The sequence below is a fragment of the Mobula hypostoma genome, chromosome 12 (assembly GCF_963921235.1).
Source record: "Mobula hypostoma chromosome 12, sMobHyp1.1, whole genome shotgun sequence".
Classification (NCBI taxonomy): Eukaryota; Metazoa; Chordata; class Chondrichthyes; order Myliobatiformes; family Myliobatidae; genus Mobula; species Mobula hypostoma.
In genome coordinates, this window is record NC_086108.1 from 41,928,461 (window position 1) to 42,172,253 (window position 243,793).

Sequence of the window (243,793 nt, forward strand, 5' to 3'; positions counted from 1 at the left end):
AATTCATAACATGCAGCTGGTGCTGGCAAGCACTTACTGTTCATCCCAACTGCCCTTGAACCAAGTGGCTTATTTGGTCATTTCAGCAAATGGTTTAGAATCAACTACATTGCTTTACGTTGCAGACATACTGTATATAGACCACACTGAGGAAGGATAGCAGATTCTTCCCTACAAGGGCCAAACTGAACCAGCTTGGTTCTTTCAATAGTCTCATCTAGATTTATCTAATTAAGTAAAGTTATATTCCCCAAAGTGGAGTGATTTAAATTCATGTTTTTGTAGAGCACAAATGTGCAAACTGTTTTAAATGTTAATTCTCAATTTTTTTTTAAGGAAAGAAGTATTTTTTATTTAAATTTAGAGATTTATACATTTAGAATAGATGCTGAACCAGATATTCTTATATTTGGCTTTTCTATATTAATTTACCATTCTTCCCACTTTGATAAACCTTCTTTCCTGCATAACTTCCTTAAACCCAATTTTAGTTTCTGAGCAGTATAACACTCTTTCAGGTCATTTAATGACATTTAAATTTGCTTCAGAAAGGGAAGGTTGCCATCATTTTGGTTATGCACATCCGCAGCTATAAATCACCACCCAAATTAGCATTATTTTCATGTGTCTGTCAATTCAGAACTTCATGATTATACATTGGAATCAACTTTTAGACAGTTCAAATTTCAGGTCTGCTGCAAATTGGAGAGAGAAGCTTCTACTGTGTGCTGTTATATAGACATTCTGATAAATTCACATCATTCATGCCAAAGAGTACATGCCATTAATTGGAGCAGATGCAAAAATGTTATTTTTGCAAAACTACCATCAGGATTCCCTTCTAAAGATGCCCACCTTCTCATTTTGTTGAATAGGCTTCAATTCAAATAATCAACACACAATAAAAAGTGCATTTAAATAATACAGTATTCTTTATTACTTGCAATTTACTTCAATAAAACTGCAGCACTAGGGCTTATTTTCATAGCCTAAAACATTACTTTAAGTCACATTGAGCTGAGCAAAATACAATGAATTAGATAAATTATGATTAAATATAATAACTGTGACCATACATGCTATAAACCTTCACAGAATCTATCCAACCATGTAGTAATTCCCAAAGCTTCGCTATAATGTAGAGCACAAATATTTCTGTTCAAATTTGATGTGATATATCAGTGAAGCATTTACTGCTAAAAAGAGATTGAGAGCAAATGTATCTTCCGCCACTATGAATAAAAGCCCTAGTTTCTCATTACTTTGTGACAAGACCCAGAAATTCACTTCAGTTTTCATTTAGGCTTTCTGCCCCAGTTTATGGATGTATGCCTTCACGCTTTTATTCCTCCTTCGCTTCACACATATGTAATAAATGATTATAAATTTCCACAGACGACCACCTCTCTTGCTCACTCACACGAAGTGCACAAACTTCGGAAGTTGCAAGTAAAACTCAACAAACAGATTTATTTATGATGTTGTCCTTGGTAACCGAAATTTCAATGTACTGATGAAAAGTATGATTAAAGACAGACTGTGCCTCGACAAGGAGATCCAGGGACAAGTTTCTATTTTTCACTGCAAATATATAATAGCACTTGACACCAGTTTCATACAAAATTCACCAGCTACAGCGATGGAAGCCAGCTAGAGGTATAATTGCCATTTATCCTTTTTTCTAAAAAAATAGCATTGTTAACCAATCAAGTTGCACTCAGATTGAGCAACAATATATTAATTTACCAAATCAGTGTTGTCCCATTCAGTACTATATTTATATAAGCATGAGTTACAGATTTTCAGTGGTGTAATTAAAGATTTAAAAGTAATTGTTCTCAACTCTATGTCATTTGTAAAAGTTTTTTCATTTGCTAATAATTTCTTAAAATTTTTGATATACATTTTAATGAAAATTATTTTGACACCTTGCTTAGATATATCCTTAAATTAGTACAAATTTTTCTTCAACTTGATTGTCATTTCTCTTCTCCATTTTCCCTATAATTTTAATTATCAGAAGAACAGTGGACTAACTACAGTGACTCCTACAGCAAGTTACAACAGTTCTTTGTTCAGCTGTAGGAAACAATGGCTGCTGTAGTACATAACGAGTTGGAATCGTGGGCGTCCTTGATTAAGAATCCAGAATGCTCGATCAAGGCATGAAAACACACTGATTTGGACTCTGGTGTAGAAAAAAAGATATTTTGATCTTCCGTCAATGTAGTAGCCTATGCATACACACCTCAAACATCGTAAGGTAATCAATGGACACTTAAAACAGTAATTTTACCAAAACAACAGGAAAAAGTAATGTGTGTTTTTATGAATAACGAATTTTTCAAACTGCTGGCACTCTGGTGAGAAAAGTCTGAACTGAGTCAGTGGGATAAAAGAAGAAGGAAAATCTGAATAGGAAGATTGATCAATGTGAATGACTCTGCCAGTCTTTCTCTTAATAACTGAACAGTATCCAATGGGTGGTGCTCTAATCCATATCTTCGGGGCCTCAAGGGAAAATGGCAAATTGAATTGGATCATGCAGGCAGTTAGCAGATTGTGCTTTTGTCTCTGGTGGCAGGGCTAATTAAGATCAAACTCTGAGGGTAGAAAATTGCCTTTATATCTGCTAAATGTAATCATGAATGCATGCTGAACTCCAGTGAAATTAATGGAACCAAATTTAAGAAGCAGCATACCACACACATACTACATTGCACAATCAGTGTTTGTAACTGTGAATGAATATTTATTGACAGTGAGGCATCTAATAAAATTAAACTATTTGAAATAGGTGTACACTTATGTCCTGAGGCAGACTGATACTACAAAGGCAGGCTCATTCGGAGAATATACAAGGGCAGTTGCTATGAAGTGGCGCAATGGGAAGTAGTTTTGTGAGCTTAAGCATAAAGTAGGTTGTTGGGCAGATACAACCAACCTTGTTGAACATGTGTCTCTTATTGTGCAGCAAAAACAAAAGCAACATGAACTCGTAACCTCTTTATACAGTAGATTAAAAAGTTACCTGAAAGCACTTAATAAAAAATGTTGGACACTGATTAAGCACGTAATTAAAAAGTGCTCGACACTGAACTTAGTAAGGGAAATGGAAAAAAAACTTAACAAAGATTCAGTCATTAGATCTTCAGGTGGTCATGCAGAAATAGATCTGGGACAGAGTTACGGGAGCCTAAAGGACAGCTGGAGCTGCTTGATACATTTGACAGTCACCATGGATTCCTGAGCATAAAAATACTCCATTCTTGACTTTCAACATCTCTGGCCAATGGGCAAGCAAAATATATATTTAAGGTAAAGAGTAGCCCTGCAGAGCCTTGAATACAGTCCCTGTCCAGCCGGTCAAGGATCCCAAACAATGAGTAGAAACTGTGGACTTGCGAAGTAGCACACGTTCAATGCCACAACTAACACTGAAAGCATCATTCCATCCTTGTTGAGTTTTGTGTGCTATACATTCCCCCAAAACTATAACCAAGATGGTTATACTTCCTGATTAATTTAACTTTAAACTGATGGTGGCTTTTCCATAATTACACAACAGAAACCTTAAATCTATGAAGTAGAATGGAACTGAGAAGCTGACATTCCACACACTGTAGATTCCCAGTAAAGGAAATGACACCAGGGAGTGCTTGCCAACCATGATTATTGGATCATTAGGTGCATTGTTAATACCCAGTAAATGTTAAATCAATCTATGAAGATCAACAGAATTGGATGTAACAGCTTTTAAAATTTTAAACTTTAACTAAAATAATTCTGTAATTCTGTTTCATTTCTGGCAACAATAGATAAGTTGGAATCATTAGCCATTATTTTACTTCCCAACCATTTAAAGGCAACCTTGTCCTTTCTGCATTCAGGGTCTGATCTTTCTTCAGAGCATTCTATCTAAATGTTTATGACACTGAACATATGGAGCCAATTGCCGAAAAGTGCTAGAGGTTAAATACTGCAAAAGAGTTCAAACTCTATGTAAAGGACACAGTAATGCCTTTGACCCATCTCACATAAACGCATTAATCACAGTATTTGATGGCTTTTAAGCTAACTTATCAAAGCCCAAGGAGAATGTTTTCAGTCAATTATAACTTTCAAGTTGAAATACTACAGAAACTCAACTAGCAACAGCAAATTTTCAGAGACATTTTGTTAATTGAGTCATCATTCATACAAGATATCTGGTAATCAGTAATAACAAATACACTACCTGACTTATTATCTACAATGCTAAAGGGTTGTTTAAAAATAAAAATATTGACCTTGAGATTCAGATCTACTTCTTATTGTTAGGTACTCGGGGGATACAGGTTACAATCCTTGCACCTGAAATATGAGCTCCAAGGAGCCTCTGTTATTTGCATTGGGAGGAATCTCTTTAACACTAAGCTGATAGGACATCTCTGGTACACAGTGAACCAGTGTTGCTACTGTCATGCCTTGCTTAAGGATATGTAGTTAGGGTGACACTGAAGAAAATACGAAGATCAGGACTCAGAAAGTCAAAGGAGTTGATGTGGGTGGGACAAGTGGAAATGTTTATTTTAAACAGCTGCATTCATCTCTGGGTCTAGTTGATTGGCCAGAAACTGATGTGCTCACTTAAAATGCTAGATCGTGGGAATATTGCTTTGCTTAATCTTTGCTAAAAACCTAGTTTCCCCAGGAATAATGGACTTCGCTGAGACAAAATGGACTTAATTTACCATGCAGAGAATGATGTCATTTGATTTATGTCTAAAACTGCAACCAACTAAGATGCATTAAGATGACTGGAAAGATTTGACTGAGGAATAACTACAATTATGACCCACTCTGTATTTCTGACCTGATTATTTAAAAAATTGAATATTTGGACCAATTATTCCTGAGTATTGCGGTTAAAATGTCCATAAACACAATCCATTGAGTAAACACCTTTATAAAAATGTAAACTGGGAGTAATGAAAGGAGTATTAGATTGGTTCTGAACAGCAATAGACAGCTAATACAGCACTATTCAGTGTATGAATTACAATAATTTCATACTGATTTCATCTTTTAATGAATTCCAAGTGCAATTATAAACTGCAATTATTTACCTATTATCTAACAGCTCTAAATAACCAATTTTGTCAGCTCCATGACCTCAAACTTGCTAATAGAACAATTAAAGGACAATTGCTCTCACAATAAGCATTGAAGAAATTTCACATCCTGACATCAATATCTCCATGTGGTTATTGGATTTTCAGAAAACTGCGAGATTCTTAGCTTTAATAAGAACTCAAATGTGGCCTATCAAGTGAGATTCTGTTTTTTTACAAAATCAAATTTGATTGCCATTTTGGATTTGATTCTCCTGCCTACCATTTGCTTGATTTACTTGCTGCCAGAGATTTTAACAAGGAATGTTTACCCCGCAGCAGAATTTATTTTTCAACATGAATAGTGGCCTCCTTTACACTGTTGTATGTGATCTGCACTATTCAATAACATACAGATCAAGTTTCAGTAAATGGAATTAATATGGATGGGTATCTGATGGACATGATGAGCCAAAGGACCCTATTCTGTGTGGTTGACTCTCCCTATATGTATTATTGGGGAATGGTTGGCCTGTTAATAAAATTTTCCCATCAAAACAACAGGGTCAGCATATAGCTGAATTGTCAGTTGAAATCACATAATTACTTCAAAGATTTAGTGTTATTACCCTATCTAATTCTGAATCTGGGAGTCATGATATTCTGGTATAGTAGGAACATGCAAGTAGTGTTGCTCCCCAGATAGAAACACGGCATCAAACCCATAAGATCTCTTTACTTCTACACTCTTTAGTAACTTGCCAAAAGCCAACAAAACCTTCTGAGAAGCTGAAAATGCAGAGATTTTATTTTTAATTAATTCGGATTCTATTTCCAAAAGTTGGGGCATGTGCAGAGGCATAGTTGATTACTTTCAAAGGAAAGAAGGAAGGAAAACAGAAGCAAAGTTTGATGCAGTGCATGCAGAGCCACAGTCTTGCCCCATGACACTATGGACTCTGACATCTGCCCCTTCACATATCTGTGCCCATCACGAGTTTAAAAGGATTTTGATGCTATCAGCAGACCCTATAGCAACAGTTCTAGCTATATTTGAACAATGAGAAATCGGATTTCTGAAAACAGAAGGCTACATTTATATTTCAACATTTTCCAATAGAGATGGGTGCTGCTGGAAGCAAATTACACACCCATTCCAATATTTCTACAGCCAGGCTTTGAACGAAAAAAAGGATGGATTACCAACTTTGGCACAACACTTGTGTATGGGAAATTTTTGACTACTTTCACAAAAGTGTTTAATACAAAATTACAATAATGCCCTCTTTGTATAGAGGAATAGAGCTGTTACAGTTTCAGCTTTGATAGTTGGTTTGTCATGGAAGTTTCACAAGGATCAGGTTTTAGAATTGCTTTTCGTTTACAGAACAGTCACTTACATCCCTTCAGACAGATTCAGATTCAAGTTCTGTTTACTTCCATGGTTAATAGTCCAACCTCATCAGCTTTACTGTTCACATCCTGATTGTGGTTTAAGCTTTCCAATGGAGTTTCCAAAGGAATTTAATGAGCATGACAACATGTCATATCCTACACTTTCATTAGTCCATCTGATCCATTAGAAATGCTATTCGATGACTCCACCAAAAGACAACATTGTTTGGAGCTGCCAGCAGTTTTGAATACAGCTGCTTTTTCTTTTGCATCTGGTATTAATGCTGCAGCCCATCTTGCATGAAAGCCTGTGGGGCTTTCTTTTTTATTACACAATATGGTTGCTAAATTTCCTACGTTTTCTTTTATTAAACTGTTAACCAGGTTCATTCTTAGAGATGATTGTTGTCACCTTGAAATTCTGAAAAGGAAGTGGTATGCATTGTACTCGAATACAATAGACACTAGAGAGCAAGCATCCTGTTAAAAAATCTAGCGTCTTCCCTTGATTAATCCTAGTTAAGACATCCAAATATTGCAGAATAAGCTGAATAAAACCACATTTAGGAGTTCCAACCCTTGATTGGATGCATTCCTGCAGAACTCATCAATAGGAACAGATGAAAAAGTGTGGACTACTCAGCCCTTTGAATTATTCCCGATTCAATGAGATTACGGCTGATCTGTACTTCAAATTCTACAATATCACTTGATATCTTCTTCTAACAGAAATCTTTTGATTCCAGCTTGCTAATTTTGTGTTTTAAATAAGTGTTTTTCATGTTAAGACACGTTGACTTCTAAAGCACATTGGAATTTCAAGAACCTCTGTATTATCAGATTGATTTTTGAAAATGTTGAACAGTCTTTATATTAATCTCCTTTATTTTATTAATAATTAGAAGTTCAGAAGTGTTAATGGAGTCTTATAGTATGGGGTTGAGAGGGATCCGGGATCAGCCATGGTGAGATGGCAGAGCAGGCCTAAGGGGCTAAATGACCTACTTCTGCTCCTATGTCTTATGGTCTACATGGAAAACTAAAATAAAATCTTTTTCTAAACTTCCTATATAATTACTTTCCCCAATTTTCCTGCAGCATTCTTCAATGATTTAATCTTTAATCCTTGGTAATACCATGGGAAAACTGGAAGATTAGCATTCTTGCAGCCATTACATTGCCAGACTGCCAAGGTTTGACAGGCACAACTCTCAGTATAAAGGTTTATGTACTTTAGGGCCAAAAGCAAAATCCGAGAGATATGCAAAACCTGAAATAAAAGACAGAGTACTGGAAGTACTCAGCCAGTCAGCCACCATCCACAGAAACAGGGTTAACTGATCACTGACCTGTCATCAAATCGTGGAAAGTTTGCAGGAGAAAGGAAAGGGAATTAACAGAAGGAAAAGAGCTAGGTAGGATGGAAATAAGGAGAGTTTGAATAATGATACTGGCTGAAAGGCTGAGTAAATGCCAGCAAACAGAAACCCTGTCCGGAGCAGCAAGATTAATGAAATGAGAGAGAGGAGAGAGAAAAGACTGCAGATAATGCGAGATCAGGCTGAATTGGATGATTATTTTAAATTGTTGAATTCGAAGTCTGTAATGTGCAGAGGGGGAAGAGGAGATGCTGTTCCTTGAACTCTGTAGGCATAGTAGAGGGGGCAGGATTCAGAATAGGAATAGGTTAGAGGTTCAAAGTTGACACCCAGCTGGTAGCTGAAGGTCAACCTTGCAGAATGGGTAGAGACATTGTCCAAAGTTGCTACACTCTACACTTGGTTCCCCCAAGGAGACAACATTGGAGTTCAAACTCAACATGATGAATATGTAGAGTGGGTGTGGGAAGCGATGAACAATGGGTACTGGAAATTATGTGCAGTTACTGTTGGAGAATGAGCATCTTCAAAATGGAATATGTGTGGAAATGTAATATCTATCATGGCTTCTTTCTTTAGGGTGTCTTTTACTGCATGTATTTATTTCACAGCAACACACACAAAATGCTGGAGGAACTCAGCATCTATGGAAATGAATAATCAGTTGACATTTCAGGTTGAGACCCTTCCTCAGGACTCTCCTTCTTCATTCCTGACGAAGGGTCTCGGCCCGAAGCAATGACTGTTTATTCATTTCCATAGATGCTACCTCACCTACTGAGTTCTTCCAGCATCTTTTGGATTTCCAGCAACCGCAGACCTTCTTGTCCTGATTTATTTTACAGCTTCTTTTTCTATGGCTGGATGATTTAAAAAAAAAGGTCAGCAACTGTGCAACTGCTTACTTCAAAAACTGTCCAAATGACAGGACAAGAATTAGGGACAATTACCTGATAAAATGCCCGCAAGAAGTACATGCACCCCTGAAAGTTGGTCTACGTTCTCCTATAGAGCATGTAGTGGGGCCTCACTTACGTGGTTCAGCTCTTTTTGGGGGGCAGGACAACCTCTAAGGTCAGCAGGAGCCGCACTTTCCTGTGCCATCAGAAAGGCAAAGAAAAATCACACACACCTTTATGACAGCAAGGACACACAACATATGTGGCGAGGCATACAAACTACAAGAAGTTATAAGTCCACCTTGCGCACCAATGACAGTGACGCCTCCTTTCCTGATAGGCCGAATCCCTTCTAGGAGTGATTTGACACAATGAACGATGTGACATCAAATGGTTCAGCTAACCGAGGTTTTTATGGACATCTTTAATACCTTTTTGCCACAGTCCAGTGTCCCTGCAGGCTTCAAGGCAGCCACCAGCAGTCTGGTGCCCAAAACACAGCACAATTATCACCCAGTGACACTGACCTCAATAATCATGAAGTGCTTTGAGCAATTGGTAATGGATCGTATAAAATCCCATCTTTCAACTACATTGGGCACTTTGCAGCTTGTCTACCGCTCAAACCAGTGCACTGATGATTCCATAGTCTCAGCCCTCCACTCCATCCTGTTCCACATAGAAAATGATGCCTTATATAGCAGGATGTTGTTCATTGACTTCAAAGAGTGTTTAACGCGATCATCCCTCGGAGACTGGCGGGTAAACTGTCCTCCTTGGGACTCAGTGGTCCTCTTTGTAGCTGGATCTTGGATTTCTTGCTGGAAAGACCCCAATCAGTCTGGGTTGGCAGCAACATCTCAAGCTCCATCACGCTGAGCACTGGTGCTCCCTACGGTTGTGTGCTCAGTTTGCTGCTGTTCACTCTGCTGACTCACAGCTGCACTGCCAGATTCAGTTCAAACCGCATCATCAAGTTCGCTGATGGTACCACAGTGCTGAGCAGCAACAATGATGAGTTGGCCCGCAGAAAGGAGGTATAGAGGCTTGTCAAATGGTGTGAAAACAACAACCTGACTCTCAACATGGACAAGACAAAAGAGATGATTGTGGACTTCAGGAAGACACAGGTCAACCACTCTCCGTTGCAGAACAATGGCTCTGCTATGGAGAGAGTAAAGAGCAAAGTTCCTTGGTGTGCAAATGGACAGTCTAATCTGGACCCACAACACCTCCTCATTGGTCAAGAAGGCACAGCAGTGTCTACACTTTCTAGGGAGATTGAAGCATGTGAGGTTCCCCGCCCCATTCTAACAACTTTCTACAAGAGCACTATCGAGAGTGTCCCGTCTGAATGCATCATTGCATGGTACAGATGCAGCAAGGCATCGGACAGACAGAGGATAGTAAAAACCACCAAGGGATTCACTGGGGTCTCCCTCACCCCACTTGTGACACTTACCAGGAGTATTGTATATGAAGGGCCCAAAGCATTGCTGAAGATCCTTACCACCCATCCCCCAATCTCTTTGATTCACTGTCATTAGGAAGGAGGTACAGGAGCATCAGGACTAGAACTACCAAACTGGGTAACAGCTCTTCCCTCAGGCTGTGAGACAAATGGATACCCTGCCACCACCGCAGTCTCCTATCGAGTACAGCGAGCTGTTTACTGTATACCTCTGCTGTGCTCTACATGCACTTTGAATTGTATTTTATTAACTTATTTGTGTAATTATTTTGTTTTATGTGCTGTTTGTGATACATGTTTTGTGGGTGCACTGTGGTCCAGAAGAACATTGTTTTGTTTGGTTGTACAGGTAGATGGAAATCAACTTGAACCTGAACTTGAACTTAGAATGGCTGTCTACCACTATCAGTAACTTGTCCATGCCTTTCTCACCCGTGTGGACACACTAAAGTTTCTCACAGGCCATATATAAGCTGCATTCGGTAGATGTGGTGGCATGTACACCATGCTGACCATTCGTTTTAGATCCTCGCAATGTCAAACCCATAGAAAAGGCTACAAGCTACTGCCTTCACATTAATGAAGCCTAAATCCTCCAAGTGAAGTCCCTGCACTATTCTGCCTCATAATTCTTTCTGCGTAACTATTACGTGGCCACATTTGTTTCAGTATTGATTTGCAGGCAGTTTGTAACACGATGGAAAAGGCTTCATTATCTCATCCAAACATGAGTTTGAATTACTCAAAGTAAACCTGTAAGCTTTCTTTTGCTGCTGAATCAGGTGCAATATTGAATTCCTCATAATGATCAGAAAATGATCCAACTTGTTTCCTGTCAACAGGTATTGCTAAACCTCAGATCAAGCAGTCAGCAGTTGTACAGAATCGTTCTGTGTCGATCTTTCTATCTGCACGGCTGCTACAAAAGGTCATCCTGTTGGATGTAGATTGTCTGTTTTTATACCTGCATCGGTGTTTTCTTAAGGCAGCCTTGAGTAACGTGTTCACCATCTGGCTGACTGATATTCAAGGCCATAGAGTCATAGAAAAGTACAGCACAGAAGCAGGCCCTTCAGCCCACCTAGTCCATGCTGAACCATCTAAATTGCCTTCTCCCACTGACCTTCACCTGGACCATGGCCCTCCATACCCATACCATCCATGTACCTATCCAAAACTTCTCTTAAATGTTAAAATTGAGCTTGCATGCACCTCCTGGCAGCTTGTTGCAGACTCTCATGACCATCTGGGGGAAGAAACTTCCCCTCACATTTCGCTTAAACTTTACGCTTTTCACCCTTAACCCATGACTTCTGGTTGTAGTCTCACCCAACCGGACTAGGAGGGAAGAATGGCCTACCTCTGCCTTCTTGAGCCTACTACTACAGGAAATACTGACTTGGAGCCAGGAACAACCAAGGGCAAAGGAAGTTTGTGATCAATGAGAACTGACTACCTAACAAGAACGACACAAGTCTTTGAATTGACCTGCATGTTGGTCTAGACAAGGGGTTCCCAACCTTTATTATACCATGGACCATTATCGTTAACCATGGGGCTCCCCAGGTTGGGCACCCCTGCTCTAGATGTTCATCCATATCTGCTTACAAAGCAGTCTTACACAATATTATTCCAGTGCACCATTACCTCCTTGAACTGATCTTTCTTTCACACAGCTGGTTTTTATGTCAGCTACAGCAAGTTCTGACCTCTCCTTCTGATCATTATGAGAAGCTACATATTGTATTTGACATGGTGCATTCACCATTTTGCTGCAGTATGCAGAGATGGTGAAAGCCCAGTCCAGTCGGGTGCAATATTTAATTCCTAATTATGAACACAAAGTGATCTAACTTGCTTTCTGAAGACAGGCACTTTATTAAGCTTACATCACTACCCATAATCAAGTAGTCAGCAGTTATATTGGTGTTCAATGATCATTAACCTTCATTTTACTTTAAAAATTATTGTGTTTCTAAAAGCTCAGCAGCTTTACTATTAGCCAAGTCTCTCCCCTGTGGCTTTCTATTATCAATGTTTCCCTGACAATGAGAACCTACATGCCTGATGTTATTCTGACCCTCTGTCCTAAGCCTAGCCACGCTAACTGAGGCTTTGTGCACTCTTGCAATTAAAGATTTTGGTGCTCTACACTGAGTTTAGAGCATTACACTGGCAGCAGCTTCTTCCACCAAGCTCATATTTTTGGACCAGACACACGTGAATTGAGCTGAACGTTTGCTGCTGACACAAGACCTCGCGCTGCATTAACATTGATGCTGTGCACCTGCAAAGTTTCTTCCAAGAAGCCATCTTAAACCTTAAATCTTCAACTTTCAACACCGTAGTCCAATAAATTGCGCACGAACTTGCCCGACAGTGCACGGCTCAAGCCAGTGCCAAATTACATTGTTGAAACAGATTCTTCAGCACACAGAAATGCAATTAAAATGCTCCCTTCTGAACTTGGATTTCAGTTGCAAAATTCTAACTTTCAGCCATCTCCAGGTGTACTTGGTTAAATTTGGATCGGTAATCTATCATCTCAAACGCAACATCTTTTGTTACATATGGGCCAGGTATTGTAATGAAACTGCATTCAAATTCAGCTCACCTCAATAAACAAAATCATTAGCTTGCCTCTCTTACTGCTTCCTGCTGAGCAGCACCCATTTTGTCCTTCACCTCAGTTACATCAATTTTGTGTTCCCTGAAAAATATCTCCAACTGCTCTACACAAGAACTCAAGGGCTGTTGAGTTTGATCATCAGCCACTAGGTGCAATGAGTTTAGACCATACCTGTCATCTTTAAAGGTTTCTGTTGTCACAGGTGAAAAGCTTAGCTCATTGATCCTGTCCACTAGCACGTAATTCTCAAGCTCAAGTCTAAAGTCCTTTGTTTCTAATCTTCACTTTGAGATTACTCATCCTGCCACCACAAGAACACTAGTGCCTGATGTTTACAATAACATCAATACATCAAGTAGCTTCAATTCTCTTACAACTCCATCACTGACTTTAGCGTAGTGCAACCACGCTTGTGGACTCTGTGAATAACATAGAAAGTTTCCTGCCATCTGCACATCCTTGGCCAATCTCAGAGTGCAGAGGCATGCAAGGACCTCAGGCGTGATTTCAGGTGGTAGACTGGACGGAATAAGACCAGGCTTCTTCATAGCTACAGCCTGGTGTATGGCATGGGGATTCACCAAGGGCCCCCTGAAAGTACAACACCAGTCAGAAGCATGGAACTAATTTCCAGCTACAGAATACAGAGTGCCGCTCTAACTTGTTTGACACTACTGACCAGGAATACACTTTAGGGTGAACATAAACATTCCCTAATCGTTCTACCCTCAACAGATCTCATAGATCATAAAACGGTACAAGCCCTTCAGCCATGATGTTGCACCGACCTTTTAACATACTCCAAAATCAATCTGTTTCCCTCCACCATAATCCTCCATGTTTCCTTCAACCATGCCCCTATCTAAGAGGCTGTCTCCTTCCACTTCATCAAGAAGCTTGAATATTTTTCAAAACATGTCATTCCTTTTATAAACTTTGACTCATTTCCATTTGTTAGCCTACCCGTTCCCAAATGGTAGTTATTTTTGTCCTGTTTATCCTAATGAATATAATGCCAACTGACTTTTAATTGCTGAAGCCACGTTGTTTACTACTCTGAATATTAAAGTCAGCTCTTCCACATTTCATCCAAGTTATCTGTCAGGCCAATGATTTGCAGAATAATGGTCTATTAAAAGTAGCCAAGGACAGTTAACTGAATAAAATCCATTCACAGAGGGCTGTCAAGTGCTTGCACACACACAAAAAAATCAGCTCAAAATGCTCTCCTCAGCCCTATCCATCAGGTCATAACAAGCCAAAGAGCAAAGTAGCCAGAAAAAGAAACGAGATGGCTATAAAATAATTGATTTCACAGAAAACTTTTTGTAATTTAAATTGAACAAATATTATTCTATCAGTCCCAGTATATGGATGGAGTGCAAATCAAGTTATTTATTTTCTATATCCCTTTCACTCCAAAAATTGTTATTTCTATCCCTCTTATTCAGGATATAGTTTTGACCAAATAAAGGCAAAAAGAATAGAGAGTTCTATTTCAGTGGAAAGCTGTACAACATACTTCAATTTCCAAAGAACTTTCTGAGAATCTTTTATTTCATAAACATCTCATGTCCTGGCTACCTTGCTCTTTGCCTTATTATGTCCCAATGCGTAGGGCTGAGAAGAATATTTTGAACAAGAGATTCTATGAAGCAGCATACCTTTGCATACAATGAAGGACTTCTTTTCCAAGAACATAAAAATTACTAATTAATTTTTAAGAAAGATTGTGGATAATTAAACTTTGCAATGGGCAGTTTTGCAAATAGGCAAAGATGACTTTAAGATTTCTGTCCAAGTATCTTTGAAAAGAAATGATTAATTCTTGCTGATGTTAATGACAGTGTGCCATCTGTCTTGGATAAATATTTAGGGAGGGAATTGTGAGGGTAAGCAAGGTGAGGAAATAAGATTACAACTAATAACATGACAGACTATAAAATTACAATACAAAATACACAATAATATCTTGACCGTATGACATAATACTGAAGTCAAGGAAGTTAATGCACATTTGGGTTTGGTTCATCAGACAGCTCCAATTAGAATCAGAATCAGAATCAGGTTTATTATCACCGGCATGTGACGTGAAATTTGTTACCTTATCAGCAGCAGCTCAATGCAATACATAATCTAGCAGAGAGAAAAAAAAATAAAACAAAAATAATAATAATAAATAAACAAGTAAATTAATTACGTATATTGAATAGATTTTTAAAAACATGAAAAAACAGAAATACTGTATATTTTTAAAAAGTGAGGTAGTGTTCACGGATTCAATGTCTATTTAGGAATTGGATGGCAGAGGGGAAGAAGCTGTTCCTGAATCACTGAGTATGTGCCTTCAGGCTTCTGTACCTCCTACCTGATGGTAACAGTGAGAAAAGGGCATATCCTGAGTGCTGGAGGTCTTTAGTAATGGATGCTGTGTTTTTGAGACACTGCTCCCTGAAGATGTCCTGGGTACTTTGTAGACAAGTACCCAAGATGGAGTTGACTAGATTTACAACCCTCCGCAGCTTCTTTCCATCCTGTACAGTAGCCCCTCCATACCAGACAGTGATGCAGCCTGTCAGAATGCTCTCCACGTTACAACTGTATAAGTTTTGGAGTGTATTTGTTGACATGCCAAATCTCTTCAAACTCCTAATGAAGTATAGCCACTGTCTTGTCTTCTTTATAACTACATCAAAATGTTGGGACCAGGTTAGATGCTCAGAGATCTTGACACAGGAACATAGAACATAGAATAGTACAGCACAGTACAGGCCCTTCGGCCCACGATGTTGTGCCGACCCTCAAACCCTGCCTCCCAATAAGCCCCCCCCCTTAAATTCCTCCATATACCTGCCAAGTAGTCTCTTAAACTTCACTAGTGTATCTGCCTCCACCACTGACTCAGGCAGTGCATACCACTCTCTGAGTAAAAAACCTTCCTCTAATATCCCCCTTGAACTTCCCACCCCTTACCTTAAAGCCATATCCTCTTGTATTGAGCAATGGTGCCCTGGGGAAGGGGAGCTGGCTATCCACTCTATCTATTCCTCTTATTATCTTGTACACCTCTATCATGTCTCCTCTCATCCTCCTTCCCTCCAAAGAGTAAAGCCCTAGCTCCCTTAATCTCTGATCATAATGCATACTTTCTAAACCAGGCAGCATCCTGGTAAATCTCCTCTGTACCCTTTCCAATGCTTCCACATCCTTCCTATAGTGAGGTGACCAGAACTGGACACAGTACTCCAAGTGTGGCCTAACCAGAGTTTTATAGAGCTGCATCATTACTTCGCGACTCTTAAACTCTATCCCTCGACTTATGAAAGCTAACACCCTATAAGCTTTCTTAACTACCCTATCCACCTGTGAGGCAACTTTCAGGGATCTGTGGACATGTACCCCGAGATCCCTCTGCTCCTCCACACTACCAAGTATCCTGCCATTTACTTTGTACTCTGCCTTGGAGTTTGTCCTTCCAAAGTGTACCACCTCACACTTCTCCGGGTTGAACTCCATCTGCCACTTCTCAGCCCACTTCTGCATCCTATCGATGTCTCTCTGCAATCTTTGACAATCCTCTACACTATCTACAAGACCACCAACCATTGTGTCGTCTGCAAACTTGCACCCTTCTACCCCCACATCCAGGTCGTTAATAAAAATATGGAACTTGAAGCTGCTCACTCTCTCCACTTCTGATCCCTCTATGAGGATTGGTATGTGTTCCTTCGCCTTACCCTTCCTGAAGTCACAATCAGCTCTTTCATCTTACTGACGTTGAGTGCCAGGTTGTTGCTGCGGCACCATTCCACTAGTTGGCATATCTCACTCCTGTACACCCTCTCGTCACCACCTGAGATTCTACCAACAATGGTTGTATCATCAGCAAATTTATAGATGGTATTTCAGCTATGCCTATGTATATAGAGAGTAGAGCAGTGGGCTAAGCACATGCCCCGGAGGTGCGCCAGTGTTGATCGTCAGTGAGGAGGATATGTTATCACCAATCCGCATGGATTGTGGTCTTCCGGTTAAGAAATTGAGGATCCAATTGCAGAGGGAGGTACAGAGGTCCAGGTTCTGCAACTTCTCAATCAGGATTGTGGGAATGACGGTATTAAATGCTGAGCTATAGTCAATGAACAGCATCCTGACATAGGTCTTTATGTTGTCCAGCTGTTCTAAAACCGTGTGAAGAGCCATTGAGATTGCATCTGCTGTTGACCTATTGTGACGATAGGCAAATTGTAATGGGTCCAGGTCCTTGCTGAGGCAGGAGTTCAGTCTAGTCATTACCAACCTCTCAAAGCATTTCATCACTGTCTTTCAAAGTGTTACTTGCCTCCTAAAAGTACCCCATTGATGTTGTAGGTCAAAATTGGCACCTGTCCAGTTGAACAGATTTCTCTACACACAACTATCTTCACAAGTTACTAAGATACCACCAGGAACAGCAAGTTTGCTCATTGGTCTCCAACCAATATTAATGTCAAAAGGAGACTCAAGACACTACAAATACAGGAATCTGAGAAAAATAAATTGGTGAAGGAACTCAGTGGGTCGTGCAGCATCTGTGGAGGGAAAAGAAATACTGACATTTCTGGTGGTGATCCTGTATCTGACCTGATACAGGGTTTTGACACGAAACACCGATGACATCTTTCCTGCCACAGGCACTGCTTAACCCACTAATTTCAAAGAAGATGTCAAAGGCTAATGCAAGAAGTTGGTTGTTCATCAGGTTAAGCACTTGTGTGAGATCTGAGTGCTGGACAACTGCTAGACAACCTCAACAAGACCTTTGTCAAGCCAAGAAACAAACAGAGAGGAAAAGTCCAACCAAATATATATCTTCATCTATAAATCTAGATTTCAACACACACACACACTTACTCTCCTTATTGAATCTGAAGCTTTACAGCAAATACAGCATTTCTAATTTAACTCCCTGTTCTTATTGTGGAAGAAACAGCTCCAAAATAAAACTTCATGTACCATAAATGCAGTGGTCAGCTGAACCACACATACTTATACTGCTAACATAATTGAATTTACCACTAATAAATATATTTTTAAGTATGCTCACAGTATCAGCATTGAATTTTATTGTGTGGAAAATTCCTTCAATACTCCATAGAACAGGATTTAACATGTTATGTAATCACTACTGCTGTCAAAAGGTCATTGCAAAAGAGACGTTGCTGCAAAGTAGTAAATTTTCATCTTGACTCTATTCCAATAAACAAAACCAAAGTTGTCACAGTAAACTTGTATAAGGGTAGTTTGCATTCAAAGCAACCCCATTTTGTGTTTCTTTTCATCTGACAGAGTCTGATCATCTACCATGATCTTCATTGGAGGAAATACTGCAGAAAACATACATTAACCAGTGAGCCTGTGCTATTTCAACCCTCAAGGAACAATCAGAATTGGCATCATGATTATGAGAGAAAACTGGCAGGGAACATAAAAACGGACCGTAAAAGCTTTTATAGATATGTAAAAAGGAAAAGACTGGTAAAGACAAATGTAGGTCCCCTGCAGACAGAAACATGTGAATTGATTATGGGGAGCAAGGACATGGCAGACCAATTGAATAATTACTTTGGTTCTATCTTCACTAAGGAGGACATAAATAATCTTCCAGAAATAGTAGGGGACAGAGGGTCCAGTGAGATGGAGGAACTGAGCGAAATACATGTTAGTAGGGAAGTGGTGTTAGGTAAATTGAAGGGATTGAAGGCAGATAAATCCACAGGGCCAGATGGTCTGCATCCTAGGGTGCTTAAGGAAGTAGCCCAAGAAATAGTGGATGCATTAGTGATAATTTTTCAAAACTCGTTAGATTCTGGACTAGTTCCTGAGGATTGGAGGGTGGCTAATGTAACACCACTTTTTAAAAGAGGAGGGAGAGAGAAACCGGGGAATTAAAGACCGGTTAGCCTAACGTCGGTGGTGGGGAAACTGCTGGAGTCAGTTATCAAAGATGTGATAACAGCATATTTGGAAAGCGGTGAAATCATCAGACAAAGTCAGCATGGATTTGTGAAAGGAAAATCATGTCTGACGAATCTCATAGAATTTTTTGAGGATGTAACTAGTAGAGTGGATAGGGAAGAACCAGTGGATATGGTATATTTGGATTTTCAAAAGGCTTTTGACAAGGTCCCACACAGGAGATTAGTGTGCAAACTTAAAGCACACGGTATTGGTATGGGTGGAGAATTGGTTAGCAGACAGGAAGCAAAGAGTGGGAATAAACGGGACCTTTTCAGAATGGCAGGCGGTGACTAGTGGGGTACCGCAAGGCTCAGTGCTGGGACCCCAGTTGTTTACAATATATATTAATGACTTGGATGAGGGAATTGAATGCAGCATCTCCAAGTTTGCGGATGACACGAAGCTGGGTGGCAGTGTTAGCTGTGAGGAGGATGCTAAGAGGATGCAGGGTGACTTGGATAGGTTGGGTGAGTGGGCAAGTTCATGGCAGATGCAATTTAATGTGGATAAATGTGAAGTTATCCATTTTGGTGGCAAAAATAGGAAAACAGATTATGATCTGAATGGTGGCCGATTAGGAAAAGGGGAGGTGCAATGAGACCTGGGTGTCATTATACACCAGTCATTGAAAGTGGGCATGCAGGTACAGCAGGCGGTGAAAAAGGCGAATGGTATGCTGGCATTTATAGCGAGAGGATTCGAGTACAGGAGCAGGGAGGTACTACTGCAGTTGTACAAGGCCTTGGTGAGACCACATCTGGAGTATTGTGTGCAGTTTTGGTCCCCTAATCTGAGGAAAGACATCCTTGCCATAGAGGGAGTACAAAGAAGGTTCACCAGATTGATCCCTGGGATGGCAGGACTTTCATATGAAGAAAGACTGGATGAACTGGGCTTGTACTCGTTGGAATTTAGAAGATTGAGGGGGGATCTGATTGAAACGTATAAAATCCTAAAGAGATTGGACAGGCTAGATGCAGGAAGATTGTTCCCGATGTTGGGGAAGTCCAGAACGAGGGGCCACAGTTTGAGGATAGAGGGGAAGCCTTTTAGGACCGAGATTAGGAAAAACTTCTTCACACAGAGAGTGGTGAATCTGTGGAATTCTCTGCCACAGGAAACAGTTGAGGCCAGTTCATTGGCTATATTTAAGAGGGAGTTAGATATGGCCCTTGTGGCTACGGGGGTCAGGGGGTATGGAGGGAAGGCTGGGGTGGGGTTCTGAGTTGGATGATCAGCCACGATCATAATAAATGGCGGTGCAGGCTCGAAAGGCCGAATGGCCTACTCCTGCACCTATTTTCTATGTTTCTATGTTTCTCATTGTTTATTTTTTATTTTCTCAGTATTTGAATCTACCCACTTTAAAAAAGCCAAAAGAACAACAATCTTATAACCCCTTTATATTAAAGTGCTGCCGGGTTCAACTTAACATTTCTCTCACCTTACTATCACCCAGCACGCCTACAGCTACCTTATGCACACAGGCATTATGCTTACTTGACTCCTTGCGTGCTTTCCACCCATGCTGGGCTGAGCGCCAGGCTAGCAACTCGGCCTCGCAAAAAACAGACAAAAATGCTAAAGAGACAACAAGGTTGTCTCCCGACGCACCGCAGAGTGTGGAAAGGAAGGACAAAAATTACCCTTACTTTACCCCTCCACGTGCTTATTCTGGAGGTAGTGAGAGGGTCACCTGTTGACCAAGACCAGTTTTTTTTTGGATCAGTCCAGCTCCCAAGCAACATCAGTTCGCTCTCAATTGTTCAAAGCATGAAAGGCCACAAACATTTTACTCCTGGTTTATTGAGTTATGTAAATAAAAAGCTCATGATAAACAAAAGAAGCAACTCAAAAGGGAACATTAAGATTTTGCTATCTTGAAATTTTGATTGTTAAATAATTTTGAAGACTTATTTTAGAAAATAATTTTTAATCAAGTTTAGGACAAATAGTCTATTTATTGGTTTCACTGGATGCAGATTCGTTCAAGAATACATTACAGCAGAATATGCGGGATGCCAATTTGAAACAAACACACACACACACACACACACACACACACACACACACACCACTCAGTGAAAGAGCTGGATTAATATCAATGGCCCTTAGTTTTAAAAGAAATTGATGCCAAACTTACCCTGAAGAAGGAAGAGATGGTTTCTTGGGTCCACCTCAAGCTGTTACAAATAAAGAATATACCAACTTATTGCACATTGCTTCTAAAATCCACTAATATTGCACCAATTTGAAATGCATAATAACAACGCAAGTATGGAATTGATGCTAGTTCCTAGTTGCTTACATTGGTAATACTAACTGCAATCTGAGTTATATTCAAAGTAATTTCTACTGGCTTAAGATCCAATTTCTCTGAATCAGGTCCTGTGTACAGAATGAAGCTACAAGATTCCAATAACTGTGTCGGTTTGAAGAAGAGGTGTATGAAAATAAAATCATTTTGAAATAATTTACTTTTCTAATGGGTATTAAAAATCTATGAAATAATTTTAAAGCATTTTAAAACTCATTTTCTGTGACTCTAGACCAAGTTACCCACAGATAAATGACTTATATAAAATGCTCCAATTTTCAGATGCATGGATGACCTGCTCCACGTTACCATATTTACATAAAAGAACATTAAATAATCACATTACATCATGTTACATTAGCTCAAGGAAGACTGAGTTTTTGATTACGGAAATGTATTTTAGTCAAAGTTTGAACAGCAACCTAACCTGCGTAACTTTAAGCACGTTTCCCGCATGCACATCAGCAAAGCTGAAATGTTGTTCTGATTGCAATTATAATCCTTAAGCTATGCACTATTAAAAAAAGCAGCTTAAATATTTATTAAACTGGATTTCAGTAATCAAAAATTCTCAAAGGTCGTAATTGTTTCTTCCCTTTTTCCAAGCACAGGCAGGGAGTGCGTGCTCTAGACTCGTAGGCTGAGGCTCACTTGGGTTTGGACTTTAAGCCCCATTGCAATCATTTTGGGTGATCTGCTGGGGCTGCTGAGATCATTCACCTAATAGCAATGTTTCAGTTCCAGCCCTCCTCTCTCACCCAGGAGATCTCTAGTTGTTAATGGTAAGGCGGGGTGGCAGGGTGGTTGTGCAACAGAAGAGAGGTGAGGCCCAAACAGGGTGAGAACATTGCTAGGGAGTAATTATAAATTAGAGCAATGACAAGGTGTGCAGTAGAGCTGGAAAAGTTCTAGGAAGTTCTAAATTTTGCTATGCCATGGCATTCATTTTCTGTACTACAACAGCTCTAGTAGAATCCTGAGGAAGCAGGCCCAAAGCAAGTTCAAGTGTACATCTTAGGGATGGTGCCACTTGTGCTCAAAAATCAAAGGACATGGTGCACACGTCTCGGCCGCTATCACCCCAGGAACACCTTGAAATACCTCTTGCTGAGCTCATTTCTGGCCTTCTAAAATAAGCAGAAAACAATCCTGTTTGTACCCAAAAAGGCCAAAAGCTAACTGGATAAGATTTATGGACAGTATCTTGAATTACATACGATACAATTATTCACGTAAACATACAAAAAGAGGTACAGCAGTGGACCATATAATCCCTCAAGGCCGCTGCATAATTTAATAAGCTCATGCCTAGAACAATTACAATTCAACTCCCTATTCCCATGTGGCATTGGTCAACCTTGACCTTCTCACATATCAAATATCTAACCATCTCTGTCTTGAAGATATCCCTAGACTCTGCTTCCACCACCCTTTGAAGAAGAGAATTCTGAAGACATGGTATTCTTAGCCACAGTAAAACAAAATCACTTTACCTAGTTTAAATGAATGAGCCCTTATTTATGAATATTAGCCCATAGTTCAAAATTCTCCTACAGGAAGAAGCACCTTCTCCACATCCATCCTGTTAAGACCCCTCAGGAGCTTGTATATTCATTCTTTTAAACTCCAAGGATAAAAGCCTGGCCTCTCCAATCATTCCACAAATGTCAGCTCTGTATATGGGTCTGCTAAACTCCTTTGAAATACTTCTAATATATTTACAACTTTCCTTACCCAAGGAGAGAAATACTGAACACTTTACTCCAGAATGAGGTCTCACCAATCCCCCATGTAACTCAAGCATTACCTCACTACATTTATATGTAATTCACCCTGCAATAAACCTTTGTTAAATCTTTCCTATTTATGTGAAGTATCTGCAAATAATGCATTTTGACATCCAGATCCCTCTACGTATCAAAGCTCTGCAAAGTCACCATTTAAACGGCATATCCTTTTTTCTTTTTTCCTGCCAAAATTGAACATGTCGCATTTTTCCACAATATAGTTCATGTGTCAGGTCATGCCCCAGCCAAACCATTCAGGCCCCTTTGCAGCAGCTTTTATGCCCTTTTCATAACATATTGTCTAACTATTTTATGTCATCAGCAAACTTATCAATCATAGGTCCAGTGTTGTTCATCCATTTCTATAAATGTAAATAGCTGAGGCTGTGAAACACCAGTTGTGTCACAACCACGGACGGCAGCACAGTTGATACAGCAATTGCGCTTGTGAATTTGCACGTCAGCTAATTATTATTTATCTATGATAGTACTTAACTCCATACTAGTCGTCATAGCGCTTGTCAAGACTTGGACAGAGCACAGCAACACTCTACTGCCTGTTTGCATCGGCCTTGCCTGAGAAATTGGACTGTCGAGTCAAGTGACTCTGAAGACTAGCGGTATTCGTTTAATGATTAGCTGATTAGCTGTTCTTTTCAGCCACAGTGTAGGCTTCGTTTCCCATTTGAGAGTTTTAGTTAATGGCCCTGTTTGGCCTAGCGTTTATTGTTTTATTTTCCCTTTAACACTGTTCGCATTAAAGTTTTGTGAACTATCGACCTGCTTCAGTGTCTCTCACTCCGCATTTGGGCAATATCCCGAACCCAAGTGACAAGTTCTTACATCTTACCAGCCAGAGAAAGACTGTCTATGACAATGGTGTTTCCTTTTAGCCTGTCACTCTTCTTTCCAAGCCAAAGTGCAACCTTACTCTATCAGCTTTTACTTTTCAAAACAATTTTTATATCTGCACCTTAAATGCCTCCATAAATCTAAGTATAGTACATCCACAGTACTTACTACTTCTTGGAAATTAGGGGAAAAAAGAGCAAATCTAGGATAATAAATGAGAAAATAAAGACCAAATAGTGCTGGAAAATCAAAATGTGAACAATAGAGTAGATCTGAATCCTATCAGAATTTTATTCTTACCTGTTATTTTTTTGGGACGAAACACTTGAGGCCCATTCTCAATTGCTCTAAGTAGTGATTCAATCTTGAATTGCTGCAGTCCTTCTTGTGACGGTGGCCCCACAACATTTTCAGGCAAGTTCCAAGAGTCTGACCCAAAAAAGGATCGGCAATATATTTACATGTCAGGTAAACACTCAACTTGAGGAGGGACATGCAGTTGATAATATTCTCAATGTGCCTTCTGCCCTTATCCACTATGCTTGTAGAAATAAAGGCTTGGCGTGGTGCTGGTGGAGTAGCCTAGTCAAGCAACTCCATTGCATTTTTCAAGAAAGGGCGTTGTGTAATCAGTGTGCTACAGTGATGGAGTAAATGAGTGTGTAAGGTAAGGGATGGATGTCAAACAAATGGAATGGTTTTGAGTGTATACCTATCACTGTTTCCGTAAGTAATATACTCTCAACACAAATAATGTTTCTTCAAATGCCAAGAAGTCAAGGAGTTTCTAACGTTTATTGTAGTTGTAAAGAATAATCCAAACTTGATGCAAATTCAAAATCTAAGCCAAAAAGTTAGATAAACTCTGACTAAGATCTGAAGAGCAGACTTTCTATCTATAAACACAGATGTTAAGTACAGTTCATTTTCTTAATTTGGTACTCCATCTGCTGAAAACTAGTGCAAGCTTGAATGGAGAAATGCGAAATTTTGATGAAAAATATCAATTCAGAAAGGTGACCTTAAGAAAAAGACACCCAAGATCAAACAACTCAAATGTACAAGCAGTAATGCAGCTTTAGCTTCTGCTTGCAACACCACTGTGATAACCAAAAACAATTCTACCTTTATAAAGAAGACACGAAAACAAATTCACATCTAACAAGAGTTCAGTGAGCTGAGTAGACACAGTAACAATGATCAGTCAGAAAGGCAGAAGAATTATTAGCTTCACCCTGAACCACCTACTTAATGTGGGGCCACTGATGATAGTTAACAGAGCCAGGCTGAGGTGACAAGCTTTGGAACTGCTTGAGGAAATCCAATTGAAAGGCAGCCAAGGGGAACAACAGGGTAGAAACAGATGTTCAAGCTACCGAGAGTTACAGGTCTGTAAGGATATTTATGACAAAGGCTTCGCACAAACCAGCCGCAGACCTGAACTTTTAAATATTTTACCTGTACACACCTAGTCTACTCAGCATGGTTGGAATTGTGTACAACAACAAGCTTCCTCCTAGCTCAAAATGCATGTATGCAAATAACAACCACTGACTCCTCCAAGCAAAATCTCCTCCAGTAAAAGGAAGCTTGAAAGATCTGACCAAAAAAAAAACTTTCATTGCAAACACATGCCAAGTCTAGTTCGTCCATAAATAAACCAATTTAAAATGCAATGTGCATAGAGCCAAAGAAAACAAACCAAAAGGAAAGGAGACACTCTTCACACAAGTAAAAATAACAGCTTCATGTGTTGTAGTTTATCAAGTTTAGACAAGTCAATGTTTACACAGAAATGATAGGAAATGTTTAATTTTTTTTTCCCTCTCTGTGGAAAATCCAGCTTTATCTGACAGATAAGATGACTGCAGTTCAGTGCTGTACAGTGCACGGAACTCTAATTGGAGGTTTGAATTCATGACTGCTATCCGTACAAGGGTAAAACAGACAGGAAAATATATATTCAATCTCGAACCCACAATAAAGGCAACTGTGTCAGAGTAAATTGCTACTAATCAATAGATACTGGTGCCCGTATTTCTGGTTGATGCACATTGAAGGGTGGCACTTTCTTCATTCCCTGCACACCCCACCTCCCCCACCACACCCCACTCGAGTCAACTAGGTCCCACGGTTTTCCAGCTGAACGAGCTGAAGGTTAATGATAGCTGTCTTTAAGTGCCAAATGATTTTAGAAAAAATAAATCATAGCTAAATGCAGGATTTAATTTGCATGATGCTGAATGTTGCATTGTTATTTTCAGTGTTTGAAGTACTGCACTGACTCAGGGAGTGGTCTGCTACTCAAAATTACTTGCCTCAAAGGATTATTCTCAAAAAGAAGCAGGAATGCACAAAATTAGTCATCAAGGCTATACAACTATTACGAGTGAACCACTAGGAATTTCAAAGCATTATAAACAGATCACTGAGATGCACAAAAGATAAGATCTCTCATAACTCTGCTCATGAAGAGTCTCGGCCCAAAACGTCGACTGTACCTCTTCCTATAGATGCTGCCTGGCCTGCTGCATTCACCAGCATTTTTTGTGTGTGTAACCACCATCATCATTGTTTTTTCTTTAATTAATTTCAAATATTTTGAAATGCTTAACTGATTTTCAACTTTCAAAATGTAAGTTTTTAATTGCTTACTTCATTTTAAATGTTTAATTTTTCTTAATATCAGAGTTTCTCAGAAACATAAACCTTTTGACAAAGTTGGTGGTAGATCTTTACAATCTATTTAGAGCTTCCAGAGGTGTTTGTGAGGTATGTGGCATGTGACAGGCATTATTTTGGTTGTTAACAATCATTTATAGCCATTCCTCTTTAAAGATGGTCATATAGCTTGCTGCATATTCAAAAGAAAAGGGGAAATGAAACTTTTTTCTGTTACATGTTACAACCTAATCTATAAAGTTTCCAAAACATTTTTCAGAGGTGATCAAAAGTACATCAGCAAGTTAGTGCATAGCTGAAATACCTCAGAAAAGACACCATATATAAATCCAAATCATAAACATTTTAGAAATTATTTGATAATTTCACATATTTCAGTCCAATTAGAACCAATACAAGGACCTTATTCTTTATTTTTGGAAAAGCTTCCAAAGTGATGTCATATAATTTCTCTGAAATGCCGAAGTACAAATGTGATGCTAAAATACAAGGGAGTATAATACCAAATTTTAACAACTGTGTTTAAATTACATACTTTCCCATTAAGTATTTATGTAACTCATATTTTTTCTAGGTTGTTTGTATTAATCTGGAAACACAATCGTGATCAATCTCACAAGCGAAGCAGACTTAGGCTGCATATTACTTGATGGGAAACTATCTAGGATACTTTCAAATTTTTAAAATATCTTTAATTTGAAAAGGAGATGGATGTGATCAAGGTCTTCTGGCCATGAAGCAAAGTGTCATGTTGTAGTCTTAGGACAGACCTGCTACTGCATCTAAACAGTATGCAACTCAACAAAGATAATTAAGTTCCTTGTGGAAATGAATAGTGAAGCAATCATATTTATCAAGTTTTTTCTGGATAAAACTGATATTTGTAAATAATTTCTCATTTTCAAAGACAACATACCTTCTTACAACTTCTGAAATAATATATTTCATCCAAAAGGATAAATCTCTATCTTGAAAGGAAATTAATTCTCAAAGATGTCTTACCTGCCAGCTCTGCCAGGTTTTCTCTCACCAGACTGACATTCGGCGCCTACAATTCACTAGCACAATTTTGAAGGCCTGAAATGAAAATGCCCCAGATTTTCCAAAGACAATGTGACACAGTCAATGTCGTCAATTCCCTTACCATCCATCACCACATCTAAAACATCTAAAACTATTCTACATTTCAAAATTTAGACAGCTATAATTAAATGCACAAGATGGCTGTATTATCTACAAAAGGCACCAAGTTCAGGCAACCAAATTCAAGGATTATTTCTGTTATTAGCAACACAAGGTGAGAGGAGATATTCTCTATGAATAATGAACAAAACCCCTTACCACAACAACCTCCACTCGCTCCCTCCTCATATTCTCTATTTCCTAACCTAACTAACAGTCCACCACATATGATATATCACAAGTGACCGATCATTTCGTTTACTTGCTTTTGTCTGTACACAGTATCATTCCCTGGGTATACCTCTGTCCAAAATTACAACTCCAAGTCCATTGCTCTGATTAGCACTACATATTCTCAAGCTGCCTGCATCCAGGGTATAGTTTACTACCAATTTCAACCTGCTCTGCTGACATATAATACCACTGCAGACAGAGCAGCATCGTTTAAAAAACCAGTCACTGTGTACAAAATATTTGAGCTAAATGTTCTTAGATTACTTTTTTAAGTGATTTAAAGTTTACAGTCATGAGTGATATGGAACAGAAATAAGCCCCTTGGGCCACTATGTCCTATAATCATCCAGTACCCATCTATATTAATCCCATTTGATTCACCACACATTCCCATCAACCTCTCTCCCATTCACCCTCCGGTTCATCTGCACACCTGGGACTATTCAGTGTACTAATTAACCTAGATGTCTTCAGGATGTGGAAGGAGACCCACACAAGCAAAGCCCTAGTCTGAAGAACCAGGTTTATTAGGTCTACCACTCAATAATTCACAGCATGGTCTGTAAACGTTTAACCTGGATCCAAAGCCAAGGGAAATCCTGACTGTAAGACAAATTTCTCCTTAATCACCTATCTTGTCGTGGACACACTGAAGAAGACCAAATTATATTACATTGGCTTCTAGATATACAAAGGTCACTTTGACACTTCAGGCATTAAAGAATCTGAATTATATTTTGATGCCGCACATAATAAATATTTTATTGTGTAATACATTTCACGATTACATTTAAACTGTTAATGAAGTGCTAGATTAATCTTTCATCTGTCACGTTTCAACTGCAAGAAGAGTTTACACATACACTCAGTGAGCACTTCATTAGGTAGACCTGTACACCTGCTTATTAATGCACATATCTAATCAGCCAATCGTGTGGCAGCAACTCAATGTAGAAAAAGCATGCAGACACGGTCAGGAGCTTCAATTGTTGTTCAGACCATACATCAGAATAGGGAAGGAATGTGATCTAAGTGACTTTGACCATGAAGAGATTGTTGGTGCCAGACAGGTGGTTTGAGTTTCTGGGAAACAGCTGATTTCCTGGGGGTTTTATGTACAGCAATCTCTAAAGTTTATAGGAAATGGTGCAAAAAACACAAAAGCATCCAGTGAGTGCCAGTTATGTGGGTAAAATGCCTTCTTAATGAGAGAGGTCAGAGGGGAATAGCCAGATTGGTTCAAGCTGATAAGAAGGCGGCAGTAACTCAAACAACTATTTGTTACAACAGTGGTGTGCAGAAAAGCATCTCTGAACATCTATGGACTTCAGGAAGGGTAAGACGAAGGAATACATACCAATTCTCATAGAGGGATCAGAAGTGGAGAGAGTTTGCGGCTTCAAGTTCCTGGGTGTCAAGATCTCTGAGGGTCTAACCTGGTCCCAACACATTGATGTAGTCATAAAGAAGGCAAGACAGTGGCTATACTTTATTAGGTGTTTGAAGAGATTTGGCATGTCAACAAATACAATCAAAAATTTCTATAGTTGTACTGTGGAGAGCATTCTGACAGGCTGCATTACTGTCTGGTATGGAGGGGCTACTGCACAGGACGGAAAGAAGCTGCAGAAGGTTGTAAATCTAGTCAGCTCCATCTTGGGCACTAGCCTACAAAGTACCCAGGACATCTTTAGGAAGCGGTGTCTCAGAAAGGCAGCGTCCATTATTAAAGACCTCCAGCACCCAGGACATGCCCTTTTCTCACTGTTACCATCAGGTAGGAGGTACAGAAGCCTGAAGGCACACACTCAGCGATTCAGGAACAGCTTCTTCCCCTCTGCCATCTGATTCCTAAATGGACATTGAAGCCTTGGACACTACCTCACTTTTTTAATATACAGCATTTCTGTTTTTGCACATTTTTTAATAATTTATTCAATATACGTAATTGATTTTCTTTTTTATTTATTATAATGTTTTATTTTATTTATTATTTTTTCCCTCTCTGCTAGATTATGTATTGCATTGAACTGCTGCTGCTAAGTTAACAAATTTCACATCATATGCGTCTGATATTAAACCTGATTCTGATTCTGACCTTGAAGTGGATAGGCTATAGCAGCAGAAGATCAAGAACATACATTCAGTGTCCATTTTATTAGACAAACAAGATACTTAATAAAGTGACCACAGAGTGCACATAATATCATGAACACAAAAAGGCATCAAAAATACTGAAGACCATAAGGGAGAGAAAGTAGGGTAGGGAGTTGACAACAACAAATAAAAAGGCTGTTTCACCTCAACACAGGTTGATCCACATTATATCTAAGTCAAACCAATACATTTTATATTCACAACCAAATGAAACCATTTTATACCATTCCCAAATACACAACGTGACCAGTCCATTTAATTATGCTTACAATTGCTTGTGATTGCATTTTGTGAAATAAAAGCCTAAAAGCCCGATTTAGTACCTCCAGTCCATTTTAGGAAACCAAAAAAAGTCTTCCCTGCTAAATGTTAAATATTTTCCTTTATTTTACATTTGAACCTATTGCTTCATAACAATGACTGCACTCTCATAAAATAAACTAAATGAATGTTGGTATATATTGAACCATTAAATCCTTCCAAGGTTACATCAAAATATGATGCTTCTTGTCTTTTTCATAAGCACTTTCGTATCAAGTTAAGTAACATCATATTAAAGTTCAAATCATATCAAGACAGAAATAAACACATTGCAGGAAAACTTAGTTTTGAACTATATTTTTTGTTTAATGGCACACATCAAGATTACTTCTTACAGATGTGTTATACCTTCAAGTGTAAAGTTGATTGGCACATACTTTTAGAAAATGACTGTAATTACAAAGAAAAACAACTACAATCTGCATCTGTTCTATGTAACAGGCATGTGTTCCTATTGAAATCACATACAGAATGTCAGAAATGCCAGTTTGACCATTTCACATGCCATGTCAGTTGTGGATGACAAGAAACAGCTTAATAAGCATCAGCAGGGCTCTGTAAACACTACTAACCAAAACTGGCCTGAAACCGTGAGGTTTCATTGATGAAAATAATACAAGCCTTGGCATTTCATAAAACCAATGGTACAGCATTGGTCAATATACCCACAGGAAACATACTTTTGAGCTTTACATCTGTGGAATATTACAAGCTGCCACACAAAATTATAACATTTACACAAGATTCCAGTCTTAGTACAATGTACTTTGCAAGTAACTTTTTTGAAGAATTATGGCACTATTTATGTAACAAAAAACGAACATTGGTTTCTATGTCTTGTCAATTCTACCAATATGTTTAAACAAAGTATGCTTAATTTTTCCATTAAAAGCCACAGTTTACCATTTTTTATTCTAACATGGCATGGTTCTAAAACAATGTTCCTGCTGCTTTTTTCTGCTTCATTTGCTCCTTCAACCAAGAATGATATAATGCATGAGGACATTGTGGGTGGCATGTGTAATGTTTCCTCATCAGCCAATTGGAGAGAATTTTCTGTGCAGTGACATTTAGTTTAGGCTTTGATTCTTCTTCATTCAGCCCAAGACCAAAACCTTATCAAAGAAGCCTAATACACTGGCAGATTGGTGTGCAAGTCCAAGAGCTGAAATGCCTTCTACTAAGATCTGAACTTAGGCATTCAGACTGCAGAATCACATTATCCATTACCAATGCGACCAGCTCATCCACCTTTCAAGATTAATGGCACTGCTTTCATACCGCATCTACACAGATACAATTTTATAACTCCCTTACATGGTTTTATTTAACAGTTGAATCATTATACCTAACAGAATGTTTTAAGCATCTTCTACTAAAACTCGATAAATCAAGAACAGCCTTGCTTTTTGTCCAGTTCTTCAAAGAACTTGATTATGATTTAACTTTCCCAGAGCTTGTCAATAGTTTGAAGGTTATTATTATTTAAAAAAATAAAGGGTCAAAAGGTCACAGCAGCCTCATCAACTGATCCGCAACATTCAGTTAATGTGACTCAACTTGGTTTGCCTTTCAATGACACAGAACATTATGGGCTCAGCCTATTTGATGCTAAACTGTTGCACAGACAAGATTACTCTTTTTCTAAGAGAAGAAGACAATACAAGTTTATTTGCTCAAGTTTCATGGTGAAAAAAACAGATGTTCAATTTCTTAATACAGTGTTTTTGTTGCAATATATAATAGGGCCCATTTTCAAATCAGCGATATTGCCTAAGAAATGTGGTTATTGAAGCAATAATGACTGGGCTATATCCAAGGATTCCTGTTTTATAGATGTTGTTTTCTGAACAAATACAACTGTCTTATTGAACTGGCGGGGCTTGGAGGGGAAATGTTACCTCATAGCACAAGCCCCGCCAGTTCAATGAGACAGTTGTAGCCTCCAAAATTCACCAGTTCAAGGAGCCGAAAATTCCTCTCCAACCTCCGTTAAAAATCACTCCCTCCTTCCTCTGGTCACAAGAAAGTCTTCCCTTGACTTCTCCCAATTCTGCTGCAGAAATATATCATTGTTTATCAGTACGCTAAAACCAAAGAAAACCCGAGTGGCAGAATGGGACAAAAAGAGTACTGTACTGGAAATGACCCTGGCCAACAGAGTTAATAAGAACTCCAAATCCTTTGATAACTATAGTAGAAGCAAGAGGGTAACTAGGAAAAGTGTAAGTTCTCTCAAAGACCAAAATAGAAGTCCTTGTGTGGAGCTAGGGAATATGTGTGGTGTCCTGAATGAATACTTAGCATCAGTATTCACCAGGGAGAAGGGTAGAGAGTTGGGGAGGCATATGCTTATTGTCTTTAATATGTCTGAATCATGAAATGGAAGCATTCGAGATATTGATGCACATTAAGGTAAACAAATTCCCAGGTCATGATTAGGTCTATTCAGGGCATTACAGGAAGCAAGGGAAGCGATTACTAGGGTTCTGATGGAGATTTTTGCATCACCTTTGGCCACGGTTGAGGTACCAGAAGACTGAAGGGTAGTTCATATTGATCCCAAGTTCAGTAGGGATAAGTCAAAAATTGCAGGCCAGTGAGCCTTACATCTGAAATAGGGATACAAACCAAAAAAAACTTTGGGTTAGGTTTGCTGATTTCTTGGAAAGGCAGGGACTGATTGGGGGGTATGGTCAGCATGGGTCTGTGCGTGGAAAATCGTGCCTCATAAATCTGATAGGGTTTTTTTTAAGTTTACTAAGAAAACTGATGATGGTAAAGTGGTAGATGGACACATGGACATCTGCAAAGGTTTAAACAAGTTCCCACACAGCGGGCTGTCCAAACTGTTAGGACACATAGAGTCCAGAGTAACACACATGGAGTCCAAGTGTTTTAGCATACTGTTTTCTAAATTAGCTTGGTGATAGGAAGCAGAAGGTAGTGGTGGAGGGTTGCCTTTCTGCTTGGAGGTCTGTTATGTGTTGTGAATCTTAGGGATCAGTGGTGCAGTGGTCTAATGAGGAAAGTTGCTGATGACCCGAAGATTGGAAAAGCTGCAGATGGTGGGAATGGTTGCTTAAGGATAAACGGCCATAGATCAGATGCAAGTTTGGGCAGAGCAGTGGCAGAAAGAATTTAATCCAAACAAGGTTGAGGTAATACATTCTGGGTTATCTAATGATTGAGTGTTGAATGACTGACTGTCTGTTGTATCTTATGAACACAACAGCATGAAGAAACCTGTGCAGGAGAATTTTTAAAGCGGAAATGCCATTGCACTGGGGCAGTTCCACTCTCTCAGCCTCAGAAGTCTGGGTCTAGTGGTACAAATATTCATCATAACTGGGTCTTTTTTGGTTGAAGTGGAGGACCATAACTTCTGTGTCTTGTCATGCGCTTTGCACATTCAAAGGTTCTAAGATTCATTTTATTGTCAAAGTATGCATGGGCAATACAACTCTGATATTTGTCTTCCCCAGATAGCCATGATATACAGAAAGACCATGGGGGTTGTTGAAAGAAAAGACATTAACAACCCCCTCCCCCGGCATGTAAAAGAAAAAGAAACAAAACTCACAAACCCTCTCCCTGCAGAAAACAAAGCAGCAACAATAGCATCAAATCCCCCACCCCAACCCATCATCGAATATTGGCTGGACACATATACAAAACATAGAAACATAGAAAATAGGTGCAGGAGTAGGCCATTCGGCCCTTCAAGCCTGCACCGTCATTCAGTATGATCATGGTTGATCATCCAACTCAGAACCCTGTACCCGCCTTCTCTCCATACCCCCTGACCCCCGTAGCCACAAGGGCCATATCTAACTCCCTATTAAATATAGCCAATGAACTGGCCTCAACTGTTTCCTGTGGCAGAGAATTCCACAGATTCACCACTCTCTGTGTGAAGAAGTTTTTCCTCATCTCGGTCCTAAAGGGCTTCCCCTTTATCCTCAAACTGTGACCCCTCGTTCTGGACTTCCCCAACATCGGGAACAATCTTCCTGCATCTAGCCTGTCCAATCCCTTTAGGATTTTATACGTTTCAATAAGATCCCCCCCCCCCAGTCTTCTAAATTCCAACGAGTATAAGCCTAGTCGATCCAGTCTTTCATCATATGAAAGTCCTGCCATCCCAGGAAACAGCAGGGACCTTTAAAGTGTTGGCGCACTGAGAGAGCCTAGGGTGCAAAATCATAATTCCACACTTGAAATATTAAGTGCAGTTCTGGTCACCACTGCATTGAAGGAATACAACAGCGCTAGAAAGAGTGCAGTACAGATTCACCAGGATGATGCCTGGATTCAAGAGTTTTAGTTACAAGGAAAGATTGGACAGGCTGGAATTGTTGTCAATGAAGTGCAGGAAACAGAGGAGTGATCTTATATAGTATAAAATTATGAGGGCATAGATTAGGTAAATAGTCGCAGCCTTCTTTCCAAGGGGAGTCTAAAATGAGAGGACATGGGTTTAAGGTGAGAGAGGACATATTTAAAGGAGATCTAAGGGCCAAGTTCTTTTCTCCCCATCACAGTTGATGGTGAGTATATCAAACAAAGTACCGGAGGTGGTGGCAATGCAGGGACAACTGCAGCATTTTTAAAACACACAGACTGGTAAAGTGTACAGGAAATAAATAGAAGCATACGTACCAAAGGCAAGAAAATGATATCAGTGTGGATAGGTATCCAGTTAGACCAAAGGGCCAATTTCCCTGCTGTATGATCGGGCCACACAGAGTCTGTTCTCAGCAATAGTTCAAAACAACAGCTAGCTAGCTCATAGCCTGTTCCACATTGCCTCTAATTCCAGCTGCTGAATCACAATCACCCATCTTGCATGATCACACATAATCCAAGTCACCCCTATGAGCTTTCTAAAATCTAATGAGGTGGTGGGTGAAACAAAAATTAATACTTTTCAATTTTATACCAATTCTTGACCTAGTAGATAGATAGATAGATATACTTTATTGATCTCGAGGGAAATTGGGTTTCGTTACAGCCGCACCAACCAAGAATAGAGCATAAATATAACAATACAAAAACCACAAACAATCAAACAACAATATGCAAACTATGCCAGATGAAAATAAGTCCAGGACCAGCCTATTGGCTCAGGGTGTCTGACCCTCCACGGCAGGAGCTGCAAAGTTCGATGGCCACAGGCAGGAACAAACCCCGTGACACCCAGTGTTGTATCTTGGTGGAATATGGCCAAGGTCCAACAGCAAAAAGTTCAATATCCGGTCTACAAACACGTTCCTCGATCATAATATGACCCGGATTGCACCATCCGTTGTTAACCAGAACAGTAAGCACCCAACTCCTTTACGCTTACCGCTGTCAGTGCACTTCCAGTCAGCCCGAACGGTCATGGAAAAGATTTGATCGGGTATGTCCTCGTGCAGCCCCGTTCCAGTAAAACACATAACACTGCACTTCTGAAATGTTCTCTGATGCCTGGCTAGCGCCGTGAACTCGTCCATTTTATTACCCACCGAACTCCTCTTCTCCATAAGTCTCTGTTGTCTCGACCCGGTTCTCTTTCCTCACCTTTGTGATCCCACTCTGCATCCTCTGTGTGTTTTCCTCCAGATTTCAGCAGGGGTGTCCGCCGCTCTGCTCACTAAACCGGCCGGCAATCTCAGTGGATTCAATATAGTATTAAAACTGTACTTTTAACTTTTAAATTAATTGAAGGTTTACATTTAATACTATCCACTTGTCTGGATGAATATCTCAAAGAACATCTTATATCAATGCTATCCAGGATGACTGGAACCCATCCCAAACATTCACTCCATGCAATTGGTCACACTTAAGAGCAGTATGGACAAACTTAAATGGGAACATCAGTTCAGTCAAAAATCTGTTTCCATGCCACATATGACTTCATAAACTATCTACAAAATGACCTGCGGTTACTTCAAAGGGCTACAAGGGCGACCCCAATGAAAAGGGATTAATGGAAACACCATCACCTGCAGCTTTTTATTCTTTCTTATCATCCACCGACTTCCTTAAACTCCACTAAGTCATCTGGCATCCTGATGTGAGCATATTGTCATATTATCATTAACCCTGGGTGTAAAGTCCTAGATAATATATCCTTTATGGACAGATAATCATCTGATAGGCTGCAATAGTTCAAGATAATAGCTCAGTCCTACTTTCAAGAACAAATAGGGTTGTGCAGTAAAATGTTGGCCCTGCCACCAACACACTCATCCTACAAATGCATAAAAAATATGCAAAGAGCCCATGCAAGATTAATTTACTTGCCCTTTTATGCAAAAGAGGGTTGCAATGTTGCAGAATAGATGAGCTGGATAAGTGAGTTAAACTGAAACCATGCTGACATCTAAAGAATTGTTTGAATATCCACTTGAAGCAAAAGCAAAAGAAAAGGATATGGGAACAGAGCTGACACTCAGATTAATGCTCGTGGGAAGTTCAAACACCAACATGGCTGTCTGGCTGGAATTTTTCTGCACTGGAATTTCTATGCAATGCCGTGAATGTGTTGTTAAGCACAAGCTAAATCGGCAGGAGCTAATACCACATCTAATACAGATTAAATAAATGAATAATTTTCTGAATCAAATTTGACATCTGTTTGGCCTTGAGAAATGATCTATGTTTCTTTGCATTTTTCTAATTCTACTCAGGGATCAAAATGTACCAGAAAAATAAAGAAGAAATAATTTGGAGAGGAAACTTTAAGAAGTGATATCTGGAAATTTTCCACTCAAGGATCAAACCTTCAGAACTGAAATTCCTTTGTAATTTACAGAGTCACAGTTCTTCAGAAAGCTCCTGGTGATAAATAATGCAGAATTCACAAAGGAGCTGGTTGCATTGTGTCTGTCAAAAGCAACATTGGTAACATACAACTGATAATGCACAAAATCTGAAATAAAACTGAAAATGGTGAAAATAGTCAGCAGATCAGGCAGCTTTTGTGGCAAAAAAAAAATAGAGTTCATGTTTTAAGATGAAGACTTTGTCAAAACGTGGAAAGAAAGGAAACATAGCAGCAAATAATCGGCTAAAGGAAATCAACGGGTCAAGCACCATCTGCTGGGAAGAGAAATTGTCAAAGTTTCAGGTCAAAACCCTGCATCAGAAAATCCTTCACATCCCCACTTCACCCCTCCCCCATAGATGCAGCTCATGTAATCTCAGAATGTGTCATATTTACCCACCTTCCTTCCAGCCATCTGGGAAACCAAAAAGTCTTTCCAAGAAGAGCAGGGATTGGCGTGCAGATTTTCCAACATTGCGTACTACACTGAGGTAGGAATATGAGTGACAGGGGAATTAAGATGTGGCTTCTTCAGTGTTATCACCAGCATTCTTTGTTGCCTGTCATTTTAATTCTCCATTTTAACCACTCTTATCTGCCTACAGTCTCGTGTACTATTATAACAAGACCATAAGATATAGGAGCAGAAATAGGCCATTTGGCCCATTGAGTCTGCTCCATCATTTTATCATGGCTGACCCATTTTCCCTCTCAGCCCCAATCTCCTGCCTTCGTAGACTGACTAATCAAGTACCCACCAACTTCTAACCTCCATGGCTGCACAAATTCACAACTCTCTGGCTAAAGAAATTCCTCCTCATCTCTGTTCTAAATGGACACCCCACTATACGGAAGGTTGAGGAACAGCACCTCAACTTCTAGACTTTAAAACTAATTTGTTTTCTCCTTTATCAGAATGACAAAAGGAAGGTTAACATTAAAGATTAACCGTTGCCCCTTCCATAATGCTGCTGACACGCTGAATGTTCCCAGCACCCATAAAATTTTTAACCTGGTTTTTGTCTTACCCTACAAAATGCAAAAACTTGAATCCTTTCAAAAACTAACACTGACCTTGCCTTTTATATGGTATGTGCTAAATTAAGTTTTCATAACATCTTTGTTTTACATATTTAAGTCTCCAGATTTCATTGCAAACACCTGTACTGTCAGCCCTCACCCGTCCCACTCTCATTCAAACTCTTCTACCAAGTTGTACTGGGTTCTGATCCCTCGCTTACTACCAGTAGTCTGGTCCAAACTGGGTCTCAAGTTTGGCCTTTACGCAGTTCATCTGGCTTAGTTCCACAAAAAGTGGCTTTGAGAGCTTCTTGGACATTCAACAACCAGTCTGTATAGCTGAAACTGTCCAAGTGAGATTTCCAGTTAGAGACCAGAATCACGGCTTCAGAATAGAGGACAAAGCTGCCACACACAGCAGAACAAGCAATACAGAAACTATTCTGTGCTACTTATGCAATCGTCACTGAGACAAATGTCTCAGCCAGTGTGACGGTCCCTGGTTTCACAGCATCTGGCCCGCTAACTTTGGTCACAAGCGCACTCTCTATTCATCAGATTACCAAGGAATAAAGTGGAAATGTATACTGAAGGAGGCATCTGTCTGGAGAACGCACGGCATGCCACTCATCTCTTTATTCTAAAAATACGCACTCCCACTTTCACCGCAGGAAACTCCAAAGGTAACATTTCTAATGCCGTGGTCGTCGAGTTTCCTCAAACCAGCTGCTCTTATTGTGGCATCCTGGCATCTAAGTAATCAACTTCCAAAAATTTGAGAGGGAAGAGGGTACATTAGCAGCAGTAGGGAGCGGGATAAGGAAGACTTTCGGGCTGAAGAGACACAACTGTGACAGCTGAGAAGGGGATAAACTTGGTCTTAAATTTCCATATTTAACACCATGTCACATTAATCATTCACAATCAAGCATAATCACCAACCAGATGACACACAGTAGCCTGGTTGCTCTAATTTCAAGTTCAAGTTCGAGTTTATTGTCATCTGCCTGTATATATATACAACTAAACGAAACAACATTCCTCTGGGCCACATTGCTCCCACACAACATATATCACACACACTACATAAACCAAAATACTATACTATCATTTCCTCATTATGTGCTGTGTTATATGATGTTGGCAATCATGGTGACTATGATGTTCTTGGCAAATCTTTCTACAGAAGTGGTTTGCCATTGCCTGCTTCTGGGCAGTGTCTTTACAAGATGGGTGACCCCAGCCATTATCAATGCTTTTCACAGAGATAACCAGGACTTGTGATACGTGACCACCCAACCCCTGCTCCCGTGGCTTCACGTGACCCTGATCGGGGGTGTGGGGCAAAAGCAGGTGCTACTCCTTGTCCGAGGGTGAGCTGCAGGCTAGCGGAGGGAAGGAGCACCTTACACCTCTTTCGGTAGAGATGCATCTCCACCCTGCCATCCAAGTTATACTACAAATAAGTTAGAATGTAGTCAAGCAGAGCACAGGTAAACAGTAGACAGCTTGCTGTCCTAATGACGAGACCTCGATGATGGCAGAATATTTGTTCATCTCACAACCTTGGGGAAGAAGCTGCTACCCTTTATGGTCATCCTAGTTCTGATGTTCCTGATGGTAGTGAATCAAAAAGATTGTGGGATGGGTAGTAGGGTTCCCCAACAATGCTTTGGACCCTTCGTATAAACTCGTCCCCATAAATGACACAAATGGGGGAGGGAGCAGCTTTTACTGTCCTCTGTACCCAAGTACTAAGCTCACCTTGTCTCAGTACCCAAGTAGCTACAGGTGTTCACTGATAAAGATTTTATTCAACAAGTTTTTTTCTCTCTAAAATCACACCAAGATGCATTACTGCTCCTCATTTACGTGGCGTTGTGATGCAGATAGAGGATGTTCCAAACACTCCTACTGAAAATAAAGATTCTCTTCGGTTAATCTTTCTGTGTTTACAAATCTGCTGCCTCATCAGCAGACTCTCGCCCCGATGAAGCGAGTCACACTAAAGCCTATTTTCCTCACTATTCAATTCCCCACCATCGGTTCCCTCAATAGCTTCCAGGAACATGACTGTACTGAGCTGTGAAAAACATTACAGACACTGTTACATTAGATAGGGCTCATAAGGTGTAAATGAGGTAAGAGCATAGAGGCAGAGCAGGGGAATGAATTATCAATTAGTACAGTGAAAAGCTTTGTTTTGCAAACCTTTCAGACAGATCATTCCATACACAAGTACATCGAGGTAGTACAAAAGAGAAAGCAATCACAGAATCCAGAATAGCAGGGGGTATTTCCCTGAGTGTAGACCCTCGATCATGTGATGCCATATTGTGCCTGCAAATATTCACGTTTCATGTTAATAGCTTAAAAAAACAGTACGACAAACCATGCAACACACATCAAAGTTGCTGGTGAACGCAGCAGGTCAGGCAGCATCTCTAGGAAGAGGTACAGTCGACGTTTCAAGCCAAGACCTGCCGAAGGGACTTGGCCTGAAACGTCGACTGTACCTCTTCCTAGAGATGCTGCCTGGCCTGCTGCGTTCACCAGCAACTTTGATGTGTGTTGCTTGAATTTCCAGCATCTGCAGAATTCCTGTTGTATGACAAACCATGTTTGCTGGTAATACCTAAAATATGAGGGAAAGAGGGTTTTAATTCATCTGGCCACTTGCAACATCAACATTTCTTCAGGCAGTACATGGTCTGCCTCATGGGCCTGGCATTTAATCCAGATAAGGGTGGCAGCTTTCCTGCCCTGAAGGCGTTTACAACAGTCCTATCACTTCTAGATTACTGACAATGGCTGTTTATTTTTATTTAATTACTCCAATTCCATTTCCCAGGTGTTGCTCCAGGACTTGACACATATCTCTGATCCAGGCTTCAAGAGACATGAGCTCGAGCCCCTCTCCCTCCATGCCACTCATGTAATCGACCAAGATGAGTGGCAAAGAGAATGCGGTGCTACGGATGGGCTGGGTGAGGGAGGAAGGCAGTAGCAGAGAGGTGCAATGTGGAAAACGTGAAAATATTCATGTTGGTGGAAAGAATGGAAAATCAGAATACTAACTGAAACACAGAGGAATCAAATTGTGTACAGAGGGGTATTGTTGCGTTGGTTTGAAGACGCAGGTTCAACAAATGATTACAAAGAGAAATGATGCACTAGCCTTTATTGTCATGATTAACATAAAACAATACAGAACAGTACAGGCAGTTCAGACCACCATGTTGTGCTGACCCCTTTAAACTACTCCGAGATTAATCTAACCCATCCCTCCCACATAATCCTTCATTTTCCTTTCATCCATCTGCCTATCTAAGAGTCTCTTAAATGTCCCTAATGTATCTGCCTCTACTTCCACTGCACTCAGCAGTGCATTCCATGCATTTAACACTCTTAGTGTAAAAACCTGCCTCTGACATCTCCTCTATACTTTCCTCCATTCATCTTAAAATTATGTCCCCTGGTTTTAGCTATTTCCACCCCGGGAAAAAGTCTCAGGCTATCCACTCGATCTATGCCTCTTACCAGCTTGTACACCTGTCAAGACACCTCTCATCCTCCTTTGCTCCAAAGAGAAAGCCCCAGTTACTCATCCTATCCTTGTAAGACACGCTCTCCACCATCTCCAAAGATTCCACATCCTTCCTATAATGAGGCGGCCAGAACTAGGCATAATACTCCAAGTCTAGACTAAGCAGAGCAGCAACACTACTTTGCGACCCTTAAACTCAGTTCCCCGACTAATGAAGGCCAACACGCCATACACCTTCTTAACTATCGTATCAACTTGAGCAGCAACTTTGAGGGATCTATAGACATGGACTCCAAGATCCCTTTATTCTTCCACACTGCTAAGAATCTTGCCACTAACCTTGTGCTCTGCCTTCGAGCTTGATCTTCCAAAGTGCATCACATCACACCTCTCCAGCTGAACTCCATCTGCCACTTCTCAGCCCAACTCTGCACCTCCACAATGTCCCATTATAACCTACACATTCCACAACACCTGCAAACTTACTAACCCACCTTTCCACTTCCTCATCTAAATAATCTATAAAAATCACCTCCTCTAGTCTGCTGGTACTGCTCCTGTGGCCACCGAGGATCCAGGGATCATTGCCAGATCATGGCTTCATGTATTGATCAATGTTGTAAGTTATTCATCCTCGTTCCTGATACTGCTCACATGAAAGTTAATGCATTTCAACCCATCCAACTGACTGTAATCATGCCCTATCCACTTTCTAACCTTCCTCACAGTTTCCCCACACACTGCATCTACCTTTACACCAACTGCTCCATCCTCTGACCTCGCACCCTGGTTTCTGTCCCCGTCAATCCAGCTTAAACCCTTTCCAACAGCTCTAGCAAATCTGCCTGCAAGGGCACTGCACCCTCTCAAGTTCAGGCGTAACCCATCCCTTTTTATACAAGTCATACTTTCCCAAAAGAGATCACAATGATCTACAAATCTGAAACTCTGCTGCCTGCACCAGTTTTTCATCCACATATTCAATTATCATATCATCTTATTGTTACCCTCACTGGTATATGGCACAGGCAGCAATCCAGAAATGACTACCATTGAAATCTGTGTTTCAACTTCCTACCTAGATCCCAATATTCTCTCTTCAGGACCTCATCCCTATCTATATTGTTGGTACCAATGTGAACACCCCCCCCCACCCACTTAAAAATGTTGCGGACCTGATCTGAGATGTCCCTGACCCTGGGACCTGGGAAGAAACATAGCATCTGGAAGTATCTTTCATATCCACAAGATCTCCTGTCTGTTCCCCTAACTATTGAATCCCCTATCACCACCCCACCCCACCCCCCACTCTCCTTCACTCTGAGCCACAAAGCTAGTCTCCATGCAGAGACCTGGACACTAGGGCTTTCAACTCCACCCCCCACTACTCCCAGTAACCAAAATGGTATACAGTCAGCCCTCCTTATCCGCGAGGGATTGCTCCCGGGACCCCACACGGATACCAAAAAACGCGGATGCTTAAGTCCCTTATTCAACCTGTCTCAATGCGGTGGACCTTAGGACCCAGCGGAACCCTAGACCTTATTTAACCTGGCTCAGGGCGGTGGACATCAGGACCCAGCGGCAGAGCTCTGAATCTGCAGTGTTTCTGTTCATGAAAATAATCACGATCACGATTGAAAATAAAGTGGAAATAATAAACCGATCGGAAAGAGACGAAATGCCATCGGTCATTGGAAAAATGTTAGGCTACAGTCGGTCAACAATCAGAACAATTTTAAAGGATAAAGTGAGAAAGGCCCTGCCCCAATGAAAGCTACAATTATTACTAAGCAATGCAGTGGTTTAATTATTGGGTTTTGGTTTTTTGATCATCCACATCAACCCGGCACGGATGGAGAGTGTGCTCGGGAGCGGTCTGTCACTGGATCGAACTCAGCACTGAAACATCCGTTTCTTAAGTGTTTTATATGCATAGAATGGTAAAATATATACTATATACTAAGACAAACATTCGACTAACTGATGCTAAATAGTACCAGATGTACCTGTTCCGACTTACTTAGTAAGAGAACTTGCAGGTTTTTTTCGATCCCGATCCACAATAACCTACGCACATCCTCCCATATACTTTAAATCATCTCTAGATTCCTTATAATACCTAATACAATGTAAATGCTATGTAAATAGTTGGTATACAGTACTGCATTGTTTAGGGGATGATGGCAAGAAAAAAAAGTCTGTACATGCTCGAACAACAAGTGCTGGAAGAGCACTTCCGGGTTTTCTCAATTCACAGTTGGTTGAATTTGCGCATGCGGAACTCGCGGATAAGGAGGGCTGACTGTACTTTTACTGAGGAGAACAGCCACAGGGGTCATATGCACCATCCACCAATTCACTTTCCCTCTCCTGACCATCACCCAGCTACCTGTCCTGCAACCTCGGCCCTATAGCTCCTACCTATCACCCTCTCATTCTCTCAACTGAGCCATTGGTCTTGCAGCTGCAGCTCCATCTCTCTAACACGATCTGTAATGAGTGTCACGTGACTGGCAACAATGAATATAGAATTGAGTCAGGTTTTATAAACAAATAACCATTTATTAAACTCTGCTCAATATTAGTAAAAAGATAAGCAAACGAAAACCTTAACCGGAAGTAAACTGCTATGCGGCCATTTAACAAACCACCAAACTCAGTACTAGTTCTTAAAGCGGTAAATGCGAACGCAGTCTTAAAGTGGTAAATTAGAACACAGTTCTTAGAATGGTAAATTTGAAAGTCCAAGATATTTATACAGTCAATTAGGAGAGACTTTCCTGAAGTAAAGAATCCCTCGAAGACACGACGTTACTGCCGATCCCAGCCGGAACCTGCCTTGTCCGCAGGATTCACGACGACAGAAATAAAACGGTTTAAAGGCACTGACCTTTTTCTCTGTAGGATAGACGAGGTACTGCACAACCTTTTCTGCTGCTTTTATCAGAAGTTATCTTATACAGATCACTCTTTCTTGAACGAATTCAATAATGGTCGATCCTCCCCAAAACCACAGAACGACTCCTTCAGGTTCCCATCTTCACTCTCCAATACTACTGAAAAGATTCATCAACAAACCTGGCAGCGATTGGTGAAACTACCAGCCCAACATTTCTGTACCTTACAATTGAAAGTAAAACTCCGTTTTAAAACTACACCGCATCATGAGACTAATACGCAGCGTAGCGGAGTATCTGATGGACGATCTAACTGAAAACTAACTGCATCACCAGAGGTCTACCCTCGTATACCTTGTGAGAACAGGTCATCACATGATCTCACATTGGCGGGAAAATTACATCATGTGACCTCCGCAAGACCATTACATCATCCTGATAAAACAGTCACAAAATATCCATGAAGTACGTAACAGGAGTTGTAGCTGGATGCACCACACAGATGGCGGTCTCCCAGATCTCCCACATCTTGCATGAAGAACACATCTCCACTCTTGCTACGCGATAAAGAAAGAGAAATTTAACAGAACCGTCACCCGAGCCTCCACCTCTTCTCACTGAAGCCTCAGTACCCCACTCTAACTCAGTCCTACTCACATAATGGCCACTCCACTTAAACATCATTTCTTTTAATCAACCCTTACCAATTCCCTTATCAATTTACAACCAAAGGAACAGAATTAGAATGTATAGGCCAAGATCTCCTACTGAGATTAAAATTAGATTTTATTTCTGAAGAAGAGTCTCAAGCCAAAAACTCAAGTGGTTATTCATTTCCATAGATGTTGCCTGGCCTGCAGAATTTTTCGTGTTTAGCTTTTATTTTTATGCATCAAGGTTTGACCTACATACATATAGAAGGCTTTATTTGCCATGGAGATACTGCACTATTATTCTACTGAACATATCCACTGATAAGGGGAGCTATCCTCAAAGACTGAGTGAATAATACTTGGCTTACAGAGCTCAGAAGCCGATAATTATGGTGGAGAAGGTGCAGAAGAGATTTGTTGGGAGAGACTACAGCTGCTTTCCTAGGAGTAGCAGATTCTCAAGGATACAAATTGTGAAAGGGGCAGATACAGTATACAGCAGGAAACCTTTCTCCCCACCATAGAGGTTTCTAAGAGCAGAGGGCATAGGTTAAAGGTGAGGAACAAGAGATTCAATGGATTTGAGGAAATAGTTGACAGCTAAAGCCCACAGCCTGAGAAGGATAAACACTCAAGAAGCACCTGGATAAGCTTCTGAATTGCCAAGATATAATTTGCTACAGATCAAGTCATAGTAAACAGGGTTTTGTTTAGACAGGTACTTGATAATTGGCATAAGGGCCTGTTACTATGCTTGAAACTCTATGATTCATGAGAGTAACGACTGAAGCAGTAAACACAGAAAAATCATTTGCTTTAGCTACAGAATCTAGAAAGGAAAAAACAGAAGATCAGGGATCAGCCATTTAGGTTGTAGATAGTTATAGGTCTTGACTTCATCCATCTGATCCGCTGATAACTGAGCACATGCCAACAGTCAAAGCTCAGAAGATGAAACGCTAAGGAAGGATATCAGATGAAATGGCAATCAGGGAGGCAAAATGGACCAGGATCTATACTGATATTAAATGACAGTAGAGAAGGCACTAGATTGCCTTTAACCTTTACAACACTGTGTTCTTAAATCAACCAGCTCTGAGAGCAATGAAATGTAGTGGTTATGGAAGAATGCACTATTCACTGCCAACCCTTTGGTAATCTTTTTCCAAAGATTGTGAAAGAAGACATGTGACCAACTTCTGTTACTCATTTCTTTGCCACAAAATCAGGATCTTCAGTAAACATGTTTGTTTTAAACATTTATTGAAAACCTAAGCAAAAAAAAATGGACATCACAGCAAGAGGATAAATTTACTGATCGGATTCACAATGTTGCAATGCCTGTTTTTTTGGCGAACGTTCCACTTGTCTGAATTTACTCCACACTGTATATGCGATGATTTTTTTGTCCGGATTCTGCTTTCCAGTGGTGTCCAAAGTATTTATTAATTAATGGTGATTTGCTTCTCAGTAAGAGAAAAGGCACCATCTTGGGGGCATTTCAAGTTAATGTTTTCACTTTACCTCAAAAACATATCAAAATTCTAAGCTGCAGAACTGAGGGATTGCTGTATTGTCTGAGCATCATCTTACAGATACAATGCCAAAAGCAATGCCCCATCTGCATTTTTGAGTGAAATATAAAGGATCCAATATCATTATTTCAGATAGGAGCAAATGATCTTTTCCCTTCTGTCCTAGAAAGTACTCATCCATCAGCAAGCTCACTACATTTGTTTTAAAGGTCATTATTTAATGAATGCTGTTCAAGAAATGCCCTTGCCTTCTTCGTTGGCTTTGGGATGTGTTGATGTTGTCAAAAGTCTGCTCTTTCATGACAAGTTCAATTAAATCACAGTAGCTTACTATCTTTTGTTTACACTGTGTTATTGATAGCACAAAATATTCTTGTCACAGTAGTGAATCAGCGTTTAATGTAATTCATTCCAATTAGCCAAGGTATTTGGCTAGCTCACTAGTGTTACAGTTATTTAAGAAGATAGTGGAGTTTCCACAATTACAAAAGAAGAAACGCCTGACATTAAGGAATAATAGAATAATAGCATTGCATTTTATAATCTCAGTGCAAGACTGAATAAATATCTGCAAAACCACAGAAAGTATATGCGGCGAATGAGAATGGCATTCATTGAACAGGAAATTAGAGCTGTGAGGGAAGTGGAAACAGTTCAGTTATTCAGTGGGATCTAACATTGAAAACAATCTCAGTATTCTGCATGTAGAAAGCTGCATTTCAAATTGTGCTTTGGGCATATACGAAGCTCTGGTTAGCATACCAAATCAGTAAACACAAATGGATTTATTCTTTTTATAAAACAACATTGAATCTTCATCTGCCATTTTAAAAGGCTGGAGTTTTAATCCTTTGACAAGAGTTCATAGTGGATTAAAAAGAACAACTGAGCTGGGACTGACCTAAACCATAAATCAGTGACGGACACTAATTTTAAAATCCTGTGTATAAGAATAAAATTTAACTGCCTCTCCAAAAAAAAATCAATTCCAACAATTAGAACGCCACATTCAAAATGCAAAGATGATGAAAGAGGAATCAGTAGTATAAGTTCTAAATATCCAAAGTTTCCAAAATAACGTAAACCTGAATGTCAGTTTCAACCAAATATCTGAGGTCATATCAACTAGTTGACACTTACTGATATATTCACAAATACACTGTTGATGAAGCTAAAGTTCTTAAGATTTGCTTTCAATCCAAATTTTTTAAAAACTGTTTTTGAGTGTATAATTGGTTTCATGGAAGTCACACTTTGAACGAAAGAACTGTCAGCAAATGTCAAAGTTACAGACAACATGTAACCATTTCTCAAGAAGTCAAGTGAGGTATGTTAGATGCTCAGCTTCATTCGATCCACAAGCACATATGCAATGAACAAAAACCTCAGTCTCTTAATGGTGTACTTAATTTGGAGAAAAAGTTTCAAAGCTATTTCAATACTAAATTCTTTTAGTTTAATATGAAGAATTATGAGGTCCTTTAACATTCTTAATCTTGTGGCAAGTTCTCTGTGTGTTCCTTTGAAAGCAAAGATATACCGTCCACTCCTTGTATTGTTCAATGAGGACACATGTCTGCTACATCAAGAATTGTTATTAGGAATTATCAAGCAGGTTTGAGAATAATCTGTAATCTATATTTACCATGTTCTACCTAATCAGCTGAAAATAAATGCAGGAGAATATACAATTCCAATAGGAAACAACAGTATTTTGTTCATCTCTGTTATTAACCTTAGTTAAATGGTAACAATATCTTAATCTCCCTATGTAAATACTAGCATTTCAGTTTGGAGTTTACGTATATTTTTAACGTGTTCAGCCAATAAACTCTTAAGAATGGCAATAAATATATTGTTTTATTTTAAATAGAAATAAATGAAAAACAAATGTAAAAACTTGAACAAAATAGAAAAATGAACAAGGAAATAACCTCAAAAGTACTGCATTAGATATTTATGTTCCCATTATAAATGAACAATGTTGCCAGTTGCGCCTCCTAACCTTACCCAGTACACAGAATGATGTTCCGTGGACACATACAGCAATAGTCTCAGATTCGGGCAATGAAGAAAGTAACAACTAAGTGGCAAGAAATTCTTCAGGTATACATTAACAGATTATCGAAATTCAGTAATCCAATCTGGGTGTTCCAGACAGCAATCATGATTTGCCCTCAACTGGATTACTGCTTTGTAGTAATTCATCTGCAGGTATCCATTATCCTCTTCAATACACACACTATCTACAAAGTACTGCTAATGGGCTCTGCAACAATTAGGAAGGTCACAGACACTTGCGAGGTGATCCTGTTAAAGCTAGCAAACAAAATTATTTTATTGTTCAAAATCTCTATGTCTATTAATGAACAGCTGAGGTCCACTATAAAGTAGTCGTAGGGTTGGTAAGAACTTTCAAATGATTAACATCCTGAATAAGCGCACATCAATTTTTTTTTTGCAGAACGTAGCACACAAAACAGAGCACGGAAATTATCTCTGCCACATTACCACACCAATGCTTAACTTGCCCTACTATTGTAAAAGCAGCATTACCCCACGTTACATTGCCAATGTCTCGGAGAAGGCAAGTAATCACCACCTCTCTAATTGTTTAGTCAATCACTTTACTCAACTTTGGCAACTTCCATAAGTCAGCAAAAAGCAACGCTGCAATTCAAAGCTAAAAGAAATGCAATCTAACCCCTCATTTCAGAGAAACCCTAGCAGTGCAGAGGCCAAGTAATGAGGCAATGTCGCCATCTGGTGGTAGGTTTTGAAAACTAGAACCACTGATTTTTCTGATTAGAAACATGCACATCTCATATACAGTACATTGCTGGAGACGACGTGAGAAGACAGCATTAATTAATCATCTCTTGAAATCAATTACAGCTTTATTGGTTTTTGCAATCTTTAGCATCTTATGACTGAGTATTTTGTGCTTATTAATTGCAGATGCTTCAATTTAATTATTTTATTTCTTACTGTACCTTGGAGTAATTTTTATGTCTTGCATTGCAGTACAGCCACAAAACAACAAATTTCATGACATTATGTCAATGATAATAAGCCATATTCTGATTCAAAACCAACACGCACAAAATGCTGGAGGAACTCAGCAGAGGAGGCAGAATCTATGGAAGAATCTTGTCTTCCACAGTGAAGCACCCTTCTGTGAGCAGATTGTTCATGGCACAGAATCCCACCAGCCTTCCACCATTGTTATTCATCGTTTCACATCCATGCATGCCCATGACCCTGGTGAAGTGTGAGTTGTTATTTCCCACTTATCTGCACTACATGTAGTTAATTATCTCTGTTTCAGAACATCCCCAAAGACAGTACAGATATAAATAGGGACAAAGGACAGTTATGTGATTGAGTTGTTTACCTTTCATTTATTTTTAACTTTTTAATGTATTTAAAAAATATATATTTTGTTAAGAATTAATCAATTATACTTGAGCTTTCTTTAAATATCACAGACTACAGTAGAGGAAGTTTAAAATGCTTTATAGTGATAATCTGGCAAGATGTCGGAGCACCATACAGCAAGGTCTCTAACGTTTCCTCTCCTCTCACCTTGCTGGGTCCGTTCACCCATATCTCCGCATTCAGAGAAGCCAATTATGGATAGGTATTGCCGATTTCTGAAAATTATCCAATCCTGTAGCCTAGCACTGATCTTCACAGAGTTATATAGCACAGAAACAGGCTTTTCAGCCCAACTCATGCATGCTACCCAGGTTGCCTACCTGAGCTAGACCCAGCCCTCTAAACCATCCCTATCCATGCCCTTGTCTAAATATATTTCAAATGCCGGAACTGTATCCACCTTTCCAGCATCCTCTGGCAGCTCGTTCCATATTCCAACCACCCTCTGTGTGAAAAAGTGCTCCTCTGGATGCTTTTAAATCTCTCCACTGACTCTAAACCAATGCCCCCAATGGCAACACACAGATTAGAGATTCAAAACCCCTCACTTTTCAACATATTTACCATGCCACTAAACAGAAGAATCTTCTTCATATTTCAACAAATTTTCACAACTGCACTGCTTCAAGGTTGACTCTGGAATATCATCAGGTCATAGATGATTCAACATGCCTTTTATTTGAGTGTGTTTTTTTTATTTTAGAGATACAACGCAGTAACGAGTATTTCCAACCCAATGAGGTCTCCCCACCCAATTACACCCATGTGATTAATTAACATACTAATCCGTATGTCTTTAAAGAATGGGATGAAACCAGAGCCCTGCACTGCCTAGTCAGTCATCCAGAGCCCTCAATTCCCAGTATTTACCTTCAGTTAAAGACTCCTAATAAGGCCCAAGAGGATTTTCTTACATTTGACATCATGGCAGAGGGGTCTAGAAACAGGGGCAAAGACTAAAACTGGAAGATGGATTGAGACACAGAAGAAATGTACTTTACCAGAGGATAGCAGGGCTCTTACTTGCTGAAAGGATTTTTGAGGCAGAAACCTTCAGCAGCGTTAACAAAATGCCTGGATAAGCAGCTAAAGTCTGGGGCATGCAGGGTCAGGAACTGAGTGATGGGGGGTGGGATTTACTTTGGTGGTTCTTTTGCACCCAACACAGACTCAGTGGAATGAATGGCCTCCCAGCATCGTGAGTTTTTTTTACATTTTAGGTGAAAGAATAAATTCTTTCTTTCTTTAAACTCCCCAGGAGGACCACAACCTTGTCGGAGGGTTTGGAGGCTTTCGTGCCTCAACGAGCCAGAGAGCTATGTTGTCCGGAGACAGGGCTCTATGCTTTGGCTCTTGGCAGGGTCACCCATGCCAAACAGGTCAAAGGGTAGAGGCCACACCAAGAGTGGTCCACCTGTCCTCCAGATTCAGAGGTCCAGCGCAGGCCTAACAATCCTGACTGGTCAAACAAAACTGTTACAGAAACAGCAATGAAGAACCCTACATCTGTGTGTGACAATATCCCTGAGTCTCCACCTGGGACTTGCATGGCTGACGGTAGTGAAAACTGCGAGGAAGCTACTAACATGATGAAGAAAGCCCTGAAGTCTGCCAAGACCAAGACCAAAATTGGTTTCTGGAATGTACAAACCATGTACAACACTGGCAAGCTAGCACAAGTAACTGCAGAAATCCATTGTTACAGCCTACATATACTGTGCGTCAGTGAAAGCAGGTGGACAGGGTCTGGCAGACTAAAAGCAACAACTGGTGAGACGGTTTTATGCTCAGGAGGGGAATATGGTCAGCATCATGATGGTGTAGCTGTCATTTTGAAGAAAGGTATTGAGAAATGCTTGCTGGAGTGGAAACCAGTCAACAGGAGGCTGGTAAGAGTCAGACTGAAAGAGAAGCAAGTGAACATGACTGTGATCCAGTGCTATGCTCCAACTAACAACAGTGACATTGAAGAAAAGGAACTCTTCTATGAACAACTGCAATAAGAGATCAAGTTAACACGACACCTTGACATAATCGTCGTCATGGAAGATCTAAATGCCAAAGTGGGAAATAACAACTCACACTTCACTAGGGTCATGGACACGCATGGATGTGGAACGATGAATAACAATGGTGGAAGACTGGTGGAATTCCGTGCCATGAACAATCTGGTCACAGAAGGGTCCCTCCTTCCACACCATGAAATCCACTAAGTGACATGGTGCTCACCCAATGGACGCAACAAGAACCAAATTGGCCATTTGAGGCACACACTCAATAATTCAGGAGCAGCTTCTTTCCCCCTGCCATCTGATCTCAGAATAGGCATTGAACCTTTGAACATTACCTCATGACTATTTTATTTCTATTTTTACACCACTTATTTAATTTAACTATTTATAAATTCTCATTCTGATTCTGATGATCAATGGTATGCGGAGACAATCCTTGCAGGATGTAAAGGTGAAGGAAAGAGCAGATACAGGAAGTCATCACCAGCTTGTTGTAACTCAAGCTGAGAAGCAGCCGCACCAGGACACATGTACAAAAACGTTCTGAAGGTGAGAAGCCCAAGGGTACCAGTGTGAGATCTGCCTTCACCATTCAGCTTAAGGACAGACTTCAAGCCTTGTAAGACATTGGAAAGGATGTGTCAGTAGACAAGATCACACAATGTGGAAATGATTGCCTCAGTCTTCGAGGAGAGCAATGGGGGTCATCTAGGATACAGAGCTGGAAAGCAGAACAAAGAATGGACACAGCAGGAAAGAGGGACAGCCTTAGAAGAAAGATGGAAAATTAAGAAAGAGCTGGATGGAAAGCCAACATGACTTAAGGTGAAACTTCAGCTAGTATACACTGAAGCTAACAAGAATGTGAAGAGACCTGAGAAAGGATATGGGTGTCTACATGGAACACCTTACAGTGCAAGCCAAAGGTGACCAGTGAAATATATAAAATAGTTCAAAATTAGTATACAGAAGTTTCCAGGCCATAAAACCATAAGACATAGGAGCTGAATTAGGCCATTCAGCCTAGTGAGTCTGCTCCACCATTCCACCATGGCTAATCCTGGATCCCACTGAACCTGCCTTCTTGCTATATCCTTTGATACCCTGACTAAACAGGAAGCTATCAGTTTCCGCCTTAAGTATACCAATGGACATGGCCTCCACCGCAGTCTTTGGCAGAGCATTCCACAGATTTACTACCCTCTGGCTAAAAAAAAATCCTCCTTACCTCGTTCTAAAAGGTCGCTCCTCAATTTGAGGCTATGCCCTCTCATTCTGGATACCCCCACCATAGGAAACATCCTCTCCACATCCACCTTATCTAGTCCTTTCAATATTTGGTAGGTTTCAATGAAATCCCCACATTCTTCTAAATTCCAGTTAGTACAGGCCCAAAGCTACCAAATGCTCCTCATATGTTAACCCCTTCATTCCTGAGATCATCCTCGTGAACCTCCTCTGGACCCTCTCCAATGACAACACATGCTTTCTGAGAGATGGGGTCCAAAACTGTTGACAATACTCCAAGAGCAGCCTGAGTAGTGTCTTATAAAGCCTCAGCATCATCTCCTTGCTTTTATATTCTATTCCCCTTGATATAAATGCCAACATTGCATTTGCCTTCTTTAGCACAGTCTCAACTTGTAAATTAACCTTCTGGGAGTCTTGATGAGGACCTAAGTCCCTCTGCACCTCTGATGTTTCAACTTCCCCCCCCCCCCCCATTTAGATCATAATCTGCACTACTGTTCCTTTTACCAAAATGCATTATCATACATTTCCCAACACTGTATTCCATCTGCCACTTTTTTGCCCGTTCTTCCAATATGTCTAAGTCTTTCTGCAATTGCATTGCTTCCTCAGCACTACCTACCCCTCCACCTGCCTTCATATTATTTGCAAACTTTGCCACAAAGCCATCAGTTCCATTATCCAAGCCACTAACAAACAATGTGAAAAGTAGCAGTCCCAATACTGACCCCTGAGGAACACCATTCGTTACTGGCAACCAACCTGAAAAGGCTCCCTTTATTCCCACTCACTACCTCATGCCTGTCAGCCATTCCTCTAGCCATACCAGTATCTTTCCTGGAACACCACAGGATTTTATCTTGTTAAGTAGCCTCACGTTTGGCACCTTTTCAAATGCCTTCTGAAAATCCAAGTAAATGACATCCACTGCCTCTCCTTTGTCCACCCTGCTTGTTACTTCCTTGAAAAATTCTAACAGATTTGTCAGGCGAGATTTCCTTTCACAGAAACCATGCTGATTTTGACTTATTTTATTTTAGGCCAGATCCAGTGGCCCCATGAGAGATAAAAACGGTTTGCTTTTAACAACTGAGAAAGAGCAAGGAGCACAATGGATAGAGTATGTTGGAAAATTACTGAAAATAAACCAGCACCAGATGAAGAACCTGATATGTGAGAGGCAGCAGAGGACCTCTACATCAACATAGGTCCACCCAAGAAAAAAAAGAGATTATTGCTACGATTAACTTACTAAAGAACAGCAAAGCTCCAGGACATGACAATTTGAACACCAAACTTTTCAAAGCTGAACCAAAAGTTGTAGTAGTCACCCTGCAACCACTGTTTACTATTGTCTAGGAACGAGGACAAGTTCCCAAGGACTGGACAAAGGACTGTTAGGATCCTGACTAAGTGATTGCAACAACTGGCATGACATCACACTTTTGTCAGTGCTCAGCAAGATTTTTGCCAAAGTCATTGCCCAACAGATTACAGATGCTGTCGATGTCTGCTTGAGAAAAGATCAAGCTGACTTCAGGAAGAACAGAGGCTGTATCGACCAGATCTTCACACTGCCCAACATCATAGAGCGGTGCACCCAGTACCGGAGACAATTGTGTGTAAATTTTCTGGATTTGAAAAGGCTTTTGGTAGCATCCACAGGGAAGGCCTCAGGTGAATTCTCAAATCATATGGGGTCCCTTCCAAATCTGTCCAGCTCATCCATATTTTCCATGCTAACTTCACCTGCACAGTTGGGGATGGCTTTGAGGTCAAGTCAGAAGTGAGGTAAGGCTGCGTTATGACAGTGACATTGTTTAACCTGGTGATCGACTGGGTTATGAGGCAAACAATGAAAGGTGAGCAGGGAGGTATTAGGTGGACTCTGTTCTCTACTTTGGAAGAGCTTGACTTTGTGGATGACCTCACATTACCATCACATGCAAGAGAAAACTCCGTGCCTATACCTTTGGTGGACAGGTTAGACTCAGGGCCAGCCAGAGAAAGACTCAGACCATGGCCCTCACCGTAGAGTCTTGTCCCTCACATCAAGGAATATTTACCCAGTGTCAACTTACCAAGTACCGGCAGATTCACCTGTCTGGGCAGCATCACTCAGCACGATGGTGAGACCAAGGACGACATCCACAGCAGACTCAGCAAAGCTAGAAACATCTTCAGAACAATGAGCAACACCTGATCAACCAAGTATAGCGTCCATAACAGGGTGAAGCTATACCAGAGCTGTGTTCTGTCCTTAATCTTGTGCGGGTCAGAATGTTGGTGCATGACTGAGAGTGACCCTTGCCAAGCTGTCATCACCCCACACCACAAGCCTCTGGAAGATCCTTGATATCTTCTGGCTAAGAAAGATCTCCTTCAGTGTCATCAAGCAGCTATGGCAGAAACGTTGGAGATGGATTGGGCACATGATGAAGCCAACTTCATCATCAGGTCAGCATTTCATTGCACCCCTGAAGGGCGGAGGAAAAACGGGAAACCAAAAATAAGTTGACTCCATAATGTAGAGGCAGAAATGATGACCCTGAACATGAGCACAATAGAGAAGTTGGCCAAGGACAGACAGAGACAAAGGACCTCCATTACTGCCCTAGATGCCAACAGAGTAATGGGCAGTAAGATGTTTAAACTCGAGCAAATAAAATATCATTTGTCGATTGAGTTATCTTTCAACACACACTATATCGACTTCAAAACAGCTGCTGCTAGAAGCAGGAAACAACCAACTGCGGAAATTTGAACAGCTGAAGGTTTTCTGGAAAAGCAAGATGATGGCAGCTGTATTCGTGTGAGCAATGTGTGATTAGTGAGATTGCACTGATGTTCTCCCAGCCAATGCAAATTAAATGCTCCAGACAACTTCTAATTACATTCAATATTGATCTTGGTCATTGCAAATTTATTGAAAGTTTTAAGTGCTATTTCCAATTATGACAAAATCACAATAAATGAAAATTGGTTCAATAACAAGGCTATGCAAATATTTATTGCCTGTAAATTTGTTTCACTATTATCTATTTACAAGAGCTTGGATAATACATACTGTATAATCAAATTTAGCACAATAAGCAAGTTATATAAATAGCAGTATCTGTTGTTTTAATACTCTGCACTGGCTTTGTAGCTACTCTTTGGACTGCAGCCCTGTCAGTCTTGGCTAAAGTAACCTTTGGAGTCAAGTTACCAGAAGACAAGAAACAGTAGTTCACACAAGCCGACAAGTGTTTTAAAGACATTACAAATCAATATTAATTTATTACAATAAAGCCAACAAAATCATCTGCAGCCATACCCCACCATCCCCTCACCCCTCCCAGCAGTCTGAGAGCATTGCAGAGATTTCTTGGACCAAACAATATTCAGTGAAATCTTCCATGGTGTGCAACACAGAATAAAGTTCAAAGTAAATTTTATTATCGAAGTAGATATATGCCACCATATTCAACCCTAATATTCATTTTCTTGTGAGCATAATCAACAAGTCTATAGAATAATAACTATAACAGAATCAATGAAAGACCACCCAACTAATGCATTCAACCAGAGTGCAGAAGACAATGAACTGTGCAAATACAAAATGAAGAAACAATAGTGATAAATAAGCAATAAATAACGAGATCATGAGAAGGAAGAGTCCTTGAAAGTGAGTCAATTGGTTGCAGAAACATTTCAATGATGGGGCAAGTGAAGTTGAGTGATGTTATCCTCTTTGGTTCAAGAGCCTGATGGCTGAAGGTTAGTAACTGTTCCTGAACCTAGTGGTGTGAGTCCTGAGGCTCTTGTACCTTCTTGATGGCAGTAGTGAGAAGAGAGCCCTGGGTAGATGGAAGCTCCTTTGCTGCGACAGCCTGTCATGTAAATGTGATCAATGGTGGCAGGGCTTTACCCGTGATGGACCGTGCCACATCCACTATCTTTTGTAGGATTTTCCATTCAAGGACATTGATGTTTCCATCCCAGCCTGTGATGCAGCCAGTCAATATACTCTCCACTACTCATCTATAGAAGTTTGTCAAAGTTTTAGATGTCATGCCAAATCTTCGGAAGCTCCTATGGAAGTAGAGGAGCTGCCATGCTTTCTGCGTAAATGCACCAATATGTTCTAAACCACTAAATGGTTTGAGTAATTCATTCTTAACTTAGGCTCTGCTGTTAAGATATCAATTAATGGCACTCGTCCACTCCAACCAACATAACCAACATCTCAGTATCTCTGATTTATTTTTCTTAATACTCTGCACCCTGCAGCCAGTTCATCTGGACTCTAGAGGCACCCTGCCTCCAGATCATTGTTTGAATGAAGCTTTTTGCTACACTTGTTAATCTGACATTCTCTGGCCACAGAACCATTGCTGAAGGGAATACAGATGGGCCTTGGAAATCTATCCTATCAGGTAATTAATTTCTTCCTGCACTTGAAAGCAGCAGCCAAAGATGTCCCAGATGAATGTGGAGCTCTCTGGCTAGCACGCTGATCCCCAAATATATGCATAGAAGAATTATTTGGTCCCCCTGATTTAAGAAAGGATATATTCACCTTGCAGTCAGTCCAAAAAAAATTTGCAGAACTCATTTGCTGGAATGAGAGGTTTGTCTTATCACAAGTGGCTAAAGAAATGACCGTAGTTGAAGAGCTGAGGGGCCTACACTTACTCTTTTGTTTAATGCTCATCTGGTTCCTCCAGATATTGCAGAGCACAGATTTTGCCAGATATACTCTTGACCTGTTACTAACTGAATTTAGAAGCAGGCACATAAAGCTGGTTTCAGAAAAAGGAAAGAAAACAAACAAAATCAAAATATTGTAATTAAATGCAAACCTTTTCAAAAAAGTTTGTCTGCACTTGATAGCACATGGTCAAAAGCACAATACTAAGAACAGGACGAAGAACACTCAAATAAACATTTGTCAGTAAGAAACTTCAGCACAACTGCGTGTAATTTAAAAATGTGCTTTCTGCCAAATTTCCTGGAAAAACAATCTACAGCACAAGTCAAAAATTTCACCCACCATGAAAATACTTCGAGATCATAAGACCAGGTTACAAGTTCACTGAAAAGCAGATGTCAAAATATTCCTATGTTCCACTGCCAACCTGTGAACTATAAATGTACTTGTAAAAAATGACAAATTAGTCTTTACCAGTCATGGAATGCTACTGAAAATAAAATGCTCATATTCCTATTAGTTTAATATGAAATGTTTCTGAGTATGGACTGGAATTCAGAGAATAGTCGTCTGAATGGACAGAGCAAGTTAAATATACAGACATTTAGAAAAATACAATAGAATAGTATCTAACATTATTTAAGCAATGCACCCTATTGAACAGTGAAAGAAGCAAACATTTGTTTTTATAAATTCATGACTGTATGTTCAGCGGAGACATCTTATGGGAGCACTCAAAGAACTCATACCCTAACAATGTGCATTGGAAGAAGCCATATCACTCACCTGCAGGGAATTCAGTATCACAAAGATATACGCCATCACAACAGAAAATGGAACAAGTACTCCACAGAGCCACGTGAGTCCCAAAATGGGCAACAGTACCAGCACCGCCTTCACAGCAGTCCTGCAACAGAATGAAGAAAATCACACACCACATGGTCTTGTGGTCACAGATCAAACCACAACTCCTGCTTCATGCAGGCAACTCAGCGTCAGTGACAAAAAAAAAATCATTATTTAAAGCAATTATAGTCATTCTGCATGCTATGTTGTTCCCAGAGAATCCCAGTCGTGTCATTACCCAACATGAATCCATGAAGGGGTAAACTCAAGAACAGAGAAATAATGACAAAATGTGGACACTGCATTTTTTCTAAAAAGTCAATTACTTAAGGATCCTAAGAAAAATGCAAGCCTGAATCACTAATCTGCTTTTGTTTTTCCAAACCCAGCATTTACAGTACTGTGGTCTGCTTTTTACGTAGGGCGAAAAGTTTACATCTTCTGAAGAGAAATACCAAGGCAATTCAATACCACCCCTTGAGCACCATCATTTACACAACGTTTCTTACCTTATCTGATCGTAGGCTTGCTCCATCGGACTGCTGTTAACAGCAAGCATGATGGCACGCCGTTTAGCTGTTGACATGGTGATCAGCACAACTCGTGTAAGCACAAACATGTTCACCTGCACAACAATAACACAATGTATTTGGCAGCAAAGCCAGGAAAAAGTCAAGCCTCATGCCAAATGTAATTTAGGGGTAACCGGTTAAAGCTAAATACATGAACTGCAAAATTATATTTAGAGTTTTACACAAATAAACTTTCAGAAGATGAGTAGTTGTGTCATAACCAGGCTCATTATGGATCTGAGGGTATTCTATTTTCTCAACTCCAGCCAGCAAAGCCTGACAAACAATCACTTTGTCCCAAGAGAGTTACAGATAACTAAGAGAGTTGGTGTTTATTGTAAGCGGTGATAGGAACACCACTACCAGAGACCGCATGAGTGATTAAAGCTAAGGATAAGGTGTCATGGTAGAGGGTAACAGAGAATTTTTTGAAATTATTTCTTTGATAAGTTTGCTGGATCAACATTACCCCAATCAAAGGGAATAAACCTGCTTCTGTGACACAGAAAAAGAGGTTCTGCAGTAGGATTGTCAATGGACAAAGATAAAAGAAACTGCAGGTGCAGAATCTGGAGTAAATCAGTGGATCAAGCAGCAACTGTGGAGGGCTTTAACCCAAAATGTTGACTTACATCTTTTGCCTCCACAGATGCTGTTTGATCCTCTGAGTTCTTCCAACTTTGTTTATTGCTCCTGTCAATTATCTTTGGATAGGATGTTCCCATCTTCAACAATAAGTGACTGAATATGATGAATCCAATCCCCTTTCTAGAATTTAAGTATGCATTTTCAGTATAATACTAATAGATTTGCTAATTTCACAGAGAGGATTTGAAAGAGCTGCCCTGCTAATTCAGAGCTCAATAAGGGTTCGATGCTCTTTTCAGAGGCTTACCATAATAATGAAGATCACTGGCCCAACAAAGGCCCAGATTACTCCATTGTGGACATTCAGCCAGCAGTACCGATCGGCAATGTACTTGTCGTGCGCTGCTGCCAGTGTGATAGTTACTATAAGAACCGGAATACCTAAAATCAAAATGCAAAATATTACAACTTAATGGTAGGTTTGAACAAATTTGAAAAACTGATGAAAACCAATGGATTGTCACAGGATGCTGATAGAGTCCCACAAATTGAAATTTCTGCACTTTCCCAACGTGTAAACATAACCTGTTAGTTTAAATTACAAAAGCAAAAAAAAACACTGGATTAAATCACATCCATGGATTTCATCAAGTCTGTATCCAAATTTACTTCTCATATATTCTCTAACAGAAGAAAATATATACTTCAATTCCATTAAGGACCCTTTAGGAACGGACTTGGCCATATTTTGTAGAATCAAACAATAAAGAAACAGGCCCTTCAGCCCACCTATTCAATGTTAGCAGTTTTCGCTATCTACGCCGTCCAATTTGCCTATATTAGGCCTCAGTACCTCCATATCTTTCCTACCCAAGTGCCTTTTTGTCATTGGTACTTTATACTTCATACTTTATTGTCGCAAAACAATTGGTACTAGAATGTACAATCATCACAGCGATATTTGATTCTGCGCTTCACACTCCCTGGATTACAAATATTAAATATTAAAAATAGTTAAAATTAGTAAATATTTAAAATTTAAGTTATAAATCATAAATAGAAAATAGAAAAAGGGAAAGTAAGGTAGTGTATATAGCTTCACTACATAATCTGGAAACTCATTCAGTTAACGAGCAAGTTCATTCAGATAACCAGCATCCTATGTGTGAGAAACCTAACCTTCCAATCTCCTTTTGACTTCTCCCCTCTTATCCTAAACCTGTGTCCTTTAGTTTTAGACACCTCTGCCTGGGGAAAAATAGAATTTGATTGTCTATATGCCAATGAAAGCAGGATTTCCCAGTAGGCACACATTTCAGTTTGGCTTCCCATTCCCATCCCGACCCTGACACGTTGGTCCGTGGCCTCCTCACTATTACGATGAGGTCACTGTCAGGTTGGAGGAGCAACACCTCATTTTCTGGCTGGGTAGCCTCCAACCTGATGGCATGAACACTGATTTCTCTAACCTCTGGGAATTTCTCTCCCCCTCCCCCTCCACCCCTCCCTTTTTCCATTCCCATTGTTGTTCCCCTTTTACCTCTTCTCTTCTCTTCACCTGCTCATCAGCTCCCTCTGGTACCCCTCTTTCCTCCATGCTCCATTATCTCCTCCTATCAGATTCCTTCTTCCTCAGCCTTTCACCTCTTCCTCCTATCATCTCCCAGTTTCTTACTTCATCCCTCCTCCTCCACCATATTATTCTGACTTCCTCCCCCATTTCCAGTTCTGATGAAGGGTCTTGGCTCAAAATATTGACGGATTATTCAACTCCATTGATAATGCCGGACATGCTAAGTTCCTCCAGCACTTGGTGTGTTTTGCTCAAGATTTCCAGCATCTGCAGAATCTTGTCTGTTAATGATTTCATACCCCTCATAATTTTATAACCTTCAATGAGATGTACATTTCTGTAATAGCTCTTGCAAATCTCACACAATCTGTTCCAACTGAATAAAGGCCCAGTTGCATAAGTTTTAGTGTCAGCCCTCATCCTGAAGTTCTCAGTCCAATTCTTAATAAGATGTGGTTCAGTTATTTTCCCCCAAAGGAGTTCATCAATAAGAGTTGGACTACTTTTACTCAGAATATATTTCACAAACTCTGCATGCACTGTCCCATACAACTCGAGGAGTGTCATCCATTTTCCCTTCTAGACATCCAAGCAGTCTCTCCAGATAAAGCAGCAATCTCGTGTACTTCTTCCAATCTCATCTAGTGCATTCACTGTTCACAATGTGGTTTCCTCTATTGTGGAGAAGCCAAATGCTGACTGGGGGATCAATTTGTGGAGAAGCTGTGTTCACTTTGGAAGAATGCCCCTCCATTTCCCTGTCATTTTAATTCACTGTGCCTCGCTTTATTCTGACCTATTTGTGGTTCCTACACTGTTAGGGAAAGTTCCAACACAAGTTTGAGGATCAACACTTCACATTCTATCTGGGCATATTGCAGTCTTCTGTATCAAAATCTCCAACTACAGTTCACTCACTCTTTCTTTCTGTCTGAAATGGCCACTTCTGCCTGTCATCATTATTTCTTCTTGTCTCCCAGCCTAACTATTGACAACATATAACACAAAGAAACATAGTAGGCTTCTAACTGTTACATTAACTCATTACGATTCACCCAATTAGAAGAATGCTTGTCCTAAAGCACATCTAGGAAACTCTCAGTTTTAACCTGCATGCAGCTGGCTACAGATCTAACAATGGTGAATTTATCACACGAACTAACTGGTTAATTAACTAAGCAACACACATCAAAGTTGCTGGTGAACGCAGCAGGCCAGGCAGCATCTATAGGAAGAGGCGCAGTCGACGTTTCAGGCCGAGACCCGAAGCCTCTTCCTATAGATGCTGCCTGGCCTGCTGCGTTCACCAGCAACTTTGATGTGTGTTGCTTGAATTTCCAGCGTCTGCAGAATTCCTGTTGTTTGCGGTTAATTAACTAAACTTTGTTTACTTTTCCGTTATAATGTCCCTTTAAGCTCCTGACTTAAAACCATTTTCTTTCTGTTATATACAGTAGCTAAATCATGTGCATGCTATCAAATATTTGGAAGAACGTATCAACAGATTGGCAGCACCAAAATATTTGTTTCCCTGCTATGTAATTATAGGAAGATTGAATAGTATTTTTGGCACCGAGCAAGGTTATGTCTGTCTTGCATGACCAACACACGATTCTAATAGCATTAGGAATGCTAGCAATCTATGGCACAATGTCTACTGTATGTGGGCACACTCACGTTACATCACACCCGATTATTATGCATTTTGTGAACTGTTAGAACAGCCTGTCTGAATAACTAGAAATATGCTTATAAATTCCTCCTTGTTTAGGCTAGGACATCATTACTCCACTTGCCGTGAACGTGTTCAGGTAAAAACAAAGTGTAGCCAAGTGCATATTCTCTCAATTCACTGGACTTTCATAGAACCACTAAGGGATATTTAAAATCCATTGTTCTTACAATACAAATTATAAGTAAGAAAACATAGTAGTGTACATGCTACGAATATATATATATAGTGATATATATTTACTTTAAACTTTAACATTTATGTCCCAATGGTTACATCCTCTTGTACTCTTTAAATTTGGACACTGAGACTTCAGTTGTCAGTGTTAAGCGGAAGTTAAAATCAAACTTGCCAAATAATTTTAAATAAGCTGAATACTACAAACCATAGTTCACATTTTACATAAATTGGGCATTTATAAAACAGCATCATTTATTTCAACAATATACAAGTGCAGTATTAACAACCCAAGTTGGGAATCTATACTCTCCTGATCAAAATACTATAGTTCTCAAGTAACCTACCCCATCCAATAAGGTAGTAATATTTCATTCTCCGTTCCTCACTCAAATTGACAGTTACTACTTTACTCCAGAGAAGCAGCCCCTCCACCATCATCCACGCAAAAGCGGCCATAAAGAATAAATGCAGGAGCGCAGTAACAGCGGTGCAGGCAGTCTAGAAAAAGATGCAACAGATTACTTTTCTCATTAGTATTTTGACACATTAATTGTCACATTATCAATCTAGGGCAATGTGTGTTGTGTAAATGTCAGCTGATCATGTCTAGGCAACAAATACAAAATGCTGGAGGAACTCAGCAGGTCAGGCAGCATCGACGGAAAGGAATAAACAGTCAGCGTTTCAAGCCAAAACCCTTCACCGTTTATTCCTTGCCATAGATGCTGCCTGTCCTGCTGGGTTTCTCCAGCTCTGGATACCCAGCATCTGCAGAAAGTCTTGCGTTTGTGAGCTGATCACGTCAGGCTTGACTATGTACTGCCCCACTGCTAAGCTGTCATGATGGTGCTCACTAACTGGACTCATTTACAATAAAATTACATAAGTTGGTCTGTAGGATCAGTGGAGCTCCCAGTCCACAGCTCTGCACAGGTCCACAGTGCATTACTCTACATTGCTTGGAGATCCAGGAAAAGGCAGCAAGGGGAGGAAATGCAATCACAATTTCACCCCCCCCCCAAACAAACTACACCAGCCCAACAAACCCTCCAACTTATTAACACCCATAAATAAGAAAAATTTTAATAAAATTCAGGAGGGAAGTTCAACCGAACTCCTACCTGCTCACGAAAGTGGATATAAAAGATCCCATGGCACTATTTCAAAGATCACCCAACATCATTAAAATCAGAGGTTATCATGAGCACATTGTTGTCTAAGACAGTATTGTGCACAAATTACCTGCTGCATTTCCTGCATTAAAATAATGACTACACTTCAAAGGAGTACTTTACTGGGCTACAGAGCACACACTATGCAAATGCAAGTTGTTCTTTGATTACTTACAGCACTAAAAATGTACTTGTTAGAATTTCCTTGTTAGAATACTTTGCCATTCAGTCATGATCATGGTTAAGAGTTGTTACCCTGCCGCTGCCTAAAAGGAGTTTGTACATTCCCTCCTCCGAGTACTCCGGTCTCCTACACAGTCCAGAGGCATACCAGTTGGTAGGTTCATTCAGGGGTGCAGTGCTAGCCGGAGCACACCAGAGCACGTCTTTAAGAAAAAAGCCGAAATAAACAAGCTAATTAATTAGGTGCCGCCCAGGGTGATTTGAGTATCTCAGAAACTGCTGATCTCCTGGGATTTTTACACACAACAGACTCTGGAGTTTACAAAGAATGGTGCCAAAGACAAAAAAACATCTGGCGAGTGGTTGTTCTGTGAGCGAAAACATCTTGTTAAATCCACTCACTGGATGATTTTTTTTTGTTTTTGGCACCATTCTCTGTTATCTCCAGAGTCTGATGTGCGTAAAAATCCCAGGAGATCATCAGTTTCTGAGATACTCAAATCACCCTGGGCAGTACCTAATTAACTAGCTTGTTTATTTCGGTTTTTTTCTTAAAGATGTGCTGGACGCGCTCTGCTGCGCTCCAGCTAGCACTGCACCCCAGGTTCATTGGTCATTGTAAATTGTCCTGTGACTAGGCTAGGATTAAATGGGGGATTGCTAGGCAGCACGGCTCAAAGGGCCGGAAGGGCCTCTTCCACACTGGATCTCAATAAATAAATAACAAGAGCTGCTCCGGTAAGATGGCCGCACGTTTGGATGCAGCAGCCTCTCTGGGGCTGACCAAGGGTGTTTTTGTCTTCTTTAAGTGCCTTTTTTTATGATCACAAGACAACGGGGACACTAAGAACTTCAAGTTCTGCAGGAATACCCCAACGGAGAGCTGCTTGTTTGCGGGGAAGCTAGAGGAGTTGGACTTGGTGCAGGCCTGCTACAGAAAAGTGTTGTAGTCAGTGCGTGAAGGCAGTGTGCCCTCTAATAGCGAGTGATTTTCTTAGATGTTTCACTTGTGATCACAAGACCCTGTTGGACATTGGTAATGTAAAATACTCCAAGTTCTTTTCCCTTGTTTATTGGGGGAACTATGTGAGCTTGATTGTAGAGAGGACCAGACCTCGTCATGAGCTTGCCTGTCATGGCAGTCCAGGAGAGGAAATGCCAGAGGTCATGTAGCCTGGCATCTATGCTGTATACATTTACCGTTAACTTATATGTGCTATACTTGTGTTGTGCTATGTGTTACACCTTGGCCCCGGAGGAACATTGTTTCATTTGACTGTATTTATGGGTATTCATGTGTAGTTGAATAATTAAACTTAAACTTGAATTTAACTTAGGTGTCAATGTTCAAGATAAATTGATTCACAGAGCAAAGCAAAAGTATGATAGACTTTGATCAGAATATTGCTGATCGCAATCTCCAAATGATATCCCTTGTCTTAATAGAGGTACATGAAAATATTCTTTATTTATTCATTTATTTTTAATTAGAGATACACCACTGTAAAAGGTTCTTCTGATCCATTGAGCCTGTGTCACCCAGTTACACTCACGTGACCAATTAGCATCAACACATGCGTCTATTGGGATGTGGGATGGAACCAGAGCGCCCGGAGAAAGCCCAGCAGTAACAAGGAGGACATACAAACACCTTACAGACACCGGTGGGAGTTCAGCCTGGGTCACAGGCACTGTATTACTGTTATACTGATGACTACATTACATTTAATGTTTATTCTCAAAAGTACTGTGCCAGAGAGCATAATATTCCAGATCTCTCTCTCTCTATTAATAACAGTACAATGCTGCTCAACCATCTAAATAGCTCAATTATTTTTATCATATGTACAATAGATACTGCTGACATGCTTAAACATTAAAGGCATTCTAGTAAGACAAGCTGCTGTATCACAGAGGCTCAGCATACCTCATTGTCTGTTGCCGAGTTGCTACTCAGTAACACTACCTGTGCTGCAATCAGAGCCACAAACAAGTTTTTGTGAATGGAGGTTCGATCAGATTTTGGAATACTAGAGATTTAAAACAGAAAGAGAAATTACTCTTATTTGACATTTATGCTACCTGAAGGAAGGTGTTCACCTGATGACTGTGATTGGGATCGTATAATGCAACGGGAACACTCCCACATCGTACCACAAAACAAAAAACTTCTGTGTAGCAGGAATTAATAGCATATGCACTGTAAAATACTTACTCCAGTACAGTGAAAAGAATCAAGGTCACCAATAGGGCACACAGGGAGGCTCCAGATCCGATGAACGTCAGTTTATTTAAAATCATCTCCGTTTCCACGCCCCACTGCACAGAACAATACAATGTTCTAGAAACTATTGAGTTAATACAATACAGCAGACACCAATTTAGAGTTGTTGCCTACTCCATATAATTCATACTAAAGATAAATCCATAGAGAACATCTATTTTATCTTTTAATACCCGTGCCCTTTCATCACAATTGTATCCCATGGTTGTTGGGAGAATGGAACCAAGTGAGGAAAAGCAGAGCTCTTTGTCTCACTGATCCCCTCATGGTTCACACTCTGTCCAAGTCTTGCCAAAGCATAATCACACTTTGCTGGTTTAACCTAAACCTAAAAGACAATCGATCTTCAGAGAATTCTACGGTGTGTGCCTGTCTCCCTGTCTCAGTGTGTCTGTGTTTGTGACTGTGTGTGATATGCAAATAGTAGCAAAAATACAATGTGACACAATTGAAAAAGAATTGAAGGTAACAAATAATTCGGGACACTTGCTCAAAACATTTGTGCTGATAAATTTTGTGGTGTAATTTTCAAACACTTTTATAATAATCAATGCAATCGGGTAGATAAATTTGTGTTGTGATCATAATTTATCTATATTCTTGGTTCAACCTTCATTTAACGTGGGAAATGCTGCTTTTCACAAAGTAACAGCCGCTATTAATCACATTTGCTATGTTCAGTCGCAACATGTCACACACAAAATATTCTTTATTGACCTGTGGGAGGTATGTCTAATTGAAGTTAGACTAGTTTTCCAGGAGTTATGCTGCATTTTCAGAAAGGCTTTGTTGGTCCAGCATAGCAAGTGTTCCACAGGCATTGATACATGAACACAAAGCTCTGTATTGTTCCCAAAGTGTATAATCTTTCCCAAACCATTCAATCATGCATAAATCTCAATTTCTTAGGTCACCCTGCATGATATGGACTGATTAATGCCATTTTCATTATGGGTGAGAAAAAAAGTGATCAAAGTTCCCACACATCAGTCAAATACGTATGCCAGAATGGAAAAATTCTCTATCTTTGAATGGAATGAAAATTCCTCACCTACTCACAACCCTACCTGTATCTCGGTGTACTGCATCAACACAGCAAAGTTAGTTGTATGGCTACAAAAGCAGACTGTGATTTCCGACTCAAACTGGACCACTTGGCAACCCTGGCTTGACCATCCGGCATAACGTCCATCTCTGAAATAAGCATAATACAATATCCACTCTCTATAAAAATAGAATTTTCAGAGACAGATATCTTATCAAATTAGTAGCTAACTACAAATCAGATTTATATTGAAAAGGCATCTCAGTCATACAACCAAGAACCAGGCCCTTTATGTCCATGCTACTGACTCATCTATACAAATCCCATTACAAGCACGCAGTCTATAGCCTTCTGCGCCATAACAACTTTAAGTGCTTATCCAGATACATTTTCTAATGCTGAACACCCTGAATTAACTAACACATAATAGTATACCTGCACCTTTTAATTAAGCTAATAAATTAACCAACATGTGAGAGAATCAAGAGGGTCACTGATTTTATCTTCTCAATACTAAGTTATTCAGCTTTGAAGTAATGGGTTCAACTAATTTGTTGCATTAACAATGCAGCCACAGAGTGGTGCAGCCAGTAAAGTCATTGCCTCACAGTTGTAGTGACCCGGTAATGCCTGCACAGAGTTTAAACATTCCCTGAGTTGGCTTGTATTTCCTCGGAATTATCCAGTTTCCTCCCTTATCCCAAAGACCTACAGATTGTAGGTAAGTTTGACATCGTACATTTCCCTAGTGTGTGGGAATATGGTATAAGCTGCTGGGAGCTGATGGGAACTTCGAGTGAATGACGTGTGACCAGTACAATTGGGTGGTTGGCACAGAGAAAGTGGAGTGGACAATTCACTGACTATTGGACAAGGTGAAAAGTCATGCTTGGTTCCTTCTCTTCAACGTCCAGTAGACCAGTTTGATCGGAGTGGTATTCATTCCATTACTTGCTGATTACAAGGGAAAAGTCAGTAGGAAAATCTAATTTATTCTCATGTCAATCTATTTGGAGACAGGAGTAAATACAGAAAGTGCAATCAGAATCAGAATCAGATTAATTATCACTTTTGTAGGACGTGAAATTTGTTGTTTTGTCGCAGCAACACAGGGCAAAGACAAAAATCTATAAATTTAAAAAATAAATATTGTAAAACAAAAGGAATTACGAAGTGGTGTTCGTGGACTATTCAGAAAGCCGATGATGGAGCGCAGGAAGCTGTCCCCAGATCATTGAGGGTGGGTCTTCAGGTCCTGTACTTCCTCTCTGAAAGTAATACTGAGAAGAGGGCACACCCAGGGTACTGAGAGTCCTTAATAATGGAGATGGATGCCACATTCTTGAAATACAGCCTCTTGAAGCTGTCTTCATTGGTGGAGAGGAGCTGGCCAAGTCTGTAAGACTCTGCAGCCCCTTGCAATCTTGTGTATTGGAGGCTCCATGCCAGTCAAAGTGCTCTCCATTGTGCAGCTATACAAATTTGCCAGAGTATTTACCAAACCTTCTCAAACGCTTAACAAATTAGAGCCACTGCCATCCCCTCTTCCTGATTGTATCAATGTGTTAAGCCCAGGATGGATCGTCTGAAATATTGATGCACAGGACCTTCAAGCTGCTCACCAATGGCCCCACAATGAGGACGGGTGTGTGATCTCCCAGCTTCCCCTTCCTGAAGTCCACAATCAATTTCCTGCTCTTGCTAGCACTGAATGACTTTTATTGTGATTCCCTTAATACAAGTAAGCTCTTGACAACTTGCTATCCTGCTTACTTGGGGAAGCACTTTTTGGAGCATTAATCATTGACTGAATTAGATTGAATACATTTCATCACCAACTGCAAAGCACAGGAATAATGCAGAACCTGATGGGCACCTATTCTTGTTAAGTGTTCACAGAATGCAGTAGTCTGCTCTGAATAAATATGTTGTACTTACTGAAGACTGAAATTCCAAAATACACATGCTGGAATGGCAAATTTAGAAAATCCAACCTTAAAATGAGGAAAACACAAACAGTTACTCAAATTGGCCAAAATGAGCACTAGATATCATTCATATTGTTTAAAACAAAATAACTCCAACATATCTGAACATTCAAGTATGTTTTCAATGAGATTCTATTTATTTACTTTATGATTCTAAAATATGTTACCCATTGGTTATAATTCTATAATTGATGTTTCAAAAGGCTATCTTTTACAATAATAAAAGTATATGCAGATTGAATACCCCTCAACTGAATTTCTAAAATCCAAAAACTGCACAAATCCAAAATATTTTGAATGATGACATGACTTCATAAATGGAAAATTCCACAAGATGCTAGGTAGATTCCCAGGCCTTGCACAGGTCTCCACATAGCACAGACAGTTCTAAGCAGTGAGCTCATATATGTAATAAACAGAAGTTAATGATAAATAGAAAAACACGGCATAAAGCAAGAAATGAAGATCTTGCTCATGCATCGATAAAATGAATCTATCAGCATCGAAGTAAACATATACTGCTTAATGGTATACTGATCACGGAACAAGCAAAGATCTATCACAATGAACTGAAAATTGAAAGTAGTTCTGAATATTTAGAAGGCTGGTTGCAAAAATTTAAGAAAAGGCACAGCACTAAATTCTTAAAAATTTTAAAGGTAGAGCATCTGATGATTATGAAGCAGCAGAAATTCATTGATAAGTTTGCAAAGATCGTCACTGATGAAAATCTAACACCAGAGCAAGTCTATAATGCTGATTATTTTTATACCTTACATAAAACCACAAAAAAAAGTAAAATACAAATACAGTGTAATGTAACCTTTAATCAAAACATGGCATTGTAGCTAAGACTGAAAGCCTGCCGTTATTTGTTGTCACTCAACAGCTGTTTCAGGTATTCTCCTGATGCTGCTGTGCTGCTTTTGCCCTGCACACATTATATTGGTGATCTGTAATCATTTTTACAGTCAATTGCACATGTGAAAAGAACATATGTAAGACTTTCCAGTAGCACGTAAATTCAGAGTCAGAAATGATGCTGATCCAAAACTGTCTCATTATATACACCAAATCCAAAAAGAATCTGAAATCCAAAACACTTCTGGCCCTGAGCACTTCGGATAAGGGGCACTGAACCTGTACTTGTTATAATATTTCAGGCTTCACTTTAATTTCATGTATGTGCTCCCACTCACTGCTTGACTCCCTATTAAAAACTACACTCTTCGCTCCTTCCTTCTGGGCACTAACTTAATTATGATTGTGCATATGCATCTATATATACAGTATGGGGTAGCAGGAGTAAAGGGTTGGAATGGAGCTGCCTGTGCCTCAGAATGCCTGCTAGTACCCTTGTCCCTCCACTTTCACCCACATTGCAGACATCATTGAATTCACCTGAGTAATAAAAGAATGCAATCAAAAATGCTGCTATGGTAATCTGTCAAAACAGTAAGATTATTAATCTAGTTCAAAATCAAGTAATATTAAGTTTAAGGAGTATTCTCAATCTGCTTACCACAGCTCTGTGCGAGAGAGAGTACTGCACAGCAGTGGGAATGTTTCTCCCTCGGACTGGATCACGAACAGTTGACGAGATAACAGCCGTTTGTAGCTGGCTTGCTTGCAAATTAGAATCGTAATATATCAAGTTGTATCGGTTGTTTTCACTGCAAAAATTACAGAGGTTGGCCCGTGAAATTCTTTGCATTCTGAATTTACAATGTAAGAAATAATATTTATCCAGTGTCTCAATTGGGCTGCATTTAGAGTCAGTCAGAATCAGGTTTAATATCACTCACATGTCATGAAATTTATTGTTTTGTGGCAGCAGTGGCAGTACAGTGCAATACATAAAAAAAACCTATAACTTACAGTAAGAAATATATATTTAAATTAAGTAATGCAATAAGAAAGCAAAACAAAAGTGAATTAGTGTTCTTGGGTTGGTTCATTGTCGGTTCAGAAATCTGAGGGCAAGGGAAAGAAGCTGTTCCTAAAATGTTGAGTGTGTGTCTTCAGGCTCCTGTACCTCCTCTCTGATGGTAGCAATGAGAAGAGGGCATGTTCTGGGTGAGGGGGGTTCTTAATGATGGATGCCACCTTTTTGAGGCATCAGCTTTTGAAGATGTTCCTGATTCTGGGGAGGCTGGTGCCCATGATGGAGCTGACTGAGTTTGCAGCCTTCTGCCAGTTTTTCCGATCCTGTGCAGTGGCCCCTGCATACCAGACAGTGATGTAACCAGTTAGTATCCGCTCCATGGTACATCTGTAGAAAGTTGCTAGAGTCTTTGGTAACATACTAAATCTCCTCAAACTCTGAATGAAATATGGCCACTGTCCTGCCTTCCTTGTAAATGCATCAGTATGTTGGGCACAGGATAGAGTTTCAGAGCCATGGACACCCAGGAACTCGAAACTGCTCACCTTTTCCACTGCTGACTCTTGATGAGAACTGGTGTTTGTTCCTTCGACTTTCCCTTCCTGAAGTTCACAATCAATCCCTTAGACTTACTGAGGTTGAGTGCAGGTTTATTGTTGCAACAATACTCATTGAGCTGATCTACCTCACTCCTGTACGTCTCCTCGTCACCGTCGGAAATGCTGCCAGCAATTGCGTCATCAGCAAATTTATACATGGCGTTTGAGCTGCGCCTAGCCACACAGTCGTGGGTGTAAAATGGGTAGAGCAGTGGGCTAAGCATGCAGTTTTGAAGTGCACTAGTGTTGACTGACAGCAAGGAGGTGATATTATTTCTGATCTACACTGATTGTAGTCTCCTGATGAGGAAGTCAAGGATCCAGTTGCAGAGAGAGGTAAAGGGGTCCAGGTTTTGACGTTTTTGATTAGTGCTGAGGGTATGATGGTGTTGAATGCTGAGCTGCCTAACATAGGTATTGCCGTTGTCCTGTTGGTCCAAGGCCAAGTGGAAAACCAGTGAGACTGCATCTGTTGTAGGACTATTGTGGCAATAGACAAATTGCAGTTGGTCCAGGTCCTTGCTTAGGCGGGAGTTGATTCTAGCCATAACCAACCTCTCAAAGCTCTTCATCACAGCTGTTATTGTAGTAATCAAAAGTTAAAGGTAGATTTTTTTCAGTTTATTTTTTGTTTCCTTCTTTATAATTGCACCCTTACAGCAGTAGGGATGCTGGGCAGAATCCCTGGCAACTTCACCTGCAAGAAGTGCACTCCACATTACAGAGCTGGAGCTGGAAATGGATGAACTCCGGATCATTTGGGAGGCTAAAGGGGTGGTAGACAAGACATAGATAGAGGTACTTACATCCAAGGTGCAGGACACAGGAAACTGGGTGAGAGTCAGGAAAGTGAAAGGGGTTAAACGGCCAGAGCAGAGTACCCCTGTGGGGCCATCCCCCACAACAACAGGTACACTATTTTGGATACTCTTGTGTGTTGGGGGAGTGGGAAATGACCCAGCAGAGGAAAGTCACAGCGGTCAGAACTCCAGCACCTAGTCTGTCTCCGTGGCTCAGCAGGTAAGGGAAGGAAGAAGAGAAGAGCTGTGGTGATAGGGGGACAGAAAGCAGGTTCTGTGAACGATAACAAGATTCCTGGATGGTACGTTGCCTCCCGAGTGCCAGGGTCTGGGACGTCTCAGATTGAGTCCTCAGTATTCTTAAGTGGGAGGGTGAGCAGCCGGAGATCAAGAGCCATACAGGTACCAATGACATCAGTAGGAAGAGAGACGAGGTTCTGCAAAGTGAGCTTAGAGAGTTGGGTGCTAGGTTAAAGGACAGGACCTCCAGGGTTGTGATCTCAGGATTGCTACCTGTGCTACATGCCACTGAGGCCAGAAATAGTAAAATCATACAGTTTAAAATGTGGCTAAGGAGTTGGTGTAGGATAGAGGGCTTCAGAATTCTGCATCATTGGGCTCTCTTCCAGAGAAGGTGAGACCTATACTGAAGAGAGAGCTTGCACCTAAACCGGAGGGCGACTAATCCTTGCGAGAAAGCTCACTAGTGCTACATTGGGGGTGGGGAGGGGAGGGTTTAAACTAGAGTCGCAAGGGGATGGGAACCAGAGTGCTCAAACAGACAGTGGAGAGGTTGTGGAGACAGATGTTGTTACTGCTTCAAAGTCAGGAATCAAAGGTTGTGCATGGTGGGACTAATGCTCTCAGTTGCGTATATTTCAATGCAAGTAGCATTGTAGGAAAGGCAGATGAACTCAAGGCATGCATCAAAACCCAGAATTACTATATAATATTGTAGCCATTAGTGAGACTTGATTGCAGGAGGGTTAGGACTGGCACCTCAGTATTCTGTGGTTCTGTTGTTTTAGATGTGAGAGAGTGGAGGGATTAAAGGGGGGAAGGGTGGTGTTACTAGTCAGGGAAAATGTTATGGCAGTGCTCAGTCAAGACAGACTGGAGAGCTTGTCTAGAGAGGCTTATTCGGCGTAAATGAGGAATAAGAAAGGTACTATCATGTTAATGAAGCTAGACCACCCAACAGTCCACAAGATTTAGCAGAACAAATTTGGAGAGAGATTGCAGACTGTTGCAAGAAACATAAGGTTATAATAGTCGGTGATTTTAACTTTCCTATACTGTAAAAGGACTAGATGGGATAGAGTTTGTCAAAAGTGTTCAAGAAAGTTTCCTGAATCAATACAAGAAGTTCCAACAAAAGAATGTGCAATACTTGATCTCCAATTAGGGAGTGAGACAGGGCAGATGATAGAAGTTTGTGTAGGGGACACTTTACATTAACTGATTAGTTTCAAGGTAATTATAGAAAAGGCTAGGTCTGGTCCTTGGGTTAAGACTCTAAATTAGAGAAAGGTCAACTTTGATGATATCAGAAAAGATCTGGCAAGTGTGGATTGGGACAGCTATTTTCTGGCAAAGGTGTACTTGGTAATTGGGAAGCCTTCAAAAGTGAAATTTTTAGTGTACAAAGCTTGTATGTGCCTATCAGAATAAAATGAAAGGTTAACAGTTTTAGGTAACTTTGCTTTTGAGAGACATTGAGCCCCTGGTTAAGAAAAAAAAAGGAGGTGCATAGCAGGTATAGGCAGATAGGAACAGATTGGGTGCTTATGGAGTATCAGAAGTGCAAGAGAACACTTAAGGAAGAAATCAGGAGGGCTGAAAGAAGGCCGACAAGGTGAAGGAGAATCCTAAGGGCTTCTACAGGTATGTATGTTAAGAATAAAAGGATTGCAAGAGACAAAACTGGTCCTCTGGAACATCAGAATAGTAACCTATGTATGGAGCCAAAAGAGATGGAGGAAAACCTTTTTACTTCTGTATTTACAGAATGGACACAGAGTCTATAGAAGGCAGGCAAAGCAGCAACAAAGTCCTGGAAACTATACAGATTACAGAGGAAGAAGTATTTGATAGGGTTATACTAAACTACGAGGGGTATAGATAGGGTAAGCGCAAGCAGGCTTTTCCACTGAGGTTGGGAGGCTACAACTAGAGGTCATGGGTTAAGGGTGAAAGGTGAAATGTTTAAGGGGAACATGAGGGGAAATTTCTATTTCTCCCGACACAAGAAAATAGGTGTATCGTTCTGATTCCCTTGGCACAACTGCATCATATCCTTGTTCAAACAGGGAGACAAAGCAACTACGGACCTACTTCAGGTCCATGTGAAATAAGGAACCGTTTATCAGAAGTTGTGGATTATCTGTCCAACAATTCAACCCCGAAGGTTGAAGACTGAAATTGGCTAGTCTGGAAGTTGAGGCCTGATGGTTGAAGCCCCTGGTTCGGCCTGTCCCAAAGTCAGAGGCTCAGTGTCTGCCAGTCTCCAAGTATAGGCCAGGGACTGGAGGTTGGAGGCCCGGAGGTGGCCAGCCCTGGGATTAGAGGCCTGTCTCCGTGTATGAGTGGGAGGATCGATGAGAGGGAGGAAAGGAGTTTGTTTTGCTGCTGTTGTTGCATTGTTACTGTTGTTACTCATGTTGTTCGGCTGAAGATGGTGGGCATGCTACATTGCTGCCAGAATGTGTGGTGACACTTACAGGTTACCCCTGCACTTCCTTAGGTTGTGCTGGTTGTTAAATCAAATGACACATTTCACTCTATGTTTTGAAGTACATGTGATAAATAAATGAATCTGAATCTGAACCAAGGATACCACAGCCAATTCTGACACTTGGTTTGAAGATATGTACCTTATCCAGGTATAATTTGAATCCAATATTTGAAAACCCCATCTTACCCAATCAGTCACTATTCACTTACAGAAAGCATTATGATTATCTGATTATGTAGCACTTTCCAAATCTTTGTGCTCTTGGTAAAACACAATGAATTGTCTTTTCATTCTATGTAGCGCCACTAAAATGCATCCAGAGATTTCCTTTCTCATCATGTCAATTCACTTCATCTAAAGTAATGGAAGCATGTTTACTTCTTGTAATTCAAGGCAATATATCTGTGAACTGTACTCCTTAACACGAGATGTGATTACAATCATTCAAGAGTAAAACTGTACCACACTTTTTTGAGTGGTGTTGAGTAATTATCGCATATTCTTCCAAGTAGCTGTATCCTTGGGCACTCCTAGGGGACCCATATTTTAATGCCACTGTGGCTGGAACTCCACAAGATAAAACCTGTAACTTATCTGCTCTGCCACCATTCTCCTTCTACCCATCATGTTAACAAACAACCCACCCACCAGGCCCAGTCTGATCACAACACACTCCTCAAATAGCCTAACCCCTCAGCCCTGAACTCCCAGCTTTCTTAATGGAAGCCTGATTCATAGAATGCCCTGACTGAGCCTTGATTACTCATTCAAGTTTTGGTGCCTCCAAATGGCCCAAGATCTCCAAACCAAAATGCAGTAATATCCAACCAGACCCCACATTCTCCACTCGCAATCCACCCCAGTCTGTGCCACCAGCCTCTAATTGGACCACGACCCATTCTAACCCTATTCAGAGACACCAAACAAGATGATGCAATGGTTGTTCAATGGCAAGGCCCTGAACATGGCTGAGGTTCATGGCAGTGGGTCACAACCAAGGGGCTGCAGATATGTTATGCACCAGCTGAACAGTATACCCCCTTTGGACACAGATTAAATTCCAAATCATAATTTGTAATGCTCAGACAGTCATTCTTTCCACATGTTTTTTGGCTTGTAGTAGGTATTACATTATTAAATATAAAATAAAAATACCAGAAATTACTCAGTGCGGAGTAGCATGGTCACCTGAAATTTGATTTTCTTTTTCAGATGGAATCAGTTTACTACATCTTTCTGCTTAATTCAATTTTGAAGTTTACATTTTATATCAGAGTATTGATTATATTATGATCAAACTTGTTATAGATTATTTATAAGCATAGCCTTACCTTCTGTCTGTCCGCCCAGCTACTAGTACATTGTGAGGTGCCAAATGATGTTCTACACTCCGGTAGTAAGCATGTATAAATATCAAGTCCTCGTAGCCTGGAAGTGAAAAAGGAACACTGTATTTCAGCTCACAATAACACAAGATGTTTCAGCTTTCACCTTGGATAGCAATCATTTATTGATCCTGATGACTCAGTACAACACCAGCACCAAACTACCAGAATAGAGTGGAAGTTAGTTATTGGTAACTGAAGTCATAGATTTACACTGCATATGTAAAGACCTCCTACTGATCACATAAATCCTCCTCAGCTTCCTGCATTTTTCATTCAAGAGGTGTGGACTTCACTGGCAATGTCAGCATTTATCACCCATCCCTATTTGACCCTAAGCAACACTGGTGAATCTACAGTCAGACATCGCCCAGACCGCATATGAGTATCAGATTTCTTTGTCTAATGTGCTTTAACAACAATTCTGCAGTTTTGTGCTATTACTGAGGTAATATTTTTGATTCAATGCCAGATTAATTGAACAACTAATTTAAATTCCCAGCTGCCATTTCTCAGATTAGAATTCATGAATCCAGGTCACTATTCTGGAATACTGGCTGATCATTCAGTAACACAATTACCAGGGTACATATTCATTTATCTCGAGAGTGAAAAGTTAGGTTCTCTTTTCCATACTACGTATGTGCAGACAATTAAGGGATCTAATAAAGAATGATTGCACCTGTATTAAGAAAATTAGCTACAAGAAATCCTTCTTTTAAATTGTATTAATAGTATCTTTTGCCCCAAAGCAGATTAGGACTCTATTCTTAACCAGGCTTGTCTTCTGGGATATTTCCATTTTAAGCACCTTCAGTTTACAGTTTCATTCAGGGAAATGCCTATTTAGCTGTCAACTGATAGACTTAGAGTCTGCTTGGACTCATTACAAACTGCATGAGAGAAATGTGATATCTTTGAGGAACTTAAATGATTTTTTGAAAATGCATGGTTATGCCATTTCACAAGCTGCAGGTCAAGTCTTTCCTGTGCCCAACTAATATCGTAAGTAGTCCATCAAAATGCTCCTGTTACAGATAGAGATTTGAACAATAAATGCAGTAGACTAGTCCTTATGAAAGTATTGCAGATTCACCTTATAGAACAAAAAAATGTAGTACTTTTCATCTCAGTTTCTGATCATAAAGGAGTGCTGGCTCAATTCTTCTTGCCAATTGGAATACTTTTGTTGTTATTCCAGCTAAAGACAGCTACCTCAATGGGGATTTCTTCTTTATTGTTTACGTAGGGCTACCAACTAGCCTTGTATTCTCTTTCAAACTAATCCAGGTCTGTTGTGTTGAATTAGTCAACCTCTTCTAGAATATTCTCAGAGAGCTGGCTGTTACCAGTCTCCTCCTTGGCAACATTAAAATAAAGATAGATCAGCAGTATAGATGGTTGCCACTCAATGGGAAGAATCTCTTACAAAGATGATTAAAATACTACATGAGATTTGGATTGAGATTTTCAGTATCACTTACCTGATGTGAAGAGCCTAGATATCTCTGAACCAGGAACCCGGACTTCATCCACTCGGTCCCGAGCAGAAAGACATGTTGGTTTGTAAATAAGACCATTTTCCAAACTAGACAACTGACTTGCTTTCATCTGCACATCTACAAGGTGAAATCAGGAAATGTTATGCAAAATGCTATCCACTTTTCCTCCCATCAGCCTACCTAAACTCCCTTTTCTGGAGTTTGATTCCCAGTGGTGCTGAGAAATCTTCAAAATGCCCCAAGGTGGCCACTACTGTAACATGAGCGAGAGCAGTGAGTGTGACCTAACAAATTCCAGTCCAGATTTTACTCAACATCTACTCACAATCATTTCTGACACAAAACAAAATCGCAATCAGGAATAATGGCAGATCACGGAAAGATATAGAAGCAACAGGGTTATAGCAGTGGAGGACAGTAACTTTCCCAATATCGACTGGGATTGCCTCAGTATATGAAGCTTAAAGTTGAATCTGCAAAATATTTTTTGAGACAATATATAAACAATCTTGCCAGAGAAGAGGTTGTATTTAACATCATCTTGGGAAATAAAACTGGGCAGTGGCAGAAATGCCAGCTGGGGAACTCGGAAAAGGTTACCACAATTCTGCTTCTTTCAAGGTAGTTACAGAAAACCATAATATTTGTCCTCAAGTTAAGGTCCTAAATGGTAGGAAGGATCATTTTGTAAGAGCAAAGAGCAGATGCTTGTGGTCAAAACAACATCTGACAAGTGAGTCTCTTTTTAAAAAAGTGTCAGCAAATGTTCAGGAACATTATGTTCCAATAAAGAAGGGAGTAAAAGATAATCGAAGGCTTGATCAACAAAATATGAGCATATGAATGGAATGGGCAACTACAATCAAGCGAGTCCCTTCAGGAACATAGAGGGTAAAGGGAAGTATTTAATAAGGAAACAAGGAAGGTAAAAAAGAGGAGATGAAAAAGAACATTTGATGGCTCAGAGTTTGCACTCACTGGAGTTTAGAAGAAAGAAGGGAATCTCATTGGAACCTACAGAATTGAATATTGAAAGGGCTAAATAGACTGGACATGGAGAGCATGTTTCCTATAGTGGTGGGGTCCTGGACCAGAGGACACAGCCTCAGAATAGAAGGATGTCCCTTTAAAACAGAGATGATGGGGAATTTCTTCAGCCAGAGGGTGGTGAATCTGTGAAACTCACTGCCACAGATGGCTGTGGAGGTCAAGTTACTGGGTATATTTAAAGTGGAGGTTGACAGATTCTTGATTAGTCAGGACAGCAAAGGTTACAGGGAGAAGGCAGGAGAACGAGCAGTATGGAGGACTGTGGTCTGGGTGCAGGTCGACGGGATTGGCAGATTAATAGTTTTAAAAGGACTAGATGGACTGTAGTTTCTGTGCTGTGGTGTTCTGTGACTCGATGCAAAAAAATTTAATAGAGCCCCAGAAATCTTGTTGTTTCCAATAGTACAGTGGGGTAGATCATATCCGATTCTGGCAATTTATCATTTTTACCCACTCCAGAACATGTAACACCTCCAGTTTAATACATAAATACTCCAGACTAACAATGTACCCTTCCCTGAATTCTGGGTGGGGATAGCCAGCCTGGCTTTGTGCAGGGGAAATCCTGTCTCACTAATTTTACTGAATTTTTGGAGAAGGTAGCAAAGGAGATTGATGAAGGCAGGGCAGTATAAGCTGTCTAAAAGGACTCTACAGTACATCAGTAAATGATTTGATATGGTTCCATATTATAGGCCAATCCAGAAGGTTAAGGCACTTGGCATCCAAGGAGAATTACCTAAATCAATGCAAATTTATTTTGATGATAGGAGACATCAAAAGGTAGTAATGGAAGGATTTTTTAATTGGAACTCTGTGACTATTAGTTAATCACAGGGATCAGTGCTGGGCCCTTTGCGGTCTGAGATATATACTAATGATTTTAATGTGAATATAACATGTTTGATTAGATAGTTGTGGATGACGTGAAAATTGCTGGGATTGTGGATAGCGCAGGCAGCTGTCTAAGGCTACAGCAGGATATAGATCAGTTGGAAAGTTGGGAAAAGCATTGGCAGTTGCAATTTAATCCTGACAAATGTACACTGATAAGTCAAACAGGGATCGAACATATAGAGTAAATGGTAAAGCATTAAGGAAAGTCGTTGCGACCTTGGGGATCAACTCCCTGAAAGTGTCATCACAGGTGGATAGGGTGGTGAGGAAGATATATGGCATTCTTGCCTTCATAGACTCGACATAGAATACAAGAGTTGAGATATTATGTTGCAAATTTTACAAAATGTTGGTTAGTCCACACTTGGAGTCTAATCACCACACAAGTGGAAAGGTGTGATGGCGCTGGAGAGAGTACAGAGAAGGTTCACCAGTATGCTTCCTGGATTGGAGGACTACAGATATGGGAAGATATTGGCCAGGCTGGGCTCAGCGAAGGAGGCCCAGGGGTAACATGATAGTATATAAGCTTATAACAAGCACAGATTATAGATGGATTGTCAAAATGTATTACCGTGGTAAAGATAACAAAAACAAGAAAGCATAAGTTTAAAAAGAGAGGAAGGAGTATCCTGATATGTGAAACTCACTGTCAGAGGAATCAGATACAATTAACCATGTTTAACAGGCGTTCAGACAGACACTTCAATTAACAAGGCACAGAAGGATACGAGTGTAAAGCAAGTAAATGGGATTAGTGCAGATGCATCATGGGGCTTTCTGTGCTAGACCTCTCTTTGGCCCGAGCTCCTCCATTGCATTATATACGTAAAATAGTCCCAACATCTAGTTCTTCCTTCACAAAACCAGAAGCAGGCTCAGCAAGCTCAGTGATAGTCGCTCCTAGCACACCGGAGAACATTTGATAATTCAGCGCAAACCAGAACCTAGTAGCTTTCTTGTACATGACCTTGCTAGTCATTCTATAAAATGGCTGTGCCTTTATGAGGGTATTTTAAACAGTGGGAAAGGCCCTTCAACGTCTACTGTGTACTACTCACAATCATTGAAGTGATCAGCTTAGGTATGTCAACTTAAAAAATTAAGTACAGGTCCTATAGGAATGAGAATAATACCAATCTTCAACCTAACCCTTACTTTCCAAAGGAAGAGATGGATGTTGTTACAGAGAGTATTTTGGAGTTAGGTAACATTGCAAACTACTAACTTCAGCAACCAACTTTAGACCTGAACGTGCACTGCAAATTAAACTTAAAATACAGCTCTGGACAATAGGTTTGTCGAGTTGTGAAAAGCAGCTAATTGAAAAACCAGACAATGTTGATTAACATTCATTTTGGGTGTCTGCAGTATGGGTGCGAAGAAGGAAGTGTGAAGGTCATATGTAATTGAAAAGAAGCATTGTAGACACATTGTAAATATAGAATTGTCCTTTAATCTTTTTGTCATGTAATATTGGGTGAAACAGGTCTCTTCCTCAAAAGGGTCACAATGTACTACCTGTTGCTCATTTTTGTTGGATGAACTACTTTATGTTCACTAGGTTCAGTATCTCACTGGTGACTTTATTCACATTACAACATTTGGGGGCTCATCCAGGATACCTTCTTGTGACCCACTAAGTGGACAGCGATCTCAGCAGTCTAAGCAGGTGAATATTTTTAAAAGTTGCACACACTCAGACTTGTTCAGGTCGGCGGCTACAGGATCCAAGTTACCACGAGCATGGCAGAGAGCTGAACTAATAGATATAAAAGTAGCAACACACATAAAAGTTGCTGGTGAACGCAGCAGGCCAGGAAGCATCTCTAGGAAGAGGTACAGTCGACGTTTCAGGCCGACGAAGGGTCTCGGCCCGAAATGTCGACTGTACCTCTTCCTAGATGCTGCCTGGCCTGCTGCGTCAACCAGCAACTTTTACGTGTGTTGCTTGAAATTCCAGCATCTGCAGATTTCCTCGTGTTTGAGATATAAAAGTCGTGTGATATGTGTGCGTGCATGTGTGTTTATGTAAAAAAAACTAAACACGTCTGTGTTCATTTGGTGAGACAGGGCCACCAATTGCAAAGGAAAGTGACTGATGGTTTTGGACACCAGATTGGGGGAGTGTTTACTCATTCCAGGAACCGTGTTTTGGCAGACGCATTTACGTGTGTTCTGTTTTAATAATAGGTCTGTAGCCTTGGTGTAACAGTTAGATGCAAAGGAATGCAACAGGCATTATGAGTTCAGAGGCACATAAGTAGCAGATTGCAGAGTACATACCCTGTGGTTTTAAGACTGTACTGTTTAACTTGTACCTGTCATGGTGCGATTAGTGTCCTGAGCTGCATATATTTCAACACAAGAAGTATCATAGGAAAGGCAGATGATAGTGTCGAAGATGAGGTAGCTGGCTTACAGAGGCAATGTGTAGTGAGGAGAGGCTGTTGAAAGGGTAAAATTGCAGTCAACAGGATGAGTTGCAACTTTAAAGGATGAATACAGGACTAAAGGAGTTATAATTGAATGCCCTCAGTATACAAAATAAGGTCAATGAATTTGTAGAACAGTTGCAGATTGTCTTGTATGATATTTTAAGCATCACTGAACCACGGCTGAAAGAAAATTATAGCAGGGAGCTTAATGTCCAAGGATACACATTGTATCAAAAGGACAGGCAGGAAGACAGAGGGGACAGCGTTGATCTGTAGGTAAAAAATGAAATCAAATCATCAGAAAGTGGTGTCATAGAATATAGAACAGAAATCTAAAGCACATCTCAGGCCCTTCAGCCCACAATGTTGTGCTGACCATGTAACCTACTCTAGAAGCTGCCTACCCTACTGCTTGGCCTATATTTTTCTGAGCTCCAGGTACCTATCTAAGAGTCTCTTAAAAGACCCTATTGTATCCGCCTCCACCGCCGTCACCAGCAGTGCATTCCACGCACCCATCACTCTCCGTGTAAAAAACTTACCCCTGACATCCCAACTGTACCTACCTCCAAGCACCTTAAAACTGTGCCCCCTCATGTTAGCCATTTCAGCCCTGGGAAAAGCCTCTGACTATCCACATGATCAATGCCTCTCATTATCTTGTATGCCTCTATCAGGTCACCTCTCACCCTCCGTTGCTCCAAGGAGTAAAGGCCAAGTTCACTCAACCTATTCTCATAAGGCATGCTCTCCAATCCAGACAACATCCTTGTAGATCTCCTCTGCACCCTTTCTATAATATCCACATCATAGGATCAGGTGTTGAAGCACTGTGGATAGAGCTAAGGAACTGCAAGGGTAAAACGACCCTGATGGGAGTTGTATAGAGACCCCCAAACAGTAGTAAGGATGTGGCTTACAAATTACAATGGTACATAAAAATTGCATGCCAAAAGGGCAATGTTACACTGGTCATGGGGGATTTCAACATGCAGGTAGATCGGGAAAATCGGGTTGGTGCTCAATTCCAGGACAGGGAATTTCCAAAATGCCTATGGGATGGCTTTTTATAGTAGCTCGTGATTGAGCTCACTAAGGGGATTAGCTATTCTGGATTGGGTGCTGTGCAATGAACCAGAGTTGATTAGAGAGCTTAAGGTAAAAGAACCCTTAGGGGCAAGTGATCATAATATGATCAAATTTGAGAAGGAGAAGCTAAAGTCAGATGAATCAGTATTACAGTGGAGTATAGGGAATTACAGAGGCACGCGAGAGGAGTTGGCCAGAATTGATTGGAAAAGAACACTGGCAGGGATGACGGCAGAGCAGCAATGGCTGGAATTTCTGGAAGCAATTCGGAAGGCACAGGATATCTACATCCAAAGAGGAAGAAGTGTTCTGAAGGAAAGATGATATAACCATGGCTAACAAGAGAAGTCAAAGCCAAAGAAGGACATACAATCCAGCAAAAATTAGTGGGAAGTTAGAAGATTGGAAAGCTTTCAAATACCAACAGAAGGCATCTAAAAAAGTCATTAAAGTAAAGATGGCAAGCTAGCCAATAATATTCAAGAGGATATCAAAAGTTTCTTCAGATATATAAAATGTAAAAGAGAAGTGAGGGTGGATATCGCACCACTGGAAACTATGCTGGAGAGGTAGTAGTGGGGGCAATGAAATGGTGGACAAACTGAATAAGTATTTTGCATTAGTCTTTACTGTGGAAGATACTGTCATGAAACTGAAGAATTCAAAGGAGGTTCACAAAAATGATTCCAGGATTGAATGTCTTGTCATATGAAGAATGTTTGATGGCTCTGGGTCTGTATTCACAGGAATTCCAAAGAATGAGGGGTGACATTATTGAAACCTATTGAATGCTGAAAGGCTTTGATAGAGCGGATGTAGAGAGGATGTTTCCTATGATGGAAGAGTCTAAGACAAGAGGACACAGCTTCAGAATAGAGGGGCGTCCTTTTAGAACGGAGATGAGGAGGAATTTCTTTAGTCAGAGAGTAGTGAACCTGTGAAATTCTTTACCACAGGCAGCTGTGGAGGCCAAGTCTTAAAGTGTATTTAAGGCAGAGGTTGATAGATTCTTGACTGGTCAGGGCATGAAGGGATATGGGAAGAAGGCAGGAGATTGGGGCTGTGAGGAAAATTGGATCAGCCATGATGAAATGGTGGAGCAGAGTTGATGGGGGCCAAATTGCCTAATTCTACTCCTATATCTTATTGTCTTACGGTCATTTATATTTTGCGTAGTGTGGACAATAGTGTGGAGATATTACATGGAGAGGTTTTACCCAGATATATCTGTCAGGATGGTACCTATTGAGGTCAAGCAACATCAGAACTCTGATGACCCCAAGCCAGCTCTTAACTTTGAATACGACCATTCATAAGCCCTTCACCCCCAGGGAGAAGAAGAGCATTTTGTCAATTAGGGTCACCTCTGAGAACGTAGAATTCTGCCACAAGCTCAAGGTAATGATTGAAATCCACCAGATGCACCCTGAAGATATCCATGTGTTGATAAAAGTGAAGTGCCCAAGGAATATGTGGGACAGTATGGCCCAGGGAGTGTGGGATGGTACACGGGCAACTACCGGGAACATCAGCGATGAAGAGAGATATCGCTTCTTTAAAGGGGGAAGTGAGGCAGCGACTGGGAGGAGCTGAGAGTAATTGGGAAAGGATAATGTCTGTCATTCAGAAAGCTGATGGGCCCGCCTTAGATTATGCAGAACACAGACATCGAGCATACGAGGAATATTCCGGGTTGGATAATCCAGGGAGGGACGACCCAGTCTTCCTGAAATCACAAAAGGAAGGCCTGAGCTCAGCTCACCAGAAGGTTTTCGATTTGAGGATAGTGGTGGGATCATTAGTGTCATGAGCTGGCGAGATAGACCGGAGGATAGAGAAGTTGTAAGGTGGCTGTAGTGAATGTAGCTGCTGAGACGTCACAGAGGGCTTGCTTTGCTTCGTGTGCTAGCAGCTGGGACATGGAGCAAGGAACTGCTGGAGTAGGCATGGGAGGGTAAAGGAGATGGTGTGCTACAGCTGTGGCTTCTCAGGCCACGGTTGGAGGCAGTGCCCTGAAAGATGAGGAAATTGGGAAAATCACTCACCAAAGAAGGCAGAATCTACAGCAGCACCCTCTCTCAGATTATGGAGCTGGTGAGGTCAAACAGACGTCCGGCAGCAGCCTCTATGGCTAGTGGTGGTCATCCACAGATGTACACAAGAAATTTATTAGGGGGTCAACAACGTGAAACATTAGTGGGCACAGGATCGTCAGTATTGATAACTGATCTACCCTTGCCCACAACTGGATTGGCGATTTACATTACCAGTGCAGGAGGTGAAACAATGAGGGCAGAGAGAAGTCAGCCCTAGGTGCTTGAGATGGAGGGAGTGCAGCTTCCTGTAGATTTCTGGGTGTGCCCAAACAATGAAGGTACTATCCTGGAATAGACACACTGAGTAAGGCAGGTGCAATCATAGACTCAGGAAAAGGAGAATAACACGGACAAGACAAGGACGACGAACATGGGTGGCTCGCAAAGCGGCTAACACCGCCCACAGAGAGAGACAGCAGCCCAAGCAGGGGGAGAGGCAGGGCGATGTCTGGGAATCACGTCAGGAGGTCCCAAGTGTGGATGCCAAGCACAGTCAGGAGCTGTTAGAAGTAGTGCAGCTGCCTGAAGAGGTAGCAGTGATTAAAGTGAAGGGAGGGAGGGAATGTCGACTCAGACCATGAGAGGCCTGCGTCGGGCATTTTCACACCTTACAATGCGCAGATCGGAAGTCTGTGTGAGACGCCACTCCTCGCACAGACACTAGAGCAATGTGTGGTTAAGTGCCTTGCTCAAGGACACGAAAGCACTACCACAGCTGTGGCCCGAACCAGCGACCTTCAGGTCACTAGACGAACACCTTAACCACTTGGCCACGTGCCCAACGTGAAAGCTCACCAACGTAAAGTGAAGGCCCACCAGAAAGGGGAGAGTAAGGAGCCGAAAGGGAACAAGTGGGCAGACATCAGTGTGAGGAGGGCAACAGAAGACCAAGAAGAAACTACAACTGCCAATGTAGTAAGATTACATAGAGATGTGGAAGCTACCGGAACCAGGGTAACACATTGAGCGATCGAGCAAAGCAGCAGTGACATAGTGCTGATCAGAGAGAGCCAGAGGGAGGGACGGTAGTCCTCCCAGAGCCAGGTGACCAAGACGTGGTAAGGGAGCTGGTTGAAAGGACAGGTTTCACTCCCAAGTGGATATAACCACAGGTAATGCTCCGGACAAACAGGGCCTGTGTTGGTGCACAGTCCCGGCAAGGCAGCCAGTGGAAACACTGGACTCAGCTTAAACCACCTTCTTGTCACCCCTCTCAGACAGAGAAAGAGATAGCGTGTACCCGGTAACAGTGCCATTGCAGAGAACCCAAGTAATGAGCACCAGCCGGCTGCATCAGACCTGACCACGCTCAGTGGAAGCAGACCTACAGCCAGCGCAAAGGCAGAGGGCACAGAGAGAGCGCGACAGCAAGCCGTGAATAACATGTTAAAATATAATGGTAACAGTACTCTGTGATGAAGGCTGGTTGCTGAAGGCAGATGATTAGTTGTACAGCATAGAATAGAAAAAATATTGGGGAAAATAGATGGGGAGGGATCCAAGTTCCAGCAGAGACATCAGGTTTCACAACTTCAATAGCATGGCAGACTGAGCAAGAGAAGAAATCGCACACACACAGCACCTGAGGGCAGTCCTCCCAGCCTGAATGGGGAGCAAATACAAATGAGCTGGGCCCTTTCAGTGGTTGGGCCAGCAAGCGACTGGACAGACCAGAAGGGGTGGCAACCGGGGAGAGGTTCTTGGAGACATTCCAACCCCTCCTGTACATCGGTGAGAGGGCTTGTGAGCCTGATACATTCACCTTGCTAGTGCCCCTGACCAGAGAGCCACTGAAGAGTTTGAGCTATCAGAGAATGAAGGGGTGAAGGTGAAGAATGTGATTAAACTGCAATCAGCCAGCAGGGAAGGGGGCAACAGGCATGCAAATGACAAAAGCTGCATTTTAAAGACTGTTGGTCAAATTTCAGAAACAACCTCTCTGCTTAGCATCTTGTAGGTAGCCATTAGGGATGATAGTGTAGATGTAGATGCACAGAGAGTAACAGGGAAGGGTTCCAAAGCAGAACATTTCTGTTGTCCTATTTGAGTAGATCCTCCTTAAGATTGACCGTTCCTGGTACAAATTTATTTTTATTCAGGATGCCAAAGAAGAGGACTGTTAGAGAGTATTCTGGAGTTAGATTATATAGCAAAATATTAACTTCAGCAACCAATCTTCAGGCCTGAACGTGGACTATAGATTAAATTTAAAACGCAGCTCAGGACAATAGGTTCCTTGAGCTTAACTGAAAAATTAGACAAGTCTGATTAACATTCATTGTGGGTGAATGGAGTGTGGGTGTGAAGAAGGGGTTGTGAAAAATACCTTTACAAGGAAGCATTGTAGATACATTGTAAATATTGCATTGCCCTTTGATCACTAGCAGATAAAATGTTGTGTCATATTGGAACATACATGCCTCTTCCTTACAAAGCACTGAAGTGAATCACCTTGAGATAATTTTATTTAATATTATATCAATTTGTTAATGAAAAATTAAAATAATCAGAAGCAGTCAGGATTTTTTCAAACATAGCTCAACCAAGGTCCTGAAACCGCCAACATTTCTCTTCAGAAATTACATAGGTAGCCAAAATGAACTCAATCTTCAACATCAGCAAAGCACAACACAATCCTTACCTATATTATCTGTTGACAGGACAATACTTGGTTTAATGGAAAGCAAAATACCAGAAAGTTTTTCAGTCAGCATATCAATACTTTGAATTATGACATATGGACCAGGGATCACCTGCAAGATCAAAAGTCACATCATAAGCATTTCCTTCACTTGTGAACAATGCTTCTAAAATTTATTGAAATTCATTGAAGTTCCAATACAGGGTGGATCGTCAAATTCCTTTCAGCCACTAAATGTAAAAAAAAGTGAACTAACCCTTCCATTTTAAAATTATAAATGTTAAAAGATAACAGTTTCATGCAAAATTTGCAAAGAAACCTGGATTTGCATGATTTACAGTTGTTTGGATAGCAGTACATTTGCCAAAAATAAACTACTATGAACTAAACCATCTTTGGCTACAGTATAGCCTGATTCAAGTCATTGTTTCTATTTGCCCATTATTCCTTCAGCAAAAAAAAATACTCAAGGAATGCATATTTTCCATTTCAGAGTTTTATCTAAGGGAGGGAGACAAAATACGGGAAATACTTGGCCAGTTAGCCTGACTTCGGTGGTTGGGAAGATGTTAAGTGTCCATTATTAAGTATGAGGTTTTGAGCTATTTCAAAGAAATGATCAAATTAGCCAGAGTCACCATGGTTTCCATAGGGGGAAGAACTTGCCTGAAAAATCTGCTGGAAATTTTTTTCTTATTATTTATTTATCATGTACATATTTCATTGCACTGCTGCTGTAAAGTTAACAAATTTTACAACATATGCAGTGATACTAATGCTGATTCTGAAACTACAAGCAAGATGGACAAAGGAGAGTCAGAGGATGTTGTTTACTTGGATTTTCAGAAGGATTTTGCCAAGGAACCGCACATGAGGCTAAACAAAATAAGAGCCCAATAGTATTACAAGAAAGATATGAGTATGGATAGAAGATTGGCTGACTAGCAAAAGGCAAAAAGTGTGACTAAAAGGGGCCTTTTCTGGTTATCTGCCAGTGACTAGTGGACAATGTTGGGTCCACTACTTTTCACATTTTACATTAATTATCTGAATAACAGCATTGATGCCTTGGTGGCCAAATTTGCAGATGATACAAATTAGGTGGAGGGTCCAATCCTGTTGAGGAAAACCGGGAGTCTGTAGAAAGACTTGGACAGGTTAGGAGAATGGGCAAAAAAGTGCAGCTGAAATATAGTGTAGGGATGTGTATATGTAGATAGATAGATAGATAGATAGATATACTTTATTAATCCTGAGGGAAATTTGGTTTCGTTACAGCCGCACCAACCAAGAATAGAGTGTAAATATAGCAATACAATAAAAACCCCAACAATCAAACACCAAAATGCAAACTATGCCAGATGGAAAATAAATCCAGGACCAGTCTATTGGCTCAGGGTGTCTGACCCTCCACGGGAGGAGCTGCACGTTCGATGGGAACGACCTCCTGTGCCGCCAAGTGTTGTATCACGGTGGAATGTGGCCAAAGTCCAACAGTGAAAAGCTCAATACCCAGTCTGCAAACACGTTCCTCGATCGTAATATGCCCCGGATTGCACCATCCATTGTTAGCCAGAACAGTAAGCACCCAATTCCTTTATGCATACCGCTCACTTCCGGTCAGCCGGAAGTGCACTGAGTATGAACACACACTTCGGTGGGAGGAATAAAGGCAAAGACTATTTTCAAAACAGAGAGAAAATTCAAAAATCAGGGGTGCAAAGGGACTTGGGTGCCCTTGTGCAGGATTCCCTAAAGGTTAACTTGCAGGCTGAGTCAGTAGTAAGGAAGTGAAATGCAATGTTAGCATTCAGTTTGAGAGGACGAGAATATAAAAACAAGAATGCAATGTTGTGACTTTATAAGGCATTAGTCATACCATATTTGGACTGTTGTGAGCAGTCTTGGGCCCTACATGTAAGGGAAGATGTGCTGGCATTTGAGAGAGCCCAGAAGAGTTGTAGGAGAATGAGCCAGGGAATTGGAACAATTAATGTATGAGAAGTGTTTGATGGCTCTGGGTCTATTCTCACTGCAGTTTAGAACGATGGTTAGATGGTGGAGGTGGGAACGTGGATGAAACGTCTTTGAAACTGAAAAGTGAAAGGCCCACAGAGAGTGAGGGTAGAGAACATGTTTCAAATAATGGGAGAGCCGAGGACCAAAGGGCACAGCCTCAGCCATCTTTTTAGAACAGAGATAATGAGGAGGAATTTCTTTAACCTGGGGGTGGTGAATCAGTGGAATTCATTGCTACAGACAGCTTGGAGGCCAAGTCATTGGGTATATTTAAAGCAGAAGTTTATAGGCTCTTGATTAGCGAGGGTGTCAAAAGTTAGAGAGAAGGCAGGAGAACAGATTATGAGAGATAGAATAAATAGGCCTTGATCAAATGGCGAAGCAAACTGGATAGGCCACATGGCCTAATTCTGCTCCTCCACTTGTCATTTCGTTTTATGGTCTTAAATATATTTTTGATTCATATCTATGTTTTATTGGTGGATTTCACTAGACACATCATTATTATGATAATTAAATATTTTATTAAGTTTTGCAGCATAATAAAATTAAACATTCTCACCTCAGATATTATGAGCCATTCCATGGAACATTTGGGATCAATGACTTTGCTTGCCAATTTAACGTAGTTAGCAGCCAAGCTCAAAACTGCTTTTGAATTATTTGCTTCTGTCTCAAAATCCAGTTCAGCAACATTTCCAAGAAACCTTATCAGTGCTAGCAAGTCAACAGACGTCAGTCTAGCATGGCTTTCATCAGCCGCTTGCAGTAGCTCATTGGTGACATAATCTGCACTCATCACATCTGGTGGATAATCACTTCTGTTCAGCAAAAGATAATCTGAAATCTGGAGCAACACAGAACTGACTGTAAAGAGATGCCACCACCATATGTACTCAATATTTTATATTTCAAATATTCCAAAATACCTATAAGCAGCTGAAATGGCACAGACTGTGCTGGAATTTATTTGACCATTCAAGGGAAAATGACTGTGTGAATGCTGATGGCCACCCCAGGGTTCCTGTTCCTGATGGACACTTCAGGGATCTCATGGGTCACATGTTCAAGCCATCAGTTCCACTACATCAGGGAAGCCTGCTTTCTAGAAAAATCTGCTGCTCCCTACTCAAAGAAATTAATTACTCTCTCCTCAGCAAGAGACTTGAAGCTTGTCATGTATGCTACACATTTATCTGCTTCCTTTCTTCGAGGTATGAAGGGCAGTTACATTATTAGGGACAGCGATGCGCACACTGTTGTGGGGGTGGAGAGCAAGTGGAGACCTCAGCCCACAGCAAGTATCTCGTTTGAGTGGCAACCCCTTTTGAAAATCTGCCTCTGCAGATTAAGTGGCCCTCTCCTCCAGCTCCTGGTCATGATGAGACTCAGCAGGAGCACTACAAATGCATGAATATTATTTAATAAGAGTTACAACTTTCAGCCCAGTTGAGCACGAAGAGCTTTTCTCCAATTCAAGTCCTCCACAGTGATTCCACGAAATGGAGCAGGCCAGGCTTCTTACCAGTAGTTAGCCCTTAAAATTGTCTGTTTGGTCCACACGATGTAAGATGCATTAGAGTACATTAGAAATTAAGAATGCCGGGGGGGGGCAGAGGTTAAAGGTCATCCTCACACATATGTACTGCAATACTATAAGCAGTCAAACACGCTTTAATAATTCAACCATAATTCATGGTCAAAATTACACACAAATAGGATCCTATTCAACTACTTACTGAAACTTCAGTAGACCTTTCCTTTATATGGAGGAAAAATGCAGATGGAAGTAAGGAAGTAAAGACTTGCATTTGTTCATAAGCTTCTGAAAAAGAAAAAAAACTGGAGTACCTTACAAGTCACTGGATTTGTATTGCTTTTAGAATTTAAATCAATCATTGACCTAATGTATGCTAAAGCTTCCCTGATCAATTCTGGACTCTTCATCAGAGGTGACATTGTCCCTCAACGCTGCTCCCCAACATTACTTCAGAACAATAGCAAGTGCACAAAGTTATCTCACAACAATGCCATTGGCAACAAGTAGGGAACTGAAACAATGACATCCTTCTCTGAACTTCTAGAGGTTTTGGTATAGTCATTTAATAGCAAACTTAAATAGAACACACAATATACTAAAAATAAATCTCAGACCCGCTTTAGTCTCCCAATTAATAAACTTAATTTCTGACTTTGGAACACGTCATTTTCTCTGGTTTTCCTCCTCCTTCCCTTTCTTCCATGGTCCACCATCCTCTACTATAAGAGTCCCTCTTTTCTTCAGCCCTTTACCTCACCTGTCTATCACTTCTCAGATTCTTCATTCATCCCCCTTCCTTCCCCCACCCACCCCTTTCCCCTCACCAGGTCTCACCAATCACCTGCCAGCTTGTATTTCTTCCCCATCTTCCAATGCTAACCTGTCCCTTTCCTTTCCAATCCTGATGAAGGCGCTCACCCAAAACATCGACTGTTCATTCAATTCCATAGATGCTGCCTGACTTGCTGGGTAGCCTCAGCATTTTATATATGTTTCTCAAGATTTCCAACATCTGCAGAATCTCTTGTGTTTATGTATTGTCCTTTATGTTCCTATATCCTTATTTATAATGGACACTTCCTGTAACAATTCACACTTCTCTTCTGTAGTTCAGTAGTAAATTGATTCTGATGAGTTTTTTTATATATCCCAAAAGGGTTTCCTTCCCCATTTCCCAAACTTGCATAATCTCCTGTCTTCTGCCCTCTAACAACCCTCATGTAATTTCTCAATCAATTGTTGAATATAAATAATATACATTCTTGGACGCATGCACTCATAGTCTAACACAGGGTGTAGATTGATATCTTATGAGACATAAGCAACTCAAAAAACATACATTTGATTTATACAGAAGTTCCTCACATACCAGTTATAAAACATTTGATACAAGCCACGTGAGACAATGTTTAATGCAATATGCATAACCTACTACAGATCCAAATCTAAATACTTTTCAAAGAGAGCAGTTGCAGCAAATACTTCAGAAGAATATTTCAAGCACTGTTGTATAAAACTTCAAATCAATCTGGCATTAGTGCAAAACAACAAAAGCAGCACATTTCACAATTCTCTCCGTCTCATAAAGTAGAAAATGTTCTAAACAACTTCAATATCACAGAAGCAGCCTCTGAAACTTCAGAAAGGTCAGACTATATATTACAATGCTGGATCTACTGATACAGCCATTGAGCTGAGAAATAAAGTACTCCAATAAAGAAATAATATGATTAATGATAATTCCGCTTTCTAAGTTACATTTTTCTCCATCCCTTCCTGATATCCCTTTCAATTCAGGTAAGTGTGAGGTACTGCATTTTGGGAAGTCAAACCAGGAATGGTAGATCCCTGGGGAGAGTTGTGGGCCTAGGAATACAATACATGGCTCACTGAAAATGGTGGCACAGGTAGACAGGATGGTGAAGGTGGCATTTGGTACACTGGCCTTTATCATTCAGACCCCTGAGTTTTATGAATTGCGACATGACACTGCAGATGTACAAGATGTTGGTGATGCTGCATTTTGAGTATCACGTCCAGGTTTGGCCACCATGCTACAGGAAAGATTTCATTAAGCTGGAAAGAGTGCAAAGAGGATTTATGAAACTTTTACCAAGACTCAGCAGCTGAGTTACAAGGAGGGGGTGGGCAAACAAGAACTTTACTCCTTGGCATTTAGGAGAGTAAGGGTGACCTTATAGATATGCATAAAATCATGAGGGGCACAGATAGGGTGAATGCACATAGTCTTTTTCCATGGAAAAGAAACCAAAAGCCAGAGGGTATGAGTTTCATGTGAGAGGGGAAAGATTTAAAAGAAACCTGAGGGGTAACTTCTTCACTTAGAAGGTGATGTATCTATGGAACAAGCTGGTCATTGAGGCAGGTACAATAACACCATTTAAAAGACTTTTTTTATAAGTGCATGGATAAGAAGGGTTTAGAGGGATAAGGGGAGAACATAGAAAAATTGAACTAGCCTAGGTGGGCACCTTTTTATCAGCATGGGCAGTTGAGACAAAGGGTCTGATTTTGTGCTCCATTAGTCCATGACTTTGGTACCAGAAGCTTTCTGGTAGCCTATCCAAATATTCATTCTGCACCAACCTGGATAATGAAGATCAGCACATTATTTGGCCTAGATTTGCAGCCTAGTACAACCCTGTTTTTATAGAGTTCATTTTCACATCTGTGCAGTAGGACATAATGAACAGCAGTCAGCAGAAGGAACCTCAATAAATTTCGTTTCCTGGTGCAGGCCAATTTCAACGAAGGTCAATTGGTTACAAGCTTTTACCGAGACATTTCTCTCAAGCACACTGCAAGCCCTCACTACAACGCAAGCTATTCTTCCCAACAGTTGCCTTCCCTTCCAGGGTCATCAGTCATTCTACCCGTCCCTGTACTCGAGTCCCCAGTGTCTCTATCGAGTCACGTAGCAGCAGGGACATTATCTGGATGCAAGTCAGGCTCAGGTTAGATATGAAAAGAAAGAAGGGAAAATTCAAGATAGCATTAAGATGAATTCACTGCATCAGGAATCAAAAAAGAACAGTACCACACAGAGCAAGAGAGGAAAAGAACAGTGGCTGATGCCAGTAACTACTGTGAGCTCTATTGCCTTTTTACAGGATTAAAAATGAAACTGTTGTATTTTTCCCACATCTGGGGAAAAGTGTTTGAAAATCTGCTGATTTATCTACTGTCTGGAATATTAGCATTTATTTCTACCAACATACAATATTGAAACCACAAAAACTGAAACAAATTATCTTAATATATTTTTCAGATAAAACTATTTCAATAATAATAAATGGATTGTTACTTGAAAGTGGCATAATTTAAAACAAGTAATTTATTAAATGTACCTTTACTATATCTACAAAGTGCTTGTTTCTGTTTAGAGCATTCTTCAGAAGTCCACGCTCCACTCAATGAGTTCAAGGCTATGCATTCACCTTTGTTAACTGGATGGACACCATCCGCTGAGACATTGTGAAAAGAGGACGCCATTCCATCCACCCACACAACATCAAATGGTTCCGTTGTTTGGAATCCATCACCTTCCATGGAATAAAAAATAAAGTAATTGTCATGAGCCACAACCTAAAGCGATGTATTCAACATTGTCACGAATTCCAAAGTCACAGAATTATGCAGCCAAGAATGCTGTTCAGACCATTGTGACTGGCTCTGATGTTCCTTGTCCTGGTGAAACATTCCTGCTTTATCCTACCATCGGTTCCAGTGTTCCATGCGATGGAGCCTCTACTTCACACTAGGAACTGTCAGCAGAGAAGGTATTCTCCATTTCCCATTCACCTCACTAATCCTGGTTCTCCCATCAGCAAGTCCTTCACCCACTTCTTTCCCCTGCTATTGGTTACAAACTGGACCACAGTAACTGGCATTTCCTTCTTCCTTTTCATCCACTTTGAGATGACCTTTTGAATGGAGTAAGCAACATACCTTCCTTGACTCACAATCAAAACTTAACGAACACTCTCCTACAAGACCCTCCTTGTTATCAAGTACTTATAACTCCAACAAATCCATGGCTTATTTTTCCTTCTTTTAGCTGCCTTCTACTTCACAATGCTTTGGCTAGCCTTCTGGCCAGCTCATAGCAGTCCGTTTCCCTGTCTTCACAAGTTCTGAAGACACTGCACCTGCTGAACAAAGTGATTCCTCTTCTAGGGTTATCAAGAACTAGGACTGATTGAACACAGAGAGAAGGCAGAATTTACTCTGTCAGAGGGTTATGAATTTTTAGATCTCTTGATCCTGGAGCCATAGAGTTAACTCATTGAAGATATTTTTTGAAATACAGAGGTTGTTGATGTTGAGAGAAGTTAAAAATTATGGGGAACTGACAGAAAAGTGATATTGAAGTCAATATCATATCAGATACTGAAAACCCAACACCTCATGGTTCAATAACAGTTGCTTCCCCACTGCTATCAGGTTCTGGAATGGACCTGAACACACCTAATTCTACCTCAGACTACAATTCCCTCTATTTGTACTAATCTCATATGTTTATTTTCAATTATTTTATCACATAAATTGAATTGCCACCTGCAAGAACGAAGGCAATTGGTCAACGGCACTGTCTTCTGATTTTTTTAAAGTAATATTTGTGTGTAGCAACAACCAGAGCCTACAACCTGTACCAGATGGCCTCATTGATACTTCCTAGGATACACGGTACATCACTCTCTGCTTTATTTTCAACATTAAACTTGCTGCAAAAGAAGAACACAATTGCTGCTACAGTGGCTGGCAAAGAAGCCATTAGTCATTCCACTATTATTCTTTGCAGAAGCCTGCACAAAATAGAAGACAGATGTCAAACTTGATTACTCCTGTATGGTCTAGCACCCCACTCCCAGCAGAAAAATGGAAATTTTGTAATTATGTTATAAAAGGCGATAATATGTCCAGGGCTTTCGAGGAAAAAGTATAGTGCAAAATCATAAATTAGTTACCACATTAAGGCATATTAAACATTATGATGATGAGCTAAATCAGAGAACACTTCTTCATTTACATTTAACATTGTGCAGAAAGTCTAGTTGACGATGAGGGAATTGGGGAGTGTGCATACAAATAAAAAAATCCATGGAAATGAGATTGCACAGAACACAAATTAAAGTACTGCATCAAAATGAGTATTACTCGACAGTTGTAGTGATAAGTCTTGCATTCTATGTAAGTTGCACTACAGTATTTTAGTAATTATTTGGCTTTAAAAGAGACACTCCTGCAAAGATGAAAAGCTACATGTATTACTTCTATGTAGATCAGACCATAATTAGCAAGCAAATTGTCTATTTTTAAAGATTGCAGAGTAACAGTGGATACATCGTAACATAAGATTGGCTAATGTAAAATAATTTTGCTTAGTCATCTATCATGAAAATTGCCATGTACATTTCACAAAGAAATAATCATTTTTTGAATATGTTTCAGTTTGAAATCTCCAAGATGTGCAATCTGTAAGCATTTTTATAAAGATTTTTTTTAAATAAATGAAATTAATTTTGTTCTTTTTTCAATGAACTGCATTCCTTTCCATCAAAATCAATGATTATTACAAATATCAATTTTCATTTTATCTGTATGGCATTGCAATTGTTTTCTTTCTGACTTTCTTCCTGTCTACCACCAGAGAGCAGCATTCCCTAGAGTTATACCTCAAGACGCCTCAGTCAATTATCAGAGAAATTTAATGATGGATTGCACAACAATTTTGCCAAGATGGCGTTAAATTCTGGAAACCTCATTCTGACCTGAATACAGAAAATTAAGTTCTTCAATTTGCCTTTGTCCCCTCCCCTGAACTCATGGCTAACATTCAGTGAATGCATATGTATCCTAACTTAATTTCATAGGTTCCTGACAACTTCTACAATAGAAAACTTTGGATAGCACTGTAGCTATTTTACATTCTCATTAAATTAGTATACACTGATGAAATAATAAAGAGAAGGATACATCTACTAATTGCCCAAGCAAGTTTACCCATAAAGCAACAAATGTTTATTGGAATAAAAGCAACGCACACAAAATGCTGGTGAACGCAGCAGGCCAGGCAGCATCTATAGGAAGAAGTACAGTCGACGTTTCAGGTCGAGACCCTTCGTCAGGACTAACGGAAAAAAGAGATAGTAAGAGATTTGAAAACGGGGAGGCCCGAAATGATAGGAGAAGACAGGAGGGGGAGGGATGGAGCTAAGAGCAGGGAAGTTGATTGGCAAAAGGGATACAAGGCTGGAGAAGGGGGAGTATTGTAGGACGGAAGGCCTTGGAAGAAAGAAAGGGGGAGGGGAGCACCAGAGGAAGATGGAGAACAGGCAAGGAGTTATTGTGAGAGGGAAAGAGAGAAAAAAAATTAGGGATGGGGTAAGAAGGGGAGGAGGGACATTAATGGAAGTTAGAGAAATCAACGTTTATGCCATCAGGTTGGAGGCTACCCAGACAGAATATAAGGTGTTGTTCCTCCAACCTGAGTGTGGCTTCATCTCGACAGTAGAGGAGGCCGTGGATAGACATGTCAGAATGGGAATGGGATGTGGAATTAAAATGTGTGGCCACTGGGAGATCCTGCTTCTTCTGGCAGACAGAGCGTAGGTGTTCAGCGAAATGGTCTCCCAGTCTGCGTCGGGTCTCACCAATATATAGAAGGCCACACTGGGAGCACTGGACACAGTATATCACACCAGCAGACTCACAGGTAAAATGTCACCACACCTGGAAGGACTGTCTGGGGCCCTGAATGGAGGTGAGGGAGGAAGTGTAAGGGCAGGTGTAGCACTTGTTCCGCTTACAAGGGTAAGTGCCAGGAGGGAGATCGGTGGGAAAGGATGGGGGGGACAAATGGACAAAGGAGTCACATAGGGAGCAATCCCTGCAGAAAGCGGGGGGGGGGGGGAAGAAAGACGTGCTTGGTGGTGGGATCCCGTTGGAGATGGCAGAAGTTATGGAGTATTATATGTTGGACACGGAGGCTGGTGAGGTGGTAGGTGAGGACAAGAGGAACCCTATTCCTAGTGGGGTGGCGGGAGGATGGGGTGAGAGCAGATGTGCGTGAAATGGGAGAGGTGTGCTTAAGGGCAGAGTTGATGGTGGATGAAGGCAAGCCCCTTTCTTTTAAAAAGGAAGACATCTCCTTTATCCTGGAAAACAGAGCCTCATTCTGAGAGCAGATGCGGCAGAGATGGAGGAATTGAGAGAAGGGGATGGCATTTTTACAAGTAACAGGGTGGGAAGAGGAATAGTCCAGGTAGCTGTGAGAGTCTGTGGGCTTATAGTAGACATCAGTAGATAAGCTGTCTCCAGAGATAGATTCAGAGAGATCAAGGAAGAGGAGGGAGGTGTCGGAAATGGACCAGGTAAACTTGAGGACAGGGTGGAAGTTGGAGGCAAATTTGATGAAGTCAATGAGCTCAACATGTGTGCAGGAAGCAGCACCAATGCAGTCGTCGATGTAGTGAAGGAAAAGTAGGGGATGTATAGCAGTATAGGCTTGGAACATGGACTCTTCCACAAAGCCAACAAAAAGGCAGGCATAGCTGAGACCCATACAGGTGCCCATGGTTACACTAGTTTGGAGGAAGTGGAATGAGCCAAAGGAGAAATTATTAAGAGTAAGGACTAATTCGCTAGATGGAGCAGAGTGGTGGTAGAGGGGAACTGGTTGGGTCTGGAATCCAAAAAGAGGCGGAAAGCTTTGAGACCTTCCTGGTGGGGGATGGAGGTATATAGGGACTGGACATCCATGGTGAAAATAAAGCGGTGGGGTCCAGGGAACTTAAAATCATCGAAAAGTTTTAGAGCATGAGAAGTGTCACGAACATAGGTGGGAAGGGATTGAACAAGGGGGGATAAAACCGTGTCGAGGTATGCAGAAACGAGTTCGGTGGGGCAGGAGCAAGGTGAAATAATGGGTCTACCTGGACAGGCAGGTTTGTGGATCTTGGGTAGGAGGTAGAAACGGGAAGTGCGGGGTGTGGGAACTATAAGGTTGGTAGCAGTGGATGGGAGATCCCCTGAGCGGATAAAGTCGGTGATGGTGTGGGTGACAATGGCCTGGTGCTTCTTAGTGGGGTCACGATCGAGGGGTAAATAAGAGGAGGTATCCGCGAGTTGTCGCTGTGCCTCGGCAAGGTAGAGGTCAGTACACCAGACTACAACAGCACCCCCCTTATCGGCGGGTTTTATAGTAAGGTTAGGATTAGTGCGGAGGGAGTGGAGAGCAGAGCATTCGGAAGGAGTGAGGTTGGAATGGGGACAAGGTGCGGTGAAGTCGAGACAGTTGATGTCCCATCAGCAGTTAGCAATAAAAAGATCCAGAGCAGGCAGAAGACCAGAGTGGGATGTCCATGAAGAGGAGGAGGGTTGAAGACGGGAGAAGGGGTCATCGGTGGGGGTGGGAGAGTCCTTGCCGAAGAAGTAAGCTCGGAGACGGAGCCGGTATAAGAAGAGTTCAGTGTCATGGCACACGCGGAACTCGCTGAGGTGTGGGCGCAAGGGACAAAGGTGAGAGTCTGCTGGGGTGATATACTGTGTCCGGTGCTCCCGGTGTGGCCTTCTATATGTTGGTGAGACCCGACACAGATTGGATGACCGTTTCGCTGAACACCTACGCTCTGTCCGCCAGAGAAAGCAGGATCTCCCAGTGGCCACACATTTTAATTCCACATCCCATTCCCATTCCGCTATGTCAATCAATGGCCTCCTCTATTGTCGAGATGAAGCCACACTCAGGTTGGAGGAACAACACCTTATGTTCCGTCTGGGTAGCCTCCAACCTGATGGTATGAACATTGATTTCTCTAACTTCCATTAATGCCCCTCCTCCCCTTCTTACCCCATCCCTAATTTTTTTTCTCTCTTTCCCTCTCACAATAACTCCTTGCCTGTTCTCCATCTTCCTCTGGTGCTCCCCTCCCCCTTTCTTTCTTCCAAGGCCTTCCGTCCTACGATACTCCCCCTTCTCCAGCCTTGTATCCCTTTTGCCAATCAACTTCCCAGCTCTTAGCTTCATCCCTCCCCCTCCTGTCTTCTCCTATCATATCAGGCCTCCCCCTCCCCCTCCCCCTTTCAAATCTCTTACTATCTCTTTTTTCTGTTAGTCCTGATGAAGGGTCTCGACCTGAAACATCGACTGTACTTCTTCCTATAGATGCTGCCTGGCCTGCTGCGTTCCACCAGCATTTTGGTTGTGTTGCTTGAATTTCCAGCATCTGCAGATTTCCTTGTGTTTGCTTTATTGAAATAACCTGCTTTACAACTAAGTCAAGAACTACAGAACCCCAAACTTATGTCTGATTACTTTGGAGTGTATTATGACAACCCTTCATCAACCACCATCGCAAAGGTTAAGTTTTAAAAAGAGCATTCCCATTCCCCCAAAAAAAAATGGAAGAGTTATTCTTCACTCATTACCTTTACACTGGGAAAATCCCTTGTGCACATGCACTGTTGACTCAATCTCAAAGGCAGAGAGGTTCCATTGAAAATATAATCCCAGTGGAACAACCACACAATCTCCTGCTAAAGCCTGAATCTCACTGGCATTCAAAAGACGATCCCAGATGTGGAGTTGTGTAATATTCCCAATAAAAGATTCATCCTTCTTAAACGATCCGCCAAATGTGTCTTGCTCTTGTCCGATGATGAAAACTCCACCGGCTCCAATATCTTCAGAAATATAAAGATGATCTCCAGATGCAGTGACGGATCCATCTGCTGCAATAGCCCAGCTACCACCATGGCTGGTCCAGCTCAAACACACATGATGCCATCTACCATCATTCTTCACAGCTTGAGAGTAAGGAGTGTGGACACCGTGGACCAGCAAAGCAAGTTGGATTTGTTGATCATGGACAATGTTAGCACGCAGCTGAAACTCATTGATAAATGATGGTATTGAATAGGAAAATACAGTGGAAACTCCCACATAACTTGAATCAAATTGCACTTGAGCACAAATAGTCACTGAATGCATTTGAGGAAACTGCCTGAGAAGTTTGGCATATTTGGTGTCAGTTTTGGTAGAAAATGTCAGAATGTGTGATCCAAAGGTACCTGAACAAAAGAAGATGAAGCAATGAGTGCACTGTGGTACCTTTCTCATTACAGCAGTCTTCCTTAATCAAACAATTTTCTATTTTTGTAAGTTTACATTTGAAATGTTTTTTCAGCTTTTTTTTAGATGCTCACAGTCTACATTAATAAACTTATGATTAAAAAAATCCAATACATTTTATCACAAATTAAATTTACTCAAAATTATCACTATTCCTATTTGAACAAAGACAGGCACTAGTCCGATAAGGAAGTTCTTTATGAAATACTTAAACTTCAGCTATTACATCACAAAGCAAACATTTCTCTGATTAAGGAAAAATACTTTGAATGATTAATGATGAATAATTACAACATTAGGACAGTCTCCAATTCTAAAAGCAATGACCTAGGATTAATATTTCTCACTTTAACAAATTAAATGTTTTGGTTTAATGTCAGCTATAACCTAATTTTGTCACAGGAATATGCATAATTTAAATAAATTACTCACTGAGAAGAAATCAGAATAAATATTATCAAGTTCATATAAACGAAATTCTGACAAATTACATATATATGTTTTGATAGAAATTCTATCATTTTTGCTTAGAATCTTTGATTATCAGAAGTCATCAAGAAATTTATTAAATTTGATAAATTTATTATCAAAAGACATATACACTGTCTGTCACCATATACAGTGCCAGGATTCATTTGACTCTCTGGGTTGTATCTGAGATATCTTGCATCAGAGGTGCTTTGTTGTAGTGCCTTTAACATTCATAGGTGGTAAAGTTAACTGAATAGAAAGAATACATTTTTAAATTTACTACAAAGGATAGATGGGAGGTGTCTCAAAACTTCAGCTTATATATGAAAGAAGTTGTAATTATTTCAAAAAAATTCTTTATCCAGCATGAGGGAGAAGTAGAAAGCAGCTTCCAGACTTCACCTGAACCATTTTACAGCCAACTAGTTTTATTTAAAATATAGTTTGATACTTTGCTGCATGGTTAGCCTTCTGACTTTTCCTCCATTCCGATAGTAAGTTGGCTGCCTCTGCGCCAAGCATTGACGTAACAAAAAGAAGACTAGTAACCCTGTGCATTCCACAGTTCTGTAGCACAATGCATCAGAGCTCCATGGCACCAAACCACTCAAGATGTGGCTTCTTTATTTATGGTTTATGTTACAAAGATCAACAGTGTACAACCATCTTGGTTGAGGGGGAGGGGTGTGGAGTTGGAAGTAGGAAAAGGCATTCAACGCAGATGTATCCACCATCGATCACAATGCATGATACCCCAGTAAATGTATACATGTCTCTTTAATGGCTTCATTTCTCCTCACAGTCATACTCCAGAAGGTCCCTTCAATTTGTAGTCATTCTTTTTAAGAAGTTCTGTGTCCGGTTACCAAGGTTGAACTTGACTTCTCCCAGCTTTCACTATTTTAACATTGTCCTGCAATCAAGGCTTCAGTGAGAGGAACTCTAGGTTCCATGCATGCACCACGCAGAGACATTCACCATCCTACAAATTGCTGGAGGAACTCAGTGGGTCAGGCTTGGAGTCCCAGATTTTAAGTCTATTCATTCTTCCAGATTTCTATTAAGTAAGTTCCCAGTATTGACTTGGTAGCTAGCCAGCTTAATAAAGTTGCAAACATCTGCAGAAACCCGAAGAGGTATGTTCAATAATCTGAAGTCAGCTATTGTTGCATCAACAACCCATACTTTTAGAGAGCCATTAGCAAGTCAAAAGATCTCAAAATGCTTCAGTGTACCAATATCAAAGGAAGTAATCAGGAAGAAGCAAGGTTTATGGAGAATCTTGAAGGAAGAATGAGATGGAGAAAGTAATAAGATGGAGAACTTCAGGGTGAATTTTGACTTCAGGCCCTAAAAACATAAAGAAACTGAAAAAAGGATTTGAAAACTCAGTGGACTTCATGAAGTTAGATGCTTTCTGGTTATTTTCAACTGTTGTGATAGTGGACAGAAATCCGAAACTTTTTCAGAACAGCATCCCTGCTGCAGCCCACTGGAAAGGGCATGGGCCTAGATTCAGTAGCAAAGTGATGGTACTCGTCTTCGACTGGTATTCGTTCCAGCAATTTCATCTGAAGCCACCAATGTTAATGGGTCACATAAATGAGAATAGAAAGAAACAGCAAGGAGATTATAGAAGCTTCCAAGGAAAGGGTAAATAGAAATCTATTAGAAATGTTCAAGATCACAGTTAAAACTGCCTATAAGGACCCAACAATCCCTGTGGTGTTGTCTTCCCTCTTCCTAAGGTTAGTTGCAGTCAGGTATCTGTTTAAGGAATCCCTGCATCCAACAACATCAGCCTGGCTGGGTAATCAAAGGCATTGGAAAGTTCTTGCAAAAAATTAATGTTGAAAAGATAAACACAACATAGAGGTAGAAATGAAATAGATATTTCTGAAATAAAAATATAGTTTAACCTATATTTAGAAGTACTTAGATGAGAAAATTATATTCTACCTACATTAAGCCAGATATTTTGCTAAACAATAAATATATCCAGGTTTACCATTAAAAATTCATGCACACTAGTGGAATAACTGCATTTTTCAAATTATTATATAGCCAAACTATTTTAGAACAAAAAGAAATCCCTTCAGTTTACATCAGTTGCCAGGATTGGGATGAATTGACTACAAAACAGAACAACTCATTGGTAAATTCAGCAGTCAGTTTTACACCACAGACCTCTGGAAATCCCAAAGATACTCAGTTTCAGTCATGTACAATATTTAAAGCTCTGGTGGAAGACCATTAACCTGAAATTAAGCTTCTGATTCTCTCTCTACAGATGCTGCCTGACCAGCTGAACATCTCCAGCATTTTCTATTTTTTGTCCTAAAGTACAGATTGCTGCCATTATACAAAGGAGAATCTAAATCCATAGTTGCTGAAAAATTGCTCTATTTCCATTATCCCATCATCTGAAGAGGAAAAATTACCTGTCTATGAAACAGCATATTAGTCTGAACCACTGTCTTGGCAAATTTTACTTTAGTGATCAACTTTACTGGATTTTACCAGATCAATTGATAATTCTCTCTCTAGGGGCAAACATACAGATGAAATGTACAATGAACACAATGAAAGGCTCTGAACTAACACAATATTATGGATTTATTTTTAAATTGATCTTATCCAGAATTATAAGATGAAACAAATTTTGAATTTAATTTCATTCAGTCAGTAAATTTGTTTAGAATTTTCCAGGTGCATCAGATTGTGTGATACAACTGTCGTACACTTGCTTAATGTTCCATCAATTTTATCTGATGCCACCATTGTTAATGGGTCACATAAATGAGAATAGAAAGAAACATTCAATTGAATAGCAAAGAGATGATAGAAACTTCCAAGGAAAGGGTTAAATGGAAATCTATTAGAGATGTTCAAAATTATAGTTAAACTGCTATAATCTAGCATCCAGCTGATCAGAAATCCAGTTGGCCCAGCAACTGGCTCAATCATTAGTTGGACTGTGAGGACATGTGGAGTCAGGGCTGGGGTCCAGACTTTGGGTCAGTTATGCTCTAGAGCAGGAGCATCAGGGGTCAGTAAGGTGGAGCTGGGGTCTGGAGTCCTTTAGTATTTCCTGTTCCCTTTATTCTCATCTGCTTCCATAGAAATTTTACTGCAACAGAGTGAAATAAAATTGTGTTTGGTTATTGATAGGAGTATCATCAATAGATCAGCAAATCTGATAGTCCGGCATGACAGATAGTGCCAGATGATCAGATGTGTCCTGTGGGAATGGGAAATAGTTTCCAATGGTAGCAGCTCGAATTAAGCTTATTATCAAAGTACATACATGTCACCATAACCCACTTGAGATATATTTTCTTGCAGACATTCACAGTAGGTACAAAGAAACACAATAAAATAAATGAAACACCGCACGCAACAAAGACGGACTTACAATCAAAGTGCAAAGAATTTAAGCTAATCGATAAAAGAAATTTTAGGACCTCGGGAGATATACTTTTAACGAAATTTCATGATTTTAGTTAGATGTGTGGAAGCAATTGGAAGAGGTAGGGCTGATAGATAAAGCTCTTTGAAAAAGCAGACACGGGCATCAAGAGTCTAATGGCTTCCCTCCGCGCTGCTCGATTCAAAGACGTAAGAATGAACGGGACAGATAAATGTGGCCGTATTTAGAAATAACAAACCGAAGCCATGGCATCTGTACCGCCTTCCGATAAGAGCCACATCCCTTAGCTCTCGTTTCCTGCACAAGTCCCACTATCCCTGGATTTCCTTAATATCCAAAGATCTATACAGCTCGCTGACAATTTAGCCACAGTTAATCGCAAATCCATAAGAATGATTTTTACTCTGAAAGACAGAGCATCAAACGGTCAATTTGATGTATAAAAAATTGTGTCTTTTTTTTTCTTTATTAGCATCCCCAACAAGCATTTTGGGACGTTTACTCCAGTGAAAATACGGCATAACTTTGGAAGGTTTCACTACTGTAATTACTTCGATTATATTCCCAGTATGACCGCGGTGATATGTAAAAGAAATCTACTCCCAATATAACCGAATAGATGAATGTCTTGAACTAAAGGTTATAAAGACATTTCAAATCGACGGGCATGATGTCACTGTTAAGTTTAAAATCATTCTTAGTGGAAAAAAATGATAAAATAAAAAAGAGGCGATGAATAATCTCACCAGGACCCGCCTCTTTTACTTTGGCACCAATCCACACTGTCTCCTCCACACCAATGGACTTCATGAAGCTTGTTGTTTTCTGGTTATCGTCAACTGTCGCGATAGTGGCCAGAAATCCAAACCTTTGTCGGCACAATTTCTCTGCAGCAGCCCACTGGTGTTCCTTTGGGACATAAGTATAATAGTAACCCCGGTAGAGGTAACACGGGCCGTCCAGCGTCGGCAGCTGCGAGTCTGGGGAGGCTGAGGAAAGGAGGACACTTTGTAACGACTAATTTCTGCACTTAAGTTCAAATGCTTGGTGACGCTGTTGGATCTACTCACCTGCCAGCAGGCCAGGGACACAGAAGAACTGCGGGCAAAAAAAAAACACTAATTGTCATATAAACAAGAAGCTTGATCACTGAAATAAAGTAAAATAAATCGTTCTCATTTACCAGAATAGCCGAACATGGAAAGACCGTTCCCACGTGCATATCCTGTTTGGAAAAAAGTAAAAAAAAATGTAAAAACAAGAGTTTCCCCGAGATTAACTGGGGAAAACTGCGCAAAACGGGACGTGCGGTGTTTAAAACGTCAAATGGTATCCCTGGTGTCCCATACTTTTGGCAACAATGAACAGGCAATTGATTTCTCATTTGTCCTGACTGTCATTCCCGACTCTGCGGGAGATCGCAGCAAATTTCCACTAAAATAACTTACACATTTCCTCAGTCTAGCTTTAAGTGGGCACAATAAGTGTTTAGTTTCCTATTACTCATTCAAATGACAAACTTTCCATTCCCTTATTAATGTTTCTTTGCAACATTAAAAATTGTTCAAAATTGGGAATTTATCAATATTATTACTTGTGAACTTGCCTTCTTCATTGGTCATACACCCAGCCCTGAAATGAATTACTTTGCATTTTATCGAAGGGTGCATTGAAAACTGCGTTATGGGGCTTTCCGAAGTTGCTAAGAATCAAAGGGGCAAAATGCGCGGCGAAGAGCTCTGGTGCTGCCCCATCTCCTACCGGGTTCTTAGTCAATGCCGAGCAGGAAGCCAGACGGAATCCCAAGTCATCGGTCATTTCCCTCGCAGACCTTGTGTCCAAGAGGAGCCAAGTCATCCACTGTCGCCGTACCCCATCCGTACGTTGTCGCCAACACCTCGCTTCCGTCCTAATCTACATCCTTTTCACTTCCACGAGTTCTAATATCCCTTTCGCTAACGTTTCCTTTAATTTTGGTACTCTACAAATGTGAGCCTGTTGAAAAATCCCGCATCCTTCTTTCCAGGAGCAGGTCCGAATCTGACTACGACTTGATTCCAAGACTACCTATTGCCATAAATTGCGAATACTGTAACAATATTTCACCGGGAAGAAAAGTGCGCAGCAACCTATCAGCGGAGCTCTGCCACCGACTGACACCTCAATTAACCTATCAAGGGTGGTAATGTTTCGGTACTGGGAAAAATTGCAACGGGGAGTGAAACGGGTATCCGTTAAGTTTATGGGACCAAAGTTAAAAGGTGCCGCGTCGAAGCAAATCACCTTCGGACCTAAAGGAAAAAAAGCTGTTGCTTTGATGAATGAGCCTAATAAAACACATGTTGGTCATCTTTCGTTTCCAGAAGTAGACAGGGTTTCTAGTATCACAACCGAATGAAACGCTTATTCAAAGAGATTGCGATGGACAGTATGACCAGCGGCCATCCTAGAGAAAGGAAAACAGGGTTAACATGTAAAACACATCAAAGTTGCTGGTGAACGCAGCAGGCCAGGCAGCATCTATAGGAAGAGGCGCAGTCGACGTTTCAGGCCGAGACCCTTCGTCAGGACTAACTGAAGGAAGAGTGAGTAAGGGATTTGAACACACGTCACTCTTCCTTCAGTTAGTCCTGACGAAGGGTCTCGGCCTGAAACGTCGACTGCGCCTCTTCCTATAGATGCTGCCTGGCCTGCTGCGTTCACCAGCAACTTTGATGTATGTTGCTTGAATTTCCAGCATCTGCAGAATTCCTGTTGTTAACATGTAAAATTGTGGTTTTTGCTGTTATTTTAAATCACAGCTAGGCGATAGAGTTTAAGTTGCGAGGTTTTTAAGGGACAACAAGAGAAAAGGTGAAGATTCGAACCACAATGGAAATCGGGAAAGTTTAAATGACCAAAAGGACTGGGACGAGTGAAGAAATAGGAGCGTTTTGAGGAGGTACAAATGGGTGAAGCAGAACAGTCTCGCCGACAGCTGCAGTAGTGGCTAAACATGTACAATCTACAACGAAGACAACGCGGTAGAAATCGGAGAAGGAAAAATAAACATGAAGAAATAAGTGGTGATGATGTGAAGTTTGAACGAGATAAAAAGAAACGAACAGAGGGGTCGCGTGGAAGAGTGGCTTGAAGGGAGTGGGTAATGGATGATTAAAAGTGAATTGGGGCGTTATGGAGGATACTCCGTAGGTCAACTTTAAATGGCACCTCCATTTATCTTCCTACAGAGGCTGCCGGATTCACCAAATATTTCCAGCATTTTCGGCCCTTGTTTTAGATTTTTTTTATTGTCGTGCAAGATTACTTTATAGGTTTGATAGAGAGGTGAGCATAATTGCATGTGAAATCACACTAAGAATGCTGGGGATGACTGAGGATGATTTCACTGCGATATTGGGAAGCAAGAAAATCATTCCTGATTTATGGGAAGAGATGAGAGTGACAGGTAGCGGACCCTGTAGGATAAAATTCTCAACTGCGGTCCGAAGGACTAATACGTAACAGAATGCACCATGTGACTAAATGAGATGAAGACAAGTGAAAGGATTAGCGTTCTGAAGAGAAGCAAATTACAAGTGGCAGTCTTTGGGCTTTCACTTGGTAGTCTTCACTCGATAATTGTTGACAACAAACTTCCGGTAGAGTTACAGAGAAGTCAAAGAAAATAATGCAAGATTCTGTGAAATTGTGTTCACAGTGAGGACAAGAAATAAATGATGGTCAACTATTCTTAAAAGTGAGAGATGGGATCCCTGTTGAACCCGAGCAAAGAATTTATCCCACGTGTAGGCAGGCGTAGATACACTCGCAAGTTGCCATAGCAACAGCTTTTATGTGGAGATCTTAACGAGAATCAAAGGAGACGTTGTTCAAAGCAAGAACTAATTCATTAAGGTAGAGGAGGACAACGGTGATCGTTTTGAATTTATTGAGTTTCTGTTCAAGAAAGAATTAGACTGCCTGGCTTTCCTGATTGTAGAGTAATACTGGAGGCCAAGAGAAAAAGGAGACAATTAGAAACTGTACCAAAGAGCATTGGGTATATTAGCTGGTATAAGCTGAATCAAAGGAAGAGAGGGTTTAAAACAGAAGGAAGAAATAAATTCTAAGAACAAGAATAGGCTTTGGTTGCGACGACAAGATCAGTCACACTTGTCACCTCAGGAAGAGGGATGGTAGTAGCCAAGTGAGTTTGAGAAGATCGAGCAACACACATCAAAGTTGCTGGTGAATGCAGCAGGCCAAGCAGCATCTATAGGAAGAGGCGCAGTCGACGTTTCAGGCCGAGACCCTTCGTCAGGACTAACTGAAGTTAGTCCTGACGAAGGGTCTCGGCCTGAAACGTCGACTGCGCCTCTTCCTATAGATGCTGCTTGGCCTGCTGCGTTCACCAGCAACTTTGATGTGTGTTGCTTGAATTTCCAGCATCTGCAGAATTCCTGTTGTTTGAGAAGATCGAGAACAGGTCTGTCTATATTGGATAGATTGAGTCTATATGAACTCAAAATAAGAAAGATACAATCACTCTGATGCGATTATACCACACAACCCCCTCCATCCAATAGTTATCAGGACATTGAGGAACACATTGTCATGGTCCAGTCCATGAAGTCTGCATTCCAGTTCACAGTCCAGTCCATTGATCCTTTTTCTGGGTTTTCCAGTTTTCTCCCTTGTTCTGTTGGGTGCCTTAATTGAGGCACGTGATTCTCATTTTGGTCTGGCACATAAATACCTCTGCAAACCAGGTACTGTTTGCTGGACTGTTCCCTTCTGCCTGAAACCTTGTCAGTATTCCTGTCAAGTTCAACTGCTGGAGTGAGACTGGAGCCTTGTCTTGCCATGCCAAGATAAGGAACTATCTATTGTTGAGTTTGGAACTGTATCTTTGTGCCCTTGTGTTTAGTGTCTGTGTCTAAGATGAGAGTCCTGGCCCTATGTCCTGTTCCCAAGGAGGGTTCCTGGCTCTGTGTTCCATCTTCCTGTGTTTCAAGTCCAAGGCTCTGTATTCCTGTGCTCAAACCTAAGGCTCTGTGCTCCTGTGCTCCAAGAACAAGTCCATGTGCTGTGTTCCATCCCTGGCGAAGTCTGAGCTTTGTGTCCTCATCCAGTTCTGGTGCCTTGCCCAGCCTGGTGCTGGAGATTCCTTGTCCTGTGCCGGATTGCCCCATCTGAATCCTTGGCAGTCATCCTGTCCCTGTGCTCTGAGGAGGGGGTCCTGTACCTGCATCCAAGAGCCTAACCAAGCTGAGTCCAAGAGCCATGTCCTGTGCTGGAGATTCCTTGCCCAGCCCAGAAGTACCTCACCCAGCCTGGTGCTGGGGTTCCCACGTCCTGTCCAAGCCATGTCCAAGAACCTTGTCCTGTCCAAGCCAAGGCTTTGTGTTCTTGTCCTGTCCATGTGCCTCGTCCTGTGCAGGAATTCCATGTCCAGTCCTGTAGCCACATACTGTACTTGCCAGGATCCTAGTCCCGAGTCCTAGCCTCAACCTGGGTTCTGGTTCCAAGTCAAGACCCAGGTTCCAAGTCCCAACCAAGACCCAGGTTCCAGGTCCTTGTCCAAACTCTGGTTCTGGAGTTCCAAGTTCCTAGTCCAGGCTCCTTGTTCCTCGTTCCATGTCTGGGTTCTGTGCTTCTGGCCCAAGTCCTAGCCCAGGCCCTGAATCCTAGTCTCGTCCAGGGCCTGTGTCAATGTCCAGTGTTGTTTCTTCCTGACTCCCCCTGCTTTCTTGCCAAACCTAGTCCTGTTCCTAGAACTGTAGTGTCTCTGTCTTGCATTTGGGTCTGCCATCAATGCCCCCTGTGTAACACACATGTAGGAAGATTAGAAAAAGGTATAAAAACAACAGGGATGTTGTAATGGGCAACTTCAGATTCCCTAATATATATTGAGACCTCCTTAGAAGACTTGGACAGGGCAAAATTTATTAGGTGAAGCCAGGAGAGCTTCTTAAATCAAGAGGTAGATAGACAAAGGAGAGAAGGACCATACTGGGCCTGGTATTGGGTAATGGGCCTGGCCAGGTGACTGATCTTTCAGTGGGGAAACAGTTGAGGAATAGTGATCACAACTCCTTAAAATATAAAAAAAACTTTTAAGATAGCCATAAATAACAATAAGTATTGATTTTGTAGGAGAATATTAAACAGCAGCAGGGCAAATTGCAAGAATATTAAGCAGGATCTAGGGAGAGCTCAGTGGAAGCAGATGTTTTTGGGCAAGTCCACATCTGACATGTGGAGGGTGTTTAAAGACCCACTGCACAGAGCACAGGAAAGGTGTGATCAAGTAAGAGAGAAGGACATGAATGTCAATGTAAGGAAACTTAGATGTTGAAAGAGGCGGTGAATTTAGTTAAGGATGAAAAAGAAATATATAAGGTTTAGGAAACTAAAATCAAACAGAGACCTTGAGGATTATAAAGAAGCCAGAAATGGGCTCACAAAGGGAAGTAGGAGAACAGGAAGAGCCATGAAAAGTCCTTGGAAAGTAGGATTAAAGAGAATGCCAAGATATTCTATACAGATTTTAAGAACAAGAGAATAACTGGGGAGCAAGTAGGACTACTCAAAGATAAAGGATGGAATGTGTTTGGAGGTGGAGGATATGGGAGAGTCCTAAATGAGTACTTGGCATCAGTAATTACCAAGTAGAAGGACATGGAGGATTGGGAGATCAGTACAGAGTGTGCTAATTTGCTAGGACATTTCAAGATAAAGGAGGAGGTAGGGTCTCTTAAATAATATTAAGATGGAGAACATTAAGATAAATAAGTCTCCAGTGCCTGATGGGTATACCCCAAGTTACTAAGAGAGATAAGAGATGAGATTGCTGGGACCTAGACTGTGGGTGGCATGGTAGCATAGCCATGAATGTAAAGCTGTAACAGCGTCAGTGACCCATGTTTAATTCCCGTCACTGCCTGTAAGGAGTTAGTACATTCTCCCCATTGCTCCTGTTCCCTCCCACATTCAAACTTGAATTGACTTTATCTTTTATATCCTTCACATACATGAGTAAAAATCTTTATGTTACCTCTCTAACTAAATGTGCAATTTATTGTAATTTGTAGTAAATAGTATGTACAACAGGACAGTCAATACAGCATAGGAATACAATTGTATCATCGTGAATTAATCAGTCTGATGGCCTGTTGGTCCTGGCTTTTATGCTGTGGTACCGTTTCCCGGATGGTAGCAGCTGGAACAGTTTGTGGTTGGGGTGACTCAGGTCCCCAATGATCCTTCAAGCCCTTTTTACACACCTGTCTCTGTAAATGTCCTGAATAGTGGGAAGCTCACATCTGCACCACTCTCTGCGGAGTCCTGCGATTGAGGGAGAGGCGCACAGGTTTGCAGGTTAATTGGTCACGTGGATGTAAATGGGTGGCATGTGCTCATTGGGTCAGCAGGGCCTATTTCCGTGCTGTATCTCTAAATAAATAAATACATAAAATATCTTTGTGTCCTCTTTAGTCACTGATGAGGTCCTGGAGTCCTGATGAATAGCAAATGTTGTTCCATTATTCAAGTAGGGAATTGGGAAGAACCCTGGAAAACATAGACCAGCAAGTTTCACATACATTGGAGGGAAGGTGCTGGAGAGGATTCTTACGGATAGGATTTATGAGCATTTGGAAAATAATGGACTAATTAGGTAGGTCAGCATGGTTTTGTGTGGGGCAATTCATGTCTTACTAAATTGATAGTTTTTTTGAGGAAGTGTGAGAAGAGCTGTGGAATCAGAATTAGTTTTATTGTCATTAACATATGTCATTAAATTTCTTTCACGGCAACAGCACAGGACAAGACAGAAACATTGTTTTAAGCTACAAAAATAGGTAAACAGCAGCAGAGACAAATAACAAGATACAGTAGTGCTTAAAGACCACTCAGAAATCTGATGACTGAGGGCAAGAAGCTGTTCTTAAAACATTGAGTGTGGGCATTTAGGCTCCTGTACCTCCTCCCTGATGGTAATAATGCACAGAGAGCATGTCCTGGATGGTGAGGGACTTTAATGATGGATGTCACCTTCTAGAAACATTGTTCCTTGAAGATGTCCCTGATGGCTAGGAGGGTAGTGTCCATGGTGGAACTGTCTACATGGATTTTAGTAAGGTATTTGACAAGGTTCCTCACGGGAGCCTCATTCAAAAGATTAAGATGCATGATTAGAATCCAAGATAAATTGCCCATTTGGATTCTGAAGTGTTTTGCCCAGAGAAAACAGAAGGTAGCGGTCAATGAGACTTACTATGGCTGAAGATCTGTGACTAGTGATGTTCCACAGAGGTTGTAGTAGAACTTCTGTTTATGATATATATATATGACTTGCATGAAAATGTAGTTAGGTGGATTGTAAATTTGCAGATAATATGAAAATTGGTGGTATTCTGGATAGTGTAGAAGACTGGCAGAGGACACAGTAGGACAAAGATAGGTTGCAAATATGGGTGGAGAAATGGCAGATGGAGTTTAACCCAACCAGATATGAAGTTTTGCACTCTAAGAAATCAAATATAAAGGAACAGTACACTGTTAATGGCAATGTTGATGTGCAGAAATTTTCAAGTCCAAGATTTTGCTCCCTGAAAGTGATTCAACAGGTTGATAGGATTAAGAAGGCATATGGCATGCTTGTCTTTATTTGTCAATGAATTGAGTTCAAGAGTTCAGAAGTTGTGTTGCAAATTTAATAAAACCCTTGAGTAGGCCACATTTGAAAAATTATATTTAATTCTGGTCACCCCATTGTAGGAAGGATGTTGAGGCTTTGGAGAAGGTGCAGAAGAGGTTTACCAGGATGCTGCATGGATTAGAGGGAAAGTGCTATAAGAGATTGGACAAATTTGGCTTGTTTTCTCCGGAGTGGGGGAGGCTTGAGTGAGATCTGACAGAGGTTTGTAAGATTATGAGATAAGTAGATAATGTAGACAAAGCATCTTTTCCCAGGGTTGAAATGTCTAAAACTAGAGGGAATGCATTTAAAGTGAGAGTGGTTAAGTTCAAAGGAAATGTGCAGGGCAAGCTTTTTCTTTACAGAGTGCTGTGAGTGCCTGGAATGCACTGTGGATTGGTAGTAGAGGCTGTTTACAACTCATGTTCTCAGTATCATCTTTATTTGTAGTTTGTCTTTCATTTGCAAAGTGGTATTTTGTAGTTTTTGTCTGTATGTATAACTTTTCATAAAATTCTGTTGGATTTCTTTTTTTCCCTGTACGTCCCTACAAGAAAATAAATATCAAGGTAATATATGCTGACATATACATACTTTGATCATAAATTTACCTTGAATTTTGAAATATGATGTTCAAAAGGCTCTGAAATAAGCACGTGAGTGTGCTGGAAAAGCAAAGGATATGGGGATATGTAGACAGGGCATTTTATTTCTTGGTCGTTGTAAATTGTCTCGTGATCAAGTTCATGGATCGAAGGGCCAGAAGATCCCACTGTGTGTCATATCACTAAGATAAATAATTTATTTAGTTCAGCACAGCAATGTGCACTGCTCCTGTGCAGTGCTGTTCCATGTTTTAGGTAATTTTCTAGCCAAGCTCTTCAATAGAGAGGCCAGTGATGTCCAGAAAACAACAATGTAATATTCAGTGATGGGTCACAATCTAGGGAAAGGGCATGGTTGATGTTTATCATGATCAAGGTCCACTTGGCATTCAACAGTGCATTTATTGGCAGCAGATGCATTAACAATATCAGATTGGCCCATTAATTGTCTTCTCATTATATTCATTATTCTAAATACATCCTGCTTGGGATGATTTAGAACACAAGTTGTGGGCGATCATAAGTGCTACACTGTAGATAAAGATAACTTTGTTGAGCACCTTCACTCCATCTGCCAAAACAGCCATGTTTTCCCAGCTTACAACCATTTTAATTCCACTTTCATTCCCACAATGGCATGTCTGTCCACAAACTCCTCTCTTCCCAAGTTGAAGCTAACTCCAGATTAGAGGAACAGCACGTCATATTCTGTCTTGGAAGTCTCCACCCAATGACAGCATCTGTATTGATTTCACTGACTTCTGATGACCATTCTCCCTGTTCCCAACATCCCATTTGTTTTCCCTTATCCCAAAGCCCCCAATCCCCCTTCTCATTTGCTTCTCCTGCTCACTTGATCTGCCTCTCACCCAGATTCTTCCCTCTAGTTCCCTACCTCCTTTGCTTTATTCCACGGCTCACTGTCGTGTCCTATCAGATTCCACCTTCTTCAGCTCTTTTCCCCCTTTCTTCAATCACTCCCATCTTATTCCCACTCCCAACCCCCAGCTGTCTCTCCTCACCTGGGCTCACTAATCATTTGGCAGCTCGTGTTCCTCCACACCCCCCCCCACCCTTTTACTCCGAGCCCTGCCCACTTTCTATACAGTCTTGATATAGGGTGAGAGGGAGAGACTTTTTCTTGCTCTGGAGAAAGATCACCAACTTTCAAGGTCTCAAAGCTGCCTTAAAGTCAGTATTGTTGCAGTCAAAACTTCACAAACAACATGACAGCATCAGTGACTGGAAATTACTCGATGGCTAATGATGAGAGGCATTGACCATGTTGATAGTCAGAGGCTTTTTCCTAGGGTTGAAATGGCCAACATGAGATGGCACAGTTTTAAGGTGTTTGAAAGTAGATACAGAGGAGATGTCAGGGGTAAGTTGTTTTTTTTAAAAAAAAAACGCAGAGTGGTGAGTACATGGATTGGGCTGCCAGCAATGGTGGTGGAGGTGGATACAATAGGGTCTTTTAAGAGACTCTTGGATAGGTACATGGAGTTTAGAAAAGCAGGGCTATTGGTAACCCTCGATAATTTCTAAATTAAGTACATGTTCGGCACAGCATTGTGGGCCGAAGGGCCTGTATTGTGCTGTAGGTTTTCTATATTTCTATGACTCAATGGAAAAGAAAATTAGCTACACAGAAACCTGAAGGCCATTAAAATGGAAAGTCTATGACTTCAAGAACAGAAGGCTTGTGGCAGAAAATTAGGATATCCAGCAACTCACTGTTAATAACCTATAGACAAGATATTCAATTACCCATCCTGCTGAAACCAAAGAATGACAAAAAGGTATAACATATTGATGCCTGCTAGAAGGAACACTTGAAAGAAGAGCGGTGACATTATACCAGAAAAGTGTCTTCCATTCTACAGTAAAATATCCAAAGGTTTATTTTATTGTCAAAGTATGTATGCAGAATACAACTGAGATTTGACTTTTCCAGATAGCCACAAAATACAGAAAGCCATAGAAATAATTGACAGGAAGACATCAATTCCCCCCTGCACAAAAAGAAAAAGAAAACAAAAACAAAAACTTGCAAACCCCAAAACCCCCCCCACCCCTCCCTTACACAAAATCTAACAGATCACCCAAATTCCCAGCCTGCCAATCGGTAAAAAGAATGGTCAAGAACACACAAAAAAATCATGTAGAACTAAAAGTACTAAAAGATCCAGTCCAGCCTCAATCTCCTGACTGATGAAGTCAGGAAGTTCACATGCCAACAGTTAACAAGAAGTTCTTGTGAGCCAGTGATATTTCCTCTGAAGTTATAAAACTTGGCAGAGAGGAACTTCAGTCACAAATTCACCTCATCTTCCATGTCTGGGAAACAAAGGGCATGAGATTTATTGTTAGTTATCACAACCATCTAATTAGCCTTGTACTGGAAACATCTGTCCATGATAAATACAGCATGGATCCTCAAAATTCATCTGCCCCACTGGCCAAAGAACTAGCCCCTGGAATCATTGTGTGAATTCTATAGGCAGAATGGACATGATCCTCACCTGACATCAGTGAAAATGTAGAGAGCAAAATCGACAGCTAGATCTTTTCTGACCCCTTAAAAACACTGACTCCATCATCTGAGAGATTCCCTGCAGAAATTCTTTTTCATTTTTTGTCTTTGAAATTATGGCGAACTAGCATTGATCACAACCGAGATCTATTCTGATCTGTTTCTGAAATTCAGGGAGTAAAGAAGGAGGGGAATAACTACAGGGACTAATCTGTCAGATCAACGCAAAAATAATCACAGCAAATGGTGGGCCAAAGTATAGACAGATCAGAATTTGAAAGGGAGAAGTTAAACTTAGTGGAGTAAGGGGAATTACAGAGACATGAGAGAGAAGCTGGGAAAAGTTGAAGGGGACACTAGGGATGACGTCAGAAAAGCAATAGCTGGAGCTCAGGGAGAAATTTGGAAGGTGCGAGATAAATATATACCAAACATGTAGACATTTTCTAAAGGGAGGATGAGGCAACCGTGAGTGACAGGGGAAGTCAAAGATAGCATAAAATCAAGAGAGGGCATATAATAGAGTAAAAAGTAGTGAAAGCTTTTAAAAATCAACAGAAAGCAACTAAAAAAGCCCCAAGGAGAGAAAAGATGATACATGGAAATAAGCTAGCCAATACTATAAAAGGGGATACCAGAAGTTTTTTCAGACATATAAGGAGTGAAAGAGAGGCGAGAGTGGATATTAGACCACTGAAAGAGTAGTAATGGGGGCCAAAGAAATGGCGTACAAACTTTTGCATTTTGTATTTTGCATCAGTCTTCATTGTGGAAGACACTAGTGGTATGCCAGAAATGTGAGAGTGACAGAGGGCAGAAGTGAGTGCCATTGCTATTAGTAAGGAGAAGTTGCTTGGGAAGCTGAAAGGTCGGAAAGTAGATAAGTCACCTAGACATGGACTACACACCAAGGTTCTGAAAGAGACAGCTGAAGAGATTGTGCAGGCATTAGTAACAATCCTTCAAGAATCATGAGATTCTGGAATGGGTCTGGAGGACTGGAAAATTGCAAATGTCACTCCACTCTTTAAGAAGAGGTGGGGAGGCAGAAGAAAGGATACTATAGGCCAGTTAGCTTAAACTTCAGTGGTTGGGAAATTGTTGGAGTCCATTATTAAGGATGAGGTTTCAGGGTACATGGAGACAATAGACAATAGGTGCAGGAGTCGGCCATTCAGCCCTTCGAGCCAGCACCACCATTCACTGTGCTCATGGCTGATCATCCACAATCAGTACCCTGTTCCTGCCTTCTCCCATATCCCTTGACTCCACTATCTTTAAGAGCTCTATCTAACTCTTTCTTGAAAGAATCCATAGAATTGGCCTCCACTGACTTCTGAGGCAGAGCATTCCACAGAATCACAACCCTGTGTGGAAAAACTTTTTCCTCAACTTCGTTCTGAATGGTCTACCCCTTATTCTTAAACTGTGGCCTCTGGTTCTGGACTCCCTCAACATCGGGAACATGTTTCCTGCCTCTAGCGTGTCCAATCCCTTAATAATTTTGTGTTTCAATCAGATCCCCTCTCATCCTTCTAAATTCCAGTGTATACAAGCCCAGTCGCTCCAGTCTTTCAACATATGACATTCCCAACAGACACATGATAAAATTGGCCAAAGTCAGCATGGTTTCCTTAAGAGAAAACCTTTGAAGAAATAACAATCAGGACAGATGAAGGAAAGTCGATGTTGTATACTTGGGTTTTCAGAAGGCCTTTAACAAGGTGCCGCACATGTGGCTGCTTAAAAAGAGCCCATGGTTTTGCAGGAGAGATACTAGCATGGAAAGAAGATTGGCTGACTAGTAGGAGGCAAAGAGTGGGAATCAAGGGGGCCTTTACTGGTTGGATGTCAGTGACTAGTGGTGTTTCGCAAAGGTTGGTGTTGGGAATGCTTCTTTTCATGTTATGTCAATGATTTGGATGAGGAAATTGATGGCTTATTGACCAAGTTTTCAGACAATATGAAGGTAGGTGGATGGGCAGGTAGCATTGAGGAAGCAGGGAGTCAGATTGGGAGAATGGCCAAAAAGATGGAAGTGAAATATAGTGCAGGGAAGTGTATTGTCAAGCACTTAGTAGAAGGAATAAAGGCGTAGACTATTTTCTAAATGGGGAGAAAATTTAAAAAGTCGGAGGTGCAAAGGGACTTGGGAGTTCTTGTGCAAGATTTCCTAAAGGTTAACTTGCAGTTTGAGTTGGTGGTAGGGAAGGCAAATGCAATGTTAACATTCATTTCAAGAGGGCTAGAATATAAAAGCAAGAATATAATGGTGAGGCTTTATAAGGCATTGATCAGACTGTACTTGGGGTATTGTGAGCAGTTTTTAAGCCTCTTATCTAAGAAAAGATGTGCTGGCATTGGAGATGGTCCAGAGGAAGAGAATGAAGAGTGTTTGATGGCTCTGAGCCTATACTCGCTGGAGTTTAGAAACATGAGGAGAGACCTCATTGAAACCTATCTAATATTGAAAGGCCTAGATAGAGTAGATGTGGAAAGGATGTTTCCTGTTGTGGGGGAGTCTGGAACCAGAGGGCACAGCCTCAGAATAGAGGAACTTCCATTTAGTACAAAGATGAGGATGAATTTCAGAGGGTAGTGAATCTGTGGAATTCGTTACCACAAACAGATGTGGAGGCCAATTCATTGGGTATACTTAAAGTGGAGGTTGACAGGTCCTTAATTGGTCAAGGTATCAAAGATTACAGGGAGAAGGCAGGAGAATGGGGTTGAGAGGGATAATAAATCAGCCATGATGAAAAGGCTGAGCAGACTTGATGGGGTGAATACCCTAATTCAGCTCCTAACCTTATGGAAAGTCCTGTTTATGTAACTTCAAGTGAAATAAATGAGTGACATTCTATGAGACAGATAAAATATTAATCTACCACCTGCAGTACTACAGATAAAACATTAACCTACCATTGTCATAAAGTTTCCAACACAGCTTCGAAATTGATAACATTTACTTAATTAAAAGATTCTATGGAGTCTCTGCTTTAGAAGTAAGCATTACTTTATTTAAAAACCTGAAAGGTTTTCCCTGCACTTATGTGAGCATGAAGAAGCAAGGCACTTTTGACTGCAGATCAGCAAAGTCAACAAGTGTGAGTGGTGGTGCAAATAAATTACATTGTCTTTAATGCTGTAATAACTCTAATACAAGTGCTATTTATCCCTTTGATTTTACAATTTCAAGTCCGTACAGTCAACCTTGATTTTTGAAATACAAGGAATGGCATATCAGTGTAACGATTCAGATTTTTTTTACATTCAGAGAAAATAATCCCTACCAAAACAAACAAAGCAATTTTCTGAGCCAAGCTGAAATTCATCGGCTTTAATTCTAACATACTCTACTCTTCTTGGACGACAAAAAAAAACACATTTTAAATATAACTGCTAGGCCATTCACAAATGAGTAAAGTATGCTGGAAAGATTTATCCAGAAACATTTTAACTATTGTAAGGATCCCCAAGCTGTCAGCTGCGTAGTAAAGTACCCTTGAGTGATGTAGTTTGACACAGAACACAGTAGCACCCATCCACCAAACTATATTCAAATATTACTAGTTGTTAAATTAACCATTCCAACAACTTATTTGAGAATTTGAAAACAATAGGCACTTTTGAGACTGTCAAAGCCTCTACACACATTACCTCTGCAACAATAGAGATACTTTTTCATCCCATTATATTCATCTGAAGTGAAAGATCAATGTGCAAACCCCTTGCACCTCAATTATTATAACTTGTGCTTAAAGAACAAAACAGGAACGTGTAATATGGTCTGAGGAAGATGACTATGTTCATCATTATTTTTAGATATTATTGCATACATACATTTTGTGCTTTTCTCTAAAACAGCAAACTCACTTTCGTGGAAGAATCAGATAATAACCTAACCTACATTATTGAAGTAGCTGAGAAACATTGCAGTATAATTCAGCTCATATAATATGTTCTTTCCTTGTACCATTTATTCTTAGATGGATTCCGTTTATTTTCACTTGGGAGAACCTCTGTAGCCAGTTTTTAACTAGAATTGCAATTTAAATGGTTATCAGCTGGGATCATTAATCTCCAGGCAGTAAAATACAAAACATCTGAAATAGAAGTATGACTTCTCAGGCCTGGATCACAGAAGATTTTCCCTTTCAAAAGCCTTGTGATCGTGTGGCAAATTTAGGGCTAAACCATCAAGGTACTGACCCAGGCAGGGTCTGATGGTGCAACTCTTTGTCTTCAGATCAGAACACAACAGGTTAACACTCTATCTATACTACCAAGGAAAGTACTGAGGGCAGGCTTGGTAGCTGAATACCCAGAAAGATATTAGCCCAGTTCACCTGCTGTTGTTTTTATCAACTTTAAAAAAACATATACAAAAGGAAAATATTATTCAACCATTTTTTTTGTGAAATATGGTACCAACCCTTGAGGGAAGAGTGGAAGGAAAATGCATTTTATACAAGGCAAAAGGGTGTATTTTCAGTACCAAAAGTTTACAAAAATTCAATCAGTTCAGTAATAAATAGCAACAATATATATATCTGCTGCATTTCTAATATTAAGAATGTACAGGAGATTCTGTAGATCGTAAACCATAAATGAAGTGCAATGAAACAATCATTTTATTGCTTATGATATTAAAGATTTGATGAACTTCAGGTTGGCGATCTTTCAAACCCATTGTGCACTTGATTTTTCTGAAGCTGAAGTTGTTCCTTGGAGTGTGTATACAACTTTCTTAACACCTCTACCATACCACCTAGCAGAGTTAACATCTGTGGAAGTCTTGATCTTCCCTTCGTTCTTTTCATTGTTATCAGAGTAACTTGGGTGTCTCTCTTCATCTTGAAGATATTCAATTAAATCAAGGAAAGAGCAGGCAGCCAGCTCTATTTCACTTAGCGCTAACTGAGAATCTTTGTCAGGTTTACTTTCTCTGACAGAGGATGCACTCTTCTCATGGCGTGAGGAAGCCCAGAGCCTCCCAAATTTATCAGCCACTTGCTTTACTGATGAACAAACCACGTCTATGAATTTTTTTAGCTGATCATTGGCCACACTGTCACCTGCAAGAGTTCACCAACAATGACATAAAAATTCAATGCTAACAGTGTTAAAATAGAAGAATTTGTATTTTATTTTATGTACTGTTTTCCCACCCCAAACTGAAAAGAAGAACAAGAGTCAAATATCTATGGTATCTAGGCCAGGTAAGTGGAAAAATACGAAGAAAACAGAATCAAACATACCCAGATAACTGATATGATAGATTTGAACAAAAATGGTTTAACAGAATAAGAGTAAGTGACTTTGTCTTAACACCAGATTATGAATTCTACTTGATTTAACAGATCTAATTTTATAGGCAAATTAACTTAAGAACTTCAGTTCTTTTTAAGAATCCAAATTCCATGAATAAACTGAAAATTCACATCATCCACCAACACTAAATCATGATAGTCAATGCCTCTTACTTTCTTTCAAGTTTGTCATTTAAAATCATGTACAAAACTTGTTTATTTTTATGCACGTTTTCTGTGATCCAAATATTGTACAACATGTAAAGAACAACAGGCTAGTTTTAGTCTACATGCATACCATTTGAAAGCATGGTATTATCTATCAACCAAAGGAATTGGAAAAATGAGGCAGAATTTTTAATATAGGTCTCTTGTTATCACTATAGCATGTCCAAGGGAGAATTTAATTCTGACCATTCACAAAACGAAGATCACAGTTCCTGAAACTGAATTTGTTTTGGTCATGAACACAAAAGAAAATGATAAAACCTTAAGTATCAAAAAAATTAAGTAAATACTTCAGATTGAAAACTACATAATTTTCACCCGCCCCCACTCATACCCTATACCAGATACTTGTAAAAAAGCCTGTGTTTTTGCATTTGCTTTATTTGAATGTGGGTCACCCACAGACATGACTGTAATAAGGCTGGAATAATTGTCTCCATTTCAGTTGTCAGAATATTTTAGAATCAACTGAACACTTTGTCTGTCCCATGATAAAACCATCAAATTTAAATGTGATTCATTGCAATGGATAATGAAAAAACATCCCAGATCATAAAAAAATCTTTCAATTATTGCTGCATTCAAAATAGGTAAAAATATCTGGAATTCATACTCCCCAAGCTTTTGCTTCAGAATTGAACTTGAATTTGATAAACGTTCTACTCCAGCATTATGTTTACACGTAAGGCAGCCAAGAAGAGAAGAATGCATTTGCAAGTTCAAAAAGCTACATGTTAAGCATTGTAATTATAAGGAAAAAATGCAAATAAACTTTGAAAATGAGGATAAATATATGCTTGAAATTCCTGGCAGAACTATACCTTAATATTCTGGATAGATTTCTCTAGAATTAAAATACCCAAGTAAATGTTAAATACCTTACCTCTCAGCACCAAAGTCATCAGCTGGTATAAACTGTGTGAACTTTCATTAAGCTTCACCATTACAGCAGCAACGGTGAGCAGGGTCTTGAGCGAGTCCATACAACAGGTCATGTTTTCTTGGATTTGAGCACCCATCTTCTGCCACAAAATTATTTTGAAATCAAAAATGAAAAGGTATGAGCGTCTAAGACAAAGTCATTAAATTTCACAATGCCAGTCTAGTATGTACATACACTAAGTATTGCTAGAGATGGTGTGATATAAATGATAGGTGGACTTGATAAAGGATATCTATCAGGATGTCTATCAGCACAGCTTGGTTTCCAATCACAACACTGTTTTAAATCTCTAGGAACAGGACCTTTTGAAACATTAGCTATAAAGTAAATAGAAAACCGGGGTATTGCCATAAAATTAATACAAATTCTTCCTGCATAACCCTATATTGAGTGACCCAAAGATACACTTAAGAATATACAATTTCATTATACTTACAGGCCAAGCATCAATACAAGCCAGCATGAAAAGAAGCAGCCAAAATAAACAGAACAATGAATTTTTAAAGAAGCTCCTTTGAATTAGTCAACATAGTCTTTCATAACCACTGAAAAATCACATTCTCGTTTGTCTGCTAACCAAATATTTCAGCATGACAGTCTCCTTTGTGGGAATAGGTAACAAAGAGTTGGCCATGCGAGAGAGATACTTCCCAGCTTTTCTCTGCTCATTTCAATAAATCACAAGACATAACAAGTGACCTGTAGACTCCTTTTGTTCAATGAAGGAACCACTTTCTGTTGTATATTCAAACAGGGATGTCTAAAATAAAATATTTTCTGTTTGCAAAACCGCATACATTTTCTGGGGCTCATTCTCCAGTTGCGTCTGAGACTTTCAATCTCAAACGTCCTGGCTGAATAAACATTCAGCTTCCATTTAAACTGAATGTGATGCGTGTTACCAAAAGTCAAGTTTAACTGGAACATAACAACCAAGCATCAACATGCTCACCGCAGCAACAATAAAATTTGCATCCCCTCAGTAAACCGTCAGTAGATGACAAATTATCGAGTCAATTCACAGAAAGGAAGGAATGAAAGGGACTTTAACAAGCAATTTATTAAGCAGCTTCATCACTAACCCTTCTACTAATTCAATGAAACTTGCAGATTTTCTGTTGTCCATACAGGCTTAATCTATGAATTGTTTGTGCTTAATCAGAAAAGAGAATGTGGTGTGAGAGATAACAGAACCTGCCTTTTACAGATAAGGTTACCATTGAGCACATAATTTGTAGCAACTAAGTGTGAACATACAGATAGGTTCAAGAAGTACATTAGAGTTTGGGAATGCTATTCATAAAATAATATCAATTAATTCTGATTATGTTGTAATGGAAGTGGGAGGTTTAATTTTCATTAATATAGCTCTTAATGTAACTTTTTTAAAGTTGCAAATCATGATAGCTCTATATGATTTAGCATGGAAATGAAAATACCTCAGATCACGGTAGTCATGGTTTTGTCCCCCAGTTAGTGGATTCTTTGTGAAAATCCCAGTTTGTAGTTAGATATTAAAGAATACATTTCCAGTTTAAACCTGGATAATGCTTTAAAATTATTTAAGTTGGAAAAAGCCAACTGAACATTTGCACTTTAACACTATACAGCAATGGAAACACACGACACAAATGCCTCAATATTTAAAACAATAAACTGAGTGCCTTCACAGAACTGGGTCTTAAATACCGACTTTTCAAAAACTTGAAAGTTATTCTTTCCTTTCAGCATTCCCATTCTGTCAAACAAGTGTGGAAAGTTCCCCTGACAAAATGCATTAATTACATGGGGTTGAGTGGAATTTGGGATCAGCCATGACGGAATACAGAGCAGACTCAATGGGCTGAATAGCCTAATTCTGCTCCTGTGTCTTATGGTCCTATGGTCTATGGACCCAAAACTATTTTCACATTATGTACAACAACACTAGTGATTTTTCTGTCATTTACAAGCACACTAATCATTCATCCAATATTCATATCTAAATTATCAACTCATTATAGTCAGGGTCCCAGCCACGGATCTTGTGGTACACCACTGTTCACAATCTTCCAATCACCAAAGCAACTCACCACCATCACCTTTATTATCAAGCCAATCTCGGATCTAATTTGCCAAGTTGCCCCGGATCCTAAGGACAACTCATATCCATGGGCAATCTTTTAGATCTGTCTTCTAAGTGGGACTTTGTCAAAAGCCTCACTGAAGTTCAAGTAGACCATACAATCTATACTGCCCTTATAGATAAGTCTTCAGAGTTCTCCACAACAACCTGACTGAACACTTAAATCTTGTTATGACTGCATAATGAGAAATGAGTGGTTTTCATAGTTACATGAAAAAGGATCTAGTGTTTTCCAAGTGTATATCACGAATAAACTCTTCTCAGGGTTCAAGCCGGGGATACAGGTATTGATTATAACCGAAGTTTCAATGACAAACTCTGCCACCTTCTTCAGGGATAATGCTTGGGCATGTCTAGTCCGGTGGTATTTATACCCCTATATTCTGTGCCTCCTGGTTGGTTAGTCCTCATCTAATCAGGTTTCTGCTCTTCCACCTTTTTTTGAATAATCAAATTCCAGTTCTTACTTAGAGCAAGATCTTCATCTTTGTTAAAATTCTTTTCCTCTAGTTTTATTTCAATAGAGTGCAAGTTTGTCATCGAAATGTTGGTTACAATCAATACCTGTACCCGGTTTGAAGCCCGAGAGGAGTTTAATCATCATGTTTTCATACTTTTTGTATCTTCCTTTCACTTCCCTCTGATTTTAAAATAGTGAGACCATTTCAAAATCTACTATATTGTATCGAATAACTATCTTAAATAATATAGATAATTTTAATTTTGTCCTTTCACAATAGCTCCAGAGATACCTTTTACACCTGCTCTTAAAAGAGGCCAGAAAGTGGCAAAGATTTGGGGAAAAAAACTATAAATGTCAAAATTTGATAGAATACAGAAGCAACAAAACTGAGACATGAAACTACTGTACTGGTACATTAATGTTTCTTCTAATGTGCTGCTTACAAACTAACATATGATATTCAAATCATTGTTTTCCTGAAATTTGTTGTGAAGTTATCCTATGTAAAACCATAGTAAGAGGTGGAACATTCTGGAATGGTAATTTTAAGCCATTATGAAATGTTAGCATGTAAACTGGGGATTGAGATGTTTCAAAGCAGCAATAAGCATTCAATGCAGCTTCACTTTATCCAGTTGTTTTATAATGCAATGATATTTGATTAAAAGTTTTAGTCAACACACTCGCACAAGTGTAAATTAACAACTCCACAAATGGGTGTGTGTAAATAAATCAATTATAACTGAGCAATCAGAGAAACTTACAGCAAGAAACAGGCCCTTTCAGTCCACCTTGACCATACCAAAACATGATGATTATCAACACTAATCCCATTTTCCCTCATTAGGTCCCTTTTCCTCTATAGCTTTTCTAAGCAAGTGCTTGTCCAAATGCTTTTTAAAATACAAACAACAGGAATTCTGCAGATGCTGGAAATTCAAGCAACACACATCAAAGTTGCTGGTGAATGCAGCAGGCCAAGCAGCATCTATAGGAAGAGGTGCAGTCGACGTTTCAGGCTGAGACCCTTCGTCAGGACTAACTGAAGGAAGAGTGAGTAAGGGATTTGAAAGCTGGAGGGGGAGGGGGAGATGCAAAATGATAGGAGAAGACAGGAGGGGGAGGGATAGAGCCGAGAGCTGGACAGGTGATAGGCAAAAGGGAATACGAGAGGATCATGGGACAGGAGGTCCAGGAAGAAAGACGGGGGGGGGGGGTGACCCAGAGGATGGGCAAGATGTATATTCAGAGGGACAGAGGGAGAAAAAGGAGAGTGAGAGAAAGAATGTGTGCATAAAAATGAGTAACAGCTGGAGTACGAGGGGGAGGTGGGGCCTTAGCGGAATTTTTAGTCCTGAATTTTTATGCACACATTCTTTCTCTCACTCTCCTTTTTCTCCCTCTGTCCCTCTGAATATACCTCTTGCCCATCCTCTGGGTCAACCCCCCCCCGTGTCTTTCTTCCCGGACCTCCTGTCCCATGATCCTCTCGTATCCCCTTTTGCCTATCACCTGTCCAGCTCTCGGCTCTATCCCTCCCCCTCCTGTCTTCTCCTATCATTTTGCATCTCCCCCTCCCCCTCCAGCTTTCAAATCCCTTACTCACTCTTCCTTCAGTTAGTCCTGACGAAGGGTCTCGGCCTGAAACGTCGACTGCACCTCTTCCTATAGATGCTGCTTGGCCTGCTGCGTTCACCAGCAACTTTGATGTGTGTTGCTTTTTAAAATATCTGTGTCCAGAACTTCATCTGGCAGCTGGCTACAAATATTCACTACTCTATGACAAACCTACCCCTCATATCTTCTTTAACTGATTTGAGTTGTAGGGAGATAACTAGAAGGAGTCTGGAGGGACAAGATCTACCATCACTTGGGTAGTCAAGACCTGATCAAGAATAGTCAGCATGGTTTTGTGCATGGGAGCTTATGCCTGATGAATTTTTAGGAGGTTTTTTTGAAAAGAGAATAGATGAAGGTAGGGCATTAGGTGTTGTCTATTTGGACTATAGTAAGGCCTTTGAACAAAGTCCTGAATATGCTAATTTGGAAGGTTAGGTTTCATGGGATTCAGAGGGAGCTAGCAAGATAGATTCACAATTGACTTAATGATTGGAAGCAGAGGTCGATGATTGAAGGTCTATTTTCTGACTTGAGGCCTGTGATGGTGGGATGCCCCAGCGATCAGTGTTGGGACCTCTGTTATTCATTATTTTTCTAAATGATTTGGCTATGGTATGATCAGGAAGTTTGCTGATAATACTAAATTAGGGAGTCTTGTTGATAGTGAAGCAGATTACAATGAATTGCAAAGAGATCATGATCAGTTAGGGAGAAGGGCTGAGGAATGACAAATTATTCCAATTTAGGTATGTGTAAGGAGATGTGGTTTGGGCAGTCTAACCAGAGTAAGACCTATACAGTGAATGGCAGGGCATTGAGAAGGGTTGGGGAACAAAGAGATCTGGGAGTACAAGTGCACGGTCCACATTGTGGTGAAGGTGTTTAGCATGCTATCCTTCATCAATCAGCTGGCCGGTGATGTAGTGGCATTCATACTGGACTTCGAGGCGAGTGGTCCTTGGTTCAAATCCAGCTGGCTCCGTGCACGCTTTCCATCCATGCTGGGTTGAGCATTGAGCTAGCAACTCGGCCTCATAAAAAAACAGACAAATGCTAGAGAAATGGCAAAGCTACTGCCTGGTGTGCCACAGGACACAAAGAGGAACAACAACAACATCATCATCAGTCAGGGTGTCGCATTTAGGAGTAGGGGCAGTTTGATGCAGTTATATAAGTCATTGATTAGGCAACTCGTGTAGTATTGTGTACAGGTTTGGAAAGATAATGTCAAGCTGAGAATGCTGCCCGGACTAGAGGGCTTGAGTTATAGGGAGAGGCTGGCTACACTGGATTTCTATTCCACAGAGTGCAGAAGAATGAGAGATAACTTTGTATAAGTTTATAAAAGCATGACAAGTATCAATAAAGTGGACAGTCACAATCTTTTCTTCACGATTGGGGAGTCCAAAACTAAACGGCGCAGATACAAGATATTTAAGAGAGAGATTTAAGAGACCTGAGAAGGAACTTCTTTACAGATGGTAGCGAGTACCTGGAAGGAGCTGCCAGAGGAAGTGGTCAAGGTGGGTACAGTTGCAATATTAAAGAGGAATTGGGTAAGTACATGGAGGGGAAGGACTTGGAGAGTTATGGGTCAAACATGACCAACTGGGATTAGCAGGGAGAATGCTATGGTCGGCATAGGCCAGTTGGGCCAAAGGGCCTATTTCTGTACTGACTTTAAAATGCTCACTTTTTGCCATAAACCTGTGCTCTCTAGTTTTTGACTCACCTGCTCTAGAAAAAAAAGATTCTGACTAGTTGTTCTATCAATGCCCTTCATAATTAATATCAAATTTTTAATATTTACTATCGATTTGTAATCCAGGGAGCGCAAAGCACAGAATCAGATATTGCTGTGATGATTATACGCTCTCGTATCAATTGTTTGGCGACAATAAAGTAATTTTATAAACCTAAGATCACCCCCTCCACTGAAAATAAACGGGGGTATCCAATCACATCAGTTATTCTAGGATCAAACTACTAAAAAGAGAACAATTAATCTGAATGGCGCTGATAAACAAATCGCCCCACCTTTTTAAGTTCCATGAGATAGTTCTGGATTGAAACAGACAATGCCATACTCCTCTTCTTCAGTTGCTCAAGTGCCTGTTAAAACAAGGTGATTATGCTTTACAGCCGTAAATGTGCTGAATCAACCTAAATCCATTCTACGTGAACCACTAAGTCTTGATTTACTTTTCAGAAACTGTTAAACTTGTGTTAAAGCTATTTTAAGTGAGACTTAGGCTATCCTCTAGTAATGATACCTGAATCTCCCCCAAACTAATAAGCACAATTACATGCCAATTTTTATTTAATCATGATGAAGGGACGCCACAGGAAAGAAAAAGGGAAAAACAGATGCTATGAAGCTGGAGAAACCAAGAGAATGAAATGGAAACTGCAGATGAAGCAAGGAGGAAATAATGCAGTCAAAGTAGCTGTGGGAATCTGTGCACCTGTAGAGAATTCAAAAAGCAAGGCGCGACTAGATTGCTTAAGGGAAGAAACAAGGTTGGCAACATTGGAAAGGTGACACTGGACAATCAAGGAGACACAAGACTTGAGGCACTCAAATCTGGATCAATATACAAGATAGTGGAGCACCCTTCATCAAGCCAAATGAAGGGTCTCGACCCAATACATTGACTGTCCATCTCCCTCTACAGATGCTGCCTGATTCACCAAGTTCCTCCAGCTTCTTATTGCTGTACAATCATGGTCTATCTTATTATCCCAAAGATTTCAGGCAAACCCTAAAAGGAGCAGACAGACAGAGTATGGCATGATCACTGAGGATGCATTCTGATACTTCAATTTGGTGCCGGTCCAAGGATAAAGAGCTGTTCAAACTGAACTGCCATATACTGTAGATAGATGCAGACCTAAAAGTAGCACGTTCTCAGAGATGAGAGAAGAGCTTGTAGATAAGCAAGAAGGATACAATAGCAGAGAGGTCATGGGTTTGTTCTATGAGGTAGGTCTGAATAACAATATAAGATTTCAAAAAGAGAGGGATACAAATGTCAGATGATGATAAATAGTTAACAATGTAGCTGGCATGGGGCCTCGAAGGAAAGTGAAAGCAGGAGGGAAATCCTTTCAGCATATAAATTTGTGTGCACATAACTGAAGATAGGAGGTAACTCTGAAGAAGTTAGCTTGAGGATTGTCAGGAACCAATCAAGAAGCAACTGAAATATGAACTCAACCTAAATGGTATTGCACTCAGGCTCAAGGGTTAAAGAGACAGTCAGAGAAAATTCAGTTAATATTTAAGAATAGTCTTGCAACAAAGCACAGGAGGGTTCAGTAATACTTGGTGTGATACAAGCAGATTAATTTGTGAATAACTTAAACCAGTTGTTTGATTTATGCTTCTAAGTCTTCTGCTCTTGATTCAAGAGCAAAGATGAGAGAACACAAAGGTGAAAGAATACATGGAATCGGCCAACAATATAGGAACTAATGTAACTGTTGGAAACAAGGAATCCGCCACAAAATAAGGATGTAAGGATGTGAATTTAAAAAAAACATATTAATGGAGATTCAGGAGAGTGTTAGGGAGACTGTGAATGGTCCCTAAACGTTGATAACATTTTACTAAAAGCTGTTGTTTGTCACCTTTAACGAGTGGCATTCTGCGATTAACTGGATATCTCCATTGATGAATCAAAACCCTCATTGCTGAGATTGATGTCATAAGGCAACATTGTAGCATTACAGCACTTAAATAAACATCCAAGTGCTAATCATCTTACATTTATCCCCATCAACATACAATAACCCACATGGTATCTTATATTTACAAAAATAAAAAGATCAATGTTGCTATGCAACCAGAAAAGTGCAGGAGAAAGGACATGTACTGATTCTAGCTACCAGTGATGCTACTTATCATATGCACACTTCTTTAATTAACCTCAGAGCTATTCTGTTGGGTGACAACAATAGCTATTCAAAAAATTTACCTCTGTGTTTCAGAGGTATAAACCAAAAGCCTTCTTTTACTATCATTTAGAGCAGAAGTTTATGGGAAAAATGTAAAATTACAAAGCAGATAAACATTAACCAACTAATTTCATTTTAGCATACATTCAAAATTTTATAGACAACATAAAAGCACTCGAGTGTCTAGATTAAAATGAAACATGCTTCTTGTTTCATCTTAAGCTTGACATGATGTTTGCACATTAGGACACATTTCTGCTTAATAATGGTATGAAAGATTCTGCAGAATGATTTGTGAAAAAAATGTTTGTTAAAATATTGTACTTGAATGCAAAATTTCTTTTTATAATATTGGTATGCTAGACAGGATAACTTGGCAACTTATAAAGTTGCCATGGGTGATTGGCTAATGATTTAAAATTTCATAAAGTTTTCTGATTCAGTATTTGGACTTCACACATTAATTTTCAGACCAAGTTCTTGGCATCTAATAAAAACCAATATTATGAGCAGAAACAGAGATAACCATATTTTAATGGATTGATGATTAATCATTCATTGACATGAAAGCAAAGTTTCAATAATCAAATTTCAATATTCACATTAAATTATGCATTTGTAATTCAAACACTATTTTTTGGGCTATGCCAAATGGTGGTGTTTATTAATAAAAAGAAAGGTCATACTACCTCCACATCAGGCGACTCTTTTTGCAAAAGCTTCTGATGTTCTTTTATTCCTTTTAGGCCAACATTCAGAAGACTCTCCATTCCAGAGAATCCCCCCTCATAAAAACTGGCAAAAATATTTCTCTGAAGACAAGCAAAATACAGAATTAACTTGATCATGATCACTTAAACTAAGCCTAGACTTTCTAGGAAACATGTTAAAGAAACTTCTTTTGAACTTAGGAGGTATATTTGTACACGTTTCTCTTCTCACAACTGAAATTTCAGTGATCTCATTTGGCTATAGGATAGAAACAAAGCAAAATCTAACACAATTGAACTACTGTGATAGATATTCACTTTCCGGGATCCAAGACACTTATTGCTAAACTCAGCCTTCTAGCACAATAGCATGACTTTTCCAAAGGGTCAGAGTCATTGGCGATCCAGCCTCTGTCTGCAAGGAGCTTGTATATTCTCTCCATATCCGTGTGGATTTCCTCCAGGTGCTCCAGTTTGCTCCCACAGTCCAAAGGCATACAGGTTGATAGGTTAATTGGTCTTTGTAAATTGTCCCAAAATTAGGTTCAGGTTAACTTTGGGTTTGCTGAGTGGTGCAGCTTGAAGGGAGGAATGGGCCTATTGCACGGTGTATCAAGTATTCTTTGCTCAATTTTTTGCTGTAAACAAGAACCAGTTTCCAGTTTTTAATGTAATTTGCAAACAGCAATCAGTTTGAAATTGCATGCACAACATTGCAAACAGTGTTACAAAAGCACAGGGTTGCCAGCCCACAACAGGTGGCTGGCTGCTCAGAGGTCTGGTTTGCAAAGTGAAGTGACCAGAAGACTTCTTTTCTGCATTAGCCAAAGGCAAGACAATGGAATAATGTTACTTAGTACATCAAACTCGGTAACAAGTTGAGACATTTGTGTACTCAGAGGGTTGGCCCTCACAGCATTAATTGTAAATGTTTGGGATCTCTTTCACCAGAAGCTTTTAAAACCATTGAGAGTTACTTTCCCTCAGGAAAGGTATCTGTAAAACATCATATGCAGATGATGTCATTTATTAGAAAATAATATAAATATCAGAAGCATTGGGGATTGTTAGGAATGACAAGGAGAGTGACAGAGAGATGGGATTATAGAAAGAACTAGAATTCATTCCTCAACATTCAGTTTCTATAATGGACGACTCATTTGTCTGCAGCTCGTTAGTATGTTCTTACAGTTCAGAAGAATTGTATCTGTGTTTGATAATCCTTTGTAGTTTGTAGATCTTTTGTAATTCAGAAATCTTTTATAAATTAGAAATCCACTGAGTGTTACACATACGTTAAGACCTATTTACAATTTAAATGTATATCATTAGAACTAAAATAACTGTGTTTAAACTACTTTGTTAACTAGAAGCACCTCTTCCTTTGCAGGGAGGCGTCCCACCATTCAAGCAGTGGGTATCGGCAGCTAAACATTACCACAGAGGCTAAACAGGAAAGTAAGCTAGTCCTTGAAGAGTAGGTGGTTACAATATAACCTCCTTATAGTGAGGGAACCCATAGATATCTATATCAGATAGGGCTTAAGATCTTCTTTTGAGTTTAGGGCTTTGTGGACAGGGAACCCAATACAGTCCCATCACACTTTGAGGTATACAAATGTAAAAAATCAGGCCCTATGTTCTATATCAAGGAAGTTAATGAATACTCTATTCTCCTGTGATAACAATTTTATTTTGTTGTTCTAAACATAAACTAATCTTCTTCCATCTGTCACTGCTTTTTGACTGCAGTTAATGAACCTAGCCCGAAGGACTTCCAGTCAATACGGCAACATCTGTGAAAAGAGAAATATTCCAACAGAACTAGGAAATGTTTGAAAACAAACATGTTGTAAGTCACAGGAAAGGGTGACAGTGGTAGTGTTGGCGGGATTGGAGAGATACAGATATATAATCTTGAGAGAGGGCTGTCAAGGCTCATAACTATGGTTGATCTGTCCTGAGATACAAATAGGGAAAGATGAATGTAAACAGAAGAGCAAATTATAAAATTGCCAAACTGACAGATAGAAAACGTTGCTAAAGTCCTGCATTTAGTTTCTCCATTGTAGAGGAGAGCACATTATTAATATATGAAAGTACAAAAAAACTGGAAGTACAAGGACTGCTTGGATAATTTCTTTGCAGAACACCTTCCGATTGTTGATTGATCCCAAGTTTCTGCTTATCTGTCAATTTCATTCACTATACCCCTCATACTCAGACCTGTGTGTTGTTCCAATGAAGGCCTGCATAAAGAACGGGATTTTCTTTCTACACAGGCTACAGCTTTCAGAACTTAACACTATATTCAATGATTTCAGATAACCAATCTTTTCAGTTTATAACAGAAGGTGATGAAGCTACAACCCATTTTTTCCTCTCTACACAGATCCCAACTGATTTATTAGGAAAAGAAAATCATTTCCAGCAGTAAATGAAAATCAACAAAAAAAGTATTTTTTGCATGTTTCACTCTGCCTTCTCAATCTTAACTCTTACTGCACTCTTGCACTATACATCAGCCCTGGCATTTCTGATGACCCAGACAATATCTCTGATGAAATAAGGCCAGAATTGTCATGGACATTAACAATAAATCAATTCTTTTTGTTGTAAATTATTGAAGGCGGAGATATAGAATGGAAACAAAGGAACAGCAAATTCAAAATGATGAGCTGCAGGCAGTGTTAGCAGAGAAGAAAAAACTGAGTTAATATCATCGATAGATACCCTACAGCAGAACAGGCCAATTTGGAGAGAGTGTGAGAGAGAGAGTGTGTTACTTTAGGTTATAGAATTCAATATCTAGTGTGGAAGGCTACAAATATGCCCAGATGGAAGATGAAGTGTTATTTCTTAAAGTTATGTTGCACCTTGTTAAAATGGTGCAGGTAGCCAGAGTCTGAGTGGGAATTTAGTTTCTCTGATGTAGAGGAGGCACATTGTGAACACAGAATGAAACAGGTAAGATTGGACAAAGTCTGAGTGAATCGCTACTTCCCTTAGGAGTCGACAGAGTCTTAAGAGAAGGGGTAAAAGGATTGTTACTGCATTTTCTCTGGTTTTACGGGAAAGTGTTTTTTGTAATATCTGCCAGCTTCAATGAGAAGACATGTCTCCCCTCCCTCAACCGACCCTACTTTCTTTTGAGCAATCAGAAGAGTTTGTTCCCCTCATGACTTTCTACTCCATTCTCTCTCTACCAACCACTGAACTTCTCAGGGCACTTCCACAGTGTTTGTTTTGAATGAGGGCCCAGGAGAAGAAGATATATACAAGGATGATGGACAATGTGAGGAAGCAGTTGAAGAGGCAGGTTATTTGAGGTAGGTAAAACAACAATGATGGCTGAAATGGTTTGAAATATAACTGGATCATCAGAAATGTGAGCTGCATATGTATAGTGCAGGAGTGAAGATAGAGTTAGGATCAAGTGGGCAGAGTGAAAGATGTGAAAGATGCAAAGGAAAAACTATATTGTAGATGATGGGAAACATGGATCTACTTGTGGAGAAGCATATGGAAGTTAATCCACTTCCTTTATAAGAAAGGGGAGAGAATCATGAAGAGAAAGACTGTGCCACTTATACCATTGCAATGGGCCACACTTAATTGTAATACTGTGACTGTTACTGGAAGCAAAGGTGAAAGTAAGCGTAGTTATCAAATAAATGATTCAATTTGTTTCACTATAAACAGATGTTAAATTGGTATCTAAGACTTGCAGTTTCTGCAAAGGAACATCTACACACAATTAAGCACCAAGCTAATTTTTAAACTGTTCTTTTCCAGCTTTATTCATTGCCAATAAACTGGCACTTTCTGCTGATGATCAAGGGAAATACAGAGTTGACTATCCCCCAGGCTGAAGTGGAGCTGGCAAACTTTCTGATGAACGTTCCAGATTATTTTAATCATTTTACTTTATATTTGGAAACTCTGAGATTTAAATATATATTTTTGGGTGATACAGTGCCACATAAATAAAAATGTTCCCAAAACATACAATTTGTTAAAATTGCGGAAATGAATTCATTTGATTAGTTGAACTTTCAATTTTGGAGAGATTCTTTTTAAAAATCAGTGAAGAACAGTACCCTGTAACTATGTGAATCATCCATGTTCTCTTCGTCAAAATGCAGCTCCATGCCCATGCAGGCTGCCAAGTGACCTATGTGCTTTACAAGTCTTCTAATTGTTTGGCTTATTTTGTTCCGAGCTTCCACCACCATAGAGGAAATATCTGAATCACAGCCCTGGAAACACACAAACAGACATCAACTTGCAACAAGATATTGCTTTAATTATATGCAAGTAATTTTAGTAGGACCTAACAACTCCTCCTCCAGCTTTCAGAACTCTGTGTTGGATAAATTGTTGGAGCAAAAATTTGCTGGTGCTTCCAAACAAAAAGCAAATTAAAATTTTGACTTCATAATAAAAGGTAAGCTGTAATTCAAACTAAAAATTGAAGCTGTCAAATATACAACTACCTATTAATCAGTTTCTGCAAAGAAAAGCACAAGCATTTAGTTACTGCCCTGACACAGACTTCCATCAGGTTCATTTCATGTCTGGTACAGGATAAGGTTGTTGAAAATATGTTGAACATATATGATAAGTCAATGAAGCTTTTCCAAATTATTTTACAGTACTCGTTTTACTTTATACAGTATTTGGAAATTCAGAGATTTATAGTATACTTACGGTAAAAAATAAAAATGTTCCAAAACATACTGTTTAATTTGTTCAAATTGGGGAAATGAATTCTTTTGATTAGCTGAAGTTTCAATCTTGGAAGTTTTTCTTGGAATTAAACCTACAAACCCTGTTTAATGAAGTTAATTGGGGGACTGCTTTGTCAAGCACCTCTGCTCCATCTGCAAAAAGCAGAATTTCCCAGTGACCAAGCATTTCCATTTGTATTTCACATTCCTCTTCCCACATGTGGGTCCATGGCCTCCTTTTCTGCCACAATGTGGCCACTTCTGGGGTAGAGGAGCAACATCTGATAATTGGTCTCGGTAGCCTCTGACCTGATGGCACGAACATCAATTTCCCCTTTTCCTCTCCTCTTTCTCTATTTTTCTATTCCCCACTCTGGACTCTTACCCCTTCTCCACATCTACCCATCACCTCCCTCTGGTGCCCGTCCTTTTTCCCTTTCTCCCATGGTTCACTCTCCTCTCCTATCAGATTCTTACTTCTTCAGTCCTTTACCTTTCCCACCTACCTGGCTTCACCTATCACCTTCTAGCTTGTCCTCCTTCCCCTCCTTGCACTTTATTATTCTGATATCTCCTCCCTTCCTTTTCAGTCCTGATGAAGGTTCGCAGCCTGAACTGTCGACTGTCTATTCATTTTCACAGATGCTGCCTGACCTGCTGAATTCCTCCAACGTTTTGTGTGTGTTGCTAAGGAAGTTAATACAATTATGCTTTGATTAGCCAGAAACATCAGATCTTCCCCTACCCTATTTGTGACCCTCCTCTTTGCAACTAATATATACCTCCTCTTGTCCGTTTTGTATTTATTTTCATTTTCTCTCTACATTGGCAGCATTCCATTGCTTTCTACGCACATTGTCAACCAGATGTCCTTATGCAATTTATTTGAATCTAAAACCAAATCATAATAACATTTAAAATCTGTACATACTAGATCATATTTACTAATTCTGAAGATAAGGATATTAATGATAATGCAAACCATTTTTTAAAAATAAATTCTCCATCTTTATTTTACCTACTGTATATACTTTTATTTTCTTTTGTACTCAAATGTTCATTTGCATACCTGTAATAACAGTTGTAAATTTTGCCCCAATGTTTTAACTTCCCCAAGCAGTTCATCTTCAATCATTCCAAAGCAAGAGTCTTGTGGGGTAGTGTCTGTCCAAAGCTTCACTAGAATTGTCACCCTTTCAAAATTTGATGTAGTTCTGATGCAGCAAGACTGCATAGTTTGATTACTGTTGAACACTGTGTAGAAATGTAAAAAAAGTTATTTAAAGCAAGATAGTAACTGAGTTATGCACGTCAATTAAACACAAGTAACAAAAAATTACTTCAAGTGTCCTTCAATTTATTATTGAAAATGTATTTTTCTAAAGAAAAATGAACAGTAAAATTGTAGACTTACTGTTTTCTTGACTTCCTTCATCTAGCTTTTCATAGGTATGTGAAATTTCCATTGTTTCCTTATGAACAGCGATGAGGTCAGTAACGAGTCTGTCAGGGATGTTTTCTTGTGATACCTGACTTCTTCCCAGAAAGTCAACAGCTGCACTCAAAATTTCCTTACAAACAACAGGTAATGTTGACTCAGAGCCCATGGGGCAAATACTTCGAGACAAATTCAGTAACTCTGTTTTCAGATGGAAAGAATCTGTGAAAATACTTGAATAACTGAATTCCAGCTTAGCCGGTAATAGTAAATAAAATGAAAACTGGTACACAAAGTGAAAACAATGCACTTAAAATGAGTCATCAAAATCTAGGTATTACTTGCTCTGTTCAGATCGATCATTACACATCATGTCCGCTACAAGAAAAGAAACAAACCATTTTGGGAAAACCTACAAGAAAGCAATTGTGGCATGGACAGTGTGGAGAAGGGTAGTTGAGGAAGCTTCCCTTTCAGGTTTATCTATCTTGTAACACCAGCACTTCCAGATTCTATAAACATACAAGAGCAGGTAAAATGACTACCTGCTGTATAAATTCTAACTCAGCCTAGACCCTTTGTCTCCCTCATCTTACCACAGAAGAGCTATTATTGTCTCAAGCTCAACAACACAAGTAACAGAACAATAAATGTGGCATCTGTGATGTTGCCACGGTGAGAACAAACTGAAGAATTTTCTTTCAAGCACAAACTCAAAGCAAAACACCATTTTTAGATGACTAGAGAAAAATTTCCCATAATTTTGCTTTATTAGTTTCAGATGAAAATTTGCAATTGTTCAGAAATAAATATTTCAAATCAAATCCTAACTACGCTGTACTAAAACAAGTTGACAAATCAGACAAATTCACTATATACACAAGAAAACAGATTATGTATCAGAAGTTCTGTATTTTATAGGTGTAAGGCTGTATATATAGTACAGTTAAACATTTCCTTTCTGTGAACTAATTTTTTTTTAAAGCAAATATATCCTGGCTAAATAGTAGATAATCAGATTTTCAGTTTCTATAAAAAGGGACACAATAGTCGCTTCATCATGTCCATAACAAAACAACTGTTTTAAAGTGGAAATCACTACTCAATGAAGCAGTGGAGACTACCTCAGTAAATATAATTAAGACAAGGTTGAATAGATTTTTGCATAGTAGGGAAATTGCTGGTTATGGGGGAAAAGCAGGTAGGTGGAGATGAGTCCATGGCCAGATAAGCCATGATCTCATTGAATGGCAGAGCAGACTCGACAGGCCAGATGACCTACTCCTGCTCCTATTTCTTATGTAAAGCAGTTAGTGCTGATACATAACATTAAAGCACATACAGAACTGTCATAATACACAAATCACAAACATGCGATGATGATCAGGTAACTTATTTTATTTGATGTCTTCCTTCTTCAAAGTTTCAGAACATCAGAGATGTCTTCTTCCAAAGAACGGGGTTCTTCCTCCACCATTCATGCTGCCCTCACCCGCATCTCCTCCTTTTCCTGGACATCCACACTCATCCCATCTTCCTTAACAGGGAAAGAGTTCCCCTTGTCCTCACCTACCACCCATGAGCTTCCACATCCAGCACAGCATTCTCCACAACTTCTGCCATCTTCACCAAATGTATCTTTACCTCTCCCCCACTCTCGTCTTTCCACAGGGATCACTTTCAAGGTGACTCTCTTGACCATTTGTCCTTCCGGGCACTTATTCCCTGCTTAAGCCGAAGAAGTACTATACTTGCCCATTCACCTCTTCCCGCACCTCCATTCAGGGCCCCAAACAGTCCCTCCAGGTTAGGCCATATTTCACTTGCAAATCTGTTGGGATCGTCTACTGCATCCAGTGCTTCTAAAGTGGTCTCCTCAACATTGGTGAGATCTGATGTAGATTGAGGGACTACTCTGCCAAGCACCTTCACTCCATTTGCAAAAAGCAGGATTTGCTGGTGGCCAACCATTTTAATTATAATTCCTATTCCCATTCTGACATGCTACTCTATTGCCACAATGAGGCCACACTCAGGTTGGAGGAGTAACACCTCATATTCCATCTGGGTAGCCTCCAACTTGATGACATGAACATCAATTGCTTTAACTTCCAGTAATTACCCCGTTCCTCCCCCTTCCCTCTTCCTCCATTCTCCACTCTGGTTCCCCTCTTCTTCTCACCTGCCTGTCTCCTCCCTCTGGTGTCCCTTTTCCTTCCCTTTCTTTCATGGTCCACTCTCCTCTCCTATCAAATTCCTTCTTCTCCAGCCCTTTACCTTTTCCACCTATCACCACCCAGCTTACTTCATCCCTACCTCCCCCACCAGGCTTCATCCATCAACTTCTAACTTGTACTCCTTCTCCACCCCCACCTTCTTATTCTAGCTCCTTCCCCCATCCTTTCCAGTCTGATGAAGGGTCTCAGAATGTTGATGTTCCTTTCCATAGTTAATACCTGCATGGCTGAGTTTCTCAATCATTTTCTATGTGTTACTCTGGAATTCCAGCATCTACAGAATTGCTTGTGTTACTTATTTTATTTGTTGTTTTAAGGATATACATTCAGTGCCAATTTTATTAGAAGCACCAGGTTATTAATACAAATATCTAATCAGCCGATTATGTGGCAGCAACTCAATTAATGAAAGCATGCACATATGGTCAAAAGGTCCAATTGTTGTTCAGACCAAACATCAGAATGGGGAAGAAATGTGATCTTAGTGACTTTGACTGTGGATAATTGTTGGTGCCAAACAGGGTGGTTTGAGTATCTCAGAAACTGCTGATCTCCTGGATTTTAATGCACAACAGTCTCAAAAGTTTAGAGTGTGAAGAACAAACAAAAAAATTCCAATGAGAGGCAATTCTGTAAGTAAAAACACCTTGTTTATGAGAGAGGTCAGAGGACAATGACAAGACTGATTCAAGCTGATGGGAAGGTGACATTAACATAAGCAACCATGCATTGCAACAGTGGTATGCAGAAGAGCATCTCTGAATGGAAAACATGTCAAACCTTGAACTGGATGGGCCACAATAGGTTCCACTCCTGTACCTAATAAAGTAGCCACTGATCGTAGATTGGCTAGGACAGTAAAGATAACTATCCTGCTGTTATTTAAAGACAAACACTCCACTTCCAGGTAGTTCTGGGCTTTTATTAGTGGAAGTCATCAATCTGGTTAAGAATTAGTGGAAATAGAAATAAGCTAATTCCATTCTTCTTTGATAAAAAATGAACTTATCAGCGATGAAAGAAACTGTAGACACTGTTAATGTTTTGAAACCCAGACCTTGCAGAAAGAGATCTCCAGTGAATAAAACTGGTTTAACAAACCTGAGATGATTAAACAAAAGTGATCTAAGAATTTTCAAATAAAAGATGCTCTGTGTCCAATTAACTTTCTTTTTTCCAATTTTAAATCAACAAGATTTTTCACCCCCATTAACTATAAAAATGGATGGCCGAATGGACTAGTGTACCCTGTGAAACCATGTCAAATGCCTTAGTATAGTCCTTGTAGACAACTCCCTACCCTCATCAATCTTCTGAGTTACCTCCTCAAAAAAAAACAAATTAGTGAGACTGGATTTCCCACATATAAAGCTGTGCTGTCTATTTCTGATAGCCCTGCCTTTCCAAATGTGCACAAGTCCTTTCTATTCTAATTTTCTCCAGGTATTTCACTGACATAAAGTGCTTCATTCAGTAGTTACCTGGCTTATCCCAGCTGCTCTTCCTAAATAAATGAATAGCATTAGTTTTCATTTTCCTCAACTGTGGATAACAAAGATGCAAACATAGAAACGCAGAAACATAGAAAATAGGTGCAGGAGTAGGCCATTCGGCCCTTCGAGCCTGCACCGCCATTTATTATGATCATGGCTGATCATCCAACTCAGAACCCCACCCCAGCCTTCCCTCCATACCCCCTGACCCCCGTAGTCACAAGGGCCATATCTAACTCCCTCTTAAATATAGCCAATGAACTGGCCTCAACTGTTTCCTGTGGCAGAGAATTCCACAGATTCACCACTCTCTGTGTGAAGAAGTTTTTCCTAATCTCGGTCCTAAAAGGCTTCCCCTCTATCCTCAAACTGTGGCCCCTCGTTTTGGACTTCCCCAACATCGGGAACAATCTTCCTGCATCTAGCCTGTCCAATCCCTTTAGGATCTTATACGTTTCAATCAGATCCCCCCTCAATCTTCTAAATTCCAACAAGTACAAGCCCAGTTCATCCAGTCTTTCTTCATATGAAAGTCCTGCCATCCCAGGAATCAATCTGGTGAACCTTCTCTGTACTCCCTCTATGGCAAGGATGTCTTTCCTCAGATTAGGGGACCAAAACTGCACACAATACTCCAGGTGTGGTCTCACCAAGGTCTTGTACAACTGCAGTAGTACCTCCCTGCTCCTGTACTCAAATCCTCTCGCTATAAATGCCAGCATACCATTCGCCTTTTTCACCGCCTGCTGTACCTGCATGCCCACTTTCAATGACTGGTGTATAATGACACCCAGGTCTCGTTGCACCTCCCCTTTTCCTAATCGGCCACCATTCAGATAATAATCTGTTTTCCTATTTTTGCCACCAAAGTGGATAACTTCACATTTATCCACATTAAATTGCATCTGCCATGAATTTGCCCACTCACCCAACCTATCCAAGTCACCCTGCATCCTCTTAGCATCCTCCTCACAGCTAACACTGCCACCCAGCTTCGTGTCATCCGCAAACTTGGAGATGCTGCATTTAATTCCCTCATCCAAGTCATTAATATATATTATAAACAACTGGGGTCCCAGCACTGAGCCTTGCGGTACCCCACTAGTCACTGCCTGCCATTCTGAAAAGGTCCCGTTTATTCCCACTCTTTGCTTCCTGTCTGCTAACCAATTCTCCACCCACACCAATACCTTACGCCCAATACCATGTGCTTTAAGTTTGCACACTAATCTCCTGTGTGGGACCTTGTCAAAAGCCTTTTGAAAATCCAAATATACCACATCCACTGGTTCTCCCCTATCCACTCTACTAGTTACATCCTCAAAAAATTCTATGAGATTCGTCAGACATGATTTTCCTTTCACAAATCCATGCTGACTTTGTCTGATCATTTCACCGCTTTCCAAATGTGCTGTTATCACATCTTTGATAACTGACTCCAGCAGTTTCCCCACCACCGACGTTAGGCTAACCGGTCTATAATTCCCCGGTTTCTCTCTCCCTCCTTTTTTAAAAAGTTACATTAGCCACCCTCCAATCCTCAGGAACTAGTCCAGAATCTAACGAGTTTTGAAAAATTACCACTAATGCATCCACTATTTCTTGGGCTACTTCCTTAAGCACTCGAGGATGCAGACCATCTGGCCCTGGGGATTTATCTGCCTTCAATCCCTTCAATTTACCTAACACCACTTCCCTACTAACATGTATTTTACTCAGTTCCTCCATCTCACTGGACCCTCTGTCCCCTACTATTTCTGGAAGATTATTTATGTTCTCCTTAGTGAAGACAGAACCAAAGTAATTATTCAATTGGTCTGCCATGTCCTTGTTCCCCATAATCAATTCACCTGTTTCTGTCTGCAGGGGACCTACACATGTCTTTACCAGTCTTTTCCTTTTTACATATCTATAAAAGCTTTTACAGTCCGTTTTTACGTTCCCTGCCAGTTTTCGCTCATAATCTTTTTTCCCCTTCCTAATTAAGCCCTTTGTCCTCCTCTGCTGAACTCTGAATTTCTCCCAGTCCTCAGGTGAGCCACTTTCTCTGGCTAATTTGTATGCTTCTTCTTTGGAATTGATACTATCCCTAATTTCCCTTGTCAGCCACGGGTGCACTACCTTCCTTGATTTATTCTTTTGCCAAACTGGGATGAACAATTGTTGTAGTTCATCCATGCAACCTTTAAATGCTTGCCATTGCATATCCACTGTCAATCCTTTAAGTGTCATTTGCCAGTCTATCTTAGCTAATTCACGTCTCATACCTTCAGAGTTACCCCTCTAAGTTCAGAACCTTTGTTTCTGAATTAACTATGTCACTCTCCATCTTAATAAAGAATTCTACCATATTATGGTCACTCTTACCCAAGGGGCCTCTCACGACAAGATTGCTAATTAACCCTTCCTCATTGCTCAAAACCCAGTCCAGAATAGCCTGCTCTCTAGTTGGTTCCTCGACATGTTGGTTCAAAAAACCATCCCGCATACATTCCAAGAAATCCTCTTCCTCAGCACCTTTACCAATTTGGTTCACCCAATCTACATGTAGATTGAAGTCACCCATTATAACTGCTGTTCCTTTATTGCACACATTTCTAATTTCATAGAAACATAGAAACATAGAAAATAGGTGCAGGAGTAGGCCATTCGGCCCTTCGAGCCTGCACCGCCATTTATTATGATCATGGCTGATCATCCAACTCAGAACCCAGCCTTCCCTCCATACCCCCTGACCCCTGTAGCCACAAGGGCCATATCTAACTTCCTTTTAAACATAGCTAATGAACTGGCCTCAACAGTTTGCTGTGGCAGAGAATTCCACAGATTCACCACTCTCTGTGTGAAGAAGTTTTTCCTAACCTCGGTCCTAAAAGGCTTCCCCTCTATCCTCAAACTGTGACCCCTCGTTCTAGACCTCCCCAACATCGGGAACAATCTTCCTGCATCTAGCCTGTCCAATCCCTTTAGGATCTTATACGTTTCAATCAGATCCCCCCTCAATCTTCTAAATTCCAACGAGTACAAGCCCAGTTCATCCAGTCTTTCTTCATATGAAAGACCTGCCATCCCAGGAATCAAATTTCCTGTTTAATACCATCTCCAACCTCACTACTACTGTTAGGTGGCCTGTACACAACTCCCACCAGCGTCTTCTGCCCCTTAGTGTTACGCAGCTCTACCCATATCGATTCCACATCTTCCCGGCTTATGTCCTTCCTTTCTATCAGGGTCCCAGCTATCTTCTCCCTTGCAATCCATAGCATCCTGTGAAAAACCTCATCAGGTCTTGGGGATTCTATCACCCCCCCCCGCCCCCCCAATATCAATGTGTTCCAGTGTATCCCTCCCTGAATCCACTATCTTACACATTGTTCTTTTCTTTAGGGGATACAGCTGAAAGAGTTTACTTGGGATCTCACATACATCTGCTGAGTTCACATACAAGTGTCTCTTATGTGAACCCCTCAGGTTCTTACTGAGTCTAATCAATGCACATTGAACTGAACACATCAGCACTCCAGCAGTCAAATACTAAATCAAGACAAGAGGGCTGGATGGGAAAGCTTGGTAAACAAATCATTTTCCAAAGTAAATAGACAAAATAAGCCTTAACAACGACAAAAGTGAAAAGTCACGCTTAAGATAATTAAACAGCATTCAGTGAACATACAAAATACCGAAAAATACCTGTATGTGCAGACTGCATATTTTGAGTTGCAAGTGCTTGGATTCCTGCTAAACATCCAGTCATTTGTTTGCTTTTGAAAAAACTTCTACTTCTAAGCAGAAAAATAGAAAGTACAGTGAGATAAAATACTTCATATTGCCACATTAGCAACAGAATAAAAATTCTATGAACCTCTTTTCAGTACAAGTGCACACAAACACAGAACTGAATGTTAGAAACTATTACTTAAGGAGCACAAATTATAGCTAGTACCAAGACTTTAGGACTTTATTCCCTAAAGCATAGGAGAATGAGGGGAGATTTGATCAGCAAATGCCATCTCATTGGCTCTTCGCACAACTCTGGAACATCTGGACAGCAAAGATGCATATATCAGAATCCTTTATTGATTACAACTTAGCATTTAATACCACCATCCCCTCAAAACAAATCAGTAAACTCCAAGACCCAGGCCTCAATACCCCCTTGTGCAATTTGATACTGGATTTCCTCACTTGCCGACCCGAGTCAGTTTGGATTGGCAAAAACATCTCCTCCACAATCTCTATCAACACATATCTGCTTAGCCCCCTATTCTACTCACTTTACACCTATGACTGTGTGGCTAAGTTTAGTTCCAACATCATATTCAAGTTTGCCAATGACACACTGTTGTGGTGATGAATCAGCATACAGGAGGGAGATTGATAATTTGGCTGAGTAGTGTCATAACAATAACCTCTCAATGTTAGCAAGACCAAGGACCTAATTGCAGACTTCAGGAGAGGGAAACCAGAGGTCCATAAGCCAGTACTCATCAGAGGACCAGAGGTATAGGGGGTCAGTAGTTTTAAATTCTTGGGTGTCACTATCTCAGAGGACCTGTCCTGGACCCATCATATAAAGGTAATTGCAAAGACAGCACCTCTACTTCCTTAGAAGTCTTCAGAGGTTCAGCATGTCATCAAAAACCTCGACAAACTTCTGTAGATGTGTAGTGGAAAGCGTATTGACTGGCTGCATTAAGGCCTAGTATGGGTACACCAACGCCTTTGAGCAGAAAATCCTAGAATAGGTGGTGGATGTTGTACATCATGGGTAAAGCCCTCCCAACCATTGAGAACATGTACATTAAACACTGTTGTAGAAAAGCAGCATCTGACATAAAAGACCCTCACCACCCAGGCCATGCTCTTTCTCGCTGCTACCATCAGGAAGAAGGTACCAGTGCCTTAGGACTCACACCATCAGGTTCAAAGCCTCAACCAACAGGCTTTTGAAAAAAAAGAGGATAATTACACTCAACTTTTGAGATATTCACACAAACCAATGATCTCACTTTAAGGACTCAATCTTGTTATTTCATGCTCTCATTATTTATTGCTATTTCTTTATATTTGCACAGTTGTGTTAAGTTTGAAAGGTGAAATGTTTAAGGGGAACATCTTCATTCAGAGGGTGGTGAGAGCGTGGAGTGAGCTGCCAGCGGATGTGATGGTTGTGAGTTTGATTTCAACATTTAAGAGAAATTCGTATAGGTACAGTACATAGATGGGAGGGTAATGGATGGCTATGGTCCAGGTGCAGGTCAATGGGACTCAGCAAAATTATAGTTTGGCATGAACATGGTGGGCTGAAGGGCTGTTTCTGTGCTATAGTTTTCTATGACTCTATAACCAATGTAAATATTTCAGTTTTATGACATTTTCATTATTTAGAAAAAATAACATTCAATGACATCAAGCATTGCAAAGCATTCCCTAAAGTTTGTTTGACTCTATTACTTTTAGTAAATATAGCAATCAACTTCAAGAAAACAAATGGAATGAGATAAACAAAGTATGCCATTTTTTGTAGTACTAAATGTAGGAATACTCAGAAAATTATCAAAAATTTTTCAACATCTCAAAAAGAATTTTGTTTCCTTGATCAAACAAAGCAGCAAACATTCAGAAAATGTTAGAATGACATGGAAGCTCCAAACAAAGGGTCAAAAACTGAACATCTTGCGGCAAGTAACTTGTCTCCCAATAGTCAAAGTTTTTCTATCATTTACAAGGCACAAGTCAGGAGCATGATGAAATCCTTTTAACTTAGCTGGGTACAACTCCTAAACTACTGAAAATCCTCGGTACCATCCAGGACAAAGCATGTCTGGCACCTTGTCCACCATCCAAAGCATTCATCTCCTGACCAAAGGCTTCTGTGTTTGGCAAAAAAAAATACATTGTGATTGCTAGTCTTTCAGCAGCTCCCAAAATCAAGATCTGTGCCAATGAGAAGGAAAGGGACAATCGATTTGGAAACATATTGCTGCGCTGAGACTGCCAGTTGTCCATATTGTGGAACTCCTTTCCTAGCATTGGTTCAAGGTGGTGGCCTACCACCACCTTCCCAGAGAACTCATAGATAGACAAATTCTGCTGTTAAAGAAATGGAGGCATCGCAGAAAAATGGGTAATAGAGCAAAAAAATCATCTAGGAAATATGGTATTTTCTAATGATTTCTCACTGTCACAAACAATGCAGTTATCTAAATTGCTGGCAGTAAATGGTTATAAATATTAAGTGCCAACTGTAAGAGAAGTTGAACTCCTTCAAAAAGGCAGCTTCAATCATTCCATAGTTGCTTCATGGGAATACAGCCGAATGGCTAGAAAAGAGAAAAGTTCATTTCCAACAAACACTAGAAGTTAACAAAGGAAATTCTTCACATTTCACAACTTGCTCTTCTTTCAGTTACTTTTTTGTTCTCCATACCAAACCTTACAATGTGGTTGTTTTATATGGCACATTACTACGTTCCTCAAGATTAGATATCCAGAGATTCACTAACCTGGAAACAACATTCCAACCAGGCTACAAAACTTACATAAAAATTAACAACCAGTTTTCAAGACACAATTTTAATAAAAGTTATGACAGTGCCTTAACAATGTAACAAAATAGATACATAATAATGTAGGTACAGAATACTTAAAGTTATCTTTTGAAGGAATTCAACTTCTTTTACAGTTGGCACTTATTCTGTGGACTGACCTTTATGCCCAGTTTGAAACTTGTAGCAATAACAAATGTAACAAGTAACATTTATTTATCATCAAATAACTAAAAATCAATATTTTGCTATTAACACCAAGATAATGAGACAAGTAATCAGGAGCTGGTGTTGCAAAAAGAAACAAAAGCAAACTGAAATTTATTCTGAGAAAAGTAAAACTTATGCAGCAACATGCATTACTAGAGGCACCAACAACTGCTTTGTAACTTGTAGCATGAGGACACATATCTGCAATGTTAACCATATCTTTAAAATGTTCAACTAAAAGCTAATACACTGTTAAGAACACCACAGACCAGTGTCACAGAGGGAATCATTCAATTATCATGACTTGAGAAGAAATAGTATTCAAATATAGATTAGAGATTCACAGGATAAACATTGAATGTAATTTGATAGCATTAGTGTAATATCTACATTGTATGATTCTTTTTTTTCACTTACAAGATTAAACCACAATATTTTTTAATTGGTATCCTACTGAAAGGTTTATACAAGAAGCAATGCTAAAGAATTTAACAATCTGCAAATTTGTTATACAGGTGCACATTCCTTTATCCGAAATTCTGAAATCCAAAAAGCTCCGTAAACCAAAGTTTTTTTTTCCTAACAGCTGACGTCACTCAGTTGTGATGTGACAGCACTAGCAGAGGCCGCCAGACATCAGTTGTGGCTCAGTGCTCGTACTGGTTACACGTGCATTTGCTGTTCGCTGATATTTTGCATTCACTGTTGACTTTGTGTTTAATTTCACTGTGAAAATGTCAAAAACTGCAGATACCCCTATGGGTAACAATGAGAAAAAGAGAAGGAAGCATCTATCATTATCCATAACGCAGAAAGTGGAGTTATTGCAGAAGCTTGAACGTGGTGTGTCTGTGCGGCGCCTTGCTGAAGAAAATAGTGTCAGAACTACCACTGTACATGATTTAAATAAATAGAAAGACAAGTTACTGAAGTTTTACAGTGACAGTGACATTCTACATTTATTCCAATAAGTCATTTACCATGTGTTTGATTTGGTTCGTTTGAAGCTGTATATTTTTATGTTTTATTGAATGTTTTTGTTGGAAATAAAATTTTTTCTTGTCATTATTCCCTAAACAATACAGTATAACAACTATTTACATAGCATTTACATTGTATTAGGTATTATAAGTAACCTAGAGATGATTTAAAGTATACGGGAGGATGTGTGCAGATTTGGTGTGCTGCTGGGTCCTAAAGTCCACCACACATTAAATAAGGGACTTGGGCATATGTGTTTTTTGGTAGCGGGGGGGGGGGGTCTGAAATCTGAAAAATTCTGAATTCTGAAATGCAACTGGCCCCAAGGATTTCGGATAAGAGATTGTGGACCTGTACAACAAACTTTGTAGCAACTTCATGAGATTACACATTTTAAAATTAATTTAAAAGAAACTACCATGGATGTGTTAGAATAATATTTAATTTGTTTACAGACAACAGTCAAACATAATGGAACATGTCATTACAGCACCAATGACTGGAAGAGAAATTCAAATGGAGCAGGGTTGATTGAAAAAGAAAGTGGCTTGTATTAAAGGCTACGATTCATTAATGTAAACAATAAACTGAATCTTGCCTTTCATTGATCTATTCCTGCATATGTAAATATCAATTCAAAACAACTAAACTTTTCAAATTAATTCTGAATTGTATGAAAAGCACATTTCAAAAACTACACACCGTCTTTTAGAGAAAGAGGAAGAGAGCGTCAAATCCGTTTCCCAGTCATCATTGGGATCATAAAATATGTCTTCCTCTCCAGAATGCCTAGAACCCTGTTGGGAAGAATAACCAGAATGGCTCTCAATTTCAAGCAGTGGATAATAACACAAAACATAATGTCACCTCGCTTTTTAATTCAGGATGTTGATCAGTAGGTCACAGAAAGGTATAGAAGAGAGTTATATTCAAATATTGAGCTTTAAAATCAAGTATATTTCAAGTATAAAAACCGTTACTATGACAAATGGGATAGCACCACCAGACAAATCTTCGCCTCTCTCTGCTTTCCCCAAGAACTACACTCTCTGTGACTTCCTGATGTTCTCCCATACACCCCTCCCCATCCCTGGCACTTTCCCCTGCAAACATAGGAGATGAAACACATGTTAAAGAGACCTTCCATTAGAGGTACAGATTCACTTGTACAATACCTTCCCCAACCTAATCCATTACAAATGGTGTTCATGATGTGGCCTCCTCTGCATTGGCGAAACCTGGAGTAGATGAGGCAACCATTTTGCAGAGTACCTGAGCTCTGTCACTATGAAAATCTGGGGTTCCAGATGCATGTCATGTGAACACCCCTTCCCATCCCCTAACCAACTCCTCTATCCTCAGTCTTCTCCACTGCCATGGTGAGGCCAAATGTGAACTAGAAGAAATGCACCTTATATTTCAATTTTCCAGTTTTGGGCAAGCCATTCTGCCATGTGCCCTTCCCATACCCACCAGTTCACTATCACTCTCTCTCCTTGTTCATCTTTTCCACTCCTTCTGTCCCAACTTGCCTTAACAAAACTCATCATCCTTAAGTTGTTCTACCTGCCCATTACTAACACACCTGGGTTTTTCTCCCTTAGTTCACCTCTCCAGACTGCTTCTATTCATCCCTCAACCCTCCTATTTCTGGTTTTATCTACCAACCTCTATTCATTCCAGAAGAACTGAGAAGTCCTCCTTCTTCAAAGAAAGGGGCTTCCCTTCCTCCACCATCATCAATGCTGCCCTCACCTGTATCTCTTCCATCTCACGCACATCTGCCCTCAGCCCATTTTCCCACCACCACAGCAGGGATAGGGTTCCTCTTGTCCTCACCTACCACCCCAATAGCCTCCACATCCAGCACATAATTCTCCACAACTTCTGCCATCTCCAATGAGATTCCACCACTAAGCACACCTTTCCCTCCCCCCATTTTCTACTTTCTGCAGGGATCACTTCCTTCCCATTGATCTCACTCCTTGTAAATGGAACAATTGCCAACACCTGCCCCTATACCTCCTCTCCCTCACTTCCATTCAGGGCACCAAACAGTCCTTCCAAGTGAGGCAACACTTCACCTGCAAGTCTGTTAAGAGTCATTTACTGTGCAGCCTCCTGTATAATTGGTGGAACCAGACGTAGATTGGGAGACCGCTTTGTTGAGCACCTTTGCTCCATCCACCACAAAAAGCAGTATTTCCCAGTGGCTACCCATTTCAATTCTACTTCCCATTCCTATTCTGACACATCAGTCCATGGCCTCCTCTACTGTCACAATGAGGCCACACTCAGGCTGGAGGAGCAAAACCTTGGATTCTGTCTGATTAGCCTCCAACCTGATAGCATGAATATCGTTTTCCTGAGTTTCCGGTAATTGTCCCTCCCCCGTTCACCATTCCCCATTTCTATTTCCCTCTCTCATCTTACTTCCTTACCTGCCCATCATCTCCCTCTGGTGCTTCTCCATTTTCCCTTTCTTCCATGATCTTCTGTCTTCTCCTAACAGATTCCTGCATCTCCAGCCCTGTATATCTTTCACCAATCAACTTCCCAACTCTTTACTTACCACCTTCTCCTCCTCAGTTTCACCTACTAGCTGCCCCCTTGTACTACTCCCTCCTCTCCCTGCACCTTCTCGTCTGACTCCTTTCCCCTGCTTTTCCAGTCTTGATAAGGCGCTCAGCCCAAAACGTTGACTGTTTAGTTCTTGTCATAGAGACTGCCTGGCCTGCTGAGTTCCTCCAGCATTTTGTATGTTGCTTTGGCTTTCCTCATGAATCTGCAGATTTTCTCATGTATGTGACCCTCTATCTCCATCCTTCTCCAACTGACTCCATCTGCCAATTTTTTTTATGTTTCTACCCATCACCTACCAGCCTCTGACTCTGTACTTCCCTTCTCCCACTTGTCTCCGTCTGCCTGTTATAAGACCATAAGACATATGCAGAAATATGCCACTCAGTTCATCAAGCCTGTTCTGCCATTCCACCATTGCTGCTTTAATATCCCTCTCAACCTCATTCTCATGCCTTCTCCCCGTAACACTTGACGCCCTAACTAAGGAACTATCAACCTCTTCTATAAATATACTCAAAGACTTGGTCTCCACAGCCATCTTTGGCAATGAATTCTGCAGATTCTCCACCCTCTTGCTAAAGAAATTCCTTCTCACCTCTGTTCTAAATGGGTGTCCCTCTATTCTGAGGCTGTGTCCTTTAGTCCTAAACTCACCTACTACAGGAAAGATCCTCTCTACATCTGCGCTGCCTAGGCCTTTCAATATTAAATAGGTTTCAACTCCAGCAAGTCCACCCTAGAGCCATCAAACTCTCCTCATACATTAACCATTCTCTCCCATGCTAGTACATCTTCTCATAGATAAGGAGCCCAAAACTGCTCACAGTACTCCAAGTGCGGTCTGACCAATACCTTATAAAGCCTCAGTATTACATCCTTGCTCTTATATTCTAGTCTTCTCAAAATGAATGCTAACATTGCATTTGCCTTCACTTGCACTGACTCAACTTGCAAGCTAACTTTAGGAAATCCTGCACAAGGACTCCCAAGTCTCTTTGCACCCCATTTAGAAAACAGTCTACACCTTTATTCCTTCTACAAAAATGCATGACCATACACTTTCCTACACTATGTTCCATCCGCCACTTCTTTGACTGTACTCCCAATCTGTCTAAGTCCTTCTGCAGACCCCCTGCTTCCTCATCGCTACCTGCCCCACCACCTATCTTGATATTATCCCCTCAATTCTGTCATGCAAATCACTAACACATAATGTGAAAAGAAGCGTTTCCAATACCGACCTTTGTAGAACTTGTCATAGAGGCCAACCAGAGTAGGTCCCCTTTATTCTGACTCTTGGCCTCCTGCCAATTGACCAATCTTCTATATATGCTAGTATCTATCCTGTTATACCACGGGCTCTCATCTTGTTAACCAGCCTCATCTGCAGCATTTTGTCAAAAGCATTCTGAAAAATCCAAGGAAACATCATCTATGGACTCTCCTTTGTCTATCTTGCCTGGTATTTCCTCAAAGAACAGATTTGTCAGGCAAGATTTCCCCTTAAAGAAACCATGTTGATTTTGGCCTATTTTATCACGTGCCTCCAGGTACCCTGAAACCTCATCTTTAATAATGGACTCCAACATTTTACCAACCACAGAAGTCAGGCTAATTGGCTTCTAATTTCCCTTCTGTCCCACCTCCATCCATAAGGCGTGGAGTGACATTTGCAATTCTCCAGTCTTTTAGAACCATTCTAGAATCCAGTGGTTCTTGAAAAATCATTACATATATCTCCACAATCTCTTCAGCTACCTCTTTCAGAACCCTGGAGTGTAGTTCATTTGGTCCAGGTGACTTATCTACCTTCAGACCTTTCAGATTCCCAAGCACCTTCTCCTTAGTAACAGCAACTACACTTACTTCTGCACCTTGCCATTTGTGAATTTCTGGCATACTCTTAGTGTCTTCCACAGTGAAGACTGACACAACATACTTGTTAAACTGACCGCCATTTCTTATTACTACCTCTCCAGCATCAATTTCCAGCAGTCCAATGTCCAGTCTTGCCTCTCTTTTACTCTTTATATATCTGAAAAAACTTTCGGTGTCCTCTTTGATATTTTTTGGCTAACTCACCTTCATATTTGATCTTCACTCTCCTTGAGGCTTCTAGGTGCCTTCTATTGCTTTGTAAAAGCTTTTTAATCCTTTAACTTCACTCTATTTTCTCCCTCTCAAAGTGCAGGGCAAATTCTATCATATTATGATAACTGTCTTCCAATGATTCCTTTCACTTAAGCTCCCTAATCGCATCTAGTTCATTAAACAACACCCAATCTAGAAATGCCTTTCCTGTAGTGGACTCAACCACTTGTTCTTTAAAAGGCACCTCATAGGCATTCTACAATTTCCCTCTCTTGGGATCCAGCGCCAACCTGATTTTCCCAATCTACCTGTATATTGAAATCTCCTATGAATATCATAACATTGTCTGTTTTACATGCCACATTCTGGCTACTGTTCGGAGGCTTGTACATAACTCCCATCAGGGTCTTTTTACCCTTGCAGTTTCTTAACTGTACCCATAAGGATTCTACATCTTCCCATCCTTTGTCATTTCTAAGGATTTGATTTCATTTTTTAAATCAACAGAGCCAACCCACCCTCTCTGCCTACCTACCTGCCTTTTCCATACAAGGTGTATCCTTGCATGTTAAGCTCCCAACAATAATCTTCTTTCAACTACGTCTCAGTGATGCCCAGAACATCATACCTGACAATCTCTACTGTGCCACAAGATCTTTATTCATTACAATGTGTGCAGTCAAATTTAACACCTACTTTCCTGTATTGATAACCCTTTTTACTGTATTCATAACTCATGTTACCCGTCATCTCATCCAATGACTGCAATTTTGCCCTATTATCTACCTGTCCATCCTCAGAGTCCCACTGCACACTGCATTGACTTATAAACCAATTGCTCCATCCTCAATCCTATCACTCCAGTTCCAATCCCCCTGCCAACTTTGTTTAAACCCTCCCCAACAGTTCTAGCAAACCTGCTTGCAAGGATATTGGTCCCCCTTGGGTTCAGGTGTAACCCATTCTTATTGCACAGGTCATACATTCCCACAAAGTGCTTCCAATGATCCAAAATTCTGAAACTCTGCCCCCCTGCACCAGTTCATCAGCCACTCATTCACCTATACCATCATCCTTTTCCTTCCCTGACTAGCATGTGGCAACTAGGAGTAATCCAGAGATTTCTAACTTAGAGGACTCGCTCTTCAGCCTCTTCCCCAGTTCCTATATTCACTGCACACAATGTCTTGCTCTCTTTCTACCCATGGCATGGGTCCCAGTCTGCACCGCAATCTCTGGCTGCTCACCCTTCCTCTTGAGAACCTTCTGCAGCCGGTTTGAAGCATCCTGTACGCTAATACTTGGGAGGCAAAACAACATCCTGGCTTCTTTTTCATGACCACAGAATATCCCTAACTCTGCACTACAGAGTTGAGTAGTTTCAAGTTCCTCGGTATCACCTCAGACAGCTGAAGTTTGGCATGAGTTCCCAAATCCTCAGGACTTTCTACAGGGCACCATCAAGAACATCCTCACTGGCTGTGCCACCACCTGGCATGGAAACTGTACTACTTCAATCGCAGGGCAGTGCAGAAAGTGGTGTGGGCAGCACACAACATCTGTGGATGTGAACTGTAGTCTGTTTAGGACATTTACAGAAGCAGGTGCTTAAAAAGCACCCAGAGGATCATCAGGGACTCCAGCCACCCCAACCACAAACTGTTTCAGCTGCTTCCATCTGGCAAGTGGTACCACAGCATTAAGGCCTGGACCAACAGGCTTCAGGACAGCTTCTTTCACCAGGCCATCAGATTGATCAATACACATTGATCTGATTGCATATCTGACTGCACATACACATATACGAAACATTTATATATACACAATCTTAGTGTTTGTGCAATATCCTTCCACATTTCCCTTCCTTATTGCTTGCAACATAAAGATTTTTACTCCCTCATATTGTGGGATGGACATAAGAGACAACAATTCTAATTCTATTGAGTCTCCTGTTACTACTGCTCTGCCTGACTTTACCCTCTCCTGCTGAGCCTCAGAACCGGCCATAGTGCCACTGGCCTGCCTGCTGCTGTCTCTAACAGGTCATTCCTCCCACCCCCAGCAGCATCCAAAGGGGTATGCTTGCTGCTGAGGGGAATGCCACATGGGAACCCTACACAGACTGTGTACTTCCCTTATTTCTCCTGGTGGTCACCCACCTACTATCTGAAGCTTGCACTCTGGGTGTGAACTTCGGTAAAAGACTCAACCTTCTGGATGCTCATGAGCACATCCAGCTCCAGCTCCTTGACTTTTGTCAGTCAGGCGCTGAAGTTGGGTGCATTTCCTACAAATGTAGTCATCAGTGACACCGAGGTATGCTGAAATCCCACATCTCACAAGAGCAGCATTCCACTACCTACATCTTGCTTACACTTGTCATGCCTCTAACTTCTCATGCTTAAGTTATAGCTTACAGCTGTTCTCGCCAAGCCTGTTGAGCCAAAGCCTGACCACTTTAACAGAATCCACTCACAGAATAGGCACTCCGCTCAAACCACACTTCTTTTTATTGGCCCTTGCTAATTAACCTTAGTTACAATTAATTCCAGCAATCCCCCACTCCACAGACAAGTCTCAACAGACCCTGCCTGATTTTTTAAAAATCATCCTGCCCCACTCCCCCACAACTTGCTTCACCCGTCACCTATCAACCTCCAACTGACCCTTCCCTCTCACTTCTGTGTGCTGTCGATCTTCCATCCACACTCCAGTCACAATTTAGGGTCTCGAACTCTTGATCATCTCTTTGTTCCCACAGATGCTGCTTGACCCACTGAGTTCTTCTAGCAGTTCATGTTTTGCTGAGGCCATGAAAGGCCAGAAAAATTACCCAGGGTAGGCAAATACAAGTGGGCAGGCAGTGAGACTGGCAGTTCTAGGAAGCATGTCAGATCCAGCGCAATAACACAAATGAGGTCACTCGTCACAAGCTGCTTGTGTGAACATCAAAAACCCAGATCTTCAAAAAAACTCCATGTTTGTAATGGTCCAACATTACAAACTCTCAAGTTTCTCAGTTCAAATATAATACACTAAGTGATGTTAATCAGTTATTAAAAAATGCTCATAATAAATCAACCAGTCTTAAAACAATGTAATGCTAATTGCCATCCTTTTCACACTTAATTTTTTTCAAACTGGGTAAAGAAGAAGTCTGTCTCTGCAGTTGGTGCAAATCTGTAAGGAAATATCATTACGTACACATTAAATTCAGCAGCCCAGTAAGTATGCACATTTATTTTACCCTCCTCTTTTTAAAAAGGAGTCTCAAGAAAGGAATAAAACATGAAGAAAATTAGAGAATTTACCGCTATATTATAAATTGTCAAGAAATAGAGCTTCAAAAGCAGAAACTATTTTTACTTATTATTTTTAAAGTCACAAAATACTGCCAAGTTCTTCTGCAAAGCTTAAGACATACTTTGCACACTGCAAGATGTTTGAGCATGTCCAAAATCTTAAAAGAGGTATTTAAAAATCCTCAGTATTCAATCAAACATTAAACTTCAGTCAGAAGAGATAGAGTTGGATACAAGATTGAGGCCCAAACTAATAGTTAATAACATTTAGATTTGTTTTATCAAAACTTCCCCAGATTCCTTTTTTATTGGTCATGAATTGTCTATGCTGGGCACAGGGATACCATTTAAACTTTGAATAACTTTTTTAAAAAAACTTCTTTGAGTGCAAGAAGGACGAGACTGCGCAGGCATGTGACGTAACAGGACAGCGCCGCAAGTTTAAACAGGGAGGTTACTTCCAATGGCTTTCTTGTGGATCGGGACAACAGATTGGCGTGGGAGCTAAATTCTGAAGGAAGGCAGTTTTTTTTAAAAAACTTCTTCCAGTGCAAGAAGGACGAGACTGCGCAGGCACGTGATGTAACAGGACAGCGCGGAGAGTTTAAAAAGGAGACCACCCTATACAGCGGGCAGCTGTCGGAGCAGGCAGCGGAGTGAGTGGTAGCAGAGTGTAGGGCTTTGGCTTCAACGGGCTTCAGCAGTAAACAGGAAGAGGTGAGAGCGAAGCACCAACTCTTTTTTTCTCTCCCCCCGCCCCTTCGCGAATCGGCCCGGACAGACAGGAACAGCAGGGCTCTCACAGCTAACGGTACGAGCTAACGGTTTAAAAAGTTCGTCTGTTTGGCAAGGTTGAGTAGACTTAATTTTCCTGTTTCATTCCTGTAGAATTAGATAGCATGCTTGCAGGGTTAGTGTTTTGTTCAGGGTGTCAGATGTGGGAATCCTGGGAGACCTCCAGCCTCCCTGATGGCCACATCTGCACCAGGTGCACCAAGATGCAGCTCCTCAGAAACTGTGTTAGGGATCTGGAGCTGTAGCTTGATGACCTACTGCTTATCAGGGAAAGTGAAGAGGTGATAGACAGGAGCTACAGGGAGGTAGTCATCCCTGGGCTACAGGGGTCAGAAAACTGGGTGACTGTCGGGAGAGGGAAGGAAAATGCCCGGATAGTGGAGAGCACAGCTGTGGCTGTCCACCCCACCAACAAATATCTTGTTCTAGATGCTGTTGAGGGGGATGACCTGACAGGGGACGCCCACGGTGACCGGGTCTCTGGCACTGAGCCTGGCGCTATTGTGCAGGAGGGAAGGAGGGAGAAGAGGAATGCGGTAGTCATAGGGGATTCCATAGTCAGGGGAATGAACAGGAGATTCTGTGTGCCTGATAGAGATACCCACATGGCGTGTTGCCTCCCAGGTGCCAGGGTACGGGATGTCTCGGATCTGGTCCAGAATATTCTGAAGGGAGAGGGCGAGCAGCCAGTTGTCTTGGTACATGTTGGTACCAATGACATAGATAGGACAAGGGAGGAGGTCCTGAACAGAGATTTCCAGGAGTTATGAAGGAAAGTAGATAGGACAAGGGAGGAGGTCCTGAACACAGATTTCTGGGAGTTAAGAAGGAAGCTGAGAAGCAGGACCTCCAGTGTAGTAATCTCAGGATTGCTACCTGTGCCACATGCTAGCGAGGGCAAGAATAGTAGGATCAGGCAGATGAATGCGTGGCTGAGAGACTGGTGCAGGGGGCAGGGCTTCAGATTCTTGGATAATTGGGATCTCTTCTGGGGGAAGTATGACCTGTTCTGGACAGGTTACACCTGAACCCAAAGGGGACCAATATCCTGGCGGGATGGTTTAATAGAGCTGTTAGGAAGGGTTTAAACTGATTTGGCAGGGGGATGGGAACCGGAATGATACAGCGGAGGAAGGGGAAAACAGAAATAAATCTAAGATAGTGAGCAGTAAAGATATCAGGAAAGACAGGTAGGTGATGGGACAAATTTTTAGCCATTAGGATGAGTTGCAGTGCAATAAAGTTGCAGTGAAATCAAAGCGAAAAGTATCAAATACTGATCTTAAGGTATTGTACTTAAATGCACGCAGCATACGGAATAAGGTGGATGATCTTGTCGTACAGCTACAGGCTGGCAGGTATGATATTGTGGCCATCACTGAGACATGGCTAAAGGATGCATGTCTCTGGGAGCGGAACGTCCAAGGATACACTGTGTATCTGAAGGAGAGGAAGGTAGGCAGAGAGGGAGGCGTGGCTTTATTGGTAAGTAATGATACTAAATCATTAGAAAGAGGTGATATAGGATCAGAAGGCGCAGAATCTTTATGGGTTGAGCTAAGAAATCGCAGGGGTAAAAGGACCCTGATGGCAGTTATTTATAGGCCTCCAAACAGCTGCAGTGATGTGGACTACAAATTACAACTGGAAATAGAAAAGGCTTGTCAGAAGGGCAGTGTTATGATAATTGTGGGGGATTTTAATATGCGAGTGGATTGGGAAAATCAGGTCAGCACTGGATCTCAAGAGAGAGAATTTGTAGAATGTCTGCGAGATGGTTTTTTAGAACAGCTTGTTGTTGAGCCCACTAGGGTGTCGGCTGTACTGGATTCGGTATTGTGTAATGAACCACAGGTGATTAGAGAGATTAAGGTGAAGGAACCCTTAGGAGGCAGTGATCATAACATGATTGAATTCACTGTGAAATTTGAAAAAGAGAAGCCGAAATCTGATGTGTCAGTATTCCAGTGGAGTAAAGGAAATTATAGTGGCATGAGAGAGGAACTGGCCAAAGTCGACTGGAAAGGGACACTGGCGGGAAGGACAGCACAGCAGCAGTGGCTGGAGTTTATGCGAGAAGTGAGGAAGGTGCAAGACAGGTATATTCCAAAAAAGAAGAAATTTTCAAATGGAAAAAGGATGCAACCGTGGCTGACAAGAGAAGTCAAAGCCAAAGTTAAAGCAAAGGAGAGGGCATACAAGGAAGCAAAACTTAATGGGAAGACAGAGGATTGGGAAGTTTTGTAAAGCTTACAAAAGGAAACTAGCAAGGTCATTAAGAGGGAGAACATTAACTATGAAAGGAAGCTAGCAAATAATATCAAAGAGGATACTAAAAGCTTTTACAAGTATATAAAGAGTAAAAGACAGGTGAGAGTAGATATAGGACCGATAGAAAATGATGCTGGAGAAATTGTATTGGGAGATAAGGAGATGGCAGAGGAACTGAACAAGTATTTTGCATCAGTCTTCACTGAGGAAGACATCAGCAGTATACCGGACACTCAAGGGTGGCAGGGAAGAGAAGTGTGCGCAGTCACAATTACGACAGAGAAAGTACTCAGGAAGCTGAATAGTCTAAAGTTAGATAAATCTCCCGAACCAGATGGAATACACCCTCGTGTTCTGAAGGACGTAGCTGTGGAGATTACAGAGGCATTAGCAATGATCTTTCAAAAGTCGATAGATTCTGGCATGGTTCCGGAGGACTGGAAGATTGCAAATGTCACTCTGCTATTTAAGGGGGCAGGAAAGCAAAAAGGAAAGTATAGACCTGTTAGCTTGACATCAGTGGTTGGGAAGTTGTTGGAGTCGATTGTCAAGGATGAGGTTACAGAGTACCTGGAGGCATATGACAAGATAGGCAAAACTCGGTATGGATTCTTTAAAGGAAAATCCTGCCTGACAACCCTATTACAATTTTTGAGGAAATTACAAGTAGGCTAGACAAGGGAGATGCAGTGGAAGTTGTATATTTGGATTTTCAGAAGGCCTTTGAAAAGGTGGCACACATGAGGCTACTTAACAAGATAAGAGCCCATGGAATTACAGGAAAGTTACGTGGATAGAGCATTGGCTGATTGGCAGGAAACAGAGAGTGGGAATAAAGGGATCCTATTCTGGTTGGCTGCCGGTTACCAGTGGTGTTCCACAGGAGTCCGTGTTTTGGGCCGCTTCTTTTTACATTGTACATCAACGATTTGGATTATGGAATAGATGGCTTTGTGGCTAAGTTTGCTGACGATACGAAGATAGGTGGAGGGGCCGGTAGTGCTGAGGAAACGGAGAGTCTGCAGAGAGACTTGGATAGATTGGAAGAATGGGCAAAGAAGTGGCAAATGAAATACAATGTTGGAAAGTTTATGGTTATGCACTTTGGCAGAAGAAATAAATGGGGAGAGAATTCAAAGTTCTGAGATGCAACGGGACTTGGGAGTCCTCGACAGGATACCCTTAAGGTTAACCTCCAGGTTGAGTTGGTGGTGAAGAAGGCGAATGCAATGTTGGCATTCATTTCTAGAGGAATAGAGTATAGGAGCAGGGATGTGATGTTGAGGCTCTATACGGCGCTGGTGAGACCTCACTTGGAGTACTGTGGGCAGTTTTGGGCTCCTTATTTAAGAAAGGATGTGCTGACGTTGGAGAGGGTGCAGAGATGATTCACTAGAATGATTCCGGGAATGAGAGGGTTAACATATCAGGAACGTTTGTCCACTCTTGGACTGTATTCCTTGGAGTTTAAAAGAATGAGGGGAGACCTCATAGAAACACTTTGAATGTTGAAAAGCATGGACGGAGTGGATGTGGCAAAGTTGTTTCCCATGATGGGGGAGTCTAGTGCGAGAGGGCATGACTTAAGGATTGAAAGGCGCCCATTCAGAACAGAAACAAGAAGAAATTTTTTTAGCCAGAGGGTGGTGAACCTATGGAATTCGTTGCCACGGGCGGCAGTGGAGGCCAAGTCATTGAGGGTATTTAAGGCAGAGATTGATAGGTATCTGAGTAGCCAGGGCATCAAAGGTTATGGTGAGAAGGCGGGGGTAGTGGGACTAAATAGGAGAATGGATCAGCTCATGATAAAATGGCGGAGCAGACTCGATGGGCCGAATGGCCGACTTCTGCTCCTTTGTCTTATGGTCTTGCCTTATGGTCTAACTGACTACTTTCACAACAAATTGTACCAAGTCACAACTGCAAGGACACAAATCAGATAAACAGCTGTCTATCAAGCAAAATTAGAAGAATCTTAAATCAGTAATGCATTATACAGAAATGTTTGATAAAGAATAGAAATCTGCATAATAGGTTAATAGTGAATACTTGTCAATTAATATATAGTACAGTAGCATATGAATTGTTCAAATATAGCAAAGGAAATCTTAAATAGTTCAATGCTATGATACTAATCTGGCACCACTACTCCAAAATGAAATGGCGAAGATAAACAAAATCAATATTTATTAGTCTTTCTTTACAAAAATGTAAACCATGTACTAAAAAGATTTAAACATGCACACAACACTTGCATTTGATCCTAATGTACTAATATCATAACTGTTACCCAGCAAATTGTTTGACCAAAAAGGCAGAATTGAAAATAAAAATTCTGAAGGGCCAATAAAATATGTAATTAAAATAGAAATGAAGCAGTATAAAAGGGCAAGAATGCGAATGAAAATATGTAAGCCTTAAAAAAAACAGAAAAGAATAACTCATCTTTGTATAGTCCTATGACTTAATTATTTCACTACAGTAGGATATAATATGACAATTATTTCACTACAGTAGGACACAATATGATGATGCGCCAGCACGTTGACGCCAGCTCATAAAAAATGGTTGTAGCATCTCAGGCAAATTATGAAATGTGACAGTATGGCAAGCCTCAAGATAATGTATGTTCGAATTTGAGGCTCAACTTACCTTTATTATTTTAACATCTGGATCAATCTGCCTAATACAGCAGTCCCCAACCACCGGGCCGCGGACCAGTACCAGGCCGCAAAGCATGTGCTACCGGGCCTTGAGGAAACGATATGAGTCAGCTGCACCTTTCCTCATTCCCTGTCACGCACTGTTGAACTTGAACATAGGGTTGCCATCTGTCCCGTATTTGCCAGGACATCCCGTATATTGGGCTAAATTGGTTTGTCCCATACGGGACCGCCTTGTCCCGTATTTCCCCCGCTAAGGTAGAGCGTTCCTATGAAACCTTTCATACCAAAATAGCATGAAGCAAAGAAGCAATTACCATTAATTCATACCCGAAAAATTTTTGAGCGTTCCTAGACCCAAAAAATAACCTATCATACCAAATAACACGCAAAACCAAAAATAAATAACACTAACATATAGTAAAAGCAGGAATGATATGATAAATACACAGCCTATATAAAGTAGAAACAATGTATGTACAGTATAGTCAGGAAGATGAAGGCAAAACTGATTTGTGGGGAAAAATTGGCACGTACGCGCATGCGCACCTGTGCCCGCGCAAGGCTTCATGGTCATGGTAGTCTTTCCTGGGGTAAAGTGTCCCGGGATTTGACTGCTACTTTTGTCCCTTACTTGGGAGTGAGAAAGTTGGCAACCCTAACTGTAAAAGACATGTTGAGGTGAGTTTAACCCTAATTGAACACTCCCCACCCCACCCCAGCAGGCCGGTCCGCAAGAGTATTGTCAATATTAAACCGATCCGCGGTGCAAAAAAGGTTGGGGACCCCTAGTCTAATAGATCCCAGTGATGTGAGATTCAAAACAGTCAGCAGGTCTGAACTGTGAAGTGCCACAAGGTGGCTACTTGTTTGTTTTTACTTTCTGCCGAGAGGTCCACATGATTGCTATTAGTCTTAGACAATAAACACAGTGATGGATTTTTGAGAGATATTCTAATCATTCACAGGTCAACAGTAAAGCTTTACCTGATAGAGTTCTCTCATAGTTGCCAACTTGCCTTCAAATTTGTCCAAGCTCCAGAAAGTGCTTATGCCTAACTTAATATTTTTAACTTGAACCTGAATTGGACTTTTTAGGCTTTCATTTTTGTTGTCAGGCTCATGTCTGTAAAAAAAAAAAAGAAAAAAAAAAAAAGAAAAATCAATTTCTGCACTGTATCGCCATTCAGCAAAGAAATAGCTATAACCACACTCCAGGCCACAAATTCTAAAATTTAATCCCGAAGGATTCCAACCAGTTGTGTAAAATAACCTTGTTGCCATGAAGAGTTACTGTTGGATATTGTAAAACAGCTGTTTTTTCTAAGCAGGGGATCAGGTTGGCATTCAAGAACATTTTGGACCACCCATTCTCAACGGGGGCCCTGGCACATTTGAAGGGGGCCACCGACTGAAAACTGTGAGAAGGGGAGCCCCAAGGGTTTATGGGGGCCTTGGTAACTGAACCAATGAAATACCCAAGCAGCAACCTTCATTGGAGTCAATATTTTCCCTATTATTTATAATATCTTTCCAACACACCGTTTGAATTTGGCACACTGGTAAATTCATTGCTTAAGCTCCTCCCACACAACTTTAGTTGCGAATCAGATTGCACCGGGTCAACGTATTCAATCAAGAGTTCTCGCATTCATTATCACCATACTTCATTCTCCGAAGATCAGCGTGTCTTGCTAGGCCTTTGTTAGCCTAGCAACTTTAAAGTTTATGTGTTTGAATATATTATACGTTAAGGTAGGTTGTGAAAAGTGTTTATTACTGCATATGAAGTCACCGAAAAAAATCCCTGGCTCCAGGTGACAGTATTTTTTCTCAGTAATGTATCTGTATTTCGCGTGCTTATTCCCAAGTCAAAAACATTTAGGCAGCCTTTCTAAACCATTTCAGTCAATGTTGTCAATTTAGCTAGAAAAAAAGTAGCAAAACCATTAAAAATTTTTTTTTTCCAATTTTGGTAGTTTTTAGTGAATGCATATGACAAGGAAAATTGAAATATTGCATTATTATGCATTTATACTATGTCATTTGCTAAATCTCAGTTGAAATTGTAAATTTTCACGGTAACTTCGTTAATTTGGCGACTAAACATACATAGTGAGTTTTGCCAAGTCACTTGAAAGGGGAGCCTTGGAACCTGAGAAGAGCTCCTAAAGGGGTCGTGGCCAAAAAACGGTTGAGAATCATTTAGACTAAAGTGGCAAGAAAAGAGACTTTTATTCATGTTTCTTCAAACAGGAAAGTTCCAATCCTATTTATTTTACTACAATAGACTGAAGAGAACATACCAACCCAGTAGATAGCAAGATAAAAGTTGCAACATCTGTGCTCTCCAAAATAACATGATATAAAGCCCAGAGCTGAACACTTCAATCATGATTCAATACCTGTATCCTGTATCTCAATTTTCAAACAGCCCAAATTCAGATTTTACTAGTGTAATCTGGTTGCTGTGCATGTCCCACAAACTTGCCATTTACAACAAATTACATGAATATAGCTTAATGTGCTGCTGATGGCCCCTTAAACCATTTGGACAGGCTAACAGGCCTTTGTTTTATAAATCCCTCCCCTGTCTTCTCTCTTGTTAAAAACAGACTTGTATTTCTCACTTTCTTAGTTCTGCAGAAGAATCCTGGATTCCAAACTTTAACTATCTCTCCTTCTGCAGATGTGCCTGACTTGCAAAGCACTTCCAGCATTTCCATTTTTTATTTGACTTTTAGCTTCGACAGATTTTACGTTATGTCAAATTATAGTTATAACATATATGGGTCATTGATGAGAGCTACAGGGAGGTAGTCACACCTAGGCTGCCGGGAGCAGGTCATTGGGTGACAGTCAGAGGGGGGAAAGTGAAGGTGAGTATACAGGTAGTGCAGAGCACCCTGTAGCCATTCCCCAAATAATAAGTATACTGTCCTGGATACTGTTGGCGGGGACGACTGACCAGGGGTGAGCCACACTGGCGGGGCCTCCGGCACTGAGTCTGACCCTGTGGTGCAGAAGGGTGGAACGGAGAAGAGGAACAGACAGGAGATTTTGTAGACATGAGGAGGACACCCGCATGGTTTGTTGCCTACCAGGTGCCAGGGTCCAGGATGTCTCTGACTGGGTGCACAACATCCTGGTACAAGAGGGAAAGCAACCAGAAGTCGTGATACATGTTGGTACCAAAGACATAGGCAGGAAGAGGAATGAGGTCCTGAAGTGGGAGTTTCAGGAACTAGGCAGAAGGCTGAAGAACAGGACCTCAAGGGTGGCGTTCTCAGGATTGCTGCCAGTGCTACGTGATAGTGATGGTAAGAATTGCAGGAGATGGCGGTTGAATGCGTGGCTGATGAGTTGGTGCAGGGAGCAGGGTTTTAGATTTTTGGATCATTGGGATCTCTTCTGGGGAAGGTGGGACCTGTACAGAATGGATGGGTTGCACCTGAACTCGATGGGGAGCAATATCCTTGCAGGTAGGTTTGCTAGCATGATTCGGGAGAGTTTAAACTAATTTGCGAAGGGGATGGGACCCGGAGCGATACAGCAGTGGAAGAAGTGCATGGAGTAAAGCCAGATCTAACATATAAAGACGCTTTGAGGAAAGAGAAGGAAATAAAGGGTGTAAGGGTAGAAGGGCTAAAGTGTGTGTACTTCAATGCCAGAAGCATCAGGAACAAAGGTGATGAACTGAGAGCTTGGATACATGCATGGAATTATGATGTAGTGGCCATTACAGAGACCTGGCTGGCACCAGGGCAGGAATGGATTCTCAATATTCCTGGATTTCAGTGCTTTAAAAGGGATAGAGAGGGAGGAAAAAGGGGAGGAGGGATGGCGTTACTGGTCAGGGATACTATTACAGCTACAGAAAGCGTGGGTAATGTAGCAGGATCCTCTTTTGAGGCAGTATGGGTGGCAGTCAGGAACAGGAAGGGAGCAGTTACTCTATTGGGACTATTCTATAGACCCCCTGGTAGCAGCAGAGATACAGAGGAGCAGACTGGGAGGCAGATTCTAGAAAGGTGCAAAAATAACAGGGTTGTTATCATGCGTGACTTTACCTTCTCTAATATTGATTGGCACCTGATTAGTTCCAACAGCTTAGACGGGGCGAGTTTGTTAAATGTGTCCAGGACGGATTCCTGTCACAGTCACAGTATGTTGACAGACCGACTAGGGGGAGTGCCATACTAGATCTAGTATTAGGTAACAAAATGGGTCAAGTCACAGATCTCTCAGTGGGTGAGCATCTGGGGGACAGTGACCACCGCTCCCTGGCCTATAGCATTATCATGGAAAAGGATAGAATCAGAGAGGACAGGAAAATTTTTAATTGGGGAAGAGCAAATTATGAGGCTATAAGGCTAGAACTTGTGGGTGTGAATTGGGATGATGTTTTTGCAGGGAAATGTACTATGGACATGTGATCGATGTTTAGGGATCTCTTGCAGGATGCTAGGGATAAATTTGTCCCAGTGAGGAAGATAAAGAATGGTAGGGTGAAGGAACCATGGGTGACAAGTGAGGTGGAAAATCTAGTCAAGTGGAAGAAGGCAGCAGACATGAGGTTTAGGAAGCAAGAATCAGAAGGGTCTATTGAGGAATATAGGGTAGCAAGAAAGGAGCTTAAGAAGGGGCTGAGGAGAGCAAGAAGGGGGCATGGGAAGGCCTTGGCGAGTAGGGTAAAGGAAAACTCCAAGGCATTCTTCAATTATGTGAAGAACAAAAGGATGACAGGAGGAAAGGTAGGACCAATTAGAGATAAAGGTGGGAAGATGTGCCTGGAGGCTGTGGAAGTGAGCGAGGTCCTCAATGAATACTTTTCTTTGGTATTCACCGATGAGAGGGAACTTGATGATGGTAAGGACAATATGAGTGAGGTTGATGTTCTGGAGCATGTTGATATTAAGGGAGAGGATGTATTGGAGTTGTTAAAATACATTAGGACGGATATCTCCCTGGAGCCTGATGGAATATTCCCCAGGCTGCTCCACGAGGTGAGGGAAGAGATTGCTGAACCTCTGGCTAGGATCTTTATGTCCTCATTGTTCATGGGAATGGTACCAGAGGATTGGAGGGAGGCGAATGTTGTCCCCTTGTTCAAAAAAGGTAGTAGGGATAGTCCGGATAATTATAGACCAGTGAACCTTACGTCTGTGTTGGGAAAGCTGTTGGAAAAGATTCTTAGAGATAGGATCTATGGGCATTTGGAGAATCATGGTCCGATCAGCGAGAGTCAGCATGGCTTTCTGAAGGGCAGATCGTGTCTAACAAGCCCAATAGAGTTCTTTGAGGTGGTGACCAGGCATATACAAACCCCATTTCCAAATAAGTTGGCATATTTTCCAAAATGCAATAAAAACAAAAATCTGTGATATGTTAATTCACGTGAACCTTTATTTAACTGACAAAAGTACAAAGAAAAGATTTTCAATAGTTTTACTGACCAACTTAATTGTATTTTGTAAATATACTCAAATTTAGAATTTGATGGCTGCAACACACTCAACAAAAGTTGGGACAGAGTTAAAATAAGATTGAAAAGTGCACAGAATATTCAAGTAACACCGATTTGGAAGACTCCACATTAAGCAGGTGAGGTATCATGACTGGGTATAAAAGCAGTGTCCATCAAAGGCTCAGTCTTTGCAAGCAAGGACGGGTCGTGGCTCACCCCTTTGTGCCAAAATTCATGAGAGAATTGTTAGTCAGTTCAAAAGGAACATTTCTCAACGCAAGATTGCAGAGAATTTAGGTCTTTCAACATCTACAGTACATAATATTGTGAAAAGATTCAGAGAATTCAAAGACATCTCAGTGCGTAAAGGGCAAGGTCAGAAACCACAGTTGAATGCGTGTGATCTTTGAGCCCTCAGGCGGCACTGCCTAAGAAACCATCATGCTACTGTGACAATTATCGCCACCTGGGCTGGGGAGTACTTCAGAAAACCGTTGTCACTCACACAGTCTGTCGCTGCATCCAGAAATGCAACTTGAAACTGTATTACGCAAGGAGGAAGCCATACATCAACTCTATGCAGAAACGCCAGCGAGTTCTCTGGGCCCGAGCTCATCTCAGATGGACCGAAAGACTGTGGAACTGTGTGCTGTGGTCAGATGAGTCCACATTTCAGCTAGTATTCGGAAAAAACGGGGTCGAGTTCTCCGTGTCAAAGATGAAAACGACCATCCAGATTGTTATCAGCGAAAGGTGCAAAAGCCAGCATCTGTGATGGTATGAGGGTGCATCAGTGCCCACGGCATGGGTGAGTTGCATGTATGTGAAGGTACCATTGACCCTGAGGCGTATATTAGGATTTTAGAGAGACATATGTTGCCATCAAGGCAACGTGTCTTCCCAGGACGTCCATGCTTATTTCAGCAGGACAATGCCAGACCACATTCTGCACAGGCTACAACAGTGTGGCTTTGTAGCCACAGAGTGCATGTGCTTGACTGGCCTGCTGCCAGTCCAGATCTATCTCCTATTGAAAATGTATGGCGCATTATGAAGAGGAGAATCAGACAACGGAGACCACGGACTGTTGAGCAGCTGAAGTCTTGTATCAAGCAAGAATGGACAAAATTTCCAATTGCAAATCTACTACAATTAGTATCCTCAGTTCCAAAACGATTAAAAAGTGTTATTAAAAGGAAAGGTGATGTAACACAATGGTAAACATGTCACTGTTCCAACTTTTGTTGAGTGTGTTGCAGCCATCAAATACTAAATTTGTGTATGTTTACAAAATACAATTAAGTTGGTCAGTAAAACTAATGAAAATATTTTCTTTGTACTTTTGTCAGTTAAATAAAGCTTCACGTGAATTAATGTATCACAGGTTATTGTTTTTATTGCATTTTGGAAAATATCCCAACTTTTCTGGAAATGGGGTTTGTAGATGAGGGTGGTGCAGTGGATGTGATCTACATGGATTTTAGCAAGGCTTTTGACAAGGTTCCACATGGTCGGCTTATTCAGAAAATTAAAAGACATGGGATCCAGGGAAGTTTGGCCAAGTGGATTCAGAATTGGCTTGCCTGCAGAAGGCAGAGGGTCATGGTGGAGGGAGTACATTCGGATTGGAGGTTTGTGACTAGTGGTGTCCCACAAGGATCGGTTCTGGGACCTCTTCTTTTCATGACTTTTATTAACGACCTGGATGTGGGGGTAGAAGGGTGGGCTGGCAAGATTGTAGATGACACAAAGGTTGGTGGTGTTGTAGATTGTTGAAGATTGCAGAGAGACATTGATAGGATGCAGAAGTGGGCTGAGAAGTGGCAGTTGGAGTTCAAACCAGAGAAGTGTGAGGTGGTACACTTTGGAAGGACAAACTCCAAGGCAGAGTACAAAATAAATGGCAGGATACTTGGTAGGGTGGAGGAGCAGAGGGATCTGGGGGTACATGTCCACAGATCCCTGAAAGTTGCCTCACAGGTGGATAGGGTAGTTAAGAAAGCTTATGGGGTGTTAGCTTTCATATGTTGAGGGATAGAGTTTAAGAGTCGTGAGGTAATGATGCAGCTCTATAAAACTCTGGTTAGGCCACATTTGGAGTACTGTGTCCAGTTCTGGTCGCCTCACTATAGGAAGGATGTGGAAGCATTGGAAAGGGTACAGAGGAGATTTACCAGGATGCTGCCTGGTTTAGAGAGTATGCACTATGATCAGAGATTAAGGGAGCTAGGGCTTTACTCTTTGGAGAGAAGGAGGATGAGAGGAGACATGACAGAGGTACACAAGATATTAAGAGGAATAGACAGAGTGGATAGCTAGTGCCTCTTCCCCAGGGCACCACTGCTCAATACAAGAGGACATGGCTTTAAGGTAAGGGGTGGGAAGTTCAAGGGGGATATTACAGGAAGGTTTTTTACTCAGAGAGTGGTTGGTACGTGGAATACACTGCCTGAGTCAGTGGTGGAGGCAGATACACTAGTGAAGTTTAAGACACTACTAGACAGGTATATGAAGGAATTTAAGGTGAGGAGGGTTATGTGGGAGGCAGAGTTTAAGGGTCAGCACAACATTGTGGGCCGAAGTGCCTGTACTGTGCTGTACTATTCTATGTTCTATAATGATTGTACTAATCTGTCATTAAACATTTTTGGTTGATTAAGCCAAAAAATACACACTGGAAAAGAAAACGTATGCTGATACTCTCCATCAGTGAAGCACAAATCAGGTATTTCTACTTCTGAAACAAATTTACAATAGACTTGTTTTCCTCATCCCCAACTTTCAAAAGGTTTGTAGGTTGTTACAAATACTGAAGAGAAACATTGCTTTTATTCTTGCATAATAGTTTTAATGTTACAAAGTTAAAAGTATACACAAATACTTTAAATTATGTGTAGCCCCCCCGGCCACCCTCAGGGTCGCTCGGCTCGCTGTCGTCTAGGGAAACAGCCTGGGCCCCGCCAAACTGGATAATTCGTTTATGTGGATGCTGTGTGAGGTACGCCACCCCGCCCAAATAACAGACAATACACCAGATGCAATTAAATGATTTACAGTTTATAGATATTACTGGAACTATGTAATTAAAAGAGAATAAAATATAAAAGGAAAATAAAAGGCGCCACACTTATCAAAGTTCAATCTCTTCGTGCACAAAAACCGTTGGAGCTCAAGGACCTTCTTCTTCACCCTGTGACCCCCTTGGACCACCTCGACCGGCCGCCTGGGACCAACAACGGTGGTCGACCAGACGCTCAACACGAGTCCATCTCCGTTTCCTCGCCGAATGTCCCGCTCGGGGTCCAACCCCATTAGCGGACTCACAGCACCTCGTCCATCCTCTGTCTCACTCTCCCGCCTTCTGCCCCAAAACCCCGCGCATACAGTATCTTCAAATACACCAAAACCATAACAACTATCCCAATTGGTTAATAGCACTCTTTTATCACACACTAAAGCAAAAAACTGTTAGCGCAAATTTTCTCAGCGTTTAACACAACAAAGCCGCATTCCCCAGATTAACATAACAAAGACGCCATTTTAATTAGCCTCCGCAGTAACATAAAAGTCGAAACCCCCTTACATATGATAAAGTGAAATTGCTACAACTTCAATTTTCTTAAGCTTAACTATTACCTTATCTGTAAAGTAAACACTGTAAATGAATGACGAGATATCAGGATTTTATGCAAAAAGTCTAAGGTACATCATTACTCAGTTAAATTTAACCTACATTTAATTGAATTGGAGCAATGCAGCCTACACCATAAGCTATATAAGAATGCATAAAAATAATAATGGCTAAATAATACTTCCCCAAATGTTTACAATGTCAAACAAAAAAGAACTACATTGATAAAATCATCTGTCTCAGTGCTATTCATCAATAAGATTGTCTATTTTGCACAGGGGTTATTTTTGGTGACACTGACCTAATGAAAATAGTGTGCTTCCTCAAGTTGCTGCTAATAGTATTAGCTTCCTGGATCATCATTGAAAGCTTCATGGAGCTCCAGTATGAATGGTCTGCAACACAAATAGAAAATAAATCAATTAGACCTACCATAGAAAATACACAAAACATGTACTTTATTCGTGACATAAAGGGATACAAAATGGTCACCGAAAGGACAAAAAATTGGTTAATTGGCTCATTTCTTATATTGATCAACTTTCTTTCTCTGTTATAAGATTTTTTTTTACGGTATCATCCTGCATTGCGCTCACTGCTCCTCCAAAATTCCTACTTTCACGCTCCTAAGAAAATATTCTGACATGTCTTTGTGGGGTTTAAAGTGGATAAAACTGAACTTGCACGTTTGTCTACCCATCAAGTAGCATTTCTTCACATGCGTGCTCACATAGACTACAATTGGCAGTTCATGTTCCTATTTTTGCTTGGTTTCAAATACATGGAATGCCTTACTTTAAGCATTTTTTTAAAAAAAACAAAAAGGCATTTTTTAATATTATACTCCACTTTCATTAACTTTCCATCGAAACTTGTTACCAGTAACACCGTTGTAAAATGTCCATTGCACTTATTGTGCTCTCATAGTTGAATTGTTTGTTGAAGAGAAGTGATCTGAGGCTCTGAAGAATGCTAACTAATTAAAACCACACACAAACAATAATTGTAACTGACTGTTGCAAGAAATATTCCAGAGGAAATACAACATGGGAGTTCATGCTGTTTCTATGTTGTTATTACACAGAAAGCGCACATCCCTTTAAGTTCTCCTCTGAATAGCATATGAGTTGAGATCAAAAAGTCCAGGTATTGAGCAGTCACTGTGAAATATATAAAAATTAATGTACTTGTACATGAAGTAAAATTTTGAGCCTCCCATTTCTTTTGCCGTTCTTGCTGCATTCGCTCCAAATCTTGTGCCATCTTTCTCTTCTCTGCCTCCAGAGCATCGAGAAACTTTACATGCCGTATATTATGATCTTCTAAAGCCTGGGAGAATTTTAGAATACAACTAGTTAAGTCAGCAACAAATCACAAGAAACCAGGCACTCACTCACCACACCACCCACTACTTACCTCCAGCAACGGGTTCAAAACAACACATATGGTGACTGTGTGATGGGAAACCCAAGTGGGTGTGGAAATTGGATGTTTAAATTCTAAGCACCTATAACCTTTGACATATCAGTGCAAGTTCATTGCATTGCAGTGCAAGTGCTGGACAGTGCTTGCACTGGCTGGTTACTTGATTTCATTTATTGTTTATTTATTTTATTTGTTGTTTTATAGGATTGAGTATGAGAGTTGCAAACTCATTTTCGCTGTATTGGTGCATGACAAATTGTACTATGCAATGACAATAAAGATATTTCAATTTCAGTTCTCAGCCAGTTTGCCATTCATGACGAGCTGGCCGGTCCTGGAAGGGTTCCAGTACCAGACATAGCAACAAAAATAGAACATTGATAAGTATATATATATGCAGACATTGGGATAAGGCAGAATAAAGCTAGATCAGTAGGTAGAACCTGGGAGTAGTTTCCTTCAGTGTTCACATCTAACTAATGATCATTTAAATGTAATCTGTGCCAAAGTAATTTTTTTTTGATAAGAGGATGACAAAAGGAAATTGGGGAGAAAATACAAGAGAAGCGTATACAATGTGGTACAGATTTCCCCATCAGTTAGAACCAGAGGAATACTCTGGGTTACATCTATCTGGGGAAAAAAACATCAGTAATGAGATACCAGCACTTACGCTGTCTCCGATGCTAAGAACACGATGGTTAAAGGTATCAGTTCTTGACACAGATAAAATAGTGAATTATTTAATTTCTTTCCTTCTAATAGTTAAAGATTACAATTTATGTAGCATATTACAAATAATAGTTTTTCCACTCCAAATGAAAATAATTTTTGATCGATGCATCTCCGCCTCTATACAAAGAAAACAGTACTTTGATTTGGTGTCAATTCCCCAACTAAAATCCAAATTCCTAATACAGGTTTCAACTTCAATGTATTTGCGCATGCTCAATCGTAATTTCTAATTTGAAATATTAGTCATAAGACCAAACACAAACTACTGTTTAAAAACATTAAAATGTACAAATAAGATCAGGAAGCAGTTTAATTCACAAGATAAATTAAAGTGTTCTACAACAAAATGTTATCATTATCAAAAAAATAAAAATACAAACTACTGAAAGATTCTAGCAATAAGATTCTAGGATGGAAAAGCAGTGGTTCATTGGCAGGAAGCAAAGAGTGGGAATAAAGGGAGCCTTTTCTGGTTGGCTGATGGTGACGAGTGGTGTTCCACAGGTGTCTGTGTTGGGATCGATTCTTTTTATGTTACATATCACTGATTTGAATGATGGTATTGATGGCTTTGTTGAAAAGTTTGCATATGATATGAAGATAGGTGGAAGGCAGAGGTTACAGAAGGACTCAGACAGATTAAAAGAATGGACAAACAAGTGGCATATGGAATACAATGTCAGAAAGTGTATGCTCATACAATTTGGTGGAAGGAATGAAAGAGTTGACTATTTTCTAAATGGAGAGAAAATACAAAAAACTGAGGGACAAAGGGACTTGGGAGTCCTTGTGTAGGATTCCCTAAAGGTTAATTTGCAGGTTGAGTTTGTTTTGAGGAAGGCAAATGCAATGTTAGTATTCATTTCAAGAGGACTAGAATATATAAGCAAGGATGTAATGTTGAGACATTATAAAGCACTGGTGAGGCCTCATTTGGAGTACTGTATTGTGAGCAGTTTTGGGTCCCTTATCTAAGAAAGGATGTGGTGAAACTGGAGAGGGTTCAAAGGAAGTTCATGAACATAATTACAAGATTAAATGGCTTGTCATATGAAGAGTGTTTGATGGCTCTAGGCCTGTAATCACTAGAATTCAGAAGAATGAGAGGTGACCTCATTCTAACCTATCAAATGTGAAAGGCTGCGATATCAACACACACAAAATGCTATGGGAACTCAGCAGGCCAGGCCGCACCTATGGAAAAGAGTACAGTCGATGTTTCAGGCTGAGACCCTTCCTGCTTGGATTTCCAGCATCTGCAGATTTCCTCTTGTTTGTGAAAGGCCTTGATAGACCCAGAGGACACAGCCTCAGGAAAGAGGGGCATCCTTTTAGAACGGCGATGAGGAGGAATTTCTTCAGCCAGAGAGTGATGAATCAGTGAAATTCTTTGCCACAGGCAGCTGTGGAAGTCAAGCCTTTATGTACATTTAAGCCAGAGGCTGATAGAATCTTGATTGTTCAGAGCATGAAGGGATACTGGGAAAAGGCAGGTGGTTGGGGCTAAGCGGAAAATTGAATCAGCCCATGATGAAATGGCGGAGAAGACTCGATGGTCCAAATAGCCTAAATCTGCTCCTATATCTTAAGGTCTTATGGCCTAAAGAATGGATTAGGGTTGTAAATTTAGTATGTATTAATACATTTCTAAAACCTTATCCTACCTGCTTTGTGGCTGAGGCCTCCATTTCAAGGCGCTTCCTGTTCATTTCCAGCTCTTGTTCAAGCCTTTGGTTTGCTAGCATCTCCTTTTGAAGCTGCTTTTTGACATTCTGCAGCTCCATTTCTTTCTTTTTTCTATTTTCATTCACCTGAGCAATTAAGCAAGATCTGTGATGAATAAATTGATTAAGTTTTCCAAACTGATGAAAACTAAAGATCTGCAGCATTCAGTCCCGGTTAGAAAAAGTCAGAAATTCTTAAGCAGAGACTAGTGGATGAACACTTTAGGAAACAAAATGGAAAATACAGTATTTTTAATGGCAAGTGACTGAACTATGTAATTGTTCAAACGAGCTGGGTACCCTTGTACATAAATTATTGAAAGTTAACATGCAAATACCACAAGCAATTTGGAAGGTACATGATGTGTTATAGAGTCACAGAACACTACAGCACAGAAACAGGCCCATCAGCCCATCTGCAGGGTGCCAAACTATTGACCTGCCTAGTCCCATCAACCAGCCCACCGTACTCCTCCCATCCAGGTACCTATCTAAATTTATCTTAAATGCTGATATCAAACCCAACTCCATCACTTCCACACTCTCACCACCCACTAAGTGAAGTTTCCCCCTCATGTTCCCCTTAAACATTCTACCTTTCACCTCTAGTTCTAGTCTCACCCAACCTCAGTGGAAAAAGCCTGCTTACTTTTACCCTATCTATGCCCCTCTACTTTTGTATACCTCTATCAAATCTCCCCTCATTCTCCTACGTACTAACATAACATATCATTTATAACAAAGTCCTAGCAGACTAAGGCAGTTTAAAAGCAGCGAGCGGGAGACTCAGCACATTTTGCGAGCCACAGTCCTGATAGTCATTGGATTGCGAAGAGGGATACAGGGTTTAAAAGAAGTGAGCAGGGCAGTCGGATCGTTTTGTGCACCACAATTTCTGGGGAGACATTAGATTGCACAATATTAGGTACTTGGAAAGGACCAATAAAAAGAAGCTGGGTTTAATTTGAATAGGCATTGTGGGAGTGGCCACTGTAGTGGACCAGTGTTGAGTGGGGAGTTGAGGTTTGGGCTCATAAATACTTCGGAGAAGCATAGGTGATAGGTTGATAGGTTTTTCATTATGTATTCCTTCTTTCTCTCTCATTGCAATTTAGAGTTGTGGGGATGCCAGACAGGATACTGGAATGCTCCTCTTGTGGAATGTGGGAATGCAGGGAAACCACCAGTATCCCTAATGACTACATCTGCAAGAAGTGCGTCTAGCTGCAACTTCAAACAGACCGTGTTAAGGAGTTGGAGCTGAAATTTGATAAAGTTCAGATCATTCAGAAGGATGAGGGGTTGATAGACAGGACATACAGGAAGGTAGTTACAACCTAAGTGTTAGACACAGGTAACTAGATGCCTATCAGAAGGGGGAAAGGTGATAGACAGTCAGTGCAGAAGAGTACCACTATGGCCATTTTCCTCAACATGTATACCACTTTGGATATTGTTGGGGGGAGTAATGACCCAACAGTCAAGTTTCTGGCACTGTGGCCCAGAAGACGAGGGGAGGGGAGAAGAGGCCAGTTGTCGTGATAGGGGATTTGTTGTTCAAGGGAACATAAAGGACGTTCTGTGGACAAGAACGAGATTCCCAGATGGTTTGTTGCCTCCTGGGTGCCAGGGTCAGGGACAATGTAGATCGAGTCCTCAGCATTCTTAAGTGGGTGTGTGAGCCAGTCAGAGGTCATGGCCCACATCAGCACCAATGACATGGGTAGGATGGGTGACAAGGTTGGGTAAACTGAGCTCAGAGAGTCAGATGCTACAGGGTTGTGATCTCAGGATTGCTACCCATGCCATGTGCTAGTGAGGGCAGAAATAGGACGATAATACAATTTAATACATGGCTCAGGAGATGGTGCAGGAGGGAGAGCTTCAGATTTTTAGGATCGTTGAACTCTCTTACAGGAAAGGTGAGACCTGTACAGGAAGAGATGGTTGGCACTTAAACTTGAGGGCAAATAATATCCAAGTGGGAAGGCCCTTTGCATTGAAATATACGCAATTCAGAACATTAGTCCCTACCATGCCCAACCTTTCGATTCCTGATTTTGTTTGTAGGCTTAATATTTTTCCCCACAACCACTCCACTAACTAATGTGGCTCTCATTCCCCTGCAACTCTAGTTTATACCCCTCCATGCAGCGCCAGCAAACCTTCCTGCATGGATGTTAGTTCCCCTCCAGTTCAGGTGCAAATTGTCCCTTCTGTACAGGTCCCATCTTCCCTGGAAGAGAGTCCAATGATCCAAAAAATCTGAAGCCCTCCCTCTTGCATCATCACCTTAGCCATGTGTTAAATTGTACTACTGTCCTATCGCACATTATCGAACATTAATCCCACCACGCACAACCTTTTGATTCCTGACTTTGAGGTACTAGTAACATCTGTCTCTACAACCTCTCCACTATCTGTTCAAGCACTCTGGTTCCTATCCCTTGCAACTATAGTTTTAACCCACCACCCCCCACCCCTCATATACGAACCCCATTTCCAGAAAAGTTGGGATATTTTCTAAAATGCAATAAAAACAATAATCTGTGATATGTTAATTCACGTGAACCTTTATTTAACTGACAAAAGTACAAAGAAAAGATTTTCAATAGTTTTACTGACCAACTTAATTGTATTTTGTAAATATACACAAATTTAGAATTTGATGGCTGCAACACACTCAACAAAAGTTGGGACAGAGGCATGTTTACCATTGTGTTACATCACCTTTCCTTTTAATAACACTTTTTAATCATTTTGGAACTGAGGATACTAATTGTAGTAGATTTGCAATTAGAAATTTTGTCCATTCTTGCTTGATGTAAGACTTCAGCCGCTCAACAGTCAGTGGTCTCTGTTGTCTGATTCTCCTCTTCATGATGCGCCATACATTTTCAATAGGAGATAGATCTGGATTGGCAGCAGACCAGTCAAGCACACGCACTCTGTGTCTACAAAGCCACACTGTTGTAACCTGTGCAGAATGTGGTCTGGCATTGTCCTGCTGAAATAAGCATGGACGTCCCGGGAAGACACGTCGCCTTGATGGCAACATATGTCTCTCTAAAATCCTAATATACGCCTCAGAGTCAATGGTACCTTCACATACATGCAACTCACCCATGCTGTGGGCTCTGATGCACCCCCATACCATCACAGATGCTGGCTTTTGCACCTTTCGCTGATAACAATCTGGATGGTCGCTTTCATCTTTGGCACGGAGAACTCGATGCCCGTTTTTTTCCGAAAACTAGCTGAAATGTGGACTCATCTGACCACAGCACACGGTTCCACAGTCTTTCGGTCCATCTGAGATGAGCTCGGGCCCAGAGAACTCGCTGGCGTTTCTGCATAGAGTTGATGTATGGCTTCCTCCTTGCATAATACAGTATCAAGTTGCATTTCTGGATGCAGCGACGGACTGTGTTGAGTGACAATGGTTTTCTGAAGTACTCCGCAGCCCAGGTGGCTATAATTGTCACAGTAGCATGATGGTTTCTTAGGCAGTGCCGCCTGAGGGTTCAAAGATCACACACATTCAACAGTGGTTTCCGACCTTGCCCTTTACGCACTGAGATATGTCTGAATTCTCTGAATTTTTTCACAATATTATGTACTGTAGATGTTGAAAGACCTAAATTCTCTGCAATCTTGCGTTGAGAAATGTTCCTTTTGAACTGACTAACAATTCTCTCATGAATTTTGGCACAAAGGGGTGAGCCACGACCCGTCCTTGCTTGCAAAGGCTGAGCCTTTGATGGACGCTACTTTTATACCCAGTCATGATACCTCACCTGCTTAATGTGGAGTCTTCCAAACCGGTGTTACTTGAATATTCTGTGCACTTTTCAAACTTATTTTAACTCTGTCCCAACTTTTGTTGAGTGTGTTGCAGCCATCAAATTCTAAATTTGTGTATATTTACAAAATACAATTAAGTTGGTCAGTAAAACTATTGAAAATCTTTTCTTTGTACGTTTGTCAGTTAAATAAAGGTTCACGTGAATTAACATATCACAGATTTTTGTTTTTATTGCATTTTGGAAAATATACCAACTTTTCTGGAAATTGGGTTTGTAGTACTAAGCATGCCTTCTCACTCAGATATTAGTTGCCCTCAAGTTTAGGTGCAAACCATCTCTTTCAGTACGGGTCTCACATTTCCTGGAAGAGAATCCAATGATCCAAAAACCTGAAGCCCTCCCTCCTGCACCATCTCCTTAGCCATGTGTTAAACTGTATTATCATCCTGTTTCTGCCTTCATTCGCACATGGCATGGGTAGCAATCCTGAGATCACAACCCTGGAGTTCCTATCTTTTAACTTAGCATCTAAACTCACTTTGCAGTATGTTGTCACTCTTCCTACCCATGTCATTGGTACTGACCCCTGGCTGCTCACCCTCTCACTTAAGAATGCTGTAAACATGATACAAGATACTCCAGACCCTGGCACCCAGGAAGCAACATACCATCTGGGAACCTCGTTCTCACCCACAGAACCTCTTGTCTGTTCCCCTAACCATTAAAGACCCTATCATTATAGTTTGCTTCTTCTCCCCCCACCTCTTCCCTTCTCTACTGAGCCAAAGGACCAGACTCATTGCCAGGGACCTGACTGCAATAATATCCAAAGCAGTCTACCTGTTATTGAAGGGAACTGCCACAGAAGTACTCTGCACTGGTTGTCTATCCCCTTTCCCCCTCCTAACTGTCACCCAGTTTAAACTAGATCCTACACCTTGGGGTAGCTAGCTCCCTGTATGCCCTGTCAATCAAACCCTCAGAATCCAATATGATCCTAAGTTCATCTAGCTGCAGCTCCAGTTCCTTAACACAGTCTTTAAGAAGCTGCAGCCAGATGCAGTTCTTGCAGGTGTAGTCGTCATAGACATTAGAGCTGCAGCTGGAAGCCTTCCCACATCCAGAAGAGGAGCATTCCACTATCCTACCTGGTATCCCCACTATTTCAACTGTGCAATAAGAAAGAAAGAAAAATTAAACGTAAAAAAAATCTACCTACAGCCTCCACCTCTCCTCACCAAAGCCTCTGTGAGCCAAAGTGTAAACTCCCCACTCTGACACTGGCCCACTCACACAATGGCCGTTCCCACAATGGCTGCTCTGCCTAAACATGATTTATTTTTATTGGACTTTGCCAAGTGCTTAATTATGCATACTCCAACATCTCCTAGTTATATGTGGCATACAGAATTTGTTGGCCTTTATGGCTAGAGTATTTGAGTAAAGTTGTCTTACTGGAATTCTTCATTTACACAGTTTATTTCTGACTTAAGAGAATTTTTTTTTATATCTTACACTGTACTGCTGTCACAAAACACAAATTTCATAACATGTGTCAGTAATGATAAACCTAATTCAAATTACATCAGACTCTGATGAAGTAGGCATCGATGTGAAGCTTCTGGCAGCAAACATGGACAACAACAGAAAACGCTGCAAATACTCGAGAACCAAGCAGCATCTGAGGGTGGAGAAACTATTCTGTTAATATATATCAACCCAAAATACTAAGTGTTTTTCTCTCTCCACAAATACCATCTGACTTGTGTTTATAGCATTTTGGGTTTTATTTTTAACCTCACAAATTTTCTGTATGCACAAACAATAACCACATAAGAATTTTTTAAAAATTACCAATTCCTTTTCAAGCTCTTGTATTTTATTTTCATACAGAGATTTTTGATTGGATAATTCCTCTTGAGCGATTTGTTTTGCAAGTTGGATACCTTGCATCATCTCTTGTTTAGCTTGCAAACGTGCCTCTTCAATTTCAACTTCAAGTCTGTAAATACATTTGCAGGAAGATAAGAAGTTGCAAAGCTAGTAAAAATAGAAATAACATCAGCTTTTCACTCTTGCAAAATAAAATTAGATTAGAACTCCAGTGCTCAACTTGATAGGCTTAAATTACATAACATGCCAAAGAAAATGAGTGGTTATAGTGTAATACTGAAAGATCATAAAACTTGTAACAAGGTTTCCCCATTGAGTTTATTTGCAGTGTTTCTAAGTGGGGTCCCCATGGATTGACTATCAGTCCATCATGTTAGATTTTACACACAAGTCCATTCAACTTATTTTAAATATTGACACACAATTCATGACAATACATTACCAATTACTCATGTAGTTACTCATGTATGTGTCTTCCTGGGCTTCTGCTTGGATTTTTGATTATTATTTTATCTGGAAAATGTTACTCTGGGTTTTATTACTGTGTTGTTTTTACCACAGTATTGTCTACATACCTCGAAGCAGTCCACTGAATCAATCTCAAATTCTCTAAATTTCTTTATAGTTTCTTATGATTGCCGATGACATAAATTAAATGTGACCTGAATAAAACAACTGTTTTTAGCTACTCTTGCTAACAGTAATACCAATTTGGCATTCTAACAGATCTTTTGCATTTTGTATAACTTGACTTCATCAATTTTTGGAAGTTAAGAGGAGGTCTGAAACTTCTATGCCATTGTCATTTGGTGAAAAATAACATTCTGCAGTACCCCTAGTTATTCAATCCTGCATTCATGAATGCATAAAATTGTACATTTTATTGTGCAATCCTAACCTAAAATATCTGCAAGTTGCAGAGCACACTTCTCTGTTACTACAATTTATCAAAAATATCCACATAATAAATCCATCTAATGTCTTTTATCTTTCTATTTTGATAACTCTCATTTACAATTGAGTCTTCACCTTACTCCCTCTTGTGAATAGCACAATATTCTTTTCCAGGAACAAGGATTTCTCATTAATTAAACCTGATACTCATCTATGTATTTAAAAAAAACAAACTTGATCAACTTTTAAAAAAGAACTTTGAATTTTACCTTTCATACCCTGTGTTCTAAGTTCATAGCATACAATTTCAAATACATTTTACTACATTATTTCTCGAGCAATGCATTTATCTTGCATTCGTGTTATTTCGGCTGTTTACAAATATTAATCACACAACATTTTCAATCTGAATAATTCCCCACCTGATACATAATAGTTTATTACGAAAATGAAGTATAACACTCAACCAGAGTTCAAACTACAAAAATAGGTTTGCAGGCTTGGCAGAGGTTAGTTTTTTCTAAATATTTTGTATAACACAAGTGCACCCACTTTTGGAGTTACTGTATGTCTAAACTTAGTAATTTGCAGAATTCTGCTGAACAGACAGTTAATTTACATTTGTGCTCACAAATGCATCATCATTTTTTTCAAAAGATCCTTTCACCAAAATTCCATTTTTCATAGAGTCATAGAGCACAGGATGGGGCTTTTGGCTCAACTCATCCATGCCATCTGTGATGCCTATCCACACTAATCCCATTTGCCTGGATTAGGCCCACACCCTTCGACTCCTTTCCTATTCAACAATCTGTCCAAATGCTTTTTAAATGGAATTGTATCGACTTTTACCAATTCCTCTGGCAGTTTGTTCCATTTAACCACCACCCACTGTTTCCTTGTTCTTTCCACAAAATCATTTAATTGTTTTTCAAAATATTTCACTCTTTTTTGAAAACGACTAAGATTTTGCTTTTTCAGGAAGAACATAACAGATTTTGACAATCATTAACTGTCTGCATAAAGTACATCTAAGCTAATCACCACTGCATCTTTGGGCTGACAATTTTATCACTTATTTATTAATGGGATTGGGGATGGTTACTGAGGAAGTGGACTGGAAGAGAATAAGAGATACTTTTCTTCAGTCCACCTCAGACAAATCCCTCAAATTTGTATCTGTCAGATCTCAATCTTTTTAACAATGAGAAAGGCTGGTTTCTCTGCCAGTCCTTAGAGGTATTTTTTAAAAGTTGGTTAATAATCAATTACACACAGGAAACAAGAGTATATTATATGTCATCATAATATCCAATGCTCCCTAGAGTTCTATTCACATTTTATAATTGAATGCAACTGTAAGGATGACACTAAATGACAGTGGCAATGATGAGAAGTAATACAGAAATTGTAAAAAGGCTGTCAATTATTTGTGCTTTTCTGACATTCAATAAGATAATTACTGATTTGTACCTTTTCTCCACACCATTATTACATGATAAAATAATCTCCCATATGGAAAATGTTATTGGAGTAAGATTCTATACCTGAATAAGAATTCTACTTTTTCCATTGAATTTTTGTCTGGAAAAAGTACTTTTTTTATAGCTTTTAAAACTGTGCCCCCTTATTCTGGATTGCCTATTGAGGGGACCCGGCTGGTGGCATAGTGGCATCAGCGGCGGACTTCGGGATGAAAGGTCCCAAGTTCGAATTCAGCTGGCTCCCCTGCATGCTTTCCATCTGTGCTGGGTTACGAGCTGGTGATCTCTTTGGAAACTCACCCGGCAGAATGCAATGGCAACGTCAGAGAGGCGTGGAGGGAAATCATCCGCTAACCAGAAAAACTCCGGATGCGACGTACCTTTCCTTTCCTTATTGAGGGAAGTGTTTACTATACTTTCAAGAACTATTAGCACCCTTCTAAATTAAAGGGAATGTACGACAAGCTTATGCCTTTCACTATATATTTTGTTGCTCCGTTCTTCATTTCTCCAATTCAGTGTCAGATATATATTTCTATCTGCAATTCTATTCTATCCCTAATGTATATGCCTCTACCACCACCCCTGACAGGGTGTTCCATGCACTCATCGATCTGTGTAAAAAAACAACTTAACTCTGACACTCCCCTCGCTCCCATATTTTCCTCCAATCACCTTATATTGGATATTGTACTATATTGGCTAATTCTGCTCTGAGAACTGGCTATTACCTCTATCATCTTGTACACCTCAATCAAGTCACCTCTCTTCCTCCTTTGCTCCACAGAAAAAAGCCCTAACTCGCACAACCTGTCCTCAAAAGATATGCTCTCTACTCCAGGCAGCATCCTGGTAAATCTCCTCTGCACCCTCTGTAAAATGTCTACACCCTTCTTAAGAGGCATCCAGAACGGAACACAATATTCTAAAAGTGGTCTAACCAGGGTTTTATAGAGCTGCAACATTACCTCAGTGCTCTTGAACTCAGTCCCTGTCTAACGAAGGCCAAGACACCATATGCCTTCTTAACAACCTTATGAACTTGTGTAGCAACTTTGAGGGACATGTACCCAAAGGTCCCTTTGTTCCTCCACATTGCTAAGAATCCTGTCATTAACTCTGTATTCTGCCTTCAAATTTGACTTTCTAAAGTTTCTTACTTTTCTGCATTGAACTGCATCTGCCACTTCTCTGTCCAGCTCTGCATCCTGTCAATGTTCCACTATAACCTACAACAACCTTCTACACTATCCACAACTCCACCAACCTTCATTTTATCTGCAAACTTGCCCTTCCACGTCCTCATCGAAGTCATTCATAAATATCACTAAGAGCAGGGGTCCCTGAACAGACCCCTGCAGAACACTATTGGTCTCTGACCTCCAAGCAGAATATACTCATCTACAACCTTAAGGATCCTTAAGGTTGTCATAGCTGGGGTTGGGAATGAGGACAAGCTCCCACTACCTATTAAATGCTCCCAATGGCATGCATCTCAGATAGCCTCTGACAACCAATTCCAGCTCCTGGCCTTCACGTGTGGCTTAGCTACTAAGCCCAGCAGAAGTGTTTCTTCTAATAGGAAAAGAGGTACAGTAAAGGTGGGTTACTGGCACCTTAAAACCAGTCACTTTGCGCAGATATTGTTCAGCTGCAGTTGACAGTTTATCTAAGAGAAGGAAAACTCTGATCGCAAACCTCCGCTGCTTTGTGGCTATACACACTCATGTAGAATACTTTGGGAATTTGAAGGAACATTCCAGAGCTGGAGTCCCTAAGGCAGTCTTACGTTGAGTTCAATGCTGACTGGCAACTTCCGCAACATTGCTGATACCAAACTATATCAGTCTCTTCCGTTCCTGTGGGTTCATCAGATGCGTGGGGGGGAGGGGGGGTGCTTGCTGCATGGGCAACAGCTTGCTCTCCATATTGTACTGCCCAGGCTTGCGTATCTAGACAGCTAAGACACAATAACCAAGGTCAACTCTGACGGACAGAGGCCTTCACCTCACCTCACCTCAGTTACCCCAGAACCCATGTCACCGACTTTCTGAATGAGCTTACCATAGGGAAGCTTATCAGACACCTTACTAAAATTAGGGTTTGGCAATTCCAATTGCCACATTAGCGGAGCAGTTAGCTGGGGCATCGGAATTCGAAATTCAGTTCTGGTAAGGAGTCTCTGTATGACCTCCACGAGGAATGTGTGAGTTTTCCCTGGGTGGTCTGGTTTCCTCCCACAGTTTACAGAAGCACAGAGTAGTTTAATTGATCATTGTAAGTTGTCCCGTAATCAGGGTTGTCCGGTGTTGCTGGGGCGGTGTGGTTCAAAGAGCCTACTCTGCACTGTATTACTAAAATTAAAAAATAAAATCCATATGCTCCACATCCACTGCTCTACCTTCATCAATGTGCTTTGTCACATTAAAGAAATCAGTCAGGTTCATGAGGCATGACCTGCCCCTCACAAAGCCATGCCTTCTATCCCTAATCAGACTCTGCTTCTCCAAATGCTCGTAAATCCCGTCTCTAAGCATTTTCTCTGATAGTTTGCCCACAACTGAAGTAAGACTCACTAGTCTATAATTCCCTGGGTTATCCCTACTTAAACAAAGGAATAACATTTGTTACCTCCAAACATCTAGTACTTTTCTTATGGCTAGAGTGAGGATGCAAAAATCATCACCAAAGGCAAAATGATCTCTTTCCTTAATTCCCATAGTAACCTGGAGTATATACCGTCCTGGAAAACCTACAACTCTACTCTTTTTTTTTTAAAAAGATACTCAGATTCAATTTTTCTCCCACATCTAAAGACAGGCAATTCAAAATCCTGTTTGTTATTATATACTCTGTACTACAAGTTTGCCATTTAATATATGTTCTTCAGGTTTCCTATCAGCTGCTCTTTCACATTCAACATTTTATGAGATAGTGATTTTTCCAATCCTCTAACCTGTGTTCTCTTTAGACACTTCATTGATAAAAACAAGAGCGAGAGAACGGGCAAGGTGACAGAAAACTTTCTGAAAACAAAATCTGAAATAGTACTATCATGATAAAGTTTATATATTTATATTGTCAATGAGCTTTCTCCACAGCACTTCAGCAAATATCTTTTGAAAATCCACGTTTGTATTTTCAAAACATCAAATTTCCATTCACAAACATGCCATTTAATAACTACTAAATACATCAGACTGTAAGGTGTGTATGAATGCACATCTATCCACACAATCATTAATTAATTCTTCATACAACCACAGGGCAAACAATCAGCCCACTTGTTACATATTTTGGGATGACAAAGGAAACTGGAAAAGGGAGCAGGGGTTAGTGTTTTGTCAAAGACCAATTTAAAGCTATAAATAAGACGAGTTGTTATATTAAACTATTCCACTTCACCTATTCCCAAGGAAGACACTTACAAATAAGACACAAGAGCACATTTAGGCCATTCCATCATGGCTGATTCACAAAAATCACCGGAAACTGAAGTTGTAACAAAATCCTGCCAATTATGGGTCACACGAACAAAAAGCAGTTTTCTCACATGTACACACACAGCGATGTATCATACATAACAATGTAAATAGTCAGTCAGAAAGATTGTCAGTGAAGTGTGCATCAATTTTTGAAGCAGTTAACCAAATTTTCAGAAACAGCTGAGAAGATTTTATTTTACCTTGCCCTTTGAGCTTGAAGAAGTTCATCTCTTGCAAATTCAAAGTCTTTTGGAGGATCTCCAAGGAGTGCATTCCCAGAAGATGCTCTTTGTCCACTCTGGACTTCCAATGGATGATTAAATTTGAAGTAATGATCACCACCAAGTATTACTCTGTCTCCCTTTAAAATGTACAATATACATTTATAATTATACTAAACATTTTACTACAACTGTCATGTTTTCCAATTTATGCATAATCATTTAACCAGTGTTCCCAGATTAATATAATTAATCCTAATCAACTCCTTTGGTTTTCTCCTCCCACACACACTCATCTGTCCATTGTTTTTTTTGTCTCCCTTTGTTAATCTCTTCTATTCCCTGTGCACCTTCCCTTCCCCACCTGGCTCCACCATCACCTACCCACCTCTGTTCATCCTCTCTTTCCCCCATCTGATTCCATGTGTCCTCTCAATAACTGGTTCCACCTAAAACTCCCCATCCTCTATCCCACATTGCTGTACCTATTGCATGAACTGCATGAATACACCATGAATCATTCCATTTCCAGCTCAGTTCAGATGCAGGATAGTAATCAACCAACCCCTTGCCTCCACAGATGCTGCTTGACTGGGTGAGTATGTTTTTGTCCAACTTTCATCCTGTTCCACTCTCTATTCTGCCAATGACACTCAATTTCCCTTCCTGAAAGGATAAGCAAGAAACCTATTTGAAGCTCTCCTTTGTTATGTCATTACTGCATATGTCCACAGAAAGTTTATAAGGCAATGGTCAGACTGCACTTGGAGTACCGTGAGCAGTTTTGGGCCCCTTATCTAAGAAAAGATATGCTGGCATTAGAGGGGTCCAGAGAAGGTTCACGAGAATGATTCCGGGGATGAAAATGTTAATGTATGAGGAGCCTTTGCTGGATTTGGGCCTGTATTCGCAGAGTTTAGAATGGGAGGGGAATCTTATTGAAACCTATTAAATACTGAAAGGCTTAGATAGAGTGGATGTGTAGAGAACGTGGGGGAGTGGGGGAGTCTAGGACCAAAGGGCAAAGCCTCAGAATACAAGGACATCCAATTAGAACAGAAGTGAGGAATTGTTTTAGCCAGAGGGTTGGTGAATCTGTGGAATTCATTGCCAGATGGCTATTAAGCCCAAGTCATTGGGCCATTAAAGCGAAGGTTGATAGGCTCAAAAGGGCATCAAAAGTTATGGAGGGGAAAAGTAGGAGAATGGGGTTGAAAGGGATAATAAATCAGCAGTGATGGAATGGCAGAGCAGACTCAATGGGCGGAGTGGCCTAATTCTGCTCCTATGTCTTAGGGTAGTGGTCGCCAACCTTTTTAAGCCCAAGATCCCCTACCTCTGCCATAGTGAAAGGCAAGATTGACCTACTAAATAGTTTAGAGAAAAAACAACTCAGACTGGACTTCCAACTTGAGGCCTTTTATTTGGGCATAAAATGCTTTTGTCAAACTTTCAAATGAATTCAACCAAGAAAACACCGTAACTAGCATATCAAACAGGCCATGGCTGTCTTTCTTTAAGAATATTACAATACTTCATACCTTTAATTCTAAGTTTCATGATTTAATTTTATTTCAATACGAAAAATAAATGAATAAAAATTGACTGTTGCACTCAGTGTGATGACTGGGGCTGAATACTTTCTGCTAGTTCCCTGAAATTTGGCTCATATCTACAGACAGCCAGTCTGGGACAGTCTGTGAAGTGTCTGTCAGTAAGACAGCTCCTGTACTTAGATTTAATAATTTTCATCTGTGAAAATGCAATTTCACACAGATAAGTTGACTCGAAGTAGGCACTGACTTTTAGTGCACGTGGCGAGATGAGGAAACTTCTCTCTGCTGACAAGCCCCCAAAAGTCACCGTCCCTTGATCTTGCTTTAAGCTCAACGTCATTTTGCAAATCAATTACAGTATTTCCATTTCAATATCACTTGGCACACCAAATACTTGCTGGAATTTGGCTGCTATCTGTTCTATATCGATTGGCAGAAATGGGTTTGAAGTAAATGCAGCAATATCTTTCATGATGTTTAACACCCCAAAATGCCAATCAAACTCTATTGCCAGTTCGTCTAGGTAAGCACAGTACAGCTCAGGGCGAAAAGCATTTTTTTCCTTGATGGCCTGTAACATTTTCTCTAAGTTGGGAAAGTGTGTCAGCCTCCCGTTCTTTAAATTTGAAATCCAAATACTGAGCTTGGCCTTAAACGCATTTACTGCACTTATCATGTGGGTGAGGTGTTGGTCTTTTCCCATGAGTTCATTGTTAAGTGCGTTTAATTTAGCCGTTAGGTCTGTCAGAAACCCTAAATCCAGTAGCCACGCATCATCTGATAGTTCCTCGTGCTCCTCGTTTCTTGTCGACAGAAAAGTCTTTATCTCAGGCAGCAAGTCAACAAATCATTGCAGCACTTTGCTGTGACTCAACCACAGAGCATCAGTATGAAGAAGTATGTCTCCATAAGCAGCATTGAACTCATCCAATAACACCTTGAATAAGTGGTGCTGAGGCGGTTTTGCTCGAATAAAGTTTATCAGTTTGACCACCAGTGTCATTACATGAGAAAAGTCCACGACCTTCCCAGCCAAGACCTGCTGATGAATCACACAGTGATAATTCAGGAAGTTAGGAAAATCAGGGTCATTACAGCACAGTGCTATAAAACCAAAGCGCACACCATGCATTGCTGGTGCCCCATCAGTAGTAATTGCCACCAGTTTATGAATGAGGATGTCATTTTCATGGACATTTTTTTAAACTCATTGTAAATATCTTCACCTCTCATTCTCTCCTCTAAGTGCAAAAGAGTGAGGAAGTCCTCCTCTGTTGTAAAATCCTGGAAAGCCATTCTGACAAATACAACAAGCTGAGCTGTTTGCATTACATACAGGGATTCATCGAACTGTAGTGAAAAATATTCACAGAGTGACAAGCCCTATAACACTTGTCAATTCATGTCCTTTGACAGTGACTCCACCCTCCTTGACATTGTTACAGGGCCAAGCGGTACATTACGTATTGCAGTTTTGATGTCGTTTTTGTTTTTAAAGTCATTAAAAACGGTCTCTGCAGTAATGGCCATTGCTTCCTTGAATAAATCACCATCTGTAAAAGGCTTCTTGTGTTTAGCCAAAAGGTGACTTACACGAAATGATGCTTCAATAGCAGCCTTATTTTGAGCAGCATGTTTTGTGAAAAATGATTGCTGGGCCTTCAACCCCGATTTCAGCTCCTCAACTTTCTTGGCACAGATTGCGCTCTTTGGGGGTAGGTGCCTTTAAATTTCTGGTGGTTGGTGTTGTGGTGCCGCTCCAGATTCCCTCCTTTAGTCAGTGCTTGTGTTTGGTGGCACAACATACATACACACTTGTCTTTCACCAAGGTAAATAGAAATTCTTCTTCCCATTCTGGATGAAATTTGTATGCTTTCGCCTTCTTTCGTGAAGCCTCCTCAATGAAAGCTAGCTACCTTGCAGGATATCACCAGCGAGTGGCGTATATTGATGTTTGCAACAGTCTGTACTCTTATCTAATCTAATTGGTCACTTTGATGCAGCACAAGCTACGCTGAAAAAAATACAACAGCTACATCAAGAGAGAGAGAGGCACTAACTTTTCAGTAAAAACTAAAATTAATGCTAATTACTAGCACATTATCCAAATACTAAACATGAATTCACGCTATCAAAGGCAAAAAATTCGAATGAAACAAAGAGCAGTACAACTGATCAAACTTTTGCATAACTGACGTAATATAAATAGCAGTATAATAGAGTCAAAACTGATTAAAGTTGATCAAATTTTGTTTAAGTCATGAATGCATAAGTGAGTCATTTTTACCCACACGCCATCGGACAGTTTGCCCGTTTGTTCATTTATGTTTAAGATAAACAAAGCTCTCCTACGCTCCATGGAAATTTGACAGACAGCAGCAATAGTCACATGATGTCAGCACACGTGACTCACGACACTGAGCAGTGGAAAAAGAGAAACACAATAACCAGGGAAAGCAACTAAGAGTGAGTTAAAAACGACTCACATATGCGCTCTAGGGGTAAAATTTGCTTTTGCATCAAAAGGTTTGTCAGGCATAATGTATTTGTGTATTTATTTTTCTTCTTTTTTTTTTCGGGATCTACTGGGAAAGTCTCAAAGATCGACCAGTCGATCGCGATCGACTGGTTGGCGACCACTATCTTAGGGTCTAAGGTTAAGGGCAAAATAAATCTATGACGGATCTCAAGAAAAATAGCATTAACTTTAAATCAATTTGATAAAGAATACAGAGAAAGGTTGTTCAGCTAATGCATCCTGCATTAGAAGTTACTTACATGATGCAGCACAGTTGATTGCTTTATAAGATGTCCATTGACATATGTATTTGCATCGCCTATTGGTGCAATGCTAACTGTACCTTTTAAGCTTTGTATCACACTGCAAGTGAAAACAATGCATGGATTATTTTAATGAAAGGATTATACATCTGAATACTTTTAGAAAAACAAATTGATACTTAAAAATATATTAAGGTTCTAATTCAGCATAATTTCACTCTCACATTCATAATGTGCATTCAAGGGGATTTTGTTTTTCTTTTAAAGGAAAGAATAAAAGCCACTTCAGATCCTTCTGGAATTAAAAAAACAATCCAGCCTTCCCAGAAAAATCATTCAGTGTCAACCTACATCAGGTGGGTCTAAAAACAGTACAGTTTTAAGTAAATAAAGGTTGCCACTTCAGTGTCAACTTTAAAGAAAGCACTGTTGTTTATTTAAACCCAAGATAAAATTCTGACGAAGGGTCCCGGCCCGAAATGTCAACTGTACATCTTCCTAGAGATGCTGCCTGGCCTGCTGCATTCACCAGCAACTTTGATGTGTGTTGCTTGAATTTCCAGCATCTGCAGAATTCCTCGTGTTTACCAAGATAAAATCTACCACCTTTAGCAAGGTATTAAACATTACATGCCTCTATTAGTTTTGGAGATTCACTCACAGCAAGCAAAGTGTGGAGAAAGATTTTTTTAAAACACAAGAGATTCTGCAGATGCTGGAAATGCTGTAGGAACTCAGCAGGGTTAATTTTTTTACCTGATTGGACTACTGTTAGCAGAGTTAATGAGCTAACTAGTCATCTTTGGTGTGTTAAGTTGTACAGCACTTATTGAAGTGTACTATGTCCATGCCAACTCTTTTGCCCTTCTACACGAATGGAGGTGTGGTGGCGGCAGCTGATATAATAAAGAAGCTCTTACATAAGCACATGAATATGCAGAGTGGAGAAATACGAACCATATGTCGGCAGAAGGGAATTAGCTGTCATTAGCTTAATTAGTTCAGTATGATTTTGTGGGCCTAAAGGTCCTTTCCTGTGCTGCACTAGTCCTGGCACTTACCGAGTTTAATTCTACCAGTACTCCACCCGACTTTTCATCTGATCTATATCCTTCTATAATACTATGTTACAACTTTATTATGAAACAATTAAGAGATACAGTGTTTAAATGTGAGATCTTTTCACTTGCATTCAATTTAATGTTTGCCTAGGAAATGCTGTTTTATGAGGTGCTGCAATCAAAATGCCTAGACATTTAACATGTTCCACAGGGATGTGATCCATAAAATTCAAATTTTACCTTCAACTAAATTTAATTCCCAAACCAAAAGGAAAATTTTAATCAGAAAAATATGCCATAATTCTGTTTATATTTAGCACACAGCAAGTTCAAAATTCTGAATCTCACCAATGATCATCAGCAATGAGTGCCCCTGACAGCTGAATGTCGTGCTTGGAGTATGGCTGTTGTTTTCCCACTCTTGTCTGACCTTCTTTTATCATATACAAGAGCATCTCAGAAATCTGTGGATCTTCATTCAAATTGACCAGGTTTGGCAAACTGTTATCCACTTTAAAAGTGATTCCCGCTTTCTGCAGAAACAGCTTACTGTTAGCAAGTAAAATATTCTTCCTCTATGATCAATATGATCATTATATGTATAGCAAAGTTTTTAAGAAATTCATTTTTCTCTGATAATTTCAAAAATATGTATTTCCTTATCAACAACTCATAATTAGCCAAAATATTTGAAAGATTTTTGAAAACTATGCCTTCAACTATGGAACATTATTACAAAGATGCAGATCTGAAGTAAGTTTTAAGATTCAGTAACTAATCCCAGACAAATCTACAGCAAAGGCAGCAATGCCTGCAATGTTTATAGAACTTGAGGGGTCATTTCATTTGGTACTTCTGCTAATATTCTCCAGTAACGTGACAGACCAAAACCCTAAACTCGCTGACTGGGCAGCTATTCAGTAATATTGCTAAAGTGCACAGAGTGCCTCCCATAAAACTACAAGAGCATCACTAATTCTGAGCGCATCAGAAAAAGGCAAAATTTTGTGCGCAGTGACAATTTAAGTAGATTTATTAGTTGCTTTGTTGGGAAAAAAAATAAATCGCACTGTATTGTGGCTTCTGGTTTTGTGTGTCCAGAACGAAACTGACCATTTTTTTCTTTCAGCACGAAATATTTAATTATTATCCTATAATATTAAAATGAAAGTGAAAGAATGAAAAAAAGCTAGCCTGCAGTTCTCTCGCTTCTTCCAGCTTTCTCTCCTCTGCTTGGTCCAATTTTTCCCTCCATTTCCTAAAAGTGGCACAATGAATATCATTTGACTACAATAAAGCTGTGGTACATTTGTCACAGAAGTGTCAATAATGTAACATGGCTTATGTCATCACTCCCTTCCCATGATTACATGAAAAAAAGCATTCAGTTCACCTGACCCCAGATATAGTCATACAATAGAGAGAATTATAAAGTTTATTAAAGCAGTGGCTAAATGATTGAAAAAGGGCAAAAAATTGAGAGAAGATAGAACCGAGAGTCAGGTAATAAACACAAAGTGCAATGAAGAATGAAGTAGAAGAGCTAGATTGCTTAAACTCTGCAAATCAGAGATAGCATGAGAGAAGGCAATGCATTACAGTCTATAATACAATAAATACTGTATTAAGCAAGCCAAAATGAAGGGATACATTAAAATAATGGGGGGGGGGAAATGGGATGGGTAACAAGGTTTTCAGATTAAATGTCCAAATGCACCAATAGTGAGTGGACTTTAGCAAGATTAAGACCATAAGACATAGGGGCAATATTAGGCCATTCGGCCCATTGAGTCTGCTTTGCCATTTTATCATAGTTGATCCAATTTTCCTCTCAGCCCAGTATCCTGCATTCTCCCTGTATCCCTTCATGTCCTGACCAATCAAGAATCTATCAAACTCTGCCTTAAATATACATTCAGACTTGGCCTTCACAGCTGCCTGTGGTAAAGAATTTAACAGATTTACCACTCTGTGGCTAAAGTCATACAAGTCATCCTCCTCATCTCCGTTCTAAAAGGACGTCCCTTTATCCTGAAGTTTTGTCCTCTGGTCTTAAAACTCTCCCGCCATAGGAAACATCCTCTCCACATACACTCTATCAAGGCTTTTCACCATTCAATAGTTTTCAATGAGATCACCCCTCATTCTTTGGAATTCCAGTGAATACAGGCCCAGAGCCATCAAAAGCTCTTCATATGACAATTCATTCAATCCTGAAATCATTTACGTGAATCTCCTTTAAACCTTCTCCGATAAGGGGCTCAAACCTGTGCACAATACTCCAAGTGAGGCCTCACCAGAAATAGGAGCAGGAGTAGGCCATCCGGCCCATCAAGCCTGCTCCGCCATTCAATAAAATCACGGCTGATCTGTCTGTAAACTCAGCTCCATCTACCTGCCTTTTCCCCTTAACCCTTAATTCCCTTACTGTGTAAAAAAACCTATCTAACTGTTTCTTAAATATATTTAGTGAGGAAGCCTTAAGTGCCTCCCTGGGCAGAGAATTCCACAGATTCACCACTCTCTGAGAAAAACAGTTTCTCCTCATCTCCGTCCTAACTCTTCTCCCCTGAATCTTGAGGCAATGTCCCCTAGTTCTAGTCTCACCTACCAATGGAAACAACTTTCCTACTTCTATCTTATCTATCCCTTTCAAAATTTGGTACGTTTCTACAAGATCCCCTCTCATTCTTCTGAACTCGAGAGAGTATAGTCCCAGGCAACTCAATCTCTCCTCATAAGTTAACCCCTTCATCTGTGGAATCAACCTGGTGAAGTTCCTCTACACTGCCTCCAAAGCCAGTATATCCTTCCTCAAGTATGGAGACCAGAAGTGCACACAGTACTCCGGGTGCGGCCTCACCAGTACCCTGTATAGTTGCAGCATGACCTCCCTGCTCTTGAATTCAAGCCCTCTAGCAATGAAGGCCAACATTCTGTTTGCCTTCTTAATAACCTGTTGTACCTGCAAGCTAACTTTTTGTGATTCATGCACAAGCACTCCCAAGTCCCTCTGCACAACAGCATGCTGCAATCCTTCACCATTTAAATAATAATCAGCTCTTCTATTATTCCTTCCAAAGTGGATGATCTCCCATTTACCAATGTTGTATTCCACCTACCAGACCTTGACTCACTCACTCAACCTATCTATATCCCTCTGCAGACTCTCCACATCCTCTGCACAATTTGCTTTTCCACTCAGTTTAGTGTCAAAAGCAAATTTTGCTACACTACACTCAGTCCCCTCTTCCAAATCATCAAAGTAAATGGTAAACAGATGCGGGCCCAGCACCAACCCCTGCGGCACCCCACTCACCACAGACTGCCAACTGGAGAAACACCCATTTATTCCAACTCTCTGCCTTCTATCGGTTAACCAATCCACTATCCATGCCAATACACTTCCTCCGACTCCGTGCATCCGTATCTTATTTATAAGTCTCTTGTGCAGCACCTTATCGAACGTCTTCTGGAAATCCAAGTATACAACATCCACCTGTTCCCCTCTATCCACTGCATTCATTATGTCCTCAAAGAACTCCAGTTAGTTTGTCAAACAGGACCTGCCCTTTCTGAATCCATGCTGCATCTGTCTAATGGAACCACTCCTTTCTAAATGTTTCGTTATTTAGACAATAGACAATAGGTGGAGGGGTAGGCCATTCGGCCCTTCAAGCCAGCACCACCATTCACTGTGATCATGGCTGATCATCCACAATCAGTATCCAGTTCCTGCCTTATCCCCATAACTTTTGATTCCGCTATCTTTAAGAGCTCTATCCATCTCTTTCTTGAAAGCATCCAGAGACTTGGCCTCCACAGCTTTCTGGGGCAGAGCATTCTCTGGGTGAAAGAGTTTTTCCTCAACTCCGTTCTAAATGGCCTACCCCTTATTCTTAAACTGTGGCCTCTGGTTCTGGACTCACCCATCAGCGGGAACATGCTTCCTGCCTCCAGCGTGTCCAATCCCTTAATAATCTTATATGTTTCAATAAGATCCCCTCTCAGCCTTCTAAATTCCACAGTATACAAGCCTAGTCGCTCCAATCTTTCAACATATGACAGTCCCGCCATCCCAGGAATTAACCTTGTGAACCTACACTGCAGTCCCTCAATAGCAAGAATGTCCTTCCTCAAATTTGGAGACCAAAACTGCACACAGTACTCCAGGTGTGGTCTCTTCCTTAATGACAGCTTCAAGCATTTTCCCGACTACAGATGTTAAGCTAGCTGGCCTATAGTTGCCCATCTTTTGCCTACATCCTTTTTTAAAAAGTGGTGTGACATTTGCTGTCTTCCAATCTGCCAGGACCTGTCCAAAGTCTAGAGAGTTTTGATAAATGATTACCAACTCGTCTACTATAACCTCTGCCAATTCCTTCAACACCCTGGGATGCATCCCATCAGGACCAGGGGACTTATCTACCTTCAGGCCCACCAGTTTGCTCATCACTATCTCTTTAGTGACAGTGGATTTTATCAAGGTCCTCACCTCCCATTTCGTCCATAACATCCTTCTTTGGCATATTAGACATGTCCTCCACCGTGAAGACCGACCCAAAATAGTCATTCAATGCCTCAGCCATTTCCTTATCACCCAATATTAATTTCCCCTTATCGTCTTCCAAGGGATCTATGTTGACTTTAGCCACCCTCTTCTGCTTTATATATTTGCTGTTTTTATATTTTGTGCTAATTTACTTTCATACTCTATCTTCCCTTTCCTTATTTCTTGTTTAGTTGTTCTCTGTTGCTTTTTAAAGCTTTCCCAATCCTCCAGTCTCCCACTACTCTTTATGACTTTGTACACACAAGCTTTTAATTTGATACTATCTTTTATTTCCTCAGTTATCCAAGGCTGGTTCTCCCCACACTTACTGCTTTGACTGGAATATACTTCTGTTGAGCACTGTGAAAAATTTCTTTGAAAGTATTCCATTGTTCCTCAACTGTCCTACCAAATAGCCTGTGCTCCCAATCTACATTAGCCAACTCCCTACTCATCCTGTTGTAGTCTCCCCTGTTCAAGCATAATACACTAGTTTTAGACCCAACTATTTCATCCTCCATCTGAATGCAAGATTCAATCATACTATGATCACTCTTTCCAAGAGGATCCCCGACTACAAGATCGTTAATCTTACCTGTCTCATTGCACAGGACTAGATCTAAGATAGTACTTTCCCTTGTATGTTCACTAACATGCTGCTCAAGAAAGCCATCACGGATGCATTCTATGAAGTCCTCCTCAAGACTTCCCTGACCAACCTGGTTCACCCAATCTATGTGGAAGTTAAAATCCCCCATGACAACTGCCGTTCCGTTCTTACAAGCCTCAGTTATTTCTTTGTTAATCACCTCTGCCACTACAATATTTTTATTAGGTAGCCTATAGACAGCACCCACCAGTGATTTTTTCCCTTTACTATTCTTAATCTCTACCCAGATGGACTCAAAACTCTGCTCCGTAGATCTTATATCGTCTCTCACAATCGCCCTGATCTCATCCCTAATCAAGAGCGCCACTCCACCTCCTCTGCCTTCCTGCCTATCTTTCCGTATTACCTGATACCCTTGGATATTTAATTCCCAGTCGTCTCCACCTTGCAACCAGGTTTCTGTAATGGCCACTAAATCATACACTTCCTAAAATTGTATTCCATCTGCCATTTCTTTGCCCATTCTCCTAATCTGTATACAGCTTTCTGTAGCCTCTCTACTTCCTCAATACCACCTGCCCCGCCACCTATCTTCATATCATCTCCAAACTTTTCAACAAAGACATCAATTCCATCATCCAAATCATTGATATATACTGTAAAAAGAATTGGTTCCAACACAGACCCCGATGGACCATTACTAGGCCCCGCAGCCAGCCAGAAAAGGCTCCTTTTATTCCCACTCTTTGCCTCTTGCCAATCAGTAACTGCTTTATCCTTGCTAGAATCTTTCCTGTAATACCATGGACTCGTAGCCTGTTAAGAAGCCTCATGTGCGGCACCCTGTCAAAGGCCTTTTGAAAATCCAAGGGACAATAACAGCAACCGATTCTCCTTTGTCTATGCTGCTTGTTATTTCTTCAAACTCAAATTCTCTCTCATCATTTATCTCTCTTGCGCTTCAAATTCATCACCTTACCTATGTGCCTCTGCAATTTCTCTCTCCTGTTGATGAAGCTTCAATTTTAAGGCCTCAATTTCTCGTTGGGATGATTTATATTTCTCAGACTGAATTCCTTGGCTACTCATCTGAGCAGCTTTCAACTTTTCAATCTCTAATTTCAGCTCTGGTTCAGCAAGAAATTAAAGGAAAGAAGTTTGAATCAGTTTCAACAACTTATCTTGCTTATTTGTCAAATTACAACAAATATAACAAAAACAAAATAAGTTTTAATGTTTAAGTAGGAATAAATACAATAATAAATTTCACTTAAACTTTCGTGAAGTAAATCATGACATATCGAACAAAATGATACAAACAAAAACAAACACACAGCTCCACTTGCTGGACAGTTGAGGAGTTGACTGTTTCCCTTCATATCAAGTAAAGCTCTCATCAAACTGCAAGCTTGTGAAACTGCACTGTTTAAAAAGTGGGTTCAAAGCCAATTTCAATTGCTGCAAACAATTTTCACAATCAATTTTTATTTCAGATTGAAGTTACCTATCTTCTCTCCTTTCCATATTGTAGGTTAAACAAAACATGCAAATGTTAAATTCCACAGAGTAGCATTCAGGCTTAAACAACCTTACTGTCCTTGGTCCGATTGATCATATAGTAGGGTTACACAAAATTGAGGGCCAAAGGAGCTGAACTGTGCTGTATTTTTCCATGTTCTATTATTGTGATTAGCAAGTGGCATCAAGCGTAATACACAGCTCCCAAGTACACACACATTAGCTACAAAACTGAAAAGCAGTGTATATTTTAAACTCCAACACAAGCTCGGGAAGAGAATTTATAGTGTTAAATTCTAATGGCCAATGACTTAAAGTTGTATATAAAAATGAAGTTACAGTGCATTCACCCTCCTCCTAAGTTTTATATTTGAGAATGGGCTAGAATTAAATTAAAAATTATTGGTCATAATACAGGGTTTCGACCAGAAACATGAATAATTCCTTTCCTCCTATGGATGTTGTTTGATCCTGAGTTGCTCCAGCAGATTGTTTGTTGCCAAAGTTACTAAGTTAATTTTTCAAAGATTTTGAACTGCATTTTTAATAACAAGCTCATATCAATTTTAAAAAGTTAAACATTAATAGATTGGAAAGCAAAGCACATACTGTACAAGTTCATTTGAATAAGAAACATCAGCTAACCTCTAATTAATTTTGCACTTGAGTCCTCGTTCACTTTTGCAACATTGATAATTTGACGAGCTTGCTTGGCATATCTAAGTGTACTTAGAGTTTCCTCCACATTAGAGGCAGAAGGGCTGATAGTAGCTATCATAGCTGTTTTTGAATTGCCACCAAGACTGTCCTTCAGTAACCTGCAGCATATTAAGGTCATAAAGAAAACTAGTATTCCAAATGAAAACACATATAGAAAATACTAGCTACAGAGAATGGTAAAATATTGCCATGCACAATCTTCAATAATCACTTCAATGCTAGTTTATAATGCATCTTCATTTCACCATTTTAAACAAAGAATTCACCCTTTTACAAAAAAAAATTTCCAAGATTAAAATCATATCAATAAAACCAAAAAATTAAATGCTATGGGCCACAAAAATGCCTTCAATATTCATTGTCAGTAATATACTATGATTTATACTCACCATGTTAGAACAGATTCCCGATAAGGGATAAAAACTTTCTTCTTAGACTGAAAGTGTTCCGAAAGTGCTGAAATAACCTTTCCCAGTGTGAAGAGAGACTTATTTATGCTCACACCCTCCTGTAATAAAGATGAGATTTTTGTTTTTTTCACACTGAAGGGCTAAATGGTCTAAGTGTCAGATGCAAAGCATCAGAAAATTGCACTTTTCCCTCTGGCAGGGGTCATCATGCCAGAGACCTATAGCAAAAAAAAATAGGCCCCTCACCACAACTGATCCAAGCCAAACAAATGGCCATCCAAGCAGATCTTACTCACCCATGTTTGATCTCCTACACCTTTGTTATTCATGTACCTATTGTACCTGCCTCAACTTGGGAAGGTGGGAGAAAGAGAATATATGTATGAATAAGTGGATCAGATCTAGCGAAATTAAAGAAATAGGAGAACATTTCACAAGAAAGACAAATTCAATACTTTGTGGCAATACAGCTGATCCAGGTGAGAGACCACAGGGGAATTGCATCACCAGTGCTATGACAGTACAGATAGCTATTGGAAAGACCACAACATACTTGTTCAGTTATCTCCATCAGCATGGACTCAAACAACCAAGGTAATAGCAAGATTGCCACAAGAAAATCAGCACTGAAATGTCTCAAGGACCCCCATCAGCATAGCTCTTTCAAAACAGCAACTCACAGATAGCCTGATGACTCATAAACAAGAAGTGGCAAAGTATCCAAAGGGCCTGGATTGCTGAGTCCACCATAATTAGATCTGTGTACGGATTCTTGACCTTTCCATTAGTAAACATTAGAACTAGTTTTACAAGATTTACCATGAGAAGTAGGAATCAATTAACCAAAAATCCAAGGTTCCAAGATTACAAGCTCTATCATGTTGTTTCTGAAAAGAAACACTTCTATTGGTACCTGAAGACTGACATCCAACAGGAAAACAATCAAAAAGAAACAGATGAGGCAGGAGGATCAGCAAATCAAAAAGCTTCCACAACAAGCACTAAAAAGGATCCAAGGATCCTACCAACTGAGAACCAAAAACAAAGATGAGTATATAAAGAACAAACAGCCCCTCAACATTCACTGGAAGGAATATGCAGAAAAACAGCATCAACTCTGACTCTGCCTCTGACATGAACACACTGTCACTATTCCACAGCAAATCATCTTATTCACCCTGACCAACAACTTGAAAAGTCCACATACTGTACAAACAAAAATAATCAATAAGAACTTTGGAGCTGAAGATCTAAAATTTGGAAAAGAACTTCAGTCACAGATGTACAACTTTGTTTCCTCCATCTGAAAAAGGTACAAATCATGGTAATTCAGAACCAGCAATTACTGCCAGCATTTGAGAAAGGAGACAATTTGACTGAAGCAAAAACATGCATGCCACAGAGAGAGTTATTACTGGGGTCTTTTTCAACTTCCTTTCTCGGCAGGAAAATAGCTACCTCTCTTTGGTAATGTGGACTCTGCCCATCAAATGGCCGAGCAGATATGAACTCAAAGAGGAATACAAGGAGCTGCATCAACTACCAGACATGGCTTTTTTGACCTCACAAAAGCTTTAGACGACACTAATCAAGAAAGAATTTGCAGCACCTTTATCAAGTTTACCTCCCTACAAAATTGTTCGGTACTTTTCTCCATCTCGTTAATCATAATTTTGTCTCTGAAGCCAAGTTAATCTAAACGACATGAGAAAGAGCTTAATATATATCTTTTCATGTCCGGAATAAGACCACCGCATTTCTGTCAGTGGTGCAGTACAAAGACAATGGCTGTATATCCACATGTTCAGATGTGAAGCTTCAAATCATCACCGACTCATTCTCTGGAATACACAAAAAAATGGCCTTGCAGTCAGCACGTGCAAAAGAAAGGTCCACTCTGTTTCACTCCACAACAACATCCTGTGACCAGCAAGATCCACAATGAGTAACAGTACACTGTGGACACTTCCAACAGTCACCTCAAAATAAAAGCTTCATATTCAATTCATCAACACAGCCTTTGGTTTTTGGAGAAAAAGTGTTTGTAGATTGAGACTTCAAACCTGGAATGGTTCATGATCTCTGCTTTCCTGTAAATTTCTGAGATAGAGACTATCCACAGCAAGCATCCGAAAGCATTGTCAAGATACCACCAACGTTGTCTCTAAAAGTCCTACAAATACACCGACAAAAGTGAACCAATCTTGGCATTCTTTCACAGAATAACACTCTCCCTAGATTTCAAAGCACCCATTCAAATCATTGAGAAAAATGATTTGGATCAAATCAATCCATGTTCTCCCATCAAAACTGTTTCCAGCAAAGACAAAAATTAATTGAGTTATAGGTAACACAGGCATTTTTACCTAGCCGTCATTGCCTTCTAGAAAGTGAACTTTTAAGAACCGTTGGAACTCATGTAACACAAATGCTTTCAGAAAAGTGTCATTCTCAGAAGTCACTGAAGTGACACTGAAGGATAGCCAATACAATTCTCAATTAGGACAACAAGAGGCCAAGTGGCAATTCTTGGTTAGGAGGGGGCAGATATTTTGGGAAAAATACAACTTAAAAGGAATGCTCCAAATAGAATAAAAACTAGCAAATGTTACAGACAGGCAACAATCAAACAAAATAGACATGTTGCCATGTGTTTATACCCACAGATTTCAATCCAAGTCACATTGCAAACAGAGAGTATTGAAAGGCATGAGTAATCTTCAAAAGGCAATTTGAACAGTGCAATGTTCAAAAACTGAATGGTGATGAACAAATAATGTTAAATGAAAGAGGCTTAAGACAAATAGCAGAGGAATATGTTATTTTAGGTATAAGGCTGTGGAATACTAAAGAAAAAACATTGGTATTATATTGCACTTTTCAAGACTTCAGGTTATCCAAAAATGATCTCTGGATTCTTTGCAATAAAAAGTGCGGACACCATTCTATCATAAGAAATATGTGTATGACTTGCCTGCCAATCAGATTCCACAATAGCATAATGGCAAGAAAAGATTTTAGAAATAATGGTCAACAACAATAATATGCAACTTTTATTTAAATCATGTCATACAATGTTTCATGTCCCAAGTGAGTAGAAAGGGTCATGGTTTAATACCTCAACAAAATATACTCACTCCATTAAGCATTCTCTCAGCACTGTTTCAAAATGCCAGCCTAGACATTTGTACCGTATATTCCGATGTATAAGCCAACCCAGAGTATAAACCGACCCCCCATTTTCAAGATTAAAGGAGTGAGTTTTTCATGTTACCTTTGTATAAGCCGACCCCCTTCTGTAGAGATTTTTGATTTAGCCAGAAAAGATCACAAGATCTCACATGTCAGTACTCAGCTTTGCTGAATCCGGAACCTGGATATTTTGTGAACCAATACCTGCTAAGAAAACAGGCCTACACATTGTAGAGCATTATAAGCGAATTCTTAATAAATAAATCAGGGAGAGAAATTTTGGATTAGGTCTCCAATGGTAAAGAATCCTCTGGAACGTAATCCCCATGAAACCATTTAGCGCCCATCGTAATCTCGCTAAAACATAACACAGGGTGGTGGGATCAGTACGTGTACTCAGTATTGAATTTGCGACCACCATGTACAAAAGATTAAAACAAATGCGATATGATGGCTGGAAGATGGCAGATGGAGTTTAATGCTGAAAAATGTGAGGTGCTACATTTTGGTAGGACTAATCAAAATAGGACATACATGGTAAATGGTAGGGCATTGAAGAATGCTGTAGAACAGAGGAATCTAGGAATAATGGTGCATAGTTCCCTGAAGGTGGAATCTCATGTGGATAGGGTGGTGAAGAAAGCTTTTGGTATGTTGGCCTTTATTAATCACAGCAATGAGTATAGGAGTTGGGATGTAATGTTGAAATTGTATAAGGCATTAGTACAGCCAAATTTGGAGTATTGTGTACAGTTCTGGTCACCGAATTATAGGAAAGGTGTCAATAAAATTGAGAGAGTACAGAGGAGGTTTACTAAAATGTTGCCTAGGTTTCATCTCCTAAGTTACAGAGAAAGGTTGAACAAGTTAGGTCTTTATTCTTTGGAGCGTAGAAGGTTGAGGGGGGACTTGATAGAGGTGTTTAAAATTATGAGGGAGATTGATAGAGTTGACATAGATAGGCTTTTTCCATTGAGAGTGGGGAAAATTCAAACAAGAGGACATGACTTCAGAGTTAAAGGACAAAAGTGTAGGGGTAACATGAGGGGGATCTTCTTTACTCAGAGTGGTAGCTGTGTGGAATGAGCTTCCAGCAGAAGTGGTTGAGGCAGGTACGATGTTGTCGATTAAAGTTAAATTGGATAGCTATATGGACAGGAAAGGAATGGAGGGTTATGGGCTGAGTGCAGGTCGGTGGGACTAGGTGAGAGTAAGAGCTCGGCACGGACTAGAAGGGCCGAGATGGCCTGTTTCCATGCTGTAATTGTTATATGGTTATATGATGCTGGCTTCAGGCTGAAGGTTGTTGATTTTGCTAAAGGAACGAATAATTCTGCAGCTGCTAAGAAGTTCAGTGTAAACGAGAAACAAGTGAGAGAGTGGAGAAAGGCAGAGGACATGCTGAGGGAAATGCCAAAGACGAAATGTGCAAACCGCGAGAAAACAAGAAAGTTTTAGAGTGGGTGAATCACGAGCAATCCTCTGGATACATTATTACCAGAGAAATGATTCGAGTTCAAGCGTTGAAATGGGATGAAAAACACCGTGAGGTCAGCGAAAATTTCAAAGCTACGCGAAGTTGGTGCACCCAATTTATGAATAGACGTGATCTTGTGTTGAGGCAAAAAACAAAGATTGCTCAGAAAACTCCCGCAGGGTGTTGTTGTTTACCTACAAAAAGTTGCTAGATGGACGAAGCGGGTTGCTTGAAGTGGGTTAAAGAGGTGTGGCGTCAACGTCCAGAAGGTTTCGGGAAGGAAAAGTCGCTACTTGTCTGGGACATGTTCAAAGTGCACTTGTCAGGTAAGACTGATAGAGTGAGTTTTTTGGGTAGATGATTTGTTAACACTTAAATGACTTTGGACACCAGACTTCTATTTTAACTGTTTGACAATGCGCTTCCTAAAAAGGTGTGAATAGCAGATGCTTGCCATAGTTTGACCTGATGCTGTAGTTTCGAAGAAGGTATTATCTATACATTATAAATATCAATTGTCTCCTATGTTAGCACGGGAAATGCCAAATAAACGCATCGTAGACTTAACTTACATTCCTAAAGGCTGTGGATACCAACCCAAACATGCTGGCGTCAGAAGGAAAGGATGGTGTAATATTTTGTATGTAGCTTCAATAGGAAGCATTGTCTATAACTTTTTAGGTAGCGATTGCCTTTGTGTTTAGCATATAAATATCAAGCCCACATTGAGCTAACAGACCTTTCTGCGGAAAGCGTCTCCGTCCATAAGATGCCTGCTGTACCTTGTTGTGTTGAATAAAGAAGCTGCTTTGTATCTACCAGTGACTCTGTCTCTCCGGTGATTACATCCACGCTACAACAGAGACAAAAGCAGCATTGAAAGCTGAAAATACGGACATTGCAGTCATCCCCAGTGGTTTGATGTCCATGATCCAGCCACTAGATGTGAGTTTAAACAAACCATTCAAAGAATTTGTGCATCAACAATGGAACGAATTTGACTCAAAAACAGCCAATAAATACAACCTGTCTTCCGTGTATTCGTTTTTCCAAAGTTGGCACCCTCTGTATAAGCCGACTCCCTAATTTTAGGACCAAAATTTAGGGCCAAATTCTCGGCTTATACACCGGAATTTACGGTATTCCTGACTCAGGAAAGGGAATAGCACCAGCAACTTCAGATTCCAAGGCAAGGTGGCCATCATAAAACCTGGGCTGACACCCTAGACAAAATTAGTGACTAAAGCAAAGGACAGGTTGATTTTGCAGGTTAGATAAGATCATCTTGAAACAAAGATATTTAAAGGATATTCGATGGAATGGCATTTGGGAAAGTAGCCATGTGATTAACACCTCTTGGGGTGGTTGAGTCAAATTACCAGTGTCAGCAATGTAATTCTAGACACAGCTTTAAGTTCTGACAAACGTTACTCCTGAATAGAAAGAACAGTAGGAGCAGAATTTATAAGAAATGATGGTGGTAACAGGGAATTGTTCAGGCAAGCAACAACCTTACCACAGTTATAGAAAACAGAACAAGAAAATGTTTACCTTAAGCCTATCGCCACTAGTCTGAGATGTAAAACAACGTTCACTTCCTGCAAGATCCACCAAGTTTACTCTGCTTGTTACACAATGCTCGTGTTCCTGCCCATCTACAAATTCAGTCTGCAGGAAGAAAAAAAATAAAACTTGAAAAATACATAAATAGGTAGAATAGTTTTTTTATTACAAACACTCATTTTGAAATTATGTTCACTGGCCTTTCATATTTACACATAGATATCAGATTCTTGCCATTTATTACTCATTGTGATGCATCTGTCCTAGTTGAACTTGCACATCTGAAGAATACCTGTTATCAGCTGTAGATAAAATACATTTCATTTCATTTTGTCAATGTTAATTAATCATTAGGATATGTACAAAGGTTTGAAGCATCTTACAAGAAGTATGCCGGAGTGCTTCAGAATGATACGGCACCTAGGAGCAAGAATGGACAGCGCATATCTAAACAAATAAAAAGAATCATATTCTAATGCTGCAGTTCATGAACACCAAAAAAATAGATAAATTACTCACATTCTGGACAATTTAAAAAATGGAAAATTTGCCCTTCAAGTTATGATTTATTACTAAATGAAGACTTTATAAGTTTTGATCCTCTGTGCTCCTCCATTTATACCTGGATAACATTTAAACCTGTACTGAAACCATTTCTTCCAAATTTGGTTAAGCATTAATATTTGATAACTTTTTTCCAAAATGGAAACCACAAATATTAACACATGAAATAACATACCTGGGGAAATAGTATTCAGATTATATAACACAAAAAGTGCCAATTAGTAGTCAAGATCTATTATAATTCTAGGACCATTAGTTATTGTCTTGTTTATTTTCAGATAATTCAATGGTCACTCTACTACAGCATCAGGCATTCTTTTTGATCAGTAGGATACAGTTATTATCAATCCTGCCCTGGCCTTGGCCCTGGCCCACATCCTTAAACTCATGAAGTAGACTAAAACTGGTGAACCCAATTACAAAAATAATGAAAATATAACTTAAATATAATTGGAAAAGTCTTCTTAAAAATGCGGTTATATTGGATAAATCTAAATGAACTGACAATGTACCTTGGTCTGTGTCATGATGAGTGTGAAGACTGAGTGAGACCTGGAACTCTTTTCATTCATGCCTGTGGCTGCAGTGGCCCTTTGTTTGTTCCCCAATTCTAGCCATCCCTAATAAAGAAAGATTTTAAAATATAAGGCACCTTCAATAACTGGTTGTTACAAGTCAGAACAAATTAGGAAAACACAATCTTTCATGCAATACAGATGAGGACCGTTTTCTTTAGACCTGGAATAACAGATACAATACTCACATGAACATCTGCGTAAGAGGTAACAACATTCCTAGGGAAAAAATACTGCATGTTAAATGTTGACATTAGTGTAAAACATGTCCCCTTCAGGAAATTAAATCAAAATGTTGGAATCTCATTTCCAAGCAATGGTAAAACAAGCATGAGTTGGCAAATTTAAATAAGTGAAGGAAAATAAGAATTCCTTTTCCTATGTTATTATGGATAAGCACACCAATTTTACAGTCTAAAGGACACAGTTTAGTTCTTCCTAAGGAAAAAAAATTCCTGATCTACCTGAGTTATTCATGCCTTAGATTTAGAGAATATTAAATGTTTACTCAATTCAATTCTCTCTAAAAGAGGGGCTCCAATGCAATTAGGCATGCATCCAGTTCTAGCCACCACATTATAGAAAGGACATGAGAACCTCAGCTGAATAGAAATATGATTCAATAACATTTTTCTGGGCACTGTTGCATGGGTAAATGGAGAAGCTGGGATTATTATCTTTAAGAAATGTTATGACAGAAGTATTCAAAGTTATGACATAAATCAACTGCAACTATTTTATTAAAAAATCAGAAAGATTTTTTGGAATTTATTTCCCATCCCTTGAGTAATTGATGGGAGCCTCTTTCTTGAAACACTGCATGGTCCTTTTAGATAGAGAGCTTTGAGAATTTACTCCTAGCAATGAAGGATTGGTGAAGATTAGCCCTGATCTTACTGAATGGCAGAGCTGGCACAAGTTGCAAAATGTTCTATTCCTGCTTCTAGTTTTGTATTGTTATCCACTATTTCTGCATGTCTTATGGTGCGAGGCAAATTAGCTGAAGATCTTCTTCTGCAGTGTTGGAGAACTCAAAACCATGTCAGGATGGATCACCCATTTGGAACTTCTGGCTTAATGTGGCAGCAAATGCTTCAGCCTATCTAAGAAACAGGGCTGAATGAAGCTAAAATAAATTCTGAGCAGCAAGTTGGCATAATCTGGGATCCACTGAAAAAGGTGGAAGCAGTCTCAATTGCAGCTTTCAAAACAAAACAGAATCTGATCTATTGCAAAGAGAGGAGAAAATGCGGGACTTAATACAAAGGGGAAAGAGCTGGGGAATATAACCAACTGGATTACTAGTGCAGTCGCAGCATGAGCTCAATGGCTTCTGTCTGTGTGCTGCAATAATTCTTTAACTCTACAAATGAATTACTTCATTAGAAAGACAGATCTAGCCTTTTTCCTCATCTGTATTCCACTTATTCTTTGGAGACAATTGGTGTTAAGCAAACGTTTGTCCAAAATCTGAAAAGCATTTGTGGCCACAAGATTCAACTCAAAAGCTTGCGAGCACATGGAGGGAGAGAAAAATCCTTTAACCAAGAAACCTGGACTAGATCTTGCACAACCCAGATTTTGACAAGTGCTTGAGCCCAGGATATGGTCTTCTATTAGAGCCCAAATCCAATCACATCAGCGCAACACACAGGGCATCATTTAACTTCTCTCTACATGTGAGCCACTGCCTTAACAAAAGATAAACAACATTGACAGCATAATGCCAGGCATCTGCATGTCAAATGTACTACTTAAATTGAATGCTTGCAGTTATGCAATTATACACTCACCAAAAATTTTTAAAATAATAAGTTAAATACACAATTATTAATTATTGAAATTGTTGAAATTATTAATTAAAGCAAATTAAAATCCTCTTTCCCTGAATGATTTCTATGGGTTTGTCACACTTGTATTAGGTTAACATGGGTTGGTTCAACAGACAGAATTCTGAGCTAGAGTTCTTGGAAATATGTAGAAGTCTACAGAGTCCAGTTGGGCAGGAGAGAAATGCTGTGGTTGGTACTTTGCTGAGCGAAACACTGCAGTGCACCCTAGGCTTGGCAAATGTTAAATTAAGGTATATTTGCAAGCAGATCCATCACAGTCCATTAACTTTTAAACTATGAGCAACAATGGGATATACTGTTGGCAGTGGTAAACAGTTAAATGCTTTACACAATAAAAGACTCAATAATGAAAGAATGGAAAGGATGAAGGAAATATCTTTGATGAGCAATACCAGTGCACAATACAAAATCGATGTGATAAAAAATCTTTTCAAAGGAAAGGAAAGAGCTGACACCAGTGGTACAGCTAGTGGAGATGCTTCCTCATAACTCCTGTGACCAAGGTCCAATCTTGAGTTTGGATGCTGTCTCTGTGGAGTTTGTGCATTCTCCCTGTTTCACTTCGAAGTTTTCCTCTAATGTCCCCAAGATGTTAAGGCTGGTAGATCAATTGGCCCTAGTGAGTGGTAGAATCTGGAGGGAGTCAATGGAAATGTGGAAAGAATAAAAATCAGGATCAATGTAGGATGAGTGTAAATAGGTGTTTTATAGCTGGCGTAGATTCACTGGACTGAAGGGTCTCTTTAAACAGTCTCTGATTCTAAGATTTCAGGATGATTTTTCACTCTATCCCCTGCTGACAAATTCTTAATTATCATTGCAGATTTTTAAAAGCTTTATTTTCCTAACTTGTTACCATTACCATGCTTGACTAAGTATCTTTGAATGCAATATACAATCCCTTCAGTATCATCAATGGACTTACGAAGAGAGATTGGCCACATAAGGTCCAAAGACTGGATGTTCCCTCACTCGCAGCTGCATAAAACAAAAAGATTTAACAAAATAACAAAAACATATTACAGCACAATCTAAAGCACTAATCTCACTTTTAACTCTTCAAATGAAGTCAAGTTCTACAGGGAAATCAATTAGATCCCATCTTTACTGATGTTAATAGGAAACAATTTTCTAAAATCTCAGCAGATTTATCTAATCCAATGAACCACGCAGACCAGATGGATTCCAAATTTAATCAATAATTTCCATTAAGTGAGCCAATCTCAGGCAGCGTGTTGGCTAAAGAACAGCAGCTAGCTTTGTGATCCATTGGGTTGGCGTGAAGAGATCGATCCAACAGGCATTGTTTCATGCTGTTTCACGAGTTTCACTAGCTGAAATGACCAAAATCAAAACTTTGAGGAATTTTTTAAATGTCTCATCTTGTTTATCAGTGGCTATTTTGGAACAAAAGAAGATATATCCCTCTAACCTATGAAACTATTTAAAGTCATCATGGTTAATACAATGCATTTGTCCCACATCCTTGCAATAACTTCAATTAACAGGAATCAAAACTATTTCAACTGACTACTGTTTGCAAATGGGTTCCAAATTTTTACCTCCATCATTGTGTAAATGCTTCCTAGTTTAATCTCAATCAGCACAATTGTTTTTCTCCATCTTCATTTCCCAATTTATGGAAAGCATAATGGTTAAAAGAGACAATAAAAAGATTGAACATGCAAGACATTCAGTTTACTTCAACAGTAAAACATAGGCTCACCCTTGTTGCTGTTGAGCTAAGGAATAATGTATATTTTTTTAAAAAATCAAAACAGCAAGGGAGCAAAAGCAAACTAAAGCTCATTCTTGATCAAATTATTTTGTATTTAAAAATTAAACTGCTGTAAACAGTTTTTTAAATACAAAATAATTTGATCAGGAATGAGCTTTTGCTAACCGAACTGTTGTCTTCAGACTTACAGATTGCTTTATTTCTGCTTTTCCACTTCCACCAACTAACAAATCATGAATTTTCTCATTGTAGACTTCAAAGTAGCTCATTTCAATGCAGTATGCAACCTTTGAAATAAAAAATATATAGTTAGCAGGATAGCTTTCAATTTCCACCCTCTATAACACAATTCCCAAACTTAATATAATAAAAGGTATTTCCAGAATCTACTTAGACACACAAACAGCTCATGTTAACTGATTTTGCCAGTAAGGCAGGACAGCGGGATTATATAGTGGTTACATCTCTTGGCCAGTAATCAGATGCCTGGACTAATTATTGAGAAAAACCTGTTCAAATCCACTGTATCTGGGGAATTCTATTTTAGTTGGCATCAGTAGTAATGATTATAAAATTAAAATGTAAACCTATTTTAATAGGTGTAGGAAAGATATGTCCCACAGAGGAAGAGGTTCTCAAATGACAGGGGTAGGCAACTGTGGCTGACAGAGGAAGTTAAGGACTGCATAAAGGCCAAGGAAAGAGCATACATAAGGCAGCAAAAGTGAGTGGGAAGTCTTTAAAATCCAACAAAAAGCAACTAAAAAAACAATAAGGGTAAAGAAGAAATATGAGGGCAGACTAGCCAATAATATAAAGCAGGATACCAGAAATTTTTTTTCTGTTATATAAAGTAGTAAGAGGGAAGTGAGAATTGAAATTGGACCACTGGAAAATGATGCTGGTGAGGTAGTAATAGGGGACAAAGAAATGGCCGATGAACTTAATGGGTACTTTGCGTCTGTCTTCACTGTAGAAGACACAAGCAGTGTTCCAAAGGTCCATGAGTGTCAGGGAGCAGGAGTGAGTGTCATTACTATTACAAAGGATAAAGTACTAGGCAAACTCAAAAGTCTTAAGGTGGATAAGTCACCTTGGACAGCAGGACTACATCCCAGAGTCCTGAGAGAGGTTGCTGAAGAGATAACGGATGCATTGGTCATGATCTTTCAAGAATCACTTGATTCTGGCTTAGTCCCAGAAGACTGGAGGATTGCAAATGTCAGTCCACTCTTTAAGAAGGGAGGAAGGCAAAAGAAAGGAGATTATAGATCAGTTAGCCTAACCTCAGTGAGTGGGTGTCTATTATTTAGGATAAGGCTTCGAGGTACTCGCGGATTTTGCGGACGATATAAAGATAGGTGGAGGGGTAGGCGGTGCTGAGGAAACAATGAGATTGCAATGGAACTTAGACAAATTGGAAGAATGGGCAATAAAAAATGGCAGATGGAATACAGTGTTGGGAAACGTATGGTAATGCATTTTAGTAAAAGGAACAATAGTGCAGACTATTATCTAAATGAGGAGAGGGTTTAATCATCAGAGGTGTAGAGGGACTTGGGATTCCTCGTGCAAAATTCCAGAAGGTTAATTTACAAGTTGAGTCTGTGATAAAGAAGGCAAGTGCAATGTTGGCATTTATTTCAAGGGGAATAGAATATAAAAGCAAGGAGATAGTACTGAGCCTTCATAAGACACTAGTCAGGTAGTACTTGGAGTATTGTCAACAGTTTTGGGCCCTATATCTCAGAAAGGATGTGCTCACAAGGATGATTCCAGGAATAAAGGGGTTAACATATGAGGAGAATTTGGCAGCTTTGGGTTGTACTCACTGGAATTTAGAAGAATGTGGGGATGGGGGTGGAGATCTCATTGAAACCTATCGAATGTTGAAAGGACTAGATAGGGTGGACGTGGAGAGGATGTTTCCTTTGATCAGGATACAGCCTCAAAATTGATGGGCGATGCTTTAGAACAGAGGTAAGTAGGATTTTTTTTAGCCAGAGGGCAGTAAATCTGTGGAATGCTCTGCTACAGACCACGAAGGAGGCCAAGTCCATGCATATATTTAAGGAAGAAATTGATAATTTCCTGATCAGTCAAGGTTTCAAAGGATATGTCGAGAAGGCAGGTGTTTGCGATTGAGTGGGATCCGGGATCAGCCATGGTGGAATGGCAGAGCAGGCTCAATTGGCTGAATGGCCTAATTCTGCTATGTCTTATGGTCTGTTCTAAATAGGTCATATGAATGCGAAAAATGAAATTAATATGAAATAAAAACATACTTCATTCACTTACATCCCTTGCAGACAGAAGTGTACAACTTCTAACTACAACCACACACCACAGCAATGTGCCGACTTTATAGGACCATATGAAATGGGCTCCAAATTCATTTAAGCATAATTGGAAACTACAATATCCTTCTTGACGTTAATGATTTTTTTAAAGTTCATATTTGTTAACTACTTCACAAGAGACATTACATGATTAATCAGATAAACAAACTAGTCAAATTAACAAATAAGAATATTCTTTTCTGCAAGAAAATTTTAATTTTAATCTCCATTACCTGGTAAAATTAGACAGTTGGTGATGTAAAATCAACTGGGAAAATTGCTTGCTGTTTACCTCAGGGAAAAAAAAACAATAACAAGGACAACCCCCTGACATCAGGGTTTCTTTCTTAAAAATGCAGACAAACAGCAACTGTTCACAAAAACAACTCATTATTTCTCTGAAGAGAAATTAGAGTTGGCAATAAACACTGGGCTTTCTACCCAAAATGTTAACTTTATTCTCACCAAGCATTTTCAACTTTTTACTATTTCTCATTTACTTTAACCACCACTATGATCAAACAACAAATGCAGAAAGGGCTCAGTTGATATTTAAACAGGTTTAAATTTTAATCAACTGCCAGATCAGGGTAAATTCTTACAATTTTCTCACCAGCTGGACTGCAGGGAAAGAAGGAGATAGACACAGAGGGGCTCCTTTTAAGCAAGCACTTTTCTTGATGGATCAAGAGGAGCTGAGTCACAAAAATAACTTAACTTCTCCCTCTCCCCTCTTTATTGATCATGTTTATCCTAAAATCCTATCTTTTGTGAATTAGTAAAGCCTCAGAACTTGTCCGTTATGTCTTAATGACGGCCATTCAGTTCCTTGTATACCTCCACAACGGGTACAACTACAATAATGACTAGCCTGGGCAGTCCTTTGAATGAATTATAGCATGAAAACGCACAGATGACTCCAACCCCATTTTCCTGCATTATCCCAGTATTCTTTGATTCCCCTCGTCCATTTCTTCCTCCCTATTGATCTCCCTCCTGACACTTACCCTTGCAAGCGAAACAAGTGCTACATCTACCTCTATACCTCCTCCCTCACTAGCACTCAGGGCTCCAAAAAGTCCTTCCAGGTGAGGCTACATTTCACCCATGAGTCTGTTGGGGTCATCTACTGTATCTGGTGCTCCCAGTGTGGCCTCCTGTATATTGGTGAGACCCAACGCAGATTGAGAGATCGCTTCACCACAAACCTACGCCAGAAAAAGCGAGATCTCCTAACAGCCACCCATTTTAATTCTACTTTCCATTCCCATTCTAACATGCCAGTCTATGGCCTCCTCTACTGCCGCGATGAGGCCACACGTCAGTTGGAGGAGCAACGCCTCCAACCCAGTAGCACAAATATTGATTTCTGGAACTTCCGGTGATGCCCCACACCTCACCATTCCTCATTTCCATTTCCCTCTCTCACCTTATCTTACCTGCCCATCACTTCCCTCTGGTGCTCCTACCCCCTTTTTATTCTTCCATGGCCTTTTGCCCTCTTTATCAGATTCCCCTTCTCCAGCCTTTTATCTCTTTCACCAATCAACTTCCCAGCTCCTTACTTCACCCATCTCCCTCTCCCAGTTGCACCTTTCACCTACTACCTAGCATTTCTTCCTCCCTTTCTCTCATCTCCTTACTCTGACTTCTCATCTTGTTTTCTCCAGCCCTGATGTAGGGTCTCGGCCCAAAACGTCAGCTGTTTACTCTTTTCCATAGATGCAGCTTGGCCTGCTGAGTTCTTCCAGCATCTTGTGTGTGTTTCTTTGATTGCCCTGCTATCTTTTGCGATAGACAATGCCAAAACCCAACAGGAGGTTTCTTGCCAGACCAAAATGATCAACTTTTGGTTCTGAGATTAGATGCACGTTTGAAATTCCAAAGCATCGAAATAACCCTCAAAATCTAGCTGTTAAGATGCTTAAGAAATTTTTATCTCCTGCATGAGGAGATCCGCTTTCCTTGTTTTGAACATATGGGAAATAGGCCTTGTCTTCTAAATTTGCTCCAAAAGACAGTCATCTTTCCCAAGAATCATGCTAATATGCATGTGAATGAGATGACAATATAGTCAATATCGTGAGTCTGTAACCCTTCATCAGAATATGAAAAGGGATAGATAATCTTCAAGAGTGTAGAAAGTGGATGAGAGCTGTGTAGAACAAAGGGAATATCTATTATAGGGCAAGTTGAAATGGATTTATTGCAAAGGGACTGAAACTGGAATAAAATCACAATACTGCAATTATTTTGGGCATTGCTGAGAGTATTCCTAGACAACAGGGTACAGTTTGATCTCCAAGGGTCATACAACAATAACAGGCCCTTTGGCACACTATGCCCATACTGACCATTCATCACCCTGTACATGGTTTTAACTTTTCTCTCTCATCCCTTTATTAAATTAAAATAGTATCACATTCTGTATGTCATGATAACGTCTACAAAGTTCATTCTCCTTCATCCACAATAATTAATTACCTTTTTATTCCCCCAGTCCTATATCACAAAGCTATTGCTTGCACATCTACTGAGACATGAAGAAGCTTGTGTCTGCTTTTTACAGCAGAGTGAGACTGGTGTAAGATTGCACCTGGGGTTTCTTTACTTCTCTGTGATTTGGAACCACATTGTCTTGTACAAAACCAGTCAACAGCCTGAGGCTGGGAGTTTACAAGTCTCAACTCCTGTCCCTGGGTTCCTGCTCTGAGGCAAAAATCAAGTCTTAGCTCTGAACAGATTTTCAAAGAAAGTTCCCAGTTGTTTGCAAATCTATAATTAAGGTGGATTATAAATAGTGTAGGTTTTTTTTTGATGGAATACTAACCTGCTGGTTAGGTCGTGTTACCAGGGCAAACAAGTGTTCACAGAATCTTGGTATGACTCCCTTATCAGTGAAGCCCATCATTCTTTGAATTAACAAAATAATGTTTAAAAATCAAAAGTTATTTTAATGAATTAAACTTCCTTTATCAAGGCAGTAAAACGAAGCAATAGCTACATTTATACAAGTAAAAACAAACTGCAACTGAGAAAACAGTGCATATCAGTAAGCTTATTAGTCAAATTAAATAATGTAAATATAAACAATTTAATCATTACAATTCTCATTTATGTAAATTCAGACCTCAGATAAAGAAAGATGTAATTGCTGCTGTGAATGGTGAAGGATATACACATGTAAGATGCCAACAGGATTGAAAGCACTTGTTTAAAAAAAGATTAAATTTAACACAGCAATTGAATTAACTTGGCACAAGTTGTATTAGATGAGAGGGCTATCTAACCAAGAAATTTATGTTGAATTATTCTTAGAAACAAATTTGAAATTTTGAGACACTCCGTTTCCTAACCATAAGCAGAGAATTGTGGACACAATTCAGCACATCAGGAAAACTATCCTCCCTTCCGTGGACTCTACTCTTCTCACTGCCTCAGTAAAATCTGGACACAAAGTAGCACAGCGGTTAGTGCGACGCCATTAAAGCTCAAGGTGTTTCCAAGATCAGAGTTCAATCCCGGCACCATATGTAAGGAGTTTGTACATTCTTCCTGCAATCCATGTGGATTTCCTCCAGGTGCTCTGGCTTCCTCGCAGAGTCTAAAGACGTACCAGTTAGTAGATTAATTGGTCATTGTAAATTGTCCTGTGATTAGGCTACTGTTAAAGAGGTGGGATGCTGCGTGGTGCGGCTCACTGGACCAGAAGGGCCTGTTCCACACTGCATCTCCAAATGAATAAAACAGCCAACATAATCAAATGACCCACTCACCCTGGATATTCTCTCTTCACCCACTCCCATCAGGTAAAACTTACAAAATCCTGAAAGCACATACCACCAAGTTCAAAGGCAGTTTCTGCCATACTATTGAATGGTCCCCACTTTGAAAAGATGGACTCACTTTGCACTTCATCAGCCTGCTGTATACCTTCTCTGTAACTTTAACTCTTTATGTTGCTTTCTGATATTATTTTCCTTTTTCTACCACAATGCACTGATGTGATGAAATGATCTATGCAGGTGACTTGCAAAACAATGTTTTCAAATATGACGAGAATAAACCAACTTATCATGTTTATCAGCAATTGGGATGATAATAATAGATATGCAGATATATACAGCAATAATCCAGCAATTTAAGGCATCATTGCACTTACGTATATGACTTTCCAGAACCAGTCTGCCCATATGCAAAGAGACATGCATTGTAGCCATCAAAAGCTCTCTCTAGCAGAGGGAGTCCTATTTTGTTATACACAGTTTCCTGACTTGAAAATTTGGGGTGCAATTCATCAAATGACCAGAATGAAAAGTCATAAATAAATGAATAAGTGTGATTGGTGTCTGGATGTTTGATAACAGTGTCTTGTCCTTCCATGGAAACTACCAATTGTGCATTTTCAATTTTTTCCCTGAAAAAAATAAAAGAAAGGTGTTAAACAAAAGTATTGAGAGAAGTTCCATATCATAACTAAATAACATTAAGAACAAACAAGCAGCTTTTTTAGTATATGTAACACTGCTGGCTACCAACAGTACAATCTCTTTCTCTATTAATAAGACAATTGCACATTGTCTTTTACTCATGTCGTAAGCTTTTTTAATACATGGCTCAACATAATTTTCAAGTTAGCTACAATACATAATACCCCTATAAGAAACCATTGTAGAACAGTAGCAAGTGAAGCTCCCCAACTTCAAGTAGAGTTGGTATTAAGAACGGAGAAGGAGGAATAAGATGGAGTGAGCCTTTCCAACAGGAGATGGAGTTTGTAAAGGAGGAAATCAGATGAGATTTGATAGATACTTTATTGATCCTGAAGGAAATTACAATGTCATAGTAGCGGATATACAAATATTAGAAAGGAAGAAAGAATTTAAAAATCAGTTACCTTAAAAATAAGATGTACAATATTTACCATGTTCATCATCCTACAGATATAGTGTATATAGAACTCGAAAGAAAAAAATTAGTGTTTTTAAAAAGTTGTACTATGTACAGCATGTAATTATCCAAAAGGAAAATCACAGCATATACGTGAGGATTTTGATATCAAAGTGCATTTCAGATTTCAGAGCCACCAAGAGCACAAAGTTCCATTTTGGATGATCATAACTGAAACAGCAATGCAACTATAATTTACCGTACCTTCAAGAACTCAGTAGGGAGAAACAAAAAAAAACACACTAGGATGTTTATTCCTAATGATGCTCAAGCAATACCTGCTGAAAAAAATAGCTATACTTGCAAGTCCACAGGCCAATAAACTGTACATGTATGTGTTCATAGGATTAAGTCCATGTATTTACACAAAATGTTCCCCCACTGCAGATTACTACACTTGGCACAAAGCTTAATGACAAACTAAAAATAAGTTTAGGGCCTTTGTGACAAGACTTAATTGTTTGCACTGGAGACAAGCTAATTCTGTAAAGTAAATGAATACACAAGTCATTACAGGTGGCCCCCGTTTTCCGAACGTTCACTTTACGACACCTCGCTGTTACGAAAGACTTACATTAGTTACCTGTTTTCACTAACAGAAGGTGTTTTCACTGTTACGGAAAAAGGCAGCGTGCGCCCGAACAGCCAAACTCCTTCCCCGGAACTGCATTCTAACCAGCATTGCTTAAACACGTGCTTTATCTCAATTTATTTTGTGCATCCATTAGCAGAATGAGTTCTAAGGTATCGGAAAACCCTAAAAGAGCTCGTAAGGGTGTTACACTTAGCGTAAAACTAGACATAATTAAGCGTTTCAATCATGGTGAACGAAGTAAGGACATTGTCTGCGCGTTGAACTTGCCTGCGTCCACCATTCACGCTATTTATACGCAGAGAGAAAGAATTTTGAAAGCTGCCGATGTTACTACTAGCTCTGCTCGTAGCAAAGTGGTCTCTCTTAGTCGGCATCCAATAATGGATAAAATTAAAAGTCTATTGCTTGAGTGGATTGATGGGTGTACAAAGCGTGGTGTTCCGTTAAGTTTTCTTATACTTAAGGAGAAATCAGTCAGTCTTTTTAATAAGCAGTAACAGAAAGTACTGGACGATGGTGATGAAAAGTGTTGCGAAAGTGGAATTTAAAGGTAGTCATGGGTGGTTTGATAGGTTTCTGAGGTGAGGGTAGCTTCATAGTTTAAGCAGTGGTCCCCAACCTCCGGGCCACAGACCGATACATTGCCGCGAAGAATGCAGCGGTGCAGCAGTAGTTGGAACGCACCCAGCACATCTTTAAGAGAAGAGCCAGAATAAACATGCTAATTAATTAGGTGCCGCCCAGCACGTAAATGTCGGCCCAGATCAGAGGCGATTGCCGATTGCGTCAGGTGGTTATTCGTATAAGCAAGTGTTTAACTGTGACAAAACTGCAATTTATTGGAGTCTTCCCGATTCCGGTAAATGAAACTACACTGTACATACATCATACATTATTTCTACTTTACATAGGCTGTGTATTTTTATGTGTTATTTGGTATGATTTGGCAGCTTCATAGCTTAAAGGTTACTGGAGAGAGTGTTTCTGCCGAGAGCGCTTCCATGAGATTTTCGCTGCGCTAGACAGTGCTGCAGAAAAGTATTTCTACTTTATATAGGCTGTGTATTTATCATATCATTCCTGCTTTTACTATATGTTACTGTTATTTTAGGTTTTATATGTTATTCGGCATGATTTTGTAGGTTATTTTTTGGGTCTGGGAACACTCAAAAATTTTTCCCATATTAATAAATGGTAATTGCTTATTCACTTTACGACATTCCAGCTTACGAACCTTTTCATAGGAATGCTCTACCTTCAGATAGCGGGGGAAACCTGTACTTGCACTTCATTGTTTTAAAAAGCATACAGTTAAAATTCAGAGTGGGCTTCACACACTAGATACTCAAAGGAAGCTCTGTTTGTTAGACATACAGGTGTCCCCCGCTTTTCGAACGTTCGCTTTACGAAACCTCACTGTTACGAAAGACCTACGTTAGCACCCTATTTTTGCTTTCAGAAGGTGTTTTCACTGTTATGAAAAAAAAAATTCAGCGCGCGATAAAAGGCAGCGCGCCCCAAGCAGCCGCTCTCCCCCGGATTCTCGCTGGCATTGCTTAAACACGAGCCTGTGAGCAGCCGTTTGCAGGATGAGTTCTATGGTATCAGAAAAGCCTGAAAGAGCTCGTAAGGGTGTTACACTTACAGTAAAACTAGACATAATTAAGCGTTTTGATCATGGTGAACGAAGTAAGGACAACGTGTGTTCGGCTTGTGGAAGTTGACGAAGATGATGTTGAAGAGGTTTTGGCATCCCATCACCAAGAACTGACAGATGAAGAGCTGACGCAATTGGAAGAAAAAAGAATAACAATCGAAACCGAATGAGTAATGATAAAGTACAACTTTAATTTTGAAAGGGTACGTTGGTTTAGGAGATATTTGCTGGATGGTTTGAGTCCTTATTAAAGAACTGTGTGATAGAAAAATACGCGAGGCTCAGCAGTCAAGCAAGCCTTCCACATCAGACGACAAACCTCGACCTTCGACATCGAGGCGGACAGTCATAGGAGAAGATGAGCTGCCTGCTCTAATGGAAACAGGCGACGAGATGACACCCCAGTGTCCCACCACCCCAACCCCCAGGCCACGGACAGATACCGATTCGCGGAGAATGCAAAGGTAGCCGGGAGACACACAGCACATCTTTAAGAAAAAAGCCGAAATAAACATGCTAATTTATTAGGTGCCGCCGACACGTAATTGTCGGCCCAGATCAGAGACGACGCAATCGGAAATCGGCACTGATCTGGGCCAACAATTACGGGCGGCACCTAATTAATTAGCATGTTTGTTTCGGCTTTTTTCTTAAAGATGTGCTGTGTACCTCCCGGCTACCGCTGGACCCCTGCGTTCTTCGCAGCAATGTATCGCTCAGCGGCCTGGAGGGTGGGGGGGCCACTGCACCACCCAAACTCCAACGACTCAGTCTAACACACCATCATCCGTGTGCTCGGCGCTGTCCTGATTCCCGTAAGTGATACTACACTGTACATACATTATTCCTACTTTATATTGGCTGTGTATTTTTACGTGTTATTTGGTATGATTCGGCAGCTTCATAGCTTAAAGATTACTGGAGAGCACTTGCGCGTGTTTTTGCCAACAGCGCTTGTGTGAGATTTTCTGCCAACGGCGCTTGCGTGAGAATTTCGCTCCGGAGGACAGTTCAGTAATGATTGTGGAAAAGTATTTCTACTTTACATAGGCTATTTATCATATCATTCCTGCTTTTACTATATGTTACTGTTATTTTAGGTTTTATGTGTTATTTGGCATGATTTGGTAGGTTATTTTTGGGTCTGCGAACGCTCACAAAATATTCCCATATAAATAAATGGTAATTGCTTCTTCGCTTTACGACATTTCGGCTTACGAACTGTTTCATAGGGACGCTCTACCTTCGGATGGCGGGGGAAACCTGTATATAACCAGGTTGGGAGTCGGAATATTGGGTTAGATTCACACCATAAAAATACAGGATTGGGCATTTAGCAATGAACAAAGGAATAATTTTCCTCCAAGCATATGGATGTAAATCTTTTAGAGATTTCCAGATTTGTAGATCCTTAAGCAAACAAAAGAAAATGCAACATATAACCTTCATCCTGCCCTTAAATTCACTTGGTTCATTTCTCTCGATCTCTTCAGCTCCATCACTGGAGACAAACTGTCTACTGATATCTTTTATAAAGCCACCAATTCCCACATCTACCTTGACTAAACCTCTTCCCACCCTGCATCTTGTAAAGATACCATTCCCTTTTCTCTGTTCCTTTGTCTCTGCTGCACCTGTTCCCAGGATGAGGCTTTCCTTTCTAGGACATCAGAGATGTCCTCCTTCTTCAAAGAATGTGGTTTCCTTTCTTTCACAATTAATGCGACCTGTCACCTCCATTTCCAGACATTTGGGCTCACCTCATCTTCCCGCTGCCTTAACAGAGATAGACTTTCTCTTGTCCTCACCAACCACCCCATGAAGCTAGGCATCCAATGTATCATTTCTGCACTTCTTTTGTCTTCAATGGGACTTTACCACCAAACACATCCTTACCTCCCCTCCACTCACCGCCTTCCACAGGAAACATTCCCTCTGTGATTCCCTTGTCCAATCATCCACTACTCTTCCTCCTGGCACTTAATCCCTGCAAGCGGCAGAAGTGCCCATTCACCTCCTCCCTCACCTCCATTCAGGGGCCCAAACAGTCTTTCCAGGTAAGGCAGCACCTCATATGCAAATCTGTTGGGGTCACCTATTGCATCCAATGCTCTTGCTTTGGCTTCTCTACATTGGTGAGAACCAACGTACCTATAGATTGGAAGACCGCTTTGTTGAGTACCTCAGCTCCATCCGCTAAAAGCAAAATTTCCTAGTGGCCAACCATTTCAATTCCTATCCCCATTCCTGTTCTGACATGTCAGTCCATGCGCCTCCTCTTCTGTCACAATGAGGCCCCTCTCGGGTTGGAGGAGCAACACCTCATATTCCATCTATGTGGCCTCCAACCTCATGGCATGAACATCATTTTTTCCAACTTCTGGTAATCTTTTCTCAATCCCGTTTTCCTCTTCTTCATTTCCCCACTCTGGCCTCTTACCTCTTCTCCTCACCTGCCTATCAGCTCCCACTGGTGTCTGTCCTCCTTTCCTTTCTCCCAACTGTCCACCCTCCTCTCCTCTCAGATTTCCTTTCCACTTATCACCTCCCAGCTTTTTACTTCATCCCACCCCCCCCCCACACACACACACACACCCAGTTGGCTTCACCTATCACCTTGTCTTTCCTCCTCTCCTTCCCCCTACCTTCTTATTTTGGCTTCTCTCCTACCCCCCCCCCCACCACCACTTCCTTTCCAGTCTTAACGAAGGGTCTCAGACCAAAATTTAGCTCCATAGATGCTGCCTGACCTGCTGAGTTCCACCAGCATTTTGTGTGTATTATTCTGGAAGTGCCAGACTCCTGAGCTCCAGGGAAATCAAGACAGACAAGACTAGGCTGGAAAATTGAGTTGGCACAGAAGTTAATCCACAATCTTAATAACAGGTGGAACAAGTAAGATAAGCCATATGGTTTACTCCTACCCCAGATTTTGAAAGACATTCATGGATAATTTTAGTGTCAAAGAATTTGATTGAATTAATTTAACCTTCAGATCAGTCATACAGAACTTCCCAGGCTTTTTGATTGCTTCTTAGTTTGAGTTGAAAATATTGCCATTCATACATAACCTCCTCTACTTCATAGTTCAAGTATGTATAAAACTACAGTTTTTCATTCCAACATCTGCAGAATCTCCTGTGCTTTTAGCTTTTGAAAAGGGCTGTGATTTTTTTCCACAAATACGTATTGATTCATTTACCTATTTTTAAAGTATTTAAATGTATAAAAATATTAAATGGATGAGCTAAGAAAGCAAGTTATTGATTTAATAACTGTGAAATTGTTTCTTTTCTTATTCCTGCTCCACCAGAAACAAATTTTGTTCTATTCACATGGGAAAATTTTGAATGCTTCCCTATTAAATCTTAGAATCTGTCTTAATAACCAAAGTTAACTATATGTAGCTAATGTTTCTATTTTTGTCTCCTGTGGCCCAAAAAAGTGCTGTAATACGAGTACCAAGTGACAACAAAAATGAAGTAACCATTATTGAATCAAAGAAAGTGTATGACAAAGGAAATTGTTCAGCCCATCGTGTCCATGCTAGTGAAAGGAGCAGTCCACCTAATTACACTTTCCCAAACTAGGAACACAACCCCGCAATCAAGCTTTTCAAAAATGTAGCCAAATATTTTAAGAGTGCAGTGACAGGTCCTGCCTCTTGTACCCTATTAGGCAATAAGTTCCAAGTCTCTCCTACCCCTCACCTCACCATTAAACTGCCTGTTACAGATCATGGTCAGTTGTTGATTTAGCAGATAACATTGATCAGAGCATGGAGTAATGGTCGTTGGAGTGAGTGAGAAGGGGATAACTCTCTTGCTTTTCTTTAACATCATGGGCTCTTATGCATGTACAGTCCACCTGAACAAGAGATGTGATCATTTTAAAGCAGGGGTTCACAACCTGGGGTCCATGGACCCCTGTTAGTGATAGGGGTCCATAGCACAAAAAAGATTGGGAACCCCTGCTTTAAGGCCTCATTAAAAAGACAACACATGAAGCAGTTAAGCACTTCTTCATTACAGCACTGGAGTTTCATCCTGGAGTATCACTGTCTTTGTTCGATGAGACCATAGCTTCAACTTTGCTAATTCAAAACAAGAATATGCCACCAAATGATCCACAGCTAATAAACAGAATAAAGAAAAGCATATTCCAAACAAAATCAATTTAGCCATGAAAATGCACTGTGAAAAACCAATATTTCACAAAATTCAAGATTTTGCTTCCTCTTTTCATTGTAACTGTCATTTCTCAATTATCTGTCACAAATTACCATTTCCTTTCATTTTGATTGTACCTATTTTGAGCATTTGTGCCCTCATTTCAAAGATATCTCTTTATTGGTATCTCTTTCCCCCATGGTGCTCTGTATCTGAGCAATACAAGATGAGAAATACAAAGTTACCTTCTTTCCTTCAAGGTCCTATTTAGTTGAGCTCTGACAGAAATGCAGGCTGATAGGCAGCTCCACTGTCTTGTCAGACCTCAAAGTGTTTTATAAATATCTAAAGACCAGATAGATAAATTGAAACAAAAAAAGTGGTCAACTTGGGCATCAGTGTATTCAATGTTATATTGAGCTATGTATGTAAGTATTACTCACACTTCTGCCAAATAAATGTGAAAAAATTATGGTTTAAAGAAAATTCTGAACTACATACAGAAAACCTATGAAAGTTCCTTTTAGGACTATGCATTCGAAGCTCAAGGTGACTCCGATTTAAAATTGTGTGATCTCAAAGGGTCTTCTTCCTCTTGTAACAGCTAAATAGGTTACTTAAGTCTGTAATAGCTAAAGGCATACAAAAACAAACATAATTAGAAACAAAAAAGCTGGGCAAAAAAGCAGATCAGGGCACATCAGCAGAAAGAAACAGTTAATATTTCAGGCCGAAGAGCTTTCATCAGAAGTGGGGAAGAGAGAAAAAGCTCATCAAGCTGTAGACAAGGTAATATGGTCAATAAGTGAACCACAATCATAAGAAAGCACAAACATAGACAAATAAATGTAGGAGCCAAAAAATGTGGATCAGCAAGACATGCTGCACTAAATAGGAATAAGTGCATGTGAATCCTCACTTCACCTGGATTGGGTCTGTGGATGATGGGAAGGGAAGAGGTCAAAAGGTAAGTGTTGCATCACCTGCAGTTTAAGTGTTACAAGAAAGGGGTACTAATAAATTACCAGAGGAACTCAACAGGTCAGGACAGCATTTGTGGAGTGAAATGGATAGTTGACATTTTGGGTCAAGACCATTCACCTGAACTGAAAGATAGAGGGGAGATAGCCAATATAAAAAGGTGAGGGGGAAAAAGAATGGAGCAAACAAAAAAAAATTAGCAAGCAATAGGTGGATCAAGGTGAGAACAGGTGATAGGCAGATGAAAAAGAGAAGAGGGGAAATAGTGATAGAGGCTGGGAGATAGAAACATAGAAAATAGGTGCAGGAGTAGGCCATTCGGCCCTTCGAGCCTGCACCGCCATTTATTATGATCATGGCTGATCATCCAACTCAGAACCCCGCCCCAGCCTTCCCTCCATACCCCCTGACCCCTGTAGCCACAAGGGCCATATCTAACTCCCTCTTAAACATAGCCAATGAACTGGCCTCAACAGTTTCCTGTGGCAGAGAATTCCATAGATTCACCACTCTCTGTGTGAAGAAGTTTTTCCTAATCTCGGTCCTAAAAGGCTTCCCCTCTATCCTCAAACTGTGACCCCTCGTTCTGGACTTCCCCAACATCGGGAACAATCTTCCTGCATCTAGCCTGTCCAATCCCTTTAGGATCTTATACGTTTCAATCAGATCCCCCCTCAATCTTCTAAATTCCAACGAGTACAAGCCCAGTTCATCCAGTCTTTCTTCATATGAAAGTCCTGCCATCCCAGGAATCAATCTGGTGAACCTTCTTTGTACTCCCTCTATGGCAAAGATGTCTTTCCTCAGATTAGGGGACCAAAACTGCACACAATACTCCAGGTGTGGTCTCACCAAGGCCTTGTACAACTGCAGTAGTACCTCCCTGCTCCTGTACTCGAATCCTCTCGCTATAAATGCCAGCATACCATTCGCATTTTTCACCGCCTGCTGTACCTGCATGCCCACTTTCAATGACTGGTGTATAATGACACCCAGGTCTCGTTGCACCTCCCCTTTTCCTAATCGGCCACCATTCAGATAATAATCTGTTTTCCTATTTTTGCCACCAAAGTGGATAACTTCACATTTATCCACATTAAATTGCATCTGCCATGAGTTTGCCCACTCACCCAACCTATCCAAGTCACCCTGCATCCTCTTAGCATCCTCCTCACTGCTAACACTGCCACCCAGCTTCGTGTCATCCGCAAACTTGGAGATGCTGCATTTAATTCCCTCATCCAAGTCATTAATATATATTGTAAACAACTGGGGTCCCAGCACTGAGCCTTGCGGTACCCCACTAGTCACCGCCTGCCATTCTGAAAAGGTCCCGTTTATTCCCACTCTTTGCTTCCTGTCTGCTAACCAATTCTCCACCCACACCAATACCTTACCCCCAATACCATGTGCTTTAAGTTTGCACACTAATCTCCTGTGTGGGACCTTGTCAAAAGCCTTTTGAAAATCCAAATATACCACATCCACTGGTTCTCCCCTATCCACTCTACTAGTTACATCCTCAAAAAATTCTTTGAGATTCATCAGACATGATTTTCCTTTCACAAATCCATGCTGACTTTGTCCGATCATTTCACCGCTTTCCAAATGTGCTGTTATCACATCCTTGATAACTGACTCCAGCAGTTTCCCCACCACCGACGTTAGGCTAACCGGTCTATAATTCCCCGGTTTCTCTCTCCCTCCTTTTTTAAAAAGTGGGGTTAGATTAGCCACCCTCCAATCCTCAGGAACTAGTCCAGAATCTAACGAGTTTTGAAAAATTATCACTAATGCATCCACTATTTCTTGGGCTACTTCCTTAAGCACTCTAGGATGCAGACCATCTGGCCCTGGGGATTTATCTGCCTTCAATCCCTTCAATTTACCTAACACCACTTCCCTACTAACATGTATTTCACTCAGTTCCTCCATCTCACTGGACCCTCTGTCCCTTACTATTTCTGGAAGATCATTTATGTCCTCCTTAGTGAAGACAGAACCAAAGTAATTATTCAATTGGTCTGCCATGTCCTTGCTCCCCATAATCAATTCACCTGTTTCTGTCTGCAGGGGATCTACATTTGTCTTTACCAGTCTTTTCCTTTTTACATATCTATAAAAGCTTTTACAGTCCGTTTTTATGTTCCCCGCCAGTTTTCTCTCATAATCTTTTTTCCCCTTCCTAATTAAGCCCCTTGTCCTCCTCTGCTGAACTCTGAATTTCTCCCAGTCCTCAGGTGAGCCACTTTCTCTGGCTAATTTGTATGCTACTTCTTTGGAATTGATACTATCCCTAATTTCTCTTGTCAGCCACGGGTGCACTACCTTCCTTGATTTATTCTTTTGCCAAACTCGGATGAACAATTGTTGTAGTTCATCCATGCAACCTTTAAATGCTTGCCATTGCATATCCATCGTCAATCCTTTAAGTGTCATTTGCCAGTCTACCTTAGCTAATTCACGTCTCATACCTTCAAAGTTACCCCTCTTTAAGTTCAGAACCTTTGTTTCTGAATTAACTATGTCACTCTCCATATTAATGAAGAATTCCACCATATTATGGTCACTCTTACCCAAGGGGCCTCTCATGACAAGATCGCTAATTAACCCTTCCTCATTGCTCAAAACCCAGTCCAGAATAGCCTGCTCTCTAGTTGGTTCCTCGACATGTTGGTTCAAAAAACCTTCCCGCATACATTCCAAGAAATCCTCTTCCTCAGCACCTTTACCAATTTGGTCACCCAATCTACATGTAGATTGAAGTCACCCATTATAACTGCCGTTCCTTTATTGCACACATTTCTAATTTCCTGTTTAATACCATTTCCGACCTCACTACTACTGTTAGGTGGCCTGTACACAACTCCCACCAGCGTCTTCTGCCCCTTAGTGTTACGCAGCTCTACCCATATAGATTCCACATCTTCCCGGCTTATGTCCTTCCTTTCTATTGCGTTAATCTCTTCTTTAACCACCCCACCTCCCCTTCCTTCATGTCCATCCCTCCTGAATATTGAATATCCCTGAACGTTGAGCTCCCATCCCTGGTCACCCTGGAGCCATGTCTCTGTGATCCCAACTATATCATAATCATTAATAACAATCTGCACTTTCAATTCATCCACCTTATTACGAATGCTCCTTGCATTGACACATAAAGCCTTCAGGCGCTCTCTTATAACTCTCTTAGCCCTTATACAATTATGTTGAAAAGTGGCCCTTTTTAATGCTTGCCCTGGATTTGTCGGCCTGCCACTTTTACTTTTCTCCTTTGTACTTTTTGCTTCTACGCTCACTTTACACCCCTCTGTCTCTCTGCACTGGTTCCCATCCCTCTGTTGTGAACTAACCTCCTCACGCCTAGCCTCTTTAATTTGATTCCCACCCCCCAACCATTCTAGTTTAAAGTCACCTCAGTAGCCCCCGCTAATCTCCCTGCCAGGATATTGGTCCCCCTAGGATTCAAGTGTAACCCGTCCTTTTTGTACAGGTCACGCCTGCGCCAAGAGGTCCCAATGATCCAAAAACTTGAATCCCTGCCCCCTGCTCCAATCCCTCAGCCACGCATTTATCCTCTACCTCATCGCATTCCTACTCTCACTGTCGTGTGGCACAGGCAGTAATCCCGAGATTACTACCTTTGCGGTCCTTTTTCTCAACTCCCTTCCTAGCTCCCTATATTCTCCTTTCAGGACCTCATCCCTTTTCCTACCTATGTCATTGGTACCTATATGTACCACGACCTCTGGCTCCTCACCCTCCCACTTCAGGATATCTTGGACACGATCAGAAATATCCCGGACCCTGGCACCAGGGAGGCAAACTACCATCCGGGTCTCTGGACTGCGTCCACAGAATCGCCTATCTGACCCCCTTACTATCGAGTCCCCTATCACAACTGCCCTCCTCTTCCTTGCCCTACCCTTCTGAGCTACAGGGCCAGACTCTGTGCCGGAGGCACGGCCACTGTCGCTTCCCCCGGGTAAGCTGTCCCCCCCAACAGTACTCAAACAGGAGTACCTGTTGTTAAGGGGCACAGCCACCGGGGTACTCCCCATCACCTGACTTTTCCCCTTCCCCCTCCTAACCGTGACCCACTTGTCTGCCTCCCGTGGCCCCGGCGTGACCACCTGCCTTCCACTCCTCTCTATCACCTCCTCACTCTCCCTGACCAGACGAAGGTCATCGAGCTGCAGCTCCAGTTCCGTAACGCGGTCCCTTAGGAGCTGCATCTCGATGCACTTGGCGCAGATGTAGACGTCCAGGAGGCTTGGAGACTCCAGGGCCTCCCACATCCGACACCGAGAACAGCAAACTGCCCTCACAGTCATAATGCCCCTCTCCTCAAATAGCAACAGAAAATGAATGTCAAACCTTCCTCACCTCGCCCGCTTCCGCCTAAGCCCGATGAGCCGAAGCTCTTAGGTCTTCACTCTGCTCCCGGCTCACTCCGCCGCCCGCAAACTACGCTGCCCGCTCTATGAGGCTTTGTTCCTTTGAATAGATGATAGATGGAGGCAACAAAAGGCTTCAGATAATACAACCTATAAGATCTAACAGAAGCTGGAGCATGGAACTAGATAAGGGAAGTGAGGTGAGCAGAAGGAAGGAGACCCATTGGAGGAGTGTGTGGGTGATGGGCAGATGATGTGGATGAATAGGAACTGGGCAAAAGAGGAGAGAGTAGAGTGGGAAAATGGCCTGAATCCGGAGAATTAACGTTTATGTCCTGGGTTGTAGACTACCCAGGCAGAATGAGGTGCTGTTACTCTAGTCTGTATTTAGTCTCGCCACTGTAATGTTCAAACAGTTCTGTGTGGGAATCGGGAGAGAAATTAAAATGGCTAGTAACACACTCAAAATTCTGGAGGAACTCAGCAGGCCAGGGAGCATCTATGGAAAAGAGTACAGTTGACATTTCGGGCCAAGATCCTTCAGCAGGACATGTGCTGTTTTCCATAGACGTTGCCTGGCCTGCTGAGATCCTCTAGAATTTTGTGTGTGTTGCTTGAATTTTAAACCTCTGCAGATTTTCTCTTGTTTGAGAAATGTCAAAGAATTATGTGCCAGATATGCAGTCTGGTAGGTGGAAGGCAAGGACCAAGGGAACTGAGGGTGGGGGAGGGGGCAGAGAAGAAGTCAGAGCACAAGTGCAGGAAAAGAGATGCAGATGAAGGCTCCATCAACCACAGATGTGTTGGGGGAGATGTGGAGGGAAGCCCATGTTTCTGAAAAATTAGACCTGAAGTGAAGGGTCTCAACTTGAGAATAAATGCCAAAGATACAGAGAAACAAAAAGGAATAGCTTTCTTTCAAGAGACATGCTGAGAGGTAGTGCGGGTCACTTGGTGAATCAGTGGGTTTGTATCGGTGGATACTTTGTCTCATGAGACGGAGACAGAGATCAAGAAAAGGGAGAGAAGTGTTGGAGGTGGTCCAAGCGAGGGTGGTTGATGAGAACAGAAGAATGAATCAGGGCATTGCAATGTGAGCAGCTACTACAAAGTGTTGAAAGGAGAGGAGAGGGGAAAATGCACCCAGTGGTAAAATCCCTTTGAAGGTGACATAAACTGCAGAGAATGATCTTTGAATGCCAATGAGGTGCAAGACCAGAGCAACTCAATCTTTGTTCTGTTCCAGAGGGGAGGCGAGGGAATGAGAACAGAGGCGCAGGGAATGAATACCATGCGTTCAGGGGTTTCATTAACAATGATAGAGGAGAAGACAACTCGGGTAAAAGGAAAACATTTGCCAGGAAACTTTATTGATGCAGAATCATGGAGCAAATATGACAGTGACAGAGGAATTAGAAGAATGGAATTGAGTCCTTACAGGTGGAATAAAGAGTAGACGAGATAATTGTGGGAATGAGTAGGCTTATATTGGATGCGTAGTCAGCCTGTCTTCTGAGATGGATACTGAGATACCTAGACAAACAATCTTCACTATTGCACAAATAAACACCATCTTGAAATATTTCTTATAAACTTAACATAGTACTTTTTCTTCAGGTCAACCTTTCTGCAAAAGCCTCATTCTGATAGATTTATCTCACATTTATAGTGAGCTTCAATTTCTAATTATCAATCACCTGAACAGGATTTTATCCCAAACTGAAATGAATTCTGCAGAAACAATCTGTTCTGTCATTAATGCCAATACCTTTTGTACAATCTGACATAAATCCAACTTTTAGCCAGAACAATGAAAAATGCTATGACTGCTGATGTTAAAGGCAATCCTTTAGCATTAATAGGGTTTTGTGTGTATTTTTTTTATTCAAGTGATAATGCCAAACTTACATAATGCTTTTTCAAGTAAAGATGTTTGTGAAATTAATGACAATTTACAAATTGTGCTGATCTTCCTTCAAAATGCTCCAAAAGTTAGGCAATAGAAATGGTAAATTATATTACAGAAAATCATATATAACAAAGACAATTATTAACCAAATGCATTATTCAAGATTCAAAACTGGAAGAAATCAAGTTTTAAATTAAAGCTTGAATGGATTATTTTAGGCATGTTTATATAAAAAAATAAAGAAAATGAATGGGAGGGGTGCACATGCAGGTAAAAAGGCCATTTCAACCACACATCCCCCAAAAAACCTGTCAGATGTACATACACGACTCAGTTAAAATGACTCTCCTTTTAAATTACAAAATACGCCATGATATCACTACAGAATTAACTATTATAACCAACTGCTCTAAATTTACAGCAATACCAAATGTTTGAATGAAAACGTGCAATTTAAACCATCTGGATATTCTTCATGCATGTTTCAAGTCCATTCAAATCTACGAAAGAGATGGGAAATGTTTTTAACTCCCCAACTCTGAAACAAAGCTCCTTTAACTATACAAACACACCACTTTGGCACTTCATGCAGCGTCTGCATGACCCTGGATTTTAGAATTCAAGTGCATCATGTGTGTAAGACATAAACTCAAGCAAATTTGTGTTCACATACATCGAAATTTCAAACAACGAATGGAAAGAAGAATCTCCTGCCCAAAGAGCCCTTTTAATTATCATTTCAAAAATGTAATTTATGTATACAGTTGAAAATTTTGGTTAAAAAATATAATTTTATTTTGAATGAAGCCAAGATTTCTCTTACCTATTGCTGAAAGGCCTCACTCGAACAGCCACAGTTACAGCACTGTCTTCTCCATTTGAACGTTCATTCACTGTGCATGGTCTTTGCAATGATACTTCTGCCTGTTGAATACTTCTTGTAAGCGTATCACTTCTGGGTGGCTTTTGGTCTCCTTTATTCCCTGAACTTAATGAATATTTTAAGTTACTCATTCCACAATCTACTTTTAGGTTTGTGGTTTGGAAATCTTTGGTCTTTGCTTTAACAGAAAAATCAGGTACATTTTTGGCTTCTGGCCGATTACCTAGCTTCATTGCTAATTTGATTCCATCACTAGTTAATGTCTTGTTCTGTTCAAAAGGCACTTTAAAGATACATTTGTCTGCTTTTTGCTTTATACCATTTTCATTAGGTTTACTAACTGCCACCTTTTTAATAGGTGTTGTTGACCATTTGCTCAAAGTCTGTTCTTTCTTGACATTTATTGAGTTCTCCTGTTCCTTATCAACTGAGGTCTGCTTTACAAATGTAGAAGGATAACTTCTGGTTTCTGCCACCTTATGCACTAATGAAGGCTCTGCAGAAGACCTGGAACCTATCAAATTGGTGTACTTTGATTGTAATGGGTTATTCCTTGGACACGGTGTTGAGGCTGCAGATATTTTGCCTTGTGAATTTTCTTGCAGATTGTTAGTTCTTCTTGGGTTACCCACTCTAATGCGGCGTTGCAAAGTAAGCCTCTTTACTTCTTCACCCACATCAATGTCAACATTAGTTTCATCACGAATACAGGAATTTCCTTTATCTGCAGCTTTTCTTCTCTGGAGGGTCAAACGAACTTCAGATTTAGATAGCATAGATGCTCCTGGAATTTTTGTGCTCGCAGACACTATGCATGTCCTGTTATTATCATTGCCTTTATCTAAGGAGAATGTTGACTCTCCTTGAGTGCAAGTGTCCTGCCCTTGGGCTGGAAGGTTATCAAATCTTCTGTTTCCTTTCTTCAAGATGTTGTCTGTATTTTTCTTCACTGAACTTAGCACACCAATTACCATGGCCTGATCTCTGAAAATGTGATATAAACAAACAATTTTCTTAGGGAAATTTGACAAAAGTTCAATTAAAAGTAAATATTCAACTTTTAACTACCCAGAGCAGAAATACCATCAGTGGATGTATGCATGCATGTTTATAAACTTCGCTAAAATATACAAAATTTCAAGGGAATTAAAATACAATTTTTTAATATTTTCTGTAAAAGGGAACCCAAATAACACATATGGCTGGTAATGTTATACCTTTTACCGAGGTATTATATTAGCAGGCAAATGCAGCAGTAATCCGTTCAGTATTTTATATAGATTAAAAAAGTGTGAAACATAATAATCATGAGCAATACAGTTTCAGATAAAATAAACATGAAACCTTTTTTTAAATGGTTTTCAATTTTTAAACCTTTGACACTGAGTATTCCATAAGCAAAATAGAATGGCTGTTTCATAATGTATTAGAAATCATCTCTCCTCACTTTCACTCTGCTCTTGACCATTCATTCATGTATTTATTATGTGCCACTTTATATGACATTGCCAATCATGGTTTTGGCCACAATTGCACAACTATTCTTGGCAGGTTTTTCTACAGAAGTGGTTTGCCATTGCCTTCTTCTGAGCGGTGTCTTTACAAAACGGGTGACCACAACCATTATCAATACTCTTCAGAGATTGTCTGCTTGGTGTCAATGGTCGCATAACCAGGACTTGAAATATGCACCAGTGGCTCAGCTCATAAGACCATTCACCACCTGCTCCCATGGCTTCACATGACCCAGATTGGTGGGGGTGCAACATCTTGACCCAGGTTAGCGAGGTGAAGGAGCACCTTACACCTCCTTTGGTAGAGACGTATCTCTACCCGGCCAGCCATCTTCACAATTAGAACACTTTAAATTAAAACCAATTTTCAGTCCAGATTCCAAGTTGGAACTTGTCAACTAAGCAGGTCTGCAAGAACTGAACATCACAAAATAAACATTTCTGAAAAGAAGCTATTACAGAAAGCATAATGTTTCCTTGTTACCTTAAATCGGACCTAAAAAGTGTCACATCTTTGTGGGTTTCATCATGCCCAAGAGGTTATCCATAAGACGATAAGATATAGGAATAGAATTAAGCCATTTGGCTCATTGAAACTGCTCCACTATTTCATCATGGTAGATCAGCCCCAATCTCATGTTTTCTCCCTGTATCCCTTCATGCCCTGACTAATCAAGAATCTATCAACCTCTGCCTTAAATATTCCCAGCGACTTGGCTTCTGCAGCAACGAATTCCATGGATTCACCACTGTCTAGCTATAGAAATTCATCCACATCTTCTTTCTAAAAGGGCACCCCTTTATTCTGAGGCTCTTTCCTCTGGTCTAAGACGTTCCCACCATAGGAAACATCCTCACCATATCTACTCTATCAATGCCTTTCAACATTCGATAGGCTTCAATGAGATTCCCCCTCATTCTTCCGAATTCCAATGTGTAGAGGCCCAGAGCCATCAAATGCGTTTCACATAATGCATTTCAATCCTGGAATCATTTTTGTGAACTTCCTTTGAACCCTCTTAGAAAAGGGGCCTGAAATTGCTCACAATACTCCAAGTGAGGCCTCATGAGTGTTTTAAAAAACGTCACATTACACCTTTGCTTTCATATTTTAGTCCTCTTGAAATTAATGTTATCATCGCATTTTCATTCCTCACCACCAACTCAACCTGCAAATTAACCTTTAGGGAATCCTGCACAAGAACTCCAAAGTCCCTTTGCACCTCAGATTTTTGCATTTTTTCTCCATTTAGAAAATAGTCTACCTGTTTATTTCTTCTACCAAAGTGCATGACCATACACTTCCCACCACTGCATTCTACCTCCCACTTCTTTGCCCATTATCCTAATCTAAGTCCTCTGTAGCTTCTCTACTTCCTCAATTCTGCCTGCCCCTCCACCTATCTTCCTATCATCTGCAAACTTTGCCACAAAGCCATCAATTCCATCATCCAAGTCATTGACATATAACATACAAAGAAGTGGCCCAAACACAGACACCTGTAAAACACCACTAGTCACCAGCAGGCAACCAGAAAAGGCTCCCTTTATTCCCACTCCTTGCCTCCTGCCAATCAGCCACTGCTTTATCCATGCTAGTATATTTTCTGTAATACCATGGGCTCTTAACTTGTTAAACAGCCTAATGTGTGGTACCTTGTCAAAGGCCTTCTGAAAATCCAAGTACAGAATATCCATTGATTCTCCTTTGTCTATCCTGCTTGTTATTTCTTCAAAGAATTCCAACAGATTTGTCAGGAAAGGTATTCCCTTAAGGAAACTACCCTGATTTCGGCCTATTTTATCATATGCCTCCAAGTACCCCAAAACCACATCCCTAACAATTGACTCCAACATCTTCCCAACTACTGAGGTTGGATTAACTGGCCTATAATTTCCTCTTCTGCCTCTCTCCCTTCTTGAAGAGTGGAGTGATATTTGCATTTTCCCATTCCTCCAGAACCATGCTAGAATCAATTGATTCTTAAAAGATCATCACTAATGCCTCCAGTGCGTCTTCAGCCACCTCCTTCAAGACCCTGGGTTGTAAACTTCTCTACCTTCAGACTTTCTGTTTCCCAAGAACCTCTGGGTGAGTGAACTTGGCTTTTTCTTCTTAGAGTAACGGAAGATGAGAGGTGACCTGATAGAGGTGTATAAGATGATGAGAGGCATTGATCATGTAGACAGCCAGAGGCTCTTTCCCAGGGCTGAAATGGCTAACAGAGGGGGGCATAGTTTTAAGGTGCTTGGAAGTAGGTACGGGGGCAAGTCAGGGGTAAGTTTTTCCACACAGAGAGTGGTGGGTGTGTGAAATGCACTGCCAGTGACGGTGGTGTAGGCGGATACAATAGGGTGTTTTAAGAGACTTTTAGATAGGTACATGGACCTTAGAAAAATAGACAGCTATGCAGTAGGGTAGTTGTAGGCAGTTTCTAGAGTACGTTACACAATCAGCACAACATTGTGGGCCAAAGGGCGTGTAATGTGCTGTAGATTTCTATGTTCTAACCTTCTCCCTAAGTAATGGCAACTTAACATACTTCTGCCCCCTGACACTCTCGAACTTCCGGCATACTGCTTGTGTTTTCCACAGTGAAGACTGATGCAAAATACTTGTTCAGCTTGTCCACCATTTCCTTGTTCCCCATTACTACCTCTCGAGCATCAGGTTTCCAGTGATCTGATATCCACTCTCAGCTCTTTATTACACTTTATGTATCTGAAACTTTTTGTGTCCACTTTAATATTATTGGTTAGTTTACCTTTGTGTTCCATCTTTTCCTTCTTAATTACTTTTTTTGTTGCCTTCCTGTGGTTTTAAAAAATTACCAAGTCCTCTAACTCAGGGGTCCCCAACCTTTTTTACACCACAGACTGGTTTAATATTGATAATATTCTTACAGACCAGCCAACCCGGGGGGGGGGGGGGTTCAAGTAGGGTTGCCAACTTTCTCACTCCTAAATAAGGGACAAAAGTAGCAGTCAAATACGGGACACTTGTATTTACCCCAAGAAAGACTACCATGACCATGAAGCCTTGTGCGGGCACCTGTGTGTGCATGTGTGACGTGCGCATGCGTGTACGCGCCAATTTGTTTTCTACTAATTGGTTTTGGCTTAATCTTCCCGATTCTAAGTGAAACCACACTGTACATACATTATTTCTACTTTATATAGGCTGTGTATTTATCATATCATTCCTGCTTTTACTATATGTGAGTGTTATTTTAGGTTTTATGTGTTATTTAGTATGATTTGGTAAGTTATTTTTTGGGTCTGGGAACGCTCAAAAGTTTTTCCCAAATAAATTAATGGCAATTGTTTCTTCGCTTTATGCCATTTCGGCTTACGAACAGTTTCATAGGAACGCTCTACCTTAGCGGGGGAAATACGGGACAAGGGCGGTCCCGTATGGGAGAAACCAATTTAGCCCAATATACAGGATGTCCTGGCTAATACGGGACAGTTGGCAACCCTATGTTCAAGTTCAACGGTGCGTGACAGGGAATGAGGAAAGGTGTAGCTGACTCATATCGTTTCATATTGCCAAATCATATTGTTTCCTTGCAGCCCGGTAGCACATGCTTTGGGGACCACTGCTCTAACTTCCCACTAATTTTTGCTCCATTATATGTCATCTCTTTGACATTTATGTTGGTTTTGTCTTCTCTTGTTAGACACGGTTGGGTCATCTTGCCTTTAGAATACTTCTTCCTCTTAGGCATGTACACATCCTGTGCATTCTGAATTGCTTCCAGAAATTCTAACCATTGCTGCTCTGTCATCATCCCTGCCAGTGTTCTTTTCCAGTCAATTTTGGCCAGCTCCTCTCTCATGCCTCTGTAATTCCCTTTACTCCACTGTAACACTGATACATCTGACTTTAGCTTCTCCTTCTCAAATTGTAGAGTGAATTCTATATTATGATCAGTTGCCCCAAGAATTCCTCAACTTCAAGCTCTCTAATCAATTTTGGTTCATTACAAAACACCCAATCCAGAATAACTGATCTTCCAGTGGACTCAACCATGAGCTGCTCTAAAAAGGCCTTCTACCACAGGCATTCTAGAAATTCCCCCTCTTGGGATCCATCACCAACCTGAATTTCCCAACCTACCTGCATACTGAAGTCCCCCATAACTATCATAACATTGCCCTTTCGGCATGCATTTTTAATCTCCCATTGTAATTTGTAGACCACATCTTTACTACAGTTTGGGGGTCTGTATACATCTCCCATCAGGTCTTTTTACCACTGCAATTCCTTAGCTCTAACAACAACGACTGCACAGCTTCTGACCCTATGGCATCTTTCTAATGATTTTATTTCTTTTTTTTTAAATCAACAGAGCCATATCACCCCCTCTGCTGGCCTCTCGTCATTTTAAAATAATGTGTATCTTTGGATGCTAAGCTCCCGACTACAATCTTCTTTCAGCCACCATTCGGTGATACCCACAACGTCATACCAAATTAGCATGCTAATTTTAAAACTAAAAACCCCATATTCTCTTCTTTACAAACAATATTCAGTTCTAGCTCTGAACCACTACCATAGCCCATCTGTCAAAACATTCATCTATGCTTTGACTAACTTAAACCTAATACTGTAACTCATACGCTCTCTTGATCAATCCGTTATAAACTACAGGACGTTCAAAGAATCAGAATCAGGTTTAACACCACTGGCATATGTCGTGAAATTTGTTGCCTTTGCGGCAGCCGTACATAATTTTAAAAACTGTGAATTACAATAAGTGTATACATATACAAAATAGCTCAATTCACTAGCCGTGCAGAAAAGTAGTGAGGTAGTGTTTAATGTCCATTCAGAAATCGGAAGGCAGAGGGGAAGAAGCTTTTCCTGAATCGTTGAAGTTGGTATATATTACTCAACCATTGCCCTGTTTCTTACCAACGGTATCCCTAAACTTTAAGTCTAAAGCTCCCAATTCTTGTGTTGAAAGGCATTCATCCCCTCACCCCGCTTAACCTATGACCTTAATCCTTCGGTCGCCTGTGTATCCCTACCTGTTCGGCCCCACCACGTACAGCGATCGGAAAAGGTGCAGATGTGGAGAGAGCGAGGTACTAGCGGGACGATTCGGGAAGTAGCACATCTGGCTCCCAATAATCTCTCCTCTGTGTTCTTCCCCCCCCTTAACCCTTTAATTTCCGACAAACCCAACGAAAGTTTTGTTTACAGTGAAGTGAAGTGAGGACGGTGCGTGGCAAGGTGGGGGCCGTCGAGAATGGAGAGAGGAGGCCAGAAGCGAAGCGGACGATAAGGAAGAAAAGTCGGCCGAGCTGCGGTTGCTCGCTCGCTCTCCGGTTCACTCACCCGCCGGCGCCCGCCGCCTGCCGCCTCGCGCATTCGAATCTGGCAGTCCTGACCCCCATTGGTTGGTTCACGACCACGACGTCACGCGCGATGACGAACGGAGGTTGGGGAAGCTCCGCCCTCCGGAGGGAAAGCCGGGCGTTTCCAATGAGTTTTTAGTCCGCAGACTCGGGTCTTCAAAAGGAAATGCCTTCTGCATTCTATGTTTGGGCACATTGGTTCCAGGAAGTTGCTGGCCAAAAAAACTTTTTATTTAAATAATCATAATCAAGCGAATGGTTTCAAATGTACAGTAACCAGAACATAAATTTTGGATCTAAAGACACACTAAAAAATCTAAATATATTCCAATTAAACCACAGGATCATTTTAAGAATATTGTCACTTTCAAAACGATCTTATTAAAAATATCTGCATAAAGACTCAATTTGAGATAAAAGAT

At 40.5% G+C, this 243,793-nt stretch overlaps 2 protein-coding genes across 6 annotated transcripts; both read right to left on the reverse strand.

Annotated features, from left to right (window-relative positions):
- Window positions 1-52,320: 52,320 nt before the first annotated feature.
- LOC134354515 (adhesion G-protein coupled receptor D2-like) lies at window positions 52,321-108,974 on the reverse strand. Its single transcript, XM_063063436.1, has 19 exons — window positions 108,918-108,974; window positions 108,340-108,381; window positions 108,227-108,254; window positions 107,903-108,145; window positions 102,553-103,194; window positions 92,125-92,402; window positions 89,544-89,655; window positions 79,315-79,449; window positions 77,777-77,873; window positions 71,950-72,100; window positions 70,378-70,433; window positions 68,462-68,588; window positions 67,326-67,429; window positions 67,038-67,140; window positions 64,100-64,253; window positions 60,578-60,711; window positions 59,620-59,735; window positions 59,051-59,171; window positions 52,321-52,359 (listed from the first exon to the last, which is right to left on the reverse strand). The coding sequence occupies exons 1-19, from the start codon at window positions 108,972-108,974 to the stop codon at window positions 52,321-52,323; spliced, it is 2,739 nt and encodes a 912-aa protein (XP_062919506.1).
- Window positions 108,975-118,526: 9,552 nt separating this feature from the next.
- On the reverse strand, window positions 118,527-243,388 carry kif14 (kinesin family member 14). 5 transcript variants are annotated; one of them, XM_063063901.1, is made up of 30 exons: window positions 243,352-243,388; window positions 236,434-237,477; window positions 221,115-221,369; window positions 219,783-219,864; window positions 214,802-214,900; window positions 213,801-213,853; window positions 211,211-211,241; window positions 210,960-211,067; window positions 209,872-209,988; window positions 203,631-203,749; window positions 203,167-203,339; window positions 201,983-202,130; window positions 197,036-197,099; window positions 196,190-196,374; window positions 194,778-194,880; window positions 190,422-190,582; window positions 184,320-184,467; window positions 178,600-178,746; window positions 175,963-176,104; window positions 175,077-175,170; window positions 166,665-166,803; window positions 152,675-152,769; window positions 147,924-148,015; window positions 140,480-140,704; window positions 140,135-140,319; window positions 138,436-138,594; window positions 134,315-134,437; window positions 131,706-131,780; window positions 125,401-125,539; window positions 118,527-124,055 (listed from the first exon to the last, which is right to left on the reverse strand). In XM_063063901.1, the coding sequence occupies exons 2-30, from the start codon at window positions 237,465-237,467 to the stop codon at window positions 123,661-123,663; spliced, it is 4,890 nt and encodes a 1,629-aa protein (XP_062919971.1). In that variant the 5' UTR covers window positions 237,468-237,477; window positions 243,352-243,388; the 3' UTR covers window positions 118,527-123,660. The 5 variants fall into 5 exon arrangements, with proteins under 5 accessions (XP_062919971.1, XP_062919972.1, XP_062919968.1 ...); XM_063063902.1 differs by having other exon boundaries at window positions 236,434-237,470; window positions 243,352-243,359; XM_063063898.1 differs by lacking the exon at window positions 243,352-243,388 and adding an exon at window positions 243,042-243,167 and having other exon boundaries at window positions 125,401-125,536.
- Between the last annotated feature and the right edge of the window lie 405 nt (window positions 243,389-243,793).

Bases quoted from the DNA above. Each gene is read 5' to 3' on its own strand.
- LOC134354515 (XM_063063436.1), bottom strand. From the start codon at position 108,974: ATGACCGATGACTTGGGATTCCGTCTGGCTTCCTGCTCGGCATTGACT. The intron at 108,382-108,917 runs GTAGGAGATGGG...TTTTCCAAACAG, and splicing joins CGGCATTGACTAAGAACCCG to GATATGCACGTGGGAACGGT. The intron at 77,874-79,314 runs GTAAGTGATACT...TTTCACTTCCAG, and splicing joins ATCTAGGCTCTTCACATCAG to GCTACGAGGACTTGATATTT.
- kif14 (XM_063063897.1), bottom strand. From the start codon at position 243,130: ATGTGCTACTTCCCGAATCGTCCCGCTAGTACCTCGCTCTCTCCACAT. The intron at 196,375-197,035 runs GCTAGCTTTTTT...CTGTTTCTGCAG, and splicing joins AAGAAGCGAGAGAACTGCAG to AAAGCGGGAATCACTTTTAA. The intron at 152,770-166,664 runs GTAAAGCTTTAC...TCTTCCCAACAG, and splicing joins CTATGAGAGAACTCTATCAG to GGTTCTAGGCATTCTGGAGA.